At 41.1% G+C, this 288358-nt stretch overlaps 4 protein-coding genes across 27 annotated transcripts in view; 1 reads left to right on the plus strand and 3 right to left on the minus strand.

The window, feature by feature from the left end:
* Positions 1 to 50063: 50063 nt before the first annotated feature.
* LOC122563179 (C4b-binding protein beta chain-like) lies at positions 50064 to 88518 on the minus strand. The gene is made up of 8 exons (XM_087973569.1): positions 88289 to 88518; positions 80773 to 81046; positions 79397 to 79493; positions 75247 to 75320; positions 71177 to 71362; positions 58526 to 58619; positions 57368 to 57441; positions 50064 to 51435 (listed from the first exon to the last, which is right to left on the minus strand). Exons 2-8 carry the CDS (start codon positions 80825 to 80827, stop codon positions 51254 to 51256), a joined length of 762 nt encoding a protein of 253 aa, XP_087829695.1. The 5' UTR covers positions 80828 to 81046; positions 88289 to 88518; the 3' UTR covers positions 50064 to 51253.
* Positions 88519 to 89088: 570 nt separating this feature from the next.
* LOC122563178 (complement decay-accelerating factor-like) lies at positions 89089 to 134829 on the plus strand. Of its 2 annotated transcripts, XM_043716693.2 has the most exons (8): positions 89123 to 89442; positions 104316 to 104507; positions 105544 to 105640; positions 113464 to 113537; positions 120447 to 120581; positions 128489 to 128635; positions 130552 to 130618; positions 133236 to 134829. In XM_043716693.2, the coding sequence occupies exons 1-8, from the start codon at positions 89379 to 89381 to the stop codon at positions 133255 to 133257; spliced, it is 798 nt and encodes a 265-aa protein (XP_043572628.2). In that variant the 5' UTR covers positions 89123 to 89378; the 3' UTR covers positions 133258 to 134829. The 2 variants fall into 2 exon arrangements, with proteins under 2 accessions (XP_087829694.1, XP_043572628.2); XM_087973568.1 differs by lacking the exons at positions 128489 to 128635; positions 130552 to 130618; positions 133236 to 134829 and adding an exon at positions 126956 to 128462 and having other exon boundaries at positions 89089 to 89442.
* A 5705-nt stretch (positions 134830 to 140534) lies between these two features.
* Positions 140535 to 217093, minus strand: LOC122563181 (C4b-binding protein-like). Of its 2 annotated transcripts, XM_087973566.1 has the most exons (13): positions 216923 to 217086; positions 214052 to 214151; positions 211247 to 211320; positions 193968 to 194064; positions 191414 to 191487; positions 187965 to 188150; positions 178363 to 178548; positions 177138 to 177317; positions 168628 to 168804; positions 163392 to 163568; positions 158243 to 158419; positions 152782 to 152958; positions 140535 to 142021 (listed from the first exon to the last, which is right to left on the minus strand). In XM_087973566.1, exons 1-13 carry the CDS (start codon positions 216996 to 216998, stop codon positions 141810 to 141812), a joined length of 1893 nt encoding a protein of 630 aa, XP_087829692.1. In that variant the 5' UTR covers positions 216999 to 217086; the 3' UTR covers positions 140535 to 141809. The 2 variants fall into 2 exon arrangements, with proteins under 2 accessions (XP_087829692.1, XP_087829693.1); XM_087973567.1 differs by lacking the exon at positions 152782 to 152958 and having other exon boundaries at positions 216923 to 217093.
* A 22168-nt stretch (positions 217094 to 239261) lies between these two features.
* The window catches only part of LOC122563182 (uncharacterized), a 103546-nt gene continuing 54449 nt past the window's right edge, over positions 239262 to 288358 (minus strand). For 9 of the 22 annotated variants that reach the window (XR_015750919.1, XR_015750922.1, XR_015750917.1 and 6 more), the window contains 3 exons: positions 285505 to 285640; positions 283300 to 283607; positions 277786 to 278611 (listed from right to left, as the gene is read on the minus strand). Coding sequence is in view for 4 of the 22 variants with exons in the window: in XM_087973571.1 (XP_087829697.1) it covers positions 283457 to 283545; positions 285501 to 285640 (229 nt within the window). In the remaining 18 variants the exon portion in view is untranslated. Of the gene's footprint in view, positions 243321 to 243643; positions 243772 to 264935; positions 265102 to 277785; positions 278612 to 283299; positions 283608 to 285500; positions 285641 to 288358 lie in introns of those variants that run through there. The other 13 variants (XR_015750928.1, XR_015750929.1, XR_015750924.1 and 10 more) reach the window with 7 other exon arrangements.

Below are 288358 nucleotides of genomic sequence, written 5' to 3' on the forward strand. Positions count from 1 at the left end.
TAGCAAGAATTAATTGAGTCATGTGTAAAATCATAAAAAATTGTAATTTAGCAAATGCATGTAAAATTCATTGAAATTTAGTTGTGATATTTAATTATCGAGTCCATCTTTTAGTGGTTTCTATTCATATTATAAATTAATGTTTCAATGTCTGTAAAGATAATTCAGTTACATGGGTCTTACTACTGGGGGGAGATATTAATATTATTGGGATCAATAAAGTGCTTTTTAAAATGTCTCTTTGTCTGTGTTTATACAGCTAAAGACTGTGCTCCTCCAAAAGATTTACAAAATGGTTACTGCACTGTTAGTGGTCAAACATTTGGGACCACAGCAACTTATGACTGCAATAAAGAGTAAGCATTAACTCACAAAATCACAGATTCAAATAACTGATCAGGGATGGCTTCATTGTAATTGACATTGTGATTACTGAGACTGTATGTGGTGGCATTAATACCCAAACCCACTGACTCCCACACCTATCTTGACTACACCTCCTCCCACCACACACCATACCCCGCTCCCCCACATCCCCACCCCGCTCCCACACCCCTTCCCCGGCTCCTGTGAAAACACCACCCCCTACTACCAATTCCTCTGCCTCTGCTTTATCTGCTCCCAGGAGGAGCAATTCTACTCCAGGACTTTCCAGACATCTGCCTACTTCAAGGACTGTAATTTTCCCTCAACAGATCAACAGTGCCCTCGATTGTGTCTCTTCCATTTCCCACATTTCTCCGCTCAAATCGCCAACCCCAACAAAGGTAAAATCCCCCTGGTCCTCACTTTCCATACCACCAGTTTCCAAATCCAACACATCATCCTCCGCAATTTTCGCCACTGACAATCGGACCATACTACCAACATCGTATTTCCCTCCATCCCTATCTGCATTCTGTAGGGACTGTTCCATCCAGGACTCCCTTGTTCAGTGTGCACTCCTCCAAAATCTTTCTCCACTCCTGGCACCTTCTCCTGTTGCCATTCAAGGTGTAAAACTTGCACCCACACCTCACCTCTCATCTCCGTACTCGGCTCCCAAGATCTTTTCAAATCCGGCAGAGATTTACTTGTACATCCTCCAACTTCATCTATTGTATCTGGTTCTCTCCTTGTGCTCTCATCTACATTGGAGAGACCAAGTGCAAACTTGCGGAATGGTTCAGGGAACATTTGGTTTGAATGCACCAACCAACCCCATCTTCCTAAGGCAATCCACTTCAACTCCCCCTCCCACTCCCTGAGCACATATCCATTCTAGGCCTCCTCCACCACCTACATAAGGCCACCCACTAACTGGAGGAGGGACGCTTCATCTTCCATCTCAGGAGACTACAACCACACAGCATGAACATTGAATTCACCAGTTTCCAAATCTGCCCTCTCCTCATCTTCATCCCAGATCTCATCGTCTGACGCAGATCCACCCTCTTGACTTGACCTACCTGTCCATCATCCTTCCGAACTACCCACCTCACCTTTCCCACTGACCTATCACTATCACCTACCACTTTTGCCAACCTATCATCTATCTTTCCCCTAGCTCCATCCCCCTTTCTCTCATTAATCTCTCAACCCCATGCCCCCTCCCCAGTCTTGAAGAAGGGCCCTGCCCAAAACATTAACTTTCTTGCTCCTCGGATGCTGTCTGACCTGCTGTGCCTTTTCCAGTGCCACACTTTATCAACTCTGATTTCTCCAGCATCTGTAGTCCACACTGTCTCCTAATCAACTCATCCAGCCTATATTTTGACCCATTCAGCGGGCAGTATTTTCAATAAAATGACTAAAGCACAGAAGACATCCAAATGAGACTTACATTAACAACAATCCAGTCAACTGAAATGCAGGAGGTTGCTCATGTAGTATATAATTTCTAACATACAGGTGTTAGATAGACAGAATTGTTTTAGTGCAGTGGGTCCATAAGGATACCCCCTAGTAAACCATTCCATGAAAAAGCCTGAGTTATCATTGGTATAGTTTGTGACTGAGTGCAGGACTGATAGTACAAGTGTGCTTAAAAGTAGCATCTTTGGAAATGTATTTTGTGCCATCATTGATATGTCAAAATTGTACCGTCATTTTATGTTCAGGTTGTTTCTATTCTGCCCACTACCTGAATTCATACAACAAGCATTGATTCAACTGACTGGAATAAGGGTGATAGGATGGAAATTTTGTAATGCTAGTAACTGTTTTGGAGTGGTTTGTGGTTCAGAAAGTCGGACAAACTGGATGACATAGATACGAACATCGTTTTTTGCTTTTCATGACACAGTTTGTCTGGAAGAAATTGAAACACAAGCAATGACATCTTGGCATGTTCTCTCTTTTCCTCTGGCAATATCCCTCACCTTGTTCATCAAAATTTAAAACACTAATTTTCTATCATTCACCCAAGTATCAGACTAAATCTTTCCTGCCAAAGCTTTGGTATTGTGGGACTTCCCATCCTTCAGGATTTCTCTTTCCATCTTTCCATGCTCTCTCTCCTCTATGTTCATTGTCCTCACTTTCCTTAGTTACTGTCACTCTATGAAACATCTCTACCTTTTCATATTGACATCCAGTTAACCATGGTATCACATGTCACCTCAGTAATCCCAATGTGTCAATACAGATGAGGCCACCTCCTTGTGTTGTTGTCCACCCAGATCCCCTTCTCCACTCTCAATTCTTTTCCCTTCTGTATTTGTCGCTGCAAGTAAAAAAATCTCCATTCATTTACATCTGTGCTTTGAAAGTCACACTATCTAGCATTAATTATTTCTGCACAACATTTCTGTGACTGGAAAAGGCTGAACCATACTCTCATTGTCACCTTTATCTCCTTGTTCTCATTAAACCATTGTGCTCTCTCATTCTGGTTGTACACCCTTTGTGGCCCTAAACTGTTGACTGTCCACCTTTCCTTCTTGGTCTTCACGTTCAATTTTTATTGTTTTCTGTTGCTGGGTAGTGTCCCTTTCCCTTTCAAATCTATCACCTATAACCCAAAAAAGCTTTTAGCTTCTTTAACCTTGCAAATTGCATAATACCAAAATGCCTCTTATTAAAATAGCAAATACCATCCTCCGTCACTGTGATTGTGGCAAGCTAACTCTCCACAACATTCTCCACCTGATTGTGGCCTTTGACATGATCCACCCCACCACACTCTTTCAGTGATTCTCACCTACCACCCAGCTGGATGAATCTACACCCTGCCTGATTCTATTCTTATCCAATCACTAGTATTTATCCAGTGAATCATTCCCAATGACTTCACTTCATGCCTCTACACTGTTACCTCTGCTGTCACCCAAATACCTATCCAAAGGTTTACCAAAATTCTCTGGACTCCAGGCTGGCTCCAGCGGACCAGAAGATAGTGAATGTCACGCCGCTGTTTGAAAACGGTGTGGGCAAAAAGCGTGTAACTTTAGATCAGTTAATTTAACATCTGTAGTTGGGAATATGATGGAGGCTATCATTAAAGAAGAGACATTTGGATGGAAAGGATCCCATCAGACAGATGTAGCATGGATTCAGGAAGCGAAACTCATATTTGACAAGCTTACTGGAGTTCTTTGAGGATGTAACAAGCGCGGCAGATGGAGGGGAACAGGTGGGTTTTGGAAACTTGGATTTCCAGAAGGCGTTCGGTAAGGTGTTGCATAAAAGACTCATCGATAAGATAAGAATGTATGGAGTTGCGGGGAATATACTAGTCTGGATAGAGAACTGGTTAACCAATAGAAAGCAGAAGGTTGGGATAAATGGGTGTTTTCCAGTTGGAGATCAGTGGCGAGTGTGGTGATGCAGGGGTTGGTGTTGGGCCTGGTGTTGATGTATATAAATGATTTGGAAGAGGAGACTGGGTGTAATGTATCCAAGTTTGCTGATGACATTAAATTGAGTGGAAAGATAAAATGTGTAGAGGATGTGGAGGGTCTGCAGAAAGATTTGGATATGTTAAGTGATTGGGCATGTGTCTGACAGATGGAGTACAATGTTGGTAAATGTGAGGTTATCCACTTTGGAAGTAAAAATAGGAGGTCAGGGTGAAAGCTTGCAGCATGCTGTTGTGCAGAGGGACTGGGAGTGCTCGTATGTGAATCGTTAAAATTTGATTTGCAAGTGCAATAGGGAATCAGGAAGGCAAATGGAATATTGGCTTTCATTGCTAGAGGGATTAAATGTAAGAGCAGGGAGGTTCTAGTGCAATTGTATAAGATGTTGGGTGAGACCACATCTGGAATACTGTGTGCATTTCTGGTGTCCTTACTTGAGGAAGAATATACTGGCTTTGGAGGCTCAGCAGGTGGATTCCACAGATGAGGGTCTTACCCTATAAGGAGAGGCTGGGCTCCCTGGGACTGTACTTGCTAGAATTTAGAAGATTGAGTGGGGATCTTTTACAAACATATAAAACTATGAAAGGGACAGATAAGATAGAGGCAGGCAAGTTGTTTACGCTGGTGGGTGAGACTACATGAGAAGACATGGCCTCAAGATTAGGGGGAGTAGATTTAAGACAGAGATGAGGAGGAACTGCTTTTCCCAGAAAGTAGTTAATCTATGGAATACTCTGTCCAAGGAAGCATTAAATATATTCAAGATGCAGTTGGATAGATTTTTGCATGGTAGGGGAATTAACGGTTAAGGGGATAATGCAGGTAGGAGGAGCTGGGACAATGGATAGATCAGCCATAATCTTAATGAATGGCTGAGCAGGCTCGACGGGCCAAATGGCCTCCTCCTGCCTCTCTTACTTTGAATATACTGAAACGATGACCAGTTCCCTGTGGAGAATTGTCGAGTGGTGTATTTTGGTGTAGACAACATGGAGAGACAGTATAAAACAAAGGGTGCTACTCTGAAGGTTGTGCAAGAGCAGATACCTGAATATATGTAAGTCAATACAAATTGCAGGACAGATAGAAAGAGCAGTTTATAGATAGTACAGTTTTCCTGGCTTCATAAATAGGAACATAATGTACAAGAACAGGGAGTTTATGATGAACCAATATAAGATACTGGTTAGACCTCAGTTGTAGTATTGTGTGCGGTTCCGGAGATCACACTACAGGAAGAATGTGAATAGATTGGAGAGAGTGCAGAAGAAGTTCCATAGAAACGGTTCCAGGAACAAGACACTTCAGTTATGAAGATGCTTATGTTGTTGCTACATCCAAAGACACCTCTGTTAACAATCAATTTGCTGTTTAAGCAATGCTTAGCATTGAAACCATAGAAACCGAAGGCAAAAACTGAAGTGAAAACTAATCTCTGCATCCCTAACTAGGTTGCTGTATGTATTAAACCAGAGCTGAAGAAGGACCCTACATCAATTTCTTCTATTCGTTCAGGGAAATTTCATTTATCGTTCTCTTCCTGTTCCAGCTATCAATTGCTTGGCAAACGTCAGATCCTGTGCACCAGTCTTGGATGGAGCAAGAGTTTTCAATTCTGTGACCGTAAGTAAATAACCTTGTTTTTTGGTAAGGATTCACATCAGAATACAGTCAGGATATCGAGCTGGGAGGAATTATTCTGCGTTTATACTTCCATTTATATCCTCTTTTCCTGTTCTAATCTTGTTTAAGATCAGCATACCTATCATAATTCACCAGGCACCTGACAATGTGCATGTAACTCCATGGAGTGATTGAAAAATGAAGACAGGAAAATGCCTGCTTTTACTGACTTAGTTGACCCATACCAGGGGTAGTGGTATAATTAGACTGAGCACTGCTCACTTAGGGAGGGAGGATGAAATTAGGCAGGATTGCAGATCTTTAAGTAACATGCAGTAATTTCTGAGCACAATTCTAGTTTTGAGCTTGCTTTAATTGCTTGGTCTTCCATGAAAAGGGAACAACTGCCAAATATTAAAACAATGTATACAGGGGCACATCAATCTCCATTAACAAATTCACATCCTCAATTCACTGGCCGGAGCAGTGTGTTTCAATTGAGTTATCTAATTGATACATTGCCAATATTGTCAAGTTTGTTAAAGACCCATGTCTGACTTAAGTGTCAGTGCAATGTTCCCATTCACTGCTGACATGATGTCATTGTCATACAAGCAGCAAATTCAAACAAGAATGAAACATTGGCACTTCATGAAGTAAAGCAACATCTAGAAAAACTTACATTGTACTGTATTATCATTCAACATGGGGATGTCTCGTTTCACTATTTGAGGCAATCAAAATAATCTCCTGACGTTCAAAGCTTGGACTTTAATCATTAGAGCACTAATGTGGAAAAAGATTAACCTCGAGGATGTTTCGCACAGACAACTCCTGATAGACAAGGGGGGAAGATGTGTTCTTCATGAACTTCCTCATGAAGGTCAGGTGTTGTGGCTACTGGCCAACAGCTTAGAGAGTCCTGGCGGAGTCTAGCTGGACCAATCCTTCTCAACACTTGGGGCAGATAGTACCTCAGCACAGTGTAACATTTGGTGTTTGTGTACCAAGCATCTACATACAGTTGTGATGTAGCCTCCCAGCAAGGTGGCCATCAGGATGAGAGAGATGTTGTGTATGTTTCTCCCTTTTAATCTAGAAATTTGCATATCATGTCCCTGCCAACACAGTTTATTTTCAACTTCCAGATTAAGTGAAGATGGTTCTCCCTAATGCAGGAGTGAAGAATGTGCCACATATGGCAACATTGGGCAATCCTTGCACCTAAGAAGTTGTGAGCAAGTGTTCCCAGATGCCCAGTTTTGAGTTACAGTGGCTACTTATACTTCGAGTTTTTTATGCACATCCTGAACCATATTCCCAGCACATCTCAGTTGGCAACAGGTACTAATGTAAGAGCAGAGTAAAACAAACTGATTACATTCCCTAAAATGTTTTTTCAGTGTTCATCTGTAACACTTGAACGTCACAGTGAATAAAATCACATTCCTAAAGCAGTAACAAAACACAACCCAATGAGGTTAATTGTAACTTTTGGTGATAATGTAAATGGGCTGTGAACTGTTTGAGATACACCACATCCAAGTTTGCATTCCATTGAGTTCAGTGGCATTGTCATTTTTTCTGAGGAAATATCTGTGCAATTAATTTCCAGATATTTCATACTGAAATTCATAGTCTCAAATTTCTTCTGTTTCCTAGATATATTCAGCAAAACCCTTCCACCAAGCATTCAAAGTAAGAACATAGGAAATGGAGTAGACCTTTCAGTCCCTCAAGCCTGTTCCATCATTTAATGAGATCTTTAACTAGCCTAATTCCATGTATCTGCCTTTGTCTCCTATCCCTTCATACCATTGCTTAACTTAAAAAACTAACTCAGATTATGATCTAAACAATTAACTGTCATTTGTGGAAGAAAGTTCAAAACCTTGTTGACTTTGTGTGTAGAAATGTTACCTAACTTCTCTACAGTCTAGCCTTTATGCATAGATAGAGTACTCAGGCTGTTTACGTAGCACCATTTGAGGCATCAGCTCACATGAATTTCTGAGATTTATGAGAATAACAAGCAATCCAAATTTGTGTTCAAGCAATTAGATGCAATATATTCCAAGTCATCTGATATCTGCCAAGCCACAATTTCTGGAGTTTGAAGGCAATTTTTTCTGATTTCTTTCTATTGATTCTTGCACTGTATTTATGAAGAGCTTTCAATCTTGACTTGAACCTTCAGACTGCTTACATTTTCAGGACTGAGAAGATGGAATTAGCTTTCATCACAGGCAGATCCCATTTCTTTGCACTAACAGGAGAAACTGTGGTAAGAATCTCTTAGGGTTGGCCATTTGGCAGAGGCTAGCAGTTGACTCACTATCACCCTAGTTGATGCTGTTGGATTTGTGCTTGTTTTATGTCAACTTTTTCAATTCAGTGTGTCGAGTGAACTTTGCAGCAAATTTAGCTGTATTCCTGTTAGACCAGCAGAGAGCCCATACTGATGGAAATTTCTGCCTAAGTGTAATTTACAGAACTCCTGCATATTACATAGTAGTGTGCCCACACTATTGTGAAATCTGATATCCTCCTGCTTATCATGAATAACATCTGAAAAACTCTGATAGGAACATATTAAAATTTGTAATGCAGCTTATGTAGCTGAGACACTCTGTAAGTCTCGGTGTGCACCCCCCCCACCCCCGTTACAAATAAAAGACAATTGCAATATGGTAGAGAGTACTTACCTAAACCTTAAAAATCACACAACACCAGGTTATAGTCCAACAGGTTTAATTGGAAGCACACTAGCTTTTGGAGCGACGCTCCTTCATCAGGTGATAGTGGAGGTCTCAATCCTAACACACAGAATTTATAGCAAAAATTTACAGTGTGATGTAACTGAAATTATACATTGAAAAATTGATTGTCTGTTAAGCCTTTCATCTGTTAGAATACAGTGATAGTTTCACTTCTTTCATGTGTAAATCACAAAACCTTTTTTTTTAAAGTTGCATTCTCGGGTTAGCTGTTAACAATGGTGATAGCTAGACAGTATGTTGAATGTGTTGGCACCCTGTGTTCTCTGTCTATGCCATGATGTTTAGATTGATTCTAATCTAAAAAGTGAGATAACAGAGTTTTACATAAATTCATGCAGTTTTTGAGCTCAGAGTTCGACATGAATGCATGTAGTTTTTGAGCAAAGTCCAATGTAACCCTACAAATACAAATTCACCACACAAAATATATGTGTGCAAGTGGGTCTTTGTCTGTCTGGGTTGGGGGATGTGAGTGTGAGAAAGTGTATGTGTGTGTGTAGTGAGTGCAGAGTGTCTTAAGTTTGTGAGGGGGTGCATGTATAAATTCTGTGTGTTAGGATTGAGACCTCCACTATCACTTGATGAAGGAGTGTCACTCCGAAAGCTAGTGTGCTTCCAATTAAACCTGTTGGACTATAACCTGGTGTTGTGTGATTTTTAACTTTGTACACCCCAGTCCAACATCGGCATCACCAAATCATACCTAAACCTTGAAACTGACACCCACATTCCAAACAGCTAGGTTCTCAGGGAAGGAATTAAACCTAAGATTGACCTAAATTTTAATAACAATCAGATAATGCACAGCATATACTGGAACAAGCTTGTCTTTAGAAAACAGAACACCATACAACTGAAGTTTAGGATTTCAGCCGAAGATGGAAATCCAACTTGGTAAGTAATGTTGACAAGTGGAGAAATCTCTCAACAAGTTTAAGCTGAATGCTATGAATGATATGAGGTGTTTAAAGCACCAAAAAATGACCTCACACTGTTCTAACAAGGAGAATTTATTCCTATTTTAAGAAATATTGTGCACAGATGTCTCAGGGAGTGTTGATTTTCTCCTAACATGGGACTTTCCTCACTGTATGTGGTCTATAATAATTATTTTCCAATCTTAAAATACAGCCAGGATTTCATGGCTATACTTAAATAAAAACCATATGCAAATGCCCTTTCATGTCATGTAAAAGTTAGCAAGTCATCAATGCTTACTGATCTCATTACAGCTTGTTCTTCTAAAATGCGGTGGTCACACTCCTGCACAAACCCACATTATAGAAAAATCACACTTTAGAAACAGTGCTTAAAGTGTTGGAGATACCTGAATGTTCACAGAAAGGAAGGACATTTGTGTCTTGTTTGATTTCTGTGGAGCCCAGATGAACAGGAATATTTCCACAAAGACACTGTCTGCTAGGGTGGCACAGTGGCTCAGTGGTTAGTGCTACTGCTTCGCAATGCTAGGCACCTGGGTTTGATTCCCACCTTGGATAACTGTGTGGAGTTTGCACATTCTCCCCACGTCTGCATGGGTTTCCTCCAGATGCTCTGGTTTCCTCCCGCAGGCCAGGTGAATTGACCACACTAAATTGCCCATAGTGTTATGTGCATTAGTCAGAGGGAAATGGGTCTGGGTGGGTTTAAAATTCGCAGGACTTGTTGGGCCAAAGGGCCTGTTTCCACACTGTAGGGAATCTAATCCAGACTCATTCCCCTTCAATATGCACCATCATGACTGTCCCCCACCCATTGCCTTGTCCCCATAGAGCGCACATGTGTTTTGTTAACACAAATTTGCTTTAACAGAGATTGATGAAGTGTGATCAGTGTTTCTAAAATGCAAACTTTTAAAACATGTGTTAGCTGTAAAGTGATTAGATCACCAATACTTGAAGCGCTGTTTCTAATGCACTATTTTTCTATAAGATGGGTTTGAAAAATGTTTTAATCTCCAAAGAATGGGCAGCATCTTACTCTTATTTACACAAATGCCTGGGTCCTCTTCAGAACTACATTACCCGAGTGTTTACAGAAAGGAAGGACATTTGTGTCTTGATTGATTTCTGTGGAGTCCAGATGAACGGGAATATTTCCACAAAGACACTGAGGGCAAGGTTCACTCTCCTTCACTTTACATCACCATGACTATCTCCCACCCATTGCCTTGCCCCACCGAACCCACACACAGCATGCTGCTTTGATGGAGATGAGTTCCAGATCCAATTTTGTTTGGGATTGAGGACAATACCTTCACATTGTATCACTTGTGAAAAATGAAGAAACTGGCATGAATTCAAGTTATTTCCAGAAAAGCTTGATCTGAGTTTGTAAAATTTTGTGATTATAATGACTCATTGAATGAAAAACCATATCAGAACAATTATGTGTCTTTGTGCTTCAGCTCGTCTTGATGATGATCACCGGCCTTCCATTCCTTCTACCGTCACAAATACAATCAATGCAATAAGTAAAACAACAGTTCAGGCCTATTCCCTTAATACAGATGTTGCAGAGAGAAGCCATTTGTCCACATCATTATCTCTTAACTGTGAGGATTCATTGCATCATTTGAATTTCGTGGGCAGCATATGCCTATTCTGTTTTCCAATTCTCCTTCTCTGTGCTAATTACTTTGTGAACATTTCTGTTTTTAATCCTTAGAATTATAAAATCTATGAATAGTCCATTCCATTCTCTCAGTCCTGATTTCATATTGAACTAAAAGAAGATTGTTCTGAATCATAACTCCAACTATTCATCTTGGTTCCAAAATGCTGAATACCATTATCCAATGAAAAGCTCTCAATCTTAACTCAGGAATTTGAAATTTTTGACCTAGTCTCAACAATTATTTTAGGGAGAGAATTCTAGATTTCCATTTTTACGCAGAACTGGCTGGAACATAGAAGACAGAGGGTGGTGGTGGAGGGTGGCTTTTCAGATTGGTAGATGTGACCAGTGGTTTCCTCCAAGGAGAGGTGCTGGGTCCACTGCTTTTTGTCATGTATATAAATGATTTGCATGTGAACATAAGAGCTATGATTCGTAACTCTGCAGATGACACCAAAGTTGGAAGAGTTGTGGACAGCAAAGAAGGTTACCTCAGTGTACAATGGGGTCTTGATCAGATGGGCCAATGGTCCGTTGACTAGAAGATGATGTTTAATTTAGATAAATGTGAGGTGTTGCATTTTGGAAAGGCAAACCAGGACAGGACTTCTACACTAGTTAAAATGAGGACTGCAGACGCTAGAGATCAGAGTTCAATAGTGTGGTGCTGGAAAAGCACAGCCAGTCAGTCAGTATCCAAGGAGCAGGAGAATTGACGTTTTGAACATAGGCGCTTCATCAGGAATGAAGATTCCTGAGAATTTATACACTGAATGGTAAGGTCCTTGGGAGCATTGCTTTTCAAAAAAACCTTGTAGTTCAGTGTCATAGTTCCTTAAAAGTGGAATCACAGGTCGATAATATGGTGAAGAACGCATTTGATATGGTTGCCTTGATTGGTTACTGCATTGAGTTGGGAGGTCATGTTGCGGCTGTACAGGGCATTGGTTCGGCTACTTTTGAAATACAGGTTGTTTTGCTATAACACACATTTCAGTAATGCAAATTCAGTATAACGTGAATGACGAAATGGGGTCACACTTTCTAAAGTACGAACTTTCAAACTTATAACATGTTTCCGGCCCCATTGGTTTAAATAGTTCTGCTATTATGCAACTTTCTTATAACATGGGATTGCATGAGACTGGAAGTTTGCAGAAGATACTAAAGTTGGTGGAGTGGTGGACAGTGTGGAAGAATGTTACAGGTTACAGGGAGATTTGGATAAACTGCAGAACTGGGCGGAAAGGTGGCAAATGGAGTTCAATGCAGATAAATGTGAGGTGATTCATTTTAGGAAGAATAACAGAAAGGCAGAATACTGTATCAATGAAAAGATTCTTGGTAGTGTGGATGGCCAGAGGGATCTTGGTTTCCATGTACATAGATCCCTGAAAGTTGCCACCCAGATTGATAGTGTTGTTAAGAAGGCATACAGTGTGTTAGGTTTTATTGGCAGAAGAATTGAGTTCCGGAGCCGTGATGTCATGCTGCAACTGTACAAAACACTAGTGTGGCCTCACTTGGAGTATTGTGTGCAGTTCTGGTCACCCCATTACAGGAAGGATGTGGAAGCATTGGAAAAGCTGCAGATGAGATTTACTAGGATGTTGCCTGGTCTAAAGCGAAGGTCTTATGAGACTTGGGTCTGTTCTCATTGGAGAGAAGAAGGCTAAGAGGTGATTTAATAGACACATACAAGATGATCAGAGGATTAGGTAGAGTGGACAGTGAGTCTTTTTTTCCTAGGATGATGACATCTGTTTGTACGAGGGGGCATAGCTACAAATTGAGGGGTGATAGATTTAAGACAGATGTCAGAGGCAGATTATTTACTCAGACAGTGGTACAGGCATGAAATGCCCTGCCTGCCAATGTAATTAACTCAGGCACATTCGCGGCATTTAAACAGCCTTTGAATAAGCATATGGATGATGATGGGATAATGCAGCGTGATGGGTTTAGATTAAAGTTTGTGCGAAGATTAGTTTAAATTAGTTCACAGGTCAGTGCAACATTGCCGGCCTGTTCTGCACTGTATTGTTCTATGTTATATTTTCTGTGTTCTATGTTGTATGCTCTGATGTTCTATGTTATAGCAGAACTGACTGTACTGTGTCCACTTCTGGTCTCCCTGCGAAAGGAAGGATGTTGTGAAACATGAAAGGGGTCGGAAAAGATTTACAAGGATGTTTCCAGGATTGGAGGATTTGAGCGACAGGTGGAATCCGAATGGACTATTTTCTTTGGAGCGTTGGAGACTGAGGGGTGACCTTATAGACCTTTTATAAAATCATGAGGAGCACGGATAAGGTAAATAGATGAGGTTTTTTCCCCAGTGTGAGGGAGTCTAAAACTAGAGAGTGTAGGTTTCAAGTGAGAGGGGAAAGATTTAAAAGGGATCTAAGGGGCAGCTTTTTTGTACAGAGGCTGGTGTATTTAGGGAATGAGCTGCTAGAGGAAGTGGTGGAGACTGGTAGAATTACAACATGTAAAAGGCCTCTTGAAGGATTTGGAGGGATATGGACCAAATCTGGTAAATGGGACTAGATTAGATTAGGGTATCTGGTTGGCATGGAAGAGTTGGACCAAAAGGTCTGTTTCTGTGGTATTTATATCTATGAGTCTATGACTCTCTGCCATGAGTTAACTTTTTTCCCCTCACAGTTTAATCTCAAGTTGTAAAACGTTGTCATTATAATCACACATTGAGTGAAAACCTAATGAGAGCAATTTCATGACTTTGTGTTGCAGCTTTTGTTTCCACGAAACACAGCTTTCTAATCCTTCTACTGGCACAACCACGATCAACACAATGAATGAAATAACAGCTCAGACTCGCTCCCTTATTACTACGATACTGAGCCAAATCATTCGCTTAGATCATTGACTACCTGTCAGTATTCATTGCATCATTTGAATTTCATGGGCAGCATATGCTCATTCTCTTTTTCCATTCTCCTTATATTTGCTAACCTGTATTAGTCTCTAACCCACCAACAATTCACATTTCCTGCTATTCAAATCCCAGCATAGTTTAGATTATCTAATTTCTATGTCCTCATCCAGCCTTATGTCCTACTAAGAATTCCATATTCCTCTATTTCTGGCATTTTGTGCAACCCTGATTCCGTACACTTGTTACCATCCCATCTGATGATAATACTGGCTAAGACTAAACCCAGATTGAAACCTGGTTTCATAGATCACAATTTTTATTTTTATAATTTGTTTGTTGAATGTATTCACGAGATTGCTTGTAAACTTTTTACAAAAGAGCATTAAAGTTAAAACACAAAATGAAAGAAAAACACAGGTATATGATATTTGGAAATATCTTACCTTAAACAGGAAAAGAAATTCGGCTCTTTTCCCAGCAATATCCTTCAGAATCACTCTATCCTAGTCAAATATCACTCTAACTCAAAATTCTTAATTACCTGAATTCTTCCTGCCCCGTGCACGGAGCACTGAGACACCTTAAGCCTTCTTCTTAGCTGTGATGACCTGAAGACTTCTCTTCAGTTCCGATGGCCTCGAGATGTCTATGAACCCTCACAGCTTGCAGATTTCCACAAACTAAAACAAATGCCCTTTTGCTGATGTAATTTCTCTTCTTGTGACCTTGCAGTGCTAATGGACTCTGATAACGATTTTTCTGTAAGTTATAAAAGTTCAATGCTATAAAACACACCATCAATTAATACCTAGGTAGGCCATCAAGTCATTTAACTAATGTCAAATGCTTTGTTGGAAAGGCTCTCTTGACCTCGCTGTTCAAAAAAAGTTTTTTTTACCTGTTAAAAGAAACTCTCTTTCATAAAACAGAAACGAAAATCCATTTTGTTAATGTTTAGAATTCAAATTCCATAATAATAATGATATGCTCAAAACATTTAACACACACTCCATCATGCATCTAACCATCTGGTGTCCAGGCCTTAATTTCATGGATTCAGCATCTACTTTGCACTATCTCCTTTTAAGTAAGACACTCTTTGAAGCCTTGTACCTTAGCTATTAAGCACTTCTTCTAATACCCTCCAACATGGTGTCTCATGAGGTTCTGGAAAATACCTTTGGATGTTTCACTACATTGAAGATGCTGTGCAAATGCAAGTTGTTATTTAATTGGAGATAGAGGATGCCAGTATCTCTGAACAGGAGTGATGGGTGAAAGAATCACCTTTTGAAATGAGAACATGGAAAGAAGACCCCTGGTTGAAATGGAAGAGGAAAGGAATAGATTACCAGGATGAACAAGAAATGGGGGAGGGGAGAAACTGCTTCAGTGAAAGGAAAATTCTAAATCTAATCCCAGGGTTGGACACTTGCTGTTAGAATAATGACAGACATGGAGAGTTTTGTTTTAATTTATGCATAGCAGTAATTTACTTAGGCCTTTCATTACACAATCGTATATGACAGTTGCTTCATTATCCAGTGAACTGGAGCTCACCCTATATGATTGTTGATGAAATCTTCTTGCACAATTGTCAGTGACTGACCAGGTCGTTCCTTCCTGATTGCAGTGCTAAGTCGATCCTTGGTCTGTGTTTTACTTCTTGCCTGCAATCATTTACTGCAACATCAGTATGTCTGCTATGTTCAACACATTTGGTCAATTTAATTTCACTTCCCAGACACTTCATTGTCCATAGGAGAAAGCGAGGACTGCAGATCTGGAGAGTCAGAGTCGAAAAGTGAGGTGCTGGAAAAAATACAGCAAGTCATGCAGCATCCAAGCAGCAGGACAATCGATGTTTGGGGCATAAACTTCATTAGGAATGTGTTGACTTCATTGTCCATGACAAACTGAACTTTACTGACTGCACCTTCCTTTGTTTTTATTGTGATACCAATTTCATTGATTCTGTTGGTAACAAGTTTCAACATTTTACCAAAACTGAAGTTCTCAGATTCCTCAGTGCATTTCCAGAGAATTCCAGAGAACCAGGCTAATAGTCTAGGGCATGGGTTCAAATCCAGCCATGGCAGCTGGTGAAATTTAAATTCAATTCATAAAATCCAGAAATGAAAGAAAGAGTCTATAATGATGACCATGAAACTATCAATTGCTCTTTCTTGAATGAAAGAAACCTTCGTCCTTATCTGCCATGTGACTCCAGATCCAGTGCAACGTGATTCACTTTTAACAGCTTTCTAAAATGGCCTAGCAAGCCACTCAGTTCAAGAGCTATCAACAATGGGTGACAAATACTGAGTGACACCTACAAGCAATGAAAACGTAAAGAAAATAAAATACACAATTATCTTTTATTTGCATGTACATCTAATCCTTATATCTGTATTTTGTCAGATAACCGTATCCTGTTTTTACTGCGTAACATTTTGAAATACTCATGTAATACTTTTGAGCTTTGCTTTAAGACTAAAGATGTTTTGCTGATCATATTTGAATTGGAACTCTCAAACTAGAAGGAAGTTAAATGAATAACATAAATTGATAGTTCCCAGACTACACAATGGACATGCCTGGTGGTCGTGACAATATTATTTAATAACATTTTTTGGAATAATCCTAGTCCTTGTCATTAGCTGTTCATTATTGTTAAAGGCAGGCGTGGTTAACAAAATTACTGTTATGTTATTTGTCAGAAACAATATTCTTGAATTTTATAGTACTTGGTGAAAAGTCCATGTGACAACATTTCTTCAAATGACCAGATAATTTTAAACAGGATAATAATTAAATCTTTAAATCTGAATGTCACGGAGACAGTAGAGGTATCTGTGCAATAATAACTTTCAACCTGCTGCATTGCAGGTTAATTATATTCAGCACTAATTGACAAGAATACAATTTTTCACTCAGAGTTTGTATTGCTCCATGTAATTTCCAGGTAGAATGTATTTGTGAACAATGCGATATTTTCATTATTTAAATTGTAATCCATTTATTTGGGTTATAAGATCAGGAACTAGTTCTGAAGAATAATTGCTAAAGTATTTGCTTTGTCTCTGATATTTGCAGATTACCCTCTGAAGTGGATACTCTTGATTTCTTCAGGTGAGCATAATAATGACATCAGTTATAATATTGTTTTGTGTTTCTTAATTTGGGATTGCACTGTCATATTGGAATGGGAAGTAGTGTGAGTTTAATTTATTGGATTATCTTAACTGCCTTGATACCGCTACAGCTTGTGTCGATTTATGCAGTGATGCTGAACTCAGATTTTTGCTTTACATGTGATGCATCATCAAAATCCCTCATTGCCTCTTTGCAGCGTTGTCCGTGTTCACCTGATCTTTCACAGGTGCTGAAATCTAGCTCACATCTTCAATACTTCAGAGCTCTTAACAGCTCAAATGCACTCGAAGTTGACCAATGCTACAAAATCGAACTCTTCCAAAAAAAGCTGCCAACAATCCCATCACCACGAAGTTACACAGTCCTGCCCACCAATCCTTCCAAAGATAGTGGCTTCCTGGGCTTTTATGATGTTGACTTTAAAATTGTCATTCTCAATTTGTAAATTCTTCCATTGTCTACACTTTAGCTTGTGTTATAATCAATATCGCTGTCTGTACATTGAGATACCAATCTGAAACATCCCTGGTTTTAACGCAATATGCAATCTATTGTTTTTTCAATGTGCAGACTTCCAAGATCCATGTTCAATAGCAACTTCAGAAGCTAGAAGTTCATTAGCTATCGATTGGCATGCATACAATCTCAGAGCAGAAACACCATCTGTAGAATTCTGCACAAATACCATCCCTAAGGCTTTTTGTTTTTACCTCTTAGTCAAGCTGTTCAACTCCTTATTGACTGGAACACTCCTTTATTTATATCTGCAGACAGCAGGTTATCAATATGTTTCTCTAATGTAGTTTCTAAGACCTCTCTTTGCATATACATTTCATGTACAGGTTTCCAAACAATAGTCAGGATTTAAGGCGCGGGATACACCAGGAGGAGTAAAGGGTGTGTAAGAATGGCAAGGTTACTGGGATCAGAGGTGGTTTCAATATGTAGGAGGACTGTGAAAATCAGGTTGATAGTGGATCGCAAGAAAAATAATTTGTGGAATGTCTATTAGATAGCTTTTTGGAGCAGTTTGTGATGGAGCCCACTGGAGAACAGGCAATTCTGGCTTCAGCATTGTGCAATGAGGCAGACTTGATAATGGAGATGAAGGTGAAGGAACCCTGAGGAGGCAGTGAGCATGACATGAAAGAATTTGAGGAGGTGACCAAGCATATGGATGAGGGTAGAGCAGTAGATGTAGTGGATTTAGTGGATGTAATGTACATGGATTTTAGTAAGGCATTTGATAAGGTTCCCCATGGTAGGCTTATGCGGAAAGTCAGGAAGCATGGGATAGTGGGAAATTTGGCCAGTTGGATAGAGAACTGGCTAACCGGTCGAAGTCAGAGAGTGGTGGTAGATGGTAAATATTCAGCCTGGAGCCCAATTACAAGTGGAGTTCCGCAGGGATCAGTTCTGGGTCCTCTGCTGTTTGTAATTTTTATTAATGACTTGGAAGAGGGAGTCGAAGGGTGGGTCAGTAAATTTGCAGACGATACGAAGATTGGTGGAGTTGTGGATAGTGGTTAGCATTGCTGCTTCATAGCACCAGGGTTCCACGTTCGATTCCAGCCATGGGCGACTGTCTGTGTGGAGTTTGCACGTTCTCCCCGTGTCTGCGTGGGTTTCCTCCGGGTGCTTTGGAGCAGTGAGTGGCACGGTGGCACAGTGGTTAGCACTGCTGCCTCACAGCGCCAGAGACCCGGGTTCAATTCCCGACTCAGGCGACTGACTGTGTGGAGTTTGCACGTTCTCCCCTTGTCTGCGTGGGTTTCCTCCGGGTGCTCCAGTTTCCTCCCACAGTCCAAAAGATGTGCAGGTCAGGTGAATTGGCCATGCTAAATTGCCCTTAGTGTTAGGTAATAAGGGGTAAATATAGGGGTATGGGTGGGTTGCGCTTCAGCGGGTCGGTGTGGACTTGTTGGGCCGAAGGGCCTGTTTCCACACTGTAAGTAATCTAATCTAATCTAATCTAATCTAAAAGTAATCTAATCTAAAAAGTACCCCTGTGCAGGTCAGGTGAATTGGCTATGCTAACTTGTCCATAGTTGTTAGGTGCATTAGTCAGAGGGGGGTGGGTTACTCTTTGGAGGGTCGATGTGGACGTGTTGGGCCAATGGGCCTGTTTCCACACTGTAGGGAATTGAATTGAATCTAATGTACTTCAAAGAGTTTTAAACACACAGTAAAAATATAATCTCATTAATCCTGAAAGACTAATTTACAAATTTCAGTTTCAAAGGTTTTATCTCAACTATCTTTGCACTACATTCCTGACCTTATTATGTGCTAGACTGTTTCCTTTTAAAGACTACATTGTGAAAATAACAGTACCATGATTTTTTTTTGTCTTGTACTTTTTTTAAGAATGATATTAATCTGCATCACCGGAAAGTTAGTAGCAGAGGCAAGAAACTTTCCAATAATTTAAATGCAGTTTAGGTAATCAGAGATACAGATAGCTAATTTATCCCTCAAAGTTGCCACCCAAGTGGATAGGGTTGTTAAGAAAGCTTATAGTGTTTTGGCTTTCATTAACAGGGGTGTCGAGTTTAAAAGCTGCGAGGTTTTGCTGCAGCTGTACAAGTCCCTGGTGAGACCACACTTGGAATATTGTGTCCAGTTCTAGTCGCCTTACTGTAAGAAAGATACAGAGGCTTTGGAGAGGGCGCAAAGAAGGTTTACCGGGATGCTGCCTGTACTGGAGGGCTTGCCTTACGAAGAAAGGTTGAATAAGCTCAGACTTTTCTCTCTGGAGAGAAGGAGAAAGAGAGGAGACCTGATCGAGGTGTAAAAATAATGAGAGTAATAGATAGAGTCAATAGCCAGAGACTTTTCCCCGGGGCAGGATTGACTGGTACGAGAAGTCATAGTTTGAAGATATTAGGAGGAAGGTATAAAGGAGACATCAGAGGTAGGTTCTTTATGCAGAGAGTTGTGAATGCATGGAATGCGTTGCCAGCTGAGGTGGTGGAAGCGAAGTCATTGGGGACATTTAAGCGACTGCTGGACATGCACATGGATAGCAGTGAGTTGGGGGTGCACAGGTTATATTTTACATTAGGATTAAGTCTCGGCACAACATCGTGGGCCTAAGGGCCTGTTCAGTGCTGTACTTTTCTATGTTCTATGTTCTACTTTTATATCACTCTTATCCAGCCCTTAGACAGACACAAACAACTGAAAATTAAGTGATTTCCAAGTTTCAAGATCAATGGCTCTGTTTTTTAATATTGAGCTGTCCAGACCATCAGAACCATTGGCACATAGTAATCCTATACATCCTGCTTCAAAGTTATTGTGATCCTTGTAGGAGAGCCAATGTGTGCAATTTTTCTGTGCTGGTTCTATAATGTTCTTGATCCCATATCATTGGTACTTTGTACTTAAGTACTTACTAAAGTGTTTCTGCTTATCTGTGTAAGTGGTCTATAGCTCACCTATACAGGAATGTAAGCTGCACACTTGGGATGTAACTACAGAGTGGTACACTCAAATTACTCTCCTGAAAAGCCAGATTTGATATTGTGCAGCATCAACATTGTACTGGTAACTTAATACTTTTTTTACTGTGCTTTGTATTGTATTGAATCTTTTTAGTTTTTTGAAAAACATTTCCTAGTTAAGAATATACTGCCTTTTTGATGTTTAACATTTTATCCTTTGTACCTAGATCCTATAAAACAGGGAGCCCATTTCTAGGACATGACAAGGATATTGAAGTAGAAACAATAAAAATTATTAGAATTGTAACAGTCACCATCATAGACTAATCTTGGCTTCAATCTTGGGAAGGAAGTGGGAGGAGATGTTCCATCCTGTTCGATTCAGTTGAGGAAGTTTGTAAAGCGTTCCAAAGTAACAAAGAGGAATCAGAATGCAGTGTAATATTATTGCTACTTCTAAAACTTTGGAATCTGTATATAAAACATAAAATGTTTCTATTTTATTGCTTGAAAATGATTTTTTAATGGGAATGATTTTAAGAACCCTGCACTGTTAACTTTCATAAATCATGATGTAAACATCTGCCCCCTTTTTGCAAACTTGGCAAAGTTGTGCTATATTGACTCAAAGAATGAGGATACCTTGAGATTATGAGGCTGAATTTACAACACCAGAGAAGGATACTTGGTAATTTGAATTTACAAGCGATTCTCCCTTTAAGAAGAAATCACCAGCCAAATTCAAAGTGTGGAACAAGTTCAGAACTCTGAAGACCTTAAAAATTATGTTAAAAATGCAGGCTTTAGAAAATACTTGAACAAACAATTTTTGGAAAATATTCTGTATTCTTTTATGATGCACACTTGAGGCAATTATAAACAAATCATAAGTCATGTTGATGATTATCATACAAGTCTGGATCCTGCCTGACCTGCTGGGTTTTTCAGCATTTTCAAACCTTTCAGGCTTTTGTGCATGGAGAGAGAAATTAAACTTTTAAATCATAATCCTTTTGCTCATCTAAAAAAAGTATGTTTAACTGTCAGAACCAATGACGTATCCACTGGTGTCCTTTAACAGGCCAGAACCAGAAGTATTGCAGCCAACCTAACACTTCCTGTCTTCTTTGTTTCCTTTTCCTTGATTTCAACAATCGATTTGAAGTTGAAACGAGGGAGACACCAGCAACTTATTCTTGGTTGTCCTTTCGAACAGGGGACATTAAAGGAACAAAATTGGTCAATGGCAGTAGCAAGAAACAGGCCCCAGTCAATACTCAGCTGATTTTTCACTGTACAGTTCTGATTGCCCATTGACCTGGAATATGCTGCTTAAGTTTTTTAAAATTAACAACCAAGCTACAGGGAGACTAAGAGATAAGTCTCTGAAAGGATTCTGTGAATTTCAGTAGAAAGAAGATTGGATGTGGTGCAAAGTCAACTTCTGGTTCAGGACAAGCCTGTTCCTTAGACTTGATGTTGATCAGTTCATCTCCATGACTACACATGGTACAAATCAGAGACATGCAGACCAAACAAATAAAGCTAATGAGTTCCATTCCAGAAAGGAAATCAGGAAACCAGTTTTTTTTTCAATCTGTATTGAACTACAAATTAGATGATAATGAAACCCGTCTGACAATTTGCCTGGATTAAAACACACCAGGACATTTTTATTACCCTATTCGGACATTCTTGTCCCATCATATTTAAACTCCAACTATTTGGAAATATGCTGGAAATCCCAGTCCATTCTGTGTAGTCAGAGGAAGGTTTGGAAATATTCTGGTGGCTGTCAGTAGAAACAAAGTACAATTCCATAGAAACATAGTGAAGGAGGAGACTAGCTGCTGGCTCTGGGATAGAGGCTGGAACATTCCCCTCCTGTAATGTAGTGGGTCATGTGAGGTGAAGGGTAATTGGGCAGGTTATCATGGGGATGATGTCCACCTATTTTCTTCCACCTAAAACGGAGTGTTCTTGGTGAGAAGGCCCATGATCAGCCCTCCAACTCGACCCATAAATGGTCAGTGAATTATGTCATCCCATCACTACCCAGTTAACTGTATTCCCAACTGATAAAGAAAGTGGAAGCATGTAATGAATTAAAGCCTGTTAGGTTTTGAGTGTCTCTCTCTGCCCCAATCTTAAGGTGTTTAGGGACACCAATAGGGGTTGGTGGGGGTTTTATCCTCTGAAAGCAACATCCTGCATTCAACTGGGCTGAAGTTCTAACTTCAAACTCAGAGGGAATTTGAATTAAGAAGGCCAGTGTGGAGAGATGTAGTTGGTGCCAAAGTTTAATTTCCATGGCAATTCCCACTGCTTGCCATTTCCACAGGGTCAGAAATCAAATGAGGAGTTGGGAACCTTTTGACGTTTAAAATCTGTAGCCATTGATCTCGTTTCCTTTTCCTATCCTCAAATTCCTCACAACTCCCAGCCCCCCATACTCTCTTCATGTCAACTCTGAACCATTGATTTGATTTGATTTGATTTATTGCTGTCACATGTACCTAGGTACAGTGAAAAGTTTTGTTTTGTAGCCTGCAGTACAGGCTAATCATAACATGATGCACTTAAGTACAGTAAAAGTTTTGTTTTGGGAACAGTACAGGCAGATCATAACAAACAAGGACGTACAGATTATAGGTTGCTTAGACACAGGGAGACATACAAGGTTACGTCTGCACAGGAGATGCACAAGTGCAAGGTCAACTTTAGATTTTAAATTAGTGAGGTTCATTCAGCAGTCTAATAACAGCAGGGAAGAAGTTTTTCTTGAACTAGTTGTGCTTATGTTGAAGCTTCTGTATCTTGTGCCTGATGGAAGAGTTTAGAAGAGAGTGTTATCATGGTGGGAGGGGTCTTCGCTGATGTTGGCAATGAGAAATGAAAATGGAGTCCATGAATGGAAGGTTGGCTTCAACGACGGGGCTTGGGTTGTACACATAACCTTCTGTAGTTTCTTACGATCCTGGGCAGACCAGTGGCTATAACAGGCCATTATGTATTAGGACAGTATGCTTTCTATGGTGCCTCTGTAAAGGTTGATGAGGGTGCTTATAGACATGCCTAATTTCCTAAGCCTCCTGACAAAGAAGAGATATTGTGTCTTCTTGACCCATCTATATGGGAACAGGTTGTCTGTTATTATCACTCCACGGAACTTGATGCACTCAAGCCTCTCAACCACCGCTCTGTTGATGCAGATGAGGGTATGTACCTCTCCTTTCTTTCTGAAATCAATGTTCACTTCTTTTATTTTGCCAACAGTGAGGGAGATGTTGTTATTATTGCACTATGCCACCAAGTCCATTATCTCCTTTCTATATTCTGACTCATCATTGTTTGATATCTGTCCTACCATGGTGGTGTTGTCAGCAAACCTCACCCCCCTCTTGACTGGCTCCCTGTTTCATAGTGCTTTGGTCAGTTCCACCATCCTCCCTGCAGCCTCTCCTCCATGTCCGTTCATCCACACAGGGGGCAAGGATCTCAAACCTGTTAGATGACTCAAGGGCTGAGGCTCCACCAGCACTACCTCCTGGGTCCCTTTACCTGCTTTGTTCATAGTCACACTCTTCTGCCCTTAACCACTGACTGAATTTGAGGTAGTTAATTCAAGGGGTGGCACAGTGACTCAGTCATTAACACATCTGCCTCACAGCATCAGGGACCTGGGTTTGAACCCAGCCTCGGTGACAGTAGGTTTGGAGTTTGCACATTCTCCTTGTGTCAGTTTCCTCCCATAGTCCAAACTTGTGTAGATTAGGTAGATTAGGCATGGTAAATGTGGGGTTATAGGGATAGGGTGGGGAGCTGGGTCTGGATGGGATGTTCTTTGAAGGATTTGTGCTACCTCAATAGGCCAAATGGCCTCTTTCTGCACTGTAGGTATTCTATCACTGCCTTCTGAAACACAGTGTGCAGGTAGCTCTCCCGCTCCCTGATGTGTCTCCGTATTCAAAGCTCAGATTCCAGCTCATCAACTCTGAGTCAGAATTCCTCAAACAACCAACACTTAACTACAGATGTGGTCAGTATAAACCAAAATGGGATCTACCAGCTCCCACTTTGTGCAGTTACAACACATCACATGGTTCTGTGTCTCCATTTTATTTACTCTATGTCTAACATTCTAGAAATATGAATAGATATTTTATAACTCGTTATAAAAAGAGTGCAATTACAGCGAAATGTACAATAATCAACATTCCATCACCTTAAATGTTCGATTATCATCTTCAAGAATGAACACAGCTATATCAATAACAAGAATCTAGATCAGAGTGGTGCTAGAAAAGCACAGCAGGTCAGGCAGCATCCAAGGAACAGGAAAATCGAAATTTCGGGCAAAAGCCCTTCATCAGGATTAGAGACAGGGAGCCTCCAGGGTAGAGAAATAAATGGGGGAGAGGGGGGAGGCTGAGGAGAAGGTAGCAAAGAGTGCAATAGGTGAATGGGATGGGGATGGAGGTGATAGGTCAGAGGGGAGGGTGGAGCAGATAGGTGGGAAGGGAGATCATCAGGTAGGACAGGTCATGAGGACATTGCTGAGCTGGAAGGTTGGAACTGGGGTAAGGTGGGGAGAGAGGAAATGAGGAAACTGGTGAAGTCCACATTGATGCCATGGGGTTGAAGTGCTCCGAGGCAGAAGATGAGGCATTCTTCCTCCAGGCATCGGGTGGTGAGGGAGCGGCAGTGAAGGAGGCCCAGGACCTCCATGTCCTCGGCAGAGTGGGAAGGGGAGTTGAAATGTTGGGCCACAGGGCGGTGTGGTTGATTGGTGCAGGTGTCCTGGAGATGTTCCCTAAAGCGTTCTGCGAGGAGACGTCCAGTCTCCCCAATGTAGAGGAGACTGCATTGGGAGCAACAAATACAATAAATGACATTGGTGGATGTGCAGGTAAAACTTTGATGGATGCGGAAGGCTCCTTTGGGGTCTTTGATGGAGCTGAGGGAGGAGGTGTTGGCGAAGCATTTGCAATTCCTGTGGTGGTAGGGGAGGGTGCCAGGACGGGAGGTGGGTTGTTGGGGGGCGTGGACCTGACCAGGTAGTCACGAAGGGAGTGGTCTTTGCGGAAAGGGGTGGGGAGGGAAATATATCCCTGGTAGTGGGGTCCATTTGGAAGTGGCGTAAATATCAGCGGATGATGCGGTTAATGCGAAGGTTGGTAGGGTGGAAGGTGAGCACCAGGAAGGTTCTGTCCTTGTTACAGTTGGAGGGGTGGGGTTTGAGGGCGGAGGTGCGGGATGTGGATGAGAGGCGTTGGAGGGCATCTTCAACCACGTGGGAAGGGAAATTATGATCTCTAAAGAAGGAGGCCATCTGGTGTGTTCTGTGGTAGAACTGATCCTCCCGGGTGTAGATACGGTGGAGGCGGAGGAATTAGGAATAAGGAATGGCATTTTTTCAGGAGATAGGGTGGGAAGAGGTGTAATCCATGTAGCTGTGGGAGTCGGTGGGTTTGTAAAAAATGTCAGTGTCAAGTTGGTCATCATTAATGGAGATGGAGAGGTCCAGGAAGGGGAGAGAGGTGTCAGAGATGGTCCAGGTGAATTTAAGGTTGGGGTGGAATGTGGAGGCTCCCCGCCTCCATTCCTGATGAAGGGATTTTTGCCCAAAAAGTCAATTTTCGTGCTCCTCGGATGCTGCCTGACCTGCTGTGCTTTTCCAGCACCACTCTGATCTAAACTCTGGTTTCCAGCATCTGCAGTCCTCACCTTTGCCTATATCAATAACAAGGCACCTTGCTGGAAGTTGCTTTGATCCTGAAGAAGCATGTTTGTCATCACCAAATGCCACTGTCATTCCATTGGGAGCAGATAAGATAGGAATATTTTCCTTTCACTTCCTCTGCACCCTGACACTTGGCTAATAGCATAGGGTGACTATAGCAGATATGCTCATCCAGCCAAAGAGAACCCAATGCAGTCATGTGTCTCCTTCAGTCCCTGGATTTGCAATCGGAGAACTGTTATATCCCACTTGCAATCATAGAGTCATGGAGATCTACAGCACAGACAAAGACCCTTTGGCCTAGTGTGCCAGTCAAAAATAACCACTGAACTATTCCAATCCCATTTTCCAATAATTAGCCCATAGTCTTGTATGCCTTGGCATTGCAAGTACTCATCTAAATACTTCTCCAATATTATGAGGGTTTCTGTGGCTTCTTGTGTGAGCAGAGTATTTACTCAGGAATTTCAGGTCAAGGTATAGAATCAAACCAATTAATCTTTGATAGAATGTGAGGATGTTTTTGAGTTGGGATGTGAACACGATGGTGAATGGAAATAAAAAATGAAAGTGAACCTCTCAGCAGATTCTCCAGAAGGCCACCAATGGATAGCCTACTTTTATGTATCCCAATCAGTTATGAAGAGACAATGGTGGGGATACCTTGTTATTTTGTCAGCATAAGGACTTCTGCTTATAGGGACCATAGCCTGTTGTTGAGAAGCTCAGTAACACATAGTGTTTTGAGGCTGTCACGCTCCCAGGAATGGTGATGAAATTTGGGAATATTGCTTTGAGGTTCATCTGCAGGGAGCTGATTTCTGCAGGAAATTTGATCTCTGCTGCCTCTCCAGGAAAGCAAGGAAATCGGAAAGTCAGTAAGGAATACAGCGGCAGGAAGATACATGCTCTAACCTGGAGTCAGTGCATTGAAGATCCAGGACATTAGGAATGCAGGACAGGTGAGTGACAGAACAGTGTCAGGTCGTAGAGTCACACAGCATGGAAAAAGACCCCTTGATCCAACTCATCTATGCTGACTATGTATCCTAAACTGATCCAGTCCCATTTGCCTGCTTTTGGCCCTTTCCTGATCATGCACATGTCTAAATATCTGTTAAATGTTATAATTGTACCCACCTCTACCACTTCCTCTGGAAGCTCGTTCTGTACACATACCATGTTCAGCGTGAAAAAGCTGCTTCTAAGGTCCCATTTAAATTTTTCCCTCTCACCTTAAGTCTATGCCCTCTAGATTTAGACTCCCCTACCATTGGGAAAAGCCTTACTCTATGCCTCTTATGATTTTATAAATCTCTACAAGATCAGCTCTCAGTCTCCGATGCTCCAGGGAAAAAAGAGTCCCAGCTTATCCAGCCCTCCCTCTTTAATCAAATCCTCTAGTCCCAGCAACATCGTTGTAATTTTTTTTGTATCCTTTCTAGTTTAACAACATCTTTCCTGTAGCAGAGCAACCAGAATTGTACACAGTTCTCTAAAAGTGGGAAAAGATCCGCCACCCTGCTAACACAATAGACCCACAAAAGCAAAATTGGCCAATGGTACTAATAAATACCCAGAATGCCTCAGCAGGGACCAAGCAGGCTGACAAGCCAAACCAGACAGCACACGCAGACAAGGGAATACATGTCAAGCTCCCACTAACAATGTCAGAGCAACACAGCTATCCCAAAGCCCCGAGGGCAGTTTCACAACCCAGCAATACCAAAGCCACACAAAGAGCAGGTCAGACAGAAAGGCACCAGCAAGAGCACTATTCCCAGGACAAGACAATGGAAGCACCTGAGCACTTCAGAGGAGACATTAACATCTACCTGTGAAGAGGAATGGAACCATCAATACTGTCAGGATGATTGCATTGTGTGAAGGATCAGGATGTTCATCCGATAACTGTTTTCCAATTAGCATCCTTGTAACTAGATTACTCTATTTCCAGATACATTGTATTTTCCCCATTCTTAATCAGCCTTATTGTACAGCATTATTATAAAAACTGGTCGAAACCTCAGCTCTGGGAAGAGAATCCTAGACTGCCTGTGCAGACTATCTGTACTCTTTCAGCTTAGTCAGTTTCTGTTCTGCGATATCGCCGTATTAATAAACTGTTTATCATTTCACTTTGAACTGTGCTTTGTGATTTTCTCTAACTTATTGGGCAAATTTCTCCGACAGTTTGGCATTAGTCAGCAGGCCCTTTGTTTTTTGCTCTCTCAACATGGTAAGTGAACCTCATATTTTAAATTTAACCCAATTCGTACCTAGCAGTGAGTCCTGCCCAGTTGGTCAGACCAGAGAAAGGCTGGATGACTGCAGAGGGTGGCCACAATTCTGATCTGCGCCAAATTGGCGTAAGCTGCCAAGGCTTGGTCTGTGGACGTAGTCTGGTAGGCAAGTAAGTTAATCACCAAATTTAACTATTTGTCAGCTGGCTGCTGTTGCAATTTGGAAATTGGGTAGTGGCTTGGCCTGTGGAAGTAGTCACTTGGCTCCTATATTGTTAGCTGAATTTTAAGCTGCCATGACTTGGTCTGTGGAGGTAGTCTGGTGAGAAAGTAAGTTAATTGGCAGCCAGTAATTCAGTTTTGAGCAGCCGTAGACTGGCCCTGTGGAGGTTGTCAGCTGTGCTAAATTCATTTCCTAAACTTTTGCAAGAAACATTAATTTGGCCCACGCATGGCCCACCTTGAGCCAGAACTTCTGTCACGAACCTGAGCTAGCCAGGAGAAATGGTCAGGCAGAGAAAGTGAGGCAAAAATACATGGAGAGGCCGCTCATCAAATTCTCGCTGATAGATCCACAGATCGAACAAAATAGACTGGGGCCCCAGCTTTTGTTTCTTGTCCTGTGATGTCTAAGTGTTTGTTTTGGGTGTGTCTGCTTGTTCTGTGATTACTGAGTGCTTGCTTTGTTAATGCCAGGTGTCTCATCTGGCTGTATTTGTTCAGCGCTTAAGAGTTTGTTTACTTTGCAGTCAGTGATTATACGCTTGAGTAACTTTTAATGCCTAATCTGTCAATCACTACGGCCTGTGTGTTCCGTTAGCTCGCTATCTCTGTTTTTTTCCCTCGAAACCTACATACAGCACTTACAAATCATCCCAAGCCGCCCAGGATGCCATGGGGGCAAGGACATCTACCCTCTGCCAGGAGATGCCAGCTGTGGGAGCTGGGCAAACCCAACCACGTGATGAGAACGGCCTGGAGCCGAAAATGAGCAAGAGTACCCTGAACAGGTATGGCGGCACGGTGGCACAGTGGTTAGCGCTGCTGCCTCACAGTGTCAGAGACCTGGGTTCAATTCCCACCTCAGGCAACTGTCTGTGTGGAGTTTGCTCATTCTCCCCGTGTCTGCGTGGGTTTCCTCCGGGTGCTCTGATTTCCTCCCACAGTCCAAAAATGTGCTAGTTAGGTGAATTGGCCATGCTAAATTGCCCATAGTTTTAGGTGAAGGGGTAAATGTAGGGGAATGGGTCTGGATGGGTTGCTCTTTGGAGGGTTGGTGTGGACTTGTTGGGCCAAAGGGCCTGTTTCCACACTGTAAGTGATATATATGATATGCTCTTGTATGCAAACTTATAACTTAACCTGGCAAGCAACATCCTGGGGGGACACCTTGACCCTGATCACACTCACTAACCTGGATAGGAATGGACTGTTCACCACACCAAGACAGACGGGGGCATTCCCCTGAATTGGACAACCAGACTGCGTTAGGAACACAGCCAGGCCAGTATAGGGACCTATGGGATTCCTTAAAGGACCAAGTTGGAACAGTGGCAAAGCATGACACTTGGCTAAACACTGCTGGTTACCCCCAAGCAGGAATGGCCAGGCCCCACCCCCACCGCTCCCCCTTGCCAAGCTGCCTATACTATGATTGACCCTTTCCCCATTCCCCGAAACAAACTAGGGCTGCCGCACGAGGGAGCTTTTGCAAGCAGTCATGATATAATCATTAGAAAAATATTCTGTCTCCCCTAGGTGGGAAGGCCCGTACCTGATCTTGATGATGACCCGGACAGCTGTGAAACTGGAAGGATGGCTCGAATGGATATATGCCACCCGTTGCAAGAGTGCTCCACAACCTATGAACAGGGACCACACAGAGGAAGCCACCACTGAGGATGGATCCAGCTGCTCACTGCAGCCATCGCCATCAGCAGCCTCGGCCTGATCTGTCTGACCATCACACTGTGGCTTGCTAGTAAACAGGGACAAGGGGCAGCACATTTCATAAACTACCGTGATTTGAGGGCCAATGCCTTGTACAACCGCAACATGACATCTCAACTCTTTTACTCAATACTCTGGCCAATGAAGGCAAGACACTTTCAATTCTATTTATTTGTTTTTCTGGAACCATATCATAAACTGTACTGAAACCTTTGTATTTATTTCAAACATCTTCCTAGGTAAACAGGTGAACCTTTATCCTAGGATGTGCTTGTTGAACAATGTGGTTCTGTGAGACAAGACCTCATAATATTGGTCAGGAATATTGGATTGAGCATTGAAATCAAAGAACAGATGAGTACATTCATTTTACCATCTATTTAACAGAGAGGTCTCATTCAAAATGGGCAGTTGATGATTAGAACTAATTAGAAACTGTGCTGCCATGATTTTGATTCAGTTCCCTGGGGAAATAAGCAGGAATAATTGTAATTGCTTTCAGGGTAAACAGAAATGAATTGACAAATGGCCTTATGGTAAATTGAGAGAGACTGTTTCCTAGAGAATGTAGAGAGACAGGATAATATGGGGGGACCATTTCATGGCCCTGGAAGATAAAATGAGGGACCATTTTAGATTAGATTCCCTACAGTGTGGGAACAGGCCCTTCGGCCCAACCAGTCCATGCCGACCCTCCGAATAGTAACCCACCCAGACCCATTTCCCTCTGACTAATGCTCCTAACACTATGGGCAATTTACCATTGCTAATTCACCTGACCTGCACATATTTGGATTGTGGGAGGAAGCCCACACAGACACGGGCACACTCCACACAGACAGCTGCCCAAGGCTGGAATCGAACCTGGGACCCTGGTGCTGTGAGGTAACCACTGTGCCACCATGTTACCTATTTTCTACAGATACATCTGGTTGGATTAAATGGAAAGACCAATTCCTGGACAGAAAACCATTACAGTATTGAAGAACATCAATCATGGCAGATATAATTTTATGCTGTGGATCAGAAAGCTCACTTAATGAATTCTTGGCAGATTAAAATAGGAAGGTGCCAGGTAACATAACTAAGGAAAACTGGGATCCATCATGGACTTGGACTCCTGACAACTATACATAATATAAATGGAGGGAAGGGAAAGAAATCGTTATTTGTGCAAATGTTACCTAAACAGTCAGCGAAGTTAAAGGTTGAAAAGGAATTTAGAAAAAACATTACAATAGAAGGGTCAGGAGATAGATTGTTTAAAGAAGCAAGTTCATTCTTTCCAGCTAGGATTAGAATGCAATACCATAATGCAATAGCAGAGTACTCTTATTGAGTACAGGAGCTTAGATGGGAGTTCTCAAAAGGCAAAAAGAAAAAATGACAGTCTGATCACAAAAAACAATATTCTATGTGTAAAGACTCAAAAAAGGTGATCATCTGTAGCTAATAAAGGAATTCAAGGATACACTCCATGATTAAAAATAAGATTAAAAATGGCTAGAGGCAGTAATATATCTGAAGACTGAGATTTCTTTTGGAATACAACAAAGGGGGACCAAGAAAGCTGACATGGAAAGAGAATACATTATAAATGCAACCGAGCAAAATGGAGTGCAAATATTACCACAGATAGATATAAAGGAAATGTTTGACTGAGATGATTGGAGGTCCATTGTAAACCGAGTCAGGAGAATTTACAAAGTGGAATAGTGAAATGCTGAATGATTACTTTTGTCTTTTTCCATTGAAGAAGATACAAGAAATCTCCTGGAATTTAGATCCGATTGGCAATGGATAATGAAGAGGTAATGGAATTTAGGATTAGTAAGATGCTGTTTGGAGCAATTAATGGGGCTGAAAGTTAATAAATCCCCAGGACTTGATCGTCTATGGCCCAGTGTTGACAGAAGTGATTTTCAATGCATTGGTAATAATCTCCAAAATTTCATAGATTCCTGCACATTGGCAGCTTTCAAATGAAAAGGAACAAAGGGTAAAACAGGGAAGTACAGACTCATCACCCTTAGATCAGTAGTAGGAAATGTTACTAGAATCTATCATTAAGGGCATGATGAAAGATATTTGGATAAAAATGATGTGACTCGGATAGTCAGCAGGATTTGTGAATTGAAAATCATGTTTGTTGCAGTGTTGGTGTTTTTTGAGTATGTTTTTAACAAAATTGTTAAAAGGGAGCCAACTGATTTTTAGAAGGTTTTTGATTACATCCCCAACAAGAGATTAGTCACAATGCTTTTCTGGTACAAGGTTACTTTGCCCTTGTTTTTTTTCAGAGAGGAGTAGTTGGCCAGGCTCCATTATGCCTGAAGTTTGAATGGTTCATTGGGGCCTTGTTGCTTACCCTAACAGATAGTGCTTCAGGCCAAAAGCTTGAAAGGTCTTTTGAAAAACTGGTATAGTCAAGATTTGGAGATGCTGGTGTTGGACTGGGGTGTACAAAGTTAAAAATCACACAACACCAGATTATAGTCCAACAGGTTTAATTGGAAGCAAACTAGCTTTCGGAGCACCGCTCCTACATCCACTATCACCTGATGAAGGAGCGGCACTCCGAAAGCTAGTGTAATTCCAATGAAACCTGTTGGACTATAACCTGGTGTTGTGTGATTTTTAACTTGGTATAGTCAAGGGGGCGTAGCTAGCTCTCTAGCTGTGCAGTACAATTCAGCTCGGGATTAAGTTGAGTAAGAGATACAGGGGAAACCATAATTCTTCTCTCTGTCCTTCTGTCCTTATGATTTCAAACTGTAAGTTGCCTGTGTCATGGTTTACTGCGTGTGCTAATGGATGTGTGTATTGAGAATGTTGCAAGTATTTTTGGAACACTGTCATTAAGTTGGATTTGGAAAGTATAAGTTTCTGCTTTCTGTTCTTTGTGTTTCATTCCGTAACTTTGTAAATAAATTTTGTTTGTTTAAAACTTGACATTTTTGGCACATGAGATAAAGTACTAGCATGGATCATGATTTGACTAATAGGCAGAAAACAGAATAAATGAGCCTTCTCATGTTGGCTAAGTATGATTGTTGGATAATGTGAAGATTATTAATGGGGCGTCAGTTGTATCTGAGGTGGACATGAGGTGGACATTGGACAATGAGGTGGACATTGGAACCCAATGTAATATTTCCTTCTTGCTGGCCTTACAAAACTAAGTGGGTATGTATGTTGTGAGACAGATGTAAGATGTTTCAATGAGAACAGGCATAGTGATTGGGCATGACATGACAAATTGGCTATCATATGGAATAATGTGGGGTTATTCACTTTGGAAGGAAGAATGGATATCCAAAGTTTTTCTTGAATTGTGAAAGGTTGGAAAGTTTAGCTATGCAAAGGGATTTAAGTGTCAATAAGTCACAAGGCTGGCACATCAGTGCAACAAGTTATTAGGAACATTAATGGAATGTAAGCCTTTATCACAAGATAACTTGAGTACAGGAGTAGTGACATCTTGCTTCAGTTGCAAAGGAGCTTATCTGCATCAACTCTTGTAATAGTAAAATTGTTCATCATTTTATATCAACTTCATGAAGCCTATGGCTGGAGATAGCAATAGCGGACTTACAAAATGTCCAACACAATGGTCAGGAGAAAGAGTCTACTATGCTTAAAGGGGCTTACATGTAAGCATAAGAAAAAACAGGTTTCAACCTAAGGTTAGGATACAGGTTGTGCCATCAGAGGTACGAAGTTAAAACTCACGAGTTGGAAGTTCAGGAATGCCCCAAATAATCCCTAGACACCTGTTGGATACAGTATCCAGGTGCATGGTCTTCCTGTCTGAGAGGATTGGGGCAGGACCAACAAGAGGGATTAAAGTAGGGACAGGAACATTAATGTCAATAGGTTAAAAATTAAAGTGCACAATAGTCTCAGTGATGGTTATGTTACTTTTCAGTTACAAAAGGTTTCCATTGTTATGAAGACCAATGAGACAAGGGTGAGCTGAAGATTGAGTCACCACAGAAACCAGCAGATCCAAGACTGAGAGTGAGATTCCGTACTAAGTTAAGAATTATAAACTGTGTTGAAATCATTTTATTTTGTCTCAAGACATCCCAGACAACCAAGGGAAATGTGCCCCTAGAAGATTTTTGAATAAATCTTTGCTTGCTGAAGTCAAAGTGGTGGTTTAGACCACTATGCAGCAGTATCTCAGTGGCCATTCCTTCTTCTCTGTGACAGCATGTGGCTGAGGAGAAAGCAGATCTTCCAGCTGCAGTTGGACCATATTGCTGTGCTGAGCCTTTGCATTAATGCTTCAGGGAAGGACACTTCGCTGCATTGCATATTTCACTCCCATGTTGTTGGGAACACTGGCAGCAGGGAAGTACAGCTGGAAGTAGGTGAAGTGATGCTCAAGTGAAGTGCCTTGCAACTAGCTGCAATTATTTATCCCACAGTTCGTAGAATTAGAGAATTATACAATAAAGAGAATTAGAGAATTATTCAGCTAATTTCATCTGCACTGATAAAAACTGATCTAAGTCTACTCTCGCCCACTTTCCAGCACTGGGCCAATAGCTTTGAATCTTATGACATTTGAAATTCTCATCCAAGTACTTTTTAAAAGTTATGAGCTTCGTACTTCAACCACCCTCGGAGGTAGTGTATTCCAGATTTCTATCACCCCGAGTGAAAAACTCTTTGTCAAATCCCTTCTAAACCTCCTGCCTTTCATCTTAAAATTATGCCCCCTTCTTGTTGATCCTTCAACAAAGGGGAACAGATGATTTAATTTGTTTTGATTTGATTTGATTTATAGTCATGTGTATCTAAATACAGTGAAAAGTGTTGTTTGTGAGTAGTACAGGCAGATCATAGGAAGCAAAGACATACAGATCAAAGGTTGAAAAAAACTTAGACAGAGTAAGGCATACAGGTTATACTGCACTGGACATATGTGAGGCAAGACCAACATTAACAAGATCAGCATTATTCAAAGGTAGAGAGTCCTTCATCAGTCAAATAATGGCAGGGAAGAAACTGTTTCTGAATCTGCTGCTGCTGTCTGTTCAGGCTTCTGTATCTTCTGCCTGATGGAAGAGGTTGTAGTTGAGCATTATCAGGGTGTGATGTGTCTTTGATGATGGCACCCTTTCCGCAGCAACAAGGCGTGTAAATGGAGTCCATGGATGGGAGGTTGGCTTCAGTGATGGACTGGGCTGTGCGCACAACTTTCTGTAGTTTCCTCTGGTCCTGAGCAGAGAAGGTGCCGTAACAGGCTGTTATGCATCCGGATGTAATGCTTTCTGTGATGGATCTGTGAAAGTGAGTGAGTGTCCTTATGGACATGTCAAATTTCCTGTCTTAATGTTTCTCTTATATATTTTCATAGAAAATGCCTAATGAAGTAAGGCAATAATGTTAATCTGTCATTCTCAAGTTTCTTGGGTGTTGCACAACTAACTGCAACAGAGCAATGTGTTAGTCTTTGCCTGAAAACTACTTGCAGTGAGGAATGCCATTGTTACTTCAGGAGAAAATATTATTTCTCTGTTTATTATTTTCTGACTTGATATAATTTGTTTTTTGAAAATTTATTTATTCAGCAAATCAGTGGAATTTGCCATGATTTCAACTGCAAACATCATGCTGTCCTCATGCTGTCAGAATCCCCCCATACTCGGGATCATCCGAGGGAACCTTCTCTAAACTGCTGCCAATAAAATAATATCTTTCCTTAAATAACGTGATTAAAACTGCTTGTGATATGCATATGCCGTCTCACCTGGACCTTATACAATTGCAAAGTCTTCCCTACTGTTATACTCCAATCTTTGATATAAGGACCAGCGTTCTGTTAGCCTTTCAGCTTACCTGCTCCACGTGCATGCTAGCTTTCTACCATCATTTCTACTACATCACTTCCTCCCCCTTCCCAACTCCAAGCTGTTATGGTTTGTCACACTCACCTGTCATGGACAACTACTCACAAAGCCCCTTGGTGTTGTTAACTTTTGCAGCTTTTATCTATTTAAATAATATTCTATTATGCTTGCATTCTTCCTCCCAAAATGAACAACCTCATATTATCCCACAATATACTGCATTTCTGATCTTTGTGCACAAACACTTAACCTTCAAACTCTGTGTGCCCTCATCTCTAAGATGAAGGACTAGGCTAATTAGATGTATCACCAAAGATGAACTTTTAAAGAATTAGATCTATTTCATTATCATAGTGAGGAACTTATTCACTTAAAATGAAAGAAGAACTTTGCTCACTCAGCATAATTAAGGATTAAGTCAAAAAGTAATAGTTCAACACAAAAACAGACCATTGAGCATATTTGATTTTCAGTAATTCTTTTAGGATGGAATTTAGTTAATTCCTCATGCTTTCTCTTTCTACTGTTGCATGCACCCAGCCTCACAAGGAAATTTATTTTCGTTTCTTTCATGGTATATCAGCATCGTAGTCTAGGCCAGCATTTATTACCCACCTCTAATTTTCCACAAGGCGATTAAGAGATTCCCACATTGTTATAGTCTGAAGTGACATGTAGGCCATGATAAGGATGGCAGATTTTCCCTACGGAAAGAGCATGATGAACCTTTGGAGTTTTTTTACAACAACAACAGTGGTTTCTGTTCTAGATGTTTATTGAATTCAAATGTCACCATCCACGTGTGGGATGGAAAACCATTTGCTCTGAACACTAGCCTGAAGCTCTGGATTCCTCATCTAATGTCATTTCTGCCGTATCACTTTCTCCCCTTCCCACATACTAGCTGTGATGGTATGTGACACTCACCTATCTTGCACTATCTTCACACAATTTTGTAACTAATCCACAATATCCATTCTTTTCCTTTATTGAATGTGTTTCCATCAGGCTTTTAAGCAGTTGTTAGTCAATATTATTTTCCTGCTGGTTGTCTAATAAGCGAAATGTAGTTTTCAGTATTTTTGGAAGGTGTATAGAATCATTGTCATCCATCTTGCTTCTCACCTATCCACTCCATCCTCCCTACACACCTATCACAATTACCTCCAATATGCGTCCACCTATCAGCTTCCTGCCTACTTTCCCCCAGCCCCATCCCTATCGTCCTAACTCTCAGCCTCCTACCCCCTTCATGTTCCAGATGAAGAGCTACGTCTGAAACATCAACCCTCCTGCTCCTCGGATGCTGTCTAACCTGCCGTGCTTTTCCAGCACCACACCCTTTGGCTCTGACTCTCCAGTATCTGCAGTCCTCACTTTCTCCTGATCCCATTCTTGACAATCTGATCACAGCAAAGCTAGCATTAGCCATGGTTTCTAATCAACATTTGCACCATTACCTCTTGTTGTGTCTCAAGTATCTACCCCTAGCTCCCTCCTTCATTTCATCTGTGTGCTGCTCTTCAGTGACATCATTGGAAAATACCTAATTTCCATGTACGATGGTGACACCTGGGCTCAACCTCATCACCACCCCTCATGACTGCTCCCCATATTGTCAGACTGTCTGTTCAAAATCTAGTGCTGCATGAGCAGGAAGTTCTTACAAACAGAATTAATTGTCTTCAAACGCCCTCTGCAAACCCTGTTCCTTTGTTACTTCCTCCTCCATGTAACTGCCTGAGGCTGAACCACAAAGCTGCTCATAATTTTGGTGTCGACTGCCCCACCTCTTTTCATGTGTTGCTAAAATCTTCATCCAGCACCTTTGTTACCTATAAACTTGACTATATGTATTCCTGGCTAATAAAGAGAAAAAAATGAATTATGGTAATTCTGAAAACCCGGAGTGGAACTCAAACGCCAGAGCACTGGAAGACCAGGAGCAGAACAACTGGCAGACTGGAAAGCTGGAGTGGGATGTGTTGGCCGACACACAGACTCATAAACTTTAATCTGTTATCTGTGAAGAACTAAGGTTGACTTTTACATGAGATATACGGAAACTTCCAGGTTATTTGGCCAAAATTAGGGGGTCAATTTTTACATGAGATCAACTATTACTCGAGTAAAGATGGTATACTCCTGACCTCTTGAGCATCTGCAATTTTAGTGGGGCGGCACGATGGCTCAGTGGTTAGCACTGCTGCCTCACAGCACCAGGGTGCAAGGTTCGATTCCAGCCTTGGGTGACTGTCTGTGTGGAGTTTGTACATTCTCCCTGTGTCTGTGTGGGTTTCCTCCGGGTGCTCTGGTTTCCTCCCACAGTCCAAAGATGTGCAGGTCAGGTGAGTTGGCCATGGTAAATTGCCCATAGTGTTAGGTACATTGGTCAGAGGGAAATGGGTCTGGGTGGGTTACTCTTCGGAGGGTCGGTGTGGACTTGTTGGGCCAAAGGGCCTGTTTCCATACTGTAGAGAATCTAATCTTTATTTGCTGCTCAATTTGTGGTTTCACCTGCCTAAAGTCTACAGTTCCCTCCTTAAAGCTCTTATCTCCACTTGTCTTTCATCCTTTTAAATGCCCCTCTAAACTAGTTCCTTTTTTCAAGTTTTTGATCATATCCCCTACTCTCACCGTATGTATTTTGGGATCTACTTTGATCCAGTTTCGAATGTTTTGACATTATATTAGTGGTATTATATTAACAAATGTTATTTTTGTTAAACATATCTCCACCCATGCAAAAGTGAAACTTAAAATGCTAAGTGTTGCTGTGGTTTTATGACTTACAATCAAATGTTATTTATGCAACAAATGAGCAAGTTAGAAAGTGACAAAGGATCAGTTCCATGTTTAACTTCTTCTTCAAGGCACATTGGGGACTCAAGGGTTAAACATTCCATTGCCAAAAAGACTCACTGCAGCGTCAATTGGAAGTCTGTCCTCTTACAATATGGACAGAACATCTCAGTAGAGGGGAGGCTGACTGTATCCCAGAAGAGAAGCCTAGTGGAGCTACACATGTGGATTCTCCTGTGGCCTCAGACAGAAGTATTTGTCCTTCCCAGACAAGACTGATAGCCTTGGCCACATCCGTGTTAAATTGCCTCCTGCTCCCATTACTTCCCATACTTACTTAGCGTAGGTATTTGGATCCTCCTTTTACAGCAGGCAAAACCTATCTGTCTTAATCTCTTCCCATCAACAAATAATCATGAAGATTACAATAATCAGCTCCTGTAATCCATTCACACATTATTATAGGACATTGACATTCATCGGGCTTTGTAAATTCATAATTACCTATTATAAACTATGTAATCACAATCGACTATGTGACCAATAAGCCTTTTGTTTAATCCCTATAAAAAATGCTGTCTTTATGAGTAGGGCAGAGATTCCTGGAGAAATGTCCCCACAAGTCCACACACGACCACTTTTGGGGACATTGAGAATTTCTCGCCAGCTGTCCAATAATAAAGCATCTGCTGTTGTACTGAAACTTGTGTCGTCCTGATTTGTGGAACAAAGCAGACATCAACAAAACAATACAGAGAAAAGAACAATCAGAAAATGTTCAAAGATGTGGCAGCATCTGTGAAAATAGATGCAACTAACATTTAAGATTTGTTTCTGATCTTTTCTAACCATTTGTTAATGCAGTTATTGTTTCATCATCTTACATGTATCCAAGTTTGACCTCCCAGTCAAAACATACTTTTAAAATTAGATGCATGGGTGTACTTTCCAGTAAACAACTTGAAGATGAGGTTATCCATTGTAAAATTAACTTCCATTGAAAAGTTAGTTGTGCATTACTTCATACCTCGAAAACATCAAACTTTAAGATAAATCAAACTATTTTAATCTGATAATAGTTTTGCTGAACTTGACACACTGTTCAGGTTTTGATCTGATAAGCCTTTTACAGCATTTTGTTGTGAAGATGATCAATTCATTTAAGCATCTGTTCTCATGTCTGAAATATTTTGTCTGTATGTTGAAGGCATTTCTTACTCCCGTATCCTGCATGAGTTACTTATCACAATTTAGAACGAAATTCCGTTTCAATTCCATTACTAAAGGAATAATTCAGAGCCATCAAAAGTATCACATTCAAAAATAGCGCATTGCCATTACTATGCCTTGCACACCAGTTATTATAGAGCAAAAAAGAGTGTAAAGTTAAGGGCAAATTATTAGTAATGAATGCAATGGTAAAGTGTGCAATTGAATTCAATAAATTTGGTGATTCATACCCTTTAGTTAGTGTATAACCATGTTCTTCAAAAATAATAACTGGCTTACTAATGTCATTCAGGAAAGGGAATCTGCCAACCTACTTGGGCTAGCTTATTCATGTATCCCAAACAATGTACTTCATTCTTAATGCATTCTGAAGTAAACTGTTAGACCATCGCCATAATTTGGTAGTGTTCTTTTACTTGCGTGTAGATGATAAATATTGTATTATTACTGTCATCCATATGCTAATAACAAATACATTTTAAAAGCACTCGAGGTCAAACTTTGCTCAGTTAAGAAGGAATAAATTTGTCCTGTTGTAATCAATCACGACTTTTATATTAGGGAATGTAATCAGTTTCAAAACGGCTGACCTGAAATTGGAAAGTTAAGGAATATTAATCATAACAATGTTGGTACTTAATTTTATCTTTGTCTAAATTGCCAAAAAATGCTAATAATTCTAATCTAAATAATTCTAAAATCATAGTTGATGTAATTCCAGAGTTTTTGATTTAACTCATTAATGCTTTAGTCCCAAAGAGAAAAAGAACACAAGATTTTTGTGATTAAAGATGCAGATCCAATTTTAATTTTTATATTTTAAGTCTGTTCAAAATGATATACATTGTGAATAGCAGAGATCATGTTTGTTTTGTTTTCCTTTTGTATAAATGGATCAGTTTAGTTTTCAATTGCTATTGCCACTGATGAAATCAAATTAACCATGCATATCATCTGTGTATATGTGTGATCATCTGAGTTCTGGAGAAGGGTACTGAACACTAAACATTGACTCTGGTTTCTCTCCAAGGATGCTGCCAGACCTGCTGAATTTTTCTAGCAATTTATGATGTTGCTTCTGATTTCCAGCATCCACAATTTTTTGGTTATTTGATCTAAGCATCTATTTTTGCTTACAGAAATTGAAGTATCTTGGAACATATTACATGTGGAAGCAAATAAAAATAAAATAATGTAGATGCTGGAAATCTGAAATAAAAATAGGAAAGCAGTAGGACATAGTAACGGCATCTGTAGTGAAAGAAACAGAGTTAATGTTTCAAGTCCAAAGTCTCTAATTTGAATCTGCATGATCTGCTGAGTTCTGAAGAAGGGTCACTCGACCCGAAGTATTAACTCTGATTTCTCTCTGCAGATGCTGCCAAACCTGCTGAGCTATTCCGGCAATTTCTATTTTTGTCTCTACTGAGTTTCTCCAGCATTTTCTGTTTTTATTTTCTGTAATAAGCGCAAGTTGTTATGATGTATCTAGTTTTTTTTTAAAATAAAGATTTTGGGACTGAAGTCTTTGTACAAAATGCAGTAATTTAGATTTGGTTCAAGCTGAAGACAAAGAAAGGTGATGTTGAATATTATCCAATGTGTACTCTATAAATACTATCCCACAGTATGCAATGTCAGACCACATTTAGAGTACTGTCAGCAATTTTGGGCCCCATACCTCAGGAAGGACGTGCTGGCCCTGGAGTGGGTCCAGGGGAGGTTCATGAGAATGACCCCAGGAATGAAATGCTTAAAATATGTGGAGCATTTGAGGACTCTGGGACTATACTCATTATAGTTTAGAAGGTGTGGTGGTGGGGGGTGGGCAAGGGGGGATCTGATTGAAACTTACAGAGTGCTGAATGGCCTGAACAGAATGGACGTTGGGAAGATGTTTCCATTGGCAGGAGAGATGAGGACCCGAGGGCACAGCCTTCGAGTAAAGGGAAGACCTTTTTAGAACAGAAAGAGAAACTTCTTCAGCCAGAGAGTGGCGAAGCTGCAGAGGCCAGGTCATTGTGTATATTTAAAACAAAGATAGATAAGTTCTTGAATGCCATGGGGGTTAAAGCTTATGGGAAGAAAATGGGAAAATGTGGTTGAAAAACCTATCAGCCATGATTGAATGACAGAGCAGACTCAATGTGCCGAGTGGCCCAATTTCTGCTCTTATGGCCTTATGGTCTAGTACTGAATTATGATAAGCTTCCAATATAATTCTGAAATAATCATAATCTTTTAGAAATATGGTATACATATGTTCTTAAAAACAATATGAGTACAGTTTTGACTATATTTACTATTCTGGATATCAAATAATTATCATCATTCTCACTGCTCTCATGTAGCATTATTTAATAATTGTAGTCTGCGGTTGTAAAACCCTTGGCCAACTATTTCATGCTAGAAGGTGTAGATAGGAAAGGTAATTTTGTTTCATGGCATTCTATGAAAGAATTATCCCAAGGTACACAGTGTATAGGGAACCTACATTACCTCAGTTGATTACAAACTTTGAAGTTTAAGCTCACAAATTGAAGAACACTCACTTTTAGTGTACTGAATTTAATGTTTCCTAAAGCTTTTTGGCAGATCACTTAGAAAAAGGCATTGTGGATTTTAATGTCAGAAAAAAGATTGGTTGCATTAAACAGTGTGATTAGGAGGGGTTTAGTGATTATGTAGGAGAAAGTGAGGACTGCAGATGCTGGAGATCAGAGCTGAAAATGTGTTGCTGGAAAAGCGCAGCAGGTCAGGCAGCATCCAAGGAGCAGGAGAATCGACGTTTCGGGCTTGAGCCCTTCTTCAGGATTTAGTGATTATGGTCTGTTTTAGACATGAGATTGGCAATAAGTTTAGTATATACATGATAAACTGATCACTGACTGCTGTGGTTCTGTTTGCCGAGCTGGAAGTTTTTGTTGCAAACGTTTCGTCCCCTGTCTAGGTGACATCCTCAGTGCTTGGGAGCCTCCTGTGAAGCGCTTCTGTGGTGTTTCCTCCGGCATTTATAGTGGCCTGTCCCTGCCGCTTCCGGTTGTCAGTTTCAGCTGTCCGCTGTAGTGGCCGGTATATTGGGTCCAGGTCGATGTGTTTGTTGATGGAGTTTGTGGATGAGTGCCATGCTTCTAGGAATTCCCTGGCAGTTCTTTGTTTGGCTTGCCCTATAATGGTAGTGTTGTCCCAGTCGAATTCATGTTGCTTGTCGTCTGCGTGTGTGGCTACTAAGGATAGCTGGTCGTGTCGTTTCATGGCTAGTTGATGTTCGTGGATGCGGATCGTTAGCTGTCTTCCTGTTTGTCCTATATAGTGTTTTGTGCAGTCCTTGCATGGGATTTTGTACACTACATTAGTTTTGCTCATGCTGGGTATCGGGTCCTTCGTTCTGGTGAGTTGTTGTCTGAGTGTGGCTGTTGGTTTGTGTGCTGTTATAAGTCATAGTGGTCACAGTAGTCTGGCTGTCAGTTCAGAGATGTTCTTGATGTATGGTAGTGTGGCTCGTCCTTTGGGTTGCGGCATGTCCTCGTTCCGTTGTCTTTCCCTTAGGCATCTGTTGATGAAATTGCGAGGATATTCGTTTTTGGCGAATACCTTGTATAGGTGTTCCTCTTCCTCTTTTTGCAGTTCTGGTGTGCTGCAGTGTGTTGTGGCCCTTTTGAATAGTGTCTTGATGCAACTTCATTTGTGTGTATTGGGGTGGTTGCTTTCATAGTTCAGGACTTGGTCTGTGTGTGTGGCTTTCCTGTGTACCTTTGTGGTGACTTTAGGACTTCCGGGATTTATCACTGACATCATATTTAAAACCTAGTTTACACTCGGTGAAATGTTGCCAGACCAGAATAGACCTTCACAGTAGATGTTCCTCCAGTGGGTGGGAGGAAAACAAAAAAGAAAAGCTTCTGAACGTCCATAGGTAGAACAGGTGATGTTTGATTGGAAATAGAATCTCACAATCACAAATTGCCTCTATAGCATCACTTATCTGATCAACTGTTAAAGTAAACGCAACTGCAAGAAATGGCTTGCTGCATCGAATTCTACACCACTCTGTCATGCTGAATGTGACGTTTTGCTTACTCAACGCTTTCATCTTCTTCCTAAAAAGACTGCTGTTGCTTTCCCAGCTCTTCAGGTTTGACCATATATCCCCTTTGCTTTTGCCAATTGGGCAGAGCACATTGTAGAAAGATACTTTGGCACACTGGAATATACTGTTAAACCACCTCCCCCTCTCCAACCTCCCCACCCAGTAAACCACCCCCCAACCCCACCCCACTGGCTGTTCCATGCACTGGCACCTCATCTCTAATCATCTGCTCCATGACGGGTTTGGTGAAAGAATGAGCTACATTTTATCTTCCCTTACCAAAAGTGCCCCACTAAATAATCACATTCCCTTGTTCTCAGTCAGTTGTTATAACCATGGTTGTAAAGGTTAGAAACAAAAACAGAAATTGCTGGAAAAGCTCAGCAGATCTGGTGATATCTGTGGAGAAATCAGTTAATGTTTTGAGTCGAGACATTCTTCCTCAGAACTAGTTTGAGACTTGTAGAGGTTAGGACTTGCCTCCAAGCAGCCATCATTGTAAAGTGTCTGGCTATTGGATTGATTGGCTATTGGATTGATTGGCTATTGGATCCCTCTGAGGTGAGGGATGCCATGGTCGTCCCTGCTGATTACACTTGCAGGAAGTGCACCCATCTCCAGCTTCTCCAAGACCGTGTTAGGGAACTGGAGCTGGAGTTCGATGAACTTAGGATCATTCGGGAGGCAGAGGGGGTCATAGATCGGAGCTTTAGGGAAGTAGTAACTCCAAAGATTGCAGACAGATGGGTGACAGTGAGGGGGACTGGGAGGAAGCAGCCAGTGCAGGGACCCCCTGCGGCCGTTCCCCTCAAGAACAAGTATACCGTTTTGGATACTTGTGGGGGGGATGACTTACCAGGGGTAAGCAATGGGGTTCACGCCTCTGGAACGGAGCCTGTCCCTGTTGCTCAGAAGGGAAGGGTGGAGAAGAGCAGAGCAATAGTTATTGGGGACCCGATAGTTCGAGGCACAGATAGGCGGTTTTGTGGGGGCGAGAGAGACTCACGTTTGGTATGTTGCCTCCCAGGTGCAAGGGTATGTGACGTCTCTGATCGTGTTTTCCGGGTCCTTAAGGGGGAGGGGGAGCAGCCCGAAGTCATGGTCCACATTGGCACCAACGACATAGGTAGGAAGAGGACTGAGGATGTTAGGCAGGCTTTCAGGGAGCTAGGTTGGAAGCTCAGAATTAGAACGAACAGAGTTGTTGTCTCTGGTTTGTTACCCGTGCCACGTGATAGAGAGTCGAGGAATAGGGAGAGAGAACAGTTAAATGCGTGGCTACAGGGATGGTGCAGGAGGGAGGAATTCCGGTATCTGGATAACTGGGGTTCTTTCTGGGGAAGGTGGGACCTCTATAGACAGGATGGTCTACACCTGAACCTGAGGGGCACCAGTATCCTTGGGGGGAGGTCTGCTAGTGCTCTTGGGGGTGGTTTAAACTAACTCTGCAGGGGCATGGGAACCTAGACTGTAGCTTTAGGGTGCAGTACCTGGAGTGTAGGGAGGTTAGGAACATGGCATCAATCTCAAAGGAAGGTGCCTGTAAACAAGAAAGTGGCTTGAAGTGTGTATACTTCAACGCAAGAAGTATACGAAATAAGGTATGTGAACTTGCAGCGTGGGTTGGTACCTGAGATTTTGATGTTGTGGCTATTACGGAGACATGGGTAGAACAGGGACAGGATTGGCTGTTGCAGGTTCCAGGGTTTAAATGTTTTAGTAGGGTCAGAGGTGGGGGTAAAAGAGGGGGAGGTGTGGCATTGCTTGTCAAAGATAGTATTACAGCGGTGGAAAGGATGATGGATGAAGACTCGCCATCTGAGATAGTTTGGGCTGAGGTTAGGAATAGGAAAGGTGAGGTCACCTTGTTAGGAGTTTTCTACAGGCCTCCTAATAGTCCTAGAGACATAGAAGAAAGGATTGCGAGGATGATTCAGGAGAAGAGTGAAAGTAATAGGGTGGTTGTTATGGGGGACTTTAACTTTCCAGATATTGACTGGGAAAGCTATAGCTCGAGTTCGTTAGATGGGTCGGTGTTTGTCCAATGTGTGCAGGAGGGTTTCCTGACACAATATGTAGACCGGCCAACAAGAGGTGAGGCCATACTGGATTTGGTTCTGGGTAACGAACCAGGCCAGGTGTTAGAATTGGAGGTAGGTGAGCACTTTGGGGACAGTGACCACAATTCGGTGACTTTTACTCTAGTGATGGAGAGGGATAAGTGTACACTGCAGGACAAGAGTTATAGCTGGGGGCAGGGAAATTATGAAGCGGTGAGGCATGACTTAGGATGTGTGGCTTGGAAAAGTAGACTTCAAGGGAAGTGCACAATTGATATGTGGAGCTTGTTCAAGGAGCAACTATTGAGTGTCCTTTATAAGTATGTACCTGTCAGGCAGGGAGGAAAGGGTCGTGTGAGGGAGCCGTGGTTTAATAGGGAATTAGAATCCCTTGTTAAAGGGATTCTAATGTAAAGATGAGGCGTGAAGGTTCAATTGGGGTGATTGAGAGTTATAAGGTAGCCAGGAAGGATCTGAAGAGAAAGCTAAGAGCAGCAAGGAGGGGACATGAAAAGTCCTTAGTTGGTAGGATTAGGGAAAACACTAAGGCTTTCTATAGGTATGTCAGGAATAAAAGAATGTCTAGGGTAGGAATAGGTCCAGTCAAGGATAGTAGTGGGAAGTTGCGTGTGGAGGCTGAAGAGATTGGGGAGACACTGAATGAATACTTTTCGTCAGTATTCACTCAGGAACAGGACATTGTTACCGATGTGAATACTGAGTCACAATTAATTAGAATGGATGGCTTTGAGGTATGCAGGGAAGAGGTGTTGGAAATTCTGGAAAGGGTGAAAATAGATAAGTCCCCTGGGCCTGATGGCATTTATCCTAGGATTCTCTGTGAAGCAAGGGAGGAGATTGCAGAGCCATTGGCCTTGATTTTTATGTCCTCGTTGTCTACAGGAATAGTGCCAGAAGACTGGAGGATAGCAAATGTGGTTCCCTTGTTCAAGAAGGGGAGTAGGCATAACCCTAGTAACTATAGGCCAGTGAGTCTCACTTCTGTTGTGGGCAAAGTCTTAGAGAGAATTGTAAGGGATAGGATTTATGAACATCTGGATAGGAATAATGTGATCAAGGATAGTCAGCATGGTTTTGTGAAGGGCAGGTCGTACCTCACAAACCTTATTGAATTCTTTGAGAAGGTGACTAAGGAGGTGGACGAGGGTAAAGCAGTAGATGTGGTGTATATGGTTTTTAGTAGGGCATTTGATAAGGTTCCCCATGGTAGGCTACTTCAAAAAATACGGAGGTATGGCATTGAGGGTGAGTTGGAGGTTTGGATTAGGAATTGGCTGGCTGGAAGAAGAAAGAGGATAGTAGTTGATGGTAAAGGTTCATCTTGGAGTGCAGTTACTAGCGGTGTTCCACAAGGATCTGTTTTGGGACCTTTGCTGTTTGTCATTTTTATTAATGACCTGGAGGAGGGGCTAGAAGGTTGGGTGAGTAAGTTTGCGGATGATACGAAAGTCGGTGGAGTTGTTGACAGTGAGGAAGGATGTGGCAGGTTACAGCAGGATATAGATAAGCTGCAGAGCTTGGCAGAAAGGTGGCAAATGGAGTTCAATGTAGGTAAGTGTGAAGTGATTCACTTTGGTAAGAGTAACAAAAAGATAGTGTACTGGGCTAATGGTCGAATACTTGGTAGTGTGGATGAGTAGAGGGATCTTGGTGTCCATGTACACAGATTTCTGAAAGTTGCCACCCAGGTAAATAGTGCTGTGAAGAAGGCATATGGCGTACTGGCTTTTATTGGTAGAGGAATTGAGTTCCGGAGTCCTGAGGTCATGTTGCAGTTGTATAAGACTCTGGTGCGGCCGCATCTGGAGTATTGTGTGCCGTTTTTTTTTAGATTAGATTAGATTACTTACAGTGTGGAAACAGGCCCTTCGGCCCAACAAGTCCACACCGACCCGCCGAAGCGCACCCACCCAGACCCATTCCCCTACATTTACCCCTGCACCTAACACTACAGGCAATTTAGCGTGGCCAATTCACCTGACCTGCACATTTTTGGAGTGTGGGAGGAAACCGGAGCACCCGGAGGAAACCCACGCAGACACGGGGAGAATGTGCAAACTCCACACAGTCGGTCGCCTGAGGCGGGAATTGAACCCGGATCTCTGGCGCTGTGAGGCAGCAGTGCTAACCACTGTGCCACCGTGCCGCCCACCGTTTTGGTCGCCATACTATAGGAAGGATGTGGAGGCACTGGAACAGGTGCAGAGGAGGTTTACCAGGATGTTGCCTGGTATGGTAGGAAGATCATATAAGGAAAGGCTGAGGCACTTGGGCTGTTTTCATTGGAGAAAAGAAGGTTTAGGAGTGACTTGATAGAGGTGTACAAGATGATTAGGGGCTTAGATAGGGTTGACCATGAGAACCTTTTTCTACGTATGGAGTCAGCTATTACGAGGGAGCATAGCTTTAAATTAAGGGGTGGTAGGTATAGGACAGATGTAAGGGGTAGATTCTTTACTCAGCAAGCCGTGAGTTCATGGAATGCCCTGCCAGTAGCAGTGGTGGACTCTCCCTCTTTATGGGCATTTAAACGGGCATTGGATAGGCATATGGAGGATAGTGGGCTAGTGTAGGTTAGGTGGGCTTGGATCAGCGCAACATCGAGGGCCAAAGGGCCTGTACTGCGCTGTATTTTTCTATGTTCTATGAATGAAGCAGCAACCTGAGAGTTATCAATGATGTAGGTGTCATGACATCTTCAGGCAGCTGAGGACAGACCTTTAAGCTGTGGTAGCAATGATCATGGATGACTAGTATGTTTACTGAATGGATGTATTTCTGTTGATGAATCTGCTCTGTTATGGTGACCTTAATGCAATGTACATAGTTTATAACACATGCACCTAGTGGAGTCCAATTATGATGGTCAAGACTTTTGCTATACACTTTCCCAATGACTAAGTTTAATTTCCATTTCAAGATTTGTTGCTTAAGGGCATGCTTGTTGTTCTCTTAGCATGTCATTGTATCAGTCTATGTCAGTTCTAATACTTATTTCTCATATGTGGGCTCATTTGTAATTACATAAGGTTCCTAAGTTAAGCAAATATTTCATTTCAATTTTGTTTGGTCAAAGGTAGAAATTCACCAATACTTCAATTTGATACATGTCAGTTCAATTCGTAGAATTATTGTTTTAAGTTTTTTATGTAACATTTTTGCTGAGTGCCATTTTGAGCCAAGATTTCTAGTGCCATACTGCCCACTCTAATAATGTTCATCCCTTTCAATCCAGGAAATAAAGTAGGAATAGCTGTAATCCAACATTAAATGACTTATTTTGATCTGCTACATCACTGGGATGTGTAGGGCCATGATTTCTAACTAACAATTATTGAATTAGACCCAGAGTTAACAACGACTATTGCATTTAAACATCCCAGAGGTTTAACAGATCCAAGAATCAAATCCAAGTCTGGATGGTGACAAAGGTTGTAGATTGGAAAATCAAAGGCAATGGGTGAATTTAATAACTTTACTGTAACATGTTTAAAAAAAAATCTATTTTCCATATCACATCGAAAAGAGATTTCAATTGCTGTAACGAGGCAGTGAAATTGTTCCAATGTTTTGTCAGGAACAGATACAACAGTGCCATCATGTGGTTAGTGCCTGTAATTAGGCAGTAACATGTAGCAGAAATGAAGACATAGAAATTTGTAATCGCGAAAGTAAATGCAAAAACACAACTGGATATGAAGTTTTCTGAACACCAAAAGTATTTATTCAAAATACATAACTTTGTCAGATAGTCTCTTTACAACTTAATGAAGACACCCAATCTTGTGAACAGAAATAAAATGCTTTAAGGATATTCTGAAGAGCTAATTGAAAAGGGGGAGAATTGACATTATAACAAACTGTATATGTGTGGCATTATTCTTTCCAACTAACTGCAACACATGTCCTCTGCCCAAATGTGCGGTTTCAAGATTGGCCTGCTGAGTCATTTGAGCACACACAAATCATAATGCCTGGCAGATATCATCATCATTTCAGAAAGTGAGAATGACACTTCAATGTTTTATTTTTAACTGTGATAGACTTGTGACTTTGCTCCCTGGACAGTTATCTGATAGAGCCAGCCATCTGCTTGTTCAGGAACTCCATTGATTCCAAATAAATGAAAATTGGGCAAGTTCTTATTTGTATATAATCCATTTCACCAAATTTCCACACAAGCAGTGAAGATGCAAATCTGTCCTGATCCCCACCTCAATTTATTTTTTTTAAGGTGAAGCAAAATTTAGTCCATTTTTTGCAATTTTTAAAAAAGGTTTTTATGTTCCAGTCTCCAAGCAGCCATCCAAAGACTAAAGGGCTTTTGAGTAATTACTTTCAAGCTAATACCTCTTTGCAACTCTTGTTCTATTATAGCCATCCACCTGGTTAGACATTCTGCATGTGTGTTAGGCTTGTTTTCATCAAAACTCTACCAACAGCCTTGGATCATTACTAAATTGCCTTTGTTTTCGTCAGGCTTTGTTCTAGCAGCTTGGCATAAGCCTAAATGCAGATTGCAAATTTGTCTTCCACTGTGTTGCAGCCACTGTCAGTGAATTAAAGCCAAAGGGAGTAACAATTTTCAAAAGATCAACTTTTCTGAAATGAAATTGAAGCATTACAAACATATACAAAATTTTATTTATGGAAAAGCAAAACACTCTTGATGTGCATTCCTCACTTTTGTTAAATCCATACTAACTATTCCGCGTAGACCACATAGAAAAATGCAAATATTTCAAATAACAAATTCTAATATTATAATTAATTAGAACAGGTTAAATTCATAAACTTATCATTTGAGTTGTTTAATGTGATTATGGTTTTGATATACAATATGGGATTAGTAACTGAAACAGGTATGATATTGGTTAATGTTTCAGAAAGTTTACAGATTATTTTCATCCACATACTGCTCCATCTTTTTAAGAAGGTTTTCCTTCAACTTAAGAATTTCACGTTCACTTTCAAGCAGCTGGTATTTTGCCTTGATCATATTTTCTTCCTTGATGACGACTTGACAGACCACTGCAATCATTTCTTTTAAAATGTTGATTGGAGGAAATTCTGCTTAAAGAATTAAAACCCATTACTTGCAGTTGCAGTTCAAGTACACAAACATAGATTTTGCCACTAACAAACTTTCCAAGTGAATATTATGCCTTTGCATTTTCAGTATTTATTGCAGTCTGAAAATTTAAAATCATGAATTACTTGACGATTTAATAATAAAGAAAGTCTACTTGTAACAATCTCTTACTTCATATTGAACTAACTCTACACATGGCTACAACACTTATTTACTGTTGCCACTCCTATGCTGCTGGCTCATACCAGGATTGCTGTGCTCTTCCAGCACCACTGATCCAGAATCTGGTTTCCAGCATCTGCAGTCATTGTTTTTACCTCATACCAGGAGTGCTCAAGCTGAAAATAGCCACTGTTGTGATTTTTCTATTCATTTATTTTAAAGGTGGAGGTGAAGAATTTAACTTCTAGTTTTGCTGGGAATAAGTCTCCAGCATTACCAAGACATTATAGGAAGATGATGGCCTACTGGTACAGGCATTATCACTGGACTGTTAGCCCAGAGATCCATGTAATGTTTTGGGGACATGGATTCAAGTCCTGCCATAACAGATGGTATATTTTGAATTTAATTAAAATCTTGAATTAAGACTCTAATGATGACCATGAATGCCATCTTTACCTCCACTGGCCTAGATGTGACTCCACACCCACAGTAATGTGGTTACCTTAATTGCCCTCCTAGCCCACAGCCTGTGCATGAATTAAAAAAATTGAATTATTTTCTAAACAAAACTAAAACAATACAGCTCCATAATTTCCCCCAGAAATGATTACAATGCACAATGAAGCCTTGTTGGGGCACGTGTAATTCCTAAGTACTGTCTCACCTCTGGTTCTTTGGCCAATCACCTGTAATGTGTTCTATCAACCTTCAATCATCCAATTTCTAGAATTGAAATACCTTTAGCAAATCTCTTTCAGCCTTTTCTGCTCTGGATCCCAAATTATTTAGATTAGATTCCCTACAGTATGGAAACAGGCCCATCGGCCCAACAAATCCACACCAGCCCTCCAAAGAGTAACCCATCCAGACCCATTCCCCTACCCTGCATTTGCCCCTGACACTATGGGCAATTTAGCATAGCCAATTCACCTGAACTGCCCATTTTTAGATTGTGGGAAGAAACCGGAGCACCCAGAGGAAACCCACACAGACACATGGAGAATGTACAAACTCTACACAGACAGTCACCCGAGGCTGGAATCCAATCTGGCCTGGTGCTGTGAGGCAGCAATGCTAATCACAGAACCACCATGCTGCCTTTAGTCCAAGTAAATGCAATCCTTCATTCTAAAACTATTCTAACAAATATCTTCTGCACTTCTCAGCAGCCTTCTTGTCCCTAAAGGGTGATCACCAAAAATAAAATGGACACAAATCTCCAGAGAGAGTTGAATTAGTGTTTAACATTTTTTTTCCTCATCTATGCATTGTATATTCTAATGTATTTATACATTGTACCATTTATAACATCCAGAATCCCATATACATTATTGATTGCTGTCATTATTAATGGGCATTACAATCTTCAAACATTTATGCCCAAACACAGATTGGTGTCATTTAACATGTATTGTTTCTATATTTTTCCTGCCAAAATACATAACTTCACATTTCCACCATGTAACCATATGCTCCATGGAACTCTTTATGTCCTCTTCGTATCTATCACTATCATCCTCGCTGTTTCCAACAATTCCAAGTTGCATGCGATCAGCAAGTTTAAAAATTGTTCCAAATGCCATTAATGTATATCAAAACAACATTGTGTGCTGAACTTTGGGAAACTCACTGTAACCATAACCCTCCATTCTGTATAAAAAACAGCCACTTACAATAGCATGCTGGTTTCCACCCTTCATGCTACTGCTGTCCCTTTTTATCTCATAAGCTTAATAACAAAATTGTAGCCAATGATAAAAAATGTTATCAACTGACTGCACTAATCTACCTCATTGAAGTTTTCAAGCAAATGTTTGAAACACAATTTTCCATTAGCAGTAAGTAATCAGTATAGAGTCTAATGGCTGCAGTTGAGGACTTGTACTCAAACTGGAACTTTCTCAACTGCTTTGATATCAAGAGTGAATAGGTTGAATGTAGAATTAATTCATAGTAGAGTAAAGCAGCTTCATTTGTCATTTCTAACATATACAGCTGGCACAATAAAAACAAGACAGTGTTCCTCCAGGACCAAGGTATTATATGAACACGGACTACACGAGAGTACAGTCATACACAAGGCAGCATAAAGTGCATAGAAAAGTGCAAAAGATGCAAGGCAGCACAGTGAATCCTGACAAGACAATAGGCATAGTGGTAGACAATTTACAATGTAACAATGAATGATCATTAATAAAATATTATTTTAGCAATAATTCAAAAAGTCATCTGAAAATTGCAAATGGAATAGGGGGTGATCATACGGTGTTAAGGAGCCTGATGGCTTAAGGGAAGAAATTATTGCACAGTCTGGCCGTAAGAGACCAAATGCCCCAGTATCTTCTGCCAGATGGCAAGAGGGAGAAGAATTTGAATGAAGGATGTGTGGGGTCATGCACAATGCTGTTAGCTTTGCAGATGCAGCATGTGTGTAAATGCCTGTAATGGAGGGCAGAGAGACCCCGATGATCTTTCAGTTGTAGGGTCTTATTATCCAAGACAGTGCAATTCCCGAACCAGGCAATGATGCAGCTGCTCAGGGTACTCTCAATGAACCCTCTGTAGAATGTGGTGAGGATGGGGTGAGGGGGGGGGAGGGGAGAAATGGGCTTTCCTCAACCTGCGCAGAAAGTAGCTGCTTGGCTTTCTTGGCTATGGAGCTGGTGTTGAGGCACCAGAGAACGTTGCAGCAAAAACTAAATTGTTTTAATGGGATATTTTATATGGGATAGATCAAGTCAGAGAGGTGGAGAATTTTTTTTGAGTGCGTTCAAGATAGTTTGCTGGAGCAATAGTTGTCTGGCAATCAACAAGGGGGCACAGGCTAGACTTGAACAAATGTTCCCTTGTTGCAGTATTATTAATTTCAATGGTACAGTTATGAAAATTTTGCTGAGGCAAACTTTTACACAATTAGTTAGAGACCAAAGACAGCAAACTAGGCACTAACTGCAGATGAACAGTGTGAGGTGTACACACATTTACTATAGTGCAGGGCCAGTATTTACCCAAAAAGCGAAAGTTTTACTTACCAAATGAAACTTTAAAAGTTGATTTAAAAAAGATGAGAGGTCACATAAAACTAAGAGAACATCAAATTAAATGCAAATCATAATGGAAATCAAGTCGGCCGGGAGAGGCATAGAGAAAGAAAAAAGACAAAGTCAAAATATTTGCCAAAAGAATTAAAGACACCATTGAAGGCTATCAAGCTAAAAGAAAAAGAAATCTAAAATTAAAGTTAACAAGGAAACAACATTTAAATCTAATGGCATTAAGAAATGAGCCTAGCCCTTAATTTTATTTCCATCTAAAAAAATATTAATTGGTTTGGAGGTGGAAGACTTGGAGGGAAGCAACAATAATTTGCAGTCAGAACACTCCATGCATTTTCTTCTTATGTCTTTCCACCCCAGCTCCACTTTAATGTAGTGCTATCCGAGAATATGGCAACACTAAACACCTGATTGCGACAATATAGCTACAATTCTGTACTTGCAATGTTCACGTTCCAAGAACAAATTAAAAAATTCGATCTGGTCTACCTAATAGTGTCCTAACTGTTTACCTTTGTAACTCTTACAGAAGCCTATTACTGCCAACATAAGCTAGGAACAATTTATTACATAGTTTTGCAAACTTATCTGGATTGAAATTTGGATGAGCCCTGGATTTATTCTGGGAGAACCCAAACTGAGCAGGCTATGGGTGAGAAAAGGCCAAATTCAGTCCATAAACAGGATTGGAAATAATATGTCTTACAATCAGGATGATTATCATGACACTAAAAAGACCACAACAGTCAAAGTACATGGAGATTGGCAATGGCAAGGTTTGTAGCACTCCTAATTGGAAAAATTTTGTCCTCTCAAATCTGCTGTTTTCTGGATTTTCTTGGCAAGAATGCTTTCCCAGTGCAGAGCATCACAGAATAAATTCTTTAAAGAATCTTTAGCCTGCAGATATCAGTGTGAACAAGATTCTCACGAGAACTATTATTACATATTTCGATTAATTTTCTCAAATAAGAGCTGGACAAACATCTGGTTTAAAATATGGCAAGTCCAGAAGGAGAAAATTAAATTGAAAGCTCAAAAATAGGTGCAGAAGTAGTTCATTTGACCCATTATTGCACTGAGCTTACTCAATTAATGATCTCTCAGAGTGTCGGATTTAGACCAAGGAGATGCTATCTACAGAAAACAAAAGACCAAAGACATCTTAGAAATGTGAGGACAGGTATCAAAGAACAGTACAGGACAAGAAGAGGACAGTTGGCCCACCAATATTGTGCTGACATGATGCCTTTCTAAACTAACAATCTTTTGCCTCAAGATGGTCCCTATCTCTCTATTACCTGCCTATAAACATATCTGTCAAGATGCCTCTTAAACATTATTACTGTATCTACCTCCAACACTATTCTGGCAATGCATTCCAGGCACTTATCACCCTCTCAGTGCTACAGGAGATGTTCACACATTTATTCCTGATGAAAGCCCTTCATTAGGAATCCACACAGGATGCCCAATGAAGGGCTTTTGCCTGAAACACTGATTTTCCTGCTCCTCGAACGCTACCTGACTTGCTGTGATTTTCTAGCACCACTCTAATCTTGACTCTAATCTCCAGCATCTGCAGTACCCACCTTCGCCCTGTTCATCTATTTAGTATAGTGCAGGGCCAGTGTATACCCAAAAAGCGAGAGCTTTACTTACCAAATAAAAACATTAAAAGTTGATTTTAAAAAGATGAGAGATCACATAAGACTGAGAGAACATGAAAATAAATACAAATCATTATGTGGATATTGTAATGAAACTTGCATCTCACATCTCCTTTAAACTTTCCTCTTTTTATAATAAACCTATGTCCCCTAGTTAATGGCATTTCTACACTGGGAATAAAACAAAAGAGTCTGACTATCTATTCCATCCATGTCTCTCATAATTTTGTAAACGTCTGTCAGGTTGTCCTCTTTCTTCGAAGCTCAAATGAAAACAAACCAAGTTTATCCAATCTCCCCTCAGTTTCCAAATCAGGGAACATCCTGGTAAACTGTTTCTGTACCCTCTCCAAAGCTTCCACATCCTTCTGGTAGAATGGTGACCAGAATGGCACACATTATTCCAAATGTGGCCTAATTGAAGTTCTATACAGCTTCAACTTGACTTGCCAATTTTTATACTCTTAAGCTCAAACAATGAAAGCAAGCAATCTATATGCCTTCTTGACCACCCTATCCACTTATGTTGCCACTTTCAGGGAACTATGGAGCTATATGCCTAGATCCATCTGTATGTTGACGCAACTAAAGAGTTCTGCCATTTACTATAAAATTCCCTCCTGCATTAGGTCTTCTGAAATGTATCACCTTGCATTTACCCGGATTAAACTCCACCTATGATTTCTCTGCCCAAGTCTCCACCCTGCTGTATCTAATCTGAAGTTTTGTCTTCAGTGGTCAGAAAAGTTAAATAAAAGAAAGACAAATCTGTGGACAATTGGAAGAAATTTGATTGGTCGATGGTCATTTCTTATTCAAAACTTCGCTTTCTAAATAGAGAAATTTGAAGCGAAATACTGAACAAGAATTATCTTCTCACTCTGAATATTTTCTGATAGCCATCAAAACACTGTAGACATTCTGAATAGTTCAGTCACCACTTCATCTCTTGAAATGCTTTATGATTAAAAGTGAAGAAAATCCAGTCAGTCATTTTACAAAATTTAGAACCCTAAACTTACTTTTACATGTTGGGACCTCACCACTCCAACCTGTGGCTGTGCACAACCGACTGTCATTACCAATCAGTTTGTACCTAGAAAAGTAAATCAAACTATTGTAGAAAATCAAGAGAAATCACTACTGTGAGAAAAATAAGTTAAAATGTTACAATGAAATTAGTATGGCATACTGATCAGGAAATTAAACCACTAATTAATTTCAATAAGTAAACTGCTATATAATTAAAATATTACTGACCCAGTGGCATGCAGGGATGCTAACTCTGGTGTTTTCTTGCTAGCTTCCAGAGCTCTCAGTATCTGACTGAATAACCCAAACATCAGGAAGGGAAAACTCTCCAACAACTACCTCTGCCCTTGTTGCCAAGGCCCTTGCCCACAACCTTTCATCCTTGCAATCTTCATCCTGCATGCCCCCTTCATGGTGTCTCTCACCTATGAGTTGTTCCTTCCTGGATCAGAGGGCTCAGGTGAATCAAGTACAGAAGGGCTATGGGTGTTTGTTTGGCCAGAAGCTCTTACAGGTGGGACATCTGACCCCAGGCTCCTTGCTCCTGTGGTTCATCATCTGACCCTTAAATACTTCAGTGGGACAATATGATGAAGGCATTTTTGAAAGAGGTGATGTGGGGTAACGTCAGCTTTCTATACTCTGATTTGATCAATATTTTGTCCACTGATTCTATTTTCTGGCAAGATCTGGTGCTGTTTCTATTGCTTGGACTTTAGAAGATGTCCATTGTTTTGCTAATATGATGCAAGTACAGTTAAAGGAAACTGAGTCACTACACAGCAAATATAAGTGGTAGATTTGGAAGAACCTGAAGAGGGAGACAACATCTGTCAATGCCGTTGCAGCAGTATGAATAATAAATCTGAAATTTACTGGGAAACTGTTTCATGTAACCTTTGAAGCACCCCATCACATTTCCAATGAAGCAAAGCTTTACACAGACACCTTCCTCACTCACAACACAACATATATTATCCTGTCTGCAAAAAAAAACAAACATTCTTCTTACTATGTGAGCACTTGTTAAAAACAAATTTGGAATCAGAGCGTAAGGAATCACTGTGACAATCCCCAAAAACACAATCATATCAAAAATATAATCCTTTAGCAAAACAATTCAGCAATTTGCAAAATAGAATACTTACCCTTCATTGCAATGATATATAACTTTACTTCCCAAATTATGATTTGCTTCATAATATCCATTCAAAATCTCTTCTGGATCACCACAATTTACGGCTACACAGAAAAAAAGTTAGAAAACCACAAAATCACAAAATGAAATTTTAATATCATTAATGGGGGTTATAACAACAAAGGTAACTAAACTGTTGCACTGTTCCAGAGTGCCTAGTTAGTCCTCATTATTGAATGTAATTTCAAATATTTTGGCAAACATATACCCAATTCACTCCATTGATTAAAAACCTCACAATAGTGGTCTGAACATTCTGTATTCAGTCCAAACTTAAGAAACCACAACAGATTTTACATGAGTGTAGGAACATCTTCAGCAGCCATTAGAAACTCAGCGGCGTGTAATGGAAGACCCTTCTCTGCAAAGCACCTATTTGTTATGTCACAGGATAGTGATGTTCAGTTATGACAACCCCAGCTGTATCAGTAATACACTAGTTACTGATAGTTTATGTTCCATTAATCTCAGTTCATATAGGATCCTTTGCCTTATTCAATTCAGTACTGTTTTGATGTTGAAAGCAGCTATTGTCACATTTGAATGAAGACTTGTTGCACCAATATTTCATGGTTAGACTATAAGATCATTAGATATAGAAGCAAAATTAGGCTATTTGGCCCACTGAGTCTGCTCTGCCATTCAATCATGGCTGATATGTTTCTCAATGCCATTCTCCTGCTTTCTCCCTATAACTTTTGATGCCCTTACTAATCAAGAACCTATCTATCCATCTCTGCCACAGCCTTCTGTGGCAATTAGTTGTCAAATTCCTCCTCATCTCAGTTCTAAAGGGTCATCACTTCAGTCTGAGGCTGTAGCTTTGGGTCCTAGTCTCTCCTATCTGTGAAAACATCTTCTCCACATCCACTCTATCCAGGCGTCTCAGTATTCTGCAAGTTTAAATGAGATCCTCCACTCACCCTTCTGAACTCCTATTGAGTACAGAGCCAAAATTCTCAACTTCTCCTCAAATGACCAAGGCCTTCAACTTTATAATGATTCTTGCAAACCTCCGCTAGAGGTCAGCACATTCATCTTTAGTCATGGGGCCCAAAACTGCTCACAATATTCCAAATGCAGTCTGACCAGAGCCTTTTAGAGCCTCAGCAGTCCATCCCTGATCTTGTGTTCTAACCTTGTCAAATTGAATGCTAACATGGCATTTGCTTTCCTAACTACCAACTGAACTTGCATATTAACTATAAGAAAATCCTGAACTAGAACACCTATGTCCCTTTGTTCTTCAGATTTCTAAAACCTTTCCCCATTTAGAAAATAGTCAATGCTTCTATTCTTCTGAGCAAAGTGCATATCCTCACTTTCCCACAGTTATTTCAACTGCTAATTCTTTGCCCATTCTCCTTACCTGTCCAAGCCCTTCTGCAGCCTCCCCACTTCCTCAAAACTACCTGTTCTTCCATCTACCTTTGTGTCATCTGCAAACTAACAAGAATGACTTCAATTTTTTCATCCAGATTGTTAATGTATAACATGAATAACTGTAGTCCCAATAATGATCCTACAGAACTTCACTTGTCATGACTGCCATCTGAATAAGACTCCTTTATCCTCACTCTCTGCCTTCTGGCAGTCAGCCAATCCTCTATCCATACCAGTACACTGCCTCTAACATTATAGGCTCTCATCTTATTTAGGAGCTTCCTGACTGGCGCCATGTTAAAGGCCTTCTGGAAATCCAAACAGATCATATTCAGTGGCTCTGGACTGAGGAACAAAGAAATATTGGTGTCCAAGTTCATAGATCCCTGAAGGTGTCAGCACAGGTAGATAGGATAGTGAAGAAGGCATACAAGATGCTTCCCTTTATTAGTCAGGGTGTAGTCAAAGACAGCCTTATTATAACTTTATAAAACATTGGTTAGACCACAGATTTGGGACTTTGGGTCTGTACTCAAATGGGTGAGTGGAGGATCTCATTGAAACTTACAGAATACTGAGAGGTCTGGATAGAGTGGACTTGGAGAAGATGTTTTCACACACTGTGCATTTCTGGTCACCACAGTATTGGAAGCACTTGATTACACTGGAGAGGGTGCAGAGGAGATTCACCAGGATGTTGCCCAGGATTGAAAGGTCTCAGTTCTGAGGAGAGACTTAATAGGCTGGGTTTGTCTTCCTTTTAGCAGGGGAAGCTGAGGGGGCATTTAATTTAAGTATACAAAATTATGAGAGGAATAGTCAGTGTCCGTCACAATAATCTCTTCCCCATGACGGGTGTGTCTAAGATCAGAGAACATAAGTTTAAGGTGAAGGGAAGGTGGTTGAGAAGAGATCTGAGAGAAAAAAAATCACCGAGGGTGGCAGAAATAGGGTACATGCTGCCTGAGAGGGTAGTGGAGGGAGATCTTGCAACATTTAAGAAGCATCCAGATAAGTATTTAAAATGCCAGGCCATAGTATGCTATGGGCCAAGTGCAGATAAATGGGATTAGTATGGTTTGGTATTTATAGGTCAGCGTAGACATGATGGACCAATGGGCCAATTTCTAATGTTTTTTGTATTGTTCCAGTTTTAGTGTAAGGGCCTATTTCTATGCTGTATGATTGTATTGTTTGCAACAAAGACAACTAGTTGCATTTGCATCCCAGATGTTAATAGCAATTACATGAAGTTATGAAGAGATTGAGAAAAAGAGTGTGCTTAGCTAATATCTGTGCATTTATGAAGAGAGTTCCAGGATTTTCACAGAACAGTAATAAAACTGGAGCAATATAGTTCCAAGCCTTGAGGTGTGTGGCTGGGAGGAGGACTAGCAAGTGGTGATGTGCTCATGCATCTGCTGCCCTTGTCCTTCTAGATGGCAGAGATCAAGAGTTTGGTAGATGCTGTAGGAAGAGCCTTGGTTAGTTACTGCACTGCATCTTGTAATAGTGAAAACTACTGCCACACTGCATCAATGGTGAGGGAAACAAATGTTGAATGTGGTGGATTAGGTGCTAACCAATTGGGCTACTTTGCCCTGGGAAATGTCAAGTTTCTTGAGCGTTGCAGTCACAGCACTCATCCAGGCAAGTGAACAACATTCCAACACACTTCTAACTTGCAGCTTGTATTTGGTATACAGTCACTGGAGAGACAAGAGGTCATGAAAGTACATTACCTGAAACAATTTATACTCTCCCTTGCTCTTCCCTATCCCTTTTTTTCTTTCCTGACAATCTCCTTATCAATGACATAGAATCTATCACATTTCTACTCTCCTTCCATGCTGAAGGCATCATGTCTGACTAAAAATAATACCATTCTTTCCAGCTCTACAAATGGTGCCAGACTTACTGAGTATTTACATCGCTACTTGTTTTTAGTTCAAGTCTGGATGGGATGCATCCAAAGCTATTGAAGTAAGCAAGAGTGGAAATTGCAGAAAGGTTAACCATAATCTTTTACTCTTCTCTAGACTCAGGATAGTGCCAGAGGACTGATGTAATTGTTGAAAAGATGAATCCAGCAACTAAAAATCACCCAGCTTGACTTTGGTGGTGGAGAAACTTCTAGAAACAAATTACAACATATAGGATGAATAGTCAAACAGAAAAATATGGGTTAATTTAAAAGAACAAGCATGGATTTGCTGAGGGAGAATAGAGTTTTTTGAACAGATAACAAAGAGGGCTGATGAAGGGAATGCTGTTGATGCAATGTACATGGACTTCCGAAGGCAATGATACAACGCCACATAGCAGACATATAAAGAAGCTATAGTTCATGGAAGAAAAAGGATGCGAGCAATGTGGAGACAAAATTGGCTGGGTTACTGATCAGAGTTAAAGAACTCTGGTTAAAGGTATGTTTTGGGCTGTTGGGAGATTTGTAATGAGCTCCCCAGGAGTCAGGTTTGGGAATCTGATTTTTTTCTAATATACATAAGCATTGTCTAGATTTTAGAGGGCAAGGGATAATTTTCAAATTGTGTAGTTGATATAAACATAGGAGAAATATGAACTGAGAGAAAGACATTGTAGAATTTCAAAAAGATACTGACAAGTTGGTGGAGTATATGGATGATGATGTCCATATAGGGAAGCATGAGGTGGTACAATGAATGGAGAGAAAGTGTAAAATAAAACATATTACTCTGCAGCCAATGCAGGAACAGTGAGACCTGGGTGTAAATTTGTGTAAGTCATTAAAGGCAGCAGGACAGATGCAAAAGTATTTGATAAAGCATACAATATTCTAGATTTCATTAATGGGCACAGAGAACATGAGCCAGGAGGATATGCTGAACTTAATATGGGATGCGAGTTAGATCTCTCCTGGAGAATTGTGTCTAGTTCTGGATGCCACACTTTAGGAGGATGTGAACACATTGGAGAGAGCGCAGATGATAATTAAGAGAAAGGTTTCACAAGTGAGAAACTTCAGTTATGAGGAAACTTTGGAGAATCTTGGATCATCTTCTGTGGAGAGAAGGCGGCTAAGTGGAGAATTGATAGGAGTTTTCAAAATCATGAAGAAAAATTGGAAGAAACTGTTACTGCTCGAAACAGGATGGAGAAGCAGTTGACACAGTTTTAAGGTGTTTTGGAAAAGGAACAATGCAAGATGAGGAAAAACATTTCATACAGTGTGTAGCTTGGTTGTGGACATTCATTGCTCAGAAGGGTGGAGGAGACAGAGTCAACTGAGGCAATCAAGAGAGTATTAAATACTTACTTAAGTAGAACCAATGTATAGGGTTAGGGGGAAAAAAATCAGAAAACTGACACAAACACAAAATACTCCGTGCACCACAGACATGATAGACTAAACAGTCTCCTTCTGCACTTTAACAATTCTGTTATTCTGTGAAGTCCAAATAAGTATGTGCTGGACTAATTCAGGGTCTACACTGTGAATCTGAGTTAAGCTGTATGCTGAAGTGCTCCTGGATAACAGGTTACAATAATCATGCAATGCCTAGTGAAATGATGTCATGTACAGTTACAGCCAGGCAAAAATATATCACCCGCCTACAATATTGATCAGTAGTGGTGAAACTGCACTGGCAGATCATCTTCAATCAAGAATTAAATCAAACAGACTCTATTCCAACTATACAAAAAGCTTTAACCTCCATAACCAACACCCCACTGCCCTGCATACCACCACTATCCCTGAGCGAGAGCTAATTTTGAGGATCTGAGAGATATCTTATTGAATAAATGCTGTTGCAGATTTGCTTCATTGCTGATCTAAAACAAGCCCAAAACAGCAATAAAGTGCTGCTTATAAGCAGCTAATAAGCGCTGCCTCTCCATGAAATCCCCAATGGCCATTCGAACAAGGTTCAAGTTCTCCGACATTTCCAGCAACCTGCAAAAGGACTGCATAGATGCGAGACAGATCTAAGTTAAGTGGATGGAATGCTGACATTGTAAGCACATTAATCCTTAATTGCAAATGCATATAGTGGTAAAAGGCATCTGCCGAATTCCACATGTGTACTGACTATGGGGATATGTTACACCATGATAATTATAAAGTCAAAACAGTCTGTGCATGTATCAAATGAAAGGCCATCTATTACACAGGCTCATAAGAATCAAAGGAATGTCTCTTTAACTTCCAGCATTCTTTGAAGCTCAGAATTACATGGAACATGTTCAAGTTTTTGAGTGATCACTATCTTCTCAGGTCATATGGAAATGGATCTCTTTCTTATTTGCTAACTTGGTCTGTTCTGTATTATTATGAGAGTGCCAAAGTTTAAATTTGGGAGAATATTAAAATGTCACTTGCTTGAGTGGAACATTTTCCTCTTAATGTCATAGCCTGCCAGTGCCACATCCAGCCAAATGATTCTTGGTGCAAAGCACTTGCATAATCTCTTGATAACATCCGATATGTCTGCAGTTGTTCGATAGGTGGCTTGCTTCGGACGATCATGCTGCTGCAAACCATTTAGCTGTGTCACAGATGCTTCATAGAATCATCATAGAATCCCTACAGTATGGAAACAGACCATTTAACCTACCTGAGGGTACTACGTTATGTTGAGGGAAGTTAGACCTAACAGAATTGCTTGGATGACAGGTTACTGAGCAATATATAGGTAAAAAATATATACACTTGCACAAATGTTATTAGATTAGATTAGATTAGATTACTTACAGTGTGGAAACAGGCCCTTCGGCCCAACAAGTCCACTCCGACCCGCCGAAGCGCAACCCACCCATACCCCTACATTTACCCCTTTAACCTAACACTACGGGCAATTTAGCATGGCCAATTCACCTGACCCGCACATCTTTGGACTGTGGGAGGAAACCGGAGCACCCGGAGGAAACCCACGCAGACACGGGGAGAATGTGCAAACTCCACACAGACAGTCGCCTGAGTCGGGAATTGAACCCGGGTCTACAGGCGCTGTGAGGCAGCAGTGCTAACCACTGGGCCACCGTGCCGCCCACAAATATTCACTCATTGGACATTTTAGTGGCAATTCTGTCAACTATCAAGCCGTGATCAGTAGACTTTCTTCTTGGAGATAGTCATTGCTTACTTCATATCCACATAAGCACAATATAATGTACGCTTAACTTATTGATGATGTTGAGAATCCATTCTGTACCTCGTTAAACCCCTCTGCTTAACCAGCGGTCTATGCATTTAGAGCTCTTTTAAAAAATCCCAGGACCAAGTTGTTGGCCATCCATACAAATAGCATCTTCTTTGACTCAGCTCATTCTCTATGAGCAAATGAACAGAAACAGGCCATCCAGAACACTGTTCCATCATTCTATTACGTTATAGATCCTCTGTACTCCAGCTTCCAAAATCTATAGTTTTCTGGGAACAGAGCATTCTAAAATCCATGGAAACTATCATTAACTCTTGCTGTGACATTTAGAATGAATGAGGTTTGATTAACTTGCAGATCTCAAATTAGCTACATTTATTAATCTATTGTTGTTTTCCCTACCATGTCTTTTACCATATTTATTCTGAGTGGCTGGTACAACACAGACCAAAATGATGGTTCCTGACAGATCTGACAGCGACATGGTGGCTCAGTGGTTAGTATTCTGGCTTACATTGCCAGGGACCTGGGTTCGATTCCACCCTCAGGTGAGTGCCTGAGTGGAGTTTGCACATTCTCCCGGTGTCTGCATGGGCTTCCTCTGGTTGCTCTGATTTCCTCTCACAATCCAAAGATGTGCTGGTTTGGTGAATTTGCCATGCTAAATTGCCCATAGAGGTCAGATGTATAGATTAGGTGCATTAGTCAGGGGTAAATATAGAGTAATGCATGGGTCTGGCGAGTTACTCTACAGAGGATTGGTGTGGACTTGTTGGGCCAAATTGCCTGTTTCCACACTGAAGAGATTCTATGATCTCCTCATATGATTAGCCACAGACTTCAGCAGTCTTATAGTACTTGTGGAATTATTTCTACAATGTTTTCCTGATGTTCCAATAAGTAGAAGCAATATACCATGTGAGGCCCAAGAGAGATTTGTATAACATCCTCAGGACAGCCCAACTGGTTGGGCTGTGATTTACTTTTATTGTTACTGTTATCAGCCACACAGTCATTACGGTATCCAAACAAATCTATAGGTTTATTCAAGCAACAATAGAACAGATAACTCATTAATGAGCCCCATCAGTGTAAGTAAAGGGACAACTGTCATTCAGAATTCCAGACATTTCATCAGAAAAGGACTTCAGATCTTTTACATCTCAACTAAGAGGCGGATAGGACCTCAATTTAATGTTAAAACCAAAACATGGCACATCCACAAATACAGTCCAGTCGCAGTGCTGCACTGAACTGTCAGTTTACATGAGCAAAGTTAAATGTTATCTGACTGATGTCAGTGAGAGAGGAATGTGCGTGTTCCAATAAGTTAGGCAGCCCTCAAATGACCTGGGCAAGGGCAACCATAACATCACTCAAAACTATATGCACAGATGTACTGACTCATATCAGACGCAGCCCAATGAAATGGTTTTTAAAGTTTACTTTCTGGGTTTACACTTGATGAGCTGGCAAGTTACTAGTGCACTGCATCTGAGTCAACAGCAGGAAGAAGCAGAGAAAATCCCCAAAACAGTTGCAAACTTCCGAATCCTTATGATTATTTAAGTCATAGCTTTAATATAAAAACACTGCAGAGGGCATTAATAATTTTAACAATAAGAGAACATACGCTTCCAAAATCTTTAGAAATATTCAATTGCTGAATTAGATCAGTTCATTTTTGAATATATAACAATCGGAAAATTTGAATGAATTTTACTAAATAAAATCCTGTCCAGCCAATTACTGAAGGGTTTGTTTCCGTGCTGTACATCTCTATGTCTCTATGACTATTTTAGCTGCAGGAGTAAATTGAATGGAAACTATTTGTACACGACCCCATCAGCTGTGAGATAGTGGAACAACTAAATTCAGACTGTTAAACAAATTTGAGTTCATTAATGTGTCATTAAAAAAATAGTGAACTGATACACAAGGACTTTCAATGGAATGTGCAATATGCCCTGAGAAAATAATATTACAAAAGCTGCTCCAATGCCTCCTCATTGTCATTTAGCTGGAACTGCAGTTGCCTAGTTCCATTCTTATTTCTAATGCTCAAAACCAGAGTGGCGTTTATAATCATCATTCTTGCAACTATGCACTGCTGCCCAGGTCAAGAAATCATTCTTGACTCCCTAATTCTCATCAGGATACCTGAATGAAATCATCCAAACAACAGTGCCAGTTTTCACAGGCATAGTCCAACTCTACCATTACAGGTCAGATTATTGACTGATATTTATTCCTGTGAGTTCACACAACTGGAAAAAGTAAGATTCAAGCATTGCAGCTAGGGAGACATTGCTGTACTCAAAATAAAGTTTCAAATCAAGGTATTCGATAGAAGAATACTATATACAGAGGAAAACAACTTACATTCCCAAACAAAAACACTTATCCTTCACTGAAAAATATTGCAAAATAGATTTTATCGGCTTAAATCAGTAATAATTGAGTAGCAAGGTAGCAGATGCCATATCCCAAGCCCTACACTCATCTCTGGAACATCTGGACAACAAGGACATCGGCGTTAGACTTGTGCTCATTGACTATAGCTCAACCTTTAACACCATTCTCCCCTTCTGACTGATTTCAAAACTTAGTGATCTTGGTCTTGGCTCTAACCTCTGCAACTGAATCCTCAGTTTTCTGACCCACAGAAAGTAATCAGTGAAGGTTGGTAACTGCATCTCCTCAGTAAAAACAATGACTGCAGATGCTGGAAACCAGAGCCTAGATTAGAGTGGTGCTGGTAAAGCACAGAAGTTGAGGCAGCATCCAAGGAGCAGTAAAATCAACGTTTCGGGCAAAAGCCCTTCATCAGGAATAGAGGCAGGGTGCCTGAATTCCTGATGAAGGGCTTTTGCCCGAAACGTCGATTTTACTGCTCCTCGGATGCTGCCTCAACTGCATCTCCTCCACAACAATGTGCAAGACTGCAGCCCCCCAAGGATGCATCCTCAGCCCCTTTCTGCACTCCCTGTACACCCATGGCTGTGTTGCCAAATTCCAAATAAATGCTGTCTATACGTTCGCTGATGACACCACAGTTGGACAGATATGCAACAACAATGAGTCAAAATACAGAATGGAGATAGAGGGCTTGGTGACATGGTGCAGTGAGAACAACCTCTCCTTCAACATCAGCAAAAATAAAGAACCGATCATTGACTTCAGAAAGAAAGGAGGGGTAAACACACCTCCCCACCCAAACATCTACCTCAATGGAATGGAAGTTGTCAGGGGAGACAGCGTCAAGTTGCGAGGAGTGGCAGTAACAGACAACATGTCCTGGACCTCCCATGTAGATGCAATGGTCACAAGGCACACCAACGCCTCTTATTCCACAGGCTTCTCAGGAAATCTGGGATGTCCATAAGGACCCTCACCAACCTCTAAAGATGCACCACTGAAAGCATACTGTCCGGGTACATAATGGTCTGGTATGGCAATCACTGCGCCGGACCATATGAAACTACAAAAGAAGGTGTTTGCACAGCCCAGATCATCATCTTCCATACATGGACTCCATTTACATGACTCAATGCCAGAGAATGACTGTCAACATCATGCTGAGCCATTCACATCCCAATAATGACCTCCAACAATCTCTTCCATCAGGCAGAAGATACAGAAGCCTGAACAGACTCAGCAGATTCAGAAACAGCTTCTTCCCAGCTAATATTAGACCGATGGATGGATTCTCTAGCCTCAAATAATGCTGACCTTGCTCTCGCCTAGTGCACACACTATGCAACGTAACCTGTATGCCTTTGTCTAAGTCTTTCTGATCTCTACACCCTTGCTTGACTATGATCTGCTCAAAAACAAAGCTTTTTAGCTGTACCTCAATACATGTAACAATAAATAAATCAAATCAATAGTTAAAGTTAATATCAACTTGAGATACAAATAAATATGTTTGCCTAGCCCCAGCCAAACACCAACATTCACTTGGCAATCTAACAGATACAAAAATTTTGTGAAATGTACCACCTCCTTATATTCCTGAACCTTGAACTGTGGAACAGAACAGCTATTTGGCCTCTGTCTACATTAGAATTTCAGAGGTGTTAACCCATTTTCTTGTGAGGCTGTAAGCAATGGGGCTATGAGTTGCTCTCAAAACTTTGTCAATTTGGTAACAAGTTGAGGGACTAAAGTTCAATAATTTAATTAAACTATGTTCCAACTTGGTGGTGCATGCCCATAATTTCTGCCTTGATGCTGAACAAACAGTATTCAGATTAAAGAAGGTCTTCAAATGATTCCACACTTTAGAATTGTTGCTACAATATTCCTACCTAACTGTTATAACAATAGTTAAAAATCACTTTGTTGAACAATTAGAATAAACTAGTTGTTACATTACAAAAGTAAAGTGTAAATATTAAGAGTCATTGTCAATAATAGCACTGAAGTTGGGTATTTGGCACATTGAATCCACGGTGACACTCTGCTGAGCAACCCAGTCAGTTCTACTTCTCCTCTGGATCCTTGGACAAAGTCAGAAGTCACACAAAACCAGGTTACAGTCCAATAGGTTTCTTTGAAATCACAAGCTTTCGGAGCACAGACCGTTCATTTGGTGAAACGAGAGAAGCACACAGACAGAGAATTTATAGGCAGAGAGACGAAAGTCAGAGAGATTCGAAGATTATACAAACGGTGTGACAAATAATAAGCTGCTTCAAGTGATCAAAAGTGTCAGATGCAGTGAGTAAAATGTCAACAGCTGAATAACATGTGAAGAGATGACCTTCTATCCAATTAAATGAGGCAGAGAGATAATTCCAAAATATTATCAGAACACAGAAACTGGATATGACCAATACAATACTCTTCATCAGCCAGTACTTCACCAAAGTGGAGAGACTACGCCATGTTACTCACATCCTTCAACATGTCATCAAAGACGTTGAGCATCTCACCAAGATCATCCCTATGTCTCCACTTCTCACCTTCAAACAACCACCAAAACTTAAACAGACCATCGTTCACAGAAAACCACTCAGCCTTCAGGACAGCATCAACCACAATACCACACAACCTTGCCATTCTAACCTATACAAAACATACCAGATTATTGACATGGATATAAGTTTCACACATTACAGCGTGGTGCTGGAAAAGCACAGCTGGTCCGGCAGCAGCCGAGGAGCAGAAGAGTAGACGTTTTGAGCATAAGTACTTCATCAGAAATGTGGGGGATAAATGGGAGGGCATGGAGTTGGGGTGTAAGGGAATGTAGCTGGGAATGCGACAGGTAGATTAAGGTGGGGGGTGATGGTGATAGGTCAGAGTGGAGGGTGGAGTGGACAGGTGGGAAGGAAGATGGACAGATAGGACAGTTCAAGAGGATAGTGCTGAGTTGGAGATTTGGATCTGGGATAAGGGGGGGAGGGGACAGGAGGAAACTGGTGAAAATTGACATTGATCCCCTGCTCTTGTAGCAGCAGATACTGAAAACAGAATGAGAAAGAAACAACAGTTGATAGTGCTTCCATAGAATGGGTTTAAAACATATAAAAAGGAAAGGGCAATTTAAGTACACAATTATTTCTGTTTAATATACTAACTTGCCATAGAACCTGCTGTTCCTATACATTGGATGAAAACAAAATGATAAAGCAGTGTTGCTATAATGCAATGTTTCTGAATTAATGTAGTGTTCATAAAGCAAAAGTACACATTCTGGAGTATGCCATTCAGTTGACTTACTGTTTTCATGCTCAAGTAATCTACTGTTACTTCACAAAATTGGTTCTCTGAGATAAGCATTAGTGGATTCACAGATGATAGAATCCACATCTAATGGGATGCAAGAATAAAACCTTTCAACCTGTGCAACCTGTGGCACAGCCCTGAGCATTAGACTGTAATTTTAGCAATTTTGCACTAACATGTGTGTACTCAAACTCTCAGAGGGTCACTGATAGCAAATACTGAAACAGTTCACTGTCAAACCACCTTCCATTCCCAAAAAGCTGACCCATGATTTCACAGTTCAATTCAGTTTTAATTCCTACAGTAACAAACTATTTCCAGTTGAAGAGATGGTTACTCACGTAATCTACAAATAGGTGGCGATGGCACAAAGATGTTATTCTCACTGCATTTAATGACACTCGCACCAATCATTTCAAAACCTTCATTGCAACGGAAGACCACCTCCTGCTGATACTTGTACTTGTGTCCAAATCCTCTTTCAACGTAGGCATGTGCAGGTGTGACAGGACGGGAACATTCAACAACTGGGAAAAGAACAACCTTTATTTAAAGTGTATTGTGTTATCCATTTTTCAAAAGGTCAACAAAACTGCACTCATTCTAAAATCTATAAGAATAGGGTGACATGGTGGCTCAGTGGTCAGCACTGCTGCCTCACAGCGCCAGGGACCCAGGTTCAATTCTAGCCTTGGGCAACTCTCTGTGTGGAATTTGCACATTCTCCCCATGTCTGTGTCTATGTGGGTGTCCTCTCAGTGCTCTGGTTTCCTCCCACAATCCAAAGATGTGCAAATCAGGTGAATTGGCCATTCTAAATTGCCCATAGTGCATTAGTCAGAGGGAAATGGGGCTAAGTGGGTTACTCTTCAGAGGGTCAGTGTGGACTTTTTGGGCCGAAGGGCCTGTTTCCACACTACAGGGAAGTGAAAATCAAAAACTATGCAGGAAATATACCAAAAAATGTCTACTTTCAATAAAACACGAAGGAGTAGGGCTAAATCTTATGTTTACTGGCTGAGTATGCATTGTCAGGTTATTTTGGGAGGGATTCTTGCCACAGGATTTCAACCTATATCTTACCAAATGCACCTTAACCACTTATCTCACTCATATGACGTTGTTCATTTCCGACTCTAGCTCCATTTTATAATGGAAGGATTTAGGACAATACTTAGGTCATTCAGCCCATTGAGTCTGTTCTGCCATTTGATCATGGCTGGTGTGTTTCCCAGCCCCATTCTCCTGCTTCCTCCCCGGGGCCCCCGGTCCCCTTGCTAGCCGGGGATGGGTCGATCGGCCTGTCTGTCTGTCTGTCTGTCTGTCTGTCTGTCTGTCTGTCTATCTATCGATCTATCTCTCTATCTATCTATCTCTCTATCTATCTATCTATCTCTCTATCTATCTAACTATCTCTCTATCTATCTAACTATCTCTCTATCTATCTATCTATCTATCTATCTATCTATCTGTCCGTCCGTCCGTCCGTCCGTCCGTCCGTCCGTCTATCTATCTATCTATCTCTCTATCTCTCTATCTCTCTATCTGTCCGTCCGTCCGTCCATCCATCCATCCATCCATCTATCTATCTATCTATCTATCTATCTGTCTGTCTTAAGTACTTCCTGGGTACCCAACACTACTCACAGTATTCCAAATATGGTTTGATAGATTGCACCCCACCCAAAGATCAGCATCCCTCCTGCCTGTGCAGCTTTGAAATGTTTACGTGCAACCAGACAAGTGTTGGTATTCCCTGGTTGTCCCTCAGCAGTAGTGCAATGGGGTAGCAGCCTCAAAGCAACACTGCTCACAGCATAGGCAATGGCAGTACATGGCTTACACTCCTTTGTACATGACGCCATTCTCTCACCCTTGCCACTGTTTAACCATAATGCCACACAGTTTATCTTCTGTTGCTACATCCAATCTAAATGGGACCACCACTCTGCCACCAATGCCCAGTGCAGAACTGCATCTGGTCAATGCCCAGTACATGAACATAACAAAGAGGGAAGTAATTGGATAATTCCAAAAGGAGCATTTACTTACAGCCACCAACAGGGAACACAAAAAAGCCAAAACAGTTTGCAGTTCACCCCCACAACACAAAACAAATGTGGCATCAAGACCAATGATGAGTTGATAGTCCACAATGGCTTTCTGGACCCAGCTCTTGTCTACTGGAGCCAGATTTCAATCAGGTCTTGTTGGGCTTGTAGAGACCAATAAAGCTGTCTCTGTTATGGACAAGGTCTTCATTTCCAATATTCTTATCCTCTTCAAAATACTGCTTCCATTCCCAAAGTTGTCAGCATCCAGTGCAACAACTCAGTGCCTGCTTCAATTGTGCCAAACTAATTTTAAAGCAAATTTAACAAAGGCAAGCAACAAATACAACAGAACAAAACTTTTAGTATGTTAATTTTAGTTTGCATGTAACTCCTCTCTCATTTCCTATCAATAATGCCAAGACAGTGGACTGCAAACAATAATAAAATACTCAAACATAAATATCAACTTTCCCAACTTCAGCTGTAACATTCAGTTAAAGCAGATTCTGATCTTGTACTTCAGTATGTTTGCACAAAGGTGGACTCTTGTCCCATCTTCTAGGCAGGTGAGGGTTGCGGTGCTAATCAATGAGTAGCCATCATTACATGAATATTCTGCTACCATCCCATATGTCCATGAGTCGCTCAACAGTATTGGAGCTTTTCTATTACTGATAGGTGCAAGACCACCACATGTGACAGCTAGGGAAACATAATTTGATGGACAATCAATTTTAATTTTCTAGTTGCTTACTGTGGAAATCAGTTACTGATCAGATTCAGCGTGTGATGATACTGTCACTTTAACAAAGTTATTTTGACCTTGGGTTTTTTTTTGAAAAGAGAGGCCCTAATGGCAAAGGTGCCAAGGTGTCGAGAAAGAGCTTGGTTTAACAAATGGCAGGGGAGTTGTCAATTCTCCCAGTTCAGATTTCTTTTATATTGGTTTCGCTGTGGCAGTCACAAGATCATGGAGTCCAGGAAAGGTTGCAGCTTCAGCAGATGATTCCTGACCTGATTTTCTCCCTGAAACTCCTTTGGATGCTGTTCCCTCCTGCCTGTAAAGATCTGTGTTTCAATTTAACTTTTTGTCAAGGGGTGTGATTGTGGGATGTTACTGAATTAGTTCCTTAGTTAATGTGCTGTATCCGATTGGTTAGATTTTCCAATAGTTAAGTGATTCTAAATTCCATTTTCTTTTGTCTGTGTTTCAATTGTAGTCTATAAATAAATTCTATTTTGCTTAAAGCCAAGTGGTTTGACCAGCTGCATCACACCTGGAATATCCACTTCATATCTGCATTTAAAATGAAAAACATCGGGGTCCAGGCTACCTTCTTAATGTTTTTGGAAGGGTGGGGCCTGGTTCATAACAACAGGAAGGTCCCAATGTTATTTTAATTGAATAAGTGGGTGGGGAGAACGAGCTGGGAATATCAAAGTTGTGAATTAATTCTTCACAGATTATCTAAAGCTTTCTTAGAAGACTCTTCCCCACATGGTGAGTTAAGGTGCTTTGCTTGATCAAAATGTGGCTAGCTTTAAACTTGCAAAAGTGCCAAGCCCTCCTTTGCTTCTCAGCTTTTCAAGTAGTAGGTGCTTTGATTTCATTTGACCTTCCATTGTTCTCCATCCTGCTCAAAATAAATTGCAGTGTGCAGTGCTATTCCTGATCAGAGGAAGTGTTAAAGCTCTTTACAGCCAATGAGGAAGTTTGTATATTCATTGCTGTATTACAGGAGCTGCAGCAAAGGTCAATTTACATACAGATTATCCATTTTAATGATGCTCTGTGAGGGCTAAATATCACACAGGAAACAAATAACTCAATGGTTCTTCAAAGCAGGCCTTTGGGATACATAAAAAAAATCTGACAAGTCAGCAAGGGCTCGGTGTAATAGCTGGTCTAAAATATGGCATCTAAGACCATGTGATGTTCCCTCAGAACAATGTCAAAGTGTCAGCCTCAGATTTTGTGTTATTTCTTGCCTACTGCTTCCCCACTCCAAGCACCCGTGCCTTACTGGACCTCCCCTCCTCCACATTTCCACCCACAACACTGCCTATGACTTTAAACGATTCTTGCAACCTTGACCTTCCTCAACCGGTGGCCAAAACAAAAGCAACTACAGAATGTTGGGATGTCCTCAGCTAAGTATGTCCCATTACCACTATAAACGTACTACCAATAGGCTACACTGAAAAATGGAGACCGTACATTCAAAAAAAAAGAGGGACACAATGAAACTTAAACCACATGAGGTGACCTAAAGAAAGTTCATGAATGCACTTAATAGACTTCAATGATGGCATGGCATCAAAATAAGCCAAATGTAAAACACAGAGCTGACACTTACTTTCACATGTTGGGACCTGGCCATCCCAACCATCTGCTGTGCACAAGCGGTAGTCGCTACCAACAAGCCGATAACTGAAAGATTGAAAACTGAAATCACTCACCGTGCATCACGTGAATGTAAGTGGTATTGCAAAGTGCTTTGTGACATCATCCTCACTTGGAATATATAGGTGTTCCTTCTCTATTAGCATGTCAGGATTCGTGACCTCCCTTCTTAACAACAGTGTGGATGTGTCTACACCGCACAGACTGCAATGTTCATGAAGTGGCCAATTGTCACCACCTTCTTTAGGGAAGTAGTAATGGGTGATATATGAGCAATGCCAGTCAAACCCACATTCTAGAAGTGAATTTAAGAAAACACTGCTTGGTAAAGTAATCTAGCCTGAAGTATTTCATTGCTTAGATGTGGACAAATCAGAAATGATTCGTTTCAGGCAATGAACACAAATTAAGCTGATTGAATCACCAATTTTATTCGAACAATGAATCATGAGCCAGTAATAAAGATAAAATGAACCATTCAGATTTTAAACTAAGTTTCTTCAAACTGTTTTTCCATGCTATTTTTTTCTTCACTGAGGTCTGTATGGATGCTGAACAGAAACAATGAAATGCCATTTGACTTTTTGAAAAGTACACAAATGTAAGCTTGAAATTGATAATTACATGTTAAAAATACTGGAAAGAAAAATCTTTCATTGTGTGAGGATGTTGAGAAACTTGAAAGAGTTCAGAAAAAAACTACAAGGATGTTGCCAGGGTTGGAGGATTTCAGCTACAGGAAGAGGCTGGGGCTGTTTTCTCTGGAGCGTCAGTGGCTGAGGAGAGACTTTATAGAGGTTTATAAAGTCATGAGGGGTGTGGATAGGGTAAATAGACAAGGTCTTTTCCCTGGGGTGGGGGACTCCAAAACTAGAGGGTATAGGTTTAGGGTGAGAGGGAAAAAATTTAAAATGGACCTACAAGCCAACTTTTTCAAGCAGAGGGAGGTGGGTGTATGGGATGACCTGCCAGAGAAAGTGGTGGAAGCTGGTATAATTACAACATTTAAAAAGGTGTCTGAATGGGTATATGAATAGGAAGGGTTCAGAGGGATATGGGCCAAGTGCTGGCAAATGGGACTAGATTAATTTAGGATGTTTGGTCGATATGGGCGAGTTGGACCAAAGAGTCTGTTTCAGTGCTGTATGACTCTCTGACTCTTCCTAACTTATTCAGTGCACAGGATTCGGGAAATCAGGAAACAACGTATTAGCGGAAATTCTGGTTACATAAATAAATGAATTTCTATTTTGCATGGGAAAGGTCTGGAACAGTAGTTCTCATATTACAACAAAATTCCTACAGAATCAGCAGGCATAGTCAGAGATCACATGACACAGCAGGTTTTTTTTAAGCTTCCTCTTAAACCCTTGCAACCCACCCTCACCCCTACACTCCCTTTGGAAAAGGCATAAACCGTTCCTAGTAACCAGGGATTGAGATAAAACAATAATAGTGCCCTAAAAGAAAGATATTTTCAAGAAAGGTTGCACACAGGCCACAAGACACATTCGTTAAAATTGAAAGCGCGGAGTCTTTTGCCATTTTGTTTCCTCTTTCACCCATTGGGCAGAATTTAAAAATTGGCAGCCAACATTAAATAGATTGAAAGATGATGTTTGTTTTATCTCACCCAGCCAACAGCCAAGTCATTGACACAGATAAACTTCTTGACCTTTCAAGAAAGCACATTAATAGTGCTTGGTATGCAAGTGGGCAGTCTTCCTCTGGCAAGAGATAATGGGAAACAAATTCCTGACACTTCAATAAACTCAGGAAAATAAAGGGAGGAATGAACTTAACAGACAAGGGCTTGCCACCCCCAGCTGCAGGAATCCACTCCCGTCTTTCTTAAGAATTTGTAAAGCTACTCCCCCCAGTCACAAGCTGACTCAGTTCATTTATTTTATGCTTCATATTTAAACTGTACCTTATTAATAAACTATTTTAAAATCACGAAGGAGCTCAACTTCTTTTTGGAGGTTAATGTGTCACTGCCAAATCTAAACCTTACATTTTGTTAGTTTTTAATTCGAGATTTATTTAATGGACTGAATTTAAAACCACCCAGTTGCCACGGTGGAATTGTAACTCATCTCCAGAGCATTAATCCAGGTTGCCAGACAGTAGGACAGTATTATTACCTCTAGGTTATTACTCCTACAGATACTGATATAATTTGTACATGGTGCTGGCTTGGTATAAATGCAGCAATTTGAATAATTGATTATGAATCTTGTGATTAACTAGAAATTAAATGTTGTCTCTTCATTGAATATATTCTGAATCACTTAAAATGACAATTTGCAAGTTCACAGTTGGAACTACCCAGAATTCAGCACTTAGTAGGCAACCAATGTATTGAGCTGGAATGTGTTGCTGGAAAAGCGCAGCAGGTCAGGCAGCATCCAAGGAGCAGGAGAATCGACGTTTCGGGCATGAGCCCTTCTTCAGGAATGAGGAAAGTGTGTCCAGCAGGCTAAGGTAAAAGGTAGGGAGGAGGGACTTGGGGGAGGAGCATTGGAAATGCGATAGGTGGAAGGAGGTCAAGGTGAGGGTGATGGGCTGGAGTGGGGGTGGGGGCAGAGAGGTCAGGAAGAAGATTGCAGGTTAGGAAGGCGGTGCTGAGTTCGAGGGATTTGACTGAGACAAGGTGGGGGGAGGGGAAATGAGGAAACTGGAGAAATCTGAGTTCATCCTAGGCGGAAGATGAGGCGCTCTTCCTCCAACCATCGTGTTGCTATGGTCCAGCGATGGAGGAGTCCAAGGACCTGCATGTCCTTGGTGGAGTGGGAGGGGGAATTGAAGTGTTGAGCCACGGGGTGGTTGGGTTGGTTGGTCCGGGTGTCCCAGAGGTGTTCCCTGAAACGTTCCGTAAGTAGGCGGCCTGTCTCCCCAATATAGAGGAGGCCACATCGAGTGCAGCGGATGCAACAAATGATGTGTGTGGAGGTGCAGGTGAATTTGTGGTGGATATGGAAGGATCCCTTGGGGCCTTGGAGGGAAGTAAGGGGGGAGGTATGGGCGCAAGTTTTGCATTTCTTGTGGTTGCAGGGGAAGGTGCCGGGAGTGGAAGTTGGGTTGGTGGGGGTGTGGACCTGACGAGGGAGTCACGGAGGGAGTGGTCTTTTCGGAATGCTGATAGGGGAGGGGAGGGAAATATATCCCTGGTGATGGGGTCTGTTTGGACGTGGCGGAAATGACGGCGGATGATACGCTGTATATGGAGGTTGGTGGGATGGTAGGTGAGGACCAGTGGGGTTCTGTTTTGGTGGCGATTGGAGGGGCGAGGCTCAAGGGCGGAGGATCGGGAAGTGGAAGAGATGCAGTAGAGGGCATTGTCGATCACGTCTGGGGGGAAATTGCGGTCTTTGAAGAAGGAGGCCATCTGGGTTGTACGGTATTGGAACTGGTCCTCCTGGGAGCAGATGCGGCGGAGACGAAGGAATTGGGAATATGGGATGGCATTTTTACAGGGGGCAGGGTGGGAGGAGGTGTAGTCCAGGTAGCTGTGGGAGTCGTGGCCGGGGCAGTCAGATTTGTGGATTTTGGGCAGGAGGTAGAAACGGGTGGTGCGGGGTTGTGGGACTATGAGAAGCGGTGGATGGGAGATCCCCTGAGGTGATGAGGTTATGGATGGTCTGGGAGATAATGGTTTGGTGGTGGGAGGTGGGGTCATGGTCAAGGGGGCAGTAGGAAGAATGTATTGAGTTTAGAAAGCTGCTCGGAGTTTGATACGGAATTTGAAACTCATCCAAACAAGCTATTGCAGTCTTGAAAGTGAAAAAAATCACCTTGGAATATGGTGGCTTTTGGATTAGACTACAGAGATATATTGATGTCAGGCACAGGACAGAAAATATAATCTTTCAAATGTGTCAACTGACATTCATTCATGAACCCTTGGATCCACTACTCACATCTTAAATTTTAAAAACAAATGATTTAAAGAGCTAGTTTTTACCTTCTTAGACTGGTGTTAAGTTGCACTGTAGTAACATGAATATTCTGTAACCCCACCGTCAGGATGAAATTAAAGGTACACAAGCCATTAATAAAAATCAAATAAGCTCCTTTCAGCTATTTGTGGACTGAATACTCACCCTTGGTCACAATAAAATGTAGTTTTACTCCCCAGAGTAGTAGCATCTGCCATATAATACCCATTCAGAATCTCTCCTGGATTACCACAGTCTCTTGCTACACAGGGAAAGAAAAGGAAAAATGCAGATATCACGAATAAGCCTTTTCTGTGCAAATTTAATTTCCGTTGATGCACAACTTTCCACAAACTCATGCTGCCCTAATGATCAAATTTATTTTCAATGCTTGGTCAAGCAAATAAACAAGATAAAAATTCTAAAATACTTAGCTCCAGCCAAATCATCCAATGGTCTCCTTAGTCAGTAGTGCATTACTCGTGTCCTCTTATTTTCCTCCCTTTCCTGAACACCCTGTGCAGGAATGTTTAATACCCCTTTCTGCCATTCTGTGAGCCCTGCCTTTACTATTAACACAGCATCATAACTTTCATGTTTTTCTCTTCCTCATCGTCCTTTGACACTGTATTACTTCATTCATGGTGCAATCCAAAACCGGGGAGGTGGGTGGATCGAGTTAGAGACAGACCTCTGAGAAGTGCAATAGTTCAGGGAGTGGTCTACTTGAGATGTGTGCTGTATGAGGTCAGTTTAACGGTTACTTAGGAGTTAGATTATTCTGTTCTTGAATAATTATTTTACTTGATCTTATCAATACCCTCTGAAATCTCTGGTTTTTATGGAAACCTTCAGAGGGTTCCAAGAACAGAAATTGCCAAGCAGGAAATTCAATTTCCTGTGCAATTCTATTAGTCTGCTATGACGGGGATTCCCATTAGCAATTCCTACCTGCAGTGAAATAACAACTCTCTGGCCATTGGAAAATCTGAACAATTGATTTAAAAATTCACATTCTAGTTTTGCCGTGTGAACTCTAATATCTCTTCTCAAGACTCACAGTGACACCAATTATTTGTGTGAAATGCTTTCCAAAGAAAGCTGGTCCTGTTTTTGTTGGCTCAACCCTCTGCCATTCTGCCCCTTCTGGGCACTGTGCTGTTTGTTCATGGGGGTCTCCAAGAAAAGGTCTTTCGGCCAATCGAGGCTGCGCCTTTGAGAAACGGTCACCCAAATGTTGCAAAGACATTTTCCAGCATTCGGCCCATTGCCTTAGCATTCTGTACACACACTTGAATACTTCTTAAATGTTATGAGTGTTTCTGCCCTTACTACCCCGGCAGGCAGTATGTTTTGCCACTTTACCTGATTTTCCAATTTTTAAAACGCTCGTTAAAAATGAGCCCTTTGACCCTCTGTCCTAGAATCTCCTGCGGTGGCTTAGTATCATGTTTTGCTTTAGAGATACTCAGCGCCTCAGGATTGTTTCATTACAGACGCTACACAGGCCTGAAACAACGAGGAGCCTGGGCGCTGCTTACCCGTTACCTGGGCCACCCTGACCGCAATAAGACAGAGGATCAATCTCTCCAACATTTCACAATCCTCTCTTAATAGTCGGGGAGATTCCGAAATCTGGAAAACAAACTCCGAGAGGTTTCCTCCTGAAAACGATTAGACTTCAATCCTGTTGTTCTGTCTTTTCCTAAAACTCCGACTGCTGTTTATGATAAACCCAGCCCACTTTCCAAATCTGGAGCCAATTCTTCTTGTTCAAGTAGAAAACACTCGGGCACATCCAACGCTTGTAAGGACCTAAATGTAAACATAATGGTATGAAAATATTCTGTAAATGCACTTGTAATTAGTGTTTAGTTTTAAACTTATTGCATCCCGCCCAGTTGGAACCAATCTGAGAGAAAGCCGGGCAGTGGGCTCACTGGGTTGCTTTTCTCAAGTAACATTTTCAACACAGAATCAGATTTCAAAATCACTCACACGACCCGGCCTCAACCGGGAAAATATTTCATGGATTTTCTTTAAATTACCAGCTCTGTATAACGGGGTGTGTTCAGGTACCAAGCAGGCAAAGGAATGTGCAATATAGATACACTTGAATTGAAGTCACACCCAGAGAAAGTAGCAAAGCGAACAAAGATGGCAATACACTTAAGCTGAAGGGCAAAGGGATCTTGTGTCCTGGTGTGTGAATCTCAAAATGTTAATATACAGGTACATCATGTTTCTATTTCTATCTCAGGCCCTCCCCTTCCTTGACCTTTCTATTTCTATCTCAGGCCATCCCCTTCCTCGACCTTTCTATTTCTATCTCAGGCCCTCCCCTTCCTCGACCTTTCTATTTCTATCTCAGGCCCTCCCCTTCCTCGACCTTTCTATTTCTATCTCAGGCCCTCCCCTTCCTCGACCTTTCTATTTCTATCTCAGGCGACCGAATCAACACGGAAACCCTCCCCTTCCTCGACCTTTCTATTTCTATCTCAGGCGACCGAATCAACACGGAAACTCCCAGACCGTCCATAACCTCATCACCTCGGGGGATCTCCCATCCACCGCCTCCAACCTCATAGTCCCACAACCCCGCACCTCCCGCTTCTACCTCCTGCCCAAAATCCACAAACCTGACTGCCCCGGCCGACCCATTGTCTCCGCCTGCTCCTGCCCCACCGAACTCATCTCCGCATACCTTGACACCGTCCTGTCCCCCTTAGTCCAAGAACTCCCCACCTACGTTCGGGACACCACCCATGCCCTCCACCGGCTCCATGATTTTCGCTTCCCCGGTCCCCAACGCCTTATTTTCACCATGGACATCCAGTCCCTGTACACCTCCATCCCCCATCACGAAGGACTCAAAGCCCTCCGCTTCTTTCTTTCCCGCCGTACCGACCAGTACCCTTCCACAGACACCCTCCTTCGACTGACTGAACTGGTCCTCACCCTGAACAACTTCTCTTTCCAATCCTCCCACATCCTCCAAACGAAAGGAGTAGCCATGGGCCCCCGCATGGGCCCCAGCTATGCCTGCCTCTTCGTAGGATATGTGGAACAATCCATCTTCCGCAACTACACTGGTCCCACCCCCCACCTTTTCCTCCGCTACATCGATGACTGTATCGGCGCCGCCTCGTGCTCCCACGAGGAGGTTGAACAGTTCATCCACTTCACCAACACCTTCCACCCCGACCTCAAATTCACCTGGACAGTCTCAGATTCCTCCCTCCCCTTCCTCGACCTTTCTATTTCTATCTCAGGCGACCGAATCAACACGGACATCTACTACAAACCGACCGACTCCCACAGCTACCTGGACTACACCTCCTCCCATCCTGCCCCCTGTAAAAACGCCATCCCATTCTCCCAATTCCTTCGACTCTGCCGCATCTGCTCCCAGGAGGACCAGTTCCAAAAACGCACATCCCAGATGGCCTCCTTCTTCAAGGACCGCAATTTTCCCCCCCGACGTGGTCGACGATGCCCTCCACCGCATCTCTTCCACTTCCCGATCCTCCGCCCTTGAACCCCGCCCCTCCAACCGCCACCAGGACAGACCCCACTGGTCCTCACCTACCACCCCACTAACCTCCATGTACAGCGCATCATCCGCCGCCATTTCCGCCACCTCCAAACGGACCCCACCACCAAGGATATATTTCCCTCCCCTCCCCTATCAGCATTCCGTAAAGACCACTCCCTCCGTGACTCCCTCATCAGATCCACACCCCCCACCAACCCAACCTCCACTCCCGGCACCTTCCCCTGCAACCGCAGGAGGTGCAAGACTTGCGCCCACACCTCCCCCCTCACCTCCCTCCAAGGCCCCAAAGGAAACTTCCATATCCGCCACAGATTCACCTGCACCTCCACACATATCATCTATTGCATCCTTTGCACCCGATGTGGCCTCCTCTATATTGGGGAGACGGGCCGCCTACTTGCGGAGCGTTTCAGGGAACACCTCTGGGACACCCGGACCAACCAACCCAACCACCCTGTAGCTCAACATTTCAATTCCCCCTCCCACTCCACCAAGGATATGCAGGTCTTTGGACTCCTCCATCGTCAGACCACAGCGAAACGACGGTTGGAGGAAGAACGCCTCATCTTCCGGCTAGGAACCCTCCAACCACAAGGGATGAACTCGGATTTCACCAGTTTCCTCATTTCCCCTCCCCCCAGCCTGTCTCAGTCAAATCCATCAAATTCAGCACCGCCTTCCTAACCTGCAATCTTCTTCCCAACCTCTCCGCCCCCACCCCAGTCTGACCTATCACCCTCACCTTGACCTCTTTCCACCTATCACATTTCCGACGCCCCTCCCCCAAGTCCCTCCTCCCTATCTTTTATCTTAGCCTGCTGGACCAACTTTCCTCATTCCTGAAGAAGGGCTAATGCCCGAAACGTCGATTCTCCTGTTCCCTAGATGCTGCCTGACCTGCTGCGCTTTTCCAGCAACACATTTCCAGGTACATCATGTAATTTGGAAAGTTAATAGAATGATGTCATTTAACATGATGGGAATAGAATACAAAATCCCACACAGTATTGCTCACATTATTTAAGAAAGATGTGAATGTGTTGGAAGTATTTCAGAGAAGGTTTACTAAGCCAATACCTGGAATATGGGAGTGGGTTGTTTTATGAGGAATTTTGAACAGGATTGGCTTGTATCCTTTGGAATTACGAGATTAAAGAAGTGACTTAATTATGACATAAAAGCTCTGGAGAGTTCTTGACAAGGTAGATGTGGAGAAGATTTTTCCTCTTATGAAGAATCCAGAACGAGCAATCACTGTTACTTCCTGATGAAGGGCTTTTGCCCGAAACATCAATTCTCCTGCTCCTCAGATGCTGCCTGACCTGCTGTGGTTTTCCAGCACCTGACTCTCCACTGTTAGAACATAGGTAAATCATAGACAATAGGTAAATTTATTTTTCTCTCAGCAGTCTTTGCTTCCATCACCTCTTCAGGAAGATAATTCCAAAGACTGCTGAGAGAAAAACTAAATCTACTTATTCTCTATGATTCACCTATGTTCCAACAGTGGAGAGTGGGGTGCTGGAACAGCACAGCAGGTCAAGCAGCATCAAAGGAGCAGAAGATTTGACATTTCAGGCATAAGCCCTTCATCAGGAATGATGCTCAAAGCGTTGATTCTCCTGCTCCTCGGATGCTGCCTGACTAGCACCACACTCTCAACTTTGATCTCCAGCATCTCCAGTCCTCACTTTCTCAGAGTTTGACTAAAGTGCCTCTTTCTGTGCTAGACACCAATTTGAACTTAATTGTTAGAGTATAAGGCACAGTTTCAAGATGTATGGATGATATGAAACTTGAAAGTATTGTGAGCCATGAGGAGGATAGTGTAGAACTTCATAAGGACGTATGAAAGTTGGCAAAATGGATCAGCAAGCAGCAGTTGAAATTTAATAGGGAGAGATGTGCATTAATTCAGTTTGGGAGGAACAGTGCAGAGATAAAATAACTGGCACACTTCTAAAGGGGTGCAGCGCTGGTGAATGTTTTTGGTTCTGGATGCAAGTAGTCTATGGTGACAGGAAATTTAAGTGTTCAATAATGCAAAATGTGTGAATATACAAATTAAAAGCAAAAATAGGCATTTCACCCCCTCAAACATATTCCACCATTCAATAAAATTACAGCTGATCTAATTATAATCTCAAATCCATATTCACAACTATCTTTGACTTTTCAAACCCCCTACCATAACAACAATCCATCGGCCTCTGTCTGCCTCTGCCATAAAAACATTCAAGGACCCTGGAATTATCTACCAATTATAAAGTTTTATACAGCTGCAACATTACTTGACAACTTTTATACTGAAGGTAAAGATGCTGTATGCCTTCTTTGCCACATTATTCACTTATATTGCCACTTTCATCTCTTTATCAGTGCTCTTAAGGGTCTTGCCACCTCCCTAAACCTTTTCAGTTTAACAACTTGAAAATTTCTATCCAAACTGTCCTGTCTTGGAAGCTTCACAAATTAAAACACTTTTACTATAATGACTGGTTTGATTATCCTGCCAGGGTGGAACTAAAATTCACTTTTATCAATATAAATATTACTGCATTGAAAGAGGCAATTCAGCCCATCATGTCTATGATGGCTGTATAAATCAACTGTTTTCATCCCACATTCTGGCACCTGATCTGTAGTATTGCAGATTGCAGTGCTTCAAGTGCAGATTCGCATTTCTTTTAAATGAGTTGAGGTTTCTGCATCAATCTGGGTAGTTAATTCTGGATAACTACCACCCTTTGTGTGAAATAGTTTTTCCCCATAATATTATGCTACTCTTTCCACCTATGACTGGAAACAAGTGATCAACAAGCCAGAGGAAGACAGCAGGATTGAAGTCTGGTTATATACACTTAGCCAAAGTTAATTTAATAGCAGCCAGAAAAAGAAATGTACTGTAATTGCCAGAACCCTGATCTGAAAACAAGGCTTCAAATTCACAATGGGGTGGAGAACAATTTACAGCTGTGCATTTCCAATATTTTCCATCTTTAGTGACATAATGTATTGGATACATACACCACATTGAGAGGCTTAGGGTGGTGCACGGACGAATACATCTGAGTCATAACCTTACATTGTTCTATTCAAAACATCTGGATTGACAGTCAGACAGAAAAAGAGAGGTATGTCTTTTTTAAAATATTAAAGTGTGAAAAAATAATACAAAGAAAAATCAAGCAGGACTATCGGCAAAAGTTGTTTCCATTGGCTTGATGCGTAAGTGCAATTGTAGGGTTGGTCGACACATTTCCCCTTATCACTGTATAGATGAGCCAAAATATATTGTAATGTCTGGTCAGTGTATAATCATTTTCTATGTGTAGAGTCACTGAGTTGTACAGTATGGAAACAGACCTTCGGTCTAACACATCTGTGACAACCAGATATCCTAGCCAGGCAGCATCAGGAGTTGGAGAAGCCAGTGTTGCCTGGCTTGCTGTGTTCCTACAGCCTCTTGCTTAGGTACTTTACATTCCAGCATCTGCAGTTTTTCTGTCTCTGATCAGACATCTTAATCCCATTTGCTAGCATTTAACTCACATCCCTCTAAACCCTTTGTATTCCAATACCATCCAGGTGCCTTCTAAATGTTGTAATTGTATCTGCTTTCACCACTTCCTCTGGCAGCTCATTACATACATGTACCACCCTCTACATGAAAATGTTGCCCCTTATGTCCCTTTTAAATTTTGCCCTTTCCTCTAAAACTTATACCTGATAGTTTTGGATTCCTCTATCCTGAGAAAAATACCTGGGCAATTCACCCTACCCATGTCCCACATGATTTTATAAACATCTATAAGGTCACCCTTCAGCCTCCAATGGTCCTGGGAGAATAATCCCAGCTATTCAGCCTCTTCTTATAGCTCAAACCTTCCAACCCTGGCAACATCCTTATAAATCTTTTCTGAATCCTTTCAAGTTTAACAAATCTTTCTGATATCATAGAGACCAAAATTGAATGCAGTATTCCAAAAGTTTCCTAACCAATGTCCTGTACAACTGCAATATGACATCGCAACTCTTATAGTCAATGCACTGGCCAGTAAAGGCAAGCGTATCAAATGCCTTCTTCATTATCCTGTGTGCCTGTGACTCTACCTTTAAGGAACTATGAACGTGCACTCCAAGATGGGTCTGTTCAGCAACACTCCCCAGGACCCTACAACTAAGTGTACAAGTCCTGCCTGATTTGCCTTACCAAAATGCACCACTTGATATCTATCTAAATTAAATTCCATGTGCCACTCTTCAGCCCATTGCTCCATCTGATCAAGATTCCATTGTATTCTGAATAACCTTCTTCACTGTCAACTACACCAATTTTGGTGCCATCTGCAAACTTATTAACCAGTCCTCCTATATTCATATCCAAATCATTTTTATAAATGACAAAAAGCAGTGGGCCCAACACCAATCCTTGCAGCATACTGTTGGTTGCAAACTATATAGTCATATCACAGAACATGCAGATCTGCAGATATTATGAACTAATATTACAGAAATGTCAGTACAGTAAAGCATTATTCTTGATTTTTCTAGATAGTGTATGCTTATCTATATTACATATCTGAGTAGTGTGCAGTAAGTAATATTATAAATCTATACAGGTTATGTGGAACAATGACAGATCTGTAGGTAGTGTATAGAGGTATTACAAAACTGTACATAATATATTTGTTAGGGCGAGATGAGCAGGAACGAACTTGCTCTCTTTCAATCTCCCGAGTTGGTCACAACAAAGATTTAAGTTTTGCTTTAGCACAAGCTTTCTCCAATTAAAATGCTGTTAATTGCATTTTAAGATCAAAGTAAGGAGCCAATCACATGGTTTTAATTAAGTTAAAAGGTGAAGATTTATTAACTGCTTACCTCGAGTAAAATAATAAAGATGCAAATATAAGCACATAGTTTTCAGGCAGTATCACACACCCAGGTGTAAAGTTAGAAAGGGAGACTTTCTTCGACAAAAGGATGCTAAAAGAACAGGTATTTGAAAGTTCTTTGGGTGTCCTCAAGATGTAAGGCTTCAGCCTGACAGTCTGGTTCATTACATTCTTAAACAATATTGCAGTCTTATTTAATTCTTTGTTGCCTGATATTTCTTTCCAGTCAGTGCTGTTGCCAGGTTTTCTTCTTGAGAGATCAAGAAAGAAAGAACATTTTCGAGTCGATTTCAGTTCTAAAGTCAAAGATCCAACTCCTCTGCTTCTGCCACAAAGTTTCTTGACATAGCAACTTGTTTATACATTCTGCCTGTAGCTAATGTTTTATCTTCCACATGTGAAGATTCTCATGATGGTGCAAATTAGTTTGGAGATGAGGACCTTTACCCACTTCCCAGAAAGGGCTTTTTAACCTTCTTTCATTACCATTAGGGAAAACGTTATTTTCAGCTCATGCTTTCTTTTGTTTCATGAAATTCAAAATGCCACCCCCCCCTCCCCCATAAACAATAAATTTGATAGCTGGTAAAATTATGACCTCACCTGGATTATCACTGAAACACTCAGTCACAAAAACCGCAACAATTCAGGGAATTTCCTGCCACATTTTCACTCTGATGAACCTGGAGTCAGTGCTGTGTCTTCAGAATCTGCTGCTAGTAACAATAAACCACTAGAAGATTATGGGTTTCTCCTTTTTTTCTGGCGGTAATACTAATGTCAGTAGAGTCCTGGCATGTAAAGTCTAAGTTTCACAAAACCTGGCCAACCCGTATGGTCAGGTGATGATTATAGACATTTTCAGCCAAAGTTTTGGTTTCCTTTTTTTAAAAAAATAATCACAGTCCTGAAAGTTCCAAGTATTAAATCAAACAATGGGATTCAAGATCAATGGTCCATGTTTTATACCATCGTGACTGTAGTTGAATTACAGATGTGTAGATAGTGCCTAGTTATACTGCAGATGTTATGTTACAGAACTGTAGATCCTGTACAGTAGTGTCACACATCTATGGTTGTGGATAATAATATTATAGAATTGTAGGCACTGTATACTGTAGTAATATGATAAATCTGTAGGTAGTGCATAAGGAATATTATGGGCTGTTTGTCTTGCTCTATGATATTGGATTCCATATAACCCTGATTTTGGCCAGGGTGAAATGTCAAAATTAAACTGACACCCTTGGCTTCAACAGATGACTCAAATGCAAAGTATTTCCCAAGTGTGTCATTTCTTTATTTATCTCTGCTTCCCGGAACCAATGAGCGCTGGTGTGCACAATGAACATGCAATCATTTTTACTTTTGGCAGCGAGTATAGGTCGGGAACCAGCTGAGTTTTCAGGGAGGGGGAAAGCGATAGTCCGCTAACTACACCCAGCTTGCCGGCAGCTGACAACTGTGCTGGAAAACTAGACCCAGATACAAGGCAATCCCACGCACACACACACACAAAACCAAATTTCGTCCGAGGAATTACCGCATGAAATGAAGCTTCGGATGCGGAGACAAGTCTGACAATAGTATTACCGTCAGAAAGAAGTGGAGAAACACGTGTCGTTCCAGTGGTTTATTGTTCCAGACGACTGATTCTGAAGAAACGCACTGATTGCAGGTTATCAGACCGAAAATGTGGCAGGAAGTTCCCCTAATTGTTGCAGTTTTTGTGACTGTGTGCTCCACTAACAATCCAGGTAAGGTCGGAATTTCACCAGCTGTCAATTTTGAGATTTTTTTTCCCCTCGGGAAATTAAAATGATGGCTTTTGCTTTACAAATGAACACACCTCCAGGATAGGTGGGATTTGAAACCAGATTAGATCCTCTCCTATTACGTCCTATCACCAACCTGACTTGCTCCAACTGTTACTGTCGCTAGGAATGTTATCCCCAAGCGTTTAAATGGTTAAAGCGCCCATCCCTGAACGCGTTCTCACATTGCCAAGTTCCTGCAAATCTATTAATACCTCCTAAACGTAAAATGGCTAGAGGCCAACTAGGTGACGAAGATTAAGTGATTGTATTCTTTTCCCCTCTTGGTTTGAGGGAAACAGATTACAATTGTAAGCAGTAGGCTGTGTGTAATGTCTAAGAATTCAGAAGGATGTTGCAAAACTTGAAAGGGTTCAGAAAAGATTTACAAGGATTGGAAGATTTGAGGTGTAGGGAGAGGTTGAATAGGCTGGGGCTGTTTTCCCTGGAGTGTCAGACGCTGAGGGGTGACCTTCATAAACCCATGAGGGGCATGGATAGGGTAAATAGACACAGTCTTTTCTGAGGGGTGGGGGAGTCCAGAACTAGAGGGCATAGGTTTAGGGTGAGAGGGGAAAGATATATAAAAGAGGCCTAAGGTGCAACTTTTTCATGTAGAGGGTGGTATGTGTGTGGAATGGGCTGCCAGAGGAAGTGATGGAGGCTTGTACAGTTGCAACATTTAAAAGGCATCTTGATGGGTATATGAATAGGAAGGATTAGAAGGAAATGGGCCGTGTGCTGGCAAGTGGGTCTAGATTGAGTTGGGTTATCTGGTCTGCATGGACAGGTTGGACCGAAGGGTCTGTTTCTGTGCTGTACATCTCTCTCTCTATAATTAAGCCAGACAGGTAGATAAACATTCTTGACTTATACAGCATAAGAATTAATTTGATTATGCTAATACCCACCCAGGTAGAATATGTTAGAACTTGTAAAATATACACGTTTTACTTTCCACCAACACACACAGTGAGGCTCTAGCATACAGCTTTCAGAATATAGGAAGTTAAACGTGTTTAAGTTCAAAAATGATGATTTTGAAGAAAAGTCTGAAAGAACTCTATATCTCCAGGTGCTGTTTCTTTACCTGAAGGAAGTGGCTTGAAGTTGTAGCTTGTACATCCCTTTCCTCCTGTAAAATACTTGCAGCTCCAGGGGCTTCATATGTTTTTCTTAGTAAAACAGACTTCACTGCTTAGATGGGCTACTGTGAAGTGAGGAAGAATATGAGAGGGCTGCAACTTGCAATAACTGCATCTGCTCAAGACGCAGCTCACGTTTTCATATGTGACAGCTCTCCAGGTTTGTTGTATATTCTAAAAGCCAGACTATCAACTCATGTCTGTCACGGGTTGCTTCTTAACCCCTCTGGCCATTGCAGTGGCTAAGTTTTTATTCATGATGTGGACTGTGGTGAACAAAGTTAAAATCACACAGCACCAGTTTATACTCCAACAGGAGCAGCGCTCCGAAAGCTAATGCTTCCGAATGATTACCTATTAGACCATAACTTGGTGTTGTGTGATTATTCTGTTCAGAATTTAACATTTCAAAATACTTTAACAAGGTATTTAGATGCAGAAAGTTATATTTATTTATTTTTTGTTGAGTTTCTTTTGGAAGTGTATTTCAATTAGTAACAGCACGGTGGCTCAGTGGTTAGCACTGCTGCCTCATAGCATCAGGGTCCCAGATTCAATTCCAGCCTTGGGCAACTGTCTGTGTGGAGTTTGCATGTTCTACCCATGTCTGTGTGGGTTTCCTCCGAGTACTGGTTTCCTTCCACAGTCCAAAGATGTGTAGGTCAGGTGAATTGGCCAGGCCAAATTGCCCATCGTGTTAGGTGCATTAGTCAGAGGGAAATGGATCTGGGTGGGTTACTCTTTGGAGGGTTGGTGTGGACTAGTTGGGCTGAAGGGCCTGTTTCCATACTGTAGGGAATCTAATCTAAACTTTGTTTACCAAAGTCCATATCAGGTTTATTTGGAAGCACTGGCTTTCGGAGTGCCGCTACCTGATGAGGGAGCAGCGCTTCAAAAGCTAGTGCTTCCACATAAACCTGTTGCACTATAACCTGGTGTTGTGTGACTTTTTTTCTAACTAAGTTTTTAACATTCTTGATATTGACTGCTCACTGATACAGGTCATTCTGCTGTAATGTGTGTTTGTTAATACAAATTTGCTATAGCACAATCGACTAATTGAGAACGCTGCTTCTCTAGTACAAGCTATAGCGCATGAATTGGTTATAACGTGATTCTGGCCCCATTAGTTTAAATGGTGCTTCTATTAGGTGATTTTCTGACAACGGGATTGCATGGGGATGGAACTAGTGTGATATAGCGGAACTGACTGTACATCCTTTATCTTGTTGAGTGAGGGAAGAATTGTTTACATCTCCAGAGGTGCCTTTGACTGTATTGGCGCCTCTTTTCTGGACTTTTCCATGACATGGAATACAGCTTCACAACTAGTTTCAGCCATCTTAAATTTCAGTTCTTTGCTTTGGTTAAAACTACCTCTTACATGTCCAACTGCAGACTAAATTACAACTAATGTTTCATAGCACATCATAATAACATGGGAGGCAGTACCATAGTAGTTTTGTCATTAGTATCTAGAAACCCAGGCTAATACTCTGGGGGACTTGGGGACCCTCTTCCAGCACAGTAGTAATGTACTTAACCCAGACTGGGAGTCCTAAACTCAATCCCACTTGCTGCTGTGGTGTGATAACATCTCTGAATAGGTTAATTAGAAAAAATAGGTTAATTTCTTTTTTAAAAATTGATTTGAAACCCACTCAGCAGATGGTGAAATTTGAATTCAATTTATAAATCCGGAATTAAAAGCTAGACTAATGGTGACCATGAAAAAATCCATCCAGTTCACTAATGTCCTTCAGGGAAGGAAAATATGACATTCTCACCTGGTCTGGCCTACATGTGACTCCAAATCCACATCACTGTGGGTGGCTGTGTGAATGCCTTCCAAAATTGGCCTAACAAGTCAAATCACGGCATAATTTGGTAAAACGAATGAAACTTGGCCAAACAGCTTGTATTGATCAAGGCATTGGAAATAACAACTATACACACAGCCTCAAAGACCCTACCATACCCTACAATCTCCTCAGCTCAGCCATCACCCATGCATATGTCCTATCCCACCAATAGCATAAACCCACAAAAGGTGGCAACACAATGATATACAGTTGACAGGGATTCCCAATAAGGTCCTCAACATTGACTCTGGCCCCCATGAAATCACATACTAGCAGATCAAACATGGACAAGAAAACCTCCTGCTGATTATTACCTCCCCTCTCCCACTGCAAATGAATCAACTCACTTCCATGTTGAACACAACTTGAAGAATGCATTGAATGTGGCAGACCCACAAAATGTATCCAGGATAAGGGACGTCCATGTCCATTACCAAACGTGGCTCAATAGCACGCCTACTGTCCGAGCTGAAAAAAGGTGATCTGCTGAGCCTGTGACAAGTAGTGAAGGAACCAATATGATGGCTTCCTACACACCAGTCTGTTTGCTATAGATGTAAGTGTCCATGACAGCATTAGTAGGAGTTCTTGTGGAGATAAAATCCTGTCTTCACATTGAAGATACCCTTCATTGTGGCGTGAGATGCTATCATTGTGCTGAATGGGTAAATGATAAAATCACAGAATTGTTATGGTGCAGAAGAAAGCCTTGCAGCCAACATGCCTCCACCAGTTTTATCACTGAGTGCCAATGTCCTGCCTTCTCCCCATATCCATGCCCACCATTTATTTTCAAATAATCGTCCAATGTGCTCTTGAATGCCTCAATTGTATCTGCATCCACCACATTTTAAATTATTATTAATTACTAACTATTATGAATGATTAATTCTATACAGATCTAACAACTCAAGATTTGACAACCATTTGGAAGTTATCAACTGCAATAGTTTGGTATTCTGCCATAATGTGTGGCTCATGGCCTGGCATATCCCCAATCTATTATTACCATCAAACTGGGCATTAACCTGGGTTCAATGAAGATTTCAGGAAGAAGGTATTCTAGTAGCAGTACCAAGCATACCTAAAGGTGAGGTGTCAAGTGCTGAAGCTAAATTAGGGAACTACTTGCATGCCAAGTAGGAATAGGCAGGATATGATAGATAGAGCTAACCAATCCCAAAACCAGTGGATCATATCTAAGCTATGTAGCCCTCCTTTTACAAGTGCCTTCAGCCATTTCATGATATCATGTAGAGTAAATCAAATCAATGAAGCCTCATATCTGTGATGTTGGAGACCTCAGCAAGAGGCTGAGATTAATCATCCACTCAGCACTAAAGATGGATGCAAATATTTCAGTTTTGTCTTTTGCATTGTCTCCCCATCATTGAGGATGAGATGTCCAATCATGAATGGTGGTAGACAATTAAACAAACTAAGAGGAGATGGAGTGGCCACAAATATTCCATCCCCCAGTGATGGAGGAGCTAAAAACATTTAACTAAGTGTCTTGGAATAACGATTCGTTCGGTGAAAGGGATTGATGAATGATTGGAAATTGTTACATGTGCAACTGAAAGACCAAATTTACCCAATTTTTCTTTTTTGAAAAAAAAAATTCACAGAATTAGTGCATTGCTGGCTAGGACAGCATTTATTGCCCAGAGGGCAGGTAGGAGTCAATCACATTGCTGTGGGTCTGGAGTCACATGTAGGCCAGACCAGGTAAGAATGATAACTTCCTTCTCTAAAGAGCATTAGTGAGCCAGATGGATTTTTCCTGACAATCAACAATGGATTCATGGGTACCTTTAGGCTCGTAATTCCAGACATTTGTTGAATTCAAATTCTACCACCTGCTGTGGCAGAATTTGAACACACCTCCCCAGATTACTACCTGGGTCTCTAGGTTAACAGTACAGTGATAACAACAATAGACCATTGCCTCCCTTGCTAGCTAGTTGATCTGAACACCAGTTATGCACAACTCTGTCTGTAAATATGTAAGACATTCAAGGCTGAATTAGGTTTTCAAATAATTTCAGGTTTAAAATGTATAGAGAGTAATCTTTATTGCTGTGGATAGCAACATTGTTGCTCTAATTAACATTGAAAAATTAAGGTTAAAATTGATTGTTGTTGTAACAACATGTATACATTGATAGGATCTAGAGGAGAAAGTGAGGTCTGCAGATGCTGGAGATCAGAGCTGGAAATGTGTTGCTGGAAAAGCGCTGCAGGTCAGGCAGCATCCAGGGAACAGGAGAATCGACGTTTCGGGCATAAGCCCTTCTTCAGGAATGGGGAAAGTTTGTCCAGCAGGCTAAGATAAAAGGTAGGGAGGAGGGACTTGGGGGAGGAGCGTCGGAAATGTGATAGGTGGAAAGAGGTCAAGGTGAGGGTGATAGGTCAGACTGGGGTGGGGGCGGAGAGGTCGGGAAGAAGATCTCAGGTTAGGAAGGCGGTGCTGAATTTGATGGATTTGACTGAGACAGGGTGGGGGGAGGGGAAATGAGGAAACTGGTGAAATCCGAGTTCATCCCTTGTGGTTGGAGGGTTCCTAGCCGGAAGATGAGGCATTCTTCCTCCAACAGTCATTTTGTTGTGGTCTGACGATGGAGGAGTCCAAAGACCTGCATATCCTTGGTGGAGTGGGAGGGGGAATTGAAATGTTGAGCTACAGGGTGGTTGGGTTGGTTGGTCCGGGTGTCCCAGAGGTGTTCTCTGAAACGCTCCGCAAGTAGCCGGCCTGTCTCCCCAATATAGAGGAGGCCACATCGGGTGCAGAGGATGCAATAGATGATATGTGTGGAGGTGCAGGTGAATCTGTGGCGGATATGGAAGTTTCCTTTGGGGCCTTGGAGGGAGGTGAGGGGGGAGGTGTGGGGCAAGTCTTGCACCACCTGCGGTTGCAGGGGAAGGTGCCGGGAGTGGAGGTTGGGTTGGTGGGGGGGTGTGGATCTGACGAAGGAGTCACGGAGGGAGTGGTCTTTACGGAATGCTGATAGGGGAGGGGAGGGAAATATATCCTTGGTGGTGGGGTCCGTTTGGAGGTAGCGGAAATGACGGCGGATGATGCGCTGTACATGGAGATTTGTGGGGTGGTAGGTGAGGACCAGTGGGGTTCTGTCCTGGTGGCGGTTGGAGGGGTGGGGTTCAAGGGCGGAGGAGCGGGAAGTGGAAGAGATGCGGTGGAGGGCATCGTCGACCACGTCGGGGGGGGAAATTGCAGTCCTTGAAGAAGGAGGCCATCTGGGTTGTGCGTTTTTGGAACTGGTCCTCCTGGGAGCAGATGTGGCGGAGTCGAAGGAATTGGGAGAATGGGATGGCGTTTTTACAGGGGGCAGGATGGGAGGAGGTGTAGTCCAAGTAGCTGTGGGAGTCGGTCGGTTTGTAGTAGATGTCCGTGTTGATTCGGTCGCCTGAGATGGAAATAGAAAGGTCGAGGAAGGGGAGGGAGGAATCTGAGACTGTCCAGGTGAATTTGAGGTCGGGGTGGAAGGTGTTGGTGAAGTGGATGAACTGTTCAACTTCCTCGTGGGAGCACGAGGCGGCGCCGATACAGTCATCGATGTAGCGGAGGAAAAGGTGGGGGGTGGGGCCAGTGTAGTTGCGGAAGATGGATTGTTCCACATATCCTACGAAGAGGCAGGTATAGCTGGGGCCCATGCGGGTGCCCATGGCTACTCCTTTCGTTTGGAGGAAGTGGGAGGATTGGAAGGAGAAGTTGTTAGAGTCAAGAGTGTGGTGGTGGAAAAGCACAGCAGGTCAGGCAGCATCTGAGAAGCAGGAGAATCAACGTTTCGGGCATAAGCCCTCCATCAGGAATGATTCTCCTGCTCTGAAATTCTTTTTTTTCTGAGTTCCTTACACACTTGATGCAACTTCAAGTATCAACTTCTGTGAACAACAAGCAAATTTATTAAACACAGAACAGAACTAGCTTTCTGGAGGAACTTTTTACACACACCTTGCAGGGCTTATGGGGTCACGGCTATAGGTCTCTCTGAACCAAGGAACCAGTCCTTCATTTATACAAAATCTTTGTATCACAATTAGTAATGCCCATAAGACAACTCCCATTCATCCCCCTCACAGTCACATCCCATTCAAGACAAACCCCAGCCATTCCATCACAGTCACATGCAGTGACCACCTCACTTCCAGAAACAATGTAATGCAAATCATCCTTTAATGGCCAGATCTGGTGTGAACTGTATTTTCTTGTAACTATAGGGTGCAGTGGGAATTTTAGTTGCACTGGTTCTTATTGATTATGAAGAGGTGATGATGATGCAAATGGCTCCGAATGGCAAGGTAAATGGCCATGTAAATTTACTTAGATACCTGCAGAACCGAGACATCCCACCCTGCCCCGAGGCATTCAATTTCTTGCAGGTCAGCAGAGCACATTAACTCTTTGATATCACATTCCTTCGTTTAGTCATTCCATGATAACCACCAAGATGGGGGATTAGAAAGTCACTACCAATTTATTCATAATAAGAATCTTACAGTCAGTACTTAAGCAAGTTATTGACACAAAAAATACAATGATTATAACAACAAGAATTACTAGCCCAATCTGAATTCTTGGATAAGGACAGTTAAATACTTAACAAAACTGACGAGACTTCCATCCTTCCGGTGATGCTTCAGATGGAGGATACCAGTGCACCTGAGTGTGAAATACAGCGGCTGCAGCTTCAGCAGCAGGCTCGATGTACATAGCACTCTTTTGCTGCTTCTGCTCCTGCTCTGCTGTCAAATTTAACAAAACCAACTGGCTGTTGTGGTGTTAGCTTGATCAGTGAACCTTCATCTCCCTTAAATGATCAAAAGACAGGGTAAAGCTCACGTGGTTTGATGTCCATCGGAAGGCCACTGACAGAAAACGTACAGAGCTCCTCTTCACTGTTGTTAGCTTCTTCACTTTTCATGCTCATGACTGGGGAGCTGATTGAATCCATTGGATCAAGTTGTGGAGGGGCAGGTGGTGGTCCGAAGGCATGCTTTACCTGTGAATGGAGAAACTCTAGAGACAATGTTAGCTGCTGCAAGTATTTTTGCATTTCCTCTCTCATTCCTTCCTTGCCAAGGTGGGTATCAGTATGAAAACAGTCACATATTTAACTACACTAAATTGTGTCTGCATATTTCAACATTCTCAGTCATCTTGAAGTCTGTTACTATGTTCACTATTGATGACATCATCAAGTTTTATACGATCCATAAACAGCTGCCAGGGAGCAAATGGAGCCAATGGCTAAAGGATGGAATTTATGGTGGAGACTAAAGATGATGCGAAATTTTGAGAAATTGTTTTGAAAATTACACAAAATGCTTCATAGGTTGAGAATAATTTGTTTTGTTAACATGTTCTACTATCTTTCATTATTATTAGATTAATATTGCAGGTAGATCATTTGAAGTAATAACATTTGACCCAGCCTCAACAAAGTCAATTTCATTTGCAATAGAAATACATCTTTTTGATATAATATGCTAGTTAGTGTGAAGAGGTTTAAAGCTGTCTCTTATTAATGAATGCTGACATAATTATTGGGTTCTTCAAGGAGACCACACCATCATGATTCCATCTCCAATGTGGTCGAGATTTCATTCCTATTTCCACTGGAATTTGCTCATCACTGTTATGTAATTGCACTGCAGACTATATGCATTCTTTGGAAGCAGAAAAAGGTTGATGATCAACATAATATTAAAATTTACTAAAACTGTTCAATTATATGATGGATATTGTGACATTCATAAAAATCTGTAACATGTTGTACCATACAACACATTGGAGTTTTGATTTTGCAGGGAAGTTATTATTAATTGAATTTTATTGTTTGGAGGTGTGGTGGTGGCATTGACTGGGCATGCTGAAACTATAGTTGAATGCCTTTAATGGGCTTTGCACATAAATCATTCAAGTCAAAACATGGGTGATTTACTGGTGCCTGCAACAGATTGGAAAAATGTACCACTGTGATTCGTTGATGGGGACATTTAAACCATTTGGTGGCTCAGTGGTTAGCATTGCTGCTTCGCAGCGCTAGGGACCTGGGTTCCCGCCTCCGGCAACTCTCTGTGTGGAGTTTGCACATTCTCCCCGTGTCTGTGTGGGTTTCCTCCGGGTGCTCCAGTTTCCTCCCACAGTCCAAAGATGTGCAGGTTAGGTGAATTGGCCATTCTAAATTTCCCCTATTGTTAGGTGGATTAGTCATGGGTAAGTGTAGGGGAATGGGTCTGGGTGGGTTGCTCTTTAGAGGGTTGCTGTGGACTTGTTGGGCCGAAGGGCCTGTTTCTATACTGTAAGTAATCTAATTCAGTTGTGCGTAAGAGCACTTCTGGATAGAAGAAGAAAAAAGAAACTGATTAGATCAACTGGGCCAAATATTTCGGAGTCCCTGTTGCTCTGTGGGAGGTGGATTCCTTGCTATCGGAGTTATGGAAAGTACCACCCATCTTCCCAATTTGGCTCTACCTCAGCCTGGCTGGGAAGTCCTGGCCAGCGAATTGACAGAAACTGGAGGTCAAAGTCTCAGCTCACCTAGGCTACTGAACAGGACTGCTCCAAGTGCGATCTTACAGGAGCCGAATGCTGCTCATAAAACAGCTGGTGGCTTCCAAGCTGTGGTACTGATTGGTCCCTTTGACCCCACCCCCTGGTTTTGTCACAAAAAATCAGAAGATGCTGGCTCACTTCCTCTGCAACAAGAAGATGCACTGGGTCATTGAAGAGGCGCTGAATCTACCCAGTGGTGGCTTATCGCCTAGAAATGGTGGTGCTTGGACCCAACATCGTGCACCAGCTGGAGGATGCTGAGGTGTGCGTTGGATTCCTGTCTGCATGTACCCCTGCTTGGACAGAATTTCACATTGGCTCCAGGATCCTGAATCTCTCTCAGGAGCCTATGCCCCACAACCTGAGCCACCTCTTGAGAATGCCCTATGAATGTTTCCACCTGCTGCAAAGGTACTTTTGGTAATAGTTTCCACTGCAGCAACACCATCCACTTTAGTTCCTTCATTTGCTGCCCGTACACACTTTGATTTGCTTATTTACCACTGGGCAGCAGGGAATCCCCAGTGGAGGGATCTGTGCACTGGATTCCTGCCATTTTCCATCAGGGACCTGGGACGCAGGGGGTTTTCACATAGAAGTCCCAAATAACTGTAGATTGTAACAGTTCACAGACTCCCAGTCCAACTGTTTATTTTGCAGAGCAGTGCTGTGGAGTCCATGGATTGTGTATATATTGGTTGCGGGCGATTGCACCTCCTTTTTAATTATGTAAAAATCCTTTTGTTGCTTTTTGGTTGCACTTCACCCTGTACTCCTGATCTTTGGGTATCAGGTGCAGAGGGGTGTGGGCAAATCGGAGTACCTCTTTGTGGGTCTGCACATCAGCTTAGCCAGGCTGGCTATAAAGGTCCAGGCAGTGGGCTTTGGAGAGGGTCATATCTGATGAGTGTCTGTCCCTCTTCCACAGTTACGTTCATGTCTAGGTCTCCTTGGAGAGGAGGCAAATGGTATCCACCAATACTTTGATACCTTCAGAGAGAGGTGTGCACCACAATGGGTACAATGCTTTATCTTTCCTTCCAATTCCATTTTAGTTTAGTCCACTCCCTTTTTCTCTCAACTTTGATAGTTTGCAATGTCTTAACAGGCTTTGCATGTAAATTATTCAGGTGATTATTCAGGAAATACAGGTGATTTATTGTGGTGGTTAATAGTTGAAAGAAAACCACATCTGGTTTGTTGAAGGGAAATATAAACATTTAGTTTTCTCTAAACGCCCTTCCAGATATGAAAAAAAGTAAGAAATTGTGGTGGTTGAAGTAGAAAGACCATGTTTCTAATATGTATTTCTGAAAATAAAAGCTTATAAAATGTGAACAGAATAGACTCAATTTCTACCTTTCTCTGCCTGTGTTTCTGTTATAGAGTCATGAGTCATAGAGATGTACAGTATGGAAAGAGACCCTTCGGTCCAACTTGTCCATGCCAACCAGATATCCCAACCCAATCTAGTCCCACCTGCCAGCACCCGTCCCATATCCCTCCAAACCCTTCCTATTCATATACCCATCCAAATGCCTCTTAAATGTTGCAATTGTACCAACCTCCACCACTTCCTCTGCCAGCTCATTCCATACACGTACCACCCTCTGCGTGAAAGAGTTGCCCCTTAGGTCTGTTTTATATCTTTCCCCTCTGACCCTAAACCTATGTCCTCTAGTTCTGGACTCCCCGACCCCAGGGAAAAGACTTTGTCTATTTATCCCATCCATGCCCCTCATAATTTTGTAAACCTCTATAAGGTCACCCGTCAGCCTCCGCGCTCCAGGGAAAACAGCCCCAGCCTGTTCAGCCTCTCTCTATAGCTCAAATCCTCCAACCCTGGCAACATCCTTGTAAATCTTTTCTGAACCCTTTCAAGTTTCACAATATCTTTTCGATAGGAAGACCAGAATTGCATGCAATATTCCAACAGTGGCCTAATCAATGTCCTGTACAGCCGCAACATGACCTCCCAACTCCTGTACTCAATACTCTGACCAATAAAGAGAAGCATACCAAACACCACCTTCACTATCCTATCTACGTGTGCCTCCACTTTCAAGGAGCTATGAACCTGCACTCCAAGGTCTCTTTGTTCAGCAACACTCCCTAGGATCTTAAGTGTATAAGTCCTGCTAAGATTTGCTTTTCCAAAATGCAGCACCTCACATTTATCTGAATTAAACTCCATCTGCCACTTCTCAGTCCATTGGCCCATCTGATCCAGATCCTGTTGTAATCTGAGGTAATCCTCTTCGCTGTCCACTACACCTCCAATTTTGATGTCAACTGCAAACTTACTAACTGTACCTCTTATGATCGCATCCAAATCATTTATGTAAATGACAAAAAGTAGAGGACCCTTATGGCACTCCACTGGGCACAGGCCTCCAGTCTGAAAAACAACCCTCCACCACCTTCTGTCTTCTACCTTTGATCAAGTTCTGTATCCAAATGGCTAGTTCTGCCTGTATTCCATGAGATCTAACCTTGCTAATCAGTCTCCCATGAGCAACCTTGTCGAATGCCTTACTGAAGTCCATATAGATCACATCTACTGCACTGCCCTCATCAATCCTCTTTGGTACTTCTTCAAAAAACTCAATCAAGTTTGTGAGACATGATTTCCCATACCCAAAGCCATGTTAACTATCCCAAATCAGTCCTTGCCTTTCCAAATACATATACATCCCTCAGGATTCCCTCCAACAACTTGCCCACCACCATATCAGGCTCACTGGTCTATAGTTCCCTGGCTTGTCCTTACTGCCTTTCTTAAACAGTGGCACCACGTTAGCCAACATCCAGTCTTCCAGCACTTCACTTGTGACTATCGATGATACAAATATCTCAGCAAAAGGCCCAGCAATCATTTCTCTAGCTTCCCACAGAGTTCTCGGGTACACCTGATCAGGTCCTGGGGATTTATCCACGTTTACCCGTTTCAAGACATTCAGCACTTCCTCCTCTGTAATATGGACATTTTGCAAGATGTCGCCATCTATTTCCCTACAGTTTATATCCTCCATATCCTTTTCCACAATAAATACCGATGCAAAATATTCATTTAGAATCTCCCCCATTTTCTGCAGCTCCACACAAAGGCCGTTTGCTGATCTTTGAGCAGCCCTATTCTCTCCTAGTTACCCTTTTGTCCTTAATGTATTTGTAAAAACCCTTTGGAGTCTCCTTAATTCTATTTGCCAAAGCTATCTCATGTCCCCTTTTTGCCCTCCTGATTTCCCTCTTAAGTATACTCATACTTCCTTTATATTCTTCTAAGGATTCACTCGCTCTATCCTGTCTCTACCTGACATATGCTTCCTTCTTTTTCTTAACCAAACCCACAATTTGTTTAGTCATCCAGCGTTCCCTATACTGACCAGCCTTTCCTTTCACCCTGACAGGAATATACTTTTTCAGGATTCTTGTTATCTCATTTCTGAAGGCTTCCCATTTTCCAGCCATCCCTTTACCTGAAAACATCTGCCGCCAATCAGTTTTCGAACGTTCTTGCCTAATACCGTCAAAATTGGCCTTTCTCCAATTTAGAACGTCAACTTTTAGATCTGGTCCATCCTTTTCCATTACTATTTCAAAACTAATAGAATTATGATCACTGGCCCCAAAGTACTCCCCTAGTGACACCTCAGTCACCTGCCCTGCCTTATTTCCCAAGAGTAGGTCAAGTTTTGCACTTTCTCTAGTAGGTACATCCACATACTGAATCAGAAAATTGTCTTGTACAAATTCCTCTCCATCTAAATCTTTAACATTATGGCAGTCCCAGTCTATGTTTGGAAAGTTAAAATGCCCTACCATAACCACCCTATTACTCTTACAGATAGCTGAGATCTCCTTACAAGTTTGTTTCTCAATCTCCCTCTGACTATTAGGGGGTCAATAATACAATCCCAATAAGATGATCAATGATTAATAAAGCTTGGAGGTGAATAAGTTTCTGATGTTGCTGAAATGTTATTCATTATTGCAGTTAAATGTATTTTGCTTCCACAACTGGGCTGAAGGTAATTTCATTGGTATTACTCTGGGTGAAGGTCAGAGGAAGTGGAAGATAGAGATCTTGGATATTTCCCCTTTGTAATTCCTGTTTATTTCAAATGCAGGTCTTCTTAGTTAGTGGCAACAGAGAGACATTGGCCATCATTGTTCTTAAATCATGTTTTTACACTTACAATTATGATTATTCTTGGAAAGTTTCTGCGTCTATCCAGATCCCTTCCGGTAATGTCATTTCTGTAAAATTTGCATTGGATTATTAGGAATTGGGAGTAAAACAAAAATACTGAGATTGAAAGTCTAATACAATGGTTGAAGTTTTTGCTCTGCCTGTGTGCATTTGATGATGGGGGAGCTGCAATTACTCAGATGATTAGGAACTTTGCCACCTTTCCACCCCCATCCCGATTATGTCAATGGCAGGAAAGCATGTGGGAAGACTTTCCACCCTAATACCAATTCGGGCTCAAATAAGGGTATCCTACTGCAATTGCTGGTTTCTCCCAATAGAGGCATCATCAAACCAGAAACATGATGTGCAAATCTGTGTGGATTGTATGCAGTTTCTCAGAGGGTATCTGAGTTTTTATATTGAGTTGTTGTCTCTTATCCTCAGCAATAGCAAGATTTGTAGAACCCTTGATTTTGTGGGAAATCGTTGTTATTTCTCTGATCTTACATTTGAGAAGTTCAGAAGGATATATGGAGAGAGAAAGAGCAAGCCCTCCAAACTATGCTGTTTGAAATTCATATTCTTTCTCTGCTCTGTCTAAAACCTGTTTTCTTGAAATACAGTTTACTTGTGGATCCCCATGTTTGGTGACTTTTTTCAAACAGAATAATCTGCAGGCAAATTTCATCATAATATCTGAACCTTTTAGAAAAATGTAAATCAAAAACAGAAGACAAGGGTTTCTTCAGGCTTGATGGAGTTTCAGTACGATTTGAGAAAATGTTAATTTCTGCCCAATCTGTCTTTCTTTGTTTCTTTGCTTTCAAGAGCTTCATGCAACTTCATTCGGTGATCATTGCTCTGGTATTCAGTCAATGCTTTCTTCTTTTTGTTTAAAAACAATTTTGGTCCCTTTCAGTCGATGAAAGTCTCATATATTAAAATCACGTGATGAAAGTTGAAAATTTATAATCCATACTTTCGTACTATCATGGTAATTCATAACATAAATAGTAAAACAATTGTGATCTTTGCAGGTCAATGCCACAAACCTCCGCTTGTTAAATTTGCCGACCTATTGAACCAGTATCTCATTCAGCAAGGTTTCTCCGTGGGTCAAGTTGTTTACTATAGATGTTTGCCAGGTTATAAGCGGAATGACAGCACCCCAGATTTTGTCATTTGTCAAGCCAATTTAACTTGGTCAGAGCCATTGATGAGTTGCATGCGTAAGTATACATGTCAATATAACTTTTTACTGCTTATCTTTTAAGTTTTCTTATGAAATATATAAACAAAAGATTTACATTTACATAAACATTTTTTAGTGACCAGGCATCTCAAAGCACTTTATGGGCAATGATATATTTTTGAAGTAAGGTTATTTTTGTGAATTTTGGAAAAATGATCCTAGATTTTGAGGCAAGTAATACATGTCTAAACATATAAAGCAGCTCAAAGGCTAGTTCCTTTGCATTTTAATGCAATCATAACCTGTGGTGCATATATCCTTTATTAATTCAAGACCACTTATACATCTTCCCAGATTTAAGTATTAGTCCTGCGGTCAACTGTGGCTCTGAGTTCTCATTTCCCAATCAGAAGATTCGACATTCAAGCTGCAATCAGAGACCTGAGTGCATGGTATTAGCCTGATATTTCTGTGTGGTTCAGTGGAGGTGCTGCACTATTGGAGGTGTTGTCATTTGAATGAGACCTTAACCCCAAGCCACATTAGCCCTTTCAGTTAATTGTAAAAAGTGCTATGGCAAAGTGTTCCCTGTTGTCTTGACCAACACTTTTCCATTAACCAACATCACAAAAGAAAACTAATTATCTGTTATTTATTGCAAGGTTATTTTTTGTAATTGTACTGCTTTATTTCTCCACATCAGAATAATAAATATGCTTCATCATATTTAACTTATTTTGAAACATCCAGAAACATCCTGAAGTCATGTAAACTGCTATATAAATACAAGGTTCTTTTTCTTAAGGATAGCATAAATTAACTGAGTCATGTGTCAAATCATCAAAAATTGTTATTTAGCAAATACATGTAAAATACGGTCAATTTTAGTTGTGATATTTAATTATTGAGTCCATTCTTTAGTGGTTTCTATTTATATTATAAATTAATGTTTCAACATATGTAAAGAAATTTAGTTACATAGGTCTGAGAGATGAGAGATACTTCATATTATTGGGATCAGTGTAAACATTGAAGTGATGTTTAAAATGTCTCTTTATCTATGTTTTACACAGCTAAACTTTGTGGTCCTCCAAATGATTTACAAAATGGTTACTACACTATTAGTGGTCAAACATTTGGGAGCTCAGCAACTTACCATTGCAATAAAGGGTAAGCATTAACTCACAGTATCACAAATTCACATAACTGATCAGGGATGGCTACATTGTAATTGACATTGTGATTACTGAGACTGTATGTGGTGGCCTGCTCAGGTTAGTGGATATATATATGGGTAGACATGTTCACGACAGAATATAATACTATGTATGGATCATGGGAATAAAGTTGGGGTGTAGCAGTAACTGGATGATCCTACAGACAGGCAGCAGGCCTTAACAGTGAAGTAGCTTCTTTCTGTACCATAAAGACTCTATGACTGATATTTTGTTGCGTTGACAGGGTCTCATCTACTACTGGCTTTGACCATTCTGTGGGGGAACCTCCAATGGTATTTAGTGGTAATTGAGCACTAATTGAGCACTCTGATGAGCTTCTTGCATAATTGAAGTCTCTGGTGGCATAGACTGTGCCTTTGAGAGTGTCAACAAATCAGAGGCCAACTGCTCCTCATGTTGAAGCTTAGGTGGGAGCTGTGTCAGCTGGAGGGCATACCATCATTCGCATCAAAGGAAGATCCAAAGCCAGAGATGAGTGAGGCCAGAATGAGGCTCAGCAAAATTTGGCAAATACACATAAAATTCATTCAGTTTGTCATGATATTTAATTATTGAGTTCCACTTAGAGGTAGCAGTTTATATTTATATTATGGAATAACATGTCAAATTCTGCAAGGATATTTTAATTGCGTGAGTTGAGTACTGGTGAGAAATGGGCAGGACGAGGGTCATCTGATGGGGATCATGGGCTGGAAGGAAGGATAACAGGTAGGGAGAGGAGTGGCCTTGACCTATCTGATGCCGGCACCCTTGATTGGGCAGTGAGTGCCTGACAACAAGGGACCACCTCCTGCAGGAAGCTGTCGTCAAACCCAACAAGGTCATGTTGAGTAGCTTTTGGGAGAGATGTGGAATAACTGCAGTACCCCTGTATATCCTGAGTTACCACTGAATTGCAGTGGGTTCTTAGCTGTCAATTGGCCTGTTTATTGGACATAATTGATCCCATCTCCAGTGACTGTGAAGCCCACATCATTGATTCTGGAATCCAGCTTAATTACGGAAGTTTTGCCTCCATCAGGAAGCTGACATGGGTCCTCTCCCTCAATTAGTTGGGTCTGTTTCTATTAACTGTTTCCCAGTGTATCTGGCTGTATTTAATTCTGCCCCATGACTCCAGAAGAAGATAATGAACTCACTGGCTGACATCTCCTCCTACTGCCTCCTTGGCCAAGACCTCTGCTCCCTTCGCCAAACTGTCATCTTTGAGACCATCCACAGTCTCATCATCTCAGGTGATCTTCCACCCTTAGCCTCCAACCTCATAGTCCCCCAACCCCACACAGCCCAGTTCTATCTCTTTCCAAAAATTCCCAAACGACCTGATTGTCTCCGCCTTCTCCTGCCCCACTGAACTTAACTTTGCTTATCTCAATTGTGTCCTGGCCTCCTTGATCCAAAGATTCCCTACATACATCCTCCATGACTTCTAATTCCCCGGCCTCAACATCTCATCCTCACCATGCACATCCAGTCACTCTATACCAGCATCCCCCGTAAGGATGGGGGAACCTCCAAGGAAGGCCAAAAAGCTCTGTTTCTTCCTCTCCTACTGACCCACTCAGTTCCTCTCCACTGACACCATTGCTTGATTGGCAGAACTGGTCCTTACCTTCAACAACTTCTCCTTTCAATCCTCCCACTTCCTACAAAAGGGATAAATGGATGTTTCCCCGTTTGGAGATCAGTGGTGAGTGTGGTGATGTGGTCGGCATGGACAGGTTGGACCGAAGGGTCTGCTTCCATGCTGTACATCTCTATGATTCTGTGGTCGGTGTTGGTTCTGGTGTTGATGTATATAAATGATTTGGAAGAGGAGACTGGGTGTAATGTATCCAAGTTTGCTGATGACATTAAATTGAGTGGAAAGACAAAATGTGTAGAGGATGTGGCGGGTCTGCAGAAAGATTTATATATATTAAGTGATTGGGCATGTGTCTGATAGATGGAGTACAATGTTGGTAAATGTGAGGTTATCCACTTCGGAAGTAAAAATAGGAGGTCAGGGTATTTTTTAATTGGTGAAAGATTGCGGCATGCTGTTGTGCAGAGGGACTTAGGAGTGCTCGTATGTGAATTGCTAAAAGTTGATTTGCAGGCGCAATAGGTAATCAGGAAGGCAAATGGGATATTGGCTTTCATTGCTAGAGGGATTAAATGTAAGAGCAGGGAAGTTCTGCTGCAATTCTATAAGATGTTGGGTGAGGCCACACCTGGAATACTGTGTGCATTTCTGGTGTCCTAACTTGAGGAAGGATATACTGACTTTGCGGGCTCAGCAGGTGGATTTCAGAGATAAGGGGCTTACCCTATGAGGAGAGGTTGGGCTCCCTGTGACTGTACTTTCAAGAATTTAGAAGATTGAGTGGGGATCTTATAGAAACATATAAAACTATGAAAGGACAGATAAGATAAAGGTGGGCAAGTTGTTTCTGCAGGTGCGTGAAACCACGTGAGGGGACATAGTCTCAAGATTAGGAAGAAGGATTCTGGGTAATCCAAGATGGAGGATGGGAAAAATTTCTGGCTGTAACAGCTGTTCCTTTTTTTGAGCTATTTTAGGTGTTGGAGGTGATTTCCTTGAATTCCAGGAGCAGCAATTACTGTTTCATATGCTGTTGCATTGTTTTGGAACTTTGGAAAAAGAAAGTCAAAACAACAGCAGTTTTAAGAAGGGAGAGGTACAGACAAAGGAAGCACATGGTGAGGTCAGTGCAGGAGAGAGAGAGAGAGAGAGAGAGACAAAGAAACTGACACCACAGTGAACCTGCACAGCTACTGCTTTTGCTGTTTTGAATTCATGTACCGCTGGACATCGGAGTGCGTCTGGGAAAATTAACAATCAAAATCTATAACTGATCTTGGAGAAACTGTTTGGGCGAAGTCACAGCACAGAAACAGATAAGTGAATAGTTTTAAATGTGGCCTACAGAAAGTCTGCAGAAGTGAGTAGAGTGGGTTCTTTCTTGATTGTATGTTATTTGAGATATGTCTCTTGATTAAACTTAAAACTTAAGTTATAACTATTAAAGTTAACCTGAGGCAGTGTTTTGTAGAAGAATAAGACAGCGTTATTTTCTGGGTCTGTAGATTGTGAAGGAGCAAAAATGGCCTTTAGTAGAGTGATAAGCGCTTCTTGTCAGATGTGGGAGTTTAAGGAGAGTTTACAGGTTATTGTGGATTATATCTGCAATAAATGCTGTTGGTTGCAAATCCAATCATATCGAATGGATTGGTTGGAGACACAGTTAGAAGCAATGAGGAATTTGCAAATGCAACGGTATGTGATGGATGGCGGTTATAGAAAAGTAGCAGATACAGTCACATAGATGGGTTAACTCCAGGAAAGGTAAGAGAGGTAGGCAGTTAGTACAGGAGTCTTCTGTGGCTATCCCCATTTCAAATAAGTATGCTGTTTTGGAAAATGTAGGGGGTGATGGATTCTCAGGGGAATGTAGCACGAACAGCCAAGTTTCTGGAATTGAGACTGGCTCTAATGCAAGAGGGGTACATTGGGTTCCAAGAGATCAATTGTGTGAGGGGACTCTCGAGTCCAAGGTACAGACAAACGTTTCTGTGGACAGCAGTGAAAAATCAGAATGATGTGTTGCTTCCCAGGTTCCAAGATCAAGGATGTCTCAGAGAGGGTGCAGAATGTTCTCAAGGGGGAGAGGAGCCAGCAAGAGGTCATTGTCCATTGGAACCAATGACATAGGAAGGGAAAAGATTGAGATTCTGAAGGGAGATTACAGAGAGTTAGGCAGGAATTTAAAAAGAAGGTCCTCAAGAGTAGTAATAACTGGATTACTCCCAGTGATACGAGCTAGTGAGAACAGGAATAGAAGGATAGAGCAGATGAATGCATGGCTGAGGAACTGGTATATGGGAGAAAGATTCACATTTTTGGATCATTGGAATCTCTTTTGGGGTAGAAGTGACCTGTACAAGAAAGACTGATTGCACCTAAATTGGAAGGGGACAAATATACTGGCAGGGAGATTTGCTAGAGCTGCTCGGGAGGATTTAAATCAGTAAAGTGGAATGGGGGGGGGAACCCAGGGAGATAGTGAGGGAAGAGATTAATCTGAGACTGGTACAGTTGAGAACAGAAGCGAGTCAAACAGTCAGGACAGCCAGGGACAAGGTAAGACTAATAAATTAAACTGCATTTATTTCAATGCAAGGGGCCGAACAGGGAAGGCAGATGAACTCAGGGCATGGTTAGGAACATGCCCTGAGTTATATCCCAGGGATTGGGATATAATAGCAATTACTGAAACATGGCTCAGGGATGGACAGGACTGGCAGCTTAATGTTCCAGGATACAAATGCTACAGGAAGGATAGAAAGGGAGGCAAGAGGAGGGGGAGTGGCATTTTTGATAAGGGATAGCATTACAGCCGTACTGACGGAGGATATTCCTGGAAATACATCCAGGGAAGTTACTTGGGTGGAACTGAGAAATAAGAAAGGGATCATCACTTTATTGAGATTGTATTATAGACCCCCTAATAGTCAGAGGGAAATTAAGAAACAAATTTGTAAGGAGATCTCAGCTATCTGGAAGAATAATAGGGTGGTTATGGTAGGGCATTTTAACTTTCCAAACATAGACTGGGTCTGCCATAGTGTTAAGGGTTTAGAGGAGAGGAATTTGTCAAACATGTACAAGACAATTTTCTGATTCAGTATGTGGATTTACCTACTAGAGAAGGTGCAAAGCTTGACCTACTCTTAGGAAATAAGGCAGGGCAGGTGACTGAGGTGTCACTGGGGGAGCACTTTGGGCCCAGTGATCATAACTCTATTAGATTTAAAATAATGATGGGAAAGGATAGACCAGATCTAAAAGTTGAAGTTCTAAATTGGAGAAAGGCCAATTTTGATGGTATTAGGCAAGGATTTTCAAAAGCTGATTGAGGCCAAATGTTCGCAGGTAAAGGGATGGCTGGAAAATGGGAAGCCTTCAGAAATGAGATAACGAGAATCCAGAGAAAGTATATTGCTGTTAGGATGAAAGGAAAGGCTGGTTGGTATAGGGAATGCTGGATGACTAAAGAAATTGAGGGTTTGGTTAAGAAAAACAAGTAAGCATATGTCAGGTATATACAGGATAGATCGAGTAAATCCTTAGAAGAGTATAAAGAAAGTAGGAGTATACTTAAGAGGGAAATCAGGAGAGCAAAAAGGGTCATGAGATAGCTTTGGAAAATAGAAGGGTTTTTACAAATACATTAAGGACAAAAGGGTAACTAGGGAGAGAATAGGATCCCTCAAAGATTAGCAAGGTGGCCTTTGTGTGGAGCCACAGAAAATGGGGGAGACACAATATGAGTATTTTGCATCAGTATTTACTGTGGAAAAGGATATGGAAGATATAGAATGTCGGGAAATAGATGGTGACATCTTGAAAAATGTCCATAATACAGAGTGCTGGATGTCTTGAAATGTATAAAGGTGGATAAATCCCCAGTACCTGATCAGATATACCCTAGAACTCTGTGGGAAACTAGGGAAGTGATTGCTGGGCCTCTTGCTAAGATATCTGTATCGTCGATAGTCACAGGTGAAGCGCTGGAAGACTGTAGGTTGGCTAACGTGGTGCCACTGTTTAAGAAGGGTGGTAAGGACAAGGCAGGGAACTATAGACTGGTGAGCCTGACCTCGGTGGTGGGCAAGTTGTTGGAGGGAATCCTGGGGGACAGGATGTAGATGTATTTGGAAAGGCAAGGACCGATTAGGGATAGTCAATATGGCTTTGTGTCTGGGAAATCATGTCTCACAAACTTGATTGAGTTTTTTGAAGAAGTAACAAAGAGGACTGATGAGGCAGAGCAGTAGATGTGATCTATATGGACTTCAGGCAGGCATTCAACAAGGTTCCCCATGGGAGACTGATTAGCAAGGTTAGATCTCACAGAATGCAGGGAGAAGTAGCCATTTGGATACACCAAAAATGGAGGTGTAGTGGACAGCGAAGAGGGTTACCTCATATTACAATGAGATCTTGATCAGATGGGCTAATGGGCTGAGAAGTGGCAGATGGCGTTTAATTCAGATAGATGTGAGATGCTGCATTTTGGAAAAGCAAATCTTAGCAGGACTTGTACACTTAATGGTAAGGTCCTTGGGAGTGTTGCTGAACAAAGAGACCTTGGAGTGCAGTTTCATAGCTCCTTAAAAGTCGCAGGTAGATAGGATAGTGAAGAAGGCATTTGGTATGCTTTCCTTTATTGGTCAGAGTATTGAGTACAGGAGTTGGGAGGTCATGTTGCGGCTGTACAGGATATTGGTTAGGCCACTGTTGGAATATTGCTTGCAATTCTGGTCTCCTTCCAATTGGAAAGACGTTGTGAAACTTGAAAGGGTTCAGAAAAGATTTACGAGGATGTTACCAGGGTTGGAGGATTTGAGCTATCGAGAGAGGCTGAACAGGCTGGGGCTGTTTTCCCTGGAGCGTCGGGGGGCTGAGGGGTGACCTTATAGATGTTTACAAAATTATGAGGGGCATGGATAGAATGAATAGTCAAAGTCTTTTCCCTGGGATGGTGGAGCCCAGAACTAGAGGGCATAGCTTTAGGGTAAGAGAGGAAAGATATAAAAGAGACCTAAGGGGCAACCTCTTCACGCAGAGGGTGGTACTTGTATGGAATGAGCTGCCAGAGGATGTGGTGGAGGCTGGTACAATTGCAACATTTAAAAGGCATCTGGATGGATATATGAATAGGAAGGGTTTGGAGGACTATGGACCGGGTGCTGGCAGGTGGGATTAGATTGTGTTGCGATATTTAGTCGGCATGGACGGGTTAGACCGAAAGGTCTGTTTGCATGCTGTACATCTCTATGTGTAGATTTAGGACAGAGATGGGGATGAGCTGCTTTTCCTAGAGAGTAGTGAATCTATGGAATTCTCTGTCCAAGAAAGCATTAGAGGCAGCTTCATTAAATATATTCAAGACACAGTTGGATAGATTTTTGCATGGTAAGGGAATTAAGGGTTAAGGGGATAATGCAGATAGGAGGACCTGAGACAATGGATAGATCAGCCATAACCTTAAAGAATGGCAGTGCAGGCTCGACGGGCCAAATGTCCTACTCCTGCTTCTATTACTATGAATACTATGAAACGATGACCAGTTCCCTGTGGAGAATTGTCGAGTGATGCATTTTGGTGTAGACAACATGGAGAGACAGTATAAAACAAAGGGTGCTAATCTGAAGGGGAGTGCAGGAGCAGATACCTGAATATATGTAAGTCATTACAAATTGCAGGACAGATAGAAAGAGCAGTTTATAGATAGTACAGTTTTCCTGGCTTCATAAATAGGAACATAAAGTACAAGAACAGGGAGTTTATGATGAACCAATATAAGATACTGGTTAGACCTCAGTTGTAGTATTGTGTGCAGTTCCGGAGATCACACTACAGGAAGAATGTGAATAGATTGGAGAGAGTGCAGAAGAAGTTCCATAGAAACGGTTCCAGGCACAAGACACTTCAGTTATGCGGATTCTAATGTTGTTGCTACATCCAAAGACACCTCTGTTAACAATCAATTTGCTGTTTAATGTAAACTTTGTGGCAAATGCTTAGCATTGAAACCATAGAAACCGAAGTCAAAAACTGAAGCAAAAACTGAACTTTGCGTCCCTAACTAGGTTGCTTATGTATTAAACCAGAGCTGAAGAAGGATCCTAATCAATTTCTTCTATTTGTTCAGGGAAATTTCATTTATCTTTCTCTTCCTGTTCCAGCTATCAATTGCTTGGCAAACGTCAGATCCTGTGCACCAGTTTTGGATGGAGCAAGAGTTTTCAATTCTGTGACCGTAAGTAAATAACCTTGTTTCTTGGTAAGGATTCACATCAGAACTCGCAGCGCCAGAGACCCGGGTTCAATTCCCGACTCAGGCGACTGACTGTGTGGAGTTTGCACGTTCTCCCCGTGTCTGCGTGGGTTTCCTCCGGGGGCTCCGGTTTCCTCCCACAGTCACAAAGATGTGCAAGTCAGGTGAATTGGCCATGCTAAATTGCCCGTAGTGTTAGGTAAAGGGGTAAATGTAGGGGTATGGGTGGGTTACGCTTCGGCGGGTCGGTGTGGACTTGTTGGGCCGAAGGGCCTGTTTCCACACTGTAAGTAATCTAATCTAATCTAATCTAATCTAATCTAATCTAATACAGTCAGGATATTGAGCTGGGAGGAATTAATCTGAGTTTATACTTCCATTTATATCCTCTTTTCCTGTTCTAATCTTGTTTAAGATCAGCATACCTATCATAATTCACTAGGCACCTGACAATGTGCATGTAACTCCATGGAGTGATTGAAAAATGAAGACAGGAAAATGCCTGCTTTTACTGACTTAGTTGACCCATACCAGGGGTAGTGGTATAATTAGACTGAGCACTGCTTACTTAGGGAGGGAGGATGAAATTAGGCAGGATTGCAGATCTTGAAGTAACATCCAGCAATTTCTGAGCAAAGTTGTAGTTTTAAGCTTGCTTTAATTGCTTGGTCTTCCATGAAAAGGGAACAACTGCCAAATATTAAAACAATGTGTACAGGGGCATATCAATCTCCATTAACAAATTCACATCCTCAATTCACTGGCCGGAGCAGTGTGTTTGAATTGTGTTATCTAATTGATACATTGCCAATATTGTCAAGTTTGTTAAAGACCTGTGTCTGACTTAAGTGTCAGTGCAATGTTCCCATTCACTGCTGAGATTATGTCATTGTCATACAAGCAGCAAATTCAAACAAGAATGAAACATTGACACTTCATGAAGTAAAGGGACATCTGTAAAGGGACAAAGTTATCAATCAATATAGGGATGTTTTGTTTCACTATTTGAGGCAATCAAAATAATCGTCTGACATTCAAAGTTTGGACATTAATCATTGCAAAAAGATTCACCTCGAGGATGTATTGCACAGAACACTCCTGATAGACAAGGAGGGAAGATGTGCTCTTCATGAAGTTTTTCATGAGGGACAGGTGTTATGGCTACTGGCCAACAGCTTAGAGAGTTCTGGGGAAGTCTAGCTAGACTCATCCTTCACAACACTTGGGGCAGATAGTACCTCAACACAGAGTGACATTTGGTGTTTGTGTACCAAGCATCTCCATACAGTCATGATGAAGCCTCCCAGGAAGGTGGCCATCAGGACGAGAGTGATGTTGTGAACGGTTTCTCCCCTTTAATCTAAAAATTTGCATATCATGTCCCTACAAACACAGTTGATTTTCAACTTCCAGGTTAAGTGAAGATGGTTCTCCCTAATGCAGGAGAATGGGCCACATATGGCAACATTGGGAAATCCTTGCAATTGAGAAGTTGTGAGCAAGTGTTCCCAGATGCCCAGTTTTGAGTTACAGTGGCTATTTATACTTTGAGTTTTTTATGCACATCCTGAACCATATTCCTAGCACATCTCAGTTGGCAACAGGTACTAATGCAAGAGCAGAGAAAAACAAACTGACTACATTCCCTCAAATGTGTTCTATCGTGTTCTTCCATTCCACTTGAACATCACAATGAATAAAATCACATTCCTAAAACAGCAAGAAATCACAACCCAATGAGGTTAATTGTAACTTTCGGTGATAACGTAAAGGGGCTGTGAACTGTCTTAAGATACACCTTTTCCAAGTTTGCATTCCATTGAGTTCACTGGCATTGTCATTTTTTTTCTAAGGAAATACCAGTGTAGGTAATTTTCAGACATTTCATACTGAAATGTCATCGTCTCAAACTTCTTCTGTTTCCTAGATATATTCAGCAAAACCCCTCAACCGAATATTCAAAGTAAGAACATAGGAAATGGAGTAGACCTTTCAGTCCCTCAAGCCTGTTCCATCATTTAATGAGATCTTTAACTAGCCTAACTCCGCATATCTGCCTTTGATCTATATCCCTTAGCACTTTTGCTTAATAAAAAAATTATCTCCCTCAGATTTAAAACGAACAACTGATTTAACATCAACTGCCATTTGTGGAAGAGAGTTTAAAATTTCTACCACTTTGTGTGTAGAATTGCTTCCTGATATCTCTCCTGAGCAATCTAGCCCTCATTTTCAGACTGTGCTCGGACTGTTTACATTGCCCCACTGAACCATCGCTCACATGAGTTTCTTGGATTTATGAGAATAACCACCAATCCAGGTTTGGGTTCAAGCATTTAGATTGTAGTAATCTGATATGGGCCTAACCATAATTTTTGGAGCTTGAAGGCTGGTGAGTCTTGCACTGTATTTATCTGATGTGCTGTCAGTCTTGACATGAACCTTTATACTCCCTACATATTCTGAAGAACTGAGCAGATGGAATTAGCTTTTGTCAAAGGCAGATCCCATTTCTTTACACTAACGGGAGAAGCTGTGGTAAAATCACAGCAGAGCTAGAAGCGAACTCACTCTCAACCTAGTTGCCGCTGTTGGATTTGTGCTTGCTTTTTTGGCAACTTTTACACTTCAGTGTAAAAGTGAACTCTGCAGCAAATGTGGCTGTATGTTCCTATTGGACCAATAGAGAGCCCATACTGATGGAAGTTTCAGCTTAAATGTAATCCACGAAATTCCTGTGTATGACATGGCAGTGTGCCCACATTATTATGAAATCTAACACCCTGTTGCTTATCATGAATAACATCTGATGAAATCTGTTAGGAACATATTAAAATCTGTAGTGTGGTTTATACAGCTGAGACACTCTGGTAGTCAGTCTCAAAATGTTACAGATACAAGACAATTCTAATGTGTGGGTGGTTCTTACCTCCACCTTGAAACTGACAAAGACATTCCAAACAGCTAAAGTCCCAGGGAAGGAATTAAACATAAGATTGATCTAAGTTTTAATAACAAACAGGTAATATGCTTCATGTGATGGAACATTCTCGTCTTTGGAAAACAGAACATCATCCAACTAATTTTAACCATTGACGCAGTATGTGGGGAGCAGACTTCACCCTTTCGATTGTGTAAAGAGTATCTACTCATCTAGACTCGAAACATCAGCTTGCTCTCTGTCCATAGCTGCTGCCTGATCTGCTATGATTTGCAGTATTTTTTGTTTTCAGATAGGAAGGATTTCACCGTGTCTTGAAACTCTGCTCTTTCATTCTGCCACTGGGAGGCCATTCTTTCAGGCACAATACCTAATGCCTTGGAGAGTCTTGGAGGCGGCATATACATTTCTATCCTGTCTCTGACAATCTGACTTATTAGGTCTTTACAGAGTCTCAAAAGACTACCTACCACCAGGATCAGATGATTCTACCACTCCATCAACAATTCCTTCCAGCTGTGGGATTCTGACCTGGGGCAGTGTGGTGTGAATAAATTTGCACATCAGTTGGCTGTGTCAAATTCCACACCTATCTCGTTCCATTCTTGGTGACACAAGTTTAGCATTTCAGCCCATGATGGATATCCAATGTGGTATATTGTGTTGACAAGTGGAGAAATCTCTCAACAGCTTTAAACTGAATGCTATGAATTATATGTGGTGTTTATAGCACTGAAAAATGTCCTCACACTTTTTCCAGTAAGTGGAATTAATTCTTGTTTTAAGAAATATTGTACACAGATGTCTCAGGGAGTGTTCATTTTCCCTAAACTTGGCAATTTCCTCACTGTAAGTGGTCTATAATAATGATTTTCCATTCTTAAAATACAGCTTTGATACCATGGCTATACTTATATACATTCCATATGCTAAAGCCCTTTCATGTCTTGTAAAAATTAACAAGTTGCCAATGCTTGCTGATCTCAGTAGAATATTAAACTGTTGAAGCAATGGAAATGTTACCAGTCAAATCCCTAGGTGTACCAGTAGTGGTAAGGATAGTTTGATTTTTCCCAGTCTGTCCTGTATTTTTTTCCACATTTACCTTTGTGCTTCGTGATGGAATGACTCACGGTTATTTTAACTTTTAACGTGCTCAATGACTGGTCAACAGGGTAACCTGAAAGCATAATCTTCATTTTTGTTTTATGTTCAAAGTGGATAGCCCTTATTAATACGACATTGTAAGTTGTTCAATACACTGTATTTTGTTATGACTCAGATTCAAGATTCCTGGAATAGCATTCATTTAAATTATGTAAGAAAGATCAGCTGCATTCCTTTACTAAAGTAGAGACTGATTTTCCAAAATTCTCTGTTCCCAACTGACTAATTTGTAAAAAGTTTGTAAAATGTTGTGATTACAATCTCTCATTGAATGAAAAACCTAATCAGAGCAATTGGGTGTCTTTGTGTATCAGCTGTTCCTGATGATGAGTTAAAGCTTCCCATTCCTTCTACTGTCGCAACTATAATCAGCACAGTATACGAAACAACAGTTCGGACTCACTCCATTACTGCAGATGGTACAGACACAAACCTTTTGTTTACATCCTTATCTAGCTGTATTCATTGCATCATTTAAGTTTTATGAGCAGCATATGCCTGTTCTGTTTTCCCAATCTCCTTGTATTTACTGACCTATATTGGGAACATTTCCCTTTTTTAGTTCTTAGAACCATAAGATCTATAATTAGGCCATTCCATCCCTCAGTCCTGATTTGATATTGAACTAGAACATGATTGAACAAAGAACAACGAACAAAGAAAATTACAGCACAGGAACAGGCTCTTCAGCCTTCCCCGCCTGTGCTGATCCAGATTCTCTGTCTAAACCTGCCGCCTATTTTCGAAGAATCTATATCCCTTTGCTCCCTGCCATTCATGTATCTGTCTAGATACATCTCAAATGATACTATCATTCCCGCCCCTACCACCTCCGTTGGCAATGCAGTCCAGGCACCCACCACCCTCTACATGAAGAACTTTCCCCGTATATTTCCCCTAAATTTTTCCCCTCTCACTTTGAACTCGTGACCTCTAGTAATTGAATCCTCCACGCCGGGAAAAAGTTTCTTGCTATTCACCCTGTCTATACCTCTTGTGATTTTATAGGCCTCAATCAGGTCACCCCTCAACCTCCTTCTTTCCAATGAAAATAATCCTAATTTACTCAACCATTCCTCATAGCTAGCACCCTCCATACCAGCATCCTGGTGAACTTCCACTGCACCCTCTTCAAAACATCCACATCCTTTTGGTAACGTGGCGACCAGAACTGTGCGCAGTATTCCGAATGTGGCCGAACCAAAGACTTATACAACTGTAACATGACCTGCCAACTCTTGTACTCGGTACCCCATTTAATGAAACCATGCCGTATGCTTCTTGACCACTCTACTGACCTGCATTGCGACATTCACGGAATAATGGACCTGAACACCCCAAACTCTCTGTACGTCAATGTTCCCCAGGACTTCTCCATTTACTGTATAGTTCACTCTTGAATTGGATATTCTTAAATGCATCACCTCGCATTTGCCCAGATTGAACACCATCTGCCATTGCTCTAAATCTTAACTCCAACTGTTCATTCTCATTCCATAACCCTGAGCACCTTTATCTAATAAAAAGCTATCAATCTTAGTTTAGTAATTTTCAATTTTTGGCCTAGTCTCACCAACTTTTTTGGGGAGAGAATTCTAGATTTTCTGTCTCTTTTCTGTGAAGAAATGTTTTCTGATATTATCTCTACATAGCCTGACTGTAAAAAAAATTGAATCAATGACTTAAGGCATGTGTTCCACCTTAGTTTAATCTGTTAGCTATTCTTTTACATTAGATACAGTAAGTGGAAGTTCTGCAGCCCTCGCCCTACTGCATACGTTGCAATGTTTCGAGCATCATGAATTATTAATTGTTTCATAAATATGCTTAATAATTTAAATCCAGAATATGTTTGGATGCAGTGTTTGACAATGTAACACAAATCCCAAAACTTAAAAATAATGAACAGATTAGGATCAAATTACTGCAGCTCTGATAAAGATTCATTTAGACTTGAACTGATGTGATCTCCAGCATCTATGGTGAACAGATCAGGATGTTTGTTACAGGATATTATGACCTTTATACAAATATACTTGACGAAAAGATTTTTGAAGGTCCAAGTGAACTGAGACACAAAAATGAAAAGATCTGAAATATGAAAGCTTAAAATCTAAGGTAAAATTGTGTAGAAAGGACATAGGTGTCAAGAAGGAACAGGAAGAATAATCAAATGAATATCTGCATAAGGACCTCAAGACCATAAATAGATTAAATAGTCTGTAACACTCATATGTTCTTATTATTTTATCAACCTTAAGATCAATACAATTATTACACATTCTGCAAGTAAGCCAAATACAAAACTGATTTTTTTTCACAATATTTTAATTTCCAAATAATGGACAGCAACTTGTTCTTGTTCACACAAATAACCGGGTCCTAAAGGGAACTACAATACTGAATATTCAAAGAAAGGAAGGAAATTTGTTTCTTGTTTGTTTTCTGTGGAGTTCAAATGAACTGGAATGTTTCCATAAAGACACTGTGGCTAGGATTATTTCCCTTTGCTTAGTATCACCATGACAGTCTCCCACCCTTCGCCTTACCCCCACAGGAACCACACACAGTATGCTGCTTTGAAGCAGATGAGTTGTAGATCCAGTTTTGTTTGGGCTTTGCAACAACAGCTTCACATTGTGGCACTCATGAAAAATGAAGAAACTGGCATGGATTAAAATTCTTTCTCTAAAAGTTTGATCTCAATTTGTAGAATATTATGATTTTTGTTACTTATTAAATGAAAAACCTGATGAGAGCAATTGTGTGTCTTTGTGCTTCAGCTCTTCCTAATAATGAAGACCAGATTTCCATTCCTTCTACCGTCACAAGTACAATCAACGCAATAAATGAAAAAACAGCTCAGATTCATTCCCCTACTACAGAGACAAATCGTTCATTTACATCATTACCTAGCTGTGAGTATTTATTGCATCTTTTGAATTTTATGGGCAGCATATGCCTGTACTATTTTCTGGTTCTGGAAATGTATTGCTTACCTACATTGGCTTCCAGTCCACCAACCATTCAGATTTCCTTTGTTCAAATCCCTGTACAGTTCAGACAACTTTGTTTTGTTAACCTCATTCAGTCTTGGAACCCTCTGAGAATTCTGTGTTCCTCCTATTCTGGCATTTCATACATCCCTGATTTCTTGCATTTGTTGCTATCCCATCTGATGGTAATACTAACCAACCCTGAACCCAGACTGAAATCTAACTTCATAGATAATAATTTTTATTTTTACAATTTGGCCACTGAATGTATTCATGTGAGGCTGCTGATAAACTTTTAATAGAAGAACATCTAAGTAAAAACATAAAATAATGGTGGATTCAAGATGGCAGCGACCCAGTAGGTGTGCCCTGCTGAGCTCTGCACCTGAACCCAGATAAAGTGGGGCACTTACCCTTCCCTTTATTACCGAATGTGATAGTAATAATTATTTTTTGACTCCTAGAATTGTCCAGTGTCAGTTTAAAATTATTAGGAAAATGACCAAATGGAAGGGAACACAAGGATCGTAACAAGCAGGGACCGCCCCCGCCCCCTCATCAATGGACACACCCGTGGCCACAGCATCGGTCTCCGCAATCACCCCAGGGGACTTACCTGTGGAGGAGTCTCTAATCTCGTAGTTTGTGAAACTCTGAGAGAAGTTTGATTTATTGATGGAGGAGACCTAGGCCAGGCTTGAACCGATCTCGGCCATGCTGCAGAAGCATGACCAGGAGATCCAGTGTCTCAGGCAATGTGTTGGGGTGGTGGAGCAACGGGCCGTGACTTCCGAAACTGCGGCGGAATCCTCTGCAGGTCAGGTCCAGGCCTTGGAATGGCAGGTATGGGCCTTGGATGAGCAGGTCGAAAATCAAGGTCGTCAGAAGAACATCCGTCTGGTGGGGTTTCCTGAATGGGAGGATGAAGGCCAGCTCATCAGCTTCTTGGAGCAATGGCTCCCGCGGTTTCTGTGGCTGGAAGTCGAGGTAGGCCGGGTACACGTCAAGCAGGCCCACCGGATCAGACCAGCACCCCCGCCTGGTCCTAGTGCAACTCCAGCACTATAGAGATAAACAAATGATGCTGGAAGCCTCCAGAGAACTGGGGAAGGATTCACAGGCTCTGATATACAAAGGATCACAAATTATGCTCTTCCAAGACTCTTCTTCAGTCGTGATTCATAAGAGGAAAGACTTCGATGAGGTAAAAAGGCAAGCGACTTGAATATCCAGTATTCTGTAAGCTATCTGGCAATATTATGTTTCAATCACGGAGGGTACATGTTCAATTTTGACTCATCAGAAAAGGCAATGGACTTTTTGGATGCTTTAAAATAGATAGAGTGGCTTGAATGATATGGACAATTATGTTTATTTTGCTTTTTCCCTGTAATCTGCCTGGTGCTTACCTGGTTGTCATGGGGGGGGCGTCTTATTTTTGACGTATGTCATGGTCATAATTTGTTTTTTCTTTTTCTTTCTCTTCTCCCTTCTCTCTCCCTTCCCATCATCCTTTATTGCCCTTTTTTTGGCTTATCATTTCCTTTTGTTCTTTTTTGGTGTGGGGTGGGTGGGGGCAGGGGTTGGAGGAAGTGGGAAGTGGATATATATTTTTGTTCTACCAGGAGTGCCTAGGATTACAGTATGGAGGGGATGGGTTGAGTGCCCACTTTTAACTTTCTTGTTATAAGATGTGTTTTTTTATCTTACATTGTGTTGTCTGGGGCAGGGGCATGGCTTCAGCTAGAAGGAGTCATGGAGGGGTTAATGGGCGGTATCAGTGCCTCCTTCCCCACACCCCCGTGGGCAAGGGGGAGAATCTCCTTTCATTTGTGTTATATGTTGGTATGTTGTAGAAGTAGCTGTTAGAAGTTTTGATTTGGTAGTTTTGGAAGTTATATTTTTAAATTTATATGAACTGTTTATTGTTTTCACTCGGTGCCATTATGAGTGGGATTCTTCCTCCCGGGGTGGGAGTTACGGATTGTCTCAGACGATTATGGCTCGCCATTCATTTAAATGGTGCACCTGGAATGTTAAGGGGAGTCATTCAACAATTAACAGAAAAAAGATACTGTCAAGCCTTAGAAAAGAGAGGGTCAATGTAGCCTTGCTACAAGAAACACATTTAACTGATAAGGAGCATGGTTGTAACAGGGAGGGTTCGGCTGGGTGTATTTCTCATCCTTTCATTCAAAAAGTAGAGGATTTGCTATTCTCATCTGGAAGAATCTCCCATTTCAAATGCTAGGTCAAATTAAGAATGAATATGGGTGATTTATAATTCTTAAAGCTTTAATACATGGAGAGGAATATGGGATATTGAATGTATACTTCTCCCCGGGACACCCTTAAATTTTTAAAATACGCTCTCCAGGTTGATGGCCCTTAGGTGCGTCACACAACTACAGGAGACTTTAATCGTATTATTGACCCTGAAGTGGACAGGCTTAGGGGTCTTGCAGGTATGTCCCTGTAATCCAGGCAGTTAGTGGACCTGAACAGGGAACTGGGGTTGGTGAACGTGTGGAGATAGCTTCACCCCGAAGGTAGGGGATTTCACCTTTTTTTTTCTAATCCACATAAGTGCTATACCAGAACTGACATGTTTTTTGTCCCATTGACCTTTTTGAATTTGGTGCTATCTTGCAGAGTAGGGAACATAGCCGTTTCCGATCATGTGGCAGTGTATATGGAGGTCAAGGCCGGTGGTAGCGGGATGGGCTCCCTGCACTGGCAGGTGGACCCTTTCCTCCTGAAAGAGAGCAAGTTTCTAGAGTATTTTCCATGGGAATTTAAAATTTTTTGGGACATTAATTTGGGTCCGGCCAATAATGTGTTCTGGAAGACTGCCAAGGGTTTGATTATTTCTTACTCTGCGACCCGGAAACAGCAGCGGGGAGATCAGCAACATTTGCTCAAAAGTCACCTGAAGGCAGCTGAGCTAGCATACTTTGACAGACCGTCTGTAACCAAATTGCAGCAGATTACAGCCCTTAGGGCTACTTTGAATGCTGCACTCACCCAATCAGCAAAGAGTGAAATCTTTTTTGTGAAGCATAGGTTATTTGAATATGGTGATAAACCATGTAGATATCTAACATACTTGGCCGGAAAGAAGAATATCCCCCAATCTATCACATCCATCAGAGAGAGTGCTGGTACTCTCACTTGCAATGCCAAAGGATTATTGCGCATTTAGGAAGTTTTACTCTTAAGCTGTACCGGTCATAGAGCCATAGAGACATACAGCATGGAACAGACCCATCGATCCAACCCGTCCATGCCGACCAGATATCCCAACCCAATCTAGTCCCACCTGCCAGCACCCGGCCCATATCCCTCCAAACCCTTCCTATTCATATACCCATCCAAATGCCTCTTAAAAGTTGCAGTTGTACCAGCCTCCACCACTTCCTCTGGCAGCTCATTCCATACACGTACCACCCTCTGCGTGAAAGAGTTGCCCCTTAGGTCTCTTTTATATCTTTCCCCTCTCACCCTAAACCTATGCCCTCTAGTTCTGGACTCCCCGACCCCAGGGAAAAGACTTTGTCTATTTATCCTATCCATGCCCATCATAATTTTGTAAACATCTATAAAGTCACCCCTCAGCCTCCGATGCTCCAGGAAAAAAAACCCAGCTTGTTCAGCCTCTCCCTTTCGCTCAAAAAATCCAACCCTGGCAACATCCTTGTAAATCTTTTCTGAACTCTTTCAAGTTTTGATAGGAAGGAGACCAGAATTGCATGCAATATTCCAACATTGGCCTAACCAATGTCCTGTACAGCTGCAACATCACCTCCCAAATCCTATACTCAGTACTCTGACCAATAAAGGAAAGCATACCAAATGCCTTCTTCACTATCCTATCTACCTACGACTCCACTTGCAGCTATGAACCTGCACTCCAAGGTCTCTTTGTTCAGCAACACTCCCTAGGACCTTACCATTAATTCATGCTAAGATTTGCTTTCCCAAAATGCAGTACCTCACATTTATCTGAATTAAACTCCATCTGCCACTTCTCAGCCCATTGGCCCATCTAGTCCAGATCCTGTTGTAATCTGAGGTAACCCTCTTCGCTGTCCACTGCACCTCCAATTTTGGTGTCATCTTCAAACTTACTAACTGTACCTCTTATGCTCACATCCAAATCACTTATGTAAATGACAAAAAGGAGAGGACCCAGCACCGATCCTTGTGGCACTCCACTGGTCACAGGCCTCCAGTCTGAAAAACAACCCTCCATCACCACCCTCTGTCTTCTACCTTTGAGCCAGTTCTGTATCCAAATGGCTAGGTCTCCCTGTATTCCATGTGATCGAACCTTGCTAATCAGTCTCCCATGAGCAACCTTGTCGAATGCCTTACTGAAGTCCATATAGATCATATCTACCGCTCCGCCCTCATCAATCCTCTTTGGTACTTCTTCAAAAAACTCAATCAAGTTTGTGAGACATAATTTCCCACGCATGAAGCCATGTTGACTATCGCTGATCAGTCCTTGCCTTTCCAAATACATGTACATCCTGTCCCTCATGATTCCCTCCAACAACTTACCCACCGAGGTCAGGCTCACCGGTCTCACTGGTCTATAGTTCCCTGGCTTGTCCTTACCGTCCTTCTTAAACAGTTAATTTTATGAAGTTGGAAGCCATGCCTGTGGGGAGGCCTTACTATTATATCTGATTTTGGGGATGGAACCCGTTTCCCTTTCATGTGGTCACAGGGAGGTTTCCTGTATTTAGACATTTTTATCACCCTGGTCTTTGATCAATTAATTAGAGCTAATTTTGTGCAGTTGTTAGAGAAGATAAGGCAGAACCTTTGGCGCTGGGAGGATCTTCCAACATCCTGGTTCGGTGGAATAACTCTGATTAAAATGAATGTTCTTCCTCGCTTATAATATCACATGGGAATGTACCCTTTGAGGCTACCAAGGTAAGCACTACAGAGGTTTTACAGTTGGCTCAGATCTTTTATGGTGTCATAGGCAGCCTCTTATTAAGCTGGATAAATTGCAGCTCCTGCAGGAGAAGGGAGGTTTGGATTTCTCGGACAGTAAGAAATACCAATTGAGTTCCTCATTATCCTATATGGCTGACTGGGCCTGCCAGAACTCGTGATCAATCTGGTTGGACATTAAGGCCTCCCAGGCAAAATGCTCTCTCATCAATTTGTTGTTTAATGACAAGATGAGAACCGTTATGGACCATTGTAGAAACTTGATTGTCCTTAACACAGTTAAAGCATGGAGAATGATGTGGCATGGTGAGGGCAACTGACAAAAAACTTCCCCTTTCACTCCCATAGTAGGAATGTTGCGATTCCAGCCGGGGTCGATGAACTTTGGACTCTGGCTTTAAGTTCTGGAAGCCGAGAGGAGTATCCTGTTTGGGAGATTTATTTGATGGGGAGGTCATGATGTCTTTCGAACAGCTGAGTCAGAAATTTGAGCTACTTAGGAGAGACCTCTTTCGTTATTTTCAGGTTGAGGATTTTATACAAAAAAAAGACTACATTGATGGTTAGTCCCTATAAGTAGGAAATAGAAAGGAGAGTGCTCTGGTCTACGGCTGCTCTCTCGGTCAGCATCCTCTATCACTTGTTAGGAAGTAAGGTTTCGAAGGAGATTGAGATCTGGACTCAAGAATTGGGGGTGGAAATCTCATCAGAAGTGTGGCAGGATATTTCAGAGAACATAAGGAAGATTTTGATTTGTAACAGGACCCAGGCTCTGCAACTGAAAGTACTCTACAGGGCTCATTTGGCACCAGAACAGCTTGCGAAATTTAAGACAGGACTGTCCTCAATGTGCCCCAAATGTAAAATGGATGTTGGCACTCTTACTCGTTGCTTATGGTCTGTTCAAAACGGCATGCTTTTTTTTTTAAAAGAAAGTCAGACCTTTCCAGAACTGAAAAAATGAAATCAACCTATCTCTGCTTTCAAACTCAAATAATCAAAAATAACAATAATATACTCTGGTTCTTCATAACATCAATATGCAAAGTAATATTCAATTCTCGTCCTTGTTTATGAGTTGGATTTGACAATCATTGGGCCTGAAGAGGGAAATATCTTTCTTTCTCTGAAATAGTTTTAGTTCTTTATGAAAGTATTATCATGACTGTCAATTGTAATATCACCTATCATATCAAAAAGGCTCATTTAACTTCTTTAAAAATTGACACAATTCACAAGATCATTCCCAAACGTCACATGACTGGTCTAGTTCATTCAACAATGAGAGTTTTTTTTTATATCAATTATAATTCATTGTTAACCCACAGACAACACTATGAATTCAATGCTCTTCTGGCAACTTCTTCTGGACACTGCAAACACCCACTTGGAATTGCAGCATCAATTAGCTTTGCTTCATTAGACAATGGAAGTTAACATAACAGCCATCTCAAGGGTGATCAGTATAAGATACTGCAAGACACCATTTTATAACAGAAATCTCCTGGAAGATCTCCTATGAATTCTCAACTTAAAACAGAAAACATTTATAAATCACATACAATTCTATATTAAGAATCCAAGCAATCTGCAAGTACCATAGTCACAGAATTAGTGACGAACAAGAAACTTCCTCTCTCTCCTAAATCTCTGTCTGTTTTACCAACTGAGACCACCTGTAAAACCAGCCTCCAGCTATGTAAGTACAAACGCTGCATTGGTTGAATTCTGTTTAAAAGTCAAGCTTACAATACCCTTCATTTTTGGGAAGAAATGGTGATTTCATCGCAATGTCATTGAGATAGAATTCCAGAGGTCCAGGCTAATGGCTTAGGACCTGGGTTCAAATCTAGCCATGGCAGCTGGTGAAATTTAAATTAAACTCATAAAGTCCAGAAATGAAATAAAGCACCTCAGATGATGACCATGAGACTATCATTGACTGCTATTATTTTTAAAAAAACTAATCATTTATGTCCTTAAGTGAAAGAAAGCTTTCATTCTTATCTGGTTTGTCCAGATCCACAACAATGTGGTTCACTCTTAACAGCCTTCTGAAATGGCCTAGCAAACCACTCAGTTCAAGTGCAATTAGCAATGGGCAACAAATGTTGAGTGACACATACATGCCATGAGAATGTTAAGAAAATAAAACAAGGAAGTTATCTTTTATCTATATCTACTTATAATCTTTGCATATGTATTTTATTTGACAACCTTATCCTGTTTTTACTTAGTAACATTTAGTAATAATCATGTAATATATTGACCTTTGAGCTTCCTTTAAAACTAAAGATGTCCTGCTGATCATTTTTGAATTGGAACTCTCAAACAAACTAAAAGGAAGCTAAATGCATGATGTTAACTGATGACCATGCTGAAATGCCTGATGGTCGTGACAATATTATTTGATAATTTTATTGGAATTATCCTAGTCATCATCTTCACTTGTTCATTATTGCTTAAAAGCCGGTCTGTTTAAACAAATCAGTATTATGTTATTTACTGACTATTTATTATTTAGTTAATTTAATAACTAGTTCAGATTTATAGACCTGTTTTTGATTTGCTCCTTTGTAGAGAAGAACTCACCATTCTTATCTGGCCTGTCTTACTGGCCACCCCAGGCCTTTGCTGCATGGGTGATGGTTAGCCTTGTCTCAGATGTAAGATAACATGGAGTAATGTGCAATAAATACAGTTCCTCAAAAGCAAATAGAAGAGTAAGATACAAAACCATTTCCGGTTATTGTGAAGCTGAGTGTAACAATGAGTCAACATCTTTTGGAGGATTGAGGAGGGCAGACAAAGCAAAAGAATAAATTATTTTTCGTAACTTTTTTTGGACTGTTCCACTTCAGATACTACTACATATGAACAAAATCAAAGCAATCATTCTATGAACACAAGTGTGAACGCAATAATAATCGAAACAACGTCTCCAAGCAAACCACAAATTCCTTCAGACAACTTTGAAAAGAGACTAATACTTCCAGCAGCTCTTACCTGTGAGTTTCTACTTCATGCAGAATGAACTGGAGCAAAGAAAATATGATAAATTTATGAGTTTTTTTTCAGTAATTATCTCTTTAAGTACAAATTATTTATATTCTACTTCTTTTGGTGCTCTACTGTCAGATTGTCCATTGCTGGCACCACATTTTAGGAAGTGTGTTTTAGTCTTGCAGAGATAATTTATTAGAATGGTGACAAGAATGCAAACTTCAGTCACGTAGAGTGATTAGATTAGATTGCCTACATTATGGAAACAGGCCCTTCAGCCCAACAAGTCCAAACTGACCCTCTGAAAAGTGACCCACCCAGACCCATTCCCCATGTTTACCCCTGACTAATGTACCTCACACTCAGGCAATTTAGCATGGCCAATTCACCTGGCATGTACATCTTTGGACTGTGTGAGGAAACCGGAGCACCTGGAGGAAACACACACACAGACACAGGGAGAATGTGCAAACTCCACAAAGACAGTTGCCCGAGGCTGGAATTGAACGTTGGGTCCCTGATGCTGTGAGGCAGCCACCATGCTGCCCCTACATTGATTGGAGAAGCTGTGTGTGAAAAGGCTGCCCCTTAGGTGCCTTTTAGATCTTATCCCTCTCACCTTCAATGTAGGCTCTCTAGTTTTGGACTGTGTTACCCTGGGAAAAATACCTTGGCTATTCACCCTATCCATGCCCCTCATGATTTTATAAACCTCTATAATGTCATCCCTCAGCCTCCGATGCTCAAGGGAAAATAGACTCCGCGTATTCAGCCTCTCTCTATTGCTCAAACCCTCAAATCCTAGAAACATCTTTGTAAATCTTTTCTGAAACCTTTCAAGTTTTGCAACAATATTCCTATAGTAGGGAGATCAGAATTCAATGCAGTATTCAAAAAGTGGCCAAACCAATGTCCTGTCGAGCTGCGAGATGACCTCCCAACTCCTATACTCAGTGCACTGACTAATAAAGACAAGCATACCAAATACCACCTTCACTATCCTGCCGACTTGCGACGTACTTTCAAGGAACTATGAACCTGCACTCCAAGGTCTCTTTGTTCAGCAACACTCTCCAGGATCTTACCATTAAGTGTATAAGTCCTGCTCTGATTTGCCTTTCCAAAATGCAGCACCACATATTTATCAAAAGTAAACTCCATCTGCCATTCCTTAGCCCACCAGCCCGTCTGATTAAGATCCCATTGTACTCTAAGGTAACCTTCTTGGCTGTCCATGACACCACCATATCATCTGCAAACTTACTAATTGTTCCTCCTATGTTCACATCAGATAGTTTATATAAATGAAAAAAAGCAGTGGACTCGGCACATAACTAATCGTGGGCCTCCAGTCTGAAAAGCAACCCTCCATCACACCACTCTGTCATGACTTATGTGAATCTCACTATGGCATAATTTCACTGTTGACATTACGTTAAGCTTTGCACTTCAATTTCTCCATAAGCTTATCTTCTCTCTATTTCTTGCCCTATCTGTGGTGGCTGCTTTCTCTGTCCTTTAGAACTCCCTCCAATTCCCTAGATTGCTAGCCTGCCCAAAACCTCCATTTCAATATACCTATGATTCTCAACTGTGGTGTTCAGCTTACCCTTTCACTGTGTTCTCACTAATGTGAACAATTCTAAGATGCATTCCTGTCTTTCAAGACTGTTAAATAAAAATTTTGCTTTAAAAAGTATTTTACTTTTTAAGAGACTTTCAGGGACTGGAAATATATCTTCTTTTCATTATGAAACTAAGATTAAAATACTGATTTTAACCTAACTCACTTACTAGGCATGGGCATATTCTGTTCACAGTCTTGTTGTTACAATTCACTGATTTCAATAGGATGTAGAGACAGGTTCAATATAGCCTGTAGGTTTGTGCAGAATACACCAAGTCTCTTTTCCTTTGTTAGTTTCAGGATTGGGTATCATTTTTGCTGCAGCAATAATCTGGTTTATTAGTGAAAAAAGGAAGTCTGGGTGAGTATTGAACTTATTTATTCTAACCTTGTATTGGTTTTGCAATTCCGATGTAAGCTCAAATATCTCCATAAATTGGGGTGGAATAGCCAGCAACAGAAATTGATGAATAATTGAATATCCCAGAACTGCTGCATACGTAGAAAGTATTATGGTACCGACTAGTTGTCCTTGGGTCTTGGTCAATATTTAGCCTCCAGTCAAATATTCTTGAAAAAATGATTATCAGGACATCATTGTTATGGGAGTTTGTTGTCTGCAAATTAAATGCCATGTTTCCTACCACAGAAAAGTGACTATTCTTCAAAACAACTTTAATGGGAAGAAAATGCTTTGGATAGCATGAAATTATGATTGGTACAATAAATGCCTATGCTTTGATCCCAATTGAAACCTGACAATAGATCCTTTTTTTTCTGGCTTTAATGAGATCTCACAGAATAGTCTCTGACTGAAATGCAAACAGGCAATTTTGCAGTTTTTGTTTGAACAAAAAAAGTTTATTCACCAAAACAACAAGATATAACAGGAAAATCTTGATATCTACTAATATCACAAATTCAAAGAATTTTAAACATATAGTAAAAATATAATCTCATTAATCCCAAAGTGCTCCTTTACAAATTCCAACATCAAAAGTTTAGTCTCAACTATCGATTTAAATCTTTGCCCCATATTCCTGACCTTATTACTTGCTCAACTCTTTCCTTTTACATACTAAATTGAGAAAAAACAATATGATGCTTTTTTTTTCAGTGATGTACATTTTTTACGCATTATATTAATTTGCATTGCAAGACCAGTCAGTCTTACATCAGTCGTAGACAATATATTAGAGATGATTCGGAGGCACAGGGTTTATGATTACTTGAAAAAACATAGTTTGATTAGAGATAGTCAGCATGGCTTTGTGAAGGGTAGGTAATGCCTCACAAACCTTATTGAATTCTTTGAGAATATGACAAAACACATTGCTGAAGGTACAGCAGTGGATGTGGTGTATATGGATTTAGCAAGGCATTTAAAAAGGTTCCCCATGGTAAGCACATTCAGAAAGTAAAGAGGCATCGGATACAGGGAAATCTCGCTGTCTGGATACAGAATTCGCTGGCCCATAGAAGACAGAGGGTGGTGGTAGATGGGAAGTATTCAGCCTGGAGCTCGGTGACCAGTGATCTCCTGCAGGGATCGGTTCTGGGACATCTACTCTTTGTGATTTTCATAAATGACTTTGATAAAGAAGTGTAAAAGTGGGTTTGCCAATGACACGAAGGATGGTGTGGGTAGTGTGGAAGGCTGTTGGGGATTGCAGCAGGACATTGACAGGATTCAGAACTGGGCTAATGAGTGGCAGATGGAGCTCAACCTGGAAAAGTATGAAGTCATTCACTTTGGAAGGTCAAATTTGAATGTAGAATACAGGGTTAAAGGCAGAATTCTTGACAATGTAGAGGAACAAAGGGTTCTTGGGGTTCATGTCCGTAGATCCCTCAGAGTTGCCACCCAAGTTGATAGGGTTATTAAGAAGGCTTATGGTGTCTTGGCTCTCATTAGCAGCGGGATTGAGGTTAAGAGCCGCAAGGTTATACTGCATCTCTATAGACCACACCTGGTTAGACCACACTTGGAGTATTCTGTTCAGTTCTGGTCAACTTATTTTAGGAAATATGTGTAAGTTTTAGAGAGGGTACAAAGGAGATTTACCAGGATGCTGCCTGGACTGAAGGGCATGATTTATGAAGAAAGGTTGAGGGAGCTAGGGCTTTTCTCATTGGAACGAAGAAGGATGAGAGGTAACTTGGTAGAGGTGTACAAGAGTTTGACAGGTATAGATAGAGTGGATAGCTAGAGACCTTTTCCCATGGCAAAAATGACTATCACAAGGGGGCATATTTTTAAACTAAGTGGAGGAAGATTGAGGGGAGATGTCAGAAGTAGGTTCTTTACACAGAGAGTGGTGGGTGCATGGAATGCACTGCCAGCGATGGTAGTAGAGTCAGATACATTAGGCACATTTAGGATAGGCACATGGAAGATAGTGCAATGAAAGGTATGTCTGTTAGTCTGATCTTAGAACAGGCTAAAGGACTGGCACAACTTTGAGGGCTGAAAGGCCTGTACTGTGCTGTACTATTCTATGTTCTATGAAAGTTGACAGCAGAGGCAAATGTTCCACAGTTTAGGTAATCAGACATACAGAGAAGCCATCTGTGTATAGTTCTTGTCCAGCTCTTTGACAGACACTATCAACTGAAAGTTAAATAATTTGGAAGCTTCATTGGCTCAGTATTTTTGAGAATTAACATACGTGTGTACAGTGGAATCTTTCTGTACTGGTTCCATAATGGTCTTGATGCCATACCACTGGTATTTTGTACATATGCACTTGCTAAAGTGTCTTTGCTTGCCTGTGTAAGTGGTCTATAGCTAACCTATACAGGAGTGTTAGCTGCACACTCGGATACAATACTGTGTGGCATCAATATTGTACTGGTTCCTTTTATACTGTTTTTGCTGTGCCTTTTATTGTATTAAATCTTTGTAGATTTTTAAAAACATTTACTAGTTAATCATATATTGCCTTTCTGTGGTTTAACATTTCTTCCTTTCTACCTAGGTCCTATAAAACAGGGAGCTAATTCCTAGAACATGACAAGGATATGGAATTAACAACAGTTAAACTCATGAATGTTGTGGACCAGTGCAGAATCCCTCAAAATATATTAAGAAGATAGCCTAGACCCTAATATTTTCTTACTTTAAAGGCAAGTGCCAGAAATTGTATTCTAGATGCAATTCAATTGGTCAAACTACCAATGGAAAGCATATTTTATTCATACACCACAGTTAAAATACAGCAAAAATAAGATGAATTTGGAATAACTTAACTCTATTGGAAAAAGTTATAGAATAATCAATTATTTTAGTACTAAAAAGTAACAGATCTAATAAAGTAACATCTCATAAACACACCTTTGGCAAAAGTAAAGTCAATAAAACAGATGGTCTCACATGCAATTCTAGCAGCCCAAGAGGAAAGGCATCAAGAGGAAACTCAAAGTGTAGCAGGGAGAGATGTACTGCAGCTTCTAAACACTGCAGAGAGCCCAGCAACAACTCCTGTCACTGAAACAAATATAGAAATTAAAATTTTGGTTCTTTTGAGAGCTTCACCCCACCATTCAGGCTTGTTCTATTATTGCAACTTAAAAAAAAAACCCCAAGGCCTCACAAACTGTTTACTCTAGTGGCACTGTGTAGATTGCTCAGCACCTCTGCCTCTCTTGGAAAAACACCAGAACCTAACCAGAACATATGACTCTTAAAGTCACAGAATCATCATATTAGAAATTGGAACTGTAGTCATTTTACATTAATTTTGGCTATGACATTGTGGAGGATTGGGTACAGTCCAGCTCTTTTGGTTCAATGGATCAAGTTTGTAGAGTGCTCCAAGATAACAGAAAGGAATCAGAATGCTGTGTGATATTACTGCTACTTCTAGAACTTTGGACCATGTATAAAAAACATAAAATGTTTACAATTTCTTGAATATGATTTTTTTAATGGGAATGATTATAAGAAACTTACACTGTTAACTCTGATAAACTATGATGAAAACACCTGCCCCCTTTTGCAATTTAGCAAAATTGTGTTGTATTGACACCAAGAATGGGCCTGCCTATAGATAAAGGGACTGAGATGACTTCCCCCAAAGTTTGTGATATAAGGCACAGCCTTATTTTGCCTGGAGTGTTTTTTATTGTGACAAACTGTTTGAGCATTTACAAAAATCAGGGAAGGATCACTGGCAATCTGGATTTGTAAGTGATTCTCTCTTTAAAGAAAAATGTATCAAAGTATGGAACAAGTTCAGGACTTTGAAGATATTAAAACTTATATAAAAAATGTGTAAACCTTTGAAAATACTTGAGCAAAGAAATTTGGTAAAAATGTTCTGTATTGCTTTACAATGCACATTAGGGACAATTATAATCAAATTATCTGTCATACTGATGTTTATTATCATACAAATCTGGATGTTGCCTGCCCTGCTGGTCTTTTTTCAGCATTTTCACATCATTAAAGCTTTTGTGCATGGAGAGAGAAAACAGTGATTCAAACACACTGGGCTCCTCTTAGATTAGCACATCAAATATAACACCAGTCTTAATGCCAGTAGGTGACAGACAGGATCCAGAAAATGAAGAAAAACACCATAGAGAGACACGTTATTTTAACGTGCAGGTACTTCAATGAGTGAATGAATTTTTTTTTACACTTGTTTTATGTAAATATGGAACAAAGATGGCAATGTGCAATGTTTCTGTAATTTGGAAATATGAGTTTGTTTCACTGATCATTTACATTGTCGTGATTGTTAAGATGTGTATTCAGAGGTACTAGTCCCTGTGAATGAAATAAACTACCGTAAAAATAATTTTTTTGGAGTAGAATGCACCATTATTGTCCGGTTTCCCAGTTTTAATAAAAAGAGGGAGAGTTTGGAAGAATAGTCTTATCGGTTTCAATGCTAACTCGGTTTTTCTCTCCACAGATACAGCCAGACCTGCTGAGTTTCTCTAGAACTTCTTATTTTTATAATAAATAGCTAATTAATTTAAGAACAATAGAGTAATATGTCAATTATATCATTAAATGTATATGTAGACAGTTGATTCTTTCTAATGCTATGGTTACACTTCAATGTAAAAATAAACTTTTAAATCGTAATCATTTTGCTGTTGTAAAAAAGTACTTTTAATTATTAGAACCGATGATGCATCCACTGTTGTCTTTTAATTGACCCAGACCAGAAATATTGCAGCCAACTTCCTGTTTTCTTTGTTGAGATCATGGAAAAGGAAACAATCAATTTGTAGTTCTAGTGTGAGGGAAACCAGCAAATTTATCCTTAGTTGGCCTATCAAACAGTGGACAATAAATAAATTAAATTGGACAATGACAGTAGCATGAAACAGGCCTATCTTCAGTTGATTTTTCACTGCGCAGTTTAGATTTTCCATTGACCTGGAATATATTGCCAAAGTTTTTAAAATTTACAACCAAGTGTAAGCCACTGTGAGACTAGAAAATGAGTCTCTCAAATGAGGCTGAACCATCATTCTGTGGACTTTAATAGAAAGATGATTGGATATGCATAAAAAGTCTGCTGCTGGCTCAGGACCAGTTTGTTTCTCAGAGCTGGTGTTGATCAATTCATCTTCATGACTATCCATAGTGCAGACCAAACAAATAGAACGAGTGAGTTCCATTCCAGAAAGGAGGTTAGGAAACCAGCTATCTTTTTCAATCTGTGTGGAACCACAAATTCCATAATTAATGAAACCAGTTTGACAATTTGCCAAGATAGGATTAAAACAGAGCATTAATATAACCCTATTCGTACATCCTTGTTTCATTATTTCTTAACTCCAACTATTTGGAAATATGCTGGAAATCCCAGTCCATTCTGTGTACTCAGAGGCTATTTTGGAAATATTCTAATGGCCAACAGAGTGGATGTTTGCTATTTCATGAGAAAAAAAAAGTACAATTCCATAGAAACACAGTGAAGGGGCAGACTAGCTGCTGGCTGTAGGATAGAGGCTGGAACATTCCGCTCCTGTGATGTAGTGGGTCATGTGATGTGAAGGGTAGTTAGACACGTTGGCATGGGGATGATGCCCACCTGCTTTATTCTATCTCAGACATACTGTTCTTGGTGAGAAGGCCCAAGATCAGCCCTCCCAACCAGACCCATAAATGGTCATTGAATGAGTTCATCCCATTACTACCGAGTTAACTGTATTCTCAAAAGATGAAGAAAGTGGAATCATCTAATTAAATAAACCAGTCTGCCTGTCAGGTTTAAGTGTCTCTCTCTCTCTGCCCCAATCTGGGATAATTAGGGACACATGGGAGTTTGGTTGGTGTTTGTCCGCTGAAAGCAACATCCCAGATCTTGCGTTCAACTTTCCTAGCCCTTCCCTCCCTGAAACCCTCGCCTCATGATCTACCAATCCATAATTCCCGAAAGGACACTTCCCTTGCTTGCAGTTGCCATACTTCTGGGCAGTTGTACAGAATTGCTGATGTTCATTGTGTCTGCCAGTCTCTGATTGATGTCAACTTCAGATGTTGTGGGACATCACTGCCTCAGATGTGACTCATTGAAAATGCTTGTTGAATGACCGCTTGATGTCTGATAGGTGCTGATCCACTGGGTTTTCTCATTCCCAGAACTGGCGGTTATCCTGCTTATAATGATACCCAGCCCTAAGCTTTTAAAAAAAATGGAAAGGCACTAATATTGTTATGGCCTATTCTCTCTCTGTCTCCCAAAATTTCTTTGAGGAGAAAGTGAGGACTGCAGATGCTGGAGATCAGAGCTGAAAATGTATTGCTGGAAAAGCGCAAAATTTCTTGTCAATTTTGTGACACTTTGAGAATCAATAGGCTAAAGTTTTAACTCTCAACTCAAAGGGAACCTGAATTAAGAAGGCCAATGTGGAAAGATATGTATGGCACCAAATTTTAATTTCCATGACAATTCCCACTGCTTGCCATTTCCACAGGGTCAGGAATCAAATGAGAGGTTGGGAATCTTTTGACAGGTATGTTAAAAATCTGTAACCATTACTCTCTTGTATCGTGTTCCTATTCTCAAATCCCCTATGCTCCCTCCATACCCTCACCATGTCAACTCTGAATCCTCTAGATGTCTGGTCACCAGTTCAAACTGCTTCGTTCAATACTGTTGGAAGATGCCACATAATAAACGCTTGGTTCAGCTCCAAGAATAACAAAAGAAGTACTTGATTCAATAGGCAATGTTTTCACAGATGTAGACAGGATGCAAAACCTATAGACATTTTCATTAACTTAAAATAAGTTATACTTTCTCTGATGTGATTTCTCATGTCTGACTGTCAATCTTGTGAAAATAAAGAGATCTGAAGTAAATTAAAGCTTCTGTGTTTCTACCATGGGCTGGACTATCGAAGACATCATTGTGGTCTAAAAATGGAATGTGGTCCCTGATGCTGAGATTCCTGCCAGATTCCAATTTTGATCAGTGCGGTTTAAGGATGTAAGCTGGTGTGAATGATAAGCCCACATTGCGCAGTCCTGAACTGCTCAGCTTCATTGTGGAGATAGGCATTTCCTAGTCTCCTGCAATTCTCTTAGAGTTGGGTCACCTTTTTAATTGTGAATTGTGAACCATTCTCTGAAGCTAACTTCAAACATTCTCAATCATGTAGCCTCTGCGTCTAGCTCTGTCCCTCCAACAACCGCCCCCCCCCCGCCCCAGCCCCTTGTATCCTCCATTCCAGGTTATGACAAGTATATGCCTATTATCCACAATATACTCAATACAGAACCCGTGAACCCTGAATTATCAAAACATTATATGAAAATGTTTTTTTCTTGAAAGGTCATTCATTAATAACCCCTTTTTAAAAATGTCTTTGTGCTATAGCCCTTAAAAATTCAATCATCCTGACCCTTGAAAATATCAATAGCAGAAATTACAAACATTATAGAGTCATAGAGATGTACAGCACAGAAACAGACCCTTTTGACCAACCCGTCCATGCCAACTAGATATCCCAACCCAATCTAGTCCCATTTGCCGGCACTTGGCCCATATCCCTCTAAACCCTTCCTATTCATATACCCATCCAGATGCCTTTTAAATGTTGTAATTGTGCCAGCCTCCACCACTTCCTCTGGCAGCTCATTCCATACACGTACCACCCTCTGTGTGAAAAAGTTGCCCCTTAGGTCCCTTTTATATCTTTCCCCTCTCAGCCTATAACTATGCTCTCTAGTTCCTGGACTCGACCACTCCAGGGAAAAGACTTTGTCTATTTATCCTATCCATGCCCATCATAATTTTGTCCATGCCCCTCATGATTTTATAAACCTCTATCATCCCTCCGCCTCTGACTCTCCAGAGAAAATAGCCCCACCAAGCCTCTTCAGCCTCCCCCATTACTCAAATCCTCCAACCCTGGTAACATCCTTGTAAATCTTTTCTGAACCCTTTCATGTTTCACAACATTCTCCGAGAGGAAGAAAGCTCTTTGTCTTATGTAAATAAACATTGTGCAGTTGATGAGGATAGATCACAGAGTATTAGCTGTTAATCAAGTCATATTTTCTCTATGGATGTCTGGGTTCTCTAATACACATAACCTGCACCTTATGTGCAATTTACCATGACCAATCCACTTAACCTGCTCACCTTTGGATTTGGGGAGAAGCTTGTGTAAGGTATGATGCTGAAATTGTTGGGTATTACATTTGCCACTTATTTACCCTCACTCGTAGGCTGTCCAAATCCTTCTGCAGCTTCCCACATCCTCAACACTACTTGTCCTTTCCCCATCTTTGTGTCATTTGAAAAATTAGTAGCAAAGCCCTAAGTCCCTTATCTCCAGTGTCTGAAGTTAGATTCCTGACCCTTTCCCTCTCCTCTTACTGTTGTGGAAACTCTAATAACTTCTCTTGAACCTTCCTCACCTTTAACTTTTTCCATAATTTTCTATGCAATTCAACTCAACATTCCCCACCCCATATATAATTTAGTTTAAATGGTGCTGCTTTCAAATTTCGTCCCGATCTGCTTGAGACAGTATCTGTTAGCTATAATCAAACTGGCCCGAAAAACTCTTCAAACTTAGACCTTTTGGATTCTGTGTCTTTTACAAGCTCTCTGAAAAGGAGCCAAGGACAACATAACCTTATCAAAGGAGCAGTATCATCACAGTACAGAATTTGCACGTTCTCCGTGTCTGCTGAATTTCTTCTCACAGTTTGAAGATGTACAGGTTAGGTGGATTGGCCATGGTAGATTGCATATACAGTGCAGGTTAGGTGGATTGGCTATGGTAAATGTGCGGTTATGGGGATAGTGTTGGGGGTCTGCGTCTGGATGGAATGCTCTTCAGAGGATTGGTGCGGCCTCATTAGGCTGTGGTCTCTTTCTGAACAGTCAAGATTCTATGACTGCTTCCTGAAACAGTGTCCAGCTAACTCTCCCCCACCCTGATGTGTCTCCGTGATCAAAGCTCAAATTCCAGCTAATGAACTCTGGCTCAGAGTTCTTCAGGCAACCAATACTGACTACTTACATGGTCACTATGAACCATGATATAATCCACCAGGTCCCACATTAAGCAGTTACAACACATCATCTGGTCCTGCATCTCCATTTTAAATACTTAGTACTTAATTTGTTTTAAAGGTTTCCAACTTTTTTTTTTGCTTGTAATTTGTAAATATTTCTCCCATTTACATTCAATCTGAATGTGAGCTATAATAGATAGTCAGATTACTAATGAACAGGTTTTCCTGTGATGTCACTTTGTTTTGTGCTGGCCCCCTATGCTTGGGCTTCAAATTTTCTTGTTAAATAAAACCTTTCAAACTAAGAGCCAAAAAAGCACCTCTTCCCCTCGCACTGAATTCCCATGCTGTATCCAAAGCCCAAATTATATTCTCACTCGGGCTGTGTCTCACTCCTGATATGGTGTCTCCTTCCTGACCATACGAAGTTTCCTAATCACGCACTTTCAACAGGCCTTCTGTTAAAGCGAGGTGAATTAACTCACACTAGTTAAACTTCATGAGAGGGTGGTGATTTATGATCATGAAGTCTGAAAGTGGTCTAACATGTTTCCCAAATCAAAGGGGAAGATGACAAAGTAGTTTCACGTCTGGTTTAAATAAACACTCATAGTTACTCTAGTCATTCTAGTAAGTAATTATGATTAGAATGTGTTTATACTGTCTAAAAACATAACCTGTATTTAACATTCTACCCCATTGTGTCTGAACTCCATATTTGTGTCATTTATGTGTGATTTCTCAATCTCTTCAAAGATAGACTGAACACTTGGCAAAATAGTGCCAGGCATGAATTCTTATTTTAATTTGTAGTGTGCGAACATACAAAGCACTATGCTACTATCAGATAGCATTGTTTTTGCATCGTAGCAAAAAATAATTGAACTACACTTTCATATATCAATGTAATGTCTTGCTTGGCTTAAGCAAATTGCATTTTTAATGATTGCCTGCCTGTTATATTGCTTGGAACTTTAGGTGGACCTCACTGCCTTCGAAAGATTTTGTTTTGAAATTTTGACTTAGTGGCTTTCTTTATCCAAGTTTCTGAAACCTGTTCTCCTTCCTGAAAGAAATAAAGCTCAGGAACACTCTTGGTATGAGGTAATAGTCAATTACCAAGACAGGATAATGAATTGTCCATAACTTACATTTGTACAGAAAACAACTTGTACTCATCAACCATCTTATGTCTGATGGGTACTATAAACCTTTTCTTTCCAGTGAAGATTGTTGGGAGGCAATGAAAACTCTGAGTTACTTGTCCATAAGACTAAAAAGACATAAGATATAGGAGCAGATTTAGGCCATTTAGCTCTGCATTCGATCATGTGTCATATGTTTCTGCTTTTCCTGCTTTCTGCCTGTAACTCTTGATCCTCTTATCAATTAAGAAAATGTCAAAATCAATATTAGAGTTCACAGAATCAGCAATGTCTTATGCAGAAGGAGGCCATTCAGCTCACTGTGCCTGCACCAAGTAGCAGGATCTCATCATTCATTATTCTGAAAAACAGGATCTCCACCAATAGTTGGCCAGTGGGAACATTTTCTACATATGATATTCCTCTGGATCCTACATATATAGACTTTCCCAACCTTGGATTCTTCCTATCCACCTTCCAACACAAGACTTTCACAAGACAGCTGACAAAGTAAAGTTATCACATTTGTTGCATAAAAGGATAACCTCTGGGTTGTATCATTTTCCACTATTTCTCAATTAACCTGCAGAATTGAAATGAAGGCCAACCATTAAAATTTACCCGTGTTATATCTCTCCATTGAAAACTGGTCAGAAAAGAGGTATCTCATCAGAAATTTACATAAAATTTAAATTCAGATCCAGGTGGGATTTTCTTTTCCTTATTCACTTCTTTTTTCACAACCGAATATTTAAAACTGATGAATTTCCTCACTGCGTCCTCAACTTATCTACAAGACAATTTAAAAATAAAATTGAGGTTTACTGTAACTGAAATTACTTGAACAGAGTCATTTTGGCATTTGTAAATAACATTGACACTTTCAAATTTTGTAATATGAAAGATAAGATTTAACAAATTTGAGAAGTATTCAAATGGTTAAGAAGTTGTTCAATCTTTTGCAAAATCCTTCCAAATTTTTGACGATTTGCTGCTTCATGTTTTAAAAGTTCCTCTTCTGTGTGGATGTTCCTCTCTTTCTCCTCAAGCATTTGTTTTCCCAATCCAACAATGTCCTTTAGCTTGTTTTGTATTAGTTTGGAGTCTCTCCCTGAGTTAGAATCTGTGTTGAGAATTAGAAATGATTATTTTCAGTTTGAACATACCATTATTTCAACGGTGCATAACAAATCATTTGTGTACAATAGAGAGAGGAAAGTGATGAGGGATTGATCATAGACCAGTTATCTGAGCAGGGATGCACCAGCAACAGCAATAGATATCCAAAATCTCCCAAGAGCGAAACTCTGATCAGATGGGTAAATCTGCCAATAACAGTGACATGACAGATATGTATAAGACTAATAAACAGCCATCAGCCAGGAAAGGGGTATAGGAAGGATGTGGTTGGACTGGAGTGGGTGTTGAAGGGATTCACTGGGATGTTGTAGGCTGAAGTAATTCAGCTATGAAGAGAAATTAGGTAGGCTGAAGTTGGTTTCCTTACAGCACAGAAAGCTGAGTGGGACCTGATTGAGGTGTACAAAGTTCTGAGGAGTATAGATGGGTCGATAGGAGAAACATTTCCTTTAGTGCAAAGATCAGGGCACAATGTTAAGGTCAGGAACAGGAGGTTTAGAGAAGATTTGAAGTAATCCTCATTCACTTGAAGGTGGTGGGTGTCAGGAACTCACTGCCTGAAAAAGTGATAGAGACAGGAACCCTCAAGATATTTAAGGACCATTTAGATGAGCACTTGAAACAGTACACCAATGCAAAGCTACAAGCTACAATAGGATTACACTGGATAGATGGTTGATGACTGGTGCAAATATGATGGGCCAAAGGGCCTTTCTCCATGCTGTATGACGTATTCTAGGCATAAAAAGACTGTCTGCTCTCTGCATCTAACATTCCAGAAGTATCAACAGATATTTGAGTGCTGACAACAAAATTCTGCTAATGGCACGGTGGCACAGTGGTTAGCACTGCTGCCTCACAGCGCCAGAGACCCGGGTTCAATTCCCGACTCAGGCGACTGACTGTGTGGAGTTTGCACATTCTCCCCGTGTCTGCGTGGGTTTCCTCCGGGTGCTCCGGTTTCCTCCCACAGTCCAAAGATGTGCAGGTCAGGTGAATTGGCCATGCTAAATTGCCCGTAGTGTTAGGTTAAAGGGGTAAATGTAGGGGTATGGGTGGGTTGCGCGTCGGTGTGAACTTGTTGGGCCGAAGGGCCTGTTTCCACACTGTAAATAATCTAATCTAATCTAAATAAAAACTGCACAATTAAAATGAAACATGCAACAATCAAAGTCCCAGCACTTAAATATTAGGTTACTGTCTACAATAATGAACACAAATATATCAATAACAAGGCATCTTGCTGGAAGTTGGTTTGATCCTGAAGGATTTTGTTTTATCTTCATCAAATACCACTGTCATTCCACTAGGAGCAGGCATGAAGAGAACATTTTTCTTTTCGCTTCCTCTGCATCCTGACATTTGACTAATAGCATAGGGTGAGCATAGCAGATATACTGCTCCTGTTAAAGAGAAACCAATGCAGTCGTGCATCTCCCTAAGTCCCTGGATTTGAAATGGGAGAACTACCGTATTATACTTGGAATCATAAAGTCATAGAGGTCTACAGCACAGAAACATACCCTTCAGGTCTGCGTGCCAGTCAAAAACAATCACCTAACTATGAAAAGGGAGAATAGATTACAAATGCAATTTAGAAAAATGGAGTGTAAAAGCTTCTGTAGATACCTAAAAATAAAATGCTTGGCCAAGAATGTGTGTCCATTAAAAACAGTCAGGAGAATTTATAATGGGGAATAGATAAATGCCAGAGAACCTAAAAAACCAGGGTGGCACAGTGGCTCAGTGGTTAGCACTGCTGCCTCACAGCACCAGGGCCCTATTCCAGCCTTGGGTGACTGTGTGGAGTTTGCACATTCTCCCTGTGTCTGCATGGGTTTACTCTGGTTTCCTCCCACAGTCCAAAGATGTACAGGTTAGGTGAATTGGCCATGCTAAATTGTCCATACTGCTAGGTGCATTAGTCAGAGGGAAATGGGTCTGGGTGGGTTACTCTTCGGAGGGTCGGTGTGGACTGGTTGGGCCAAAGGGCCTGTTTCCACCCTGTAGGGAATCTAATCTAATTTAAATGATTACTTTTGCTATTTTCACTAATGAAGATACAAAAGATCTGCCAGAAGTTAGATCCAAGCAATGATGATTAATAAGGATGTAAAGGTAATCAGGATTAGTAAGAAGCTTTTTGGAGAAATTAATGGGGCTGAAGGTTAATAAATCCCCAGGACTTGATCAACTACAGCCCAGAGTGTTGACAGAGGTGGTCATTGAGATTTAAGATGTGTTATGGACCAGACCAAACCCCCTCAGAACACTTCAAGAAAGTTGCCAAGACCCTAACTGGACTTGTTGTTTTATGCAGGTGTAAGGCGGATATTCCGGGAGTGATGCAGCTGGCCCAACTACAAAACAGAATTTATGTGAAAGATTGCTGAATGAAACACAAACAAAGTAGAACAGAATACAGAATAACAACCTATCCAAAAACTTAACAGATTATCCCAACTTAATGATGCTGATCCAAATATTTGCAACAATCCCTATAAAAACCCGTTGGCAAAAAAGGAAAAATCAAACACACGGTCCTACTGGAGAGAGAGAGAGAGATGATAGAGGGATTCAGCTTGGAACATCTTCCATGGAGCTGTTTCTTGGACCAGCAGCCTCCAAATTGACTGACTTGCAGCTCTGAACCCAAGCCAAACCAGCAAAAGCTGAGCTGGAGAACTTGCCACTCTCCTTTCATTGTACAAGTGTTTATTTTGAAACTTAAAAGCTTCCTCAAGTAGATCAACCCCAGATAATTCCGAGGCTGTGTCTTCACGACCTCCTGAAAAATACCAAGGACAACCTAACCTTGTTAAAGGAGAAGCGTCATCACAGATGCATTGGTAATAATCTGCAAAATTCCACAGATTCTGAAATGATTCCTTCAGATTGGAAGCTTGTAAATATCACTCATCTAATTAGGAAAAGAGTAAAGGACAAAACAGAGAAGGACAGGCTCATCATCCTTAGATAAGTAGTAAGGAATGTGGCTAGAACTTTTCACAAAGGGCATGATGAATAGACATTTGGATAAAAAAATTATCTGACTGGGCATAGCCAGCAGGATTTGTGAAGTGAAAATCATCTTTGTGAAATTGTTGGTGTTTTTTGAAGATGTTAACAGAATTGTTAAAAGGGAGCCAATTAAGGAGTATCAGGAGATTGTGAATATTTGTCATTTTCTATTGCAGAGGACTGCGGAAGCTCAGTCTTTGAGTTCATTTAAAATAGAGGCTGATATATATTTGATTAACAATGGTGTAAATGGTTATCAGTTTTGAAATAATAAATCAGACATGATCGTATTAATTTACATTGGTTTTAAATTGAAACATCATGCTTTCCTCATTCTGACAGAATACGTTCTCAACAATGCTTTGCATTTATGGTTAAGAGATTGAAAAGCACATAACATAGATTTCAATATTTCTGGAGTTTATTGGTGAATTTTTACAATCATCAGAACAGCAGTTAGCTACTTAAGCATCTCAATTTCTCCTGCCCCATGGAAGGCTCCACAATCTCAGGAGCCACTGCTACACAAATGCCCTCATAAACCAGCCTACCATTTCCATCTCTGGGCCTAAGTGACCGTGGCAGCCCTAACCTCACTTATCTTGGTTTGATGGAAGCTGGTAGGCTGTAATATAGCCATTGTAACTAGTCGTGTGAAAATAAAAACCCGTTTGGTTGAACAATATCATAGAGGTGTACAGTATGGAAACAGACCCTTATAGAGATATACAGTATGGAAACAGACCCTTCTGTCCAACTCGGTCATGCCAACCAGATATCCTAAAGTAATCTAGTCTCATTTGTCAGCATTTAGTCCATATGCCTTTAAACTGTTCTTATTTATATACCTATCTAGATACCTTTTAAATGTTGTAATTGCACCAATGTCCATCACTTCCTTGAGCAGCTCATTCCATACACACACCACCCTCTGCATGAAAAAGTTGCCCTTTGAGTCCCTTTAAATCATTCCTTTTTCACCCTAAACCTATAGAACATAGAACAGTACAGCACAGAACAGGCCCTTCAGCCCACGATGTTGTGCCAACTATTGATCCTCATGTATGCACCCTCAAATTTCATATGCATGTGCAGCAATCTCTTAAATACCCCCAATGACCTTGCTTCCACAACTGCTGCTGGCAACGCATTCCATGCTCTCACAACTCTGTGTAAAGAACCCGCCTCTGACATCCCCTCTATACTTGCCTCCAACCAGCTTAAAACTATGATCCCTCGTGTTAGCCATTTCTGCCCTGGGAAATAGTCTCTGGCTAAGATGGAAGGAAGCTCAATAAGGAACTCTTGTAGTGATGTCCTGGTACTGAGATGGATGACTCCAGCAAACAACTATTTTCCAGTGTGCTAGGAATGACTTCAACCAAGGGACAGCCACCTGCACTCCTTGATCTCAAGGGCAGTCACTCTCACCTTTCATCTTGAGTTCACGTTTGAACCAAAGATGTAATGAGGTCGGGGAAAGAGTTGCCCTGTCAAAACCAAACTCAGCATTGGAGGTAGGTAACTGCTGTGGAGGTGTTGCCTCTGAGCTATGGCCCTCAGCCACTTCTTGGTATCATATGGAGTAAATCAAAATGACTGAAGACCATAGCTCAGAGGCCAGATGACTTCAGGAGAAGTCAAAGAGTGTGGCGCTGGAAAAGCACAGCCAGTCAGACAGCACCCGAGAAGCAGGAACGCCGCCGCGTCGAGCACGAGCACCCCACCAGGATCCTGATGAAGAGCCCATGCCCAAAATAACGACGCTCCCGCTCCCCAGATGCTGCCCGATCGACCGCGCCCCTCCAGCACCACACCCTTCAACTCCGATCGCCAGCATCAGCAGTCCTCACTTTCTCCAACTTCAGGAGAAGGCAGAGTTGGATCATTCAGTTGCTTAAGACGACACTCATAGTATAATAAAAGGGGAGCGGTATGCTCCTCTAGTTATGGACTCCCCTAACCCAGGGAAAAGACCTTGTCTATTTTTATAAACCATAGGCATGAGCTCATGCTAGTGATAAAGAAAATAAAGAAAGGAAAAGAATGTTAGACCATCAGATTGCACCAAGGATTCATATAAGAATAGAGAAATTTGATAATAGAACAAACTTCAAGGCTTTGCATCTGAATGCTCAAAGCATGTGGAATAAAATTAATGAGTCAACAATCCAAATGACCAACATTTTGATAGCAGTTGCTGAGATGCTGTTCCAGGCGACCAGGTTTGGGAATTGAATATTCAAAAGTGTTTCTGAAGGATAAGCAGGAAGGAAAAGGAGTTGTTGTAGCTTTGCCATAAAAAAAAAGATTACTGCTGCAGTGAGAAATGATATTGACAGTAGAAATCAAGACATAAAATCAGTCTGGGTAGAAATAATAAATATCAAGGGACAAAAGTCCCTTGTGAGAGTAATCTATAGGTCTCCAAATTGTAGTTCCACAGGGGAGTACACTATGAACCAGGAAATACTGGCGACTTGTAAGAAAGGTTCAGCATAATGATGGGAGATTTTTATATGCATATAGCTTAGATTAATCAAATTGATAAAGGTGTCTTGAGTGGAGCTCATTGAATGTTTCAAAGGTAGTTTCTTGGAACAATAAACTTTGGACCCAACCAAGCAGTCAGTAATTCTGGATTTGGTACTGGGTAATGAGGTGGGAGTAATTAATAAACTCATCATAAATGAACCTTTAAGGAAAAGTGATCATAGTATACTAGAATTTCAAATTCAGTTGGAACTGAAAAATGTGTTGCGAGAAAAGCGTAGCAAGTCAGGCAGCATCCAAGGAGCAGGAGAATCGACGTTTCGGGCATAAGCCCTTCTTCAGGAATGATTCCTGAAGAAGGGCTTATGCCCGAAACGTCGATTCTCCTTCTCCTTGGATGCTGCCTGACCTGCTGCGCTTTTCCAGCAACACATTTTTCAGTTCTGATCTCCAGCATCGGTGGTCCTCACTTTCTCCAAATTCAGTTGGAAGCCAAGAAACAAGACTCATAGATTATAATTCTGGAATTCAACAAATTTACTATACAATCACGAGGAAAAATCAAGGCAGGAAGACTAAAAGGGAGGAGAATTGATGAGTGGTGGCACACGTTAAAGGAGAAACTTAATTGTTCCCAACTGAAATATTTTCCAACAACGAAGAAAGATTGTAAGGATGATGGTTGCTTGTGGGGGGAGAGGAGGAGGAGGAGGAGAGAAAACATCACTCCATGGCTTAGCAAGGAAGCTAAAGACAATATAAAGATGAAAACTAAGGCATGTCACATTGAAAATGCAAGTGGCAGGCTCAAAGATTGGGAAACTTTTATAGATCAACACTTTTAGCCACAAAAATAATAAAATGAGCAAAAGTAAATTATGAAAGAAAACTAGTGCAAGCTATAAAAACTAATAGTGAAATCTTCTATAACTATATGAAAGCTAATGTGCCTGATTTGGAGGATGAAATGGGGGGCGGGTTCAATAGTGGCAAACAGAATGGGTAAAATCACTTAATCAACGTTTGGTTTGATTTTTCACAGAGAAGGCATTAATATTATCCTAATAGTAACAACTAACTCAAATTATAGAAAGGGAGGAACTTAGAACAATATAAGGGAGGGAAAAAATTCGAAGAAAAGTATTGGGATTAAATGCAGACAAATCCCCAAGGACCTATATCCTACAGTCTTGAAAGAAATAGCATCAGAATTGTGAATCCACTGGTTACAGTTTTCCAAAATTCCCTTGATGTGGAAAAGATTTCTATAGTTTGAAAAAAATGCTCATATAATGCCTTTATTGAAAAAGGGAGGGAAGCAGAAAGTAGGAAACCATGGGTCAGCTAGTTTAATATATGCCTTTGGAAAACTGTCGGGATCCATTATGAAGGAAGTAATAACATGGCATTTGGAAAGTCAAAATATAATCCATTAGAGTCAGTTTAGTTTAATGAAGAGTAAAGGTGTTTGCCAATTTGCTAGAGTTCTTTGACGATGTAACAAGTAATGCTGCTAATGAAGTCCTGTAGATGCAATCTATCTGGTCGTCCAGAAGGCATTTGATAACGTGCCGCACAGAAGATTAATTGCACATGGCAAGATCACATGCAATTCGGGGCAATTCATTAGCTTGGCTGGAGGACTGGCTAATCAACAGAAATCAGAGAGTTCAGATTTTTTTTTTTCTGGTTGGCAAGATGGAATTTGTGGGGGTACCACAAAAATCAGTCCCAACCTATTGACAATCTACATTAATGATTTGGATACAGGGATAGAAAGTCTGATAGCCAAATTTGCAGATGACACTAGAATAGATGGGAAAGTAAATTACAATGAAAAGATAAGAAATTTACAAATGGATTATGGATATTAATAAATGTATTAAACTGGACCCCATGTACAAACCACTCTGATAAAGAACCAGAAGTATCTGTAAACAGAGACACATAAATACCATGCAGGGCAGACCACCAACGCTTCATCAGAGATGTACTGACAATGTCATCTATTGAAGTCACAAAATGTGTGCAGAAGATGTCTGTCCGCTCAGTGAACGAAACAAGGACCAGATTACGGATACATTAGATGAACTTTGACAGATGACATTTAACATGGTGAGTGTGAGATTATCCATATTGGTTGGTGGAGTAGAAAGGGAATTACTATCTAAATGGAGAGAAACATCAGCATACTAGGTGCAGATAGATCTGGGTGCAATTGTGTATGGCGTTCAGGAAGCGGGGATGCAGGCACAGGAGATTACAAAAAAGGAAAGTGGAATTTTGGCATTTATTGTGAAATGAAGAGGGTATAAAAACAGGGAAGTATTGCAGCAACTTGACAGTGCATCAGAGAGACAGGACCCAGAACATATCATATAATTTTGTTCAATTGAAGAAGGATGCAGTTGCAATGGAGGCATTTCAGATAAGGATCACAAGCTTGATTCTAGATATGAGGGGACTGTTATATGAAGAAAGATTGTGGAGGCTATGCCAATACTCTCTAGAGTTTAGATGAATTAGAGGAGATCCAATCGTCATAGATATCATGCTAAAGGGATTGACAAAATAGATGTAGAGAGGATGTCTCCCCATAATGGGCAATCTAGAATGAGAGGTCATGGTTTTAGGATAAAAATTGGAGACTTAAAACGAAGAGAAATTACTTCTCTCAAAGCGTCATGCATCTGTGGAATATACTGCTCCAGAGTGCGGGTACTGGGACATTGACTAAAGTTAATGTCAATGAGGGGAAAGACAAATTTTCAATGAGTCATGGGCTGAAGTGTTATGGATAATGGGCAGGAAAATGGAGTTGAGGCTGAGATGAGATCAACTATGATTGTATCGAATGGTAGGGCAGTACTGAATTGCCTCCTCGTTCCTGCTCCTCATTCTTACGTCCTCATGCCTTGGGTACAATTAAGGATGAGCAATAAATGCTGGCCTAGCCAGCAAAGCCCACATCCCATGAACAAGTAAATTTGAATAGATTTATCACTCTAAGAATCAACCTAATTACTGCATGCAGTCAACTGCAGGCTCTAAAGCTGGTATTCCTCAAAAAGTCCAATTAATTCCTTTCTCACTGATTTGTTCAGTTGGCAGAGGAAAGCATGTGTCGTACCCTCATAATTATGCTGGAGATGTTTCATATCTAAAAGGCTGCCTAACTGCTATCTATTCTCTGGGATAACTAAGGTGATCCTGATTATAAAAAGGGAATATTCAGAGTAGAGAATAGTATGTAATTCCTCTTGATGATATTCTGGTCTGTCACATCAATAAAGCTTTACAACCTGTCCTCTTGATGGCTCTGGAGTATATCGATTACAATCTGACTTTGTGACTGCATTTTTTAGCATCATCGAATTTCAGATTAGCAAGGCAAAGTTACTGTGGTCTCAAATGTTTGTTCTCATATTTGAGAAAAACAACTGGTGGTGAGTTTAACCTGAGGACATTGCGATTCAGGTGAGGGCAGGACTTTGAGAAGGCAGGACTTTCATGGTGACCTCAGTTGTAGTAGGAATTGAACCCATGCTGTTGGGATCACTCTGCATCACAAACTAGCCAACTGAGCTAACCGACCCACAAAGGTAAAGTTGCCATAGTCCTAGAGCACCAATGGGTTGACATCTCAGTACAGAGAGAAAGAGACAGCTGTTAGTGGTTCAACCTCAAGGTCCCCATGCCTCTCACGAGGATTGAGGTTGAGAAGGTAGAACATTTATGCTAACTTCTATCAGTATGAGAATTGAACCTGTACTCTTGCCATCACTTTGTATTACAAACCAGACTTCCAGCAGACCTATGAATAGCATTAGAGGGTAACTACTGAAAAGGCAATTTACTTCACTGTTCAATATCCTTTACATGCCAGTGTATATTTCAATAAGATATCTCTTTGCTTGTCACCTTCATGTAACATCCACTAAAAATGAGCTTAACTGTGCTGCAGGTAACATTTTGCTTCCAATATTATAGCTGTGATGTAACAATGTGAAATTTGCAAGTTTTAACATTGCCTCCCTTGTTTTCAGATAACTGCCCTCAGCGCTTAAGAGTCATCACAGAGCAGCTGATGGTAATTGCATTGATCCTGAAATCATCTTTATCTTTTCCCAAGGGACACTATTGCTCTAACAGTTGCAGGAGTAAAGGGGACACTGTTCAGTGCACCCTGACATATGCCAGGCATAGCAAATACAGTCATCCAGCCAGAGACACTCCAGCAGCTTCCTCATAGCCTGAATTGGCAATGGGAGAAATGATCTGTAAACAACGTGCTGGGAAATGTGGTTCTCAGGGATTTCAGGTCTACAGATTAAGATCAAACCCCTTTATTCTTTGGTGAAACATTGGCAATATTTTTGATCTGAAAACTAAACACTGGATACAGGGACTCTTCTGGTGGCTCAATTTGCAAACCTCCAGTGCCGAGCCTTCCTGTGCCTCTTGGTTAGGGAGAGTAGGGGAGTGGATGACATCATCTTCTTGGCGGTATTTCTTACTGCAGCCTGTTGCAGGGAAGCTCAGCATCATTTTCAGTTTTGAGACCGCAATACAGACAGCAATGGTGAGGAGACCTGGCGAGAATCAACCTCTAAACTGCAGGTTCAGTGCAAGGAGTTGCCAGGTTGCTATGAGGTGATCTCTCACAAGCAGGAGGAAACAGACAATCTCTCTAAACTAACACAGATGGATGGAGAAAGCCAAAAAGTTAACAGCAGGAATATATTCCTCCTCACCTGCAGGCAGTGCAATGAGGATGTGGGCTCTCAGGGATACCAGGAAAGGTGAGGTTATGTAACACTGGCAGGAGTCAAGCAGCATACTTTGGCCTTCCCAACATTTATCAGTGCGCCTCAGGAATAAGATCCTCTCCCAGATCCCCTCATTCCCCTCTCTGCAGCTCCTTCACATCTTCATCGGAGGACAAAACCTCTTGGTGCCATTTCCTTGTGTCTTATTTGCGATCTTAGTGACTTTAATGGTCTGCTCAGCTGAGCTCCAGGCTTTCCCATACTCACTCCAAAACCCCCCCAAGAGAAAGACGAAATACGGTGGGGGCAGGTTGAGACATGGAACCCACAGGTTTTCAGTAATTTTCTCAGTGCAATACATTCCACATTCCGCAGCCTTGGGGAAACTGCTCACATGGGATACAATTCTAATCACTTTCTCATTTCATTCTGTCATGAGATTAACAAAGTGGTTGCTTACCAACTTGACAGGCAGGTTCTGGATAAAAATGTCCATTTTCTTGACATGTACTTCTCCCGTCAGCAACTGGTTTAAAGCCAGGTTTGCAATTGTAAGTGATTACATCATCCACGTGATATACACCAATTCGTGACGTTACTTGGCCATTGTTTAAATACCTGTTTACTGTACAAGTAACTGCAACAGAGCAATGTGTTAGTTTTTACTTGAAAACTACTTGTGTGCAATGACATTGTTATTTCAGGAGAAAAGATTATTTTCTGAATTGATAGACTTTGCTTTTTGAGAAGTTACATATCCAGCAAATCAATTGAATTAATCTTGGCTTTAAATTGAAACATCATGCTGTTCGCATTCTGACAAAAAGCATTTGCAACAATACTCTACATTTATGGTTAAGTGATTGAATTTCATGACCAGCACAATATCGATAATATTTACTGACAGATATCAACATTTATGACTTACTGGTGATTTGCTGTGATCATCAGAATAGCTGCCAGCTACTGTAGTTGGAAAAAGGTTAATTGTAGCCCACCGTATCCAATCTCTCTTCGTATCTAAATACTTTCCAGTCCAGGCAACATCTTGGTAAACCTGCACTGCACCCTCTCCAATGCAATCCTATCTCTGCTATAATGTGGATTTCAGAACCGCACAAAATATTCTAGCTGCATGTTTTATAAAATACGGGATGGCATTTTTGCAAGAGGTAGGGTGGGAAGAGGTGTAATCCAGGTAGCTGTGGGAGTCGGTGGGTTTGTAAAAAATGTCAGTGTCAAGTCAGTCGTCATTAATGGAGATGGAGAGGTCCAGGAAGGGGAGGAAGGGGAGGATATAATGTTTTATATCGTTCCAGCATAACCTTCCCCCTCTATTAACTCAATTCCTTGGTTGATAAAGTAATGTGTCTCATAAACTTTCTTAACCATTTCATCTATTCCACATTCCACACAGCCAGAGATATAGCTCCCTCACCACGCCTATCAGCATTCCCCAGAGACCATTCCCACCATGACTCCTGCATTAGGTCCACACACTCCACCAACCCACCCTCCACTCCCAGTACATTCCATTGGCACCGCTACAGGTGTAAAACCTGTGCCCACCTCACCTCTGTCTAAGTCCCCAAAGGATACTTCAACTTCTGGCAGAGATTTTCCTGTACATCCAAACCCTCCCGACGTCCCCAACATACCCTTCCACCGACACTCTCATTCGTTTGGCCGAACTGGTCCTCACCCTTAACAATTTCTCCTTCGAATCCTCCCACTTCCTCCAGACCAAAGGGGTAGCCATGGCCACCCATATGGGCTCCGGCTATGTCTGTCTCTTTGTTGGCTCCGTAGAACAGTCGATCTTCCGTAACTACACCGGCACGACTCCCCACCTCTTCCTCCGCTACATTGATGACTGCATTAGCGCCACCTCATGCTCCCGCAAGGAGGTTGAGCAATTCATCAACTTCACTAACACATTCCACCCAGACCTTAAATTTACCTGGACCATTTCTGACACCTCCCTCCCCTTCCTGGACCTCTCCATCTCTATTAATGACGACCGACTTGACACTGACATTTTTTACAAACCCACCGACTCCCACAGCTACCTGGATTACACCTCTTCCCACTCTACCTCTTGCAAAAATGCCATCCCGTATTCCCAATTCTTCCGTCTCCGCCGTATCTGCTCCCAGGAGGACCAGTTCCACCACAGAACACACCAGATGGCCTCCTTCTTTAGAGACCGCAATTTCCCTTCCCACGTGGTTAAAGAAGCCCTCCAACGCATCTCATCCACATTCCGCACCTCCGCCCTCAGACCGCACCCCTCCAACCGTAACAAGGACAGAACGCCCCTGGTACTTACCTTCCATCCTACCAACCTTCACATAAACCAAATCATCCGCCGACATTTCCACCACCTTCACCACCAGGAATATATTTCCCTCCCCACCCCTTTCCACCTTCCGCAAAAACCGTTCCCTCCATGACTATCTGGTCAGGTCCATGCCCCCCTACAACCCACCCTCCCATCCTGGCACTTTCCCCTGCCACCGCAGGAATTGTATAATCTGCGCCCATACCGTGGGCGGCACGGTGGCACAGTGGTTAGCACTGCTGCCTCACAGCGCCAGAGACCCGGGTTCAATTCCGGCCTCAGGCGACCGACTGTGTGGAGTTTGCACATTCTCCCCGTGTCTGCGTGGGTTTCCTCCGGGTGCTCTGGTTTCCTCCCACGCTCCAAAAATGTGCAGGTCAGGTGAATTGGCCACGCTAAATTGCCTGTAGTGTTAGGTGCAGGGGTAAATGTAGGGGAATGGGTCTGGGTGGGTGCGCTTCGGCGGGTCGGTGTGGACTTGTTGGGCCGAAGGGCCTGTTTCCACACTGTAAGTAATCTAATCTAATCTAATCTAAAAAAAAACCTCCTCCCTCACCTCCATCCAAGGCCCTGAAGGAGCCTTCCACATCCAAAGTTTTACCTGCACATCCATTAATATCATTTATTGCATCCGTTGCTCCTCTTGCATTCTCCTCTACATTGGGGAGACTGGACGCCTCCTAGCAGAGCGCTTGAGGGAACATCTCCGGGATACCCACACCAATCAACCAAACCGCACTGTGGCCCAACATTTCAACTCCCCCTCCCAATCTGTCGAGGACATGGAGATCCTGGGCCTCCTTCACCGCCGCTCCCTCACCACCAGACGCCTGGAGGAAGAACGCCTCATCTTCCGCCTCGGAGCACTACTGCCTCACAGCGCCTGAGACCTGGGTTCAATTCCCATCTCAGGCGACTCTCTGTGTGGAGTTTGCACATTCTCCCCATGTCTGCGTTGGTTTCCTCCGGGTGCTCCGGTTTCCTCCCACAATCCAAAAATGTGCAGGTTAGGTGAATTGGCCATGCTAAATTGCCCGTAGTGTTAGGTGAAGGGGTAAATGTAAGCGAATGGGTCTGGATGGGTTACGCTTTGGCGGGTCGGTGTGGACTTGTTGGGCCGAAGGGCCTGTTTCCACACTGTAATTAATCTAATCTAATCTAATCTAAACCCCAGAGCATCAATGTGGACTTCAACAGTTTCCTCATTTCCCCTTTCCCCACCTCACCCTAGTTCCAAACTTCCAGCTCAGCACTGTCCCCATGACTTGCCCTACTTTCCTATCTTCTATTCCACCTATCCACTCCACCCTCCTCCCTGACCTACCACCTTCATCCCCTCCTCCACTCACCTATTGTACTCCATGCTACTTTCTCCCCACCCCCACCCTCCTCTAGCTTAAATCTCCATGCTTCAGGCTCTCTGCCTTTATTCCTGATGAAGGGCTTTTGCCCGAAACGTCGACTTTGCTGCTCCTCGGATGTTGCCTGAACTGCTGTGCTTTTCCAGCACCACTAATCCAAAATCTGGTTTCCAGCATCTGCAGTCATTGTTTTTACCTACCTCATCTACTCTGCCCATTGTTCTCGATGTGATCTCCTCTACATTGGGGAGACAGCATGCCAAACTGCAAATATTTCAGGGAACATCTCTGGGACACACGCACCAAACAGCACTACTGCTCTCTGGCCAATCACTTCAACTCCCCCTCCCACTCTGCCAAAGGCATGCAAGTCCTGGGTCTCTTCCACCACAAAATCCAAGCCACCCGACGCCGGATGGAAAAACACCTCATCTTGTGCCTTGGGACCATCCAACCACATGGCACCAATGCAAATTTCAGCAGGTTCCTCATTTCCTCTCCACCCACCTCATCCCAGATCCCACTCTCCAACTCAGCACTGCCCTCTTGAACTGTCATACGTGTCCATCTTCCTTCCCACATATCCACTCCACCCTCCCCTTAGACCCATCACAATCACCCCCACCTACATCTTCCTACGGTCTTCCCAGTGACCTTCCCCCAGCCCCACCTTCCTATTTATCTCTGAGCCCCCTTCCCCTCTCCACATTCCTCATGAAATGCTTGTGCACAAAATGTCGATTCTCCTGCTCCTCAGATGCTGCCTGACCTGCTCTGCTTTTACAATGCCAGAATTTTCAACACTTTATCTATCCATCCCACTACCTAAAGGGAATGGTGGATGTGCACACCAAGGTCATTCAGATTTACATCGCATGCCAAGGTCCTAACATTCATTGTATATTCTCTTGCCTTGTTTAGCTGGACCAAGGGCATCATCTGACACTGATTGAAAATGAATGCCATTTGTCACTTATCAGTTCATCTGATTAAACTGGGTACGTATTCTTGAAACTCCAGCTAATGCTTTGGAGAAACCTATCCAAACCCACCACAGCCGAATGGTGAAATTTGAATTTAATTAAACAGGAAGTTCCATTATTAGGCAAAGGATGGGAAAGTAAGTTGCAATGGGAAAAAATAAGTTATTTACAAGCGTATTTGGCTAGGATAGAAGAATGGGCCCAACTCTTCAGATGAAGTTTAACATTGGTGTTAGATGATCCAATTTGACTGGTGGAATAGAAAGGCAACTTATTACCCAAAAGAGGAAAAACTTCAGAATGTTTTGGTGTGGATAGATCTGGGTGCCCTTGTGTATGAATTGCAAAACATTGGCAATATTTTTGATTGGGAATCTAAATGTTGGAAAAGGAGACTTTGCTGGTCTCTCAATGTGGAAAACGCCAATGCCGAGCCTACCTCTGCCTTTCTCAATCGGTTGGATAGGGAGAATCAGGAGGTGGAATGACATCCCCATCTTGTCTGTATTTCTGCTTAAGGTGTCTGCAGCCTGTTGCAGGGAAGCTCAGTGTCATTTTCAGTTTTAAGACCGCAATACAGACAGCAATGGTGAGGAGACCTGGCAAGAATCAACCTCTAAACTGCAGGTTCAGTGCATGGAGCTGCCAGGTTGCTATGAGGTGATCTCTCACAAGCAAGAAGAAGCAGACAATCTCTCTAAACTAACACAGATGGATGGAGAAAGCCAAAACGTTAACAGCAGGAATATATTCCTCCTCACCTGCAGGCAGTGCAATGAGGATGTGGGCTCTCAGGGATACCAGGAAAGGTGAGGTTATGTAACACTGGCAGGAGTCAAGCAGCATACTTTGGCCTTCCCAACCTTTATCAGTGCGCCTCAGGAATAAGATCCTCTCCCAGATCCCCTCATTCCCCTCTCTGCAGCTCCTTCACATCTTCATCGGAGGACAAAACCTCTTGGTGCCATTTCCTTGTGTCTTATTTGCGATCTTAGTGACTTTAATGGTCTGCTCAGCTGAGCTCCAGGCTTTCCCATACTCACTCCAAAAGCCCCCCAAGAGAAAGACGAAATACGGTGGGGGCAGGTTGAGACATGGAACCCACAGGTTTTCAGTAATTTTCTCAGTGCAACACATTCCACATTCTGCAGCCTTGGGGAAACTGCTGACATGGGACACAATTCTAATCACTTTCTCATTTCATTCTGTCATGAGATTAACAAAGTGGTTGCTTACCAACTTGACAGGCAGGTTCTGGATAAAAATGGCCATTTTCTTGACATGTACTTCTCCCGTCAGCAACTGGTTTAAAGCCAGGTTTGCAATTGTAAGTGATTACATCATCCACGTGATATACACCACTTCGTGACGCTCCTTGGCCAATGTTTAAATACCTGTTTACTGTACAAGTAACTGCAACAGAGCAATGTGTTAGTCTTTACTTGAAAACTAATTGTGTGCAATGACATTGTTATTTCAGGAGAAAAGATTATTTTCTGAATTGATAGACTTTGCTTTTTGAGAAGTTACATATCCAGCAAATCAATTGAATTAATCTTGGCTTTAAATTGAAACATCATGCTGTTCGCATTCTGACAAAAAGCATTTGCAACAATACTCTGCATTTATGGTTAAGTGATTGAATTTCATGACCAGCACAATATCGATAATATTTACGGACAGATATCAATATTTATGACTTACTGGTGATTTGCTGTGATCATCAGAATAGCTGCCAGCTACTGTAGTTGGAAAAAGGTTAATTGTAGCCCACCGTATCCAATCTCTCTTCATATGTAAATACTTTCCAGTCCAGGCAACATCTTGGTAAACCTGCACTGCACCCTCTCCGATGCAATCCTATCTCTGCTATAATGTGGATTTCAGAACCGCACAAAATATTCTAGCTGCATGTTTATAAAATACGGGATGGCATTTTTGCAAGAGGTAGGGTGGAAAGAGGTGTAATCCAGGTAGCTGTGGGAGTCGGTGGGTCAGTGTCAAGTCGGTCGTCATTAATGGAGATGGAGAGGTCCAGGAAGGGGAAGAAGGGGAGGATATAATGTTTTATATCGTTCCAGCATAACCTTCCCCCTCTATTAACTCAATTCCTTGGTTGAAAAAGTAATGTGTCTCATATACTTTATTAACCATTTCATCTATTCCACATTCCACATAGCCAGAGATATAGCTCCCTCACCACGCCTATCAGCATTCCCCAGAGACCATTCCCACCATGACTCCTGCATTAGGTCCACACACTCCACCAACCCACCCTCCACTCCCAGTACATTCCATTGGCACCGCTACAGGTGTAAAACCTGTGCCCACCTCACCTCTGTCTAAGTCCCCAAAGGATACTTCAACTTCTGGCAGAGATTTTCACATCCAAACCCTCCCGATGTCCCCAACATACCCTTCCACCGACACTCTCATTCGTTTGGCCGAACTGGTCCTCACCCTTAACAATTTCTCCTTCGAATCCTCCCACTTCCTCCAGACCAAAGGGGTAGCCATGGCCACCCATATGGGCCCCAGCTATGTCTGTCTCTTTGTTGGCTCCGTAGAACAGTCGATCTTCCGTAACTACACCGGCACGACTCCCCACCTCTTCCTCCGCTACATTGATGACTGCATTAGCGCCACCTCATGCTCCCGCAAGGAGGTTGAGCAATTCATCAACTTCACCAACACATTCCACCCTGACCTTAAATTTACCTGGACCATCTCTGACACCTCCCTCCCCTTCCTGGATCTCTCCATCTCTATTAATGACGACCGACTTGACACTGACATTTTTTACAAACCCACCGACTCCCACAGCTACCTGGATTACACCTCTTCCCACCCTACCTCTTGCAAAATGCCATCCCGTATTCCCAATTCTTCCGCCTCCGCCGTATCTGCTCCCAGGAGGACCAGTTCCACCACAGAACACACCAGATGGCCTTCTTCTTTAGAGCCTGCAATTTCCCTTCCCACGTGGTTAAAGAAGCCCTCCAACGCATCTCATCCACATCCCGCACCTCCGCCCTCAGACCCCACCCCTCCAACCGTAACAAGGACAGAACGCCCTGGTACTCACCTTCCATCCTACCAACCTTCACATAAACCAAATCATCCGCCGACATTTCCACCACCTCCAAAAAGACCCCACCACCAGGAATATATTTCCCTCCCCACCCCTTTCCACCTTCCGCAAAAACCGTTCCCTCCGTGACTATCTGGTCAGGTCCATGCCCCCCTACAACCCACCCTCCCATCCTGGCACTTTCCCCTGCCACCGCAGGAATTGTAAAATCTGCGCCCACACCTCCTCCCTCACCTCCATCCAAGGCCCTGAAGGAGCCTTCCACATCCAAAGTTTTACCTGCACATCTACTAATATAATTTATTGCATCCGTTGCTCCTGATGCGTTCTCCTCTACATTGGGGAGACTGGACGCCTCCTAGCAGAGCGCTTGAGGGAACATCTCCGGGACACCCGCACCAATCAACCAAACCGCACTGTGGCCCAACATTTCAACTCCCCCTCCCACTCTGCCGAGGACATGGAGGTCCTGGGCCTCCTTCACCGCCGCTCCCTCACCACCAGACGCCTGGAGGAAGAACGCCTCATCTTCCGCCTCGGAACACTTCACTTTGTGGGCGGCATGGTGGCACAGTGGTTAGCACTGCTGCCTCACAGCGCCTGAGACCCGGGTTCAATTCCCATCTCAGGCGACTCTCTGTGTGGAGTTTGCACATTCTCCCCGTGTCTGCGTTGGTTTCCTCCGGGTGCTCCGGTTTCCACCCACAATCCAAAACTGTGCAGGTTAGGTGAATTGGCCATGCTAAATTGCCCGTAGTGTTAGGTGAAGGGGTAAATGTAAGCGAATGGGTCTGGGTGGGTTACGCTTTGGCGAGTCGGTGTGGACTTGTTGGGCCGAAGGGCCTGTTTCCACACTGTAATTAATCTAATCTAATCTAATCTAAACCCCAGGGCATCAATGTGGACTTCAACAGTTTCCTCATTTCCCCTTTCCCCACCTCACCCTAGTTCCAAACTTCCAGCTCAGCACTGTCCCCATGACTTGCCCTACTTTCCTATCTTCTATTCCACCTATCCACTCCACCCTCCTCCCTGACCTACCACCTTCATCCCCTCCTCCACTCACCTATTGTACTCCATGCTACTTTCTCCCCACCCCCACCCTCCTCTAGCTTAAATCTCCATGCTTCAGGCTCTCTGCCTTTATTCCTGATGAAGGGCTTTTGCCCGAAACGTCGACTTTGCTGCTCCTCGGATGTTGCCTGAACTGCTGTGCTTTTCCAGCACCACTAATCCAAAATCTGGTTTCCAGCATCTGCAGTCATTGTTTTTACCTACCTCATCTACTCTGCCCATTGTTCTCGATGTGATCTCCTCTACATTGGGGAGACAGCATGCCAAACTGCAAATATTTCAGGGAACATCTCTGGGACACACGCACCAAACAGCACTACTGCTCTCTGGCCAATCACTTCAACTCCCCCTCCCACTCTGCCAAAGGCATGCAAGTCCTGGGTCTCTTCCACCACAAAATCCAAGCCACCCGACGCCGGATGGAAAAACACCTCATCTTGTGCCTTGGGACCATCCAACCACATGGCACCAATGCAAATTTCAGCAGGTTCCTCATTTCCTCTCCACCCACCTCATCCCAGATCCCACTCTCCAACTCAGCACTGCCCTCTTGAACTGTCATACGTGTCCATCTTCCTTCCCACATATCCACTCCACCCTCCCCTTAGACCCATCACAATCACCCCCACCTACATCTTCCTACGGTCTTCCCAGTGACCTTCCCCCAGCCCCACCTTCCTATTTATCTCTGAGCCCCCTTCCCCTCTCCACATTCCTCATGAAATGCTTGTGCACAAAATGTCGATTCTCCTGCTCCTCAGATGCTGCCTGACCTGCTCTGCTTTTACAATGCCAGAATTTTCAACACTTTATCTATCCATCCCACTACCTAAAGGGAATGGTGGATGTGCACACCAAGGTCATTCAGATTTACATCGCATGCCAAGGTCCTAACATTCATTGTATATTCTCTTGCCTTGTTTAGCTGGACCAAGGGCATCATCTGACACTGATTGAAAATGAATGCCATTTGTCACTTATCAGTTCATCTGATTAAACTGGGTACGTATTCTTGAAACTCCAGCTAATGCTTTGGAGAAACCTATCCAAACCCACCACAGCCGAATGGTGAAATTTGAATTTAATTAAACAGTAAGATCCATTATTAGGCAAAGGATGGGAAAGTAAGTTGCAATGGGAAAAAAAAAGTAATTTACAAGCAGATATGGCTAGGATAGAAGAATGGGCCCAACTCTTCAGATGAAGTTTAACATTGGTGTTAGATGATCCATTTTGACTGGTGGAATAGAAAGGCAACTTATTACCCAAAAGAGGAAAAACTTCAGAATGTTTTGGTGTGGATAGATCTGGGTGCCCTTGTGTATGAATTGCAAAACATTGGCAATATTTTTGATTGGGAATCTAAATGTTGGAAAAGGAGACTTTGCTGGTCTCTCAATGTGGAAAACGCCAATGCCGAGCCTACCTCTGCCTTTCTCAATCGGTTGGATAGGGAGAATCAGGAGGTGGAATGACATCCCCATCTTGTCTGTATTTCTGCTTAAGGTGTCTGCAGCCTGTTGCAGGGAAGCTCAGCGTCATTTTCAGTCTTAAGACCGCAATACAGACAGCAATGGGGAGGAGACCTGGAGAGAATCAACCTCTAAACCGCAGGTTCAGTGCATGGAGCTGCCAGGTTGCTGAGGTGATCTCTCACAAGCAAGAAGAAGCAGACAATCTCTCTAAATTAACACAGATGGATGGAGAAAGCCAAAGAGTTAACAGCAGGAATATATTCCTCCTCACCTGCAGGCAGTGCAATGAGGATGTGGGCTCTCAGGGATACCAGGAAAGGTGAGGTTATGTAACACTGGCAGGAATCAAGCAGCATACTTTGGCCTTCCCAACATTTATCAGTGCGCTTCAGGAATAAGATCCAGTCCCAGATCCCCTCATTCCCCTCTCTGCAGCTCCTTCACATCTTCATCGGAGGACAAATCCTCTTGGTGCCATTCCCTTGTGTCTTATTTGCGATCTTAGTGACTTTAATGGTCTGCTCAGCTGAGCTCCAGGCTTTCCAATGCTCACTCCTAAGCCACCCGTGAGAAAGAGGAAACAAGGTGGGGGCAGGTTGAGACACGGAACCCACAGGTTTTCAGTAATTTTCTTCGTGCAACACATTCCACATTCTGCAGCTTTGGGGAAAATGCTCACATGGGATACAATTCTAATCACTTTCTCATTTCATTCTGTCATGAGATTAACAAAGTGGTTGCTTACCAACTTGACAGGCAGGTTCTGGATAAAAATGTCCATTTTCTTGACATGTACTTCTCCCGTCAGCAACTGGTTTAAAGCCAGGTTTGCAATTGTAAGTGATTACATCATCCACGTGATATACACCAATTCGTGACGTTACTTGGCCATTGTTTAAATACCTGTTTACTGTACAAGTAACTGCAACAGAGCAATGTGTTAGTTTTTACTTGAAAACTACTTGTGTGCAATGACATTGTTATTTCAGGAGAAAAGATTATTTTCTGAATTGATAGACTTTGCTTTTTGAGAAGTTACATATCCAGCAAATCAATTGAATTAATCTTGGCTTTAAATTGAAACATCATGCTGTTCGCATTCTGACAAAAAGCATTTGCAACAATACTCTGCATTTATGGTTAAGTGATTGAATTTCATGACCAGCACAATATCGATAATATTTACTGACAGATATCAACATTTATGACTTACTGGTGATTTGCTGTGATCATCAGAATAGCTGCCAGCTACTGTAGTTGGAAAAAGGTTAATTGTAGCCCACCGTATCCAATCTCTCTTCATATCTAAATACTTTCCAGTCCAGGCAACATCTTGGTAAACCTGCACTGCACCCTCTCCAGTGCAATCCTATCCCTGCTATAATGTGGATTTCAGAACCGCACAAAATATTCTAGCTGCAGCCTAACTAATGTTTTATATCGTTCCAACATAACCTTCCCCCTCTATTAACTCAATTCCTTGGTTGATAAAGTGATGTGTCTCATATACTTTCTTAACCATTTCATCTATTCCACATTGCCAGAAATATAGCTCCCTCACCACGCCTATCAGCATTCCCCAGAGACCATTCACACCATGACTCCTGCATTAGGTCCATACACTCCACCAACCCACCCTCCACTTTCCGGTACATTCCATTGTCACCGCAACAGGTGTAAAACCTGTGCCCACATCTCCCACCTCACCTCTGTCTAAGTCCCCAAAGGATACTTCAACTTCTGGCAGAGATTTTTCTGTACATCCAAACATCTCATCTACTGTGCCCATTGTTCTCGATGTGATCTCCTCTACATTAGGGAGACAGCATGACAAACTGCAAATATTTCAGGGAACATCTCTGGGACACATGCACCAAACAGCACTACTGCCCTGTGGCCAATCATTTCAACACCTCCGCCCACTCTGCCAAAGACATGCAAGTCCTGGGTCTCTTCCACCACCAAATCCAAGCCACCCGATGCCTGATGGAAGAACACCTCATCTTGTGCCTTGGGACCATCCAACCACATGGCACCAATGCAAATTTCAGCAGGTTCCTCATTTCCTCTCCACCCACCTCATCCCAGATCCAACTCTCCAACTCAGCACTGCCCTCTTGAACTGTCATACGTGTCCATTTTCCTTCCCACCCTTCCACTCCACCTTCCCCTTAGACCCATCACAATCACCCTCACCTACATCTTCCTACGGTCTTCCCAGCGACCTTCCCCCAGTCCAGCTCCACCTTCCTATTTATCTCTCAGCCCCTTCCTCTCCACATTCCTGATGAAGTGCTTATGCACAAAATGTTGATTCTCCTGCTCCTCAGATGCTGCCTGATCTGCTCTGCTTTTACAACGCCAGAATTTTCAACACTTTATGTATCCATCCCACTACCTAGAGGGACTGGTGGATGTGCACTCCAAGGTCCTTCAGATCTTCATGGCATGCCAAGGTCCTAACGCGCACTGTGCATTCCCTTGCCTTGTTTGGCTGGACCAAGGGCATCACCTCATACTGATTGAGATTGAATGCCATTTGTTACTTATCAGCTCATCTGACTAACAGTTCTCCATCCTACTGATCTTAAACACTGGGCACGTAATCTTGAAACTCCAGCCAATGCTTTGGGGAAATGCGTTAAAACCCACCACAGCCGAATGATGAAATATGAATTTAATTAAACAGCAAGTTCCATTATTAGGCAAAGGATGGGAAAGTAAGTTGCAATGGGAAAAATAAGTAATTTACAAGTGGATATGGATAGGATAGAAGGCTGGGCCCAGCTTTGGCAGATGAAGTTGAACATTGGTTAAAATGGATCACCTAACGCTTACCAGAGGAATAGAAAGGCAACTTATTACCAAAAAGAGGAAAAACTTCAGAATGCTTTGGTGTGGATAGATCTGAGTGCCCTTGTGTATGAATTGTAGGAAACTAATATGCAGGTAGAGGACGTTGTCAGGAAGAAAGATGAAATGTTGGCATTTCTTTGTTAAATGAATACAGCATAAAAGTAGAAATGTGTTACAGCAACTGCACAAGGCATCAGAGAGACTGCACCTGGAGCATTTCATACAATTTTGTTTTCCTTATTTGAAGAGAGGTGTAATTGCATTGGAGGTAGCTCAGTGGAGGTTCACTCGCTTGATTCCAGACATGAGGGGATTGTTGTATGAAAAGAGCTTGAGAAGGTTATGCCTGTACTCTCTGGAGTTGAAGTGAATTAGAGTAGATCAAATTCACAGAGACACAATGGTAAAGGGCACTGAAAATTAGATGCGGAGAGGATGTCTTCATATGTAGGGAAATCTAGAACGAGAAGACATGGTTTTAGGATAGAGATTGCAGTCTTAAAACAGAAATAAAGGGAAACTACTTATTTTGAAGGGTCATGAATTTCTGGAATGAAGTGCTCCAGAGTGTGGTGGATACTGGGACAGTGAGTAAATTTAAGAAGGAGATTGATTTTTACTAAGTCAAGGGCTGAAGTGTTATGGAAGGTGTGCAGGGGAGAAGACTTGAGACTGTGATGAAATCAACTATGATTACATTGAATGACAGAGTAGTCTTGAATTGCCAACTCATGCTCCTCGTTCTTATTTCCTTATGTTCTCATGCCCTCTGTACGATTAAGGATGAGCAATAAATGGTGACCCTGCCAGTAAAGCCCACATCCCATGGACAAGTAAATTTAAATAAATTTCTCACCCTGAGAATAGTCAACCTAAATAGTCCATCTAGTAAACTGCAGGCTCAAAAACCGATATTCCTCAAGAAGTCCAATGTTAATTCCTTTACAGCGCAACTATTCAGTTGGCAGAGGAAGGCACGTGTCTCACCTTCATAATTATGCTGGAGACGTTTGTTAAGTAAAAGGCTGCCCAATGGAATATTATTCTCTATGATCACTAAGTTGATGCCGATTATAATAAGGGAAGACTCAGAGTAGAGAATTGTATGTAATTCCCCTTGACAGTGTTCCGGACTGCCGTATCAATAAAGCTTTACTAACTGTCCTCTTGATGGCTCAGGACTAAATCTATTACAACAGTGTGACTTTGTGACTGCATTTTTTACCATCATCGAATTTCAAACTAACATGTACAAAAGTCTAAATGCTTGGGCACTTTAATCAAAAGGTAAACTTATCGTAATCTCAAATGTTTGCTCTCACATGTGTGAGAGACAGCTGGTGACGAGATTAACCTGAAGACACCACAATTCAGGTGAGGGGTGAAGTTGTGAAGGCAGGATCTTCATGGTGCCCTCAGTTGAAGTCGGAATTGAAACCGAACTGCCTGTATCACTGCTTCACAAAGCTGCCAACGAGCAAACTGAGCTAACTGACCCATAATGATAAAGTTGCTGTAGTCCCAGAGCACCATTGGGTTGCTTTCTCCATCGAAAGAGAGACACAACTGGTGGTGATTCAAGCTGAAGGTCACCATGTCTCAAATGAGGAGTGAGGCTGAGCAGTTAGGACCTTCATGGTAACCTCAGTTGGTATGGGAATTGAAACTGTTCTCTTGGCATTACTGCTTCATAAACCAGATATTTAGCAGAATTGTGAACAGCATTATTGGGTAAATAAAAAGGCAATTTATTTCAGTCATCAACATCTTCACATGCCAGTGTATATTCCAATAAGATTGCTCTTTGCCTGTCTCCTCTGTGTAACACCCTCTAATAATGAACTTAGTTCTGCTATTGATGACAATATTTTGTTCTCAATATTATATCCAAGATACAACAAATGTGAAATGTGCAACCTTTAACCCTACCTCCGTTCTATTCAGTCACTGCCCTCATTGATTAACAGCAGTGACTGGGCAGCTTGCTTGCAATTGTTTTGACACTGAAAGTGTCTTTGTTTTTTTCCCCAAGGGAAACCAATGGGTGTTGAATGAATGCAGGTCTAAACGGGTCACATTTCTCTCTTCACTGACATTTGGCAGGCACAGAACCTATGTTCACCCAGCCAGAGACATTCCAGTACAGTGTCGCAGTTTCCTCACCACCTGGATTGGCAGTGGGAGAATTGCTCTGTGAACAGCAAGCCAGGAATGTGGTTCTCAGGGATTTCAGGTTTACAAAGTAAAATCAAACCCTTTATTCTTTGGCAAAACATTGGCAATATTTTTGATTGGGAATCTAAATGTTGGAAAATGGGATTTTGTTTGTTTCTCAATTTGGAAAACCCCAATGCTGAGACTACCTCTGCCTTTTCCAATCGGTTGAATAGGGAGAGTCGGGAAGTGGATGATATCCACTTCTTGTCATTTCTGCTTCAGGTGATTGCAGCCTGTTGCAGGGAAGCTCAGCACCATTTTCAGTTTTGAGACCGCAATACAGACATCAATGGTGAGGAGACCTGGGGCGAATCAGCCTCAAAACTATAGGTTCTGAGCATGGAGTTGCCAGGGTACTATGAGGTGATCTCTCACAAGCACAAGCAAGCAGACGATCTCCCTAAGCTAACACAGATAGATGGAGACAGCCGAAAAGTCATCAGCAAGGATGTGTTCCTCCTCACCTGCAGCCAATGCAATGAGGATGTCGGACCTGAGGGAGGCCAGAAACGAGCTATGTAACACTGGCAGATGTCAAGCAACATTATTAGGCCTTCCCAACATTTATCAGTATGTCTCAGGAATAAGATCTTGTCCCAGATCCACTCATTTCCCTCTCTGCAGCTCCCTCACATCCTCAACGGAGAACAAAATCTCTTGGTGCCAAAGCTTTGTTTCTTATTTGTGATCTTAGTGACTTTAATGGTCTGCTCAGCTGAGCTCCAGGCTTTCCAATGCTCACTCCAAACCCACCCATGAGAAAGACGAAACAAGATAGGTTTTCAGTAATTTTCTCAGTGCAACACATTCCACATTCTGTAGCCTTGGGGGAAAATGCTCACATGGGATACAATTCTAATCACTTTCTCATTTCATTCTACCATGAGGTTAATAAAGTGGTTGCTTACCAATTACACATGCAGGTTCTGGATAAAAATGGCCATTTTCTTGACATGTACTTCTCCCGTCAGCAACTGGTTTAAACCTACGATTGCATTTGTAAGTGATTGCTGCATCCATGTAATATACATGATGTCGTGACGTTATTTGGCCATTGCTTAAAAACGTGTTTACTTTACAAATAACTGCAACAGAACAATGTGTTAGTTTTTATTTGAAAACTCCCTGTTGTGAGCAATGACATTGTTATTTCAGGAGAAACGATTATTTTTTGAATTGATATATTTTGGTTTTTGAAAATTTTCATACCAGAAAATCAATTGAATTAGTCTTGGTTTTAAATTGAAACATCATGCTGTTCGCATTCTGACAAAATGCATTCTCGACAATGCTCTACATTTATGGTTAAGTGATTGAATTCCATGACCAGCACAATATCAATAATATTTACTGACTGATAATATTTCTGGCTTACTGGTGATTTGTTGTGATCATCAGAATAGGAGTCAGCTACTGTAGTTGGAACAAGGTTAATTGTAGCCCACCATATCCAATCTCTCTTCATATCTAAATACTTTCCAGTCCAGGCAACATCTTGGTAAATCTCCACTGCACCCTCTCCAGTGCAACCTGCTTAAAGTGGATTGCCGAACTGCACACAATTCTCTAGCTGTGCCCTAACCAATGTTTTATATCAGTCCAGCATAGCCCTTCTAGTCTCTTACCTCTATGCCTTGGCTAATAAAGTCATGAGTCTCATATAACTTCATAAATACTTTATCTATCCATTCCACTACCTAAAGGGACTGGTGGATGTGCACACCAAGGTCCCTCGGATCCTCAGTGCTCACCAGGGTCCTAACATTCATTGTGTATTCCCTTGCCTTGTTTGGCTAGACCAAGGACATCAGCTCACACTGATTGAATTCCATTTGTCACTTATCAGCTCATCTGACTAACACTTCTCCATCCTACTGTATCTTAAACACTGGGCACATAATCTTGAAACTCCAGCTAATGCTTTGGGGATGTGGGTCCAAAACCACCACAGCATTCAATTAAACAGGAAATTCTATTATTAGGCAAATGGTGGGAAAGTAAGTTACAATGGAAAAAGTAAGTAATTTACAAGTGAATATGATTAGGATAGATAAATGGGCCCAACTTTGGAAGATGAAGTTTAACATTGGTGTTAGGTGATCCATGTTGTTTGGAGGAACCGAAAGGCAACTTATTATCTAAAAGGTGAGAAACTTCAGAATGCTTTGGTGTAGTTAGTTCTGGGTGCCCTTGTGTATGAATTGCAGGAAACTAATATGCAAGTACAGGAGCTTGTCAGGAAGGAAAATGAAATGTTGGCATTCATTGTTAAATGAATGGAGTATAAAAGTAGGAATGTGTTACAGCAACTATTACAAGGTATCAGAGAGACTGCACCTGGAACATTTCATACAATTTTGTTTCCCTTATTTGAAGAAGCATGTAAGTGTATTTGCATTGGAGGTAGTTCAGAGAAGGTTCACTCACTTGATTCCACACATGACGGGATTGTTATGTGAAGACAGATTGAGAAGGTTATGCCTGTACTCTGTGGAGTTGAGATGAATTAGAGGAGATCTAATTAACAGAGGCACAATGGTAAAGGGTATTGAAAATTAGATGTGGACAGGATGTCTCCCCATATGGGGAAATCTAGAACGAGAGGTCATGGTTTTAGGATAAAGATTGCAGATTTAAATTTGAAACAAAGAGAAATTACTTTTCTCATAGGGTCATGAATCTCTGGTATTAACTATTCCAAATTGTGGTGGATACTGGGACGGAGAGTAAATTTAAGAAGGAGACAGATAGATTTTCAATGAGTCATGGGCTGAAGGGTTATGGAGAGTGGGCTGAAAAGTGGAATTGAGGCTGTGATGAAATAAATTATGATTGTATTGAATAGCGGAGCATTCTTGAAGCATCTCCTGCTCCTCATTCTTATGTTCTCATGCCCTTTGTACAATCAAGGATTAGCAATAAATGATGGCCTAGTCAGCAAAGCCCACATCCAATGGACAAGTAAATTTGAATAAATTTATCCCCTGAGAATAATCAATTTAAATAGTCCATCTAGTGAACTGCAACCTCCAAAACTGATACTCAATAAAAAAATCCAATTATTTCCTTTCGAGGTAATCAATCCAGTTGGCAGAGGAAGGCATGTGTCATACTCTCATAATTATGATGGAGATGTTTCTTATCTAAAATGCAGTCTAACTGCAGCCTATTCTCTATGATAACTAAGGGGATACTGGTTGTAATAAGAGAATACTCAGAGCAAGAACTACATGTAATCTTCCTTGCTAGTGTTCTGATTGCCATACCAATAAAGCTTTACAACCTGTCTTCTTGATGGCTCAGAAGTAAATCTATTACAATAATGTGATTATGTGACTGTATTTTTTTATTATCATCAAATTTCAGACTAGCAAGTGCAAATGCCTAGGCACTTTAATCTAAAGGTAGAGTTATCGTAATCTCAAATGTTTGCTCTCATGTTTGAGAGAAACAACTGGTGGTGAGTTTAACCTGAGGACACTTCAATTTGTGTGAAGTTGTGAAGTTGGAGTAAGAATTGAACCCATGCTGCTGATGTCACTCTGTATCACAAACTGGCCAACTAGTGAACTAATCTAAACGACCCACAAAATTAAAGCTGCTGTAGTCCCAGAGCATCAGGTTGCTGTCTCAGCAGAAAAAGAGAGATGATTGGTGGTGGTTCAACCTCAAGGTCCCCATGCCTCAGATGAGGGGTGAGGCTGAGAAGATAGAACCTTCACAAAATCTGCAGTCAGTAAGGGACTTGAACCTGTGCTCTTGGCATCACTTTGCATTACAAACCAGACTTCCAGCTGACCTGTGAACAGCAGTAGAGGGTAACTGAATGAAAAGGCATAAAGAAAGAAGTTTGTTTCATTCTTCAACATTGTTTACATGCTAAGGTATAGTCCAATAGGATGTCCCTTTGCCTGTCAGCTCCATGTGGTTAGGGTTTGGTGATGGTGGAGGCCCAGGACCTGCATGTCCTTGGGGAATGGGAGGGGGAGTTGAAGTGTTCAGCTTCGGGGAGGTGGGGTTGGTTGGTGCGGTTGTCAACAATACAAAAGTTAGCGTCCAGTCTCCCTAATGTAGAGCAGGCCATATCGGGTGCAAAAGATACAGTAGATGACGTGTGTGGTAATACATGTAAATTTCTGTTGGATGGGGAAGGATCCTTTGGGGCCTTGGACTGAGGTTGTGGGGGGGGGGGGGGGGGGGGGGGGGGGGAGGTGTGGGCACAGGTTTTGCACTTCCAGTGGTGGCAGAGGAAGGTGCGGCAGTGGGGGTGGGCTGGTGAGGGGCTTGGATCTGACAATGGAGTCGAGGAGGGAATGTCTCTCTGAAATGCAGATAGGATTGGGGAGGGATTCTATCCCTGATGCGATTGGAGGGGTGGCATTCAATGGCTGAGTTGGGGGAAGTGGAAGAGATGTGCTGAAAGGCATTGTTGACCACTTGGGAAGGGAAATTGTGGTCTTTGAAGGAGGTCATCTGGTTTATCTGTGGTGGAATTGGTTCTCCTGGGAGAAAGAATTGGGAATAAGGGATGGCATTTTTACAGGGGAGGTGGGAGGAGGTGTAGTCCAGGTAGCTGTGGGAGTCAGTGGGTTTGTAGTAAATGTTAGTGTTTAGTCGGTCGCCGGAGATGGAGAGGTCTAGTAAGGGGAGGGAGGTGTCCGAGATGGTGCAGGTGAAATTGAGGTCGGGTTGGAAGGTGTTTGTGAAGTTGATGAACTGTTCAACCTCCTTGTGGGAGCACAAGGTATTGCCGATACATTCATCAATGTCGCGGAGGAAGAGGTGGGGAATGGTGCCGGTGTAGCTGCGCAAGATGGACAGTTCCACGTACCCGACGAAGAGGCAGGCATCTGGGGCCCATTTGGGTGCCCATGGCTACACCTTTGATTTGGAGGAAGTGGGAGGATTGGAAGGAGAAGTTGTTGAGGTTGAGGACCAGTTTAGCCAGGTGAATGAGAGAGTCAGCTTGATTGGAATCTAAATGTAGGAAAAGGGGACTTGTTGATGCCTCAGTTCGGAAAACCCCAATGCTGAGCCTACCTTTGCTTTTCTCAATTGGTTGGACAGGGAGAGTTGGGAAATAGATGACATCCCCTTCTTGTCTGCATTTCTGCTTCAGGGGACCACAGCCTGTTGCAGGGAAGCTCAGCAGCATTTTCAGTTTTGTGACCACAATACAGGCAGCAATGTTGAGGAGACCCTGGGCAGAATCAGCCTGTAAACTGCAAGTTCAGTGCATGGAGCTGCCAGGATGCTATGAGTGATCTCTCACAAGCATGAGGAAGCAGACAGTCTTTCCAAGCTAACACAGATGGGTGGGGGTAGCCAAAAAGTCAGCATTGGGAATGTGCTCCTTCTCACCTGGCAGCAGTGCAATTAGGATGTTGGACCTCAGGTGGCCAAGAAAGATGAGCTATGTTACACTGTCAGGTGTCATGCATATGTCTGATTACGTTTTGCCTCGTGCTCCCACCAGGAGCTTGAACAATTCAATCACTAAGCCAACACCTTCCACCCTGATTTCAAAATCATCTAGTCCATCTCCAACACCTCCCTCTCCTTCCTACATCTCTCTGTCTCCATTTCCAGTGACCGACTACACTCTGACATCTATTTCAAACCCACTGATTCCCACAGCTACCTTGACTACGCATCCTCACCTCTGTAAAAACCAGATCCCCCTACTCCCAATTCCTTCGCCTCCACCATATCTGTTCTCAGGATGAACATTTCTACCCCATATCATCCCAGACATCTAAGAGAAAGTGAGGACTGCAGATGCTGGAGATCAGAGCTTAAAAATGTATTGCTGGAAAAGCGTAGCAGGTCAGGCAGCATCCAAGAAGCAGGAGAATCGACGTTTTGGGCATAAGCCCTTCCTCAGGAATGAAGGGCTTATGCCCGAAACGTCGATTCTCCTGCTCCTTGGATGCTGCCTGACCTGCTGCGCTTTTCCAGCAACACATCCCAGACGTCTGCCTACATTAAGGACCGTAATTCCCAGATCTAACCCTCTGACTCACATCTGTCCTCTTGACCTGACCTACCTGTCCATCTTTCTTCCCACCTATCCGCTCCATCCTTCCCACCAACCTATCACTATCACGTCCTACCTTTGTCCACCTATCGCCTACCTTTCCCTTCGCCCCACTCCCCCATCTATCTCTCAACCCCCTTCCCCCACCCCAGTCCTGAAGAGGGGTCCTGCCTGAAACATTAACTTTCCTGTTTCTTGGATGCTGCCTGACCAACTGTGCCTTTTCCAGCGCCATGCCTTATTGGCTCTGTGTTAATTGCCTTCCTAGTAACTTTAATGGTTTTTTCAGCTCAACTCCAGGCATTCCCACGTTCACTCGAAACCCACCCATGAGAAAGAGGAAATAAGGTCAGTGCAGGTGGAGATATAGGAACCCACAGGTTTTCAGTAATCTTCCCAGCGCACTGCATTCCACAGCCCAGGGAAATGTCCCACACAGTAGACAATTCTAATCACTCTTTCATTTCATATCGGAGATTCACAAAGTGTCTCCTTTCTTTTTTCACAGGCAAGTTTCGGATGAAACTTGCCATCTTCTCTGCATGTACTTCTCTACTCAGCAACTGGTTTAAAACCAGTGTTGCATCTGAAATTGATTTGATCATCCATGTAATATTCACGAAACCGTGATGTTAATATGTCAATAAACCCTGACATTACTTTGCTATTCTCCAGATTCTTGGGTGATGCACAAGTAACTGCAACAAAGCAATGTGTCAGTGCTTACTTGTATAATACTTGTAGTAAGTGATGACATTGTTACTTTGGATTAAAATATTATTCCTCTGTTTATTATTTTCTGAATTGACATAATTTGCTTTCAAGAAAATTACATCTTTCGATTAAATCGATTATGTTCGCCCTGGTTTTAAATTGAAACATCATGCTGTCCTCATTCCCAACAATACACTGGATTTATGCTTAAGAGATTGAATATAGACAGCATAATATAGACAATAAAAACTGACAAATCTCCATATTTCTGGAGTTATTTGGTGAATTGTTACCATCGTCAGAATAGGAGTCAGCTACTCAAACCTCAATTTCTCCTGCCCTCAGTAGGCTTCCCAGTGTCCCTGCCATTGCTGCTACAGAAACATCTATAATGCCCTCACCAATTGCTCTCCCGTCCCACCTCTTGGTCTGACTGACCATGACAGCCCCAAACTCACTTATCCTATTCCAGTGGAAGCTATCAATGTGTAATTAGGGCTTGTATGGTCCAGTGGTAGCATCCCTATCTTTAAGACCAGTGTTGAAGTCCCACCTGTTCCACAGATGTGTCATTGCCTATCGGGACAGGTTGATTAACAGGCTGTTGCGCTAGGCTTGGTGCACTGCCTGCTGTGGCCATTGGATATATTACTGTTCCAAAGAGCTTCTAGCCATTCATGTGGTACAATGTCTTAAAAGGACCACATCCTGACACTGGGCAGTGATTTGTCTGATTCTCACCAAACCATGTTTATGCCTGTTCAAAGTTACTGTGACTGGATTGCTCCCAGTACTCTGACCTGCCACTGGGGCTAACAGGGAGGGTCAGTGGTATGGTTGTACTGTCATAGTGTCACAGTGGTCTATAGCATAGCTCTCTCAGGTCCATAAAGTCTGTGCCAGTCAAAAACAACCACCTACTATCATATTCCCAGTTTCCAGCAATGGGACTTCCTTTGTATATTTTGGCATTTCAAGTGCACATCTAAATACTTCTTAAATTAGCCTGTGTTTTTAGATCACTTTCCTCTTCTTATATGTTATGAGGGTTTCTGTCTCTACCACCCCTATAGTCAGTGAGTTCCTGATTTCCACCTTCCTGTAGAAGAAATGATCTTTCATCACAACTTGTCTGAACTACTTGCTCCTTGCTTTAAATCTATGCCCACCTGGCCATTGTTCCATCCACTAAGGAACATGTTTCCGTCCTCTCTACCCTGTTTATGCCCCTCAGAATTTCATACATCTCTATTATATCCTCCCTCAGTCATCTCTCCTGTAAGGAAAAACAACCACATTATATGTAATCTTTCTTCATAAATAAAACTTACCAGTCCAGGCAACATCCTGGTAAATCTCCACCACACCCTCTCCAGTGCAGTCACATCCATGCTTTAATGTGGATTCCAGAACAACACACAATATTCTAGCTGCAGCCTAACCAATGTTTATATCTTTCCAGCATAACCTTCTCACTCTTAAACGCTATGTCTTGGTTAATAAAGTCACGTAACCCATATACCTACTTCACTACTTTATCTACCTGTCAACATCTTAATGGATGTGCACAACAAGGATTCTCAGAGCTGCAGTGTTTCCCAGACTCTTAACATTTATCATGAATTCTCTTCTCTTCTTTGTTCGGTCCAAGTACATCGCCTCACACTGATCCAGATTGAATTCCATTTGCTACTGATCGGCCATTCTGACCAACTCAACTATATCCTCCTTTATCTAAAACACTGGGAAAGTGCTCTAGAAACCCAGGCTAATGCTGTGGGGAAATGGGTCCAAATCTCACCACTGCCAAATGGCGAAATTTTAATTCAATTTTTAAAAACTTGAATTTAAAGCTTGTCTAATGCATAACATGTTACTACCTCGATTGTATTTATGAGAAAAAAACATCTGGTTGAATAAATGCTGAGGGAAGGAAACCTGCTGTCATTATCTAGTCTGAGCCAAATGTGATTCCAGGCCCATAGCAATAAGGTTGACTTAAAAGGTTCTGCTGAGGAAACATGGGCAAATAGGGATTCAATTAAAAAGCAGAACCAAAAGGCAATAATCTCTGGATTACTACCTGAGCTATGAATTAAATAGCTTAGGGTCAACAAGGTAAAAGAAGTAAATGTGTGACTCAAAGAATTGTTTTGGTTTTTTATTTCCCCAAGTGACCCCATTGTTTTAATGGGGGCAGATTTACCACTGGTCCTCATTCAAATCTCTCTACTTTTACTTTTTACCTGTAACATGTTCCTTGAAACCTACTGTTTTTATTTTTTATCCTTTAATCAGCTACCCTAATAGCACCTCCTGTTGCCTTGTGTACAGTTTTTGCTGTGCAACACTCTTGCAAAATGTGTCAAGACATTTATTACTTTAAAGGCACTTAGTAAATCTCGGTTGTTATTGTCATAAGACCCCCAGTTTATCGAGACTCCAATTATTTATCTTGATTATTACATTTTAGCATAAAGCTTTGTAATTGCTAGGAAATTTTGGCATGCATTGAAAATAAATACATGTTTTGGAATACTGAAATGCTGAGGAATTTTCAGGCCATCTTTCCAAATAAAAACCTTTGACAAATATATTACAAAACTAATTTTGAACTAGATGCAGGCTTTTCTTCACTGTAGTCAGGTTTAAGAAATGGTTACCTACTTCTACTGCATTGAGGTGGTGATGGTTCAAATCTGTGATTCTCCACACACCGAATAACTTTTGCACCAATCAGTTTATACCTCCAATCACACACATAGTTAACTTCTTCCTCTAACTCGTATACAGGCTTCTTATTTATTATTTTTCCGTTCTCGATTGGTTCAGGTTCATAGCATCCAGCTACCAAGACAGAAATGCATTATGCTCAAATAGATAATATAATAAAAAATAAATTTGCCAATTCTGTCATACAGAAGAATGTGAACAATATACAGACTTGGGTTAAAAAATGATCTCCCCCTCTAAACTCAAGAGTACAGGCTTCAACATCCTGGAACTACTGACGAGCAATTTAACTGGCTCAGTCATATCACTACATGGCTAGAAGAACAGGTTAGATGCTGCATGCAGTGATGTTAGTGGCTCATGTCATGGTCCTTTCATACCACAGTATGAGACAACTCACAACTCACATGGACCAGAGAAGCTTCCAATTGCACTCTGGAAGTCTAACTTAAATCTGGCAATTAAGTCAAATGCCAATCCAAAAGGGGATACTGCTACAGCTTCACATGCTCAACCACAAAAACTGCAATAGGCACATAGAGTCGTAGAGTCCTGAAGATGTACACAACGGAAATAGATTTGTTGGTTCAACTTATTCATGCCAACCAGATATCCTAAATTAATCTAGTACCATTTGGCCCATGCACTTGGTCCATATCCCTTTAAACTCTTCCAATTTATATAACCATCTAGAGGCCTTTCAAATGTTGTAATTTTACTAGCCCCCACTGCTTCCTCCATTAGCTCATTTCATACACGCACCACCCTTTGAGTGAAAAAGTTGCCCCTTAGGTCCCTTTTAAATCTTTGCTAACTCATCTTAAACCTGTGCCCTCTAGTTCTAGAATCCTCCACCCTAGGGACAAAACCTTGTCTATTTGTTCTATCTATGCCCCTCATGATTTTAAAAACTTCGATAAGGTCACCCCTTAGTCTCTGACAGTTCAGGGAAAACAGGCCCAGCCTATTTAGCCTCTCCCTATAGCTCAAATCCTCAAACCCTGGCAACATCCTTATGTCTGGAGTTCTATGATTTATTTTTGGTTTTGTTTTAGTTAATATTAAGGCCATTGATTCATTGACCGAGGCTTGCAAAGTACAAATCTTTTCAAAAATGCTAAGTTGATTCTATCCTTATGTTTAATAAATGGTCACTCACATAGTTGACAGGTGGGTGGTGGTGGCAAGAATTCGTTGTCCTCTCCGCATTCAATGACATTGTTCCCAACAATTTTATAACCATGCTTACATCTGTAGGTTATTGTTTCACGATATTTATACGTGTATTTATATCCAGATACTATATTGGCATTTTCAGGCAGATTTGGAGGTTCGCATTTGACAGCTGTCATGAAACAATCCAGGAGTTTAAGCTGTAGTACTTACACAAATATAGTGCTTTCCAATGTCTGCTTCTTTTTGACAGAGGTAGTTTTTCACTTAATTAAATGAACAGCAATTTCATCAACTCAAATAATGTTCACTAAGAAAGATACATTTACCAAGTTATTCATGCATATGATTCACACTCTAAGTAGTTAGTGACACATTTTCCCCATATTTAATAGCAAGTTTAATTTCTTTTGTAGTGCTTTGAAATCTGTGTGATAGAAGAAGCCACATTTATTCATAGAGATGGCATGTGGCCCAGAACAAAGGGCAAGGAAAATTTACAGCCCAGGAACAGGCCCTTTAGCCCTTCAAGCCTGTGCCAATCCAAATCCACTGTCTAAACCTGTCGCCCAGTTCCTAAGGATCTGTACTTCTCTGCTCCCCACCTACTCATGCATCTGCCCAGATGCACCTTAACTGAAGCTACCATGCCTGCCTCTACTAACTCTGTTGGCAATGCGTTCCAGGCGCCTATCACCCTCTGCGTAAAGTACTTTTTGCACATTCTTATACATTTCTCCTATCACCTTGAACGTGTGAGCTCTCATTGTTTAATTCCCCCACCCTGGAAAAACCTTATCTCTATCCACTCTGTCTATACCCTTCATGATTTTGTAGACCTCAGTCAGGTCCCCCCTCAATCTCCTTTTTTTTAAATGAAAACAATCTTAATCTACTCAACCTCTCTTCATAGCTAGCACCTTCCATACCCGGCAACATCCTCGTAAACCTTCTCTGCACCTCTCCAAAGCATCCACATCCTTTTGGTAATGTGGCAACCAGAACTGTACACGGTATTCTAAATGCGGCTGAACCAATGTCTTGTACAATTTTAACATGACCTGCCAGTTCTTATACTCAATACCCCGTCCGATGAAGGCAAGCATACCATATGCCTTCTTGACCACTCTATCCACTTGTGTAGCCACCTTCAGGGTACAATGGACCTGAACTCCCAGATGTCTCTGCTCATCAACTTTTCTGAAGGCTCTTCCATTCACTATAGTTTGCTCTAGAATTAGACCTTCCAAAATGCATCACCTCACATTTGCCCGGATTGAACACCATCTGTCACTTCTCAGCTCTCCAGTCTATCTATATTCTCCTGTATTCTTTGACAGTCCCCTATGCATTCTGCTACTCCACCAATCTTCATGTCATCTGCAAACTTACTGATCAGACCACCAATGCCCTCTTCCAAATCATTTATGCATATCATAAACAACAGTGCTCCAGCACTGATCCCTGTGGAACACCAGTGGTCACCTTTCTCTATTTCGATGACTATTCTGTCTTCTGTTGCTTAACCAGTTCTATATTCACCTAGCCAGAAAACCCTGCACACCATGTGACTTCACTTTCTTGATTAGTTTACCATTGGGAAACCTCATCAAACGCCTTACTAAAGTCCATATATATGACATCTACAGCCCTTCCTTCATCTATCAACATCCTCAAAGAAGTTTATTAAGTTGGTAAGGCATGATCCCCCCCCCGGAACAAAACCATCACTGATAAGCCTATTCTCTTCCAAACATAAATAGATCCTATCCCTCAGTACCTTCTCCAGCAACTTTCCCTCCACTGACATTAGGATCACTGGTCTGTAGTTACCTGGAATATCCCTACTAATCCTCTTGAACAGGGGGACAATATTTGCAACTCTCAAGTCCTCCGGCACTTCACCTGTGTTTAAGGATGCTACGAAGATATCTGTCAGGACCCCAGCTATTTCCTCTCTCCCCTCCTTCAGCAACCTGGGATAGATCCCATCTAGTCCTGGGGATTTGTCCACCTTAGTATCCTTTGGCCTATCCAACACATCCTCACTCTTTATGTCAATGGGATCCAGAGTAAACAAACCTCTATCTCTAATCTCAACATTCATCATGTCCCTCCCCTCAGGTGAACACTGATGCAAAGTAATCATTGAGAATCCCACCCATTTTCTCAGGTTCAACACACAACCTTCCTTCCTTATCCTTTAGTGGACCAACCCTTTCTTTAGTTATCCTTTTGCCTCTTATACATGAATAAAAAGCCTTGGGATTCTCTTTAATTCTGCTCGCGAAAGTTACTTCATGACTCCTTTTAGCACACTTGATCCGTCGTTTAAGATTGGTCCTATTCTCCCAATATTCCTCCAAGGCCCATTCTGTTCTTAGCTGCCTGGACCTTATGTACGCTTCTCTTTTCCTCTTGGCTAGTCGCATAATTTATCTTGTCATCTGGATTAGACTAGATTCCTTATAGTGTGGAAACAGGCCCTTCGGTACAACAAGTCCACACCAAGCCTCCAAAGAGTACCCCAGACCCATTTTCCCTCTGACTAATGCACCTAACACTATGGGCAATTTAGCATGGCCAAATCACCTGATCTGTACAGCTTTGGACTATGGGAAGAGACCGGAGCACCCGGAGGAAACTCACGCAGACACGAGGAGAACGTGAAACTCCACACAGATAGTCATCCGAGGCTAGAATCAAACCTGGGACCCTGGTGCTGTGAGGCAGCGGTGCTAACCACTGAGCCACTGTGCCGCCCTAATGGTTCACAAATCTTGCTTTTCCTATCCCTTGTTTTCAAAGGGACATGTCTATCCTACACTATCTTCAATCTATCTTATCAAATGTGGACTTCCTTTCAAATAGCTGCCCCAATCCACATTTCCCAGCTCCTGCTGAATTTTGATATAATTGGCCTTTGCCCAGTTTAGTACTCTTTCCTTAGGACCATTCTCATCTTTGTCTATGAGTATTCTAAAACTTACAAAATTATGGTAATTATCCCCAAATAAATCCCCTACTGCAACTTCTACCACCTGGCCTGGCTCATTTCCCAACACCAGTTCTAATATGGCCATTTTCCTCGTTGGACTATTGACATACTGCTCTAGAAAACTTTCCTGGATGCTCTTCACAAATTCTGCCACATCCATACCTCTGACACTAAATGTATCCCAGTCAATGTTGGAAAAATTAATATCTCCCATCACCACCACCCGGTTGCCTCTACATTTTTCCATAATCTGTTTACTTATTTGTTCTTCTATCTCACGCTAACTGTAATACAGCCCCAACAATGTAACTACACCTTTCTTATTTCTCAGCTCTACCCACAATGCCTCACTGCTCAAGCCCTCCATAGTGTCCTCCTTTAACACAGTTGTGATATCATCCCTGACCAACAATGCAACTCCTCCCCCCATTTAACTTCCATCCCTGTCCTGTTTGAAGCATCTATATCCTGGAACATTTAGTTGTCAATCACGCCCTTTCTTCAACCAAATCTCCGTGATCGCAATAATACCATACTCTCAGGCACCAATCCAAGCCCTAATTTCGTTCCCCTTACCCATTATACTCCTTGCATTAAAGCATATGCACTTCAGACCACCAGTTCCTTTGTGTTCATCTGCTCTCTGTCTACTCTTCCCCTTGGTAATGTTAACTTTATGATTCTGTTCCTTACAATCTCTAGTTTCCACCTCTGTCCACTAGTCTTCTCTTCTCGGTCCCAGTTCCCTGCCACATTAGTTTTAACCCTCCCAACAGCAGTAGCAAAAACTCCCTCAAGGACATTAGTTCCAATCTGGTTAATGTGTAGACCAATTTGTAATAGTCCCACCTTCCCCAGAACCGGTTCCCAATGTCTCTCAAATCTGAACCCCTCCCTCCTACACCATCCCTTAAGCCATATGTTCATCCTGTTATTCTTTCATTTCTGCCCTGGCTAGCATTTGGCACTGGTAGCAATCCTGACATCACTACCTTTGATGTTCTCCTCTTTAACTTCACTCCTAGGTCCCTGAATTCTGCTTTCAGCACCTCGTCTTGTTTTTTACCTAGATCATTGATGCCTATATGCATCACGACAACTGCACCCCTTTCAGTATGGTCTGCAACTGATCAGTAATATCCCTGACCCGAGAACCTGGGAGGTAACATAAAATCTAGGAGTCTTGTTTTTGGCCACAGAAGCACCTATCTACTCTCCTTACAATAGAATCCCCTATGACTATGGTCCTACAAGTCTTTTTCCTGCTCTGCTGAACAGCAGATCCCGCCACGGTGCCAAGATCCTAGCAACTGCTGCCCTCCCCCGGTGAGCCATCTCACCCAACAATATCCAAAATGGTACATCTGTTTTGGAGGGTGATGACCGCAGGGGACACCTGCATTGCCTTCCGGCTCTCTTTCTGCCTTTTAGTCACCCATTCACTGTCTCCCTCAGCAATTCTAATCTGTACTGTGGCCAATTCACTAAACGTGCTATCCAAGACCTCCTCAGCATTGCAGAAGCTCCATCATGAGTCCATCCACAGTTCCAGAGCTATCATGCGGTCAAATAAGAGCTGCAGCAGGACACACTTCTGCTGGACACACTTCTTGCATGTGTCAGAGTCAGGGACGTCACCATGTCCCTGAGCCGCCACATCAAGCATGAGGCACATGCCACGTGTCTGAAATTCCCTGCCAATGTAAGCCTTAGCTTTAACTCAACTAACTAATACCAAACAATACACTTAAGTGTATAAAAGAAAAGAAAACCCTCACCTTACAGAGTCCTTTTCTTCTGGTTAGAGGAAGGGGCGAGAGGGAGATACTAGACATGCAGTATCTTGGGTTTAACCACTGCCCAAATATATACTAAGTCCTTACCTTCCTGGCAACCTCCTGGTCCCAACGTCACCTCCGCTCTGTCTTCCACTGCTCCCGGACAGGAAAAAGGCCTATATTCCCTGTGCACTATGTCGTAAGATAAGGTCTACACAATGACAGATTTTAGAGAATGTAACTATAAATGGGGGTTTGTAAGAGAGAGCCGGTCTGAGACCTTACATTTTAAGGTGTTGGATCCATATTGATGTGATAGCATCATGTCAGAGCTCCTTTGCATAAGCCAATAGCTATGCTATCATTACTGTAAACGTAGAGTTAACCATTTACTCCTTGAAGATTATTTGAACTCTTTTAACCATTAGTATTTAAATTACTCACACTGCCCACCTCAAAATCTCTTCCAACCAAGTCAAACCGCCAACCATATTCTCAGCCCTTCTTGAGGATAGGTGGAATGAGGTCTGCATGGTTTCCTTGAAAGGGAAAATGTTTGTCAGGTTGAGGTTCCAGCCTCTGACCACAATCTGAATGTAAGACTACATTCCCGTTTCCAAACTCTCATGGGCTAGAGACCAGTCTAGAATGGACAACAATATTCCGTGAATCTATGGTAAAACATTGCCCTTTCCTTTGGTAATGGGAGGGCTCACTCTAAGTGGAGATTGATCTCCTATGTAGTTCAAGGCTCCTGAATCACAATGAAAACATTTCATTACCATGGAAAAGACTGTGGAAAATCTGAAGAAATTAGATACTCAGGAAATCTTCCATTTGGATCTGACAAAGGTTGACCAATCGTCATTCGGAGTGGGGACCGTACTCTGAAGACTTGATAGAACATTCTACAATGGCACGATGCATTCTGTTATTTCCTTGCTGGTCTGAATGTAATCAGAGAGAAAGCTTGGAATGGCTAGATGTTGAATGCTTAAGTTCTTCTTTCTCCTTCACATTCATCCCTTTCTTCAAGAGATTATTAAGAAAGCTTGCTAATCCAGTATAGTATTCTGCAAAGTTAAACTCTGATGTCTTATCTCTCTCAAGATGTTGTCCCAGAAATAGGACCATCACTTTTCATTGATATCAGAATGTTTTCCTTAACTAATAATTCACAATGATCTTCAAACTTGAATAATTAGAGATGGATAACAAATGCTGGCCTCACCAATGATACCCATATCCCATGAAAGAATTTTAGAAAACACTTCAGTAAAGGACTTTTTTTTCACCTTCAGACCATCTTCCTTTTATAATTTCTCCAGAGTAATGGCTGCCTCTGTACTGGAATCGTGAGTTCCCATTTTTTTGTTAATCACATTCCTGTGGATTAATAACAACTTTTTATGTTCTCGAGAAGTTGCATTCATTTGCATTCTGTTTCTGAACATCAGCTGTTGGTCACTAATGTTGGTATAAGAGACTTGAATATCTTCTTTTTCTTTATCAAGGATCTGCATCAAATGCTTTATTTCCATAAGAAATTGTTCCTTTTCAGCCTCTGAGGCATGATAATGCCATGTGACTGCTAATAATTGAACTTGCAGTTGAGTAGTATCATTTAGGTACTTAGGCATTGCCAACTCCAGCTTAATTTTAGTATGTCAAGCTCCATTTGATGTTTCATATTAACCTTTCAAGGTAATTTTCAGCTGTAGAGACTCTAATTTGTGCCTTTGCTTTTTAACTGAAAGAAACTCTTAATGTTACATGGCTTGCTGATAAGACACAATTGCAGACTCCTGCTCATACTTATGCCAATTATTAATTTCTGAACTTTCAATATTGGCTTGATCCAATTCAGACTTAATCATCTACTTTTTCCCAGACAGCTGTTCATTAGCCATTTGCAGTTCTTAAACTAATTCTTATTTGATGGTTTTTGAGGTTTGAAGTTGTGTGCTGACTATATTTAAGTGACCTTGATGTTATTTGCTCATTATTATAAGTTTGTGTCACAGCTCTGAAACCTCCTTCATGTTTTAGTTCCATGTTTCTAGTCCATAATCTGATATTCTCTTCGATATTATGGGCATCGTGCTGCCTGTTACTAAGTTTGAAGCATCACAGTGCTAGTTTGTGAGTGAACTCTGACCCTTTGAATTGAATGCTAGGACATCTACAATTTAGGATATCTACAGATTTCAAGTATCTGCTGTTCTTTGTTTTATTTCATTTACAACTTGTATCTCTTGCTCCTAAGTATCAGTGACAGGATCATTCTCTTTTCTGAAAGTGCAAATTAAGCTCCTGAAAAGCATCTTGCTGTTAGTCACCTTGCTGTCTTTTCCCAATGTTTCCAGCCTCTCTTCTGAGAGATTGAAAGCTCGGTAATATATTCCTGATGTGTCAACTTTAGTTTCTTTGGCAACTGGCAAACAAAGAATACGTAAAGCTAGGTATGCATCTCCAAAATATCTAGCCCTTAGTGTTTAGCTGAGTGATCCCATATTTTATTTCTTTCACACCATGAGTGCTCTGCAAACTGTCTGTGTAGCTTGTCACCCTCCTATGACTTTTCCCATGCTTCCTTTGATTCCTGATGAAGCGCTCCGGCCCGAAATGTCGATTTTCCTGCTCCTCAGATGCTGCCAGACCTGCTGTGCTTTTCCATCAACTCACTCTCAACTCTGATCTCTAGCATCTGCAGACCTCACTGTCTCTTTTGTCCAGCTGTCTAGTCCTGATCTTCTCCTGTGCTGCAGGCCTTTCCCATGCATTCAGAGTCCTGACTGATGTTGGAGGCTCTTTATCGACTGCTGTTGACTGTTCCCTTGAGAATTTTTTCTGACTGCCTTGAGGGCTTTCTCCCTTAGCCTGCTGCTAAGTCATTTATCTTCTCTTTCAAGTCGGAGCTTTTTCTGAGCCTGCTTTGGGCCTTTCATGGAGATTTGTTTCTTCACTTTTTCTGTTCCTACCCATTGACTATGGTGTTTTCTCACCTTCCAGACTGGGAATTATTCCAGGGAGTTCTTTATCTTCTGTTTCCAATGAGGTATGTGTAAACTAGTTTCTTAATACTTGCAACTATGTAGTACATTCAGCTTTGGACTCATTTTATTGCATATAATGTTATACAGAGATAGTAAGAGAGAGGCTAAGACTCCTCATGGGCTGGTCTTCCATCTTGTTAAGACATCTTAATGACATAGTTCCTTAATTACTCACTCAGTAGCTATAATGAGTGTAAAGTTATAGTTAACTCTTTACAGTCTAGCAAAGTGAATCAAGTTGAAGATTTCTCTGGAACAGCTAACAAGGAACTGCCAATTTTAATGCTTGAATGGCAAAAGTAGCAGTTCAGAGGCGGTGATTCGTAGCACTGTGATGAACCAAACAGCAGGTTAAATGACAAGATGTTTTCACCACAGCAATTATTGGTGCTGTAGTAACTGCCTCACTACAGGATGTAAATTGAAAAATGTCAATCTTCTTAAAGGATTTTTTGCAACTATGTTGAGCGAAAGTACCTGATGGTACCAAATTCAGTAGGGCAGTACAGTTGCTCAATGGTTAGCACTGGAGGACACAGGTTCCATTCCATTCTCGGGCAATCGTTTGCATGGGTTTCCTCTGGGTGCTCTGGTTTCCTCCCACAGTCCAAAGATGTGCAGGTTGGGTAGATTTGCAATACAAAATTGCTCATAGTAGATATGCAAGCTCGATGGGTTAACTAGGAAAAATGCTGCATTACAGGTATGGGGTTGGATCTGAGTGGGATACTCTCTGGAGGTTCAATGATGGGCCAAACGGCCTGGTTCAACACTGTAGGTGTTGTATGATTCCACCTACAAAGTTGAAGAAAGGATTGGAGAGACTGCCTCATCAATGCTATTTTATGAATATGCACACTCCTTATGTACAGCTATTGACAGAATGACTGGGTTGTTGAAAGGATAAGTGAGGTGGGATTTTGTGAGAAGACAGGAATACAGGTAAAAGCCTCTGTATCTGTTTTTGGGAAAAGTTTGGATCTTGCACAGTCACCTCTCCCACCATCTCTACCTCTTGATTTGTTGCTAATTATTGCACAGTTGGAGTGCACCTTGGGACATTTTGCTAAATTAGAGGTAAATTGTTGTGGCAACAATTAATTTGTCTGCTTTTAGTAGCAGATGCCAAGGCACCTTAACTGTGTTGACAGGTCTGAATGGTCTAAATATTGGGATAGATCAGGAGGTGACTGCAATGGTGATCGCAGTACTATGGAGTATGGAACCAAAGGCTGAACATAAAGACAGATGGAAACTTGACCAGAAGTGTGAGCCTTCAAGTGGCAGCATCTGTGCACTCAACATCCCAATATTATTTCCATCAGAAAATGACAGAAGTGTTTGAGGTCAGTAACCAGCAGAACTACTCCCAAAGAATACTTGAATATTCTTTATTCAAAATAGATCTGGGAGCCAAATGTTACTTGACCAAAAACAACTAGGTAGTAAAGGTCAATGTGTGAGGCTTCCAGTTTCACACGAAAAGAGCAAATCACTTTAATTCTGAATCCATAGTTTAGTTTCTTTGCACGAAGGGAAGAGAATAAATATGGAGAGACAAATGTTGGAGATGGAACTGCTGGCAAAAAGGAGAAAAGGAAGGCATAAGAGTAGATGGAAAGATTCAGTGGCAAGAAATGTAACAGGATTGAAAGAGGAATGTATGACTGAAAGAAGGAAAAGGAGAAGGTTGATTAATCATCACATGACATCACATAAAATGGAAGAAACTAAATAAGAGGGAAGAGTTTAGTACCTTTGCATTTTGGAGGGCTATTGTTCCATTCTCCAGTCTCTGTACAAACAAGTTCTTCTGCACCAATCAATGAATACTCTGTGTCACATGAATACTGTGCTACCATTCCATGTTCCCAATATTCTCCATTGGGTGAGTCTGGAGTTCTTCCATTCTCAATATCTTCAAGATTATTACATTTGATAACTGGAGATAAAACAAAATTAAGTTAATGTTCTGGACAGACTGCAAGGTCAAAGCTTTATTTTGAAATTCCTGAGTGGGCAATGGGGAGGCAATAGTGTTGTGACAGAAGCTGGGGGTCCCCTGTACCATGGGTTTCAAGATGCCTTGGACATAGCCAGAGAGGTTCTCACACAGGGTCCCATTGCCAGATATGATGGGACTTCCTGGTGTGTTGGCTTTGTGTATCTTCGAATGGCAACAGAATTCACAAGAAGTACGTGGAATGAGAGTGGGTAGGGAACTCTGAAGAACTAGATCAAAAGTCTTGATCAATGTTTTTAGTTCACAGGTGTGCATTTTGTTTGAATTGGCCAGTAGTTGTCTGTAGTGTTCAGTTGTCAGTACACTTCCTTGCAGTAAACTGTTCCACAGTGATTCTTCCCACCATCAGACTTACCACGGACTACTCTCTACTATCTGTCTCATTCTTCGACACATGCATCTCCATAAAGGATGGGCACCTCAGCATCTCATTCTACCACAAACCCATGGATGACCTTATGATGCTGCACTTCTCTAGCTTCTGCCCTGAACAAATTAAAACAGCCATCCCCTACGGACAAGCCCTTTGCATACACAGGATCTGTTCGGATGAGGAGGAACATGATGGACAACTGAAGGTGCTCAAGGATTCCCTCATAAGAACGGGGTACGATGCTCAACTCATCGACCGCCTGTTCTGCTGTGCCGCAGTGAGAAACCGTAATGACCTCATTAGGAGACAATCATGGGCTGCAACCGACAGAGTACCCTTTGTTGTCCAGTACTTCCCAGGAGCGGAGAAACTATGCCATGTTCTTCATGGCCTGCAACATATTATCGATGAGGATGAACATCTTGCCCAGATTTTCCACACACCTCCACTCCTTGCCTTTAAACAACCACCAAACCTGAAACAGATCATTGTTCACAGCAAACTGCCCAGCATTCAGAACATCGACCACAACCCTGTCACGGCAGCTGCTGCAAGACGTGTCAGAGTGTTGACACAGATACCACCATTACATGTAGGGACACCTCCCACATTGTATGTGGCAGGTACTCATGAGACTCAGCCAACATTGTCTCTCCTGTACGCTGAAGGCAAGGATGCCCGGAGATATGGTACATTGGCGAGACTGAGCAGACGCTATGACATAGATGAATGGACACTGCACAACAATTACCAGGCAAGGCTGTTCCCTCCCAGTCAGGAAACACTTCAGTGTTCCGGGACATTCGGCCTTGGATCTTCAGGTGACCTCCCTCCCAGGCAGACTTTGGAACAAGTAACAACGCAAAGTGGCTGAGCAGAGGCTGATTGCCAAGTTCAGTACCCATGGGAATGGCCTCAACCAGGACCTTGAGTTCCTGTCACACTACAGTTGACTCCACTGCACTATATACTCTCTCACACACACACACTCCTACATACTCACAAACTAACACAGACCGTCTCTCATACACAAGCTCTCTCTCATATGCACACATATACATCCCCCACACTCATACCCATGCACACACTCTCTCACAGGCTTATACCCCATCACACTCACACACATTCTTTACTAAGCTTATATACCCACACTTCTTCACTGTGCATACATCCACACTCTCACACTCACTCTGTCTCTCCTGCGCACACACACACATATAGATTTATGGGGTGAATCTGTATTTGCAGAATTATATTTTATTTTGCTCAAAAATGCATAACCTGCAGCCAATCCATGTAAGATTCTGTAAATCCCACTTTAGAAATTGAACCAGTCTGACTCAAGATTGGGACACAGACTTTAACCTCACACCTTTAATGCATTGTCTGAGGTGAGATGACAACTTTGTTAGAAAACCTGAAGTTATCTTGGGAATGTGACTTAAAAGGAGTTCCGGGACTTACATATTAACAAACCAAAACTAGGAAACCCATTTTAAAAGATGAATGACTTAATCTAAGTTTGCTTAACATATCATTACAGCTCCGTGACATTGTAACCTTTTGCTATAAATTTTGTGTCTCATAGGCCTGCTCCACAGCTACCTGATAAAGGAGCAGCACTTCGAAAGCTAGTACTTCCAAATAAACCTGTTGGACTATAACCTGGTATTGTGTGATTTTTAACTTTGCCCACCCCAGTCTAACACCGGCTCCTCATAACATAAAATTATATTTCTTTCTCATTCATTCTGACCATATCTTGGTAAAGGCTTTTTTTTCATAAATTCCTGACTGGATTTAATGACGCACACAATTTTTCGAACTCTAAATGCAATGGAATTTAAATAAACACACATGCACATATATTTCATAAGAGCATAAGAACATACAAAATTGGACCTTGAGTAGTTTATTTGGCCTATGTGCCTGTTAAGCCATATAACAAGATCATGGCTCATCTTCCACTCTCTGCCCTCTTGTGAAATTCCATTTGTAATCCAAAGTATATCAGCCTCTGTCTTTAATATTTATATTGAATGGGCATCCACAGCTCTCTTGAGTACAGAATTCCAAGGATTCACAACATTTCAGAAGAAATTTCTCCTAATATCAGAACTGAAAGGTTCAATCCCTTTATCCATCATTGTGGCTCCATAATTTAGATTGCCCAGCCAGGGGAAATGTCTTCTTTGCATTGACTATGTTAACAATTAAAAATTTCCTGAAAATTAACTATCTTAATTTTTTTTATATGGCAATTGACTCACCTCTCATTCTTCTAAATTATTAGTATGAGAGAGCAGGTCTATTCATTGTCCTAATTAAATGTTGAAATTCAAATTTTTAATTGTTACAAAATGTTAATGCAAGGTGAAAAGTCAAATTTACGAGTTTGATTTTTGGGGTGCCCTTTCACACATTTGTGAGCTGTGTACAACTTTTGGAGAATGCCAATGACTAAAGCTTCATGGAATCTTTAAATGCTGGAGTTCCATTTCATTCAGTTATGCCTCTTAACAATCCTTCAAGTTAACAGCTGAAATTTACAGAAAAATTTTGAATTGTTTGATCAATATCATTTAGTGATAAACATCAAATTTTAAAAACCTACAAAAGCTGTAGTTGACCTAATCCTCACTAGAAGTTATATCCACCCATTATTGACAATTTATTCCATCCAAAAATGCAGTATCTTTACTTTTCAGGAATCAATAACTAGCCATAGGAGGTGAATAAAACAGTTTACTACTTTCATACATGAAGTCAATTGATTAACTCCAAGGAATAATAAAAAAACATAAATTACCTTCACATACTGGAACATGACCACTCCAACCACTAACTTGACAAATACGATTGATGTTACCAATTAATTTGAACCTAAATAGAAAATAGATCAGTATAGAGAAACCAAGTTGGAAATTATTCATTGTTGGTTACCAAGACAAAGGTTAAATAGAATATTGGCACAGTGTGCTGATCAACGTTAAGGATCTAGGCACCAAATTTCTGTTGACTTTCTGACAAACACATGTTTTTAAGACAGGTGGGAATTTTGTAGATGCTGGTTCTTGACTCATGCTACCAGATTGAGATGGTTCTCCTTGCTTTCCAAACAAGACCCCCTGCATTTAGTGGGAGTCATTGGTGAAATACTTTCGCCACCAAACGTTGCCATGTGTGCAGCTTGGAGTCCACTCATTTGGCTACATTGGCCAGGACGAAGCTACTGACAAGGCTGGAACCAACCTGGGTTTGGGCTGGACCTCTGAAATGTTCCAACATTCTTTCCTCAGAATCCAAAGGGATTCTTTTTCAATACAAATGGCGACTCCCAACTACAACCCTCTAGAGTTATAGTACCCACAGCTACATGATGGCACATACCCAAGATGTATCCATCATGTTGTTGATACCCATTAGAAATTCTGAAATTGCAGCCTCTACCAGTAACCTCTCCCTGGCCTGCCTCCCACCCTCAACACACACTGACAAGATTAGCAAAAACAACTCCCAGGAGAGCCATTCTCAAGGTCTAGAATCTCTATTGATTCAGGTAAAATAAGGCCATTACGCTCTAAGGAACCGACTATTTTAAATATGGCAAAACCACTGCCCCTTTCTTCATGTGTCCATCTCCTGCAAATGAATGAAGTTCACTTCTGCTAACGAGAGAAATAAGTTAGTTACAATCATTCAGCAATGAGTACATGTTTGTCGGTTGCCCATCTCAACCCGAACAGGTGGTGGCAAGTCACAAATTGTGCCCTCTCCAATAATGCTATCCAAACTCTTGTCCATTACACCAAGTAATAGTTAACCCTCAATCCTGTTCCATATTAAGCTTTGTTTCATTCATCTTAATTACATTTAGCTATGACAAACTTCCAGTTCTCCCATTTTGTTCAGGTGCCCTGCACATTATTGTATAAACAATTTAACTTACTTATATTAATTATTCCACTGATTTTACGTTAAGTCTTTTAAGAACTATGTCATAATTGAACCTGTTCCCTAGCCATTTACATTGATTTTAATCAACCAATAAATCTTTCCAGCACACCTAAGACATCTGGTAAGAGCAGGAGATGCTCCTGGTCAGCTACGCTGAATGTGGACCATCACACTAAAAGTTGTAGTCTCTAGCAAATTGACATAATTCAAGAAAATATGCCACAGGGTACAAGAGTGAACCAAGGAATGATGGAATCTTTGTCCCAGTCTGAACTTTACAGTCTTCTTATACCCTCTTTATTTCCAGGAACCAGATAGCATGGATTTTCAAGTCGGAGATTGCTGTTTGGTGGAAAAGGGGTGGACAAGTTTGGAGGACCCTTTAATGTTGATCTATAGGAATGTTCCTTCTTCTTAAATGTCTATAATACAGGGAGATGAAACATATTTATTTTCACAGATGCCCTGAACTATCGGGTTCCCAGAGCGAATTTGAGATCTCAAGCAAGCAAATATTTGCATATTCAAAGGGTCTCAACACTTATATCAGGCATGGGTAAATTACCCTGTTATTTGTCTTCGGCCAGTTTAGTGGGTGGTATCCATCCTGTCTGACATTCTTTGGCATCTGGTCTTGTTCTTGTAGTATCTGAATACAGGGTCTAAGGTGCCTAGCATTTAGTATAGACTTTGATTTCAGATTTATAAGTAAGTCTGAGAATCTGTTTAAAATGGGTGAAGGTAGCTGCTAAAATATTAACTCACCATGTGGAAAAAATATACAATGGATACAAACTAAAGTTGAAAGTCACCAAATTTCAAAGTCTTTAATATGTTCTAGTGGGCTCCTGATACAATTCCAGAGGAATTTCAGTGGGACAATCAGAAAAGAAAACTATGTCATATGTCTAGAATCCCATCAGTCATCTGGTGGAATTATGATGACAGAACTTCACAATATATTGCTAATTTCATGGATTTGATCAAATGACTGTGCAAATTGTCCAGACTTATTCCATTTCAATTTGTATATCCGCTTGTTTAACTGAGAAAGAAATATCTCTGATTTTATCTATTATATGAGATAAGGAAATTGCACTCCACCTTAAATAATTTACAAATTTTAAGCAATAATACCATTGATTTGCAAAGAGGTCTCTCTTAAATTGTGTAGAATAATTTGACACTAAATATCAAACAGAATAACTTTCAGAGACATCATGGGATCTCCCAACAGCACTACGGCAAAGTACCGAAACAGTAAATTTGTTGGCAACTACAATAAGATGATATAGAGAACATGGCACAGCTATTATTGGAGGTTAAAAACTGCATGATTACATAGCACTACTATGTAAGATAATTTAATTTTTAATATTGCAATTATTTGTGCACTGCATAATTACCCAGGGTTACAGTAAAATGAAACTCTGCTTCCAAATTCAGCACTTGACGCATTATAATATCCATTCAAAATCTCCCCTGGATTGCCACATGATATCGCTAAACAAAGAAAGAAAATGGGATATTGAGGGATTACAAATAATAATTCAACTTTCAACACAGTTTATAATGGTTTTAAGTCAATATCACATATGAAGAATAGAAAACTACATAGAGCTGAATGTTAGATTGTATTGATTAAACCTTAATTGTGTTCATAGTTAAAAATCACACAACACCAGGTTATAGTCCAACAGGTTTATTTGGAAGCACTAACTTTCGGAGTGCTGCTCCTTCATTGGGTACAACCACCTGATGAAGAAGCAATGCTCCAAAAGCTAGTGCTTCCAAATAAACCTGTTGGACTATAACCTGATATTGTGTGAATTTTAACTTTGTACACCCCATTCCAACACTGGCACCTCCAAATTGTAATTGTGTTCAGTTTTTTTGCTGTGCGATCTACAGGTTCTCCTGCCATACCTTACCAAACTCACCTCAGTAATTACCTACTCCAACCTATGGCATTCCTCATGGCATTCCCAGAACAACTGTGGATATTCTGGAATTCACCGGCACCTGCTTTAAAAAGCTCATTGTGCACCCAGTTAAGTACTGCCAGTCTGGACCATTCCTGATATTTGTCCCAGACATGGCAAACAAGGGGAAATTGGTGCCCTCTTCTGGGGCAAAACACTGCAGATGTTGGAATCAAAAGTAGACAAGCAGGAGGCTGGAAGAGCATGGCAAGCCAGGCAGCAGCAGGAGGTGGAGAAGTCAACATTTCGGGTATTTGGCTTGCTGTGCTCTTCCAGCCTCCTGTGTGTCTATTCTTCTGCGGAAAGGTACCTGGAGATTTTGCTGAACAGGGTAGTGCCCAGGCAATAGTTCCTCTCCCTCCAATACCAGGAGTGGAGGTATGACACCAGACCATGCCAGCTTGGTTCGAGCTTGGGCTAGAGCACTCCCAGCTGCAGGAACGAATGCACAGCAAGAAGAAAGACTCGTCTAAGGAAAATACCACCATCCTTTCACCAACCACTCTATTACTGCACTAACCTCCCATCAAGATTCACGCTCTACCACTCTCACTACCGTCTGCCGTATCTTCCCTTACTCTCTGTCACCACACCATTTCCCACCCTCCACACCCCCCCCCCCCCCACCACCTAATTATACCAACTCACTCAATTGGGACACTTGCCCCTCTGTATCAAAAGTAACAGTTGGCCCACTCACTTTTATTTCCATCGATACCTCTCTATCATTCCAGATGAAAAACAGCCCTAATAGGGCAGAAAGAATCAAGACAGGTGAGCCGCCCAATATTCAGCTCCTCATATCTTTAGTGGAAAGCATCTTGACCTTGACCACCTCAAATAGCTGACTGACCATTTCCAATTCCATGGGTGGTATTGGAGGCTGCCCTTGGCTTACTGTCTGGGTCCCTTGAGCAAAGGCTATCCCACTTATCTTGAATGAAGTCTGTTAACAACCATAACAAGCTTTCTACTATTGTATCTGCACTAAACAGCGAGGCATGACAAAAATCATAGGAGCCTCGTTGCTCTAGTCAAGGGTGCAAGTTGCAAAAAGGCTAGGCTAGGCAAGGCAATTCAAGGCAGGGATGCTGTGAGCATTCAGACAGGCTCAGAAAAAGTGAGCATTAAGACAGGAAACAAAGAGCTAGTGATGCAGTCTGGCCCAGTCCCTGAGCTGGATGCATGTCTCTGAGTGCAGGTGTCCTTACTTTAGCATTACCATAATAGTTTGTGGTGCAGCTTTCTGTGCAGCATTGAAGAGCAGAAGGTTCCTGTGCCTGGGTTGAAGATGTGCCATGAGCACTCTTAATGGCTGACACTTATTAGATGTCATTGTCTCTCAATGTGGGTGCAGTGCCCATGAAGCATGCCCCTGACAGGTTGGTATCCAATGTCCAAGTTAGATGTCATTTGGAGCAAGCAGAGAACGGAATTCACCAGGTTTCAACACTGAGTTTTCTCAATGTCTAGCTTGGTTGGCAAGTTTATTAAGATAGCAAGCTGATTAATAATGAGACATGTTGATTTATTAATAAGATGTTTAACAAGCAATAATCCCCTTTAATTGGCAACTTGCTGCTGCCCGGCAAGAAATTCACCATGTTATTTATGAAAAGCATAAAAGATGGCATGAAGCGCTTTCAATTTAAGTGTGGCCTTGCCAAACCTGTCATCAATTCTGTTTCACATGTTGCCAAAGCCCATGGCACTCAGACCCCATCTATAGTTTCCATTTATAATTTTAAAATTCAACAGATTATGATGTCAGTCACCTACCCAATTATGAACACAACGTTTGCATAACTATCATTTGAATGGAACCCTATCCATGAAAATAAATGAAACACTGTTTTTAAACCGTCATGATTGTACAACACACTCAATACAACATACAAGGCAAAACATAACAATGTGGCTATGCTCCAAACAGATAACTCTGACAGTAACAAAATTATGTTTCTATTTTCTCTCAGTTACTTCAGAATTTTGAGTTGCAATTTACAATTTGTGTTGAATTGTACACAAATGTAAGCTGGAAGATCGCAAGTGTTAAAAACAAAGTAGTGAAATTTTTCAAGCCAGTTTCCATGAAGCCACATATAACCAACTGAAATATCTTTGGAATAGTCACACTCAGTCAGAATTAGATGGTGATTTTGTAGTTCAAAGGATAATTTTCTAATATTCACTGTAATATTCACAGCTTTCAGGGTAGCATGGTGGCTCAGTGGTTCGCACTGATGCCTCACAGTACCAGGGACCTGGGTCCGATTCCACCCTCGATTGGCTGTCTGTGTAGTGTTTGCACCTTCTCCCCATTTCTGTGTGTGTTTCCTCCCACAGTCCAATAATGTGCAGATCAGGTGGATTGGCCATGCTAAAACAAAAAAATTGTCCATAATGTCCAAGGTGTACAGGCGAGGTGGATTAGCCATTAGAAATACAGCAATAGGTTAGAGGGGTGGGATGCTCTTTGGCGGGTTGGTGTGGACTTGATTGACCAAATGGCCTGCTTCTACACAGTAGGGATTCCATCAAACTTCTCATACTGAGAATGTTCAATTCAATTTATTGCATTCAAATCTTCAGCGATAGCAATTGTTGGGATAAAAGGTTCTTTTTCAGAATGGCAGCCGGTGATGAGCGGTGTCCCGCAGGGTTCGGTGCTGGGGCCACAGCTGTTCGCATTATATATCAATGATTTGGATGAGGGAACCGGGGGCATTCTAGCGAAGTTTGCCGATGATACGAAGTTAGGTGGACAGGCAGGTAGTACTGAGGAAGTGGGGAGGCTACAGAAGGATCTAGACAGGTTGGGAGAGTGGTCCAGGAAATGGCTGATGGAATTTAACGTGAGCAAGTGCGAGGTCTTGCACTTTGGCAAAAAGAATAAAAGCATAGACTACTTTCTAAATGGTGAGAAAATTAATAAAGCCAAAGCACAAAGGGATCTGGGAGTGCTAGTCGAGGATTCTCTAAAGGTAAACATGCAGGTTGAGTCCGTGATTAAGAAAGCGAATGCAATGTTGTCTCTTATCTCGAGAGGGTTGGAATATAAAAGCAGAGATGTACTACTAAGACTTTATAAAGCTCTGGTTAGGCCCCATTTGGAGTACTGTGTCCAGTTTTGGTCCCCACACCTCAGGAAGGACATACTGGCACTGGAACGTGTCCAGCGGAGATTCACACGGATGATCCCTGGAATGACAGGTCTAACATATGAGGAACAGCTGAGGATACTGGGATTGTATTCGTTGGAGTTTAGAAGATTGAGGGGAGACTTAATAGAGACGTACAAATAATACATGGCTTGGAAAAGGTGGATGCTAGGAAATTGTTTCCGTTAGACGAGGAGACTAGGACCCGTGGACACAGCCTTAGAATTAGAGGGGGTCATTTCAGAACAGAAATGCGGAGACATTTCTTCAGCCAGAGAGTGGTGGGCCTGTGGAATTCATTGCCACGGAGTGCAGTGGAAGCCAGGACGCTAAATGTCTTCAAGGCCGAGATTGATAGATTCTTGTTGTCTAGAGGAATTAAGGGCTACGGGGAGAACGCTGGTAAGTGGAGCTGAAATGCGCATCAGCCATGATTGAATGGCGGAGTGGACTCGATGGGCCGAATGGCCTTACTTCCACTCCTATGTCTTATGGTCTTAATTCACAAAGTTAGTGTGTACAAACTTTTCTGAATGAACTGATATTGCATATTATACTGAATGTTACTTACATCATTTCTATACTTTACCTTTTCTTTTGAGGGATCTATAATAAGACTAGAAGAAATTACAGCATTTTGCAAATCATGCTTTGAAGCTACTGACCTCCATCATCAAAAATATAATGCAATGGGCTCACTGAGTCAGTCTGACTAGGTTCACAGCCAAGATTCCAAATTATTTCAGCCTTGGTCTATATTGTCTCTTGGATCGGTTGCAATCATCTATGTAGACCAACCAATAATTTACCAGTGTATTTTTTTCCCATTTGACCGAATTTTTTTTCTTCCAGACCATTGTTTTTCAGTTAAATTTAATGCCAAGTTGTGAAAAAGCAGAACAAATCTAATCTATTAATAAGCTTCAGTCTACCCTTGATCATTAGTAAAGTGATGGATGGTGTTGAAAATAATGCAACCGAGTGAAATTTACTGATACAGCCGCAGGTGAGGACCTGGTCTCCATCTACCCGGAGCTGATAAAGTTGTTTAACTGCATCACCTTCCTGGATTCTTCCTTCGAATCAACAAAGGACAGGACCATCCAAGTGAACTATGAGTGATAGAAATGTCTGGATGGAGTTGAAGAGGCTTAATAATGACAAACCTCACTTGTCCTTTTTTGAAGCAATAGATCACATCTTCTGGATCGTGGGTAAGAATTTGCCTCCTAACAGCAAGAATCAGGTTATCAAGTAGATTCCTGTGGTTCAGGGATTAGAAATGAAGCTGAACAGCCATAAGCATAAGATCAAACGATATAGGACCAGAAGTAGGCCATGTAGACCGTGCTCCACAATTCAATGAGGTCGTGGCTGATCTGATAATCCTCAACTTCACTTTCCTTCTCTTTCCCCATAACACTTAACCATAAAATCTGTTTCTCCACTTTTCAAGGTTTGGATACTCCCAATCATTGCTACAATGAGCTTTCTCAATCTCTCCTCATGCTTCATATAATGGAGTTTCTCCTGGTTGGTAATGTGATCAATAATCCAGCAACAATAAGGAAGTTGATAATACCTGTGGTGTTGTCAGATGCTTTAAGAAATATCCAGGCATTCCTGGAAAGCATAGTGACCAGTATGATCAGCACATTAATGGATCGGCCAATGGGAATCAGGAACCTCTAACCCTTCTCCGTGCACTCAAGGTGTACCAGACTGGATGGGGCAATAGGACTGTTTGAGTAGCAGGAATTTGGGCTGCTCCTTTACCTGCCTGCACACCATTGCTGACTTCGAAGGCTCATGCCTGCTGTCTACTATTGATTGCCATCAGCCTTGCCAGAGTGTCCTTTGTCTCATAGCAGAGGTCCCACTAGGTGTAAATTTGGAAGCTGCTCTCACTATTGTAAGGAGAAAAAGCTAGGACATACATGACCAATTTCAGTTTCAAAGATATTTAGCCTTCAACAAGAATGTCTTTAGATATCTTCCCAGAAGTCCCAGCATCACTCATGCCAGTCCTCAGCCCATTCAATTTACTCCCTACAATATCAAGAAACAGCTGGAAATTACAAAGGCTATGAGTCCTGACACATTCCAGAACTCCTGCCATCATGTCCTGGAGCTGAGATGACTGACCTCCAACAACCCCAACCATTTTCCTTTGTTCCAGGTATGACTCCGACCAGCAGAAACAGCAGTACGTTGATAAAAGCTTAACACAAACCAGCAGAGTCAGTTTGGTTTTGGGAAAGGAAAATTACATTTGACAAATTTGCTAATGTTCTTTGACATTTACAGTCAGAATTGATAAATGTTACTGGTTGATGTAATGCACTTAGGTTTTCAGAAGGTGTCACATGAAAGATTATTGCACAAGGTAGGAGTTCATGATATTGGGAGTAATGTAATAGCAAGGATTAAGATTTATTAGCAAACAGAAGACTAAGAATCAGGGTTAAGGGGTCTTTTCAAATAGTTGGAAAGATGTAACTAATGAGTGCCAAGCAGATCAATCCTAGGTCCTCATTTATTTTTATTCATTCATTGGATGATGGTGATGCTGGTTGGGAAAGAAGTATTGCCCATCCCTAGTTGCCTGGAGAAGGTGGTTGAGGACTGCTTTCTTGAATTGCTGCAGTAAATTTGGTTCAGGTATTAAAGACAGAGTTCCACCCATATTAATGATTTGGTGAATGGGGAAGAGTAATACAAAAATAGGTGGCAGGGCATGTTGTAATTGTCATAAGCAATCTGCAAAGTGATATAGTTAGCTTGAGTCAGTGTTTAAAAGCTTGGCAAATGAAGTTGAATATAATAAAATGAGGTCATGCACTTTAGTAGGAAGAATCAAATTACAGACTATTATTTAAATGGTGAGACCCCCTAAACAGAGTGTAGTACAAAGAGATCTTGGTGTTCTTGTGCATGAAATATAAATGTTAATGTGTACTTGAAGCAAATCATTAAAAAGGCAAATAGAACTTTTTGCCATTATTGCTTGGGGCTTGCAGTTTAAGAATAGGAATGCAACTCTGATTTCTCTCCACAGATTCTGCCAGACCTGCTGAGCTTTTCCAGCAATTCCTGTTTCTGTTTCTGATTTACATCACCTGCAGTAATTTTTTGGTATTTAAGAATCAGGATGTCTTGTTACAACTGTATAAGAGGATATTGGTGAGGAAGCACCTGGAATATTGTGCATAAAACTGTTTCACATATTTAAAAGAGAATAAACCTTCATTGGAGATTCACATGGTTGATTCAGAAATGAAGACGTTAACTTAGCAAGAATGGCTAAACAGGTTAGGCCTTTATTCATTAGTGTTTAGAAGAATGAGAGGTGATCTTATTGAAATGTAAGATTCTAAGTAGACATTGAGAAGATGTCTCCACTAGAAGTGGAAGTTTGAACTAGAAGATATGCTTATAAAATAAGGAGACAATAAGGTACTAACCACATAGGCAGGAAAAGTGACAAGGTCCTGCAAAGGGAACTCAGGGAGTTGGGTATAAAGTTGAAAAGTAAGATCGTTAGAATTGCAATTTCAGAATTACTCCCTGTGCCAGGTGCCAGTGAGGCTAAGAATAGGAATGTAGAAATGAGTAAAGAGCAAGTGTAGGAGGGAGGGTTTCAAATATGTGGATCTTTGGGATGCTTGCCAGGACAGATGGGACCTGTATAAAAAGACAAGTTGCACGTAAACTGGAGTGCACCAATATCCTGGCTGGGAGGTTTGCTAGTATCATTCGCGAGGGTTTAAATTAGTGTGGCAGTGGAGTGGGAACTGGAGCAACAGGTCAAACAAGTGAAATGACCATGGAGGTATCTGAAATTAAGGTCAGTAAGGCTAAGAGAAAGAAAAGAGAGGTTACTGAACATGGCAAGATTGGCACTCTGAAGTGTGTTTGTTTTAACAGGAGGAGTATGGCAGGTAAGGCAGATGAACTTAGAGCTTGAATTGGTACATATAACTATGGTGTTGTTGCAGAAATCAGTGCTGCAAGCTCTGTTGTTTGTAGAATATACAAACAATTTGGAGGAGAATGTAGGTGGCCTGATTAGTAAGTTTCCAGATGACACAAACATTGGGAGTTCTGCAGATATTGAGGAGAATTGCCAGAGGATGCAACAGGATATAGATAGGCTAGAGATTTGGGAAGACAAATGGCAGATGGCATTTAATCTGGACAAATGTGAAGTGATGCATTTTGGAAGGTCCAATGCAAGAGGGAAATATATAGAAAATGGCAGAACATTTAGAAACATTAACACACAGAGGGATCAAGGTATACAGGTGCACAATTCCCTTGAGGTTGTCAAGAAGGCATGTAGCATGCTTACCTTCAACAGTCAAAACACAGAATACAAAAATTGGCAAGTGTTGTTGCAGCTTGTAGAACTTCAGTTAAACTACATTTGGAATAATGTGTATAGTTCTGGTCGCCATAGTACCAGAAGGATGTGGAGGCTTTGGACAGGGTACAGAAAAGGTTTATCAGGATGTTCCTTAGTTTGGAGTATATGAGCTATGAGCAGAGATTAGACAAATTTTGGTTTGTTTCTTCTTGAATGTCAGAGGCTGAGGGCCAATCTGATAGAAGTTTACAAAATTATGAGTGACATGGATAGACTGCATAGTCAGAGACTGTTTCCTAGGATAGATGTGTCAATTATCGGTGATATAGGTTTAAGGTAAAAAGGGGAAAGAGGCAAGTTTTATTTTTACACAGAGGGTGTTAAGTGCCTGGAATGTGCTGGCAGAGGAGCTGGTGATAGCAGATAAAATAGCAACCTTTAAGAGACATCTTGAAAGATACATGAAAAGGCAGGGAATAGAGGGATATGGACCATGTAGAGGCAACAGGTTTTTAGTTTAGAAAGGCACAGTGTCAGTGAATGCTTGGTGGGCTGAAGGGCCTATTCCTGTGCTTTACTGTTCTTTGTTATTCATTTCAAACTGAATTTCTTCTCCCAGATGATGGTGAATATTTAAAATTCTCTGCCCTTTAGAGTTATGGATGCTAGATCACTGTTATGCATAAAGGCGGGTGTGATAGATGTTTGAAATATTCAAGAGTTGATAGCTAAAAGCTGCTGGCATGAAAAAGTTGAGGCATGGGGCAGATCAGTCATGATCTTATTTATGTCAGGGTAGGTTTGAAGGACCACATAGCCCCCTCCTGCATCTGTTCCTTAAGTTATTCTGTCCATCATCTACAAGGCACAGTTAGGAGTGTGTTGGAACAGTTTCCCATTTGCATGGATGGTGTGCATGAACATTCAAAAAGTTTGACACCATCCAAAACAAAGCAGTCCACTTGATTGACACACATCTACAAACATTCTCCCCTTTACCACCAAAGTCCAGTAGCAATACTATGTACCATCTACAAGATGCACTGCAGAAATTGACCAAAAGGCTACTTAGACTGTGGTCACTATTGTCTAGAAGGACAAGGGCAGCAGATTCACATAAATACCATCATCTGCAAAGACACTCACTATCCTGGGTTTGAAATATAATCTTCAGTGTCATTGGGTCATATTACTGAAACTCGCTCTTTGACTGGACTGTGGTTACAGCTGTACCAAATGGGCTACAGCAGTTCAAGAGCTAGCATTGTCCAGGGCAATTAGGGGTGGACAATTAATGCTCATCCAGACAATGACACCCTCATCCCATGAACAAATAAATATAATCTTGCCACTGTCCTTGGCAGCAGACCAAATGGTACAGACATCTCTAACCTAATTTCAAAATTAGACATTGATGAATTGGAGGAGACCCAGGGGTGGCAGCTTATTTCCACTCTTACCAGGTACATGACAACTTTCAGGAAAGGAGATGCTAGCATTGGATATTGTGACCTGGTGAGCCAAAGGACTGCAAGTAAAGATGATTGTTCAGTAAAGGTTCCTTACTTCATAACTCCATCCCATAACAGGGAGAAAGTCGAGGATATTTTTGCACTGACCTGTCAGCTGAGAATTATCAAGTGAGTCGACTTTCCCTATAGTCCTTGTGGTTGAGGGTGCATTATCAGCTCTTAAAAGTGCGATTTATTTCTGCAGTCACGATTTAATCCAAAGTGTTAACCAGCTTCCCATCGTGGAACAAATATTGAAAAGACATCATTCTAAATGGGCACTGGGTATTTTATTAATATATGAGATTCCTGTTTAGGTTCTGCAATACCCCAGCCATTTTCATGTGTGTGGTGAAGAATGTTTCTAGGCAACCGTAGTCTCCCATCCCCCCAAGTGTATCTGGACAATAGACCTATTTTCAGATTTAAAAATCACACAACACCAGGTAATGGTCCTACAATTTTATTTGGAAGCACTAGCTTTCAATGCACTGCTTATTCATCAGATGATTATGGAACAGGATCATAAGACACAGAATTTATAGCAAAAGGTTACAGTGTCATGCGAGGGAAATCTGTTAAACAAACTTAGATTAAGTCTTTCATCTTTCAGAATGGTTTTGCTCATTTTGGTTCATTAATATGTAAATCACAGAACTCCTTTTAAGTCACATTCTCAAGATAACTTCAGGTTTTCTAACAAAATATGTCATCTCAGCTCAGACAATGCTCAGACACAGGCAGACTTTAACCTCGCACGCACACATGTATAAATTTATGGGGCGAATGTGTAATTGCAGAATTATATTTTATTTTGCTCAAAAAATGCATAGCCTGCTGTCAATCCATGTAGGATTCTATAAACCCCACTTCACAAATAGAACCAGTCTGACTCAAAATTGGGACACAGACATTCTTTACCCTCACATCTTTAATGCATTGTCTGAGCTGAGATGAAACATTTTGTTAGAAAACCTGAAGTTATCTTGGGAATGTGACTTAAAAGGAGTTCTGGGATTTGCATATTAATGAACTGAAATGAGCAAAATCATTTTAAAAGATGAATGCTTTAATCTAAGTTTGTTTAATATATTTCAGCCATGTGACTATTTCGGTGCGGCTTCATGCTCTCATCCTGACCTGGAAAAATTCATAAACTTCGCTTCCAGTTTCCATCCCTTCATCACCATCACCTGGTCCATCTCCGACTCTTGCGTTCCTTTTCTTGACCTTTCTGTCTCCATTTCCGGCAATAGTCTATCCACTAATATTCATTACAAGCTCACGGACTCCCACAGCTATCTGGACTATAGCTCTTCTCACCCTATGTTCTGTAAGGACTCTATCCATTTCTCTCAGCTCCTTCGCCTCTGCCGCATTTGCTCCGATGAGGCCACTTTCCAAAGTGGTGCTCTTAATATGCGCGCCTTCTTCTCCAACCGTGGCTTCCCACCTACAGTTGTTGACAGGGCTCTCGACAGCGTGCGGTCCATCACCCGGGCCATGACCCTCACCCCCTTCCTCCCCTCCCAGAACAAGGATAGGGTCCCTCTTGTTCTCACCTTTCAACCCACCAGCCTTCACATGCAAAGAATAATCTTCCGCCATTTTTGCCAACTCCAACACGATGCCAGCACTAAACACATCTTCCCTTCCCTCCCACTGTCTGCATTCCACAGAGATTGTCCCTCCAGGACAACCTAGTCCAGTCCTCCATCACACCTAACACCTCTCCCATCACACACAGCACCTTCCCATGCAATCGCAGAAGGTGCAATACCTGCCACTTTACCTCTTTCATGCTCACCATCCAAGGCGCCGAACACTCATTTCAGATTAAGCAGCGTTTCACTTGTACCTCTTTCAATTTGGTCTTTTGCATTCGTTGCTCCCAATGTGGTCTCCTCTATATCAGAGACAAAATGCCGACTGGGTGATCGCTTTGCTAAGCACCTTCGGTCTGTATGCAATCAGGTCCTGGACCTTCCCGTGGCTTGCCACTTCAACACACAATCCTGCTCCTATGCCCAAATGTCTGTCCTTGGCCTGCTGCAATGTTCCAGTGAAGCTCAACGCAAACTGGAGGAACAACTTCTCATCTTCCGACTAGACACGTTACAGCCTGCCAGTCTCAACATTGAATTCAACAGCTTCAGATGATTATCCCATCTCGGCCCCTCTGTTTTCATTCTGCTCTGTAATTTTATTTCATTTATTTTATTTATCTTTTTTAATATATTTGTTTCACTGTTCTGTACCTTTTATTTCTTGATTGTCTCTCTTTCTCTTGCTCTCCATTCTCTCATCACCTTTTTCCTCTCCTCTTCCCACTTTGTTACCCTTCTCCCCTGTTTTCCATTTTGCCTCTGCTTCACCCATCTCCCCCATCCCCCACATATTTTGTCACATTGGTCATCCTTCAGCCTTGGTCATTCACAGCTCCTATCTCCCTATAATCTCTCTATACACTGTCTTTATCACCTCTTTATTGCTACCTTTGCTTCTGGAGCCATGACTCACCTTCTCTCAGCCTAGTATAAATACCTCCCCATTTCTCCCTTTTTTTTAGCTTTGACAAAGGGTCAGTTAGACTCAAAACATCAGCTCTTTTCTCTGCTTACAAATGCTGTCAGACCTGCTGAGATTGTCCAGCATTTTCTCTTTTGGTTTCAGATTCGAGCATCCACAGTAATTTGCTTTTACCTGATGAAGAAGCAGTGCTTCAAAAGCTAGAGCTTCCAAATAAGCCTGTTGTACTATAACCTGGTGTTATGTGATTTTTAACTTTGTCTACCCCATTCCAACACATGCTCCTCCAAATCATCTTCAGATTGACATTCAAGAAGATCATTAAAAAACTGACATTGTCTTAACACACACGTCAAAATTTAAATTAAAAGTCAAATTTCAACTTGTCCAGATAAAAGTATGGCACATTAGACTGCCTGAAATCTTGGAGTCCTTTCTTTCTAACCAGACAATGCTGCTAACCCTGACCTGTTCTGCTGTCACAATCTGTTGTGGATATAGTGATGACCTTTTTTATCCAACGAGCTGATACTTATGCTAGCTCCGTAATATAAGAACTAGATGTGGGGCACATAGTACTGACAGATTTATTATATGTTTATTACAACTCTTGGTAATTCCTTAAATATTACAATTACAGCCTTCTTTGGACTATTACTGAGCAATATGGTTACAAACTACAGAATACTTCCTTCAGTACGTGCAAGTGGCCTCAGTAAGAGTGAGACCTTTTGCCCCCAGGGAAGATGCCATGATGCATTGCTGACATCATAAGCATGTCCTCAAAGACATAATGCATACTACCTGTGAGACCTTACAGAAGATCCCCCTTTTCTTCCAATAAAAAAATTCCAAACAGTAAACATTATTGTATATAGACACATATTGTCAATTGAATAATTCTACAAATATGTAGAAAAGAGTTAACAAGGTCAGCAGTTCAATCTACAATGTGCCATCTTGGAGGTTTGATGACTTGTCACAATCTGATGAATGTTCTTGGTTTACAGTTTCCTGATCTGATCTTGATCTGATATGCCAATGGGCTGAGGAGTGGCAAATGGAGTTTAATTTAGATAAATGAGAGGTGTTGAGTTTTGGTAAAGTAAATCTTAGTTGGACTCATACACTTAATGGCAAGGGATTGTTGCTGAACAAAGAGACCTTGAAGTGCAGCTTCTTAGCTCCTTGAAAGTAGAGTCACAGGTAGATAAGATAGTGAAGGCGGCATTTGGTATGCTTTCCTTTATTGGACAGAGTATTGAGTACAGGAGTTGGGAGGTCATGTTGCAGCTGTACATGACGTTTAGGCTACTTTTGGAATACTGCGTACAATTCTGATCTCCTTCCTATCAGAGGGATGTTGTGGAACTTAAAGGGGTTCAGAAAAGATTTACAAGGATGTTGTCAGGGTTGGAGGATTTGAGCTATAGGGAGAGGCTGAACAGATTGGGGCTGTTTTCCCTGGAGCGCCGGAGGCTGAGGAGTGACCTTATAGAGGCTTATAAAATCATGAAGGGCATGGATAAGATAAATAGACAAAGTCTTTTCGCTGGGGTGTGGGAGGTTAAAGGTGAGAGGGGAAAAATATAAAAGAGAACAAAGGGGCAGAGAGGGTTACAATACATAATTTATGGTGGGTCTTTATCAGCTCTCTGGCTGTTGTATCTCTATCACTCTCCTCTGCCTTTGAAGGAGAATGTCCCATGTCTCAGAATGTTTAAACAATTGGTTGACAGGCAAAGTGGTTTGACCTTGCCTTCTAAGCATGAATTCTATTGGGGGATGGCAATCCCTTCTTTTGAATGTGTATGTCATTCCCCAGAGGATCGATGAATGGGGTTGCATTGCCCTTGAGATGGAATATTAATTGACCTTAAAACTGCTGAAAATTTCAAATCCATCTTGCTACTATAGTTTGACATCATTGACTGAGTTGATTGCATTTTAGTCTGTATTACCTCTGTAGATATGACTTGAACGTCATAAATGGTAACTATACTGAGATCTGTGCATCAGCCCTACCGCTGCTGGACCATTGGTATCTATCAGGTAGAAGATTTTAAGAATCTAAGTTGATTTGTAGGTTGTCACTGCAATGTAATTGTACCACTGCATGGAACTGGTGATCTGTTATACACTACATGAAGATCTCGTCAACTTTCCTATAGAGTGCTACCAGCTGGGTTGTATGTCCTTTCATATGCCTAGTGGCAATATGTTGGCATCATCTCTTGTCTTGATTTTGGCTTTGTCAACCTGCTTGTTGTGGACATACAATACTAATGGTTGTAAAGGCTTCAAATGATATTATATAGCTAGCATAGAGTGTGAGTTTGGCAGTAGGAAAGGTTTGGCCATATTCAAAGGTTTGCTTTTCAGTTTGTTGGCTGTGTGACTTGTTGATACATCTGTGCATGTTTATAAGACTGTTCTTGATACCAGTGTGGTGGTACCTTTAAGTTGGTATGGCAATGATCTGCTAGGCAGCAGAAATTAAAGCAACAGGTCTTGTAGATCATATGGCTCCGAGAGACCTGACAAAACTAGACCCCGGCATGAGTGATCTGCACAGATCCTGGATCCCAAGGAAGATATCAATATAAGTAAGATCCTGAGAAAGCATAGAACATAGAAGAGTACAGCGCAGTACAGGCCCTTTGGCCCTCGATGTTGCGCCGATCCAAGCCCACCTAACCTACACTAGCCCACTATCCTCCATATGCCTATCCAATGCCTGTTTAAATGCCCATAAAGAGGGAGAGTCCACCACTGCTACTGGCAGGGCATTCCATGAACTCACGACTCGCTGAGTAAAGAATCTATCCCTAACATCTGTCCTGTACCTACCACCCCTTAATTTAGAGCTATGCCCCCTCGTAATAGCTGACTCCATACGTGGAAAAAGGTTCTCATGGTCAACCCTATCTAAACCCCTAATCATCTTGTACACCTCTATCAAGTCACCCCTAAACCTTCTTTTCTCCAATGAAAACAGCCCCAAGTGCCTCAGCCTTTCCTCATACGATCTTCCTACCATACCAGGCAACATCCTGGTAAACCTCCTCTGCACTCGTTCCAGTGCCTCCACATCCTTCCTATAGTATGGCGACCAAAACTGCACACAATACTCCAGATGCGGCCGCACCAGAGTCTTATACAACTGCAACATGACCTCAGGACTCCGGAACTCAATTCCTCTACCAATAAAAGCCAGTACCATATGCCTTCTTCACCCCACTATTTACCTGGGTGGCAACTTTCAGAGATCTGTGTACATGGACACCAAGATCCCTCTGCTCATCCACACTACCAAGTATCCGACCATTAGCCCAATACCCCATCTTTTTGTTACTCATACCAAAGTGAATCACCTCACACTTACCCACATTGAACTCCATTTGCCACCTTTCTTGCACTTTCAAGCAAGTGTGAATATTAGTCCACCCTTACTATTTGCCCAGATGCAATACAGGAATGCCGCCACTCATATAGAAATGAACATTCCAACCACCATGGTACAACTAAACTTGTTGGTTACATAACTGCTTAGTAAACAATCACTGTGTGCTATGAGTAGTTGCTGGGATGGCAAGTTTCAAGCAGGGAAGGAGGTGAGTTACCACAGAATTCCCAGCTTTTGCCTGCTCTTTTAGCTACTGTATTCACTTGGTTGGTCCAGTTCAGTTTCTGGTCAATAGTAATCCTGCAGGATGTTGAAGGTGGACAAAGTGACCACCAACAGCAGGTGATGCTGAGGTCATGCAATGAGAAGGGAGTTCAAACAGTCAACTGCACCCTCTCTGAAGGAAATGGTGTTTTTTTGTCAAAAAGAGCTGTCATGAGGAAAGAAGACCAAAAGCGAATTTGCTTGACCAGATGTAATTCAATTTAAATACACTGTTTTCCAGATTAACTTTAATTTCCCTTCATAAAACCATAAGATGATGGAGCAGAAGTATGCCACTGAGTCTGCTCCATCATTCAATGAGATCATGGCTGGTTTGATAATCATTGACTCCAATTTCTTGCCTTTTGCCTCTTTGTAGAGATCTGATACCAATGAAATAAAATATCTCTGCTCATAATATTTGATTTGACTCTGTGCTTAAATCTCATTTTATAGTATGTCAGAAGTGGAGATGGTGTTCATGAGGCAATGGCCTACGATATTATTGCAAGATTATCAACCCAGAAACTCAGCTAATGTTCTGGAAACATGGGATCCCACCATGGCAGACGGTGGAATTTGATTTCAATAAAAAAAGAATCTGGAATTAAGAGTTTAATGATGACCATGAAGCCATTGCTGATTGACAGGAAAAACCCATCTGGTTCACTAATATTCTTTAGGGAAGGAAATCTGTCATCCTTACTTGATCTGGCCTACATGTGATTGCAGACTCACAATAATATGACTGATGCTTAACTGCCATCTGAGCAATTAGTGATGAGCAATAAATGCTGGCCTGGCTAGAGATGCCCATATCCCACAAGTGAATACCGAAAAAAAAAAGTACACAATGTTCAGTATCATTTGCAATTCTTCTGATACTGAAGTGCTGGTGTTCATATACAGAAAGACTTAGAACAAAGACCAATACAGCACAGGAATAGGTCTTTTGGCCCTCCAAACCAGCGCTGACACATTTTGACTTGGACATCAGGGCTTGGCTTAATAGGTGGAAAGTAGCATTCATGTCATAAATGTTCCAGGAAATGCCCATCTTAAATTAAACTATTGTCTCTTGTTATTGAACAGCATTCCCATTACTAAATTATCCTATTGTCAGGCTTATCATTGATAAAGAATTGAACTGGACTAACCACATGAAATCAATGGCTAAAAGAGCAGGCAGAACTCTGGAAATTCTGTGATAACCCATCTCTTGACTCCCCATAGCCTGTTCACTATTTGCAAGACACAAGTCAGGGATTTGATGGAATATTCCCAACGTGCCTGAAAGGGTGCAGCTCCAGCAACACTCAAGAAGCTTGACACCAAGTTATTTGACCATCCCAAAATGTTAGGAGCTTTACCTTCCTAATAACTTAACAAATAGAATACAATGGCATAAGGTCCTATAATATGAATACAAGCCAGTCGGTTCATTTAAAATTACAATTGAAACTTACGTTTACATTTCGGGGACTTTGGCTGCCAGACTGACTTTTCACAGTGTTGATATCGTGTGCCAGTCAAAGTGTACCTACAAAACAAAACATAGCTACTTAAGGGAAACTGAGACAGATCTGGGAATAACCACAAGTTCCTTAAATGGTGGTACACGACTGGAGAAAGTGAAGACGACAAGGTTGTCTTCATTTCAATAAACTGCTGTGTAAGAAGCTGAGTAAGGGACTGCAGAATTTTATTCAAAAGCTTCATTTTCCTTCTATAATCAACAAATGTCGCAGCTGTTCTGTCCTGACAGAACCAACATATAAAGTGCTAATTCTAACTTTTTTATTCATCATGGGATGTGGTCATCGCTGGCTGAGCCAGCATATACTCCCCATCGCTAGTTACCCTTGAAAAGATATTGTTGAACTGGGTGAACAAAAGCTAAGGTCTGCAGTACATTGAAGAGCATGGGAGATTAAATGATGTATCTTTTCATGGTACAAAAGCCAACAGGTAGCAATAGGTAATATTAGAAAATATGTGTCCAGGTGAAGTGTAAATGACTCTGAATGCAATTCAAAAGGACAAAGAAGTGAAACAAGACCAAACTGTTAAAACTTAGATCAAAATTGAGTCAGATGTTATGAAATGTTGTACTCAGTGTTGAAGGTGCCATATTGAAAGATGAAGTGTTGTTTCTTGACCCTCCGTTGAGCTTCATTAGAACACTGCAGTAAGTCATAAACACAAAGACCTGACTGAGAATAACGGGAAATTAAAATGACAAGCTACAGGAAGCTCATGGTCATGCTTGTGGATGGAATGGAGATGTGGGAATATAATGCCAGTTTCAATTTTAACAATAAAGCAATGGGCAAGGAAACAGACACATGTAATTTCAATGATAAGTATATTCACTTTTTAATAATGTAGGATGGAATTTTCTCATTGTCTGATTTCGTTTGGTGATATCTAATAGTTAATAAATGTGACTAATTAGCCATATCCCATAATCAATCTAATCATATTGCAGATGCGACTGAGTTTTTAAGAGTAGGTGGAAAACTTCATTTATCAATAATTCTGTATTGCAGTCCTCCTTATTAGTTTTATGGATGTAAAATCCAAGGCTAAGTATACTCAATTTCCTGAGACAGGTTGCCTGCAAACTCTTTTGTCACTTGAGAGTGTTACATCTGGAACCAGTGTTGACATTCTAACATGGGCTAAAATAGCTGGAATACTACTTTGGTGAAGGTGGAACACCCAGGAATTAGGCAGGTACATACCATGGGGAAATTTGAAGTCCCAAAACCAGGTTGATAGGGGGCAGGTAAAAATTGTAAAACTCTCAAAGTTCTATGGCTATGACTCTATGACGAACCCCAATTTTCTGTTACAATGAAGATGCCAAATGGCAACATACCACATTTGTAGAGGCAGGTGGGTCACTAAACATTTCTAAGGAGACTGCACATGTCCTCTTTATCAATTTTTTTTTTCAACAAATGAAGGATGGGATTTCCACCCTTGGTTGAAAGGAGTTGAGAAGGGCTGAGTCCATGAGATGAGTGACAGGAATACAGCAGGCTCAGTAAGAAAATATCCACAGGATTGGAACTCGGCAAATGGTGTCCCTCAAATTCTTTTGCAATGGGCCAAAACCTGTGACCTCAATAACCAACATGCCCAAGAATCCCATCAATATTGAAAAGTCCCATTGTAGGACATGCCATGGAGTTTAATTTAGATAAATGCTTCATTTTGGTAAGGCAAATCAGGGAAGGACTTTCACACTTATTGGTAGGGTCCTAGGAAGTGTATTTGAACAAAGTGACCTTGGGTGCAGGTCCACATTTCCTTGAAAATTGAGTAGTGAAGGAGGCATTTGGTTTGCTTGTCATTATTGGTCAGTGCATTGCGTACAGGAGTTGGGAGGTCATGTTGCAGTTGTACTGGCCATTGTTTCATCCACATTTGGAAAACTGCATTCAGTTCTGGTCTCCATGCTAAAGGAAAGATGTTGTGAAACTTGAAAGGGTTCCAGAAAGACTTACAAGAATGTTGTCAGGGTTGGAGGGTTTGTGCCAAAGCAGGAGGCTAAATAAGCTGGGTCTATTTTGCCTGGAGCATCAGACACAGAGGAGGGATCTTCAGAAGTTTATACAGAGGAACATGAATAGGAGAATAGATAAAATCTTTTCCCAGTATAGGGGAGTCCAAAACTAGAGGGCATAGGTTTAAGGTGAGAGGGGAAAGATTTAAAAGTGTCCCAAGGGTCAACTTTTCCACGCAAAGGGTGGTGCATGAATGGAATGAGCTTCCAGAGGAAGTGGTGGAGGCTGGTACAATCACAACATTTAAAAGGCATTTGGATGGGTATATGAATAGGAAGGTTCAGAAAGATATGGATCAAATGCTGGCATATAGGGCTAGATTTATTTAGGATATCAGGTTGGCATGGATGAGTTGGACCAACTCTGTGCTCTACATCTCTATGATTCTGTGTCAGATGTATCTGTCATCAGCTCCCTGGTTGTAGCCTCAGCCGATTGGCAGTCAACTCCGACTTACAGGCAATCAGTACGGAAACCTGTTGGAATTTTTCAAGACGTCCTGTAGTTATTTTCTGTGGGAAATAAATATTTTGGAATTTGTAGTTCAAAATCTCATCTCACAATTGCCCACCTTGCCACCTCACAGCCAGTGTTTTCTTTCAGACCCGTGGAGCACATTAGGGCTCAAACATTGACGTATGAAAATCTTCAATTAAAACTGTTATCCTTTGTAGATTTTTTAATGCAATGAATACTTACCCTGGGAAACATTGATAGAAAAGCTTTTTTACAGAGTTTCCACTTATTTTCACTTCAAAAAATCCATTGTCAATGGGGTCTGGATCACGGCAGTTTGGATCTACGAAAGGGAAAAATAGGACAAGTAAATGTACAAATATGGAGTCAGAGAGTCATACAGCAGTGAAACAGACCCTTTAGTCTGACCAGTCTGTGTCAACCATAATCCCAAATAGCTCTAACTTGCGTTTGCAGTGTAACCTAATAAATGTTAATTTGAAAGATACTACTCAATTGGAAGTGATAACATCTTACAGCACACTGTCCCTTCATTTTACTCTATAGTTTACTTTTATTTCACTTCACTTTGTTTATCAGATGGAATACCAATGCTATGAAATGGAATACTGTCCATTCTAGAATCACAGAATTGCAGATTGCTATGGCACAGAAGGAGACCATTTGGCTCCTCAGGCCAGTCCCGGTTTTATGGCCTAGTGCCAACCTCCTACATTTTACCCAAATCTCTGCACATCATTTCTATCCAACTTATCATCCAATATCCTCTTGAATGTCTCATTTGAACCTGCCTCACCACATGTCCAGGCAGGGCATTCCATTACAATCTCATGTCATCATCAAAAATTCAAGTTAAGTGTAATTTGGCTCAGATGCTTTGCACATATTCATCTGTTTTACTGGTATAATGTACTTTATTTAGATATTTTATTGTGTCTGAATACAGGCAACAGGAACTCAGTTATGGCCTGTATGCAGCAACATGCTTGGGTGCGGTGATCTTGCAAAACTTGTGCTGTTTCCATGGTATTGAGTGCTGAACGTATACTGGCACAATCTGAGTGAGAATGGTAGACCAGATCACTCCATTCCTGAATCTACTTTAAATTTGTAAATATTTTCATCTTTACCTGGTCTGGCTTACTCCAGACCAACAGCAATATGGTTGACTCTTCACTGCCCTCTCAGCAATTAGGGATGGGCAACAAATGCTAGTACAGCCAGTGACGCTGGCATGCCATGAATAAATTAAAAAGCCAATCTTAGTTTATGCTGCCCTCCCTTATTCTTGCAACAAAAATGTATTACTTCATACATCTTTACACTACATTCAACTGCCATGTGTTTGCCCATTTCCCTTCTCTTTACTGTTTATTATATCACCATGTCTTGTATCATCTGCAATCTTTGAAATTATTCCATGTACATCCAAACCTAGGCCGTTTGTATGCATCAAAAAGACCAATTATCCTAATAGTGACTCTTGTGGAATCCACTGTATACTCATTCAGTCTGAAAAACAGCCCCCTTACCAACATTTTTTGTTATTTTTTGTCTCTTAACTAACATCATATTTACATGCTACTGTCTCTTTCATATCAAAAGCTTCCATTTTGACAAAAGATCTATTACATGGTAGTTAGGCCAATGCTTTTTCAGAGTCGATATCCATAATATCAACCATTTTATCCTTAGCAACCTTCTCTATTACTCTGTCAAGGAACTTAATCAGGTTTGTTACACATATTTCACTTCAACAGGCTTCAACTGTTTTCCCAATTGCCATTTAATATTTGTCATGGAAATGTATCCTTTAAAATTTCCCTCCAAGTATGTTAAGCTTAATGACCTACACTGGCTGGGTTAATCCATCTCCCTTATTAAAACAGGTATGTAATGTTTGGAATGCTCCGGTCCTCCAGTACTATATCCCAAATCGAAGGAGAATTAGAATATTGTTGCCAACTTGCAGTCTTACCTCCTCCCTAACCTAGAACATATTCCTTCTCACTCACTGAATTTTGCTACTTTGAGGACCATTTCCTCTTTATCTTCACCAAAATCTCCAAAGTTATGCCTGACATTTGGGAGTTACCATTATAGATTGTCCTGCTACCAATATTGTCCACAGTTCTCAATAATACATAATTAAAGCCAAAGTGTACAGCTGCATTGAAAACTGAGGCGGTCAGTCAATTTCATACGAAATAGATGCACCCTCTATCGAACAAGTGCACATCCAATGCATGTTCAGAGCTGAATGTCCCTCAATTTTATTGTAATCACTTTTACAGATTTGCGACGCTCTTTCCAACCAGGTCCACAAAAGCACACTAAAAGCAATTTCTAACTGTGTGTATTGGTGATTTATTTGAGAACTGAGGGAAATGTGTATACTTTTTAAAAAACCTACAGAATAGAAAGAGGGTGGTAATAATTTGGAAAATAATATCCGTTTAAGAAAGGAAACCTAGCTGTAAACTGTTCCAATTAAATTCCAGCTGGCAATAGTGTGAAGATATTTGGGTGTGTGTAACTTAATTCCTTCTCAAGTCACAGTTGTTTTCAAGCAATTTCCAATTTGTTTGTACTTAGTGATGTTGTTTTGTGGTTACAAGAACAACTTTTACAGCAACTTTAATACAGACAATCAACCCCAATTCAACAACAAACTGTTTTAACTTTAAGGTCATCAAATTTGTTGCTTAGGTCTAAGTAAAGGAAATTTGTTAAAACAAAAAATAATTTTAATTTAATTTTATTCACAATTTTTCATAGAATTTAAATGCGTTTTAACATTCATTTACTGACTAGTATGCTTGTCCAGAAGATTTATAGAATGATATAACTCTCCATGTTTTCACATCACTACACTGTATTTGCTAATAAATATTTTATAGAAAGCTTCATGCAAACCAGCCTCCAATGCCACTGTGATACAAGTCAGTCATTTCATATAAAGTATTGCAGTATTTGTCTTTAATCATTACGCTGAATTAGTAAACTGAATCACATAACTCATGGATTTCATTAGCAATGCACAAAATGAAGCTAAATAATACAACCAATAAAAAAAGTGATACCATCTCTTACCAATTAATGCAATGCTGCTATGCACAATACAAATGAATGTTACTATTAATTCAATTTTCTGAAACATTTTTGTCATTTTCTTTCCCCTTCCAACTTGATTTTTGTTGACGCACACCTCTATCTCTGGAACACTGAATGATTTTAAATAAACAGCTTGAAAGTTCACATTTGGATTTTATTGATTTTCAAGGGGGTGGGAGGGTTATTTATAAACAGGGCTGTGTCCACATGAACCTGACTAACATTTCTGGGAAATTGTTAAAAAAATGCACTATTTTAAAAAGTGGGAGAATCAGTTCAAGGATGCAATTTTGCAAGCAGTAGATACTCTTATGAAACAATCAACACAGTTTATGGGAATTGCTATGATAGAGTGTGCACGGTTGGTCAACTTTGAAATTTGTCTCATTCCTTCTCAAGATTGCTGAAATTCCTCAAGACACAGACATATGCTCTTTAAAGAGACATAAAATTATTCCAGTATTTAATTGAGAAAAGTTAAATGGTGTTTATTAGAATTTTTAAAACTAAACTTCCCCACTTCTGTTTACTCAGCTAGAAAAAATGTCTGCAAAGATCAATTGATATAGTAAATTATTACATGGGAGATCAAGTCTGATTAAGAGTGTACTTAATCATTTACAGCAATTAAAATGTTAGTGCATACAATATAGGCTTACCTAATACAATTTAAGCACAGCAATTGTGTACAATGTCAGAGGGACATGAACAGTTAGGTGGAGGACATATACTTTGAAAATTGCAGAACTGCAGGACAGATTGAGCAAACATTTACCAGAGCATATGGAATCTTGGGTCTCATAAATACAGGCTTTGAGGATAAAAACAGAAAATGTATGCTGAAATTTCATAAAGCTCTGGTGATTCATGGTACCATCTTTAAGGAAGGACATAAGGGTCCTTAAGAGGGTGCAGATTTACCAGAATATTCCAGGGATTTTAGTTGCAAATTTGAGGAAACTAGGATTACTCGCCATTGACCAAAGGAAATTGAGAAGTGAAACATTGCTGAAACTGCCAGCATTTATTTCTCATCTCACAGTATCCTTGAGAAGGCAGTAAACTACCATTTTGAACTGCTGCAATTCATTTGTTGTAGATATACACAGATGCTACTGGGAAGGGTGTTTTAGGATTTTGATTCAGTGATAGTGAAGCAGCAGCTTTTTAGCTTTCAGTCATGATGGTGCGTGGTCCAGCGGGGAACTTGTAGGCCTTAGTGATCCAACATAACTGCTGTTCTTGTCCTTTCTCAGATGTCAAAGTCACAAGTTTGGAAGCTGATATCAAAGAAGCCCAGGTGGATTACTACTGTTAGTCTTATTTACATTTCTGTTACTGTGCATCGGTGGTAGAGAGGGGACATTTAACTTGGCAGATGGAATGCCAAACAAGTCAGCTGCTTTGCCCTGGATTCTGTAGAGCTTCTTGACAATTGTTAAAGTTGTAAATTTCCATGAAAAGGAGAGTATTCCATCAGAATCCCTACAATGTGGAAGCAGGCCATTCGGCCTGAAGGGCTCATGCCTGAAACATTGATTCTCCTGCTCCTTGGATACTGCCTGACCTGCTGCGCTTTTCCAGCAACACATTTTCAGCATTCGGCCTACTGAGTCCACCCCATCCCTGGGACTCTCTATTCCCTGTGGCTAATCCACTGAGTCTGCATATCTTTGGATTTTGGGAAGAAACCAGAGCACCCAGTGGAAATGCACACAGACACAAGGGAGAACATGCAAACTCCACACATTTACCCAAGGGTGGAATCGAACCCAGGTGCCTGACACTCTGAGCCATTATGCTGCCCTGCCTTGTGTGTGTAGAAACTTTAAGATGTCGGGTGCTCAGTTATTTCCTTCAAAATATTCAGCCTCCAGCCTGCTCTTGTAACCACAGCATCTATATGATCCATGCAGGGAACAGGAGAATCGACGTTTCGGGCATAAGCCCTTCTTCAGGAAGGAAGGGCTTATGCCCGAAACGTCGATTCTCCTGTTCCCTGGATGCTGCCTGACCTGCTGTGCTTTTCCAGCAACACATTTTCAGCTCTGATCTCCAGCATCTGCAGACCTCACTTTCTCCATCTATATGATCCAGTCAATTTTATGTTAATGGTGGGGACTTTGGTAATTGGAATAAAAATGAATATTAAGGGCTGGTGGTTGGATTCTCGCATGTTTGAGATGATCTTTGTGTGACACCTGAGTGGTTTAGATTAGATTAGATTAGATTACAGTATGGAAACAGGCCCTTCGGCCCAACAAGTCCACACCGACCCGCCGAAGCGAAACCCACCCATAACCCAACATTTACCCTTTACCTGACACTACGGGCAATTTAGTATGGCCAATTCACCTGACCTGCACATCTTTGGACTGTGGGTGGAAACCGGAGCACCCGGAGGAAACCCACGCAGACACAGGTAGAACGTGCAAACTCCACAGTCGCCTGAGGCGGGAATTGAACCCGGGTCTCTGGTGCTGTGAGGCAGCAGTGCTAACCACTGTGCCACCGTGTGTTAGCATTACTTGCCATTTATCAGTTGCAGTGTTAATAGTGCCTAGGTCTTTCTGCATGTGGGAATGGGCTGCTTCAGTACCTGACAAGTTCTGAATGGGTCTGGTTTGTGCAACTATTAGTGAACATTGCACTTCTGACCTTATTAAAGAGTGTTGATGAGGTGGTGTGGAGGAGCCGGTGTTGGACTGGGGTGGACAAAATTAAAAATCACACAACACCAAGTTATAGTCCAACAGGTTTATTTGGAAGCACCATCTCCCTGATGAAGGTGCAGTACTCTGAAATCTAATGCTTTCAATTAAACCTGTTGGACTATAACCTGGTGTTGTGTGATTTTTAACTTATTAAAGAGGGAAGACCTTTGATGAAAACACCTGAAGATGTCCTAAAGCAGAGATGTTTGACCTCCAACAACCACAACCCATCTTTCTTTGTGCTAGATATGGCTCTATTTAGTAAAGAGATTCCCAAAGTTTCTCACTGACATCAATTCTGTTTGAGTTCATTGATGCTAAACTCAATCAAATGCTACCTTAAATTTAAGGATAGTCACTCTCATCATAACACTTGGAGTTCAGCAAGATTATCTAGTACAACATCTCAACAGCTTTTAGTAAGGCAGAGAAAGAAAAATTGATCTCATTAACTGGTGGTGCAAAAACTAGGCAACACAACTTTAATGATTTGCAAATTTTTGCTCTAAATTCTGTGATACGATCAAGCCCTCCACAATCGCTCCTTCATCAGGTGTCGCTCCGAAAGCTAGTGTGCTTCCAAGTAAATCTGTTGGACTATAACTTGGTGTTGTGTGATTTTTAACTTTGTACACCCCAGTCCAACACCGGCATCTCCGAATCATTAATGATTTGAGTATGTGATGTGGGAAAGCAAAATTGAACTATTTCATACAATGAGTGACAATGACCTGGGTGTCTCTGCCTTTGAGGGAGGTGGAAATAAAGATGAGGAATGATTTCAAAATGGTAATGACTCCTTGAATGGAATAATCACACAGGGCTACATGGACTGTGCAGGGGAATGGGATCAGTTGGATTGCTCTACAGAAAGCCAGCCTGAACTCAAAAGGTCAGGTGATGAAAATGTGTTTTTGTATCTTAGTACATGAACTACAAAAGGTTATCTTGCAGTTCCAGAAAGTGAGTAGGAAAGCAAAAGGAATGTTGACATCTCTGGCAAGAACAAATAAAATGAAGGAATAAAGGCAAATACTGCAGATACTGGAAATCTGAAACAAACATATAAAGTGCTGGAGAACTCAGCAAGTCTGGTAGCATCTATAGTGAGAGAAAAACAGAGTTAATGCTTTGAGTCCAATATGGCTGAACAAGTTCTGAAGAAGAATCATATCAGGCTCAAAATCTTAGCTCTGCATCTATTTCCACAGAAACAAGAGGACTTACTACAGAAAGATAGGGCCTATAAGATGACATCTGGAGTACTGTGAACTTTTTATTCTCCTTACTTGATAAAAGGATATAAGTATTGTGATGATGCTGTGGCTTTAAGAGTTGTATTTTGTCGTGGTTTCTTTTAGACAGAGACTGGGGGACAACTTTATGACTATAACTGCTGAACAGTCGATGAGAAGATAAACAACTTGAGGCCTTGGGTTGTTTCTGAAAGTTGGAACAATAATGGATGTGGTAAGGTCTCACAGACCAGGATTTCTAGTCTTTTTTAGGTTTAGCTTTTTGAGTCTCAATAGGATTGGAAGCTGCAGTAAATATGTCCTGGTTGCTATTCTTTCTGAGTCTTCTCTCTCTGCTGCTGCTGGATTGCATGTGAGGCAATCTGTTTCTGACTTTGCCTTTTTGTCAATGGCATGTGATTATTAAAGGTTGCTATACTGGAATAGTTGATTAGTAATAGTTACTGTGTCTATTATTCTGTTAAGTTTTCTCGTACAGTTGTTATTCTAAGTTCTTCTTTCTTTTATTGTATGCTCAAATAAAGTGTTTTGCTTAATATCGAGTAGCTTGACCAGTCGAATTGCATCTGTAACAGGCACTTTACATTTAGAACATAAAACAGAACTGTAGAGCACAGGAACAGGCCCTTTGGCCCACAATGTTGTGTCAAACGCGATGCCAAATTAAACTAACCCCTTCTGCCCTACTCTTGGTCCAATTCCCTCAATTCCTTGCATGTTCATGTACTTATCTAAAAGTCCCTTAGATGCCTCTATCGTATCTGCCTCCACTACCACCCCTGGTAGAGCATTCTGGAATCCTAAAACTGTGTAAAAGAAATGCCCCTCATAACTCCTTTGAACTTTCCCCCCTCACCTTAAGTGCATGCCCCTAGTTTTAAACATTTTAACTCTAGAAAAAATACTGATTGTCAACTCTATCTATGAATCTCATAATTTTATAGACTTTTACCAAGTCTCCCCTCAGCCTCCACTGCTCCAGAGAAAACAACCTGAGTTTGGCTAGCCTCTCCTTATAGCTCATATTTGCCTTTAAAATACAAAAACATCAAGGTCTAAGCTACCTTCTTAAAATATTTTAAGGTAGTATAGTTTGGTCTACAACTGTGTTACAGGCAGTTCAGAGAACATTGACTCATTTCAGGGATGAAAAGTCTATCATTTGGAGAAAGGTTGATCTAAGTGGATCCAGAAGAGTTTAGAAAAATGAGAGATGATCTTATTAACTAATATAAGATCTTAAGAACACTTGTCAGAATGGATACTGGGAGGATATTTCTCCTTGTAGAAAGCCTGGAACTGAGTTAAAGTTCTCTCTGTTCTAAAAGAGATCAGGATTTTTTTAAAATTGCTTTTATTTTCAGAGGGTCATTTGTCTCTTTCTGCTGGAAAATAGCTGACTTCAGGAGTTAAGTTGTACAGAGAGACTGGACAAATTGTATTCAGTTCTGTGTTCTCTAGATTTTAAAAGGTTAAAGGGTGATCTGAACAAAGTCTTCAAGATATAAAACAGGAAAAGACATGGTAGGCAAACTATTTCCATGGGTTGGAAATAGGTGGCATTGTCTAAAAACTGAAGTTAGATTGTACAGATGTTAGGAAATACCTACATACAAAAATAATGATAGAATTTTAGAATTCTCTTCCACAAGTGAGTTGGCAATTAATGCTGGATCAGTTGTTAATTTTAAATTTAAAATAGATAATGTTTGCTAAGCAAAGGTATTAAGATTTACAGGCCAAAGGCAGAAAGAGAGAATTAGGCCACAAATCAACTACAATCTCATTGAATGGTAGAACAGACTTGATGGGTTGAATGGCCTGCTCCAGTTCCTAATCTATACAAATTATCAGATGTGTATAGATTTTCATAAATAAAAGAGTTGAAGATTATAAGGACAGACAGGAGTGTTGAAGCTAAAATCAAATCAGTTACAATTGGCCAAGTAGAGAACTTTATGTTCCTACATGGTCACATGCTGTTTCATTATGACTCCATTATTGGCAAAAGACTCAAAAAAAGAGTAGCAAGGATCCTAAGCATCGTCAGGTCCACACTGTAGAAATTCAGGAATGTAAAGTAATATCCCACATTATAATGAATACACAGCCTAGTTAGTACAAGTTTCACGTTTTATATTTCAGCTTTCTGTGCATTTTGCTCAAAAACATCAAGTTTTGATTCCTAGAAAACGTTGCCCGTCTCCTAAAATCGGGATTGTTCCCGATTTCAGATTTGAGCTGCTGTGGATTTTGCATTTAGGTAATTGAGGATGTTTCTTCAGAGATGGAATTATTGAGAAGCTGTTAAATGCAGCAGGATTTTAGAAACACAAAAAATCCAAAATCTGCTCCAAAAATCTCATCTACAAAACGTTGCTGGAAAATCTCTAGTCACTCTTGTTAACATTAAGGGCCAAATGTCTGTATTACAGATGCAAGATGGGTATGGAAAGTGCATGATATTATTCAGAGGATATCTTTCAGATTTGCTTTCAAATTAGTGTCTAAAGGGGCTGGAAACCTGTGACCATACCCGTCTGAAAATGCCTGATCGTAGAAACTAAGCAGACTCAGTCCTGATTAGTACTTGGATGAGAGACTACCTGGAAATACCAGGTGCACTGGGGGGCTCTTATGGCACAGTGATGGTGTCCCTGCCTCTGGATCAGAAGGCCTGGGTTGAAGTTCCACTCACTTCAGAGATGCGTAATTGGATCACTGAGCAGGTTGATTAGAAAATAGGTTTAAAAATAACAGGGTTGGAAAGGATGTGGGATATTGAATTGGTGAGTTGATTTAAGATATTATGAAATTTGAAAAGGTTCAGAAAAGACTTAAAGGGTGTTTCAAGCATTGGAAGATTTGAGGCCGTAGGGAGAGGCTGAACAGGCTAGGAGCACCAGAGGCTGAGGGATGACCTTAAAGAAGTTTATAATATCATGAGGGGCATGGATTAGGTGAATAGCTAAGATCTTGTACCCCAGGTTAGGGGAGTCCAAAACTAGATTAAGATGAGAGAGTAAAGATTTAAAAGTGACCAAAGTAGCAATGTTTTCACGCAAAGGGTGGTGCGTGTATGGAACAAGCTGCCAGATGAAGTGATGCAGATTGGTACTAAGACAACATTTAAAAGGCCAACTGGATGTGTGTATGAATAGAAGAAGTTTAGAGGTATACCAGTCAAATGCTGGCAAATGATATTAGATTAATTTAGGATATCTGGTCAGCATGGAAGAGTTGGACCCAAGTGTTTGTTTTCGTACTGTACAGCTCTATGACTCTTAAGTCTTTATTTGTGGTGGCCGTTTAATTCATTATCTCCATTTCCATGTGTCCCAGGAGAGTCAGAGATCTGGCACCGAGGATACAGCTTCCCAATCATGACTTGGAGATGCCGGTGTTGGACTGGGGTGTACAAAGTTAAAAATCACACAACACCAGGTTATAGTCCAACAGGTTTAATTGTCTTACAATTGTGTCCTCCACAACCACCTGATGAACGACCGGCGCTCCGAAAGCTAGTGCTTCCAATTAAACCTGTCGGACTATAACCTGGTGTTGTGTGATTTTTAACTTTGTTTCCCATTCAGACATTGAGATTATATTGGAATTTGAGATTGAGAGGAGGGCAGTGATTATAAACACGGTCCAGTGTTGGAAATAAGTCAACCAACTCATATACTTTGGCAGGAAAGTGACAGCTCCACCCTTAGATCACTGAGTATTCAATCTCCTGTGATGCACTCACTGGCTGAAGAATCCTATGGCTCACGTTACTCCTGAACATGCGTGTATATGTAGATCCCAAAATGTATGCAGTGCCCTCTGGTGGTGCTGATACCAACCTCTCAGAATGACTTCCTGATTGTAAGCCTTTGTATTAGCAAACACTTCTAACTTTTAACAATGTGTCGTTTTAGTACATTAATGCATTTGACCCTGTTATGGTATTTCCTTGATGCAAAGTTTTCCTGGTGGTAGAGGGATACAGGATATCAAAGTGAAAACAAGAACCTGAGATTGAAGACATCTAAGGACTGTTTAGTATGGGTATTGAGTGCTACGTCTTTTGCTAATTTGGCCAAGTCAAAAGTCAGAATTAGCAAGTTTACGAAAAGAAAAATCATGCCGGTGCAAAATGGCTTACATCAGAGAGAGAAAAAATAAAGTCCTTTGCTTATTAAGAGCTAATAAACATTGTCTGTCTGTACCAACCTGGAGATTGATAACAGTGTGAGAGATAACAAATGGGTGAAGTCACCGTGACTATTCAAGCTGGACCTTGGAATTCTGACAAATGGGGCCCAGTAAGGGGAATACTTGAAAAAGAAAGTCACAGCTGACCAAAGATACAGAGGTTTCAATATTCCTTCATGGGATGTGGGTGTCACTGGCTAAATCAGCATTTACTACTTAACCATAATTGATCATTATTTGTTCATACCGAACTTAAATTTTACAAAACATAAATAAGAAAACAAAGCTTTTAGGTCTTGCATATATCAGGACAAGGTCACAAAAAACAGATTTGAAAAACAGAACACCGATTTACACAGCAGAGGGAGGGTGCTGGCTGGTTTAGGCTATTGTTGGCATGAAACAGCAGGAATTGGTGGGTGATTAAGGTTTATGATATGCCAAAGCCTCAAAATAGTATAGCAACTGAAGAGAACGTTAATTAAATACAGGTAGTTCTCCTTTAACCCCATAGTTTGGGTCTTGTGAGGACTCGCTTTATAAGAAAATTGTGCAATACCAACAGCATTTAAACTAATGAGTCCAGAATCATGTTCTAGCCATTACAGGTAAGGAAGGTTTGTGTTCTGCAAATATCGATCTAAATTTGGCAATTGTTATAGTCAATTAGTGTTGTAGAAACACATGCTATATGGGAACCACTTGTACCAAAGTCTAAATTTCACATTGAATACAATAATTATATTAAGGACAACGGAAAAGGTTATGTGTCACAGTTGCAGTATATAGGAATTCATGGATGCCAGCTTGGTCCAAGTCAAACAACGCTGCAGCAAGTGCTTGAAGTTCAAGCAGCTTTGGTGCAGACTTTACTGGCTGTAAGCAGAACTGTAGACACTGAAACATCAGAGAAGGGGAAAGTTACCTGGATTGATTGTACTATGAGGAATTCACACCTCTTGAGATTGCTGACCAAATCAGATGATCCAATCAGGGACGGGCGCATTTACCAACAATTAAGGGGACAGAGAGGGCAGGAACCAAAGAACCTTTGCAATTGTACACAGGGTTATAGGTACCAATGACATAGACAATAAAAAGGAGGGTTCAACATAGCTAGTATGAGGAATCAAATTATGCAGAACCTTAAAAGGTAATAATCTGTGGATGAATACCTGACTACACCGAGCAAATCAAATTGGAGCTGTAGTAGGGAGAAGTGTTCTGGTCCATTGGGCACTGGCACCAACACTACGAAATGAGAGATCTATATATCTGGGACAGAGATAAGATTTTAAACTGAAGCGGGGTGAAGGGATTAATCTTCTGAAGATGTGGTGAATCAAAGTGTAGTCTCAAAAGTCAATGATTAAAAAATCATAAAGGCAAATTAAGCAGATTAAGACAGAGAGAGATGAAAATTATGAAACTAAGAAACAATCAACCAATTGTAAAGACAACAAAATGATAAAACTAAAGGCCATGTATCTGAATGCATGTAGCATTCAAGACAAAATACATGAATTGAAAGTGTAAATCAAAATGAATGAATACAATCAGGTAGCTATATAGTGAAATGAATGGGATCTGAATCTTGATTGGTACAGAATATTTGGGAATAACGGAAGAATGGAGTGGTAGTTCTGTTAGATGGTATAGCAGCATAGGCCCAAAAGGAGACCTGTGGGTCTACCTACAGCACATGGACTACAGCAATTCAAGTACCATCCTCTCAAGGGCAACTGGGATGGGCAATAAATGCAGGCCCAGACAGTGACATCCACATTCCGTGAGTGAAGTAAAACAAAACCTAAGTTTAGATGTGGAAGAAATACAAGTAGAAACTAGAAATGATAAAGGCAAGAAGTTAACAGTAGCCACTGGAAAGAAGGGAAAAACTTAGGCAAGTCACAATGGAGTGGGACTGATTAAACTATCAGAGTTGTAGGCTTCTAGGTACCCAAGTCCTGATGGGCTTCATCCCATGGTTTTTTTCTAAACAAAATTGCTAGCATAATAGCGAGAACATTAGTTTTAATTTTCCAAAATTCCCTTGATTCATGGTCAGCCCCATTAAATTGAAAGCCAGTAAATGGAATTCCTGTATCAAAAAAGGGGAGTCAGAAAGCAGAAAACTACAGCCCAGTTAGCTTAACATATGCATTAAGAAAATGTTAGAAACAAGGAAATCAGGTTTGATCAATTTACTGTAGTTATTTGAGGAGTTAACACATGCTGTGGATGAAGTTAAAATAATGAATATGAAGTACATGGATATCCAGAAGTCTCCAATAAGTTTCAACATCATAGGTCAGTTCTAACAAAAGGTCATTGGACTCAAAATGTTAACTCTTATCTCTCTAGACATATCATGTTTCTCCAGTACTGTTTTTATTACTATAATGGGAAGGCTGTCTAATAAGACAACATTGGACAGGTTAAGCTTATATCCAGTGGACTTCAGAAGATTGTCAGGCAACTTGAAACAAAACCCTAAGGAGTCTTGACAAAGTAGATGTAGAGAGGTTGTTTCCTCTATGGTAGGATCTAGAAATGGAAATCACTGTTTAAAAATCAGTTGTTGCACATTTAGAATAGACATTAAACCATTTCCTTTTCTCAGAGGTTAATGAGTCTTTGGAATTCTTCCTGAAAAAGGTGGTGAAGGCAAACTTCTTGAATATTTTTAACATGAAGCTATATTGATTCTTGTTTAGCAAAGGGTTGAAAGATTATCAAAGGTAGGTGGGAATATGGATTTAAAAGTTAGAATCAGATCAGTCATGACCTTTTTGAATGGAGATTAGTTGAAGGACTGAACAGCCTACATCTGATTAGTAAATATGCACATGTAACAATCAACCTTAGTTTTCAGTCCATGCATGCAGACTCGGATTGGTCCGGATGTTGCCAAGGGAACATGGCTGAGTTAGCAGTCTCCATGACCCCATTCTTTCCAATGTAAAATGTGCAATGCATCAAGTAATTTTGTACACCTAGGGTCCCATGTGTTTATATAGTTATAAGCACAAACGTAAATCCATAATAGTCATTGAGAAGATATTGGTGAGCTCTTGAACTGCTGCATTTATTTGAGATAACAAAAACAAATTGCTGTGGCGACTCAACTGGTCTGGCAACATTTGTGGAGAGAAAGCAGAGTTGGCCTTTTAGATCCAGTGACCCTTCTTCAGATCTTATGAACCTGCTCTTGTGGCCACATTATTTATATGGAAGTTTGGTTGCTAGTGAATGGTAATTAGCGTGATGGTGGTGGATTCAGCAGTGGAAATACCACTGAATATCGAGGGGAGATGGTTAAATTCTACCATTTGACATGCTTTTTAATCTGGCTTGTTTAGCACAAATTATTTACTTCCCATTTATCAATTGTAGACTGGATATTGTCCAGGTTTTGCTGTATTAAGACTTTGACTGCTGCAGTATCTGATCGGTCATAAGTAGTTTTGACCATTGCACAATTCCACCGACCTTATGGTAGAGGAAAGTCACTGATGAGGTAGCTGAAGGTGGTTGGGTCTGTGATATCACACTGGAGAATTAGGGATCTTCTGGTGCAGTAATAGTGTCTCTACATCTGGGTCAGAAGGTCTAGATTCAAGTCATACTCACACCAGAATTATGTGTTAATAATACTTCTGAACATGTCTAATTAAAAATAAAGTCTGGTGCCAATGAACCAGATCACAAGCTCACAGTGGCTGTTGGCCAATACAGTAAAGGAGGGATTGTAAAAGTGGACTGTATGTAAAGACAGACCTTCAGGAACTTGGGACTCCGGTGCAGTGGTAATGGTCCTACTTATGAGATTGTGAATGGACTGATGGGATGGAATTTGGACAAACTGGATTTGTCCCTTACTTTGGATAGAACATACCAGGACAGTTTTCGTTAATTTGAAAAATTAAGTGCCAGTTAATAAAAGGGGAATAGCATATGAATTCTGCTGCAGAGGATTCAGATGAGAACCCTGAAGAGCCAGGCAGTAGAAGAATGCTAATCAGTCTGCACAAACAAAACACTTGATTCATTAAGAGGCCTGCCAGAAAACTTGATGGCATTGTCAAGATGCACAGAGGAATCAAATACCAACTTGGCATAGGGCATTGTGTAGATGGTGAAATGACAATTTAGACTGCTGTCTTCATCGTTGTGAATATCAGTGTTTAAGATGACTGGCAAGCTGGCACTAATGTCTAGCAAATCTGTTCTCAAAAGACTTTCAGCCATTGCACTACAAGAAACAAACTCTTCTCTCTCAAATAAGAATGCATTGTGCTCCCAAGGTACCACTCGCTCAACACCTTTTGCCTGGCAGTCAACCAGTCTGCTGCCATTTGTGGGGAGATGGTTCAGTCTGAAAAGAGGGCTTCAAGTTCCACAGTTGCTGGAAATCATCCTCCAAATTCCATGTGTCAGTAACCTTCTGCTAGCAATACTGCTGCCACAAGAGCACTGTCTTGCAGCACTAAAACAAGCAAAGGCCAAATCCTGCAAGCTTCTCCATTATGCAGAAGTCACAACTTAGGAGTGTGATTGAACAAATGCAACTTACCTGGATGAATGCAGCTTCAATACCAATCAAGAACCTTGAAACTTTTTGGAGTAAAAGCAGTCTATTTAATAGGTTCACCCATCTAACACCTTCAATATTCACTCTCTCCAATGCCAATGCACAATGGCAGCAGTGTTTACCAATAACAAGATGCTCTCAATTTAATTCATAACAACTAAGATTCATAAGAACACTACCACCAGCAAGTTCCTTGGAACAATGTTGCTTTGTCAAATTCCTGGCACTGCATCCCAAACAACAAAATAAATACAGGCATAGTCAGTGATACACACATTCTATTAATTAAGAGAAAAAAAGACAATTGAGATTCACAATTGTGATTATTCAGGTTTGGACCCAATTTCATCAATAAATTTAGATTTGAGCATTATTTCTGTATTTCCTTTCATTTTTGTACTATGGCCAACAGGACATGATGATCAATGAAGGGAAAGTATTAACATTTAATGAAGAGTCCGGGTTGTGGTTACTCAAATGCCACTCAGGAGTTCCTCACATAGTGTGTGTAAGTAAGGAACTGCTTAGTTGCTGTCTCATCCTTCTTTTGATATCAGAGGAAAGGTCGCCTATTCATGACAACGTGTGCAACATACACCCACTCCAAATCTCAAGGTCTTCTCAGCCGAATAGTTCAGGACTCCTCCAGAAGGATTTAAATGGACAGGTGATTTATGTATACTCACAGTTAACAGAAATTGACATGAAAAGCATAAGGAGAGATGACCAAAAGTTTGACCATTGGTTATTTTGAACAAAGGTGTTAAAGGAGGTGAGATGGCAGAGATATTAGCAGAGGGCAGGTCACAGTTGAGGTGAGATCCCATTATTCCATTTCAAGAAATTCAGTCAGGAATTAAAAAATATCATGCTCTATGAAATGTTTAAACTTTGAAGAATGTTCACCATAGCTTAGGTTGCTAACTTATACCATTCTATGATTTAAAACTGAAAACAAGACAAAATAGGTAAGTCAATGATAATGTTCTAAGGTGAGAGGAGAAAGATTAGAAAAAAAAAACACATGAAGGTCAACTTCTTTACAGTGAGTGCTTCATGTGTGTAATGGACTCCACAGGAAGTAGTGGATGTGGGTGCAGTTACAACATTTAAAAGACATTTTAATAAGTATATGAATAAGAAATATTTGGCGGAATATGTGCCAAGCATAGGCAGATGGGACTAGTTTAATTTGGGATTATGGTCGGCATGGACTAGATGGACTGAAGGATCTGTTTCCTTGTTGTATGACTATATAACATCTATTTCTTAAAAATATACCAACAAACTAGATAGAAATTTTGAAGTTAAGATCTTGCCAGGTAAATTGTCAAGTGAGGTGGTTGGCTTGGATTGGAGGAGCTACTAATACAAGTTAAAATTAGTTGGCATCTGTGATGGTCAAATTTTACAAAAAATAAATCATTTTAAATCTGGCTGTTGGAATTTCCTAGTTCAGCATCCACTTCTATGAATTTTTTTTAATGTGACTTGTTTCTTTTTATTAGAATTGTTTAATTTTTGTGTGTCTTTGGACAATACAGAATGCCATAGAGAAATGTTAATTTCATTAACACTACAACATCCAAGTAGGAAGTTGGAATGGCTGCCGCTAGTGTGGGTTGGGCAAAGATGGTGCAGGGGATCCACAAGAGGCAAAGGTCAGATGAATGCAAGGTTCTCAGAGGAAAGGGTGATTCATTGACTTAAACTTGAACATGAGAATTTTAAACTTAAAGCAGTTCAGAGCCAACAGCAGTAACTAGAAAGCTCAAAAATATTTAATCTAAGTTGTTACATCCCTGATATTCTGCAGGGGTCATTAATGTAGCATATTTCTTTGGTTACTCAAGTACTCCCTAGAATACACAAAAATAGAACTTTTTTGAAAAGATTCTTAGTAAGTCTTTCGCTATTGAAAAAGAAACAACAATCTTAAAGAAAAAGCTACAAAAGCTTCCTTGAGCCAAGAGTAGTGAGATAATTGATGCATTAATTTTAATTTTCTAAAACTCCTTTGATTTAAGGAAGGTTACAATTGCTGTCTAATGGAACTCCTACTTGAATAAAGGGAGAGAGAGAAAAGCAGAACACTACAGGCCAGTTCATTTAGTATCTACCATAGAGAAAATGCTAGAAACAATATTAAGTTACAACAGGGTACTTCAATAAATTCAAGGTAGTCATAAAATAATGTTTTACCTATCTATTGGAGTTATTTGTGAAGGGAACACATGCTGTGCATAAAGAGGAATTGGTGGTTATGCTTTACTTGGGATTTCCAACATTTTATAAGGCATTACATCAAAGGCTATTGTAGAAGTATACTGGCAACACAGATTAGCAGTTGAAAAGTGTGGCACTGGAAAAGCAGAGCAGGTCAAGCAGCATCAGAGGAGCAGGAGAACCTACATTTCAGGCATGAGCCCTTCATCAGGAACACAGATTAACAGACTAAGAGAAAGCAGAGTAGGTGTAAATGAGTCTTTTATTGTGATGGTAGGATGGCAAGTGGTATTCCAACAGGAATTGGTGCAGGGAACTCAACTGCTTACAATTTATATAAATTTGTTGGATGAAAGATATGTAGCCACGTTTTCTGATGACACAAAGACAGATTGGAAAGTAATTGGTGACAAGGACAAAGGTTGCTGCAGAGGAATAATGATAGTTTAAGTGATCAAAGATCTGGATAATAGCATAGTGCTTAACAGTCAACCTCTGCACCTAGTTCATGCATGTTCTAGATTCAAATCAGCCAATAGCAAGCTTCCACAATGGCTGCTGATCTGAAAAATGAATGGAATTTTAAATAAGGAGAAAAGAACAACACGAATTCACCACCAAAAAAATCATCCTTTCCAATGAAGACATTAGAAGGTGCAGGTTCTGCAACTCGAAGTTAGGAAACACTGATGCTAGTTGCAGTAAATTAGCATAAAACTCAAACTAAAATCCTTGCAAAATAGTAAGATCCTGATGATTCATGGACTGTAGGAGTAGGAAATCATGTCAAGTACAATTCCTAGAATCAAATCTAATGTATCAAGTGTTATGAATGGAAAAGAAACACTAAACATGTGTAAATGCATGATTTTCTTGGTGAGGGGATAATCCAAGGAAAGTGCTACTTCAACAAGCTGTGTTATTGTGCAGCATCAGTCTAACTGTTACATCTATACAGACTATAGTTATTAAATAGTTAGAATTTTGAACTCTAACAATGAACAATGTGTTGGACTTCTACCAGCCCACAGGAGGCAGGCTGGTAAAATGTAGGTGGGAAGACATAGATAGAGAGAACGAAAGGACTTCTTTCTGTTGTTTATAAAAAAGTAGATTGTCACAACCATGGGATATTTTAAAAGACTTTACACCTTGCATGTAGCAATAGATCTCTTTGTAATGCAGGAACAGATGTTTTTACAAGTTGGGAATCTCCACAATGTGGCCAAATGCAAGTCAACTAATCTGGGCACTTAGATGCCTGATTGTATTCAATTAAAGACCACATTCCACACTCCCAGCATTTTCTCAACAAGTCCTTTCAGTGTATTTGGGAGGATGGCTTCACCACCTCACTTTAGTCACCATCTCACTTGGGAGAAGATCTACTCCCAAGCAACAATTACACTGCATCAACTCTTCAGCTTGTTAAAAGAAACTTACCTCAAGGCAGTTTGCTGTACTCAAATGAATCACAATCCTGACTACTGCCCCCTATGTGGCTGACATCAATAAAATGCTGCCACAGGTTTCATTGCTCACTAACATTACATCCTGTCTTTTCTCTGTCGATGAATTTCAGCCCAATACACACAAACTATTGATGAAATGCAGTGATGAGCAGATGACAGCATCACGTAGTAGGTTATCAACCATGTTGCAAAACATCTAAAGTCAGCTTATATATTTAAACTTGATATGTATAAAAAGTAACTTGGTGAATGTAATGACTCAGTTATACTCCATGTAATTACCACTCTTGGCCCTATGCTAGATACAATTGTCACTGTGGCACAACCAGACTGGTAACCTCAACTCTGGGAAACTGTGTGCAGCAGCTACCTTTTGAAATTAGGCACAAACTAAAACACTTATCACTCTGTATAGTTACATATTTGAGGAAAGCACCTTTCAAAAAAAATCTGCAATTGTAGAACATCCAAAGGACATTGGTTTCAATAAGTTTGAAGTACGGTTACTGTTATGTAGACAAATTCAACCACGAAATAGCAATATTTCACCAACAGTCAAAATGAGTACAACTTATTCTTTCCTGAAATGTGACTGTCATTGCCAAGGTCAGCATTTGTTGCCCATCCTTAATTCCTCTTGGTCAGATCATCCATTTTATCAGTTTGTTGGTTCAAGAATAAAGGTTGGACATTACCTCAGGAGAAGTTCCTGCAGTACTGCAATGAAATTGATACGTCCAGCTGAATAGCAGAGAGGTGTGGCTGAGTACTGTATTCATGGTTTTCTGCACAATGAAGAATCTGCTTACAACAGGCTCTGAACTCTCAATCTTCTAAAAAGATGAGATTTCTACCATCTTAGTCAAGTTGAAAACCTTGTTGGCCTAAACCTTACCTTTTTTTGGTATAGGTTATTAAATTATTCACTGAGGGTAGGGACTTCACCTTTTTCTCTAACCCACACAAGTGTTACGGTAGGATTGACATATTTTTTGCCCCATTGGCCTTTTTGAATTTAGTGCTGTCCTGTCGAATTGGAAACATAGCCATTTCTGATCATGCGGCAGTGTACATGGAGGTTAAGGCCAGTGGTGATGGGACAGGCTTGCAGCATTGGCACATGGTATCCTTCAGAGGGAAAGGATCAAAGTACACTTAGTATTTTTCGTGGGCATTTAAAACTTTTTGGGACGTTAATTCAGATATGGCCAGTAACCCATTGGTGCTTTGGGACACTGCCAAGGTCTATGTAAGGGGTTTGATTATTTCTTACTTGGCGACCCGGACGCAGCAGAGGAGAGAGCAGCAGCGAATGCTTGAGGCCTGGCTGAAGACAGCCGAGACAGCACACTTTGACAGACCGTCTGTGATCAAGTTGCAGTGGATTACTGCCCTCAGGGGTACTGCGAATGCTGGGCTCACCCAGACAGCAAAGAGGGAGATCTCCTTTTCGAAACAGAGGTTATTAAAGTATGATAATAAACCAGGTAGATATCTGGTGTACCTGGCCACCAAAGAAGAGTGCCCCCCAATCTATCAGATCCATCAGAGAGTGTGCTGGTACTCTCACTTGCAACTCGAAAAAAGATTAAAGCAGCATTTAGGAGATTCTAAATTCTAAAGTTGGAGAGCTGGGAGGACAGATTGGTCCTTTTTTTAAAACCTTGGACCTCCCAGATGTAACCTCAGAGCAAGCGTCTCTTTTGATTGCCTCTCTGAAAATCCAAAGAGATACAGGAGGCGGTGAGGGAGCTCCAGAACGGTAAAGCACCCGGCCCAGATGGATTTTAGAGCGAGTTTTATAAAGAGTTTACAGACATGCTGGTCGGGCCAATGTTGGATATGTACAATTATTCGTATTGTCAGCACTGCTTCCCACCTTCTCTGGGAGAAGCAAATATCGCCCTTATTCTCGAGAGAGGGAAAGCCCCGGAGAATTGAACTTCAGATAGGCCCATATCGCTATTAAAATGAATTTTAAAATTTTGTCAAAAATGCTGGCATTGAGGTTGGAGATGGTCTTGCCCTCCATCGTAAAGGAGGACCAGACAGGTTTTATTAGGGATCTCAGGTCTTCTAACAATGTTAGAAGAATACTGAATATGGTTCAGGCATGCCAGCAAGGGTCGATTCCAGGCTTAGTGGTCTCCCTGGATGTAGAGAAAGCGTTTGACCAGGTGGAGTGGCCATACCTCTTCTATGTCCTGGACGGTTTGGTCTTGGAGGGGTCTTTGCCAGGTGGGTGGCAGTGTTATACAGTGATCCTAAGGCAGCAGTTTTCACGAATGGTATAAGGTCTGATAATTTTATTATTGGTAGAGGCAGCCAACAAGGGTGCTTCCTTTCACTGCTGCTGTTTACATTAGTGATTGAGCTATTGGCAGAGGCTATCTGGAGGGACCCCAGTGTAAGTGCCCCAGAGGTAGGATCAGGAGGGCATAAGGTGACCCTTTATGCAAATGACGTTCTTCTTTTTATAACTAACCCGACAATATCTGTGCCCCGTTTAATACAAGTGATTAATTTATTTGCTCTTTCTTGGAGTATAAAATCTACTTTATGAGATTGGAGGCATGCCTGTGGGGGTCTTGATAGAGGACACGATCTTGGGGGTGGAATCTGATTCCCTTTCAGGTGGTCACAGGGAGGTTTCCTGGATTTCGGCATTTTTATCACCCCTACCTTTGATCAATTATATAAAGCTAATTTTGTGCAGTTACTAAAGAAGATAAGACAGGACCTCCAGTGCTGGGAGGGTCTTCCAATAGCCTGATTGGGTAGAATAGATCTGGTCCAAATGAATGTTCTTCCTCATTTAATATATCCCATGGGAATGCTCCCTTTGATGCCGCCCAGGGAGGCACTATGGAGGCTTAACAGCTGGCTCGGTTCTTTATCTGGCTTTACAGGTGCCCTCTTATTAAGCTTGCCAAATTCAGCTCCCGCAGGGGATGGGGAAAGTGTGGTCTTTCCAGATTTTAAGAAATATCAATTAAGTTCCCTATTATCCAATGTGGCTGATTAGGCTTGCCAGGACTCAAGGTCAATTTGGCTGGACAATGAGGTCTTCCAAAGCAGTATGTTTATTTATGGACAAGATGAGGACTGTTATGGAGTATTCCAGAAATCAGATTGTTCTTAATTCGGTTAAAGCATGGAGAGTTATGCGATAAATTGAGGGCAATTCACAAAAACTTGCCCTTTTACTCCCACAGTAGCAATGCCAGGATTCCATCCGGAATCGATGGATTCTGGCTTTAGGGTCTGGAAGTCTAGAGGAGTTTCCTGTTTGGGAGATCTATTTGAGGGGGAGGTCCTGATGTCTCTAGCAGTTGAGCCAGAAATATGAACTATCTAAGAGGGACCTCTTTCGTTATTTTCAGATTAGGGACTTTATACAGAGAAAAATACTACATTAATGGTTAGTCCTGATAAGTTTAACATGGAGAGGAGAGTACTCCGGTCCACAGGTACTCTTTCGGTTAGCACCCTCTAATCATTTATTAGGAGGTAGTGTCTCAAAGGACAATGAACAGTTGTACAGGATATGGACTCAGGAACTGGGGGTGGGGATCTCGCCAGAGACGTGGAAGGATATTTGGGAGAACGCATGGAAGATTTCAATTTGCATTAGAATGCAGGCTAGGCAACCGAAGGTACTCCACAGGGCTTATCTGGCACCGGAGCGGCTTGCAAAATTTAAGACTAGAGTGTTTCCAATGTGCCTCAAATGTAAAACGAATCTTAGTACTCTTACTCATTGCTTGTGGTCATGCCACAAGCTTCGTGGGTATTAGGCCACTATAGCAAGTGTCTTGGAAGGGGTCTTGGGAACTGATGTCAAGGTAGAGCCAGTGTTCCTCCTCTTGGGTCTGCCAAATCTGCCCTCTTTGGACACGCATGGGAAGAAACACTTTAATATTCTTCCATATTGTGCGAAGAAGAACATTCTGATGAGATGTACATCAGAAAATCCCCCAGGAATCTCGGGCTGGTATAAATAAGTTATGGAGCACATCCCCCTGGACTGCCTTACAAGTATGGTGCACCAGAAAATGGAATACTTTTATTGGATTTGGTGGCCCTTTTTGAACTATACAGACACAGACTTGTCGGTGATATTGGTCAGGGTCTTTGTGTAGCTGTGGGACCTGTGTCTTGCAGGCCGGGGGCCCCGGGAGGAAGAATTCTGAATAAATATAGGTATGCCAACTGATGCTCTCGGTGATGGGGAGCTTTGGTGGGGTTGCGCTGAGTGTTGTAACTTAATTTAGTTTAATTTGCCTTGGTTTAATTCAATTTAAGTTTAGTTTGTTTGGTTAAATTTATTTATTGAATTGTAGTATGGGTAACTTTTTAAAATTTCTTTTTCTTTTAAATTGTGGAGTAGAGTAGCAGTTTGTTTACTGTTATTGTTTATATAAGATTGTTATACTATTTTATCGTACTTCTATAATTTGGTAAAATCCAAAATCTTTTCCTCAATAAAAATATTTACAAAAAAGCATTAAAAAGTCATTAGAAAAATGAAGTTCCTGTATCAGCCTTGCTGTCCAGAAGAGGCAAAATGCGTGTAGAACAGGCCATTCACCCAACTTCTTGCTGTGCGAGTGGTGCGGGACTGAGAAGGCCATAAAAAGCAGAAGAAAAAAAATTGACTATACATCTCCACAGCCATGATTTGGACAATATTCCTCCATTCTGTGCACAGTAGTAATAACTTAATTATATTAAATATAGGTGAATTAAGCATGTGACAAATGGCTAAATATAACAAATGTGATCATAATTCATTCTGAACACCATTTTACAATAATCATTTAAAATCATATTTCACCAAAATATGCAGGATCCAAAACTTGCCATTTTTCATCCACTAAAAGGATTACAAAATAGCTACTTCTTGTCTTTTTAAGATCGATAATATGAACAATTCACATAATATAGCAATCATAACTGTTCTCGCAGATGGTTTTGTTACATATACAAATGCAGGAACCATTGCTTCAATTGTAGTCATTATTTGGACAATGAAAACATTAAGGTTTTTTGATTGCACAGTGATGGTGCATTCTCCGAATATCAAACTGTATTTTATACCATGTGTATTCCTGTGATCACACTATTCAGTCTTACACATTGTTTTTCATTCAAAGCATTGGTGTATTTCCCTTTGCATTGTAACCGATTTCAAATGGTGCTAGAAATTAACCAAGACTCTGAACACCAGAAGAAATCGGTCACCCTGTGAAAAGGTCATGACTGACTGAAAATTCTTTTAGATATCTGTTGTTCAACAGGTTCAATGAATCAAAACATTGAATAAAAACATTATTTACAATACTGCTGAATTATATAATCGTTGGTATATTGTTGCCTAATGGACAAAGTACAAGTTATGCAGGTCCTCTAATATTAAAATGTCGCAAGGCACTTCTGTAAAGTAGATCCAGGCACCATTTGATGCTGAGCCAAAGAGATATTTGAGAGGTGTCAAAGAGGTGGCTGAGGAGGAGAGTCTTAAAAGGAGGACAAAGCGCATTTCAGGGAGGGAATTCTGATGCTTTGGGATGAGATGGTCGACTGCATAATTGCCAGTTGTGGGACACAGAGGCCAGAGTACAATGAACAAAAGATTGTAAAGGAATAAGTTCGAGGTAGGGAGGTCTAAACTTTTAATAGACCCAAATGTTAGGATGAGAATTTACATTTAAAGTATTGAAGTATCAAAATGAGCAGCACAAGAGTAGCACCCACCCCATGAAAGGATAAGGGCAGTGGAGATTGACATTGGGCTGGAGGAGGGGGGGGGGGGGGGTGCAGCACTGTCCGGTCTACAGTTCACAGAGGATTTCAGCACCCGAAAGACTGAAACCGAAGTGACCAGGGTTAAGGCAGTGAGAGGCATTGGTCCCTGTATTGAAGGGGGCATGGAATTCGAAATTCAGTTTGGCACCAAAAAAGACAATGAAGGTTCAAACTGAAACAACAGTGGCTGAGGAGAGAGATGGAATAGGCAGAGCATCAATATTTAATTAGAACAAAACTCTGTTTCATATGGGACTTAATGCTGTTCAAGCACAGAAGCACTTTGGCAGAGGCAATTTAAAGCTACAGTTAAATCTGCTATGAACATCTGCATCTGATTCCAATCTGCTTTTGGATGTAATGTCAAGAGGTAGCTTGTATTGAGACAGCCAAGGATATATTCTTGGAGAATACTAGAAGTAACCTAATGGGACTAACAGGTTAAGTCATTGCTGGAGATATTCTTGCTATGATCGAGTGTCTAAAAGTGAGGGAATTCCTACATGCCTGAACAATGGAAAAAATGTGTTGAAAGTAGATGGCGTGTTTGACTATGTCAGAAGATAGAGGAGAAATGGTATTAAGTGCAACATAGACAATATTGTTTGTGAAATAGATCATGACTATCAATGTTGTTGTGGGAAGAGAAAGTCAAATGGACAGATTCAAACATGGAATTGCAAGAAATAGGACATTGATTTGGAGAGGTCAAAATGGGAAGTTATCAAGAGTTTAGATGGAAATTGAGGTAATGGGAACAGGAGTCAGGTTGCTCACCAAGATGAGCTCAAATGATGCATCAAGGGAGGTGCAGAGAAACCAGAGCAGGCTGCTGGCTCAGGAATTGGTAAAGGAGCAAACACAGAATGTTATTTCTCCACGGGCACAGAAAGGACAGCTGCAGCACAGGCTGCTTTAATCACAAAGATTGAGACCAGAAATTCATTAGCTTCTTGCATTTTTTTTTTTGGGTGGGGTGAGCAGGTATGAGGTTATGGGTGTATTGATAGTACAGAAAACAGCAAAAGGAGCATGTTGCCACACCAATGCCCTATCTTGCCCTTCTCATGACCACCACCTGCCCCAAGTAGCTGCATTGGTCTGTACAGTCCCCTACAGACTCACCCTGACAGTGGAAGAGAACCATCCTTGCTTGCAAAGTTCCACCGATGAGTAGAGAAAGAACATCACTGAATCGGGTTTTTGCTTCAGTATCCACTTGGTTGTCATTCTTCCTCCTAAAACACTGATTTCAGATGGTGCTAGAAACAGCATTGACACAATCTAAGACACCATATGAAACCAGCTTCCAGAAGAAACCATGTGAACCATTCATGTAGATTTCAGGATAACGTCCAGTTTGCCTTAAAGATAAAAAAAAAATGCTGAGAGTTTGGCAGACTCTGAATTGGAAATATTCTCTTCTGCCCAATTTTGTAAATCTGACCATCTATTCAGGTTTGTTCTTAGTTTATTACATGACATACAAAAACATAACAAGAGGAACTGGAAGAGGCTATATAGCTCTTCAAACTAATCTGACATTCAATTAAAAAAAAGAACTTCAGATACTGAAAATCAGAAACAAAAACAGGAATTATTGGAAAAACTCAGCAAGTCTGGTGCATTTGTGGAGAGAAATCAGTGTTAATGTTTTGGATCCAGTGACCCTTCTTCAGAGCCTAATAAATTCAATAACCCAATAGCATTCAATAAAACAAGGACTGATCATAATTTTTAACCTTGATTTTACTTTCCTGACTAACCCTATTCTCCCTGAAGCCCATATGGCATGTTACTTTATACAGTCAACTTTTGTTTTGCCATAGGAAGCCAAAAAAAAATCCAATCATCCATTTCTTGTTATCTATTTTTGGAAAAACAATTCTTAAAATTCACATTCATTTAATGTAATTTTTCTATTCTGTTAACTTGAGTTATATTAACTAGTCATCCAATTTGGCAATACAGTATTCAGTTGCCTGTTCAATGATACCAAACATATTAAAAATCCATAAGTAATTTAAATATTTGCATATTTTACCCCAACAGGAAATTAGAATTCTATTTTACCATTCTTCTATGAGTACAGTACACAAGATAGGGATGCAAGAAGTCTGAAATGGATTGGTCAAAAGTGACTGATGTATCAGCACACATATGAAATGGATATTGTTGCACATAGACTGAGAGATAGCATCTTCAGCATCTTTCACATTTTATTCAGTTTTCGTAAGAGCTGCAGGTCCTGCTGTGAAATTGTAACAATCACATCTTTTCAGGGGAAAGGACAAGCCAGATGATTGGGTTCTGGAGGATTCCAACCATTCTCTCTAACCTTAAGGTGACAAAGCCAGATACCATGACAACCAATTCTATTACGTATTACCATGAGGCCCACAGTGAAACCAGCTTTTTCATGAAGTAACATTTTACGCACAGTCTTAAAGCAACATTTCCACCATATGGATTATTCCAGGGACACACTGAAACACTTTAGCCATCTTGATGTAGCCTGGGTTGGAGCGATTTAGCAATGCAGAGCGACGAGGGTGGCTGAGGTTGTTTTCCTTCAAGTAGAGAAGGCTGAGGGGGTATCTGATTGAGGTCTACAAACGTTATGAGGGGCACAGACATGAAGGATAGATAAGGAATAGGACATTAGAGGGGATTTGAGGAAATCCTTTGTCACCAAGAGTATTGTGGGTATCTGGAAGTCACCGCCTGAATGGCATTTAAGTAGTATTTAGATGAGCATTTGAAATGCCATAGGGTAAAAAGCTACAGGCCAACTGTTGGGAAATGGAATTAGAACAGAAGAATGTTTGATGACTGGCATAAATACAATAGGCCAAATGACCTATGTCTGGCCTGTAAAATCTCTATTACTATATTCAAAATAATGACCACATAGATAAAACAAGACATGTTTAAGTCACAAGCAACATCTGGGTCACATGCAGGACAAAAAGCAACTCAGGGCTGATGTGGACAAAAAGGAATTGCTGGAAAGCCATTGCTATATTCTTCAGTATAGACATATTCCCAGTTGCTTGAATGTTATTGGGATTTGTGCTAGCCTGTATCTTAAAAGAGAGACACAGTACTTTGATAGAGCTCATGGCTGTCAGTCATCCAAAAACTGAGATACCATGCATAAGGTGCCACTGATTGAGTTTTCTCCTGGCTGATTTCAAGAACAAGTCATCCTATCGTCCACACAGGTCAATACATGCCAACAAAAAACCATCCCATAACATATTATAAGCTAGAACAATGTGGATGTGACAACACTGAGAATAGAAGTTGGGAGGTCATGTTGCGGCTGTACAGAACATTGGTTAGGCCACTTTTAGAATATAGTGTGCAATTTTGGTCTCCCTCCAAGAGGAAGGATGTTGTGAAACTTGAAAGGGCTCAGAAAAGATTTACAAGGATGTTGCCAAAGTTGGAGGGTTTGAGCTATAGGGAGAGGCTGAACAGGCTGGGGCTGTTCTCCCTGGAGTATCGGAGGCTGAGGGCTAAACCTATAAAAGGTTTATAAAATCATGAGACAAGAGGATAGGGTAAATAAACAAGGTCTTTTCCTTGGGGTGGGGGAGTCCAGAAATAGAGGGCATAGGTTTAGGGTGAAAAGGAAAAGATTTAAAAGGAACCCAAGGGGCAACAGTTTTATGCAAAGGGTGGTTGGTACAGGTATGGAATGAACTACCAGAGGAAGTGGTGGATGTTGGTACAATTACAACATTTAAAAGACATCGCGATGGGCGTATGAATAGGAAGGATTTACAGTGATATGGGCCAAGTGCTGGCAAATGAGACTAGATTAATTTGGGATATCTAGTCAGCATGAACAAGTTGGACCAAAGGGTCTGTTCCCGTGCCATACATCTCTGTGACTCTAACGGCATTGAAGTGGGAAAATCACAAATATTAACAATCAAATACTTTTAATGCAAAAGGAATATCAGCATGTGCACTCCCCCTTAACTGCTGTTCATCCAGTAACAACTCATCCTTTCAGGACAAAGGGATATTCGGCGAGTAGCTGGAAGAAGTCTGGTCACTTATAAAAAGTAGCATCACAGGAAAGTCACCATCCATCTGCTGAGTGAACACAAGAGGAAACATGAACTGCGTCACTTGCATTTATAAAAGTCTCTTAACCTCAGTAGTAGCATTCTTGCATCGCGAAGATGTGTAGGATTAGAAAGGAAATTAACATTTCATAATTGATTTAGTTTATTTATAATTGTTCAAAGTACATTAATTGATTAATCTAAACATATATAAATTGTACTTAACTGCAACCAATGTTGCTTCAGCACTTTAATATTACATGACTCTGCTTCGCCTCTCCATGAGGTTGTTAACAAACAATGCACGTTTATTTGACCGTTACTGCTACAAATCCAAAAGGCCCCGTTTACCTTATTTCTACTTGACATCCTAGTTCAAGTTTGAATTAGGCAGAGTTGATATCCTCCAAGTTGATTAACCCTTATCAAGAAACCATGGTCATATCTATGCCTCTGCACTGCTGTTGTTTTAATCTGTTCTATAAGTGAAAAAAATTGACAAAAGGTAATCAGGTGTTTTTAAGCTTGTAGTTGCCTATCTTCTTGACTACTCAAATCACTCAAGACTATGTAATAAAGTACATTTCACTACTTCACGGTTCTTGGATATTCTATAATAATCTGTTCAAATTAGTAGTTTGTGATCTGTATATATGTATTAGTTTATATACCTTTGAGATTCAAAGCAACTACTTACTCTATACTCTTTGTTTTTCAAAAAAAGGAAACTCCTACTTGCCATTCAACCAGAGAGACAAAACAAAATCACATAACAGTGGCCTCTCAGAGACAAAAAGCCAGTCATAAGTGATTGATTTAATGGAATTTTGCCAATTAAAGTGAAGACTGAGAGGACAGGCCTATGGATAATTGATAGTTTAAGGAACCAGACAGGAGACAGTGAGAGATGACATCAATCACTATCATGTTTAGGAGCCAATTAGACATTGAACGCATGCCACTCAAACAATTAGCATTAAGTCTGACCCCACCTAGGCCAATCAGAATGTAAAGTTATTGATCATGCTATGGATTATGACTTGCAAGGAGTTATTAAACAACAGCTTCAGCTGACCAATTTGGGGACAGTTTGAAAGAGAGGTTATCCTGCTGTCCAATTAGAAGCAAAAGACTCATGGTGGAAAGGGGCCCTTCGGCCCAACAAGTCCACACCCACCCAGACCCATACTTCTACCATATACACCTTCACCTCACACTACGGGCAATTTAGCATGGCCAATTCACCTAACCTGCACATTTTTGGACTGTGGGAGGAAACCCACGCAGACACAGGGAGAATGTGCAAACTCCACACAGTCAGTTGCATGAGGTGGGAATTGAACTCAGGTGTCTGGTGCTGTGAGGCAGCAGTGCTAACCACTGTGCCACCGTGCTGCTTGGGGAGAGACCAGAGACCAATTATTGACCTATGTTCGAAGCTGAACTGGAAAGCAAGAGCCAGGATATACCAGTTAGGTTGCAACCCAGGCAAATCAGCTTATTATTTGCAACACAAGTTTCCTGACGTTCCTGCAGCAGGCTATCTCCTGTTGCCTTATTGATTGAAGTCCCAAACAAACAAATCAATATTCTGATTGGAGTTTAAACTGCAACCAAGAACTTAAACAATGCAGCAATATGACTGACAGGGGCGACAGTTTGGTAAACTAAAGTCCTGATTTTCTGAGGCCAGCCAAAACCAAGACTGTGCTTGTTTAGGTTACAGATTTCCATGGTATAATTTTGATATTCAAGGTCCTACTTAAGGAATAGGAACACCGAGACTGACCAGCAGCTAATGGTTAGGAGTTATAATAATTGGTCACTCAGCATATCTTAGGCAGTTGCTGCTGAGTGGGCAAACACACCATTATGTGCATGAGGATAGTAGGTCACAAGGAACTCTTCCTTTCACGGAGACACCTTGAAAATTTTGTTTATTCAAAGCGCAGCAGTTGATAAGGATTCTACTGGGATAGATGACCAATCTCTCTAAAGATGAAAATGACATGATAAGTAAGTGCAGTCTCACAGGTCTCTCATACCTGGGGAAAAGAATACCTTATCACTTCTGGAGAAATGCCAAGTGCATCTTTGCCAATATGAAGCCAGGCCTCAATAAAAAAGGTTTCTCTTTGGTGTGTTTATGCAGAAAACTTCTGTCTCTTTGTTGCACTCATAATAAGTCAGAAAGATTAAGACCATTCCATTCATTGTGCCCGTGCCAGATCAGAGATTTTCAATTAATATCACTCCTCTGCTCTTCTCCCTGTGTTTCTTTTTCTCCCCAAAGTCTTTGGTAAATGTTATTCATGATTCTGCTTCCACTTCCACTGTCTTTTCAGACAGTGCATTCCAGGTCACACAAACTTGCTGCGTAAACAAATGTTTCCCCATGTATTGATCACCTCTCGTGCTTTTGCAATAAATCATCTTCAATTTCTATCTCCTCAATCCACATCACTCATTGTCTTGAGCATCTTTGACCATTGTTAATCCCTCAACTTAACCGAACACCCTGTCATCCCACGTATTGTTCTTATAATTCTCTTCATGAACATTAACCCTCTCCCTCCTCCTGCCCTGGAGGTTTCTCCAAGGCCTTGACCTTCTTAAAACATATGCTGCCCAATACTTCAGCTGTGGTCTAATTAGAGTTTCGCAAAACCTCATTGCTTTTGTATATTATACACCCATTATTAAAGCCAAGGATGCAACAGGTTTCTCAACTTGTCCTGCCTCCAGGATTTGCATACATATATCCCAGAGTCCAGCATCCTTTATAAAGTTGTACCTACTTACACTTAATATCACTTCTTATTAATATTTTCACATAAACCTGCATTTCATTTCATACGTATGCCTACTTCATCAGTGCAAATCCTCCTGAAGTATGTTAAAATCCTCCTTGTTGCTAATACCAAAAGGTAGGGAATATGTTCATTGGCAACAAATGCAGCAATTAGCAGCCCTGTTTGTACCAAGTGTTGCCTACAGAAAAGCCACTTGCCCCCACTAGCACCACTGTGCTGCTCAAGAGGCAAAAGGTGCAGATAAAGAGAGATTGGAGACCAGAATTGACAAGCAACCAACCATCACAAAATCAATACCTGGAGGAAACAGCCCTCACTCTCACAGGAAGTGGTAGAAAATATTGACAATGCAATAACAATCTGCAAGATCCAAGAACAATTATGAGAGATTTAATTTAAAAAAATACAAGTTAATATGAGCCTTTCCAAAAGGAAGGTACAAGAACACAAGTGCCATAATGTTTCCAGGCAACTGTGTATTTTTTCTGTTGGCCTATGCAAACCTTTCACATATCTTTACAATCTTCCACTATTCACCCTGCATACCCAGAGGGCATACATTACAGCTTGACAAGCACACCTTGACAGAGCCTCATATGAAAACAATACAAAAGAACCCAGCTACAATGACACCAATGATGGACGACAACTCAGCACAATGCACATACTTCTGCTGCTTACAACATCGCAGCAGAGTTACTCTTTTGCACGGCACATTGCCACTTTGTAGAAAGGAACCAACTTGAAGTGGCAAAGGGCACAAAAATTACTACCCCTTAAAACCGTCTTGAAGCAGGTCATTGTGGAAACCCACCTGTCTTGAAAGAATATTCAGAAGTTTAAGTCTGCTGCCAGGAGACTTAAAGTGTCATCTCATTCCTAATATCAATACCACCGTTCATTATAAAATGTAGCGGCTGTAATCTCTCCTCTGGACTCCAAAGGTCTGTCAGTAACCATGGTCACTTTTAGTGATATATGCCCAACAGCACCAGAATAAATAATAAGACACCAGTGGATACAGGCTTGAATGCAGACATGTATCTTTAATAAGCCATGCGCCATTATTCATTAGCATTATTACTAGTACCAATCCAAAAAAAGTGAGGGAATTGTTCACTGTTGTATAAATTGGGTACAGTTGCCAAGTTTGTTGCTCAACTGGCATTTTAATGACTGTATGCTTGTGTTATATTTGTAATTAATTCAAAAGAAAACAAAATGAGCATTTGTAACAGTAACACCAAGTGTTTTAGAATAAATCTTGCACCAGAAATGCTAATGGCTAATGGGGCACATCCTTCTCCTTTTATTGTAGTTGACATATTCGAAAGACAATTTCCAATTGTGTACTGGATTTACATCAGCCTGACAAGGTCTTTGCTGGAGCATAGGGAGGGACCATCCAGTTACACTGGGGGAGGTTGGATGATAATCAGACACCATAAGGTCTTTGCCAGAACTCAGGACCTGTGATGAAAATACCATCCATCAAAAGCTGTTGCCAAATCAGAAGCCGGCGGTTCTCCACTGGTGCTCAGTGTCACTGGAAATAATTGCAGCTATACCAAACATGAATCTAGGATTGTCAAGGGACCACAGGTCAAGAGATTAATGAGAGCAGGATGGGGACCATGGAGTTGGGTGGTAGCAAGGAGGTAGGACTGGCTTTCAGTGGCCTCCCATCTTTCCGATGACAAATCCTTTGATTAGGCACACAGTACTTCAAAGAAAGAGAAAGTTGACAGGTTTATGCTAAGTGACTTCAGGAGATACAGGAAAGTTATGTGGCTTCTATTTATTCCTGTGGATTATGGGTGTGTCTTTTAGCTTTTAAGGTTCCTAACTGATATCCATGAGGTTGGCCCTGGATTCCCAGGTCAGCGCACCACCTTCTGACTTAATCAGGGCATCAATAGATAGATAGAGTCTCCACAATGGGCCCATCCTCCAGAATTTTCACTGCCACAGGGTGCATTAAATCCAGCCTGACCTGAATGTTGTGACTCATGAATATTTGCAGAGCTATCCAGAGTAGTGTGGGAAGTCCAGAAGAAGCACAAAAAAAAACAGAATGCTTAGAAGCTTCATTTCTGAGAGAATGGCAGTTCTGGAGCCCAAAATGAAAAATCATCTCTAAGAAGATCTCGGGCTAACTTGGTTTATTAGACAACACTGCTGAAGGCAAGGCTGCATTGGCACTGTAAACTTAATACATATTTATGTTGCACATGGAAATTAGAAACTAAACCACTCATGAAATTTCAAATAGTTCTGTCATTACACAGGACACAGTGGCTCAGTGGTTAACACTGCTGCCTCATAGCACCAGGGACCTGGGTTTAACATCACCCTCGGACAAATGTCTGCATGGAGTTGCATAGTCTCCCTGCGTGTATGGTGCTCTGGTTTCCTCCCACAGTCCAAAGATGCGCAGGTTAGGTGGATTGGCCATGCTAAATGTCCAGAATGTCTAGGGATTGCAGGTGGTGGATTAGCCATGAGAAATGTAGGGTTACTAGGATGGGTGGTGCATCTTGGTGGCATGCTCTTTGGAGGGTTGGTACAGATTCGATGAACTGAATGGCCTACTTCCACATTGTAGGGATTCTATGATTCACTGGTGATCCAACCAATAGTTTCTGAATTACAGACGACATTTTCTCTTGAATAGTTAACATCTACAGGATTCATCTTAACTGTGTCATGACAATGAAGTGATGGCTTGAAAGTGACATTTGATCACGTACTGTCCCATTAATTATATAGTTATTGTCAGGCTGAGAATGGTGTACAAATCATAGCTGAGTTTCCACCAACTTCAACTAGAAAGTCACTTTAAAATGTAAATTGTTATCCGTGCATTAACAAGACTCTGGTTGCAATTGCGATATCAATGATCGAGGTATAAATATTCCACCTATTAACTTTAAACTGTCCATAAAGATTCTTAAAAATGCAAACCAGTCTAAATATTCACATTTTGTGCAAGCAAGGGGTACAGGATACAGTGCTTCATCTACAGGGAAACAATACATACAGACCAAATAATGAACTACAGAAGCAATCACCCCAACACCCACAAACAAGATTGCATTAGAACATTATTTTGGCCATCCACTACACACGCACAGAGGAACTATGAACAGCAGAGGAAAATCACCTACAAAGTATATTCAAAAAGAATGGGTACCCAATGAATACAGACTGCTGATTTCTTAGCAACAAACCCAAACAAGCAGACAAAATGTGTGTAGAAACCCTAGCCACTTGCCCCTACATCAAAGACATTTCGGAAGTGACTGCAATACTGCTGAGACCTCTTTGCATCATGGTAGCCCACCAACCCAACAACACACTAAAATAGCAGCTAATGAACTTGGAAGACTCTATACAGGCAACAAGCAAAACTAATGTCATTTACAAAATACCTTGCAAGAACTGTAACAAACATTACATTGGACAAACAGGCAGAAAACTAGCCACTAGGATACATGAACATCAACTAGCCACAAAAACACATGACCCACTCTCACTAGTATTCTTACATACAGATGAGGAAGGACACCACTTCAACTGGGACAACACACCCATCCTAGGACAAGCCAAACAGAGACACACGCAAGAATTCCTAGATGCATGGCATTCCAACCGGAACTCTAGCAACAAACATACCGACTTGGATTCCATTTATCCCCCCCTCCGAGGAAAAGAACAGGAAATGACATCACCACAGGAAATGTTGTCACCAACCCAAGGAAACCTAAACACGTAAATAGAAAGCCGGCCATACCACCAGTGCTTCATCTGGAGGCTCACTGATGTTACCTAGTATGGTGACGAAACGCCTGTAAACGAACCATCCCGCTCAGCGAACAAACCTACATCCAGAACTTCAACTTGAGCTACAAATCTTCTCAAAACTTGCCAGTGCTTCATTTGTTTCAATATGAAGATGACAACTGATGACAAAGGCTTCCCACGCACAAGACAATTTTGTGTTTTTACTCCTTGGATTGAGATGAATAAAATCAAGACCAAAATCTCAATGGATAGGAAAGTGCATTAGCAAAAATATCCTTTCATTCCTGATCACAAAGTATTACTGAAGACATTTCTGCAATAAAACCGACATAACACCCTCGGTAACAGATATGCAAAGACCCAAAATAAGCTGCTTATGCTGGAACAGTCAGTGGTTGCACCTTTCAAAAGAAAAGGACTTAAAAACTAAACACAAGTTCCAGCAAAATTGTTTTCTGAAGATATTCCCTATAATGAGAATTTGATGCTGAACCAAGAAGTTAGCAAAGTTTTTTTGAGGAAAAAAAAAAGAGGTTGTTGCAAACAGCCATTCTGGTATGGAGAAAAAAAAAAGCTTTTGAAATATTTAGAAGATGACACTGAAGTAACATCTTTTTTGCACCTCGGAGGATAATAAAGCAGTTAATAAACTAATAATGTTTCTGGATGGAGACGTAACATATATTAAGGAAGAAGCAGAGACTGAGGTAACTGCCATGAAGTTAGAACATGGAAAAGTTGTTAAGTTCTCTCCATAGGAGTCCTAATTCTTTTGCAATGGAGGATAAAGAAAAGATAAATTGCAAGGCTTAATTACTTTGGTCATTCATTTGCTTCATTGTTTTCCTTCTTGCAATCTTGACTTCGGCCCTCCCTCTAAATAAAGGCTAATATATTAAAAGCGCAGCAGGTCAGGCAGCATCCAAGGAGCAGGAGAATCGACGTTTCGGGCATGAGTCCTTCTTCAGGAATGAGGAGAGTGTGCCAAGCAGGCTAAGATAAAAAGGTAGGGAGGAGGGACTTGGGGGAGGGGCATTGGAAATGCGATAGGTGGAGGGAGGTTAAGGTGAGGGTGATAGGCCGGAGTGGGGGTGGGGGCGGAGAGGTCAGGAAGAAGATTGCAGGTTAGGAAGGTGGTGCTGAATTCGAGGGGTGGGACTGAGACAAGGTGGGGGGAGGGGAAATGAGGAAACTGGAGAAATCGGAGTTCATCCCTTGTGGTTGTACAACCTGCAATCTTCTTCCTGACCTCTCCGCCCCCACCCCCACTCCGGCCTATCACCCTCACCTTAACCTCCTTCCACCTATCGCATTTCCAACGCCCCTCCCCCAAGTCCCTCCTCCCTACCTTTTATCTTAGCCTGCTTGGCACACTCTCCTCATTCCTGAAGGGCTCATGCCCAAAATGTCGATTCTCCTGCTCCTTGGATGCTGCCTGACCTCTGCGCTTTTCCAGCAACACATTTTCAGCTCTGATCTCCAGCATCTGCAGTCCTCACTTTCTCCTAATATATTAAAACCCCACTTAGTTTTCTGTGTTCATATGTTCACGAATAGTTCAAGTTTTAAATAAAAATCAGCAAAATCAAAGCCCAAGGCACACAGTCAATTAAATAAATCACATTCACACCTGGATTTGGGCAGCCACTTGATGCAATTGATAGAAGGAATGTCAATACTAGAAGTTAACCAATCAGCAAAAGAGTTAAAACAACCTTAAGCCTGGAAATTATCTCATTTCAAAACAATGTCTGAGAAAGTGTATGAGAGTTAATACCTGCATTTGCGAATTACCATATATACTCTATCTCATGGAAAAGCCAATCTCATGGAAAAGTCAACCCCTATTTCTGACCAAATAACTTGGAATTTTCCACATATGTGTAAAAGTCGACACTCGTTGTCCACAGATAACAGATTAACGTTTATGAGTCAGTCTGCCGGCTGTTCCGCTCTGCTCTGGGTGTTCCAGTCCACTGGCAGATATTCCTGCTCCGGGTTTTCAGAATTACCATAATTCATTTTTTTAAATCTTTGTTTGTTTAGAGATCAAAGGGCTTCTGCTAATGATACGGTATGAATTTTGACAGGCATGAACTTCAGCCCCTCGAAAGTAGTATCCTTGTAATGGTCAACCCCATAAATTTAACCTTAAAATGTAGTCAAAAAAATTCAACTATTACTCAAATATATACAGTATTTCCCTATGGCCTTGTTCACTTGTTACTTGAGTTCCATTGTGGTTTTACTCTCTAACAGGGAATGGATCTGAAAAAAGGCCAGTAGAAAAACAGACTAAAACTCTCAGTCTGATTAAGACCATTGGCCAAGTTGCTTTACCGAAACATTAACTCCTTTTTCAATCTCAGATGTCCATAAGGTTACTTCTACCTTATCATGCTCCCCCTTGTTTGAAAACTACTCACCAAGATTTCAGCTCAGACCACTCTGACTAAGGGCCCAGTGGTAATGAGGGTAAAACTATATTCTGTAACTCAAGTTTTAGGGTAGTCAAGAAGATGCACTGCTGTAACTCATCAAAACTCTTCCAACAACAGCATCTAAACCTGCAACTTCTACCACATTGAAGCGTGAGGGCAACAGATCTGTGGAAGTCCCACACCTGCAAGTTCTCCTCCAAGCCACTTATTATCCTGAAAGGGAAATATATCATTATTCTTTCAGTTGTTGAGTCAAAATCCTGGAACCCTCTTATTAACAAAATTGTGGTGTCCCTATACCCCCAGGTTAGCAGCAGTTTGAGAATGCAGCTCACCAGCACTTTGCCCAGGATAACTCGGTAATAAATGGTGTCCAAGCCAGCAACACCCACACCACATTGAATAATTTTTAAAAGCTAAATATGTTTTATGTAATTATTTTGTTGAGTGAGGTTATTATTTTCCGGGCTGAAACATACAGGACCAAAGTAAGAGCCCAGGTGATGTATTTCAGTTGATATGTTAAATCAAGACCAAAGCCACTAGTTTAGAGAAACAATGCCAAGAGTAGGTACATCAGCAATGCAGCATTCCCTCAATGTTACCATCATTTTGTGCTCAAGTCCTGAATTGAAACTTAATCCTCCAGTCTCTAATCCAGGTGGATGGGTCAGGATGACTGCTTTAATGGATAAACATATTTATGAAAATGGAATAGTGTAGGTTAGACGGGCTTCAGATCAGTTCCATAGATGAGGGCCGAAGGGCCTGTACTATGCTGTAATGTTCTATGTAATTCTATTTTCTCTCTTTTTACACATTAGGCTGATAGGATATTGGTACCTCATTACACAGCAAGTTATCATTCTCAGCTGAATGGGACACTGAATATCTCCATTGATGTGTACAGCATGCTTGATGAAGCGGCAATAGGAAAATCTATGCTAGGAAAGCAAATCACATTTTGGGCCTTAGTACTAATTGGCTAACAGACTATCCAATCAAATGGGAAACTTCATACATATCGGTGGGGGGGGCTGAATATTAAATGACATTGATAAAAGTTATCAAAAATGAAATGCACAACCTCTCCTGAATAGTGTTGTAAATATTCTCTAATCAATCTGCTCAGAGATGTCATTACAAACCTTTGGAGCAGGTGGGACTAGAACCAGAGCCTCCTGGCTCAGAGGTAGGGACTTTACCAATGCAGCACAGGAGCCCAGCTACATAGTGCTGTACATGGATCTGAACAAGTTAATACCTGATTACAGTAAGCACCACTACAATGATGTCACAAGGACCTGGTCAGCATCAAGGAGGGCCTCAAGACTGACCAGAGGCTAGTGTGTTCCTAACAATCTCTGCAACTAATGTGCGCAATATTCACGTAATGTATAAATATTTGCAATAATGCAGAAAGTGGCGACTGGAATTCCGTGCCACACAAAGTGGTTGAGGCAAAATATTGAATGTTTTCAAGGAGTTAAATATATATTTCTTAGGGCTAAAAGGATCAAGGGATATGAGAAGAAAGGGATATGGATGAGGGTATTGAGCTGATGATCAACTGTGATCATATTGAATGGTGGGAGAAAGCTAGAAAGGCAAAATAGCCTACTCCTGCTTCTAATTTTTATATTGCTGTATATAAAAAGACCTTATTTCTCTTCTCCAATAAACATTTGAAAATGTGGTGGCCTCTAAAGTTTTTAGATGTATGTATATGTGGCTGCATATTCTGTTTGAATTGCACTGTGAAGTGTGTAGGCAGCTGATTGGTTTGACAAGTTTCGTGAGAATTTGAACATGACAAGAAGTTAGTAGAGATTGGAAAAAAAGCTCATTGGATACAGTGATCTTCATAAGTTAATAAAAATACCAGTCGTAAACAAGAGGAAGAAAGCAATGAATTACCATAACTTTTTTCAAAAAAGTGGTTAAAATGTCACAGCCAATTTCACTGCAGCAAAGTGTTTCACTGAAAAATAAAAGGACATTTACTGTAAAAAAAGATTGCATCATAGGAAACTAGTGACATGTTTGATAATCAGGTCATTCCACAATGAAATACCATAACTGGCTTTTATGCCAAAAAAGGACCTGAATTAACTTCTTTCATATCCATTAAGTTACTTGGACAGATACAACAAATGTTTGGGCAGCTCAATGAATTATATACCAAATTTGTTACTCTTACCTACGTAAGAGACTGCATATTTTTCATTTTTGGAATTGTAATCTGAAACGGATATTTCTCTATCATGACAGGAATACCAGGAAAATTTTGCAACTTAAAGAACAAGTGCTGAATATATTGTTGAGCTGTGGTAAAATGTTGCTTTCTCAAGCAGAGAGAGGGAAAATGAGATTGAGCAGTACTGAGAATCTTTCAGGATTCTGCCTGGTACATCCATCTAATTGGTTGAGTTTCTGAGTATTAAAAAAAATGCAAGTGCCAACAGCAGCACAGAAAAGAAATGGGGAGATCCTGCAGTCAAGTATTTTTCTCACATTCACTCACTTCCCCATCATGTGGGAAAGACAAAAAAAAAAAACAAGGAAGTTTAAAATGAAGAATTTATTCTAGTCCTCGGTCCACCTTACCAACCAATGAATCAAAGAACAGTCTTCACCCTATTTGCAACATTGTTGTGCTGTTGTCTAAATTAGAAGGACTGAGGTAATCTTTACACCTTGTGGTCTAGACCTCTGATTGTTCAGATTTTGTTTACCCTAACCACATTATTTTCCCCTCTCAGAGTATAGGTGTTAAACTGTTTATCTATTTTCTGGAGCAATTATAATTGTGGTGTATTTGGGAATTTGAAGGGTATAATTAAGTTGCGTAGTAGTTGATTAAAATTTTTTTTTCCAATGCTTGTTAAATTGTGCTACAATACGGGATTTTGTGTTGTTATGGACCAGGCCAGACCCTATCAAACATTTCAAGAAAGTCACCCAGACTCTAACTTTGCTAGTTATTTTAAGCACTTGTAACACAGATATTCCTGGAGGTATGCAGCTGGTCAAACTACTTAGCTTCAAACAAAACAAAGTATATTTACAATATTAATGAATGAAACACACAAAAGAGAACAGAATACAGAATAACTTCACCTACCTGAAAAGCCAATAGATTATATCAACTTAATGAGGCTGTTCCAAATACTTGCAACAATCCCCATAAACATCCCTTGACACAAAAAGGTAAAATCAAACACAGGGTCTTGCAGGAGAGATGTCTGAGAGAAAGGAAGATCAGCATGGACCTGCTTCTTTGGCTCCAGCAGCTTTTTCAACTGCCTGACTGCTTTCAGAGAATAGTTGGCCTGCCAAAACCATATCAAACCAGAGAAGCTGAGCTGGGAGAACTGGCCACTCCCTTTTCATTGTACAACTGTTTTTGCTTAAAACGTGAAAGCCTTTTTTGAGGCAGTATATGTTGCCATAAGCAAACTGGCCCCAAAACCATCCAAGCCAGACTTTTCATAATCGTTGATTTTACGACCCGATTAAAAAAAAGCCAAAGACAGCATAACTTTGTTAAACAAGCAGCATCGTCACACCTCCCTCCTTAAGAAAAGTGGACCATCAATATCCAAAAATGGCTTCATTTTAAAACCTCTTAATCTTAAATTGTTAGTACACTGTAACGCACATATACAGTAGAATCCCTGTATCTGCAGATTCAGTTTCCACGGTTTACCGCAGTCCAAAACTATTACATGGAACATTCCAGAAATAATTCCAGGAGGCTTCCAGGGAGTAACTTTCCCATTTATATGACGCGGTTCGCTACTATCCGCAGTTCTGGGTATCTGCAGTAGGTCTTTGAATGTATCAACCCCAGATACCGGGGTACACCTGTACATTACATTGACAATAATCATGCAAACACGCACTACTACATTTTGTTTCAGTCTGTTTTACTCCGACCACTGAACAGTTTCTTTTCTCATTCAAGTCTCGACAATGTCGGCAACCACGTTTTCTCATCTTGTCGCATGCACAATTTTCAAATTGAATGGCTATAACAACAAACCCCATCTAAACAGTCAGGCAATTTTGTCCCTAAATTTCACCACAAACTTCAATGGGTTACAGTCAGTGTATATGTTTGTCCCAGATGTGTTACTGGTAACATAAACATTGAAATGTTGTAACGCCAACACCAAGCTCAGAATCTCCTTCTCAACTGTCGAATATTTCTGCTGAAGAATGTTCAATTTCCTGGAGAAAAACCCAATAAGATATTTTTGCCTTATCATCATCTTCCTGCAAGAGTACAGCACAAACACCTACATCACCTGTGTCGATAGACACCTTCAATGGCTTTGCATAATTAAACGTGGCTAATACTAAGGCAATGGTTAACATAGCTTTCAGGCTGTCAAATGCATTCTGATAGTTTGTTGTCCACGAAACATCTTGCCTTTCTTTAGTACTTCAATGAGTGGAACAACCACACTGCTAAAATGTGGTATGAAGTTTTGATAAAATCCAGTCAATCCCAGGAACCTTTGTTTATCCAATCCCTAAATTAAGTTTGTTTTTTTGCATTCCATGGGGCCATTTGTCCATGTCCAGTAACACGGCTCAGGAAGGTGACTTGGGCTTTGGCAAATACACTTTTAGCCAGGTTTATCATCAATCCGAAGTCAATCGAATAATTCTGATAAATGTTGCAAATGCTCCTTCTATGTGTGACTAAAAATCAGTAGGTCATCAAAATATACAACACAATTGGGTAATCTGGCAATGACCTTATTGGTTAGTCCCCGAAATGTAGCTGGTGCATTTTTCATACCAAATGGCATGACCTTAAATCAATACAGTCCATTCGGTGTTACAGAAGCCAAAATTGCCTTTGCTCTTTCTGCTAGTGTCCTCTGAGCAAGTCCAACTTAGAAATATAAGTTGCTTGTCACACCTTTTCAACACAGTCTTCCTAACATGGAATCGGATATGCATCAGACTTTGTAACTGCATTGACTTGTCAATAGTCCACACAAAACCGTTGGCTACCATCTGGTATGGGTGAGCTCCAGTCACTGTAACTCATTTCAATTATGTCATCTTGGAATATGCATTCAATCTCCTTTTGAAACTGTGCCAACGTTAGAGGGTTATGCTTATAAGGATGTTGCTTAATTGGAACGGCATCTCCTATATCTACACTATGCATAATTAGGTTCGTACTTCCCAGCTAATTTCTACATATCTCCCCATGTGACAGTAATAACCCTTTCAAGTCATTTTGATCTTCTTCTTCATTGTCCAATTTCATTTGAGGAATGTCCAATTCGGAATCCTCTGAAGTTGGTTGTTCACTCTGTTGTAGCCAATAACCCATTCTCCTTTTGCTTTCTTTCCCTATCAAAATACCTTTTGAACATATTCACATGACACAGATTTCTGTCTGGAGTCCTTATCAAACAGTTCACCTCACTCAATTACACTTCGACTTGATAATATCCACTTAAACCTTGCTTTTAAAGGTTCACCTATCACTGGAAGTAACACTAACATCTTATCCCTGATAGCAAAATCACACGTTTTTGGTTTCTTGTCTGCTTCCCGTTTCATGGTATGCTGTGATTAAATAGACCCCCCTGCTCTATTTAATCGTTTCCTAAAATTTGACACACAGTCCAAATATGCAGGCTCTGAATTCTGACTTACCAATTTCCCCTTCATAATTTTAGTGGTCCTCTCACTTTGTGCCCAAAAACTAATTCAAATGGACTGAATTTGGTCGATTCATTTGGTGCATTTCTGATCGCAAGAAGCATAGACTTATCTCAATCACCTGGATAGTCTTGACTATAAATCCTCAACATGGTCTTTAATATCTGCTGACACCTTTCTAGCGCTCCCTGTGACTCTGGATGGTATGCAGTAGACTGAATTTTTTTATTCTGAAGTTGTCTGTAACTGTCTTGAATAAATTTGATGTAAAGTTTAACCCTTGATCTGACTGTATCGCTCTGGTTAGTCCATATTGGTGAAAACTTTGAGTAACTCCTCTACAATCTTTTTAGCTGTGACCTTGCATAATGGAACTGCCTCTGGAAATCTAGTGGACATGTCCATTATTGTTAACAAATACTGATTCCCACTTTTTGTTTGAGGTAGGGGTACTACGCATTCAATTAAGAATCAGGTAAAAGCAGGAATAGGTATTAAAGAGGAGGGTTTTATTATTGCCTGTGGTTTTCCAATTAACTGATATGTATAACATGTCTGGCAAAAGTCAACTACATCCTTGTGCTGTCCAGGCCAGTAAAAATGTTTGCATTTTGCTTAAAGTTTTTTTCACTCCTAAATGACCCCTAGTGGTAGCGCGTGCACCACTCACAATATCTCCATTCCATAATCTTCTGGCAATGTGACTTGATGAAGCTCTGCCCATTTCTCATCTGCCCGAATCTCAGAACAAAAAACAAAGAACATTACATTGCAGGAAAAGGCCCTTCGATCCATAGCCTCTACCTAAATCTGCCGCCTATTTTCTAAGGATGTGTATCCCTTTGCTCCGTGCCCATTCATATATCTGTCTAGATACAGTGACCATTCATGTTTCTGTCTAATTACATCTTAAATGATGCTATCTTCCTGCCCCTATCACCTCCATTGGCAACACATTCCAGGCACCCACCACCCTCTGCATAAAGAAATTTTCCTGTATATCTCCCCTAAACATTCCCCTCTCACTTTGAACTCGTGACCCCTAGTAATTGAGTCCTCCACTCTTGGAAAAAGTTTCTTGCTATCCACCCTGTCTACACCTCTTATGATTTTATGGGCCTAAATCAGGTGCCCCTCAACCACTTTCTTTCCAATGAAAATAATCCTCATCTACTTAACATCTCCTCATAGCTAGCACCCTCCATACCAGGCAACATCCTGGTGAACCTCCTCTGCACCCTCTCTAAAGCACCCACATCATTTTGGTAATGTGGCAACCAAAATTGCAATATGACCTGCCAACTCTTGTGTTCAATACCCCGTGCAATGAAGGAAAGCATGCCATATGCCTTTTTGACCACTGTACTGACCTGCATTGCCACCTTCAGGGAACAATGGACCCGAATACTCAGAACTCTCTATACGTTAGTTTTCATCAGGACTTTTCCATTTACTGTACAGTTTGCTCTGGAAGTGCATCTTCAAAAATTCATCACCTCGCATATGCCCGGATTGACCGCCATCTGCCATTTCTCTGCCCAACTCTCCAATCTATCTATACTCTGCTACATTCTTTGTCAGTCCCCTTCACTACCTGCTACTCCAGCAATCTTAGTGCTAGCTGCAAACTTGTTAATGAGGCAATCTACACCTTCTTCCAAATCATTTACGTATATCACAAACAACAGTGATCCCAGCACAGATCCCTGTGGGACACCACTGGTCACAGGTGTCCATTTTGAGAAGCTCCGTTCCCCTACTACTCTGTCTCCTGTTGCCCAAACAATTCTCTACCATCTCGCTAAAACTCCCTGGACCCCATGCCACTTTGCCTTCTTCATCAACCTACCATGGAAAACCTTATCAAATGCTAAAGTTCATTTATATGACATCTATATCCCTTCCCTTATCAATCAACTTCGTCACCTCTTCAAAAGGATTCTATTAGGTTTGTAAGACATGACCTTCTCTGCACAAAACCATGCTATCGTACACTGATTAGCCCATTTTCTTCCAAATGGGTATACAGAAGAACCTCGATTATCCAAATATCAATTATCTGAATATTGGATTATCCGAAGGGGATCTCAACGTCCCGATAGAAACATTACGTCAAAGAGCTGTTTCAACCCTGATCACGCCTTTTGTTTACAGGTACAATGATTAAAAATGAACAAGGCTCACTGAAATGCCCCCCCTCTCTCTCTCCCCCACGACACTTTCACTGGAGTTCTACATAGGGGTGTACCGTAAACCACCCTTCCCCAGATAATCTCTCCAACATTATCCTGTACAGGGCAGAGTGTAAATTTGTCAAAAAGTTGTGTGTGTGTGTGCATGCATGCGTGCACACACTCTTTATTGGGAGACGTACCCTACTAAGGCAGCAGCAGTCTTACTGTTGGCGTCCTGGTTGGGGGCACAATGGGTGGGGGTGTAGTGTTGGATGGGGTTGGGGCAGGGCGGTGGGGGGCAGTTTTGGATGGGGTTGGGGCGGGGGGCGGTGTTGGACGGTGCTAGGGGTGGGGTGGGAGTGGACGGGTCTGGGAGCGGACAGGGGGGCATTGTTGGACAGGTGCAGCAGGGCGTGGGTGGTGTTGGATGGGGTTGGGGGTGGGTGGGGAGCAGGCGGGCAGTGGGCATTGTTGGGCAGGGTTGGAGTTGGGCGGGGGGGTGAGGTGGGAGCAAACGGGGTTGAGGGCAATTGGGCATTGGATGGGGTTGGAGGTGGGAGTGGACAGGGTTAGAGGTGGGAGCAGTTGGAGGTGTGAGCGGATGGGGTTGGGGGCGATGTTGGACGGGGCGAGTGGACGGGTGAAGGGCGGTGTGGGAGCAGACGGGATTGGGGGTTGGGGCAGTGTTGGACGGTGTTGAGAGTGGACGGGAGGTGTGGTGGGAGTGGACGGGATTGGGCGCAGGCAGGGGTTGGTGTTGGCTGGGATTGGGGGCTGATGGGGGAGGGGGCGGTGTTGGACGATGTTGGGGCTGAGCAGAGTGTGGGGAGGGAGCAGATGGGGGTGGGGTCTCACACAAAGTGTACTTTTGCCTAGTCTCCTGAATGGGGAGCAGACTTCACAGAGAACACTGAGCTCCAGAGGAAATCAATTAACCGAATAATCAACTATCCAAACAAAATAGTCCCTGACCATCTCGTTCAGATAAATTGAGGTTCCACTGTTTATCCTATCCCTTGATACCTTCTCTAGTTGCTTCCTTACCACTGACCTTAGGCTCACAGGTCTGTAATTATCTGAATTATCCCTGCTACCTTTCATAAACAAGGGGACAACATTAGCAATTCTCCAGTCCTTTATTTCCTCTCTCACTTCTCTCAATAACCAGGGATAGATCCCATCCTGTTCTGGGGACTTGTCCACCTTAATGCCTTTTAGAATACACAATACTTCCTCCTTAGATCAACCTGACCTACAATAATTAAAGATCTATCCTTAACCTCAACATCCGCCATGTCCCTCTCAGTGAATACTGATGCAAAGTACTCATTAAGAATCTCACCCATTTTCTCTGACTCCATGCATATCTTTCCTCCTTTGTCCTTGAGTGGGCCAACCCTTTCCCTTGTTACCGTCTTTTTCCTTACATAAGGAGAAAAGGCTTTGGGGTTTTCCTTAACCTTGCTCGCTAAAGATATCTCATGACCTCTTAATTCCTCATTTCAGATTGGTCCTACATTCCACATATTCTTCATTTCTTCATCAAGACATCATTTTTTAAGATAATAACACTCAGGAATACATTCCTATTATTTTTCTGTGTACACCTTTTGATACAATTGCTTAAAACTTTCATCCTTCTTCTCTAACTTTGTTAATTTATCTGAACTAAACTTCTATCTGCTCCTGATTTGTCTCAACCATTTGATCAAACAGGGTCTCTGCTAATTCGACTTCAACTTTCTTATCTATATGATATCTGGTGACTTTGTGACCTTGTTACCATCCAATCAGGAAAAATCCCAGGAGGTGTCCTGCAATGGTTTAGTTGCCTGAGTTTCCATTGGCTTTTCAACCACAGTCAGTACCACTCCCACCTGTGAACCAGCTATATCATTGTGGTGCAGCCTTTTAATCTCCACTGTGCTTTCCATTATCACTGCAACAAAATTCACTGGCTTGTCCTGTTTTGCTACATCTGGCTTCCCAATATTTTTCCTAACACACCAACATTGATTTCATGTGGCCTACTTTATTGCACTGAAAACACCAGAACTTTTTAACTTCTCTTTCCCCTTCAAGGGTTTCCTTTTAACCCTGTGGTAAGTTATCCTTAAGGTCTTCACCGAGATCTACCTTTCCCTTTTCAAAGATTACTCTTTTCCCCAGTTTCTATCCTACACGGATTAAATCAGATTTTGGAAGCCAATTTTGATTGATGGACCAACTCACAATCATCAGCCATTTCACCTGCTAATCTTGCTGTTTTAACTCTCTGCTCTTTGACATGAGGTCTCACTACTTTAGAAAGTGAATTTTTGAACTCCTGTCTAAATGCCAATTTCTGATGTTCAAATTCCCTCTCTTTCTTCCTTTCCTCTCCCCTCTCTTTCTTTTTGCCCTGCTAAAGCGATTTGTCCTTTTTCTCTTTCCTAATTTTTTTCATAATTCCTTGGCTTTTGCCTTCAACTCAAGCTGCTTTATTTTCAATTGAATTTTAACCATCTCTAAAGGTTCTAATGGCTTTTCCAGCAAATTTAAATGCTGAGATATTGCAATAAAAATATCTCCTTTCATCATGGATGGAAGCAGTTCCAACCCCAGCCTGTCTGCTAATTCCAGCAGCTTGGCCTTAATTATCTTTTGTGAAACCCCCAAAGTAATTTCTTCCACCCCCAGCAAACCCAGTGTCTGAAAAAGCCATTGTTACCCCAAACATCATTAAAAAAACAAATTCATATCCAGAATGAAAGATACTAACACCTACCACCTCGCTGCTTTCAAGTCCAGCAACCCTAATCCTAAATCAGAACAAATCCCCCAAAGAACCCCCAATCTGTTATTGACCAGGCCAGACCCCCTCAAAACATGTCAAGAAAATCACCCAGACCTAATGTTGCGAGTTGTTTTAAGCAGGTGTAACATGGATATTCCATGAAGGATGCAACTGGTCAATCCCCTTATTTTCAAACAAAACAGAATTTATTTACAGGATTACCAAATCAAGCACGAAGAGAACAGAAAACAGAATAACTTCACCTATCTGAAAACCCAACAGATTATCCCACCTTAATTTGCTGTTCTAAATTTTTACAATAATCCCCATAAACATTCCTTGGCAAAAAAGGTCAAATCAAACACAAGGTCTTTTAGGAGATATGTCAGAGAGAGGAGGATTAGCCTGGATTTGCTTCTTTCAGTGCAGCAGCTTTTTCAACTGCCTGACTGCTTTCAGGGAATAGCCAGACTGCCAAAACCAAAATCAAACCACAGAAAAGCTGAGCTGGGAGAACTGGCCGCTCCCCTTTCATGTACAAGTGCTTTTTTAAAAAACTCAAAAGCCTTTTGCGTGAGGCAGTATCTGTTAGCTATAATCAAACTGGCCCAAAAACCCATCCAAGCCAAACTTTTCTTAATCACTGCTTTTATAATTTCTCTGACAAAATAGCCAAGGACTGCATAACTTGTTAAAAGAGTAGCATCGTCACAATGTTACTGACAAGACTTTGGAGGAATTAGTTTTACCCAAGTAGCAGTCAGAGAAATTGATAATTTTAATGGCATCACTGGGTTTTATGCACTTATAAATTTTGTGATGGTTTATTGAACTGTGGGCTACAATTATCAGTGCATTCTTCCCAGTTAAGTTGAGAAACCAAAAAGTGGCAATGTGCAGCTCTTACCAGATTATTTGCAGTAAATGAGAATCCCTTTGCCTTATTAAATATTGCCCACAATCACTGCCCTCATAACCGCACTTTTAATGGGTAGATATATTTGTGTTTTACTGTAGGGCAAAATTACAGAATGCAAGTTTTTTCTTGGCCCTGAGGAAGCAGCAAGCTGAGTCAAATGAGAAATTGATAGCATATTTCTTAAATCATAAAATTGTCATTTATTATTGCTCAACCTTAATTAATCCAATAGAAAGAATATTCACATTGTAGAAAAGTTCCTGATGAGATTCTGAGGAACTACATGTTAAAACCAGCTAGCTGCAGAGAAGTGCTGAAGTGCATCATTATATGCTATCTAAACAATAGCTTTTCACAGGTAATGCATTTGATTTTAGTCTAATGATTTGCCACAGAATTCTAAATTATCTCAAATGTATGTCACCATGTTAGTATTAACACAAAGATCTTGGATAGAAATTCAACCTCACTTGCAAATGGGTCACAGGTAACAGACTGCATTAATGTTGAGTATAATATGCTACCTGCTGGATTCATTCCTGCTGGAGGTTGGGGTGGAATGGTGTGGTGGGGTAACATTCCCAATGCTACTTAAAAAAGGTCAGCAGTAAAAGTGGAAGTACCCTTACACAGACAATGAATACCTGAAATAGACCTCTACAAGTCCTCCAGGCCCTCTAATTTCCTTCCCCACAAGGTACAGGAAAATCTGTACTCACCATTCTCATCAATGAAGAACACAAGTCAATATCAAGAGTGTAGCTTTGAAGGATGTGGCTATAATACTACAAGAAATACAGTAACCCTACAAGAGTAATTAAGGCTCAATCTTGGTTCAGGGCCCCAATACTTATAGCACCAATACACACCAACTCTTCTCCAATTGTCACAGTACCATACCTCCTCTCTACATATACTCATCCCTATTCCAACCCTCTGTTCTGATACGTTGCATAGCATCTATAATATACACATTTTCTATACACTTTAAAAAACTGCCACTAACACAATACTTTCTTTCTTACCAGGGTTCAGTTGGCTGGAAGGCTGGTTTGTGATGTAGAGTGATGCCAACAGCATAGGCTCAATTCCCACACTTGTTGCGGCTATTGAGTGTTCCACCTTCTCAATCCCAATCAGTTGTGTAACTGCAGATAGAAAGGTGCCACTAGAGCAGGCTGACTGGCGTACCTGAAAAGGGAGGTTGCACCAGGTTATATAACATGGGGAGACAGGCAGTCAAAATGGCCACTGTCATTTACTTCACGTTCCAGCTTGCTCAGGCAAGATGGACATCGACCAGAAGTCAATGAGGTCCTTCTTTAAAAATACAAATTGGGCTCTGGTGAAGTACTTGGGGTCATAAAACCAAATGATATAGGAGAATTAGGCTATTTGGCCCTTTGTGTCTGCCCTGCCATTCAAATCATAGCTGATACATTTCTTTACCTCATTCTCCTACCTTCTCACCTAACCCTCGATGGTCATTCTAGCCATCCAAGTATGCTCTGCTTTTCAATGCGATTACAGCTGATAATCCTCAACTCCTCTTTCCTGCCTTTTCTACATAACCCTGAATTCCCTCACTGATTAAAAATCTGTCTATCTCATCCCAGAATAAACTTAGTGACTCAGCCTCAGTAGCCCTCTGCGGTATAATGACTGCTAGCAGGATCCTTGCTGGAATGGAGGTGGTACTTTCTATCTTCTTCTTGGCTGTAGATCATTAAACAAAAAGTAGACAGAGTGCAAGTATCACATGCCAACATCAGAGGTGAAAACAGATACTGGAATAACTGGTATACAAGTTTCCACTTGAACTAGGATTAAAGGAACATTGCAGAATGAGGAAGTGGCTATGACAGACACTGTACTGCGGTATTGTGGTTAGACAGTCTTTGGCAGTGCCCGAGAGAGGAAGCTACAACTGAAATGTTATGGCTGTGCATGTTGTACGGTAAGAGAAGCTTCTATTATCTTGACTACTTTGCTGGTCACAAAAATCACAATCTCAGTGAACAACTTCCAGCAGCAGGTAGCTAGGCAGGGCCATACCCACTGGAAGCACCATCCAAGCCGAGGTCCACTCTTTTGGAGGAGTGCGGTGGGTCTTCAATTGGAGCCAAAATGCTGGCTTCGCCGTCGATAGGTGACTGGCAGTAACCATTCATCTGTCAAGTCTAATAATTTGGTGGGCTCTCTGCCCTGAAGTAGCAACATTTCAGTTAGCTCCTTAACTAAAGACACAAAATGGTTGCAGTGCTTTCAGCTACTGTAGCCGGATGTTTACAGGGCTAATGGTTCCAGGAGTCTGCAACAGATATTAAAAAAGGCACACAAAGGAAAACTGAGCCATTTGTAGTTGCAGCTATAGAGACGAATTTGCTTTATGTATACATAGATTTTTCTTTATCAATTTACAATGAAACATTTCAGAAGAAAATACTTGCATGATAATACAGAACTTGTAACACTTATTTCATCCCAACTAAGCACCTCTTTAGACTAATTATCTCAGCAATATCTTCAAAAGGAAAGCAAAAAAGTTATTTTAAAATATCTAAAAGCAAACTAGTGCAATACTGCCAGCTATATCCTTGCTATTGCTTAATCTTTCTTTCAAAAACGTCTCACAACATATATAGAATACGTACGTTTGCTATATAAATGCAGTATCTTTGCTGGAATGTTTTTGAGGTATTTTGGCAACAGATTCACTTTTATAAAATTCTAAAACTTCCTGAAGCAAATGATGACAGGATTTCGGCTTGCAACATTCATTACAGTAGTGTGCCCACATAAACGTAAACTCAGGTATTTTAGTAGCAGAATTGCTTCAGTATCCAACACAACCACAATTAAATTTATGATGACAATCTGAACTCATTGCAAATCTCATGAGAGAGACTGGCCTGAGCAGCACTGCCACCAAACCGATTCAAACTTTTATTGAAGAAACTTAAAATAAGAGAATTCAAATCAATCACTGCCACAGAAATATTCCTTACTGAAGTGAATCCTGTATTCCGACGTTGAAAAGTATTGTGCTCTCCACAGTTGGAATGACGCAGGTTGAATACTAGGGCGTTAACAGGTAGCAGTCAGCTATTGTACAGGGAAGGAGTTGGCAATCCTGGCATTATTCACATTTTACCCAGAAGCCCTGAATTCTTGGCAAGTAGGTGCTCAGTTGTTTTCAAAGTTTAACAATGTTGTTTGTTGTGTAAGGAGATTGAAATTAAAATGCTGCTAGTTCTGCCAAGGGAGATTAAATGTAAATTTTTCCTGCATTGCTGTTCTCCTCTGAGGGAGGCAGAAGACTGGCAGAGGCTGGCTTTTATGGACTGGCTGAAATCTTTAAATGAAGGAAAATCTGCATTATTTTGTTTTTGGAATAATTTACAATTGAATAATTAGCTTGGTAGCAAGAAACTAAAATTTAAAAACTCAACTAACCTAATTGAAAATCATAGCATTTGTTGCAATCACGGTAGTTAAGAACTTAATCACCGAATGCATTATTTTGGTCTTAAAAAGACACTTCTCTAACACTGATAAACAAGAAAAAAATCCTTAAACAGTTATTCATGCCTGCATGTTCCCTAGTAAACATTAGACAAATGCATCACAGAACACACCAGATGGCCTCCTTCTGTAGAGACCGCAATTTCCCTTCCCACATGAGTAAAGATGCCCCTCAACGCATCTCGTCCACATCCTGCATCTCTGCCCTATAACCCCACCCCTCCAATCACAACAAGGACAGAATCCCCATGGTGCTCACCTTCCACCCTACCAACCTTCACATAAACCACATCATCGGACGACATTTCTGCCACCTCCAAATGGACCCCACCACCGGAGATACATTTCCCTCCCCACCCAGTTCCACTTTCCGCAAAGACCATTCCCTCCGTGATCACCTGGTCAGGTCCAAGCCCCCCAACAACCCACCCTCCCTTCCTGGCACCCTCCTCTGCCACTGCAGGAATTGTAAAACCTGCGCCCACACCTCCTCCCTCACCTCCATCCAAGGCCCCAAAGGAGCCTTTCACATCCAAAGTTTTACCTGCACATCCACCAATGTCATTTATTGTATCCATTGCTCCCGATGCAGTCTCCTCTACATTGGGGAGACTGGACACCTCCGAGCAGAGCGCTTTAGGGAACATCTCAGAGACACCCACACCAATCAACCCCACAGTCCTGTGGCCCAACATTTCAACTCCCCCTCCCACTCTGCCGAGGACATGCAGGTCCTGGGCCTCCTCCACCGCCACTCCCTCACCACCGATGCCTGGAGGAAGAATGACTCATCTTCTGCCTCGGAACACTTCAACCCCAGGGTATCAATGTGGATTTCACCAGTTTCCTCATTTCCCCTTCCCCCACCTCACAACTCCAACCTTCCAGCTCAGCACCGCCCTCATGACCTGTCCTACCTGCCTATCCACTCCACCCTCCTCTCTGACCTATCACCTACATCCCCGCCCCCGTTCACCCACTGTACTCTATGCTACTTTCTCCCCACCCCCACCCCCCTCTCATTTATCTCTCCACTCTGCAGGCTCCCTGCCTCTATTCCTGATGAAGGCCTTTTGCCCGAAACGTCGATTTTCCTGCTCCTCGATGCTGCCTGACCTGCTGTGCTTTTCCAGCACCACTCTAATCTAGACAAATGCATCAGTCCCTCTCTTGAGTAGTGACAGTAAAGTTGTTTTTAGTATAGGAGATCACATTTTAGATAGAATGTGATACCTTAGATCAGGCTGCTAGCCAGCTTAGATCAGGCCATATTGATTCCAGGACAGCAGGACTAATGTATGAAGTCTGATTGGACCAGATAGGATTGTTGTTTAATGGAATGAGGTGACATTTCATAGAAATGTATAAACATTCTAAAAAAAGTACTGGACAGGCTAAATGCAGGAAGGACATTCCTGAAGGCAGGGGAGTCAAGAACCAGTTTCGCAGTCAAAGGTTATGGGGGAGACCGTTTAAGACTAGAATTCACTGCTTCAGAAAGTGGCTGAGGCCAAAATGTTAAATGTTTTCGGGAAGGAGTTATAGTTCTTAGGACTAAAAGAATTAAGAAGTATGGGAGAAAGCAGAAACAGGGTACTGAGGTAGCTGATCAGCCATGTTTCTATTGAATGGTGAAGCAGATTCGAGAGGCTGAATGATGCATTCTTGTTCCTACTTCTTTTTACGTTTCTGTTATCTACCTGCACAAGGATGCTTAAAAGGAGCAAGTGCAATTTAAAATCTCTGCTCCTCCTTCAACAGAACAATGGAGTTGGAAACTTTGAAGAGGTTTCCTCAGCTAGAAAGATCAGTAAAGAAGTTCCAACTTTTATAAAATAAGTTGCTCCCAAGGTGTCATTAACAAAGTAATTGTGCAGACCACTTCGTTCACTACTTTTATCCATGTCCTGGATGTGTTCAGGATCAAATAACTTTCCTGGTTGATTTCTAGATGGCAAGATATGCAGAAATATCTGAAGAGGAGAAGGTAGTTGATTATACTGTAGAAACCTTTTGTTTGAGGGAAAGGGGCTAAAAAGTGTTAGCAAATCACTTTAGGTGTAAGTGTAATGTTATGCACAGAGCCAAGTCCAGTGCTAAACACATACATGTCTACAGGAAGTCAAAGGTGGAAAATATAAACCACATCAACCAATATAAAATAGAAAAGTAAATATACAAATAAAAAATAAAAAACAATTTCTATATATCTATTATGAATCAAAATAATGACACTGTAAATAATGCCCATTACACTGCACTAAATTAGAAGTAATCTGCTCAGCAATGCCTAGTTTATGTTCCACCAGCACAATTTGGCTGCAGATTATATTACTGTCTTGGTCCAAACATGGAGAGAGGAGAATTCAATAAGTGATGGGGGAGTGACTGCCTTTGACAGCATGGCATCATTTCATTGATTAAGTCATCCATGATCCCTAGTAACATTAAAATCAATGGCAATCAAAAAAGCTGTCCACTAGTTGGAGTCATACTTAGCACAAAGATAGATGCTGGTGGTTCCTTGTGGCCAACCATCTAAGCCTCAGGCTTTCCTCAGAGTACTGTCCTAGTGCCAATCATTGCTACTTCCCAACATCATAAAGGTTAGACATGGCCTACTCAGTGATGGTTCAAGGCCATTCAACTCCTCAGGAAAGCATGAGGCAAGTTGTGGACAATCTTCAGGCTGCAAAGTAGCGAGTAACATTCAACAGCCCCTTTCAAACCAATTATTTCTGCTGTTTAGAAGAACAAGAGCAGCAGACACATAAGAACGCTGGCAACACGTTCCCCAGAAATTATACACCAGCATGATGACTTATAAAAATAACAACGTTCAACCATTGCTAGCTAAACAACCTGGAACTCTCCATGAGATACTAGGAAGCTCTTGCTTTAAAAGGTGCAAAACTTGCAAATTTTAAACATTCAGAGAGGCTTAGATGCAATTATACAAGGAATGCAGGAAGTTAACATATAGGCAAAGCAAGCAATTAGGAAGACAAATGGTATGGCAGCCTTTATCGTAAGGGGTCTGGATCACAGGAGTAAAACAATTTAAATACAACAGCTAACATATGTACACCACATGGATTGTTGCAGTTCAAGACAGCAACTCATTGTCACCTTCTCAAAAACAATTATTGAGGGGAAATGCCCATATTTCAAACAAAAAACAAAACTGATTTGAAAAATGTGCTGTTTTGTCGTATCGAATTCAGTGGGTTATTCTGCTGCTAATTTAGTGCTGTGCCTCTTTAAAAACAAAATGTAATTGGTATTAAGTAAACTAGATACAGTCAATTAAATAATGCAATTAGAAAGTGCTTGATAATTTTTTTTGCAATGGCTAGCAAGTATTACTTTTTAAAATGATATTTAGGGTGGATTTTCATTGTGTCCTGGGAAAATGTCGACTGACCCTCAACAACTTTGGATTGGTCTGGGAAACAGCGCCACCTCCTTCAGTCAGCTGGGAGCCTTCAGTACGGAGTTAACAGTAAAGCTGAACTTTGCAAGTCTCATGTCTTTAATTTTTCAAGGCATACACCCAAAATATTAACACAGACCTTTTACCATAACAAATGCTGTCAGGGTTGCTTCCCATTTCTGTAATTATAATGTTCTATTGATAAAGTTAGCTCACTGGGAGTACCTCACCTCAAAAGACCAAAGGTTGTAAGTTCAGATCCATTAGAGAAAATTAGGTTGGTATTTTATGCTCTGTTGGGTGAGTGCAAACTACCAAGTAAAATTGAATGGTATGGCAGGGGGCACCTACCTGGCTCTGCTGGCAGAGAGGTGTCAGAGGTATGCTTGCTTTTGATCCAATTGAGGTCATTAAGGAGCTAATAAATGGAATCTCATGAGGCCACCAACACCAACCTGACATCACCTAAGAATACAAGGTGGGAAATAAAGAGTCGGGCAAGATTTCATAGTCTATCCATTGGTGTCCATATAATCACAATGCAACTTTGCTGAGGGACCTGCTGGACTGACTCGGTGAAGGACCCTAACCTGCCTCATTATCTGGGTGCCTCGTTGAGGACTCACTGCAGTCACAGCAGTGGCTACCACTCCCTAGTGGGTCCTCTTGGGAGCAGGATGCCCTCCCAGATGGAGTTGGAAGCCATGGCCTCAGTATGATTGCTGGATAAGTGTAAGATTTAAGGGTGGGACTTGTAAGCCAGGCTTGTCTAAGATTTTCCAGCCTATGGGACCATGAGTTTGTAAAAACAAAATCTAGGCTAAGACTCTGATGTAGCGGTGCTGTGTTGGGGGAAAAAAGAAAATATCCCAAAGATATCCCAAAGCAGTTTATAGGCAGTGAAGTACTTTGAAGGTAGTCTTAATGCAGAGGACAAAGTGCACACAGCAAACACCCACAAACAGAAATGTAATAACGATCAGATAATGTGTTATGGTGATACCAAACAAGGATAAACTCACAACAGGTATGGGATAACTCCTTTGCTCTTCTTCCAAATAAAGCCGTGCATCTTCTACATTTGTCTGAAAGGACAACTCCAGTTTGACATCTCATCTAAAAACTGGAGGGTGGTGCTACATCTACCGACAAGTCAAAACATTACACAGCGGTCCCAACCACAAGGTTTTCTTTATTGCCATTTGAAATCTTTTCCTTTTGATCAGATTTGTGTATTTTGTATATATGCCATGTATATCAAACCTAAAGACAGTAAACATTTTAAATGCTCATATTCTCAGTCTTAAAAGGCAAATGCTCAGTCCAATTTAAGGGCAAAGCTTGGAGAATGAAAGCAAACAGCCACAGGCAAATAAAAATGGAATAGATTCTCATTTCATAACCTGTATCACAACAAGCTATTCCTTAAATACCAAAAAAGTGCTTCATTGTGCATAATTTTCATGGACACCAATCTTATTAATTTTAAAAATCAGACATATGCAACCACAAACAAAACTATGACTGCATAGCCATGGCAGTGTATCAAGTCAAATAGTTGGCAGCCAGTTGGTCACGTTGGAACCTGTTGATGTCATTCTCTAAAACTGTGGATTTAAATCATGTTAATCTGTCTCTCTCCTGGAAAACAGGAGACTTCATGTCCCAATCAGCCTCTTTCTTTATTGTCAAAGGGATTTAAACAAAATTCAAACCACTTCATGAAGAACAGTAATCTTTCTCTTTTGTAATAGCACTTAATCTACGATATAAAAAACGTAAATCCAGAACTTCAGGCATATCCACAGTGCCAAAGATTCAAATTGATACCCTAAATCTGCACTGCATTGAAAAATGGCAAAGACTTAGTTAGGTTGCTTTCACATCAATAAGTGCATTGGGCATATATTACAACTTTTGCATTTAATACAAGCATTTCAGTATCCTTGATAATATGAAAAATGAGATCAACATCAAATCCATCTCACAGAAAAAACGCACGTGTCAGTATGAAAACCTGAACTCAAAGTTTTGTGCACATACATCCCCAAGCTAAATTTTTATATCTTATTTCTCCAGTGGACAGACTTTGACTCATGAACATATAGTGGGAAAGCATTCTATAACATGTTTGCCCACCTGCGCTTTTGTCATAAAGTTGGTTTGATGGGCAGGAGCCACAAAAGGACTTGTGGGTATGCACAAACACTAAAACATGAGGCAGGCAGCATGTTAATTCAAGGGCTACAGACAGTTGCTAAGTTCAGATTTCAAACAGTTCTAATCTCACATTTTTAATTTGTTTGAATCATGTTCTCTTTTTCCTGGCTGGGTGAACACTCTGCAGTCTAGTAGGCAGACCTTAAACCAAGCTTCAATGGAACTACTGAGGTCCCCGTACAGCTAAGAAAAGCAGCAACCCTTACATGTGACTTCCAAACAACCACCATTCCTCCAACATCTACCCTAAGATACAGGATGATTCTAGCTTCACCAGTGGAGGAAGTTTGAAGTTCAGAAAATGAGAAGATCAGGACTCAAAGCTTCACATACTCTAAAAGTCCCCACAAAAACTAAAAAAAAAAGACTGGCTTTCTGAGAGTTTGCGGCTGGTGCTTTGAGGATCAGCTGCTCTGTCATGCACAGGTTGGAGTGTATGAGGTGTAGGCAACTGCCAACGACTGCTGGTAGTGGCGGGGGAGGGGCCTAGCAGAAAAAAAGTGGCACATAAAGGAAGCCCCATGAATGGATGGGGATGTTGTAAGAGGGATCAAAGGAATGGGTCCAGCTTCAGAGGGATGGCACGGGATGGGGATTTTACAAAAGCACTATTGCAAGGTACTGAATTCACTGCAAATGTTGTGGATGTCTCTGCTATTGTGTATATTTCACATGTATTCATGCTCCAAAGTTAATTATAAAACAGTTTAAATCATCCTGATCTATAAGAAACATTCTGCAACTATATAGTCCATGTTACTTTATCTTCCAACTTTATAATCCATTAGTTTATTTCTGAAAATTTAAATGGAAAAGTGATTTTTGAAACTATCTGCCTCGCTGTATCTAAATATATTGATTTCATTGACTGTTCAGCCTGCTTGTTAAAAATCAATGAACTTACACAGCCAAGCATTCTCCACCATGAGGTCACATTTAAAGTGATATCAGTTTGCAGGAGATTCCGACCACAGCAATTGCTTGAACCATGGTCAGATTTCCTCAAGGTCAGGGCAAGTAGCTTACATTGCCACAAGCATTAAGGACATTGCCATTAACCGAGAAATGGAAGATTCTGTAACATGAAAGAAATTTCATTTTTCAAATTTCAAAGATGTAAATGAAGAGAAAACAATAAAGAACACAAAAAGATAGGTGGGGTAAGGATAAAAGTTGAGCAAGAAATGAGTTCATATTTTTTGGTCGAACAGTTGACGTAGAGTCACAATGCATGGAAACGACTCTTCAGTCCAACTAATCAACACCAGCCATGTTCTCAAACTAAACTAGTACCACTTGTCTGTGCTTGGTCCACATCCCTCCAAAACCTTTCCTATTTGTGTAACTATCCAAAATGTCTTTTAAACACTGTAACTGTACCTGCATCCACCACTTCCTCTGGCAGGTCATTCCAGATATTAATCAGTCTGTGTAAAAACGTTGCCCCTCATGTTCTTTTTAAAACTTTCTCCTATCACATTAAAACTATGCCCCCTGACACTGAACTCTCCCACCTTAGGGAAAAGACCCTTACTATTATTGACCCTATCCATGCCCCTCATGATTTTATATACCTCTATAAGGTCACCCCTCAACTTCCTAAGCTCCAGGGAAAACGGTCCCAGCCTATTTTTAATAACTGAAACCCTCCATTCCTGGCAACATCCTGGTAAATCTTTTCTAAACCATCTCCAATTTAATATCCTTCCTATAGCAGAGTGACCAGAACTGCACACAGTACTCCAGAAGAGGGCTCAAACAAGATAGAATGCAGCATCTTAAAAAGATATGGAATACAATGTTAATTTCAATTTCACTCTGATCACAAATTGCATGTCATATCACTTTAACTTGATCCACTTAATCTCCTAAAGCAAGTTTCTAATTTAGTTTTTGCTTGAGCACAAAGTAACATAGGAAAATTACACAGTATCATTTTTGTTCCATTTTTCCACCCGAGTATTTTGTACAGCAAAAACAGTTCACACAAGCAACTTACCTGATGAAAACAAGACTAGGAATTCAGATGTTGAGGCTAATGTTCTGCCGACATGGGTTCAAATTCCTGCGTAGTATGTGGTGAAACTGAATTCAATAAAAATCTGGGATGAGAAAGCTAGCCTAATGGTGAACATGCAATCACTGTTGTTAACAACTCATCTGGTTCACTAATGTCTCTTAGGGAAAGAAATCTGCCATCTTTACCTGGTCTGGCCTACATGAGACCTACGACAATGTAGATGACTCTTCACTGCCCCTTGGGCAATTAGGGATGGGCAGGAAATGCTTTCTTGAATTTAAATTAACGTTTTAGCCATCAACTTTGTTGATCTTGTTTTTTTTAGTTCTTAGGCGAGAAAAAGTGAGGATTCTATCCTGATAGGACTGCTGAGGCCAGGTCATTTGAAAATTTTAAAACTGAGATTGGTTTGTTGAGATATGGGTATTAAGGGATATGGAATCAACAAGATTGAATGGATTTGAGATACAGATTAGCCACGATATAAGGTCGTGGAATTAGCTTGAGGGCTGAATTCCTATTTTCATCCTCTTCGAAGCATTAGTTTACAGGCGAGGACTGATGAATTTACATCAACTAGGATAAAATGAATTGAGAACGCACAATTCAATTCAGTTTTAACTCCTTAGCAATAGTCGACACCATCAACGCTATAAACAGGAAGCTTTGTAAAAGGAAATTTATCTCCTTGTGGGAATTTAAAACCCATATTTACATACTACCTTTTATGAAGTAAAGCATTTTAAATTGTTACACAGGGGCAATGAAATTTGACCGAGCCACCCAAGAAAGTATTTATTCAGGTGACCAAAAGCTCCATTAAGAAGAAGGCTTTAAAGGAGTGGCTTAAAGGAGGAATCAGATATAGAAAGGAAGAGTGGTCTAAGGAAGGTATTAGGGTAGAATCTAAATTGGAGGAATTCAAAAGTGGAGTTCAAGGAAAGACAAATAGATTTGAGAAGGAGTTACTTATTCAAGTGCAAAGACACAAAACGTTAAGACATAAACTTGAAAAATATGAAAATCCTCAATTTAATAAAAAAAGATGTGAAATAGTTGTAGACAAACGGATGTGCACCAATAAGCGTTTAACAGATAATGACCAAGAGAATTTTCTCAAAGATTTTTGCTTGAAATTTCTTCTTCAACCCCTACAACCCTCCACTGTCAACAACACCCTCATCTTTCAAATCACCCATTGTTCTTCCTCTTTTCTGCTTAAGTTTGACTAATTTGAGGCTGTTGTGTTGAATCAGAAGAATATGGTTTGAAGAACCACTCCAGGATTTGCACACAACTCAGGATGGCATGTCAATGTGTTACTGAAAGAAGCTGATTAGTGATCTGAAGTTCCCTTCATAATGTCGCATTTGCTTACAGTGACTATATCTAAAAAAGCAACTCAGAGATTAAGTAATTAGAAGCAGAAGTATTAAAGTAATGCTTTGTAAGTAGTTGCTCAATAATTTTAAATGTCACAACCAGTGAAATACTTTTGAAGCAGGATCACATTTGGAAAGTAGAGGTAGAACGATGATGTATAAAAGTGCTCATAAAGAACTCTAACAGTACAGGTACTGAATTCGATTTCTCCTACTGAAGTTTTAAACTTCTTTTGCTTGGGGAAGCAAACAAACTATTCAAAAATTGGAATGCCTTGGTTTATCTGCACAGACATTGGGCTTGATGTTACCAGCATCACTTCTTTCTTCCAGTCTGGAAGTGATCAAGAAACTCTTAGCATTGTAGCCACGCAGTTGACACTTTTACACAAAGAAAACAAGATTGGTTAAAACAGACATTATATATTTTACATAAACCAGTAAGACTGGAGACCAAATTCAACCGTGAAAATTAAAAAGTGTTTCAATGAAATCAACAGTAAAATAATTTATTTTTGCATGCGATCTTAACTTAGGGAGGAAGGCAATTAGCCATAGCCCACAAGGGACCATAACCATCTCTCTCTCTCTGTCTGTTGGAAAGATATACCATGAGTCATCTGGTTTGAGCGACATGACTCTGCATCTAAGTAGGGGGATAGGACCCCAGATTCGACTTCAAACAAAATAAGGATTGATCCTTGCTGTTAGGAACATAAGGAACAGGAGCTCGTGTAAGCCATATGGCCCCGTGAGCCTGCTCAGCCATTCAGTAAGATCATGGCTGATCTTTTCACAGATTCAGCTCCACTTACTCACCTGCTCACCATAACCCTTAATGTCATTTACTGTTCAAAAATCTATCTTTGTCTTAAAAACATTCAACATGGCAATCTCAACTGCCTTGAACTGCGTGAATCCAGAGATTCACAAGCTTTTGGGTGAAGAAGTTCCTTCTCAACTCAGTCCTAAACCTGCTCCCCTTTATTTTGAGGCTATGCCCCTAGTTCTAGTTTCACCTGCCAGTGGAAACAACCTCCCTGCTTCGATCTTATTCATTCCCTTCATAATTTTATATGTTTCTATATGTTTCCCCCTCATTCTTCTGAGTTTCAATGAGACCTTTGCTGTTGGCATTAATCTGAACCACACACTAGCTATCGTGCTAATCGTTTTCATAACTGAAGTGACCACATTAATGACCCTAACAGTTGATATAACCACAGTAATAATGGCTTTCAAGAACTAATTCCTGTCAATTTTTCCTCTAATAAATATGATTCAGAGCCACAAAAATCAATAAATTTTCATACTTTAATTTGAGATGTAGAAGGTATTCCATTACATCATGTAATATGTATATAGGTAATTGTGCTCTATTTAAACAAAGACCTTTTAAAGTACACCAACTACAGTTCTGTACATTTGATGCCATATTAAAAAAGTCTTTTTTTTTTAAAAAAAAGAGGTTTTTGCTCCCAACTCCTATACTACTTTTGTTTCAGTCTGTAAATTCTTTTAAACTTTTACAGTAGTACCACATATAGACAAATAAAAGAATTCTACAGATGACACATCATCCCTGCAAAAACCCCACTAGCTTTATTCAAAAGATGATCGCCTTCTAGTCCCTTTTGTGTATACAGATCTCATTCTGGAATTATACATCAGGTTTTTCATTTAAAAATGCAGTAAGACTAGCACTGAACAAGAGAGTTAATCACAAACATAATGTATAGTCCAAGTCTGCATAAAACTAGATGTAAGTAGAGAAATAGTTAAGATTTTCCCAAACAGTTCCCTTTTTTAAAAAAAATCACTATATCATAACAATTTACCTTGTCAACACAAAGAGTTACTATAATTTATGTTTCTCACTCTGCTTGGATCTTGAGAATAATAGCGGGCAACATACTTTTAGCTTATCAAAATAATCCATTGATACAGTTCAATTGCATTGATGCCTAGGGCAGAATCTCCATTACCTTTTGTTCTGATAATACTTGGTAAGGTTTAATCACAAGTAAACCTATTTAAAGATGAATTTGGGCTATTTCCAGATGAAGAGTGTTCCTTGTCTGGTTGCTTTCAGCCTTTTTTCAATGTTCCACTTGTGACAATCTGGAAAGAAAGAACAGTGTTATATAGCCTTTTTCACTACCGCTGAATGTTCCAAAGCACTTAACACCCAACATTTGAAGCGTTGCCACTAATGTAGGAATCTAGAACTCTGAATTATGGGCCACAAAAGGCATGTTATACAGGGCCAATGTCACAAGGTTTAGATTTAGGAAATAGCAAATTCTTCTTTTTTATTTATTAATATACCTCAGTCAGTCTAGTTGAATTCTGTATCTAGAAACCATTTATTATGGTTGTAGTCCTTAACAGAAATAGCAGAGTTGAAACATACCCCACAAAGATGGGCCAATTCATATGCAAAGTCACGTACAGGTAGATCAAAATACATTGAACAGCAGCATTATTCAGCAGGCAACGATCGTCAAAGAGCTCAAGTCCAAACTTTGCTCAGCATACTTTATTTGTCTTGATAATACAACTTAAAAACAATTATTGGCTATTTTATTGGTCTGAATTTTAATGTCCCTCTAATAAAGCCAAGAGATAGTTCTCTCAGAAAAATTCTTATCTGTAACTAAGGTATCCGCTGGTATCAATTCATGCCTACATGAAGCTTTATGCTCGAAAGGTACACTATGGAGAGTGCTTATGTTTCATGTTCTTCAAACAAAAAGGTCTTTTAACAGTCAGAGTATGCCCCTAAGCTGCCTGTTAATAAGTGCCCATAAAGGAAAATATCTTGTACTGGCTGTCACCTCATTATTTGATTAATAAGCATATTAAATGTTACTTCAATTATTAAAAGGAAAGTAGTCAGAGAAAAAGAAAACTATTCATCCCATCTCAACATTTTATTTTGCTGTTTGTTTTAAACACCAATAATATACTTATTAATGGGGAGTGGGAGCAAATTTTCTTCAAACTTATCCATAATATTTCATTTGGATTCCCCGAATAATCTTCACAAAGATATCCTTATTATCACCAAATTCCACTCCAAAGAACACTAAACTGTGCTGCCCACACACCTTGTTATTCACACCAATCAACAGAAGCAAATTAGTATGCAAGTTAGCTCACTGAGCTGGAAGGTTTGTTTTCCGATGTTTCGTCACCATAACAAGATAACATCATCAGTGAGAGTCTCCAGTGAAGCAGTATGTCCTGCCACTCTATTTATAGGTCATGGTTTCTTAAAAGTGGGTGATGTCATTTCCAGTTCTTTTTTTTCCCCCAAGGGAAGGTAGCTAGGATCTAAATCAATGTGTTTATTGATAGAGTTCTGGTTCGAATGCCTGGACTCTAAAGAATTCTTGTGCATGTGTTTGTTTCACCTAGGATGTGTTTTTGTTCCTATGCTGTGTGTGTTGTCCCAGTCAAAGTGGTGTCCTTCTTTGTCTGTATGCATGGAAACTAGTGATAGCAGGTCATGTCTTTTGGGGGCTAGTTGATGTTCACGTGGTGGCAAGTTGTTTGTCCGATATAGTGTTTTTCACTGTTCTTGCATGGTATTTTGTAAATGACATTAATCTTGCTGGTAGCATCTAATGGATCCTTTAGGTTCATTAATCATTGTTTGTTGGTAGGTTTGTGGGCTACCATGATGCCAAGGAGTCTGAGTAGTCTGGAAGTCATTTCTGATATGTCTTTGATGTAAGGTAACGTGGCTACAGTTTTTGGTTGCGTTGTGTCTGCTTGTTTGAGTTTGTTTCTGAGGAATCGGCGCATTGTTAAGTAACAGTTTTTCTTGAAAATGTTGTATAGATATTTTTCTTCCGTTGTTTGTAGTTCTTGGGTGCTGCAATGTGATGTAGCTCGATGATATAATATCTTGATGCAGCTCCACTTGTGGTTGTTGAGATGATTGCATCTGAAGTTAAGTATTTGGCCTGGGTTTGTTGCTTTACCGTAGACGGAGGTTTGAAGCTCTCCGTTAAATGTACATTCAGCTGTCGTGTCTAGGAATGGGAGTCTGTTGTCGTTCTCCTCCTCGTTTGTGAATTTTATGCCTGTCAGGATATTGTTAGTGATGTTATCGGTTTCCTCTAATTTGTTCTGTTTTGTGACAAAGGTGTCATCCTTATAGCGGACCGAAAGTTTGGGTTGGATAGATGAGAGAGCAGCTTGTTCAAATCTCTGCATTTTTGCTTCTACGATGAGCCCTAATATTGGTGATTCCATGGGTTTTCGTTGACTTGTTTGTAGGTTTCATTTTTGAATGTGAAATGGGTGGTGAGGCACGGTCCACTAGCTTGAGGATGTTGTCTTTGCTGATGAAGTTGGTGCTGTCTGGTGTTTGTGGTCCTGGTTTTCCTAGTTGTGCTGCCAGTGTTTCTTTGGCCAGATCAATGCTACTTGATGTGAAAAGGGCTGTTACGTCCAATGAAACTACTATTTCTTCCTCTTCTATGTTGGTATCTTTGATGGCATTCAGGAATACTTGGGTGACGTGAATGGAGTGGCGTGATTCTTCAATTAGGTGTTTTAGTTTTTCCTGAAATTCCTTGGATAGTCTGTATGTTGGTGTGCCAGGTAGAGACACTATGGGTCTGGGAGTTTGGGGGGTGGGGGGTAGAGAGGGCGGTGGTGGTGGTAGTGGGCGGGTTTGTGTATTTTTGGTAATCAGTAGAAGTGTGGTGTGTTGGATCCATCTGGTTTCATATTTTGGAAGTCTACCCTGTTTAATTCTCCTGATTTTTTTAATGTTAGGAAAGATGAGATCCTGCTTAGGAGTTGTGGAGGCCAGGTCTATTGCCACCTGCTGGTAAATGTCAGTATCTGCAAGCAGAGCATTTGTCTTTTTAAGATGGTCTGATTTGTTTAAAATAATGCTCATGCATCCTCAGAAACAAACCCAAACAAGCAGACTCAGTGCAACCAAAAACCGTATCCATATTACCTTACATCGAAGATGTATCAGAAATGACTTCCAGACTACTCAAACCCTTGGCATCATGGTAGCCCACAAACCTACCAACACACAAACAACCTAAAAGGATCCATTAGATACCACCAGCAAAACTAACATCATTTACAAAATACCATGCAAGAACTGTAAAAGAAACACATCGGACAAACAAACAGGAAATTTGCCACCACTTTGACTGGGACAACACACACATCCTAGGACAGGCGAAACAAAGACATGCATGAGAATTCTTAGAGGCATGGCATTCTAGCCAGAACGCTATCAATAAACACATAGGTTCTAAATCAATCTACCTTCCCTTGAAAAAAGAACCGGAAATGACATCACCCACTTAAGAAACCAAGACCTAGAAATAGAGGCGGGACGTACCACCAGCGCTTCACTGATGATGTTACCTAGTCAGGGTGACGAAACATCTGAAAACAACCATTCCAGCTCGGTGAGCTAACTTACATATTTCTCATCAACCAGAGCTACAAATCTTCTCAAAAAACTTGCTAGAAGCAAATTGAGCGGACTAAAACATTTGAAGAGTCTGATAATCTTCAAATAACCCTGATCTACAGAAAATTTCTCAGCCATTAAAATTATGAAATGAAGCAATGTAATTATGAAGGTCAATCCCATGTACTGTCAAAATGTTTGTACTATTTATGATTAATGATGTTAAAATGTTGTATCACTATATCCAAATTAGTTTGCTAACGTTATATCGTCACTTGCTGGGTTTAAATAGGGAACCATGCAAGGGTGTACTACAAAATATGCTTTCGTCTTCAACCGTATCAATTGATCTTCATATGGTTAAAATTACTTACTAATAAATGGTCAAGTGTATTCTTGCATATCTGCAAGACTTCATCTATAACAGTAATCAGTCAACATTTGCAACATTTCCCTTTCTATTTGTCTGAAGACATTTGGATTTTGTTTTACTACAACTTCCAGAATCTCTCTTCTGGCAGAGTGCAAAACCTTTGCTAATATGACCATCCTACTTGGAAGTGTCCCAAAAATATCAGAACCAGAGACATCTAGTTCAAAATGTCATTCACACTAAGGCAACTTTCTGTTTGAGTTACATTCACATATCCATGTTGCTTCCAATTCTGCAATTTTGTTTTGAGTGTTTGTGCATTTGCATAGATACACTCAATTTGGACTTTGATATTTTAGATGTCAACCACTGTTTGTTTGTTTAATAACAGCTACCATTTTTAAAGAAAAAAATCATGCAGGGAACATGGCCTTCAATGGCTGGGCCAGTATTTATTTCCTCTCTCAAACTGTCCTTTGAGAAGGTGGTGGTGAGCTACCTTCTTGGAACAGCTGCAGTTGGTTTAGATACACCTACTATCTGGGAGGGAGAGAGTTCCAGGATTTTTACACAGTGGCACTAAATGGACAGTGATATATTTCCAAGTCAGAAAGGTGTGTGGATTGGAGAGGTACTTGCAGAAGACAACATTCTCAGGTATCTGACCTTGTCCTTCATGATGGCAGAGAGCATGCGTTTGGAAGATGCTGTCTAAAGAGCCTTGGCGAATTTCTGTAGTGTATTTGTCAATGCTAACCACTGCCACTGAGCATCAGTGATGGAGCAAGTGAATGCTTGTGGATGTGGTGTCAAGAAAGCTGCTTTGCCCTGGATGAATCAAACTTCTTGAATATTGTAAGAGCTGCACTCAGCCAGACAAGTGGTAAGTATTCAATCACATTCCTGACTTGTGCCTTGTGTTGGAGAGGATTTGGGGAGTCAGGAAAAGTGTCACTTGCTGCCAGGATTCCTGTCTCTCACCTGCTCTAGTAGCCCCAGCAATTCTATGGCTGATTCAGTTCAGTTTTTGGTCAATGGTAACCCCAAAGATGTTGACTGTGGGAGTATCAGTGATGCTAATGCCAGTGAAAGTCAATGGGTGATGGCTAGGTTCTCTCTTGTTGGAGATGTTGTTGCCTCACACTTGTAGGTCAGCCAATAGGTCCAGCTCATACATACGGTCATGGACTGCTTCTGAGTCGTCATGATTGGTGTTGAATATTAAACCTTCAGGAATGAACAAACCAACTTCTGAGCTTATAATAGAGGGAAAGTCATTGATGAAACAGCTGTAGGAGAAAAACTCTAAATTAAATTAATACATGATTAAAAGGATGAGAGAGAGAAAAAACGTAGAGGAGGGCATATGAGATCAACGGGGAGGTGGGGCAAGAGGGAAATTAGTAAAATTTGGTGGCTTGGAAAAAATATCCCACTCTAGCTCAGCCAGAGAATGGAAGAACATGGGCCAATAAACTCCAGTAAGGGGATATGTCGAATCAGCATTTTTAAAAATCCTGCCGATTCTCCATTTTAATTCAAAAGAAATGGCAGGAATAGCATTTTGAATTAACATTTCTGTTGCTATAGAAGCTGAACAATAGTAATTACATGCTTCAAATACAGGCTGTCAGTCTGTAGCAGCATTCCATTAATGTTTCAGCAATTTGGACAGTGGGATTTGGGAAATGTGCAGTGGAATAGCACAGACAAACAATTCCACCCCTAAATGCTACTGCAAGGTACGTAGTGATCAGAACTAAACAGTGACTAATCGCAGAAAAGAGGAAGGAACATAACTAGGATATGGGTTAGGTTTAAGATTAAGGACTACAGAACCTCATGTGGGAAATAGGCAGAAGTCACACAGAATTAGTAAGGTATTTTGCTAAAGATTACCAAGAGCTTCAGGTAGGATGGGGATAGTTAGGAGAATAAGGAAGTAACATGATAGATTAGGACAAGCTGCAAACTCCCATACCTTGCAAAACCAGCTGCTGTATCACATGGTTATAGCTCACTGCTATATTGGTTTCAAATGGACAGAATCTTAAGATTTGAATGATATGGGTTATACCAAGAAATGTAGTAGAATTGCATGAGGGGTCCAGTGAGGCCTCTCAGGTATCAGCAACAAATTGCTGTATCTTTTAACTAAGTTTAGTACACTGAGGTGAGATTCTCAGCAGGCATGGTCAAATCGCCTATTAGACATGATTGCTAACAACCTCATTTATAGCAGACCTTGCCTCAACAAATATGAGCCTTTACACTGTCCCAAATACCACAAGCAAACTGGACACCAAGAATTCTTAACATTATTCCCAACATTCTCAGTACCTGTGGACTTTAGCTTACCATATGCTCTAAAGGACACCATTTTGGACTTAAAAGCACGGAGTACTGCACCAGTTACATCCACTTGCATCTGACATCTGCCATCCTCTAAAATGACATTCCAAACCACTTACAGTACACTGCTGCACTTCAATGTTGCACCTTGGGGCACAATGCCAACTATAATTGTAATGATGCAGCAAGATCATTGTCTGCAATAAGACACGGACACTCCAGTCAGTTCACTTCAACTCTCAGCACTTGCTCACAACGAGCCTACTCAGATGCTCACAGAATACTATCTTGCCATTTTGTTCCTTTCCCCCTCAGCCAGAGATACCAGGCTCACAGTACTGCTGTACTGCCATGCTATTTAGCGTAGAACAAATGCTTGGAAGCTTGTCATGGTTATCAGCTAGCCACAGTGACACAAAGAGAGACAGCCTTCAATCAGAGAGTCTTGGCACAGCAAGTCAAGGCTGATTCTGGTGCGGGGCTTGGACTTGATCTGTCAGCTAGTCAGACTCAGGATGCCCTCCTCATAAAAGGTCAGGAGGAGTTGAAAGTCTGGCAGCCCTACTGTGGGCTATTTTCCTCCTGGAATGAGAGGCAGGTATTAGGGAGATGGAAGTGGGTGCCACAGCTGTGAAGATGACCTGGGTGATGATGATTAGATAAAGCAGAAGGCAAGCAGGATTTGAGGCATGAGGGGTTAGAGCAGTGAGAATGAACTTGGAAGATGTTGCAGGCAATAGTTTGAGTGGTAGAGCATGAGTTTTGGTGGGAGGTGCTTATTGTAGCTGAGATAGAGTGAGTGAGAGGCATTAGAGAGAAGGTAGTGATACTTGCACTGATGAAGTGGGCAACGTCATTCATCCTCATCCAACCCTTCTCTTCATTCCTCCAAATGGCGAGACTGCACAGAATATGGTGGCAAACCTGGAGACGGATAGCATGGTCTGTGTCTTGGCTTCCACTGTCATGTCTAGGGTAAAAAAAAAAAAGAGGATATCCAACTCTGCACCACCCCATCGAAGGCCTCTATGCTCCTGTCTACAAAGCTGCACACCAATTTTCCCTTCTCTGCCTCATTCATGATAAACATCAGGAACTGTGCAGGGCAACTCAGATCAACAGTGCTAGACTGAATGAACAACAGCATTTTAAAGATAGCACCAATGCCAGGGATACCAGATCATTCCAGGATATCCCAGTAATAACTAGGTGTTCTGGGTACATACAGTGGTAAGACAGGGCTACAAATCAGATGAAAGCGGGACCACACAGGCGATTTAGCAGGGAGTTTGGAAAGATGCAATGAGACAGCTCGCTAGGCTTCATGGAGAGAATCACCCCCCCCCGCCCCGCCCCACATCACTCAATGAAACTAACACTTGGTCAATGTAAGATTCAGCCCAATGACTCCAATAAAATAATAGACTGAGGATGCATCTGGACGTGTAGCAGCATGTGTGCAAATGGATGCAAGGAGCCCACTTGGACACAAGGAAGACCCTATTCACAAGTTCAAGGCCTTCCCTGAATTGGAAGTAGGAGAATCAAGGGGAAGGGAGGGGTTGCTGAAGAGTGAGCTCATCTGTCAGAAAAACTAAGTCTACTTCGAGACAAGATCAGAAAACTAAGACTTCCTGTGCGAAGAACTTTAAGATGCAGAAAAAATGCTTCATGACCAGTTATCTAAGCTGACCAAGGTTCTAACTAATGTTATTTCCCCCTTCACCAATTAGCCCACCTATCCATCTAGTAGGATTCAGCTTTGACAAAGGGTCAGTTAGACTCGAAAAATCAGCTCTTTTCTCTCCTTACAGATGCTGCCAGACCTGCTGAGATTTTCCAGTGTTTTCTCTTTTGGTAGTAGCACTCCCAGCAGGACGGACACAAATAAGGGTGCTCATGAGAAATATCTGCATCTCCATATCCTGGAAAATGCATGAGAAATTATAATGACAGGTAATGAGGTGGGTGCATGTTTCACACAGTTACTGTGACAGTGAAACTGTACGTTCACAATGCCAGAATTGTAATGATAGCCACTTAAGAAATAAATGCCTTATTATGATGCACATAAATTTGCACTTTTGTGGTGCTTTACCCTTTTATTTATTCCTATCACATATGCCAGATCTCACAGATAACCAACCACTTAATACAAATAAAACCCAGTGCCCATCAAACTGCACTGGATCATCTAGAAAGGTCTCATTTCTTTGTGTGTGGATTTCATCAGTAGAGCCCAGAGGACTGATGGAACTAATCTCTGCTTCCCTGGGTTGGGAGAGAAGGTTTTCTTCTCAATAAACAATTGGCAGAGGTTTCAGTTTCTGAACGCTGCCTAGCGCCTCCAACTGAAGCTGTGAGAAAATGTCAGATTAGTCTTACACCCGACTGAACCAACACCCTCCCACTCAATATCTCTTCACTGAGGGCTCAAAAGGTGATTGTGTATTTTTCCAATTTAACTGAGAATGCAGGTACATCAAGAAATAGGGAGAGGGGTCAAGTTTAAACGCCCTTATGTGGCAATAAACAGTCATCAACATGGCAAAAATTATAGGTGTAGTCCATGGCGCTATTGCATCAGAATATCAACATTGCAGTACCTACAGTGACGCAATTACTAAGAAAAAAAAAGAATATTCGACCACTGTAAATATGTTCTTTCTAGATTTGATGACTAAAATAACGTACTTATTGAAAAGATGCACCTCTTTGCTTACAAACTATTTTAATTATAACCTGCTTAGGTTGAAGGGAAGCTTGAATGCCAAGAATCAGGACTTTGGTGAAATGTTTTGATGGAACTAATTTAAACAAAACACTAGACCCTACAGAAATCCTCATGTCTCATATAATGTATTGCAGCCCTGCTTTGATAAATTTATTGGAAATAAAAAAGTGAACTTTAATTAATACCAGTGGAGAAAAAGTGATGCAGGATCGTAAGGCATTAAATATTTTCAATTTATTATACATCAACCGCACTCCCCCAAAAAAACTCAAGAAAATAATAAATTGTTACTGATGCATTTGTAAACTTTGAATTTCAACTACAGAATGTAAGAGTGAAACATTGAATATAAGGAAATAAAGTAATACTCCACGTTCAGCCAGTCGCAGCTAATTTTACCAGGTAATTGAGTCACTCAGCCAATAATAGAAAAGTTAAAATAGCGAAGCCAATCGAAGTGAAATTTTCAGCAGGAATTTCTGTCTCAGCAAATCAGGTAAAGCTCCTCACAAATAACTTGCTTATCAGCCAGTCACAAGAGAGGTTCTGCAGACAGCCTCGTTTCAACCAATGGGATGGGAGGGTAGGCATATACATGATGATGCAGCACAACAAGGAAGTCTATCACAAGTGAGCTGGCAGCTTGCCAAGATCGAGACAGAGAGAACAAGGTAAACAACTTTCTAACGCCAGGCTCTGTGACATTTACTCTATTGGTATACTGAAATAGAGCTCCCTAGTCATCAGTAGTCTTTAATCACACTTCATTCAAACAGTCCACCATGAACCTAAATATTCTTCGCACATTACCTCGCAATGCGACAGACACGAGCGTTGCGCTATCATAGTCTAACATCCTCGACAACAAACGAAGCGGGCCCTACAGCCGAGAACAACAGTAATCCTTTCTAAAATTGAAAATTATAGGTTAAGCAGAAATTACACTATAAACTT

This window comes from Chiloscyllium plagiosum, unplaced genomic scaffold (assembly GCF_037043375.1).
Source record: "Chiloscyllium plagiosum isolate Xiang-an unplaced genomic scaffold, Cpla_swu_hap1 HiC_scaffold_26, whole genome shotgun sequence".
NCBI classification, from domain to species: Eukaryota; Metazoa; Chordata; class Chondrichthyes; order Orectolobiformes; family Hemiscylliidae; genus Chiloscyllium; species Chiloscyllium plagiosum.

Bases quoted from the DNA above. Each gene is read 5' to 3' on its own strand.
- LOC122563179 (XM_087973569.1), bottom strand. From the start codon at position 80,827: ATGTTGGAGAGATTGATCCTCTGTCTTATTGCGGTCAGGGTGGCCCAG. The intron at 79,494-80,772 runs GTAAGCAGCGCC...TTCCCTGTGTAG, and splicing joins CAGGGTGGCCCAGGTAACGG to CAAGAGACTGTGGTAATCCA. The intron at 71,363-75,246 runs GTAAGTGTCAGC...TTCTTTTCCCAG, and splicing joins CCAGGTCCCAACATGTGAAA to TTGTTGAATGTTCCCGTCCT.
- LOC122563178 (XM_043716693.2), top strand. From the start codon at position 89,379: ATGTGGCAGGAAGTTCCCCTAATTGTTGCAGTTTTTGTGACTGTGTGC. The intron at 120,582-128,488 runs GTGAGTATTTAT...GTTCCACTTCAG, and splicing joins ATTTACATCATTACCTAGCT to ATACTACTACATATGAACAA. The intron at 128,636-130,551 runs GTGAGTTTCTAC...TTCCTTTGTTAG, and splicing joins ACTTCCAGCAGCTCTTACCT to TTTCAGGATTGGGTATCATT.
- LOC122563181 (XM_087973566.1), bottom strand. From the start codon at position 216,998: ATGACAAAAATGTTTCAGAAAATTGAATTAATAGTAACATTCATTTGT. The intron at 168,805-177,137 runs GTAGGTAACCAT...GTTCTGTTGCAG, and splicing joins ACCACCTCAATGCAGTAGAA to TTATTTGTAAAGTAAACACG. The intron at 152,959-158,242 runs GTAAGCAACCAC...GCTCTGTTGCAG, and splicing joins AGAACCTGCCTGTCAAGTTG to TTACTTGTACAGTAAACAGG.